Source organism: Sorex araneus, chromosome 3 (genome assembly GCF_027595985.1).
Source record: "Sorex araneus isolate mSorAra2 chromosome 3, mSorAra2.pri, whole genome shotgun sequence".
Lineage (NCBI taxonomy): Eukaryota > Metazoa > Chordata > Mammalia > Eulipotyphla > Soricidae > Sorex > Sorex araneus.
Window position 1 is genome coordinate 215,821,306 of NC_073304.1, and position 246,142 is coordinate 216,067,447.

The 246,142-nt window shown below is 48.3% G+C and overlaps 4 protein-coding genes, 1 non-coding gene and 1 pseudogene across 7 annotated transcripts; 1 reads left to right on the forward strand and 5 right to left on the reverse strand.

Annotated features, from left to right (window-relative positions):
• Nucleotides 1–719: 719 nt before the first annotated feature.
• TBX21 (T-box transcription factor 21) lies at nt 720–15,844 on the reverse strand. The gene is made up of 6 exons (XM_004608918.2): nt 15,134–15,844; nt 3,385–3,539; nt 2,891–3,012; nt 2,331–2,480; nt 2,179–2,240; nt 720–2,016 (listed from the first exon to the last, which is right to left on the reverse strand). Exons 1-6 carry the CDS (start codon nt 15,640–15,642, stop codon nt 1,404–1,406), a joined length of 1,611 nt encoding a protein of 536 aa, XP_004608975.2. The 5' UTR covers nt 15,643–15,844; the 3' UTR covers nt 720–1,403.
• Nucleotides 15,845–41,709: 25,865 nt separating this feature from the next.
• Nucleotides 41,710–58,924, reverse strand: TBKBP1 (TBK1 binding protein 1). Of its 3 annotated transcripts, XM_055132007.1 has the most exons (11): nt 58,787–58,924; nt 57,364–57,514; nt 56,768–57,027; nt 56,325–56,447; nt 55,930–56,034; nt 54,931–55,111; nt 54,267–54,442; nt 54,104–54,165; nt 44,436–44,554; nt 43,700–44,346; nt 41,710–42,992 (listed from the first exon to the last, which is right to left on the reverse strand). In XM_055132007.1, the coding sequence occupies exons 3-11, from the start codon at nt 56,990–56,992 to the stop codon at nt 42,864–42,866; spliced, it is 1,767 nt and encodes a 588-aa protein (XP_054987982.1). In that variant the 5' UTR covers nt 56,993–57,027; nt 57,364–57,514; nt 58,787–58,924; the 3' UTR covers nt 41,710–42,863. The 3 variants fall into 3 exon arrangements, with proteins under 3 accessions (XP_054987982.1, XP_054987984.1, XP_054987983.1); XM_055132009.1 differs by having other exon boundaries at nt 55,930–56,028; nt 56,768–57,514; XM_055132008.1 differs by lacking the exon at nt 57,364–57,514 and having other exon boundaries at nt 58,787–58,920.
• Nucleotides 58,925–67,580: 8,656 nt separating this feature from the next.
• Nucleotides 67,581–102,972, reverse strand: KPNB1 (karyopherin subunit beta 1). Its single transcript, XM_004608712.3, has 22 exons — nt 102,554–102,972; nt 102,385–102,443; nt 100,137–100,319; nt 95,381–95,581; nt 93,529–93,681; nt 89,825–89,884; nt 89,098–89,187; nt 88,476–88,586; nt 87,648–87,749; nt 83,596–83,820; nt 81,892–82,083; nt 80,906–81,036; nt 77,833–77,980; nt 77,152–77,223; nt 76,215–76,359; nt 74,818–74,900; nt 74,210–74,317; nt 73,494–73,637; nt 73,158–73,263; nt 71,952–72,066; nt 71,385–71,546; nt 67,581–70,654 (listed from the first exon to the last, which is right to left on the reverse strand). Coding segments are annotated over exons 1-22 (2,631 nt in total). The 5' UTR covers nt 102,594–102,972; the 3' UTR covers nt 67,581–70,653.
• On the reverse strand, nt 91,777–91,912 carry LOC129404015 (small nucleolar RNA SNORA21). The gene has a single exon (XR_008629626.1). It is a non-coding gene; the product is annotated as a small nucleolar RNA SNORA21 (small nucleolar RNA).
• Nucleotides 102,973–118,086: 15,114 nt separating the features above from the next.
• Nucleotides 118,087–211,650, reverse strand: NPEPPS (aminopeptidase puromycin sensitive). The gene is made up of 23 exons (XM_055130339.1): nt 211,250–211,650; nt 197,814–197,898; nt 175,942–176,019; nt 166,302–166,423; nt 162,040–162,147; nt 160,594–160,794; nt 160,039–160,135; nt 159,892–159,925; nt 158,924–159,038; nt 152,539–152,703; nt 151,146–151,250; nt 150,331–150,391; nt 147,553–147,662; nt 143,448–143,511; nt 140,530–140,669; nt 137,341–137,475; nt 135,982–136,201; nt 131,807–131,949; nt 131,341–131,397; nt 123,319–123,426; nt 122,491–122,646; nt 122,179–122,226; nt 118,087–119,568 (listed from the first exon to the last, which is right to left on the reverse strand). The coding sequence occupies exons 1-23, from the start codon at nt 211,508–211,510 to the stop codon at nt 119,416–119,418; spliced, it is 2,766 nt and encodes a 921-aa protein (XP_054986314.1). The 5' UTR covers nt 211,511–211,650; the 3' UTR covers nt 118,087–119,415.
• Nucleotides 207,171–207,285, forward strand: LOC129403992 (small nucleolar RNA SNORA36 family; annotated as a pseudogene).
• Nucleotides 211,651–246,142: the final 34,492 nt, after the last annotated feature.

Sequence of the window (246,142 nt, forward strand, 5' to 3'; positions counted from 1 at the left end):
TCGGGTCACACCCAGCGATGCTCAGGGGTCATTCCTGGCTCTGAGCTCAGGAATTACCCCTGACCGTGCTCAGGGGACTATATGGGATGCTGGGAATCAAACCCGGGTCGGCCGCGTGCAGGGCAAACGCCCTACCCACTGTACAACCGCTCCAGCCCCCAAGAATCATCATTATAAGCACCATTTTCGTGTGTGTGTCTGGGGGAGGGGGAGAGAGAGAGAGAGAATAATAACAATAGGCTACATATGAGTGTTATCAAGCATGGTTCTAAATCCATTCCATAGACTGGGCTGAACCAGAATTTTCGACATTACAGAATGTTCTTGACTTAGAAGAACAGCAATTCCATGTGATCTAGAAACGCAGAGAAATCAAACTGTCCCTCCCCAAAGACCTGTCCGTCTGTCCCCCCCCCCCCCCCCGCACCCAGGACTCACCCAACAGCTCCTCAGATCCTGCCCTCAGACTCCGTCACAGCCGGGTGGGGGGCACACTGGCAGACGGAACGCTCCCGCCTGAGTGCCCAGGGAGGCTCAGTGTACCCCCAATGGAAGCCACCGGGTCCTCCGGAAGTCCTGCTCCAGTAACCCTAGGCCAGTGCTCGGGAGCACCAATCTTGGGAGCACTAGCTGCTCCTCCCTCCCCCCTCCCCTGCCTCCTGCTCCATCCCCCAGCCTGGTTCCCACCCAGCCCCAAAGCAGGACACACTGGACATTTTCACATTTATTTTCAGAAAGTGATGAAGACAAGAGTAGTACAGCCCGACACCACTCTCCGCACAATAAATAGTGCCCGGACAAGAGCGTGCACACGCCACCTCCCGAAGACCCCGCTCCTTCCCGCGCGGCCTGCCCCCTCCCGCCTGAACCCCAACTGCCCCGGAGGGATCGGGCAGGTAGGGCCGGGGCCAGCTGCCCACAGTCCCCCAGTCCTCTCCCTGCCCCCCACTGGCTGACTTTGAAAATCTGTGTCTCTCTATTTTTAGATCAGGGAGAAACACTGACAAACGAAACTGCTGAAAGTTTACCCTACAGAGGAAGAGACAAAGTCCCCGGGGACCCGCCTTCCCCACCTGACCTCTACTCTGCTCCCCCAGGAGGGGGGCGGCACCTGTGTCGTGACCACCCCACCCCCATTTTCTCTCCTCCAGCCAGGACCCCCACCGCAGAAGCAGCACCAGGTAAGTGACCAGTTAGGGCAGAGGAAGGGGTGGGGGACAGGCCAGGGCAGACTTCAATGGGGGCCAGGAAGCAGCAAGTGAACCCCCAAATCGTGCCGGCTGTGCCTCTTCCCTGACGACAAACGGAGGGAGCAGGGGCGGGGAGAGCCGGGGGCCTGAGGCCTGAGCCCGGCCTCTCCAAGCTAAGAACGTGGGTTCCGTTTCTTCCCCCAGAGCCTCTGCTCAGTTGGGAAAATAGTTATAAAACTGGCCTTCAGGTTCCTTGTCAAAGGGAGAGGGGGCCGTCACTGGGGAGGCGCTGTCCCCGCTGGAGGGGTAGGGGGACACGCGTCTCCTCTTACAGTCTCCTTCGCCCAGTCCTGAGTCGCTGGACTCGGGCCGAAGTGGGGTGATGTCAGTCCACAGCGCCGGGGAGCCCTGGTCCTCGGGGCCCCGCCCGTCACAAGCTCCGGGTTCCATGGGCAGTGTCCGCATGGGGCGGAACCAGCTGGCCGGGCCCATCTTCGGGGGATACTGGGGGGCTACGGGCCAGCCGGCTGCAGGGGCCAGCACTTCCTGGCCTCGGTAATAGGACGTGGTGGGCCCGGGGGCCGAGGGCAGAAGCGCCGGCCTCATGCTGACCGCTCGGAAGTCGGCCTCGTAGCTGTGGTCCCGGGGGCTGCCCAGCCAGTATGGCTGGGGTACCACGTCCTTGGCCTGGCCGGGAAGGTCGGGGTAGAAACGGCTCGGGACAGGATACTGGTTGGGAAGCAGAGGGGAGTAGTGGTCGCCCCCGAGGAACTGGCAGTTGGGCCCAGGAGGGGAGGGGACGCTGGTGTCCACAGACGCATACATGCTGGAAGAGAGCAGCGGTAGGGATGGCGTTAGCAGAGGTCCTGCCAGGAGACCCCCACTCTAGGGGCAGAGTGAGGGGTGCCGAGCGCCCCCCTCTGCCATTCCATCACAGCGGGGAGCACGGGGAGGCCCCAGCGAGGGGTGTGGAACTCAGGGCACTTACGACTCAAAGTTCTCCCGGAAGCCTTTGGCAAAAGGGTTGTTATCGATTTTCAGCTGCGTGATCTGGAGGGGGAGAACAGTCCGTGGGGTCCAGAGCACGGGGCCCGGGTCTCCACGGCCCCCCGCCCCCACCCCGAGGCTCAGCCCCCGCACCTCAGCGTTCTGGTAGGCGGTCACGGCGATGAACTGGGTCTCCTGGAAGGTGAAGATGTGGGTGCTGGCCGCGGCCTCGGGCTCGTCCTCGCTCACCTCCACGATGTGCAGCCGTGGCTGGTACTTGTGCAGGGACTGTAGCACGATCATCTGCGGGCGGCGGGCCAAGCTCGGACACGGGCGGGTCTGTTGCCCCCCACCCTTACCCCCGGTCCAGGCCCTCTCACTCGGGCCTCCCACGCCCCTGCCCCAGTTTCCGTGCAAACAGGCCTTCTCAGAGAGGACACCCCCAGGCGGTGGCGGAGCCCCTGCTGACCTGGATGTGACCCTCTGTCTATTTGTCTGTCTGCCGCTGACACTCAGCTTCCTTCCCCTCACCTTCCTTCTCCCCCCTCCTCTTCCTCCCGCCTCCTCTTCTGGTGGAAAAGCACCACCAGAGTCAGAGAGGAACAAAAGTGACTCTGACAAAGCAGAAAAAGCCTGTCCACCCCCCCTCCCGCCCTGCATCCCTCACCCCCCTCCCTGTGACCTGTGACCCTGGCCAGGGGGCGACGTCCCACCTGAGTCACGTTATTGGAGGCGCCCTTATTGTTGGTGAGCTTCAGCTTCCCGAAGGACACTTCCTGCTGCATCCAGTGGGCGCCCGTGTTGGGGGAGTCGGGGTGCACATACAGGCGGTTTCCTGCAGGCGAGGAGCCTCTTTGGCACACAGCCCCGGGGGCCAGCGCCCTGCCGACGAGGGGCTCCTTCGCCTGTGGTGGACGGGCGGCCAGAAGGATGTGGCGGAGCGGCAGGGGAGGGGAAGGCGTGGGTAGAGGACTGAGCGGAAGGCAGGAAAGCAAGGTGGAAAAGAGATGACACACCAAATGGAAGTGAGGTGGGGGCGGGGTGGGGAGGGGCTGCATGGTGTGAGGGAGGGGTGGGGCGGGACGGGGTGGAGGGGAGGGATGAGTGGGGTTAAACCCTTGGGGTGGGGGGTTCCTCCTCGACCCACCAGGGGGCGCCCCGCCTTGGAGAAAGAGAATGCCCACAGCTCCCCAGCGGCCGTGTGTACCTGGCATGCTGCCCTCTGCCTTTCCACACTGCACCCACTTGCCACTCTGATACCGCCAGTGATGCTGGTCCACCAAGACCACGTCCACGAACATCCGGTAGTGGCTAGTGGGCTCCAGGCCAGCCACAGTAAATGACAGGAATGGGAACATCCGCCTGCGGAGAGACCCGGCAGCATCCGTCGGTGGCCAGCCCCGTGGACAGCGCCCTGCGCACAAGCCCCGGTGATGTGAGAACCGAGGGGCAGGGACGCTTGCCAGCCTCCGTTAAACACAGCTGCCCCTGAATCCGAAATTGGATAAACTGGTAATTAAATGCATCATATTACAAACGCTTTCAAAAGCCTCGTGGAGGAGAGCACAGCAGTTAAGGCGCAGACCTCGTGCACGGCCGGCTCTGCGTCCCCACAGTCTCACATGGTCCCCCGAGCCTCACCGGGGGCTTGTCCTGGAGGCACCCAAGCACTGCTGGGGTGACTGGGGTAATCCTGGAACCAGAGCAGCACTACCTCCTTGGGCCCTCACGCTGAACCACCAGCCCAGATGGCTGGGGATCACTGGAGCGCCCCCTTCCCCCGGCCTCTTGAGCACTGTTTGGAAGTCCCCAATAAAATCATCACGGTGTTTTTGTTTGCTACTGACGACTTATCTTTTTAGATGTTATTTGCTTTGGGGCCACACCTGGTGATGCTCAGAGGTTACTCCTGGCTCTGCACTCAGGAATCACTCCTGGCGGTGCTCAGGGGACCATATGGGATGCTGGGATTGAACCCAGGGTGGCCATGTGCAAGGCAAATGCCCTATCCACTGCGCTATCGATCCGGCCCCTACTTGTGACTTATCTTGAGGTTATTTGTGACTGTTGTTCCGGCCCACAGGGCGGAAATACTAGATGATGGTGAGATAAGGGGGTGGGGAGCGGGTACCGACTCTTCCCAATGCCACACTTGCAGGTCACTTGCTTTCACACTGCAGAGATGGGCACTACAAACAGGGTAGTGCCTGTTTGTATTTACTGCAAAAGAATGAAGTCCAGGGGCTGGAGTGATAGCCCAGCGGGTAGGGCGTTTCCCTGGCATGTGGCTGACTTGGGTTCGATTCCCAACATCCCATATGATCCCCGAACACGCCAGAAGTAATTCTTGAGTGCAGAGCCAGGAGTGACCCTTGTGTATCACGAGTGTGATCCAAAGAGCAAAATAATAATAATAATAATAATAATAATAATAATAATAAACGAACACCAGGGGCACAAGCGATAGTCCAGTTGGTCAGGTTGTATGTCACTTCCTGTCCATACCACCATCACCTCCCCCACGGCCAATCACATCACCATCGCCTCCCCCATCACCGTCACCTCCCCCATCGCCTCCCCCATCAGCATCCACATCCCGGGGGAATCCCAGCACTGTGTGGTCCCGGGAACGGTCCCTTCCCACACACCTCTGGGTGTGGCTCAAAATCAAACCCAAAATACTGTGGTTTGGTATTCTGTTTTTGTCTTTTGTTTTGGAGACACACCTGGCAGTGCTCGGGGTTTACTCCTGGCTCTATGCTCAGGGACCATCTCTGTGGTGGTTCAGGGGACCATATGGGGTACTGGAGATGGAAGCCTGGTTGGCCGCATGCAAGGCAAGCTCCTTAACCTCTGTGCTCTCTCTCAGATCCCAGCTTTATCGATACTCTCCCTCTCTCTTTTTTTTTTTTTTGAATGGTCTCCCTTTATTTTTTATTTATTTATTTTTTTTGCTTTTTGGGTCACACCCAGCGATGCTCAGGGGTTACTCCTGGCTTTGCACTCAGGAATTACTCCTGGCGATGCTTGGGGGACCATATGGGATGCCAGGGATCGAACCCGGGTCGGCCGCGTGCAAGGCAAACGCCCTACCCGCTGTGCTATCGCTCCGGCCCCTCTCTCTTTTTTTTTTGAGCCACACCCAGCAGTGCTAGGAGGAGCGGTCACTCCCAGGAGACCACACAGTGCTGGGGACCCCCACCCCAGGTTCTCTCATACAGAGCGTGCGCTGCAACTCCCCAGCTCACAGGGCCTGGGTTTTTTCCCAGTGTTTTTCTTTCATAGTCGGTTGCTAGACATTTGGCTGCACACCTCTGTCTCTCACCTCCGTCTACTTCTGAGAAGGAAGCAAAGCTGCAGCCGGGCCCCCTCCCTACAGGGTGCTGGGTGCTCCAGCCTCAGTCCTGCCCCCTTCTCCACTGAGGCCCCTGCAGCTCTGGCACATCCCAGCGCCTGCCCAGTGCTCCCCTTCCCATGCTCCATCCTGACCCATGGCTGCGGCAGCCTGCCCCACGGGCTGGCGGGTAGGGACGATCCAGCCAGCCATTCGAGAGCGGACTCCCGGGCTCCAAGTCCTGGCTCTAGGAAAAAGTGAAGGCTGTTGGGGTTCGGCTGCCACACTGTCCCCCACTGCACTGGAGAAACGGATTCAGAGAAAGAAGCGCCCACACACACCACAACCATCTCCACTATCCTCACCATCACTGCGGTCATCACCTCCCCGTCACTTCCCGGCCCCATCACCTCCCCCATCACCATCACCATCACCTCCCCCACTGCCTCCCCCATTGCCTCCCTCATCACCGTTCATATCACTTCCCCATCACCATCCATATTACCATCGTCTCCCCCATCACCATCCACATTACTATCCCCATCACTGTCACTTCCTGTCCATATCACCATCACCTCCCCCACGACCATCTACAACACCATCGCCTCCCCCATCACCATCACCTCCCCCACTGCCATCCACATCACCATCACCTCCCCCATCACCTCCCCCATCACCATCTACATCACTTCCCCATCACCGTCACCTCCTACCCATCACCGTCCACATCACCATCACCTCTCCCATCAACTGCCCCATCACCGGCCACCTCACTTTCCCATCCCCATCCCCATCACCCCCTCTTGATCATTATCCACACCCCTTCCCCTATCATCTCCTCATCCCCTCCCCATCACCTCTTCCCTCCCCTCCCCCATCACCATCGCTCCAACCATCCCTATACCATTGGCACAAGCATCCTCTCACCATCACCGTCATTGCAACCACACCCTCCTACCCGCTGCCACCATCACTAACCGCCACTGATTCCGCCTTCCGTGGTGCCCACATCCACCGACCCCATCTGCACCAGCACCAGCTGCAGAGCGTTGCATGCCCCTGCTCCCCATGTCACCCTCCCTGAGTCCCAGGGTCCTCCCTCCGCAAGATGCCTGGGTCTGAGTCGGAGCCCACGGAGGGCAAATTTCAGGGCCAGAACATGTGCTCTGAGGGCCCCCCTGCAGCCCCCTCTGTGGGCAAGTGGGGCGATCTTGTCACATTCCTGTCTCCCCGACTTGGTGGGGCTGAGGAAGCAAGTGGTGGGTCCCCTGACCTGGGGAAACTCATCCCCCAACCAGCGGCAGCTTCTCTCCACCAGCAGAAAGAGGATCCTGTGCATCTTTCCTTGGAGGGCTGCTCCCATGGTCCCCCGAGGGCGGGCAGGTGCTCGTGGGGCTGGCCGCAGGCCAAGTATGTGGGGACTCTGAGTTCCATCCGGGGTACTGCGCCGTCACCCCCAGCACGGAACCATTACGTCCACACTGTGGATCTGGGAGCGGCCCCACCCCCAAAAGCATCCTGAGGAGGGTCCGGGGAGATAGTACAGTGGGTAGAGTGCTGCCCTGCCCACGACTGACCCCAGTCCGATTCCCCCCCATCCCATAAGGTCCAGAGCCCTCCAGGAGTGAACCCTAAATGCAGAGCCAGGGGCATTGCTGGATGTGACCCCCAAAACAAATCAACAAACAAACAAACTAAAAAACCCCCCAAAGACAGGAAGAGAGCTCAGGGGTGAGGGCAGAATCCGAGCCGGAGCCCAGCACTTCATGCCCCCATACTGCTGGGTGTGACTCTGGTGCCCCCACAACAGACACCCCACAGAACACGGTGCTGACTCATCCAGCCCAGCTCAGTGAGTACCACAGGGAGTGGGTCTCCAGAGCGCTGCTTAGATGCCCCCGCGCCGCCCCCCCCAAAAAAAAACACCACCAAGTTCCAGACATGGAAGTCAGCTCACCCCCTCTCTCGGCCCCCCTCTTCCCAGACTCCGTGCTGGCGGGGCTGAAGGACCGTGACCAGCACCCAGAGCACTGGGGCAAGCGGGCTCAACAAAGCCAGTGAGCCGGCGAAACCAGGCAGGCCACGAGAGCCCGAGAATATTTTCAGCATTTCTCCCACCGCGTGCTTCTGCGTGGGCCCCAGACTCCCGCGTGCTCTTGCCACAATGCCCCAAGGGAACAGAGGAGCGGGAGACGGGAACAGCCTTCCGAGCTCTGCTGTGCGGCCCCCAGTCCACCAGACGCGTCCTCTGACATTTACAGCATTTCCATTTTTATACTTGAAGATACAGACTCAGCGCGGCTTGTGGCAGCTCCAAGGTGGGACAGCAGAGCCAGCTCTGTCAGCTGGGGCAGCCGGACCCCCTGGGCACGATACCTCCAGCCTGCTTTGGCCACCACGATGGAAATGGAAGAAGCACAGGGGCTGGAGCAATAGCAGAGTGGGGAGGGTGTTTGCCTTGCATGTGACCGATCGGGGTTCGATTCCCAGCTTCCCATATGGTCACCCGAGCACTGCCAGCACTGCCAGAGTAATTCCTGATTACATGAACCAGGAGTAACCCCTGTGCATTGCCGGGTATGACCCAAAAAGCCAAAAAACAAAAACAAAACAGAAAAAAAACCGGAAGAGGCACAGGAGGCAAATGGAAGAGGCAAAGTCCCAATTGTCTTTGTTTTTGATTTTGGACTACACCCGGCAGTGCTGAGGGTTTACTCCTGGCTCTGTGCTCAAAAGTCTCTCCCGGCAGGCTCAGGGGACAGTACAGGGGGCCAGGGATTGAAGCTGGGTCAGCTTTGTGCCAGGCAAGTGTCCTACCTGTTGTACTATCTCTCCAGCCTTTGGAGGCCCCAATTTTTTTTATTCTTTTTGGATCACACCCAGCGATGCATAGGGACTACTCCTGGCTTTGCACTCAGGAATTACCCCTGGCGGTGCTCAGGGGACCATATGGGATGCTGGAAATCGAACCCAGGTCGGCCACGTGCAAGGCAAATGCCCTACCCACTGTGTATTGCTCCAGCCCCTGGAGGCCCCAATTTTTATGGGAGGGCCACCCCCAGGTGGTCGCTCAGGGGCTACGATGGTTGAGAGACCACACAGTACCGGGGTTGAGCCACGAGCTCCTATGTGCAAGTTTGTGCTCCGGCACTTTGAGTCATCTCTTGACATTTCTCTTTTATTTCTTTCCTCTTAAAAATATTTTTGGGGAGCCGGAGCGATAGTACAGTGGGTAGGGTGTTTGCTTTGCACACAGCTGACCGGGGTTCAATCCCTGACATCCCATATGGACCGCCAAGAGTAATTCCTGAGTGCAGAGCCAGGAAGTAACCCCTGAGCATCACTGGGTGTGACCCAAAAAGCAAAAAAATAGATATATTTTTTCGGAGGCAAAAAATTTGTTTTATTTTTGGTTTGGGGGGCCATACCCAGCAGAGCTCACGGTTTACTTTTGGCTCTCGATCAGGGATCACTCCTAGTGGATTTGGGGGGACCGTACATGGTGACGGGGATCAAACCAGGGTCAGCTGCATGCGAAGCAAGCACCCTCCATATTGTACTGTCTCCAGCGCTGACACTGCCATTTGGGGTCCCCACTGTCACAACGAAGTGTGCCACCCTCCCCGACCCCTTCCCTCATGCAACGCGCGCCTCCTCAGGCACATGATAGCTGAGTATATGCAAGGTCTGCAACTAAAGAGTGTGTGCCCCGGAAGGCCCCACAACCCAATGTAGGAGCACTGCAAGAGTGTGCCCTTGGTGAGCACTGCGTCCACACTGGGTGAGATCACAATAAAAGAGCACAACTCCAGGTCACACCACATCCAAGTGTGTGTGCGACCCTGGTCATCACAACAGTAACAACACATTTGGGGCTGGAGGATAGTACACTTGCCTGGCATGCCAACCTGGGTTCAATCCCCAGTATTGCACCTGGTCCCCCGAGCCCACCAGGAGTGATCCCTGAGCACAGAGCCAGGAGGAAGCCCTGAGCACCACTGGGTATGACCCCTCAAAATAAAACAAACAGAAAACACCCAAAAAGAACATCACCTGGGGCTGGAGTGATAGCACAGTGGGTAAGGCGTTTGCCTTGCACACGGCCGATCAGGGTTCGAATCCCAGCATCCTATATGGTCCCCTGAGCACCGCCAGGAGTAATTCCTGAGTGTAGAGCCAGGAGTAACCCCTGTGCAATGCTGGGTGTGACCCAAAATGCAAAAAAAAAAAAAAAAAAAAGAACATCATCTTCAAGTGAAGGGAAGAGAGGGGGCAGCTGGTACTGTGTCAGAAGTCTGCAGAAAGATGAAGCCTCTCTTTCACTGTCGGTGGAGTGCACGTCGTGGAGAGCTTGGGGGAGAGCATTCTAGTATAAAAATGCAAAGCGGTACTGAAGTCACTGGTGGTGGAATATGCAAGCTGGTGAAAGGATTGGTGTTGGAACATTACATGCCTAAAACCCAATCATAAGCAACTTTGCAACTATGCATCTCATGGTGATTCAATGAAAAATAATCAAAATAAAATAAAATAAAAGTTGCAAAGAGAAAAATAAAAAATGCCAAGTGTTGGAGCTGGAGCTATAGCACAGTGGGTAGGGCGCTTGCCTTACATGCGCCCTACCCACTGGGTAGGGTCTGATCCCCAGCATCTCATATGGTCCCGAGCACAGCCAGGAGAAACTTTTGAGAATCACTGAGTATGGTCAAAAAAACTATAAAATTAATAAATAAAATAAAATGCAAAGTGTGTGGCTATTCTTCACTTCCCACCAACCTCAGGTCCACTTTACAGAAACCAACCGTCCTAAACAGCCGAACAGAAAGCAAAGCCTTCACCACCCACCCCAAGACAAATGAAACCTGGCAGCCCCGATACAGCTCCAGTGTTTCTGCTGATATCGAAAAAGCTCTGGGCGGCGGAGAGAGACAGTGGCTAAGGCATTTGCCTGCACTGGCCTTGCATGTGGCTGACCCAGGTTCGAAACCGGGCACCTCATAAGGTTCCCCAAACCCTGCCAGCAATGACTCCTGAGCAAAGAGCCAGGAGGAAGCCCTGAGCACTACTGGTGTAGCCCAACACCCAAACCAAAACCCACACACCAAAAAAAAAAAAAAAAAAGCTTGGCTCAGGGCTGCAAGGGGGCGCTGGAGAATGGGGGGTGTGGGAATGAAGTCCTTCGTTTCCCCCCCCCCCAATGCCACAACGCAAATTGAGTCATTTAACAACAAAGCTCCCGAAAGTTATCTTAATTATAATAATCAACTAATCGCACCCAGAAAAGTGGGGACTGCCAGCAATGAGTGCACACCCACACAGCTGCCACGGCCCCTCTTCCCCCACTGAAAACGCAGGGAACGCCCGCCCTCCAGGACACGCTTGCCAGCACAGTCGAGGGCACTCTCGCTGCCTTCCAGCCCCCCGAGGTCGAGGCAGGCACCCTCAGCAGCCCCTCGCATGTACACCTGGACGTCAGAAGTCTCCAAGTGGCCCAAGCACCTCTTTACCCTCAAGGCCCCCCAGGCCAGAGCGATAGACAGCAGGTAGGGCTCTTGCCCTGCACACAGCAGACCTGGGTTCTGGTCACTGCACCCCATATGTTTCCTTGAGCCCCTCCAGGAACGATCCCTGAATGCAGAGCCAGGAGTAACTCCTGAGTTCCACTGGGTGTGACCAAAACAATAAATAATAACAACAACAACAACAATAATAATAGAAGGGTTCCATCTAGCTTCATTTGAATGTCCTGGATCAGCCGAGGGACCCCGGAATCACACTCCTCCCACCCCCTGCACTTCCTGCCTGTAGGGGAGAAAGTGACTGTCCATGTTGAGGTCCAGAGGCAGGAGAAGGATCTGGGGGCGGTGAGTCAGCCCAAGGAGACCCGCAGTGGTGGGCCTGTGGGTGGGCCTCCATGGAAGGATCTTTCCGAAAGGAAAAAGGCAGTGGGTGATATGATGGTGACAGGTGGGTCACTGGAGCCCACAGAGGAACAGGCCCGCCCGCCGAAGCAGGAGGATAGGAATGGGGGTGTTCTTTGAACCCCAAGTCTGACTTTTCAGAAAGTAGCCGTGGAGGGAAAAATGATGGGCGCCAACCTAGCACATCACTGACAGTCAAGCTGAGCTCCAGGGGGTTCAGGGCTACCAGGACTGAACAGGGGATGGGGTAAGCGGCTCTGTCCCCTCCATCCCAGCACCAGACTCTGAGGCCTGATGCATCAGATGAAAAGATGAGGGGCCGCAGCCCCTTTCTCAGGGTACCAGGCTGCTCAAAGGGGTCCCTGGGGATGAATATGAGGGTTGAGAATGAGTCTGAGCCACCATGAAAGTGGGCTGCTTAGTAACATGTTAAGAATTTCTTTTTGGGGGCTGGAGCAATAGCACAGCGGGTAGGGCATTTGTCTTGCACGCGGCCGACCCGGGTTCGATTCCCAGCATCCCATATGGTCCCCTGAGCACCGCCAGGAGTAATTCCTGAGTGCATGAGCCAGGAGTAACCCCTGTGCATTGCCGGGTGTGACCCCCCCCCAAAAAAAAGCAAAAAAAAAAAAAAGAATTTCTTTTTTGTTTAGGGGCCACACCCATCGGTGTTAGATCTGCGCTCAGGAGTCACTCCTGGCGGTGCTTAAGGAGCCATATGGATCGAACCAGAGTTAGCTGCATAGAAGGCAAATGCCCTACCTGCTGTACTGTCACTCCAGCCCTATGATCTAAAGAATTTCTTTCTGGGGGCTGGAGCAATAGCACAGCGGGTAGGGCATTTGCCTTGCTGGTGGCCAACCCGGGTTCAAATTCCCAGCATCCCATTTGGCCCCAGCGCACCACCAGGAGTAATTCCTGAGTGCAAAGCCAGAAGTAACCCCTGCGCACTGCCGGGTGTGACCGAAAAAAAAAAAAAACATTTTATTTCTTTCTATCTTTCTTTCCTTCTGTTTCTCTTTCTTTCTCTCTTTCCATTTGTCTGTTTTGAGGTCATACCCAGCGCTTCTCAGGCCTAACTCCTGGTCTGTGCTCAGTGGCCACTCCTAGTTGTGCTCGGGGACCATATGCGGTGCCGGAGATCAAAGAACCCAGGTCGGCCACATGTAAGGCAAACGCCCTACCCGCTGTCCTATCTCTCCAGCGCAAGAACTTTTTCACTGTGCTAAAGGTATTGTGTTTCCATTCTTGAAGGCCACTTTTGTAGGTGTGCTGAGAAGCACTTAAGAGGGAAATCACGGAGGGTCTAGGGGTTTGGACTAATTATTCCTTCCCCTTTATCCTTGCAGACCAGAGGGATGGGAGCAAGTGAGGAGGAAGAAGAAACGAGACTGGCCAGTGTGGGCAAGTTGGGAGATGAGGCCACGGACGCTCACTCTATCTGGTTTTGCTTTTGTATTTACTGGAATTTTTAATTAATTTTTAATTTTCTTTTTTACTTTTTGAGTTACACCTGGCGATGCTCAGGGGTTACTCCTGGCTCATGCACTCAGGAATTACTCCTGGTGGTGCTCGGGGGACCATAAGGGATGCTGGGACTCGAACCCGGGTCGGTCGTGTGCAAGGCAAACACCCTACCCGCTGTGCTATCACTCCAGCCCCTTTACTGGAATTTTTTTCAGAGTCAAAAAAAGTAAGTTCGAGGGTCTGAAAAAGTAGACCAGAAAAGCTGATCAGAGAGAGTCAGCCAGCAGAAACTTAACGGAAAGATGGCCAAACGGGGAGACCCAGGCCCCGAGAAGCCGCTGCACGGCCTCCAGCTGCGCCCTGCATTCTGGGTGATGTTCATCCAGCCCCTCTGGGTTTGGTTTGCTGGTTTGTTTTCGGGGCCACACCTAGATAGGCTCAGGGGTTACTCCTGGATCTGCACTCAGGAACCGCTCCCGCTGGTGTTCAGGGGGCCATATGGGGAGTCGGGGATTAAGCGTGGCCTGGCTGAGTGGAAGTCCCCACCAGCTCCTCTGCTGAGATGGAGGCGGGGGCCGGCAGCAGGCCCCCGTGTGGGAAGGCTTCCTGAGCACACGACAGCGCTGGGGACTGCATTCAGTCCTTCTGGGGGCTGGGGCAATCCACTAAGCACTTGGGTCTCAGTGACCCCATTGCATAATGGGGGGCCCACTTGGCCGGTTAGAGTGCTGTGAAACAGTCGAAGTGGAAGTACAGAGAGCGCCCTGCGGCTGCTGTGACTCCTGGCCGTGGGGGGTTGGAGAGAGAAACCCTGGCAGGTACCATTTGGGCGCTGGGGCCCACCATCACTGAGCACGCTGTGTGACCTCGGAAGAGTCTCTTACCGTCTCTCTGGGCCTGTTTCTCTGTCTGCCCAGAGCACAGGTGTCCCCTTCAGTTCACACACGACAGGACTCGAAACCTGCCTATGTCTGACTCTAGCCAGAAGGGGCTGGGGTTAGGGGTACAGACTGCTTCGAGGCTGGGGAGACCAACGCCAGCCTCCTGGGAAAGTAGAACAGCTCAGGTTCCAACCTAGGCCCCTCAGCCCCGGCCACAGCACAGAGATGATCAGGAGGGAAGAACGTTCCAGCACCGTCCAGATGAGGTACCAAACCCAGGACCCGGCCTCGCCTCTCCTCCCCTCTCTCAACACCTCCTGGATCCCTGCCCACAGAGATCCTTCCTCACGGCCCCCACCACACAGGGCCCTGCCTGGGGTGTCCCCACCGTCCCCCCAGGCCCTGTTGGTCGCCCCAGTACTTGCTAACCCCACACCTCTGTCATCCTTGTCAGTTTCTCTTTCTTTCCCCACAAAGAAGGCTCACTTGCTCCGGAAGCAGTAGCCTCAGACCCAAACCCATGCTCAGGGACCCCTGAGTCACGAAGACTGGGGGCTGTCCCACCTCCCCTTGCCCCCAGAATGGATCAGGAATATGTGGACATAGGACCACATAGGACCACTATGGACCAGGGGTGCTGGCAAGTTCTTGGGGGGGGGATGACCTCCAAGGGGGTGCAATCTGGGACCCCTGGGTGATTTGTTCAGGTCCTAAAGCAGGGGCCTGTGCCTGGGCTAGCTCTGTACCCCCCAATTCTACTGCCCCCCCAACACACACACACGCACAGACATCTGATCTCAGAGCATTACCGGAAAGGAAACTTGGCGACAGCTACTCCGTGTCACCAAATCCCAGTCTTACCCCCCAGCTGGCCTGAGCACAAAGCCTCAGAGGGGCTGGGAGGGGTGGGACAAGGAAGGTGGGGTGCTGTATTCTTGTCCCCACATTCTGATTCCGTCCTCTCCCCTCACTCTCGGGGTCTGCAGTGTTCCGTCTGTCTCAACCATGACTCACTACCAGCCTCTGGCCCCTGCAAACCGGGCCCGGGCTGCCCAGAGTCACATGCCATTTCTGAGGGCCACCCCAAACAGACTCCATCCCCTCCGGAGGAAGCCACTCTCCTCCAGGGCCCTTTGGGGCTGTCTGCCTGCTAGTGCCAAGTCCCGAGAGCTGTGTGTCCGCGCTCCCCTGCGCGCCCCTCCCCGCGCGCGCACGCACACACACACACACACACGCGCGCGCGCGCGCGCGCACACACACGCACACACGCACACAGAGCAAAGGGTTCCCCACTCCCAGACCCCCCCCACCACACCCCTAGCCAAGCGAGTCCGGTCCTTCTGGCGCACTCACCGGCCCTGTTTGGTGATGATCATCTCCGTCTGGTGCTGGTTGAACTTGGACCACAACAGGTGGTTGTTGAGCGCGACCCTCAGCTTCCCGGACACCTCCAGGCCGGCGGGCACCGAGTAGTCGTCGCGCGGGCCGGGGTAGAGGCCGGCGCGCGGGTCGGGGGCCGCATAGGCGTCTGCCGCGGCGCCGTAGCCGTCGGCGCCCGCCGTCTGCGGGAAGGGTTCGCCGGCGGCGCCGGGGAAGCCGGGCGCCTGGGGCCGCGGCTGGTAGGCGTAGGCGCCCAGGAAGCGGCCGGGGGGCGCGGGCACCAGGGCGCCCCCGGCGTAGGGCGCGCGGCGGTCGTCCTGCGCGCCGGGCGGCGGCGGCGGCGGCGGCGGCGGGGGCAGCGGCTCGGGGTAGAAGTAGCGGCCGTGCGGGTCGGCGGCCCCGGGCGCGCGGCCCTCGGCGCTCGCCGGCCCCGGCTCGGTGCCCGTCAGCATGGCTCGGCAGCCCGGCTCCACGAAGCCCATCCGGGGCGCGCTGGCCCCTTCCAGCCGCCGTCGGGGCCCGGCCTCTCTGCGCGCGGGGGCGGCCCACGGGCTGCGGGGGTGGGGTGGGCCGTGCGCCCGATGCCGGGGTCCCGCGCGCGTTTCGAGTGGGCGCGCGCGGCAGCTCCCTCCCGGGCTCCCGCTCCGGCGGGGCCGCTGTCACTAAGCGTCGCGGCGCCTTTGCTGTGACTTTATGAAGCGCTGGCGCGGGGGGGGGGGGAGTAGGTGGGGGGAGCGCCCCGCCACCCCCGCCGCCCCCGCCGCTGCCACCTCGGCCCCGCCTAGCCTCACCCCGCCCCCTCGCGGCTGATACTCTGTTGCACGGCTGGAGGGCCCCCCACGGGAGAGACGGGTCCCCGCGCCGGCTTCCTCTCGGCGGACGCTGCCTCCGGGAGAGCCATCCCCGCCCCACCTGCCTCTCCGCTCCGGACCCTCCAGACAACTCTCGACCCTCGTGGGAATCATCAGCCGTCCTTTACCCGGCAGCTCAAACGCCCCCTCTTCCAGGAAGCCTCCGGTGATGGAAGCAAGCGCGGAGGAGACTCGCGGGGCACCGGAGAGCGACTCACTCCCACCGCGGGCAGTTCAACAGTTACTTCTTGATGCCACTGTTGCGCCCAGGCTCCGTGTTAAGTGACTTCGGGGAGCGTTGCTCTCTTTCCTGTCCAGGCCCAAGCAGGTCCGGGGCGGATCTGGCACTTAGAGAGGAGGAGAAGAGTTCCTCCACGTGGGCTGCAGCCCCCTCCCCTGTTGACAGGATCTACCTACAACACTCCCCGCCCCCCTCAACCTGAGGTGGCTCCCCGCAAGGAGCTCCCCCTAACCCCGCGCCCACCGCCAGAGCCAGATCAGTTTCAAGGCCACTTGTCGCTCAGGTGTGGATGAGCCACCATCCCCTGCGCCTCCTGAGAGACGGGGAAATAATCTGATCTTGTCTGGGGCTTTCTGGGGCTCTCCCTCCCTGCTGCCTGCATGGAAGAGCAGCTTTGAACACTGGTGCACACAGGAAGGAGCCCAGCACAGGCCCTGAAGGCCGCCGGCGCCCTTGGACCCCTCTGCTTTCTCTCTCTTTTTTTTTTTCTCTCTTGACTAATGTAGTCACATCCCTTTTATGGTGAAAACCATCCTTTTTCCCGTCAATTGAGAGTAGCATCATTGGGAGTTTTACTGTGTATTAAGATAAAACATATAACTCTATTTAAAAAAAAATGTAAGTAGTGCAGAACAGTAAAGGAAAGTGTTCAACTATTGAGAAAAAAAAAAGTGGGCCCCAAGTATAGTTCACTGGATACTGCATCTGCCTTGTACGTGCTAAGCCGGGCTTGTTCCCTGGCACCCAATATGGTCTCCTGCCCAAGTTCTGCCAGGAGTCACCCCTGAGCCCAGAGCCAGGAGTAAGCCCTGAGCACAGCTGGGTGTGGCCCCCAAGCAAAAACAACAACAAAAAAGTAGTAAGCCTCCTTTCAGGTCCCCCTCACCCTAAGGCAGGCAACCAGGAGTAACATTTCGGGAGTCCCCCGCTTCAGACATCACTCCCTGCACCCTACCTCTGTTTTTTTCATACACACGTGCACATACACGCACACACACACGCGCACATCATTTTAAAGCAAACTCCACATGCGTTATTTTGCAGTATTTTTTTTTCCACTCAACAAGATGTCATGGAATATTTTGCATATCAGTGTTTAGATGAAGTTGGACCTGTTCAAGAATGACTTGAAAAAAAAATACCATTTACCTGGCGTTACAGGCTTCTCCCCCCCTCCCCTCCTCACATCTCCCTGGGGGCGGGCCCAGCTCTGCAGGTCTGTCCCAGCCCATCAGGGCTTCCCCCTTACGGGCCCCTGGGGACTCCCTGCTCCCAACTAGAGCTGAACCGAGAGGCAGGCTGGTGGCGGGGGGCGAAGCTGGGGAGCCCAGGAGGCAGGCATGACCCAGCGAGGGTGCAGGGAGAGGAATGAGTGCAGCCCCCCCAGGATGGACACAACAGCCCCCTGGAGAGGCAGCATCCTCCCTCTGCAGCCCCCACCCCCAGGTCACCTCTACTTAAAGGAGGGGCAGTTTTCGAGTGCAGTGCCAGTAGGCAGCTCCATTTGACAAAGAGGGCGAGCCTGGCTCTTGGGGCTCCTTGGGGGGAAGCAGGAGAATTTAGGCAACTTTTCCTGAAAGGCCCCATCCATTTCCCCGGGGAAACAAGAAGAGCCTGTTAGAAAGTGACCCCGCTTTGGGAGAACATTCTGCTCAGGGCGTGGAAGTGGAAGGTCAAATGGAGTCTTCCCCCCTCCCTTTTGCCCCTTTTTTGGGGCCATACCTGGAGGTGCCGGAGAGCCACTGCCAGGGGGCTCAGGGGACCCTGTAGCGTCAGGGCTGGAACCCAGGCCTGTCTCCTGCAAGGGGATGCACTCAGTCCCTCTCCTCACCCCCTTTTCCACACTCATCCTCAGGCCACCGCTGCCTCTGAATCGATGCCCTGAGCCCCTCGGCAGCTTTCTAAGCAGGGCACTCTGGCTGTCAGAATCCGCTGGACTTGGGGACACATCCCTGGAGGAAAAGAAGGGGCTGTAGCAGTCACTGGAGAACTGGCCGGCTGCCCTAGGGTCTCCCTGCCCGGCTCATCACCCCCAGACTCCTCCCTTTCCTCCCTTCAATTTCTTCCACCCAAAAAAGAAAGTGCTTGTGAAAAGCGGGGGCTGGTGGCCCTGGTGCCATTACTGCCAGTCCCGCCCCTATGCCAGCTTGGGTGAGAAGAGCCCTGGCAGTAACACCTCCTCCTCCTCCTCCTCCTCCTCCTCCTGCCACCTCACCCTCTCCCCAGGCCCCAGGGCTGGAGAGGTGGAAGGAGGCGCAGGAGACAAGGTCCCCTGGGATCCCCGCACTTCCTATCGCTCCCACACCCCAACCACACAGCTGCTGGGACCAACCTCACCTGGTTACCCTGGCGCTGTCGCTCACAGGCAGCAGTCAGAGGGGTGATATGGGCCGTGCAAGGCCATTCGGTGGTCACACAGCCTGAGCGGGATTCCTGACTCCTGGTCCAGTGCTCCTCCACAGGGGAATTTGTTTGTTTGTTTGTTTGTTTGTTTTGCTTCTTGGGTCATACCTGGTGATGCTCAGGGGTTACTCCTGGCTCATGCACTCAGGAATCACCCCTGGCGGTGCTCAGGAGACCACATGGGATGCTGAGAATCGAACCCGGGTTGGCCGCGTGCAAGGCAAACGCCCTACCCGCTGTGCTATTGCTCCAGCCCCGAATTTTTTTTTTTTTTTGGTGGGGGACTGTGACTGCTTCTGGTTCACTCCTAGCTCTCTGCTCAGGGCTCACTCCTGACAGTGCTCAGAGGACCATATGGGGTGTCGGGGCTCTAACAGGGTCGGCCAGGAGCAAGGCAGGTACCTTAACCCCTGTACTATCTCACTGGTTCCCAATCTTCTGTTTTGAAGGAGACTAACAACAAAGTCTGAGAACTGAGGATGAGGTTTGGAGGGGCCAGAGAGATAGGACGGAGTGGAGGGCACTGACCTTGCATGCAGCTAACCTGGGTTTGATCCCCAACATCCCAGATGGTACTCTGAGACATCACCAAGAGTGATTCTTGAACTCAGAGCTAGGAGTAACCCCTGAGCGTTGCTGGGTGTGGCCTCCAAATAAAATATCCCCCCCAAAAAAATGAAAGAAAAAGATTTGGGAAACATGGGTTCTGGGATGGGGTGGGGTGGCTCAAAGGGTTGAGAACAAGCTTGGCAGGAGGTTCCATTCCCAGCAGCACCTGATCCCCCAGCACTGAGCCGGAAGTGGCCCCTAAACACCATTGGGTGTGGCCCCCAAAACAAAACAACAAAAAGCTGCTCTCTTCCTGCATCCGAGGCTGCTTTTCCAGCCCTTTCCTTCAAGACCGAGAATGAGTGATGCCCAACACCACCTCACCGCCATCTCTGCCCTCTGCTTCCACTGATAGTGCCAGGAAGCGCTGAAGTGAGGATTCCTGGGCTGCCTCTAGGGACCCCAGTTCCCAGGCCTGGGGCAAGTCCCTATCACCTCTGACTTAAGGACTTAGGTGACATAGACCTCCGAGAGCCCAGGGTCACCCCCAGGAATCCACCCACGTTACTCCTCCACCTCCAAGTCATGGTGGTTCCAGAGAAAGCCGGTGAGTGCCAGTGAGAGATGACCACACTTGGTGGTCCTCGGAAGGACAGTTCCTGCACAGAGAGGGTCTTATCAGAGCTTGGGGGCTCTTCACCCCACTACCTAACAGTCACCTGATCCCCCTATGAAAATGTACCATACTTATCTCCTCCAGGGGCCTGGAAGATTCCGCAAAAGTACCTTTTGTATATGAACTGCAGGTAGAGGGATTTTAGCAACTGGGGGGTCTGGGAAGGGGTCTATGCCGGAGATTCAGAGCACAGGGCACCCCAATTTCTGCCCTCCACTCTGCCTGGCACGGTCTGTGAGCTTCAAGGAACCAGAGGGGTGAAGCCGGGCTGGCAGCACATGAGGGACAGAGCCAAGGGGCACCTGCATTTCCCATCTGTTGGCTTGTTTAGGGGGTGCTTCTCCCAACGGTGTTCAGGGATACCCCTGCAGTACAAGGGATAGAACAGGGGCCCTGTGCATGCCAGACATATGCCCCAGCTCTTTGAGCTCTCTCGCCTCAGCCCTGGGTCCTGGGTCAGATTTTTGGAAGGAAGATTACGCAGCCAGAGAGATAGTACAGCAGGTAAGGGCACTCATCTTGCATGTAACTGTCCCAAGCTCAGTCCCCTGAGCCCCACCAGGAGTGATGCCTGAGGAGAGCCTGGTGTGACCCAAAAAGAAAAAGGAAAAAACTAAGAGAGATGGGGCTGGAGTGATAGGACAGTGGGTGGGGCACTTGCCTTACACGAGGCTGACCCAGGTTCGATCCCCAGTGCCCCATATGGTCTCCTGAGCCCGAAAGTAGTGATCCCTGACTGCAGAGCCGGGGATGAGGGGAAAGCTCTAACACTGCTGGGTATGACTCCCCCACCCAAAACAAACAAACAACAAACACAGAGAGAGACTTAGGTAGGGTTAGGGACACCAAGGCACACCCAGATTTTGATTTAGGAAGGAAGTCTCTGGCAGAGGGGGTCAAGGACAAGGGGCGATGCTGAAAGGGCTGGTTGTACAGGGTTGGTGCGGCCGAGTCTCGGGGTTCATCTCCGCAATGCTAGGGATGAGCTCCTGCCACCAAAGAGAAGAGGGAGATGGGTCCATGAAAGACAGGGGGACAGGGGCACACCTATGGGTACTGGAGGCTGGGACAGAGGGACAGGCTGGAGCCCCAACCCCACCCTCACTGTGTGGCCTACCTGTGTCTGAGTTCTCCATGCCCTTGGTGGTGCCTTTGAAGTTCACGGACCCACCATGCCTCCCTGGGCCTCAGGGAGAGGTAAGGAGTGGAGAGGCCCCGGGGTTCCACCCCAAAGTAAAAACAGAGCTAGCCCTCCCCTCCTCTCTCTCTCCTGAGTCGCCTTCATCTTCCTTTCCTTCTCTGACATCCCACAAAGGAGCCTTCAAACCCAGCACACACACACACACACACACACACACACACACACACACACACACACACACACACACACACACACACCCCACTGCTACCACTTAGGGCCCTGGGTCAAAAAGAACTCCCCCTGCCTGCCTGTTTGGGGGAGACCCGGTTTCCCAAAGGCCAGCCCCTGCAGACTCAGGCCTGAGGGCTGGGGGCAGATCCCGGGGACCCTGGGCACACAGATATCAAGTGGGTTCAATCCCTGTCTCCACAGGGCACTTCAGCCCCTGCCTGTCCTGATGGCTCCCAGGCACAGCGGGCAGTGCACGCCCAGCCCTCAGGGCACCCACAGCCCTGGCTTGCAGCTGGTCCCCTCTGGTTTCACATCCAGCCTCCTAGCTCCTTGGACACCTGCCGGCCCCTCCTGCCTCTCTGCCCAGAGGCCCAGTTCGTCAGAGAGCAGGGCCAGGCCGGAACCTTCGGCTTAGCAGGTGGGAGGGGGGCCGAGGGAGGGGCAGCGCCCCGGCCTCTCCCCGCAGACAGCTGTCCAGCACCCAGCCCCAGAGTTCAGGGTGAGCTCTTCCCAAGACCAACACAAAATCGTCGCCCCCAGACTGGACTACCCCTCCCCAGCTATAATCCCCCCCCCCAAGACTGGGCAGCCCTGAGCCCTCTGGCTGTGGGCCACATCTAGTGCTCTCTGCCCGCACAAAGTGTCTCAAATCACCTCTTCTCTGGGCCTCTCGCTCCACTCACCTGCGCCCCAGCTCTTCACCGAGGCCTGGCAGCAGCCCTCCTCCACAAAGCACCCCTCCTCTGGCCCCTGCTCCCCTGAAGGTCCATTGAGATGGGAAGGAAGGACCAGTGCCAGGGCCACCACCCCGAGGGCAGACCAGGTGACAGATGGGCAAGCCCGAGCTGCAGGGAGGCCCCCCTTGCCAGGGAATCTCAGCAGACAGGCCCTTAATCTCAGGCAGGAAGCGGGTCCGGTTACTAGGAGTGGGGGGTGCGGGCAGCAGGGGGAATACCCAGGGCTTTGGGTAAAGGAGCTAGTGGAGGAGGAAGGACAGCTGGGGGAGGGCGGTGCACAGGCCGAGGGCTTGATGGCCACACCAGGAGCCTCCCTGTCCCAGGCCCAGCCACTCCCTGGCTCCCATGTGACCTCTGTCACCTCCCCTAGTCCCTGCCTAGCCACTCTCTCTCCCAGCCCTCCTCTGGCTTCCCAGGAGCCCTGTGTACCCCTATTTCCCCTGCCACGCCTTTATCATCAAGCTTGCTCTCTGCATGGGTCCCCCTGCCCCATCTCTTCCTACCCCTCCAGGCCCCTGGGATCTGAAAGCTGCTGGTCCTGCCCTGTGTCTCTGGGTCACAGTCTGTCTCCCTGTCGGTCCCACTCCGTCTCAGGGCTTGGTGCGCCTGTGGTGCGCCTATCTATCTGCTGTCTCCCCACTGTGAGGCTGTCTCCCACCCTTTGCTCACTAACTCTAAGGGGTGTAGGCGAGAGGAGGCAGAGGTGGGGGACAGCAGGCTGGAGGGGGCAAGGGTGCTGGGGGCAGAGGCTAGGAGCAACCCCACACCCACGTGATGCCAAAGCAAGTGCGCAGGCGGCCTGAGATGCCAAGGTAAAGCAGAGCTGGGACCAGAGCAGGCCGGGTGGGCATGAACTGAACTGGAAACAGCACAGGGAACAGCGTCTGGGAACTGGCAGTGCAGCGGGAGTGATAGTACAGCGGGCAGGGAGCTTGCCTTGCACGTGGCCAACCTAAATTCGATTCTCGGCATCTCATATGGTCCCCCGAGCTTCCTCAAGAGTAATTCCTGAAGGGGGCTGGAGCTATAGCACAGAGGGTAGGGCGTTTGCCTTGCATGTGGCCAACCCAGGTTTGATTCCCAGCATCCCATATGGTCCCCTGAGCACCGCCAGGAGTAATTCCTGAGTGCAGAGCCAGGAGTAACCCCTGTGCATCGCTGGGTGTGACCCAAAAAGAAAAAAAAAGAGTAATTCCTGAATGCAGAGTTAGGAGTAACCCCTGAGCATCACCAGGTGTTGCCCCTCAGCCCCTAAAAGCCCTGATCCTGGTTGACTTCACTCCATGACCTTCGGTACCTCACTTCTGGCTTGTGCCTCAGTTTTCTGCTCTGTAAAATGAGACAATTGGCCAGACCTCCCCCAAGAATGTTATTAGAGAGCTGGAGTGCCGTGCAGCCGTCCTGATCCAGGCCAGGAGACCAGTGCCCCTTTTCCTGTTCCTCACCCCAGATCCCAGGGCCCCTTCCTCTGCTACACAGGAGGGAGGCAAGGATGGATGTTAAATAACAGGAGGACTTCCTGCCTGTGGTTCAGGGGGACCAGGCTTTCCCCTCACAGTCCTGAGTCCTATGTTAGGGGGGGCAGGTGGAGCGCTCGGCAGCTGGGGAATTAGCTGTTGCTCTCGGGCCCCGGGGGAGAGGCTGGCTGGGCTGAGAAACCAACGCAAAGTGACAGGGGCAGTTTTGACACATGAAGCAGGGCTGACGGGCCTCCTGGGCTTTGGGGCTGGGGAGATTTGGGGGTGGGGGATCCCACCAGATGATTAAAAATTAGGTCAGTGGGAAGAAGCAGCACCCAGCAATAGGTCCATGGCAGGGGGGGATGTGCCACAGCATGTCCCCTGGGCCAGAGGTGAGGCAGGGGGCAGGGACAGAGGGTTGCAGACCCAGCAGCTGGTCTTGCTTCCCCCCCACCTCCGCTTGTCCCCCCTGTCCTGCCCTCCCACCCTCCTCTTCAAAAATAAAAGATCTGGGGCTGGAGTGATAGCACAGCGGGTAGGGCATTTGCCTTGCATGCGGCCAATCTGGGTTCGATTCCCAGCATCCCATATGGTCCCCTGAGCACCGCCAGGAGTGATTCCTGAGTGCAGAGCCAAGAGTAACTCCTGAGCATTGCCAGGTGTGACTCAAAAAGAAAAAAAAATGCAAGATGCCTCCTGCCCTCCCGCCCTCCTTCTGAACCTCCCAGACCCCCCAGATTCCAACCCTTCCCCAGAGCTCCAAACTCTGGTCCTTCCTGCCGTCCAGTCCAGCCTCCCGAGTGACCAGGCATCTCCCGGCACACCTGTCCTGTTTTTGCCTGGCAGCAAAACTCACTCCCACTGCCTCTAGCTCCACTTCCTGTGTGGGGGCCACTCGCTCTCCCCCAGGTTGTTCTCGGAGCATCATTCTCCCTCCTTCCCTCCAGGTCCTTCTCATGCCATGAAGCGTATTGGTGGGCACAAGGCAAAGGACGAGGGCAGAAGGAGACAGCTCCTTGTGCTCTCCACGGCCCTGGCAGGTGCGGGCAGAGCAGCAGGGTGGCTGTCCAGACTCTGAGAGCCTGGTGGCATCCCTCCATGTCCCCTGTGGACAGTCTCCTCCCACCACATCCACGTAATCCCGAGATAGCCACATGCATGGGGAGGGTCTTTCTGTCATCCTCTACAGCTCCCCCACTTCCTTTTTAAAAACTATACCTACTTGAGACAAGTAGCAAGTGACACCTCTTCCTGCTGGGACTCTTGCACCCGATGTGTCCACGGTGCTGCTCCAAACAGCATAGGGCGCCACATGATGCACTTGCCGGGTTCTCTCTCCACACTCTTGCCCTAACATGTACAGAGTGTGGGTTCCAGGAATTTTTAAAAATTAATTAAATTTGGGGGGCCAGGGGCTGGAGCGATAGCACAGTAAGTAGGGAGTTTGCCTTGCCCATGGCCGACCGGGTTCAATTCCCAGCATCCTATATGATCCCCTGAGCACCGCCAGGAGTGATTCCTGGGTGCAGAGCCAGGAGTAACCCCTGTGCAACTCCAGGTGTGACCCAAAAAAGCAAAAAAAAAATTTGGGGGGGTCGGAGTGACAGTACAGGGGGTAGGGCGTTTGCCTTGCATACAGCCGACCTGGGTTAGATCCCTGGTATCCCATATGGTCCCCCAAGCACTGTCAGGAGTAATTTCTGGGTGAAGAGCCAGGAGTAACCCCTGAGCATCGCTGGGTGTGACCCAAAAAGCAAAAAAATATAATTAGTTATTTTTTAATAGAATCATCATGAGATACACAGTTACAAAGTTGTTCATGGTTGAACTTCAGTCATACAATTTTCCAACACCCATCCCTTCACCAGTGAACATTTCCCCCCACTAATGTTCCCAGTTTTCCCAGTCCCGGGAATTTTTTTTTTAGAAGGTCACATCCAGTAGCTCCTGGCTTACTCCTGGCTCTGTGTTCAAGGGTCAGTCCTGGCAGAGTGGGGAGTCCACCTGGGGTGCCGGATTGAACCCAGGTTGGCCACGTGCAAAACCAGCACCTTCCTTGCTGTTCGATGGCCGTGGCCCCAAGCTTCCAGGAATATCTTCTGGAAAGTTACCCCATTTCTTTAGTGAGACCCCTGCAACCCACGGGGATATTAGCACTCCCGAAGGTACGTGCTGAGCCTCTGCTGCCCCGACATGCCAGTCAGGCCAGGAACCCCCAGCTCAGCAAGCCCCTGGGTCCCAGGGAGGCCACAGTGAAGCAGAAATGAATTGGCGCAGCCTGACCTTGAGTTTAACCCCACTTAGCAGCCCAGACCCAGATTCGCTCTGACACTGGGCAGAGATGTACAGGGGCTTGCTGTAGGCTTGCCCACCCCGCTCAGTGCCAACCTCCTCCTCCCAAGGTGCCCAGACAGCTCCTGGATCTGCATCTCCAGCTGCGGGGGGCGGGGAGCTGGTACTGATGCCCACCCTGCCCCCCTCCCCATGTTTTTCTAACCTAGAACTGACACAGGAGCCAGGAGGAAGGAGGACTGTGGGTTGTCACGTCCTTAGCAAGTGGACCAGGGAACCCAGACACAGGGGCCAGAGGCCTCAAACTTCACACACTCGCATGCACACTCACCCAGGGTCACGACCCGAGGTACAGCACCCTGGAACAGGCTGAGCCCCGGGGCTCTCTGGCCCCCTGTACCCTGGGTGACTTGCTGAGGCCACTGTCCCCTCCCTTGAGTCCCAGTGAGCAACCTAAATTCCTCCTCTTCATCCACCTCCTTCCCTGTTGCTTGGGGAGTGTAGAGATAAGCAAAGAGGACACCCCTCACCCCATGGGCAACTCAGACCCCTGATTTCCTGCCCTTCGGCAGTGCTCCCCGTCAGAGCTCCTTGTCTCTGTTCTACAGGAAAGGAAGGTGAAGTCTGGACAAGTTACGTGCCTTCTCGGCATCACACAGCGGGGTCCCGCCGTGGAGCCTGCCAGCTCCTACAAAGAGGGTGGGACGCAGTCAATCTCCCCATCTACTAGAGGAGGAAGCCGGTGACTCAGTTTCCCTCTTGGGTATTTTATCCTCACTGCCTACCCAACCTAATTCTGGTTCGCAAGCCTGCCCCCTTTCTTCGGAGCAGACCCCAGGTCCCCTGGGAGCACCCCCGGGCCCCCAGAAAAGTCATTGCCAACGTCTTCTGAAGTCTGATGCCCCTGCAGAACTGATCCCCTGTTCCTTAGCCAATCCTGCTGCAGACCCGGGGCAGGAGGGGTGAGGCAGGATGGAGGAAGGGGAAGGGCGCAGACAGGCTGGAGCAGGAAGCCTGGCATTAGTGTCCTGGCTCGGGCAGGGCAGCCACATTGTTCCGTGATCCTGAGGCGCAGGGAAGGAGCCTGGACAGCGCTTAGAAATGGGCAGGGGGCACGACAGGGCAGGTCCCCGCCAGGCTGTGCTGTGGCCACCAGCCCACTCGGGGCTCTGCACACCTGCCCATCTGCCTCCCTATCCGCCCCCCAGCCCCTACACCCATCCTGCTTCTCAGCTGGGGGCTGGGGCTACAGCTGCTGCCCTGCCTGGGCTTCTGGACCCCCTCATGCCCCCTCCCCAGAAGTCCCTGCTGCAGCCTCAGTCTGATCTCAGGGGACCGAAGAGCTCGAGCTCTGGGCCGGGTGTGAGGAGAGGGCTTTCTCTGCGACATGTGGGGAGAGCCGGGATCCCCACTCTTCCGACGACGGTCTGAAACCCCTGGGATTTGCCCACCTTCCGAACCAAGCAGGGCGGGCCGGAAGAGTCCTCCCCTTGCCTGGCTGTAAATTCTTCCTCGAGTCTCATCTCCATCCCTCACGGAGGAGTAGAAGGGGGCAGAGATGAATCGCAGTTTCTTATAAACCTGGTGGCTTCTTGTTCCCCGATGACAATAGACTGGAGAAGCTCTGTGGTCTGGCTCTGAGTCAGGCCCTGTTGCCGGGCGTCCCCAGTGGCATCGCCCGCACCCCGCCCCAGACTGGAAAATCAGGCTCACGCCCCGCCGCGCTGTGCTTCCCCTGCAGCTGCCCCTCCGCGATCTCGCTTTCCCCTAAAGAGAGGCATTTCCTTGAAGCTAGGAAAAGTCAAGGGGGCAGAGACCTGCGACAGACAGCAGGGAGGCGGGGAGGCGCTGGTGGGCACGGGCACGGGGTGGGGGAAGGGCTCCCCTGCCTTCCTGTCACACCCCTTCAGCCCAGCTCCCAGTCTTCTCTTCTACCTCGCTGGATGGGTGCTGGCGAGCACCTGTCTGTGTGAGAATAGCTGAGAGAGAGAATCTGTGTGAACCAACAAAGTAAATGCGTGCGTGTGAGTCTGTGTGAGTGAATGAGTGTGAGTGGATGAGTAAATATATATGTGTGAGTGTATGTGTGAGGAATGTGTATATGAGTATATGGGTGAGTGCATGAGTGTATGTGTGTATGAGTCTACATGTGAGCGAATGTGTGTGTGAATAAATGTACATGTGTTAGTGAATGTGTGAGTGAATGTGTATGAGTATATGTGTGAGTGCATGAGTAAATGCGTGTATGAGTCTATATGTGAGTGAATGTGTGTGAGCGTGTGAGTAAATGTACATGCGTGAGTGAATGTGTGAATTTATGTGTGAGTATATGTGTGAGTGAATGTGTATGAGTATATGTGTGAGTGTATGAGTAAATGTGTGTATGAGTACGTATGAGTGAATGTGTGTGAGCGTGTGAGTAAATGTGTATGAGCGGATGAGTAAATGCATATGTGTGAGTGAATGTGTGAGTATATGTGTGAGTGAATGTGTCTGAGTTATGTGTGAGTGCATGAGTAAATGTGTGTATGAGTCTATGCATGAGTGAATGTGTGTGAGTGAATGAGTACATGTGTGTGCATGAGTCTTTGTGTGAGTGTGATGAGTCTGAGCATACTGTGTGTGCCGGTGTGAGTTGTGTGTTTGTGTGCCTATGGTTGTGAGTAAACATATAAGTGTGCTTGAGTATAGGTGAATGTATGAGTGTGTGTGAGTGTGCATGTGTATGCACACAGTTTGTGTGAGAGCATGTATGTTTGTGAGTGTATGTGACTATGTGTAATTGTGTGTATATCAGTATGTGTCTATGTGAGTGTAGATGTGTGTTATGAGTATGTATGAGTTGTGTGAGTGTGTATATGAGTGTGTGTGAGTCTTTCTGGGGCAGCGATTTTTGAGGCCACATTCAGAAGTGCTCAAGGGTCTGCACTCAGGGATCACTCCTGATAGGGTTTGGGGGACAGTCTGGGGTGCCAGGGAATAAACCCAGGTCAGCTGCATGCAAGGCAAGTGCCCTGCCTACTGTTAGCATCACACTGCCCCAAGTGTGAAGCCTTTCAACATGTCTCCAGTTGGAATTAAGGGGTGCCCTTAACCCCCAAACTGAGGGTGGGGTGGAGATGGGGGTGTTGTGCCTCTGGTGTTTCTGACACACTTGTGGGTGCCACACACTTTCCTCAGGTTCCGTGTCCACAGTCCTCTGTACCCCTCCCATAAATACAGCTCAGGTGGGTACCCCTCCTGACCCCGTGTCCTAGGGCATTAAATCCTTCTCCTCTTCTGTTTTTTTTTCTTTTTGGGTGACACCCGGCGATGCTCGGGGTTACTCCTGGCTCTGCACTCAGGAATTACCCCTGGCAGTGCTCAGGGGACCATATGGGATGCTGGGAATCGAACCCGGGTCGGCCACGTGCAAGGCAAACGCCCTACCCGCCGTGCTATCGCTCCAGCCCCAATCCTTCTCCTCTTAAATGAGAACATTCCTATGAGTCTCCCAAAGTCAAGAAGATTCAGGAATCCCTGAGGAAAGAGGCATTTCCCAACTCATGAAATGCCTCCTCGTCTCCCCACCAGGGCCCCCCGAAGCCCCCTGGTAGGGGGACGTCACAGATGGATCATCCCTCACCTTCCCACGTGCTCCAAGGCACAGACAAAATCCCCTTATCAGAACCTCACTCCCAGGCCTGGTGAGCGCAGGAGGGTCTGGGGATCTCAATCCCTAGGGAGGTCCCCCCCTCCCGCCACCCGCCAGGCGTGAGAAGGGCCAAGTCAGCAATCTGGGGGACTCACCTCTGAGACTGAGGGTGGGTGGAGGCTCACGGGGAGGTGAAGGAGAGGGGAAATAGAAAGAGAACTGGAGAGCTGGAATGAAAGCGGGAGGAAGAGAGAGAAACTGAGACGGCCAGTCAGAAAGAGAGCGAGGAAGAGCGGGCAGGGAGGTCAGCCACAGGGTCGGCCCTTTCATCTCAAGAAGGGAAACTGAGGTTAGTGAGAGCAAGAACAGGCTTCGAGTCACCGAAAGGGGGCGGGGGGCAGGGCCAGGCTCCAAGAGCGGAGGGAAGGCAGGCAGGCAGGTGCGGGTGGGGTGCTCAGGCCCAGCCCGGGGCGCAGCCTGCCCCACGTGGAGGCCGTGGATGGAGGGATGGCACGGGGCAAGCTCACCTCTTTCTTTCTTTGAGATGTCAGATGAATTAAAGAGCAAGACTGTGCACATGCAATTCCCTGACGCACGGATGGGACTAGGGGGGTGTTATGTTCAATGAAATAAGTCAGAAGAAGGATAAACACAGGATGATATCATTTATATGTGGTATTTAGAATAACTGGGTGAGGAACTGTAATGGTTTGAAGCGGGGGATGCCTAGATCACTCTTGGCCCCAAAGTACAGCGAGGAGAAGGAAAGACATTGAGTGCATGGGGGCGGAGAGGAGGGAAGGAAAGGTAGATGAGAAGCAACAGGGGCGAGGGTCAAGGTGCATCGATGGTGTTAAAGGAAAGACAGAGCTAAGTACCCAAACCACAGAGCCAACAACAGCGAGACCAGGGCCAGAGCCATGGTACAGCAGGGAGGGCGTTTGCCTTGCACGCTGCAGACTCGGGTTCAATCCCCGGCATCCCATTTGGTCCCCTGAGCACTGACGGGAGCAATCCCTGAGTTCAAAGCCAGGAGTAACCCCTGAGCATCGCCGGGTGTGATTCCAAAATGTAAAAAAAAAAAAAAGAAAAGAAAAAGAAAAAGCTAAAACAACACTGAGACCCAACCACGAAACCAAATTTTAACAGCCAACTGAAAAAAAAAAAAAAAAAAAAAGGTGCCTGTCCAGAGGGCGGGCTGCAGGTGGAGGGTAGGAGATGGAACCTGGGAACACTGGTCAGGGGAAGCTGACGGTGCTGGAGCACTGTATCTAAGACCTAACTACAAATAACCTTTTAAATCACAGGGCTTCAATAAAATAAAATTTTAAACGAGATTAGGTGAGTTCAGGGTGGTAGAGCCACAGACAGACAGTAAAATAAAATTTAGGCAGGGTTGGCGGGCCGGGGGGCTTGGGGTGGCGGGAGAGCAAGACTGAAGCTCCAGCTCACTTTAAGGAAGACTGAGTTATGGGACCCCTCTGTCCTTGAGGCGGGGTGGGGTGGGGGTGGGCCAAGAGGCTTTTTTATTCTTTGTTTTACGGCTGCACCTGGCAGTGCTCAGGGCTGACTCCCGACTCTGATCACTCCTGGTGGGACTCAGGGAGCCACATGGGGTGCTGAGGATCAAAGCCGGGTTGGCCGCATGCAATGCAAGTGCCCTTCCCACGGTATGATGGTTCTGGCCCCCACCCCAAATCCCTTTTCTGGGGGTCACCTGGCTTCTCTTCTTTCTGACTCTGCAGAGGCTGGACAAGGGAGGCCGTGACAGGAACCCGTCACAGCAACTGCCCATTCCAAGATGATGCTGATTTGGGGGGGGCATGGGGACAGCCTTGCCCCGTGCACACACACCCATGTGAGAGAGCAGTGGCAGGGCTGGACAGAGCTGGACAGTCACCAAGAGGGGACTCCACTGTCCCCAGGTCAATAGCCCCCAGGCGGGTGCTGGGCTAATTCAAGCCTACTGGGACTCTGGCCCAAGAGCAGGTGTAGGGGAACTGCCGGGCGATACCCCGCTCCCGGTACCCACAGCCTCCTGACTCCCCAGGTTCAGGTCCCAGGAGAAGAGGTGCTGGAAGAGGCAGCTTGAAGTGGACCCCCTGTCTACTTGGTGGGGGGGGGCGGGAATGCCAGGGATGATGCGACCCTCAGCTGGGCCCCCAGACATGCTGAGAACTGCTCCCACCTAAAGGACACCTCTTTCCTACCCTGACCTCAACCCTGGGGGCTAGTAGGAGGGGCTTCCAAGCCCCTTAGTCATCCTAGGAAGCTGAGCTGAATGGCAATGACTGATATTTACCCAACCACAAACCAATTCTATGGTTTCAGTTATTTTCAGGAGTGGATTCAGGAGGCCCTGGGCAGAGGACGGCATGGCTCTGGGACCCCAGCTGTGGCCCCCGCCAAGACAGGGCAGGAGGGGGGTGTGAGCTGCGTTCTATGGGACTCGACCCAAACTCAGCAGCCAGAGCGGCCCCACCAGCGATATGAAGGTTTTGCAACAGGGAGCCCCTCTCGTTGTGACCCTCTGGCCGTCGAAATGGCGAGGGAACTGCTCCCCAGATCCAGAGCACCCCCCTTGAAAATCGAGCGTCATCTGGGAGGCCTCCCCAGCCGTGCGCAGAGGCTCCAGATCACTCCGGTGACACTCAGGGTGGAGGTGGCGGACCACTGTGCTGGACACTGAACTCCAGGCCTTGCTCTGGCCCAGGACCATCTCTCCAGCCCCTCTTTCTTTCTTTCTTTCTTTCTTTCTTTCTTTCTTTCTTTCTTTCTTTCTTTCTTTCTTTCTTTCTTTCTTTCTTTCTTTCTTTCTTTCTTTCTTTCTTTCTTTTTTTTGCGTCACACCGGGCGATGCACAGGGGTTACTCCTGGCTCATGCACTCAGGAATTACTCCTGGCGGTGCTCAGGGGACCACATGGGATGCTGGGAATCGAACCCGGGTTGGCCTCATGCAAGGCAAACGCCCTACCCGCTGTGCTATTGCTCCAGCCCCCATTTTTGTTTCTTGTTCTGTTGTTTTCTTCCCTCCCCCACCCCTCCTTCACCTTCCCGTTGCTCTTCTATGTATGTGTGGGGGGCAGGTCAGAAGCACAGGAAAAGAGTAGCCGCTGGAAGGTGGCCCAAATGCACATGGTCCGTCATGTCTCACCCCCCCGCCCCCATTTCCATAGTTCGTGCCAGTCTCTTCAGCTTGGGAACCCCCTGCACCCCAGTCTCCAGACTACAGCTGCCCACCGTCCTGGCAGCTGGGCAAAGATGAAGATTAAGCAGGAAGGAATCCTTCCTCCTCTGAAGATTTCAGAACTTCTAAGTAGGACAGCTAGGATGCCCCCTCAGCACCCGGAGGGGAGTTAAGAGAACCTAGTCCGGTCCTTTCTTTTATTATTATTATTATTTTCTAATTGAGCTGTGGAAATGGGGGGAGGGGTGCGGTTGTCTGGTGAGGGTAGGAAGACTTGCTCTCAGCAGCTTGCCCTGCTTTCCTGGCTGCTCCCCAGCACACAGCTACTCAGTGCTCCCCAACCAACTGCTCCCTGGCCAACCTTCTTATCCTGATATCAGGGGAGAAGCAGGGGGCGCCCAGGGACCCTATGAGATGCCTCAGGAGGCATTTTGTTTGGTTTGGGGGCCACACCCAGTGATGCTCAAGGGTTACCCCTGGATCTGCATTCAAAATTAACTCCTGGTGAAGTTGGGGGGAATCATACGGGATGTTGGGGATTCAACCCTTGTGGGTCAAGTGCCAGGCAAGTGCCTATGCAGGAGGCACCGACCGTGTGGTTCTGAGCACTGAGCCAAGAGAAGCCCCTGAGCTCTGCTGGGTGTGGCCAGAAATGAATGAAAAAATCAACCAGAGGTAGGCCAGGCCCAAAAAGGCTGAGCCAGATTGTCACGGTGGGGTACAGAGAACCTTTGCTGGGAACATGTGGCATTGGAACTGGCCTCTTCCTCCAGGAAGTGCACCTGAATGTGGCATTGGAACTGGCCTCTTCCTCCAGGAAGTGCACCTGAATGCCTGAATGAACACTGAGCCTGTTACGCTCCATAGTGTGGTCTTGGCTATGGGCAGGAGTGAAAGGAGGGAGTCGGGGACCAGCTATGCTTCCAGGCCTGAGTGGGGTTGGGTAGGGGTGGGGGCTGGAGGAGGAGAAGGCGGAGGAGGAGGAGGAGGAGGAGGAGGAGGAGGAGGAGGAGGAGGAGGAGGAGGAGGAGGAGGAGGAGGAGGAGGAGGAGGAGGAGGAGGAGGAGGAGGAGGAGGAGGAGGAGGAGGAGGAGGAGGAGGAGGAGGAGGAGGAGGAGAAAGAGAAGCAGGAGGGGCAGGAAGTGAGGCTGCATGGGAGTGCGAGAAGTCAGGAGAGAGGAGATGGTCCCCTAAGAAGTTGCCCTGATGAGTCACAGCTGCTGGGTAGAGACCTCCTGGGGTTCCCATCAATGTTTAAAGTTTGCAATTTCTGGGGTCCAAGCAAGAGGACAGCTGATATGGGGCTTGTTTTCTTTACACACACATGACTAACCCGGGTTTGATCCCGGACACCATCTCAGGGTCCCCTGATCCCCTCTAGGAGTGATCCCTGGGCAGAGAACCAGGAGTAAGCCCGAGCACTGCCAGGTGTGACCCCTAAACAAAAATAAAACACGATAAAATTTGCAGTTCTTTTTTTCCCCACTTTCATTTTTGGGTCACACTTGGCGCTGCTCAGAGATCACTCCTGGCAAGATTTGGGTGACCATATAGGGTGCCAGAGATCAAACTCTGGTTGGCAAGTGCAAGGCAAGTGCCCTGCCGCTATGCATCACTCCAGCCCCCAAAGTGTGTGATTTTTACAGAGGATAGTACCCTGGGGCACTGGTGGGAGAGCCAGAACTGGGAGCTGGGGGCAAGGCGCATGTCCCCCCAGCACAGTGGGGCCCACTCAGGGGCTGTTGGAGCTGGGTTTTGGGGGTTGACTGGGCACTGCAAAGGGGGGGCAGAGTCAAAGCCTCCAGCAGAGGCCTGGGGGCGATAGTCACGGGATTGAGCCTCTCCAGGATCTGCAAGAAGCCATGCGTGACAGACAACATGCGGAGGGCCCTGTGGCACCTGGGACACGCCTGTGTGACCCCAAGATCCTGCTGAGGAGAGCAGTTGTGAGTGTGAGTGTATATATATATATATGAGTGCGTATGTGTGTGAGTATGTATGTGTGAGTGTATGAGTGTGTAAGGTGTGAGTGTAGAAGAGTGTGTTTATGTGTGTCTGAGAGTGCGGCATATATGAATGTGTATATATGTGTGCATAAATATGGTGTGTGTCTGGTGTGCATGTTTTATGAATGTGTGCATATGTATGTATATGAATGCTGTGTGTATGTGTGTCTGAGTGTGTCTGAATGTGTAAATATATGATTGTATTATTTATGTATGTATGTGTATGTCTGAATGTGTGAGCGTATGAGTGTGTATGTGTTATGACTGTGGGTCTATGTATGTATGTGTATCTAAACAGTGTCTATGTGTGTTGTGAATGTGTACCTGAGTGTGTGAGTGTATCTGAAAGCATGTGTATATATGTGAGTATATATGGATGCGTGTGTGTGTTATGAGTGTGTGATTATGTGAGTGTACTTGTGTGAGTGTATATGAATAGATTCTGTTATGACTTGGTGATTGTATGTTTGTATGTGTATATGAATGTGTGTGAGTGTCTATGAACGGTGTGTGTGTTACGGGTGTATATGTGTGCGAGTCTATACGTGCATGCGTCTGTGTATGAATGGATGAGTGTATGTGTGTGTGCCCACACCTGGGCGCTCTGTGCATCAGGCACTGAGCATGAGTCTGGGGCCTGGAACGTGTCTCAGCAGCACAGCGCACACCTCACATGCATGACACCAGGGTCCCATCCTCAGCATCGCCAGAAACAAGAACAAAAACGGATGAGTCTGCAGGGCAGTGGGGCGCAGAGGGGCCCTCTGTGGGGGCAGAGATGCGATTCCTGGGTTCTGAGGACTTGCAGGGGTGGCTGCACCCACAGTGCCGAGTCCTGCCCTGCTTCCGGCCAGCCAGGCAGCCAGTGGGCTGCGTGTACAGGCCCACAGGGAAGACAGCACCAGGGGGCACTGTGCTCGCTCCTGCCCCTCACCCATGCTCGGGGTGAGCTATCTCCTTCACACCATCTCTGTAGCCTCCTCCTCACCGCCCATCCACAGCTCGCTTTTGCTTTCTGGGGCTGAGGGGGAGTTAGCACCAGCACCACCCACAGGGCCAAGCAAGGGCCACAGGAAGGGGAGGGACCTGACTGTTGTTCAGGCCCATCCTCCTCACCCAGGCCTGAAGCCCAGGCTCCTGCCCTGCCAGCCCCTGGCCTGCAGCCCTCTGGGTCCTGGCTCAGGAAGGAGCTGGTCTCCCCTCCCCCGGGAACAGGCCTGCAGGGGCCACAACCAAAGCCGGAGAAGGGGCCTGCCTTGCATGCAGTTGACCTAGGTTCAATCCCCAGCATCCCATAGGGTCCCCTGAGCACCCTAGGAGTGATCCGTGAGCACCGAGCCACAACTGAGCCCTGAACACTGCCAGGTGTGGCCCCAAAGCAAACAAACAAGAAGATGGGCGCCCAGCGGGCTCTTCACTCAGCACCCCCCACCCCGCACTGCACTGTACGGCCTCCCCTGCTGCCAGCCCCAGCGCCCAGTCTCAGAGGAAGGCAGAGGGAGGCAGGGGTCATCCAGGGACCGAAGTCTGCTGCCATCCTAGAAAAGCACCCCCGATCCGAATCTCCCGGGGAAAGATGGACATCAAGTTCTTCCTGCCGCAGCTAGGCCCGAGGCTGGCCTTGTCCCACCCCAGCCACACTGCTCTCAAGAAATTGAACTCTGAAGCCCCTCCGCCCCCTGGACCAAGCTCCAAAAACGAAAACAAAAGTCTTCACTCCTCCTGGCTGCATCTCTCTCCCTACCCTGCCTCTGCACCCCAGCCCCCACCGAAACCCACAGGGCACTGGAGCCTTCATCCCAAAATGAGTCAGGACCCTCTGGGGGGAGCTGGGGTATAGGAATTCCCCCTCGTGCCAGAAAGGGCTCCCGTTCATACTGAACCACGGATGCGCTTCCCATCGGCCACCCCGTCCAGAGGCGTCAGACCTGCTGTGGGGGAGCCCCAGTGCCTGCTGCCGGCACCGGTTCTAACAGCAAATTTGCTCCCTAAGTTTATTTTTATTTTATTTTATTTATTTTTTCTTTTTTTGGGTCCCACCCAGCAATGCACAGGGGTTACTCCTGGCTCTGCACTCAGGAATTACTCCTGGCGGTGCTCAGGGGACCATATGGGATGCTGGGATTCGAACCCGGGTTGGTGGCATGCAAGGCAAATGCCCTACCCGCTGTGCTATCGCTCCAGCCCCTATTTTTTTAATTTTCATTTAATTAATTAATTTTTTTTTTTTTTTGCTTTTTGGGTGAACCCGGCGATGCACAGGGGTTACTCCTGGCTCTGCACTCAGGAATTACTCCTTGCGGTGCTCAGGGGACCCTATGGGATGCTGGGGATCGAACCCAGGTCGACTGCGTGCAAGGCAAACGCCCTACACGTTGTGCTATCGCTCCAGCCCCATGCTCCCTAAGTTTAATGCTAAAGGCTGATCTATGTGGAGCCCCTCGGTCTGAAGATGGGGATAAGAAGCATCTGCACAAGCAAAGCCCTGAATTCAACACGTGGTTTGGGGGACTGGGCTGGGGAGGTGGGAGCAGGTACAAGTGTTGCCCCAGCACTGCTCTGAGACCCAAGAGGTGGCTCAAGTGGCAGAGCCTCTGCCCAGCAGGTGGGAAGCCCTGAGTTTGGTCACCAGCCCCACATGGCCCTCCTCACACCGCCATCTGTGGTACCGGCCGGGGCGCTGAGCTCTGACCCACCTCTGAGGGCACCCCTGGGACTCCAACACCTTGGAGGGGGCATGAAAGTTCATTCATTCATCTCAGAAGTGCTTGGGCCTGCTGTGTCCTGCCCTGGTTTTCCTTCCAAGGAGATAACTAAAACGGGAGCAGCTCCTGAGGGCCGGAGCCTGCAGCCCCTTCAACAGGCACCTCTCACCCCCCAGCCTCCTTGGGGGCTGCCCGCTGGGTTTTCTCAGTGCTCCAGAGAGGTTTCCCTGGGCGGGCAGGGTGGGTCCTGTGAGAGAGGAAGCAGCAGGTGGTCCCGCCGGGCCCGGTGGGGGCTGGCATCCCCCCTCACTGCGCTGCATATTTTCTCTCCTTCCAAAATAGCATCTCTGGAGGGGGGCCGTGAGGGAGTTCTGGGTTCATCGTTCGCCCCCTCCACGGTGTGTTCACAGCTCTCCCGGCTGTCTCTCGCGACCTGGTTTCCCCGCCGGGCCCCTCTGCTCGGCCTTGCCTCGGCCCTGCCCTCACACTGTGGAGTCCGGAGCCCCTGGCCAGGACGCAGCCTTGCTCCCCTCAGCAGCACAGACCGTCCCCCGACCCCCACCTGCCCCTAAGAGGGGCTTCCCGGCACTCCTGTCCTCTTGAGGCAGAGTGCACTCGAGTGGACGTAAATGGAACCAAAGACATCTGGGGGGGCTCTGTGGGAGCCTGGGACAGAGGATAGAAATTCTCAGGTGGGGGCCGGGGAAACGACTCAGCTCGAGCACGGCGGGCAAGGCCAGGGGTCGACCCCCCCAGCCCTGCATGGCACCCGGCACTGTTGCATGTAAAACCTTAACCACAACGGGTGGTGACCCCCCTTTTCACACTCGGGGACAGTTTCTGGTTTGGGGTTGGAAAGGGGGTGACTCCTGGCAGTACTTGGCAGGACCGTAGGGTCCTCGCGATGGGGGCTGGACGGCGGCTGCCCAGCCCTTGGAGCCATCTCCCTGGCCCCTGAGGAAGTGTGGGAATGTCCTGCTCTCTTCTCCAGAGATCCCCTGACACCTGGACCCCACCTGCAAGAAAACGAGGACAGAAGGCTCCATGCAGAGCGACTGTCTCCCCTCCCTCCCCTGCCCCCGAGCCCTGAGGCTTCCCCACAGGGTCTGAGGCACCTCGTGCCCTTTGAGACCGACCACACAAGCTTTCCGGCCACTGCTGGGCCCTCCCAGGTGCTGGTGGCAGCAGCTGCTGGGGCCCTGCGCCGGGGCAAGCGATACGACCCAGGCTAGTGAGGGAGTCAGTCCGCCACGGCTCAGAGAGAGGGGTCCGAGGGGCTCTCCAGAAAGGAGGGACAGGAGAGGCCGGGGAAGTGGGCACCCCATCCATTCCACAGAGGGAGGTGGCCCGGATGTGCTTCCCCTGCAGGGAGCTGGCCAAGGCCTGACCTCCTGACCCCAGGGTGGAAGAAAGAGCCTCAAAGTCCCCCTGCCCCAGGGAGCCTTGCCCGCCCCCCCATCCCTGTTATTTCTGGCTCCATTTTCTTGGTCAAGAAGGGTGTCAGTGGTAATGCAAATTAGGAGGTGTTGGAGGTGCTGGCCGACACCCATCCTGTCCTCCCTCCCCCCAAGCCCACACCGGAGCAATGCCCCCAGCTGAACTGGCATAGAGGGCGCGTGAGGCTGCAGCTTCTTAGGGGGACTGCTACTCCAGCCCTTCCCGGCCCCGCCCTGCTGGCCTCCCCGGGACAGTCCAGCTGCCCAGGGCACTGCTCGGGCAGCGGAGGCAGCGGAGGGCAGCGGAGGGAGAGGCAATGCACTCTCGCCAGGGTGAGCAGGGGGCATCCCCCATGGGTGCCAAGAAAAACTTCTCTGACATCAAGCCTGAGAATTAGGAGGCAGGGAGCTAGGGGCCACCCACACTCTCCCTGTGACCCGTCCCCGGAGGCCTATGCTCCCTCGCTCCCGTTAGGAGCCCCTGCCCTCATGGGCTCACCCCAGTTCCGATCTTAGTTCATGCTGGTGGAGAAATGGGCCTGGGGGAGCCATCCTGTCCTGTTGCCGGCTCCCCAACCAGACAGTCAGGGAGTGAAGCCCTCACCGCCCCCCCACACCACCCCCTGGTTTTTATTAGTCCTAATCAGCGGGGTGAAGTGTTTCTCATTAACACGGCTGACTCACCCACACCCCCACCCCGCCCTTTGTTAGCAATCAGCTTCTCTCCTCTCCCTCTCCCTCTTTCCCTCCCCCCTCTCTCACATACACATGCACACACGCATATGCACACACACATGCACATGCACGCACACACACATGCACATACACACGCGTGTGCTTCTCAAAGGAATTGCTGCTCTCCTCAGTCGACCACCAATACGGCCTCTCAGGGCTCCGGGACATGGATGGGGGTCTCCACTACTGGGGGTCATTGACTGGGGGCAACTGCAGGGGAGAGGGTCGGGCCTCAGGGTCTCCCCCAAATGATGCTGGGAGGCCTACTGGGCAGCTGTGGGTGAAAAACCAAGTGGAGGACCCAGAACTGGAGAGAGCTGGGGTGTGGGTGTCTCAGGGGGTTCCCCCTGCCCCACGTCCAGCCCCAGGTCTGAGCTGAGGGGAGTGGACGGGACCCTCCAGCAGGTCTGCACCCTCAGAAAGGGCTTCCTTCCACTTGATTGCTTCAAAGCTGCCGTCCCACCTTGCAAAAGCCTCAAAATTTGCTCCCTGTTGTCCCCCACACCCTACACAGTGCTCCCAGATAACTGGGAAACCTTGTGTCTGATCTCAGCCCTGCTCGGGGGGTGGGGGGATGGCAGGGCTCCTCAGTCCCCCCCTCCATGTCCTCTCTTTGGGAGGCAGCAGCTCTCGTTTCTGGTCTTGGGGGCACACCAGGCAGGGCCTGGGAGCTCCTCCAGTCTTGGTGCTCAGAGATTGCTCCTGGGGTGCTGGGGAGCCCATGTGGTACTGGGGCTCACCCCAGCCCACTGGCCTCTCTCTGACCCAAGGCTGCAGGTTTTTTTTGGGGGGGAGGGGTCACACCCAGAGATGCTGAGGACTCTGCACTGAGAAATCACTCCTGGCAGTGCTTGGGGGACCATATGGGATGCCAGGGATTGAACTGGCGTGCAAGGCAAACACCCTCCCCGCTGTGCTATCACTCCATCCCCAAGGCTGCGGTTCTTAATTTTTGCTTTGGAGTTTGGGGTTTACACTCAGCAGAGCGTGGGGGCTCCTTCTGGCTCTGGGTTCAGGGGTCTATGCAATTCTTGGAATCAGACTGGATGGTCCCACTAACCTTTACAAATGCTGTGGGGCCACACACGTAGCTCCCGGGCCCTGGCCCCTCCTTCGCTCACGCCAAGCCACCCGCTGTCCACTCTTCCGAGGCCTGTGTCTGTGGGAAAGGCCCAACTCACTGACGAAACCTAGGTGTGGATTCAGGTGGCACAACTCGGGGGGCTCTGGGCACCTATGTGGCAGGGGGTCCAAAGGCCCTTTTCCTTGGCCAGTGGAGCCCTCTCCCACAGAGCAGCCGTCTCCCCTCTGCTGGCACTCAGCCGGGCACGAGGTTGGTTGGGGTGACTCTCAGAGGCGGGGAGGGGGAAGCGAGGTGTTTCCAGGATCCCTCCCACCACCCTCACCACCCCACCCTGCCTCTGCGGCAGGGCATTCCCTTTTGTTCTCTCTCCTGTTGGATGTTGTAGTTTGCAATAGAGGTATTGAGTGGCCATCATGTTCGGTCTATAGTCTACTTTTGGCACGCAGCTTTCAACCCGAGTGGGTCCTCCCGACATCCTCTACCAGGTGTCCCCTTCTCTATCTCAGCTGCCCTTTCCCCCACCATGTGAGGCCAGTTTCCAAGCTGTGGGGCAGACCTCCTGGTTCTTATCTCTACTACTTCTTTGGATTTTAAGTGAAGCCCTGACCCGAAGGGGTGTCCTGGAACAACAGGGACCCAGGGGGACAGGGCTGGCAGCTCAGGCCTTTCTGCAGAGGGCACTGCCCCAGTGAGAGCAGAGGTCAGGGTTCACCCCCTGACCTCCCAGCCTGTGGCACTTTTAAAGGAGTTGCTGATCCTGGGACAGGCCCGCCCCCTGCGTGAAGCCCAGGAGGACCCGGATCCTGGCCTGTCCTCTTTGGGGGGCCTAGACTGGCTCCCGGAGGGTACACCGCCTTTGCCGTAGCTGTGAGTGCAGGAAATGCCCCCCGACCCTCGAATCCCACATGTCAGGACTTGAAGGGACCTCCACGAAGGAACCTGCAGAGACCGACATGGGCTCGGGGTGGAGGTTGGGGGGGTGAGGGCCACTTTGCCATGGAGTCACCCACAGTGGCCCCCTTGTCACAAATAAACTCCTTCCCAGCACCAGCACCTGCAACCACTTGCCTGGGCGGTGTGCAGCCTCACCGCAGGACAGACAAGGGCCCCACGTGCCCAGCCCTCCCATGTCTGTGTCCCCACCCCCCGGGCCCCCAGCCATGGAGCGCACAGACAGGGCGCAGATGGAACAGGTCAGTTTTATTTGGACTTTCAGCTTGTTCAGAGCGCTGGGTGGGGGGGCCTCCCCCCACATCCCCTCTCCCGTGCCCGGCCCCATCTCCCGGGCTGGGAGCCAGGCCACGTGTCCTCGCCCTGCCTGATGCCCGCTTCTCGCTGCTGCCCAGGAGGAGGGAAGGGCTGGGCAAGTGGCCCTGACGTGTTGGATCCGGATGGTACCCGCGTGAGGCCCCGAGAGAGGATCGCAGTGGAGGGGGGTGGATTCATCGTGGGGCGGCAGACTCTTGCCGTAGGAAGCTCCCCACCTCAGCCCTGGGGACCCCCTGGCCTCCTGCTTGCCCGTCCTTCTGAGGGTACGACTCTGAGGTAGATTTCACAGGGGGGTGGGGGGCGCTGGGGCGCGGGAAGGGATTAGCTCTTTAGAAGTAGGTCCACAGCACCCTGGGCCCTTTCTCGGTGCCCGCCTGGTGTCAGGGTTGATGTGCCCTGCTAGCAGGTTCCACAGGGATCCAGGGCCCACGCGGCAGCTGGACGAGGGGGTTCCACCCTCCACCGAGGCTGCGGCAGCAACCCCTGGCCTGAAGGCTGTAGACCCCCGGCCCTCCGGGCAGCCTCTTTGGGCCCCATCCTCCCAGGACGCTGGGGTGGCCCCTCCTGCCACCCACCTATTCCCCAGGAGAGCTGGCTCCCAGGGAATGGCGGGACACGCCTCCTTCCCCGGGTGGGGGCCCCTGGCCAGGAGTCCTGAGCTGCCAGGGATCGGGGGAGAGGAGCTGGCATCCCAGGGAGGGGTGCCCTGGACAGAACCCCGCCTGAGAAAGGGGTGTCGGGAAGGGAAGGGGGCGCTCCCGGAGCCTGTTGAGATGCTCCCGGCCCCCCAGGCCCAAGCACTAGACACCTCCTGGGATCCAACCCCACTTGAAAACAGCCCGGCAGAGGGGCACCCTTCCTCTGCCCGCCGCAGCCCCCTCACCCCCACCTCAGCCTCGGACCCGGGGAACCAGGAGGCCGGCACACACACGGGCTTGGTAGCTAGTGGGGGTACCTGGGGTGGCGAGGGGCTGGGCCCCTCCACGAGATTCATGCAGCATTCAAAGTGAGTGAGTGTCTGGGGGCGATGGCACGGGCAGAGACAGCCGCGGGCAGGGGCGCGCCCTAGATCTTGCTGTTCTCCAGGTGGGAGTCAATGTGTTTGATGAGGGCATCATCGGGGTATCCAACGGGGAAACCCAGCTGGCAGAGGGGGCAGCTGCGGATGTCGGACCCCACGGTCTCCATCAGGAGCTGTGGAGAGAGGGGTGGGGGTTACACACGCCCCTGACCTGCTCCCACAGCCCCAGCCACCCTTGCTGGGACCCGAGTAAGGGGGTCCGGCAGGCTGAAGCCACCTGGGCAGCCTGACCCCAACCCTCTCCACAGTCCCCGGGGAGTCGGGGTGCTACAAGGTGAGGGAGGGCCAGAGCCAGCGTCCCCTGGCCCCCACCCCACTCCAAAGTAATCTCAACTCCCAGATCATCTCAACAAACTCCTCCCCCCACCATGTCTGCTTGTTTCTGTCCTGGGGATTATTGAGGGGGAGGAGGGTGGCTCTGACCCAGGGATCTCCGAAATTCCGGGGAATAATGGAGTGAGACAGAAACAAGCAGAGGGGCTGAGGCGGGAGGGCAGGTGCGGCTGGGCGGCCCTGTCGGACCCACCCAGACAGCCTGACCCCATCATCATCTCACAGGTGAAAACCCGGAGGCTCCCTGAGGGTCACTGACTGGGCCACGGCGCCCGGCCACTCAGTGGTGGACTCAGGAATCCTAGTGGGTACTGTCACTCAGACGTGGGGGAGGGGGCGGTGAAGGGGGCAGGCGATTCCCAGGGCAGCAGGGACTGGGCGGGGGGGATGAGGGGGGCGGCCTTGAGCGCTCTCCTCCCAACCGCGCGCGCGCTCGTGTGTGTGTGTGTGTGTGTGTGTGTGTGTGTGTGTGTGTGTGTCCACTCACGTTGATGGACGGCCAGGACTGCGCGTGCTCGGCGTGGGCGTAGGCGGTGGCGGCGGGCGACTCAGGGATGGGGAAGCCGGCGCAGAAGGAGGCGCAGCGGATGGTGCCCACGTCGGGGCTGGGCGGGCCGGTGGGCACGGCCCACTCCTCCTCCTCGGACGGCTGCTTCTCGAAGCGCAGGCGGAGGCCGTCGAAGGCGCGCCGCGGGCTGAGCGGCCGGCCGGCGCCGTAGAGCTCCCCGCCGTAGGCCCGCGGCTTGGGCAGCGTGGCCGCCTCGGCCTGCAGCCAGGCGGGCGCGGCGCCCGCGTAGCCCGCGCCCTCGGCCAGCTCCGAGTAGCTGCGGCGGCCCTGGAAGCCGGCCTTGGCGTGGTGGCTGGGCGGCTTGGCGTAGGGCCGCTCGGCGGGCGGCGGGGCCGGGCCGGGCGGCGGGGGCGCGGGCGAGCGGCGCTGCGGGCTGGGCGACTGGCAGGGCGGCGGCACCGGCGAGCGGCGCTGCTGGGGCGAGGGGCACGGGGGCGCGGGCGAGCGGCGCTGGGGCCCGGGGGACTGGCACGGGGGGCCCGGGGGCGCCGCTCGGGCCGGCGGGGACGGCGAGGGGCACTGGGGACCGGGCGAGTGGCGCTGCGACAGCGGCGAGTGCCTCTGGCCTGGAAGATAAAGAGGAGGGGGTGTGGTGTGCCGGGCCGGGCCGGGCCGAGGGCCCCCCCACCTGCTCCCGGGAACGGCGCCCCCTCACCGCCACTCCGCGCCGGCTCCTGCAGCAGCGTCCTCAGGATCCTCCCCTGCAGCGCGCTCAGCTCCCGCAGCCGGCCCAGCTCCTCCGTGAGCTCCGTGTACGCCAGCGCCAGGTTCACCCTGCACAGCGGCCCACACCCTCAGGGTCAAGGCTGCACTCCTTGCCGGCCGTGACCCTGACGTGGGGTTCTGCACCCCAGCAGCTCTCCCCTCTCAACAGCAGAGCGCTCTGGGCCTCGGTTCCCTGACTGAGGGGAATGAGGCTGGGGACTCCCTGGGTGGGGTCTGAGCACCTCTTCTGCACGAAGAGTGTTTCCCTACCGCTCACAAGCTGCGGGGACCAGTGGATACAGAGGCTGCAGGCGTGGCATGGAGAGGCTAAGGCACGGAGGCCAACACTGTTTCTTTTTTTTTTTTTTTTTTGCTTTTTGGGTCACACCCAGCGATGCTCAGGGGTTACTCCTGGCTTTGCACTCAGGAATTGCTCCTGGCAGTGCTTGGGGGACCATATGGGATGCCAGGGATCGAACCCAGGTTGGCTGCGTGCAAGGCAAACGCCCTACCCGCTGTGCTATCGCTCCGGCCCCCCGACACTGTTTCTATCTCCAAGCACACCTATGGTCCCCTGAGTACAGCCAGGAGTGATCCCAGAGCACCACTGGATATGCACGCAACCCCCCCACCCCCGAAAAACTGGTGCCACGGCATTCATAGTAGCTTTAGCTGCTGAGAATTTTCTCCCAGAGAGCATAAAAAGTTGAGTGTGATCCATGTGTCGGGGGCAGGCCCTGAAAGAAGTGCTCATTCTGGAAAGATCAGGGACCCTCCCTCATAGGCTATGAAGAGCCCCATTCCATAACTGAAGACATGGCCTCCTTGCTTGACAGAGGTGCCAACTGATAAACTGGCACGCAACTCTGCCATGTCCATGTCAACTGGCCCAGCCTTTTGGAAAGACAATGAGATTCCTCAAAGCTTAAGGATCTGAGCTGCTTCTTCCATCTGACCAAGCTAATCCACTCCCAGGAATACACCCCAAGGGCCCAAAAATACAATACAGAAAGGCCCTCTGCACTCCTCTGGTCATTGAAGCACTATTCACAATAGACTGTCACTGTCATCCCGTTGCTCATCGTTTTGCTTGAGCAGGCACCAGTAAGTCTCCATTGTGAGACTTGCTGTTACTGTTTTTGGCATATCGAATACACCACGGGTAGCTTGCCGGGCTCTGCCGTGCAGGCTAGATACTCTTGGTAGCTTGCCAGGCTCTCCAAGAGGGGCAGAGGAATAGAACCTGGGTCAGTTGCGTGCAAGGCAAATGTCCTACCCACTGCACTATTGCTCCAGCCCATTCACAACAGACAAAATCTGGAAACAACCTAACAAGAACAGATGACTGGATAAAGAAGCTCTGGTACATCTACACCACGGAAGACTACTCAGCTGTAAGAAAAGATGAAGTTGGGAAGGATCAATAGTACAGCCGGGAGGGCGTTTGACTTGCATGTGGCCGACCCAGGTTCCATCCCCGGCATCCCATATGGTCCCCCAAGCACCGACAATTACTCCTGAATTGTAATCCCTGAGTGCCGAGCCAGGACTAAGCCCTGAGCATCACCGGGTGTGACCAAAAAAGCAAAAACATAAAAGAAATTATGAAGTCATGAAATTTGCTGATACACAGATGGGTCTAGAGAGTATCATGCTGAGTGAAATGAACCAGAGGGAGGGGGTCAGACACAGAGTGATCTCACTCATATACAGGATATACAGGAACAGAAGGGGGAACAACTCATGCTAAATGGCAACAGAAATGAAGAGCAGAAGTGGTCCTTCGTGAAAAGCCCGATACTGGGTAGTGTGGGGGACAGTCAGGGAAGGGTCCACCAGGACAATGACAGAAGGGAGTGGTCCCTCTGGACTGGGACTGAAGGGAGGTAGAGTGACATGCATGGTGGTACCCTGTCAGTAACAGTATCGTAAACCACAGCGCCTAAAAGAGACATTGGTGGAGGGATGGGTGTTGGAACACCATACGGCTGAAACACGATCATGAATAACTTTGTTATTCACAGTGATTCGATAATAATAATAATTTTTAAAAGTCTGCCTACTTCTAGCCCACTGCTCTTGCCGCCGCCTCCAAGCAGCCTCTGAGCTTTGCTGTGGCCTGAGTCCCCTGCAGAGATCTCAGTGGATGCCACCATGCACTGCCAGGGCCTCCCTCACAGGCTCGCCAGATTCTGGAGCTTGGTGGGGTGGTCCTGGATGGGGAAGGTCACAATCCCCTACATCTGGTCGGGACCCTGGTACCGGGAGGATGAATGGAACCGAATCGTCCACTTTCCTTTCTCCCTAGTGCCCACCTCAGGGCGCTGTCGATGCTGAGCTGGGCAGAGAAATTGCCCTCTTTTCCCTTCTCTTGGGGTCTCTGCCCAGAGCACTGGAGGTTCCTCCTTGCAGGAACTCTTCCTGAGCTCACAGAGGCTCCACCATGGACGGGGTCTCTGCCTTCATCTCTCTTCTGCTGGGAGAGCCCGGGAGGCAGGATTATGGTTTCCAGAAGAGGCTCTGACTAGACAGCGGCTAGGAGGAGTGAAGGTGTGAGGACCGATGTGAGCACGAGTGAGTGCGTCTGAGTGAGCATGTGTGTGCGCGCGTGTGTTCTGTGAGCATGCGGGAGGGTGTGCATGAGCATGTGAAGACTGATGTGAGCATGAGTACGCATGAGCATGTGTATGTGTGTTGTGTAAGCATGTGTAAAGGTATGTATGAGCATGCGTGAGAACATGTGAGTGTGCGTGTGAGAACATGTGAGTGTATGTGTGAACATGTGTGAGTATATGTTGATCATGTCTTTGTGAACATGTGCATGTGTGTAACTGCATGTGTGTGAGCATGTGTATAAGTGAACGTGAGTGCGCGTATGTGTAAGCATGTGTACGTGTGAGCGTGTCTGTAAGTAGTGGGTTAAGTACATGAGTGTGTGTTAAGTGTGTGTAAGTGTGAGGATGTGTAAGTGCATGTGAGTGGGCATTGTGTGTGTCTGTGTAAGTATATATGAGTGAGCATGCGCATAAGTATTGTGTGAGTAAGCGTGGGTACGTAATATGCGTGAATGTGTGTGAAAGTGCACAAGTGCGTTAGTGACCGTGCAGGAGCAACTGGGGCTCTGGGGGGCAGGAAGAGGCCGGGAGTGTGGCCTGAGCTCCCTCTCTCGCTGGCAATTCTTACTGGCGCAGGGAGCTAGGCGTCTCCCACACTGCACGGAGGCAGACACAGGGGCTGGAGGCCGGCTCTCTAGGATGACAGGAGCAGGGGGTCCCTGTGAGCCCGCTGAGTTTGCTGGAGGGGTCCAGTGCTCCCACTCTTCGATCCCTCACCTGGACAGCAACTGTGTCCCCGCCCCTGGGCTGGGCTTGCAGAGGCTCTTTCCTGCCCCTCAGTGATAGGGGACGGGGGCCCTGGGGTGTGTCCTGGGCCCCTGAGAGTGGAATCTCAGGTGCCAGAGCAGGGGGACACTACACCAGCCGGGAGCTCTCACCTGCCACTGTAGTTCCCCCGCCCCTCCCTCTCCCTTGCCAGGAGTTACCCCAGTTGCTACCACCATGTTCCTCCCACCCTCCTCAAAGCCGAAGCAGGGCAGCAGGAAAGGAAGGGAGACGCCGCTGGGCCAGGCCAGCTAGAGCCCCCTGAGCCCCCTGGCAGGGAAGCGGCGGGGAGGCCTCCACCCCACCTCCCAGGGGGAAGGTCCCAGGCTGCTACATGCGCTCACGACCTGAATGACTCAGAGTAGAAAACACACTGCCAATTCAGTGGAAAAAATCTCAACTTGGCAGCCCAGCCAGGAGCGCTCACGTGCACCCAGAGCCGCTGCACTTCCTCCGGCCCACACCTGAGCGCTATTTTCCACCGTCTCAAGAGCCTGGGAAGGAGGGGCAGGTGCAGGGCGGCAGACACCCTGGGGTGCCTCCTGATGGCTTACGTGATGGGGGCATTTCTGAGTCTCTCAGAACCTGAGCGGGACGCTGAGAAAACCCTGGACCATCTAAAGTACAGGCAGTGTGAGCATGTGTGCACCTGTGTGAATGTGAGCAGATGTGAGTATGTGTGAGTGAACACGTGTTCGTGTAAACATGTTAAACATGAATTCGAGCACTGTGAGCGTGTATGAATGTGTATAAGCATGTGTGAAAGTGAGCATGTGTGTCAATGTGAGTATATGGCTACATGTAAGTGCATGTAAGTGAGCTTATGTGAGCATGTTTGAGCATATGTGCATGTGTGAGCATGCATGCATGCGTGTGAATGTGAGTGAACCTGTGTGAGTATGTTTGACTGTGAGTTTGCCTGTGTGAGTGTGTATATATGTGTGTGTCTGAGTGTGTGTGATTTTGAGTGTGCCTGTGTGAGCATGTGTGTCTGAGTGTGTGGGACTGAATATGCCTATGTGAATGTATATGACCATGAGTGTGCCCATGCGAACATGTGTGTATGAGCATGTGTGACTGTGTGAGTGTGCCTGTGTGAGCATGTGTGAGAGCCTGTGTGTGTGAATGTATGTGTACCTATAAGCATGTGTGCCTATGTGGGTGTGCCTGTATGAGCATGTGTGTGTGAGCAAGTGAGCACTTATGAGCATGTGTGACTGTGTGTGTGTGTCTGTGTGGGCATATGTGAGACACGTGTGTGTGTGCCTGTGAGCATGTGTGAATGTGAGCATATGTGTGCCTGTGTGAGCGTGTGATTTGGAGAAGGCTCCCTACTCCAATGTCACCCCATCGATGCTGCTGCTTTTCCCTGCACTTTTCAGAGAGGGGACCCCAGAGATGCACGAAAGTGAAGTCCCCTCCCCTGTCAGGAATCCCCACTGCATTGGTGGTCACTCTCGCCCTCTGCATGCCCGAGATCAGGCTGCGGACTGCTGCTCTGGATAGTGCTTTCCAGAAGGATCAGGGAAAGGGGCGGGGGAGAGGGTGAGGAGGAAGAGGCCGGGCACTTGGGACCTGGGCAGCAGCGGCCCTGCCAGAGGAGAGAGAGGCACTGCCAAACCCGTGTGCAGCTTCAGGGCTGCTCGCTCAGAGGCTGGCTCAAGGTCGCAGCATGGCGGGGGCAGAGAGCAGGGAGAAAGATGCTCTTGGCACCTCTGCCTGCTGAGCTGGCACCTTCGGGGGAGCCAGAGTGCAAATGGCAGAGCTGGCAGGAAGGAGGGCCCCTCCACAGCCAGCCTTTCCCTCTTGCATCCACTCGGCTTTCACTCATTCTTTCCACGAACAACTCGGGAATCTCAAACATCAGACTGGAGACAATCGTCTTCACTGTCACAGTCAAAGGTGCGGAGCTGAGAAAGGTTAGGACCCCAATATCCTCCCCAGAACGAGGCCCCCTTTCCGTCACGGATACGCTGGGAAGCACCTGGGCTTCAGAGAGCAGCGTCCCCCTGGGGAAAAAACTGCAGGGAGGGGGCGTAGGTCAGCCCCTGGGCACGGGGTCAGGACTGAGCACTGGCCTGAGGTCGGCTGCTGGAGTGAGTCAGGCCAGGGCTGGGGCTGAGAGCTGGTTTCTTGGTCAGGATTGTGGATGAAGCCGGATCAGGGCAGGGGATGAGGTTCGAGTTAGGGATGGGTGATATTTGGGTTAAGATACAGGACAGCATTAGATCAGACTCAGCGGGGACAGATGATATCCAGCGTTCCAAACCTCCTCGCCTGGTCCCTAGTAGCCTCTGCCTGGCCTCTGCCCCCTACCCCCCCACGCTGCCACCCAACAAAGGGCAACTTAGGGACCCAAGTTTCTACCCTGCAGACACACCCAGTCTCAGTCTTCCCGCCAGACCCTTGGGGAGGGACCAGAGGCACCAGGGCCGTGGAGCTGAGCGGACTTGAGGTTGTGGGCCGGGGGGGGAGGAGGAGGAGGAAGTCGCTCCGCAGCCGCGACATGCTCCACCACTTCCTCTCAGGCACCCCATGAGCCCCTTCGGGCTCCTCCCCGCTGCAACTCTCGGGGGCCCCAGCATCGGCTCCCCACGGCCACCCAGCAATGCTGTGGCCTGTACGGCATGGAAGCAGGGTGCATGCCAGGCGGGGAAGTCTCAGGAGGGCTGTCCCTTTCTTTGCACCCCGGTGGCCCTGTCATTATGATTAGTGCCCCCTTCGAAAGCGATCTTGTTTGGCCAAGAGACCCTCTGATGCTCCTCAATGGGAGGGGGCGGGGAGGGGAAAGGGGGTCTTCCCAGATGCCGCTGCGAGGCCTCGGTACCCCATCTGCTCAGTAAAGGTGGGCTATTCCTTTGCCGCATGTTTTGGGAGAGTCCCATGAGATCCCGGAGAGCAACTGCCTCCCTTTGTGTCTGCGTAGACCGAGGGTGAGGGAGGGGGGCCCAGGAGCAGGGGGAACCAGGGGACGCTGGTCGGTGAATCTGGCTGCGGCCAGAGCGGGGCTGGGCCAGAGACCCGGTCCAAGCCCATCAGCCCCGCACACAGCGGGTGGGAGCCACGGCCTCCCGCTCACAGCGCCCGCTCCCCTCCCTGGGGACCCCAGCCCTCAGGGCTTCATCCCTGCGCGCACCAGCTGCCCTGACTGGAGATGTGAAAGAAAGGAAGTTGGGAGGGTGAGAAGCGTGAAGCGGGGGGAGACTCAGAGGCTAGGCTCTGGGTACACGGGGGTCTCCGACTTCCGCCCTGACCCACCCGACACTGCCCTTGACCTCTGCGCAGTTTCCATCCCCTCTCAGTTCACACTTCTCCCCCACCACTAACCGCAGCCCACGCAGAGGCTTGTGGGCGGAGAGAGGGGGGCGGGGGTGGGCGGAAGAGCTGGGGCTGCGAGACTGAGCCCCCCACCTTGGGAAGGGAAGAGAAGCCTAGAGTCCTCCCCTCCCTGTTCTGCATGCCAAGCCCCCCAAGGCCCCCCTCGGAGCTCCGACAGGAGCCCCCTCCCCAGTGGGTCCTGCAGGGGTTCCTGCTCAGGCAGCCTCCCGAGCGGGGGGGGGGGGCCCACTCCCACCTCCCGCCTCTGGCTCCTGAGTCAGCCCGTGTGGCTCTTCCTCTGGCCAGCTCACCCCGCCCTGGACACTGGCCACCAGGTGCTGGGGTAACTAAACAGTCTGGAGGTCAGAGGTGGGGAGGTGACAGTCTGGTCCGGGTGGACACCCCTTTTCAGAGGAACGCTGATGGCTGGAGTTTGGGGGTCAGGGGCTGGGATGGGGCCACGGCTGCTCATCTCCTCTGGGGCAGGCCCCACAGTGGAGTGGGGGGGGGTTAGTAAAGGCGGGAGTCCCTGAAAGGGGGGTATGTAAACTCAGTCCACACTGGGTGGGGGACAGGCACAGGCTGGACTCAGGAACCTCTGAACTTGGACATCCCTTAGATGCTGTGCGCGTTGCATCGTGACTCCATCCCTTTGGTGCCCCCAGGCCCCGAGTTCCGCTCTGGGGAGAGCCCACACGGCAAACTCTCGCTGGCCTGGGGGGTCAGGCTGAAGGAAAGGAGGGGCTCGGGGAGCTGAGAGCAGATGATGGGAGGACGGGGAGGGAGCACCCAGGAGCGACCTGTTACCAAAAGGAGCCAGGTTTATGAGAAAATAAAACTCTGGGGGAGGGAGCACTTCCTCTGCGAGTGAGCCTTGCCAGCCTGGGGCTGTCCGGAGACTCGCCTGGGGCTGGCTGGGCGCGGCTGGCTCGGAGACAGGCCTGGCGGCCTGAGGCGGAGAGCAGGGCAGCCCAGGCACAGGCCAACTCCCACTGGGCAGAAGGCACCAGGCACCCCGGAGGGGCTGCTCTGGCCAGTCAAGCCCCCCCACCCTCAAAAGCATCTAAAGGGGAAGCGGTTCATGCTCTCAGTTACTAGCTGGGCCTCTGGGATCCGCCGCGCCTGAGTGGCCCCCACTTTCTCTCACACCTTCCCCTCACATCTCAGCACCACTGACCTCGGGGTGTGAGGGAGACCCTGGAACAGGACAGGCGAAGCCAGCCCGGCCGGGCCACCGGCCTCCCAGGATGGGATTCGAGCCCCAGTTGACTGGGTTTTAGCGTTTCCCTAAAGTCCTTTAGGGGTACACAACTCCTTGGGGGAGCCCTTCACTGCTGGGCTTCTAAGAGTCCTCACTGTCCGGCTTCTAAGAATGAGTCTTCTCAGAGCCAGAGGGACGCTATGATGTGGCTTCTAAGGGCAAGCAGGGGGGGCTCTGCTGGGCACAGGGCCTAGGATGGGTTCAGAACCCCCGCCACAAGCTGAGGGTGACCCCTCCCTGCAGAGCTCCCCCAAAGTCCCTCCGCAGCCTCACTGAGGGGTCTCAGCCTCCAGCTCCCCCTGCTGTCACGGCTCCCAGCCAGTCCCTCACCCTCATTCCTGATCATCCAGCAGCTGGGAGGAGGGTCGGGGAGCGCCTGCCTGGCATGCACAGGGCCCGGGGTTGGATCCCTGGTACATGAGCACCACTGAATGTAGCTCTGGCAGCCCCCAGCATTGGCAGGGAGAAACACCCCCCTAACCTCCCCCAAATATATATTTTTTTGCTTTTGGGGTCATACCCGGCGATGCACAGGGGTTACTCCTGGCTCTGCACTCAGGAATTACTCTTGGCAGTGCTCAGGGGACCATATGGGATGCTAGGAATCGAACCCGGTCGGCCGTGTGCAAGGCACATGTGCTATCGCTCCAGCCCCCACCCCTATTTTTTTTTCTTTTTGGGTCATACCTGGCGATGCACAGAGGTTATTCCTGGCTCTGCACTCAGGAATTACCCCTGGCAGTGCTAAGGGGACCATATGGGATGCTGGGAATCGAACCCGGGCAGCATGCAAGGCAAACGCCGTACCTGCTGTGCTATCACTCCAGCCCCCAAAAAATATTTTTCAAAAAATAAAAGAATATGGGTTTTCTTCCATTTCAAAACTAAAAAAAAAAGAATCAGACAGGAGGAAGAACCTTGTCCCACGGGTGACCCCATGAGGACGGGTCTCTGCCCTCAACCCCACCCCACCAAGGAAAGCAGGACGACTGGTCTTTTTTTGGCTTGGGGGTGCCTACTTGTTTGGGGGCCATACCTGGGGTGTTTGGGGGCCTGCGAGGCTAGTTCTCAAGTGCTCAGGTCCCCTCCCAGTCCCCCTGGGTGAAAGGAGGATGCTGATGCCATGTGCCACCTCACAGGGTTTTCAGCGGAAGGAGGTGTGCACCCTATTTCTCAGAAAGCGGGAGAGGGAGAGTTTGGTGCGGATGTGGAGGGCACTGGGCTCCCTCTGTGCGTCAGGCCCCTCATGGACACTGCGACCCCTCACTTCCTGGGGCCTTTGCTTCCTGCAGAATTCCACAGGGACCCCCCCACCTGCTGCTGCCTGAATTCAAGACCCATCTCCCTCTCCTGAGATAGGGAGGGGTACAACGCGGCCCCAAAGAGTTGGTCTCCAGGGCATGGTTAACCCCAACAACGGCCAGGCCTTACTGCTGGGATAGAAAACGGGAAACCTCAGCAACCAGTGGACACAGCACAGCAGCCAGGCGGCAGCTGAAGCGTTTCTCTGGCCCTGACACCTCAAGAAGACAGACTTGGGGGCCGAGGAAAGGAGGGGAAATATTCCGAAAAGAAGTCCCCCCCCTACAGTGCTTCACAAGACCGACACCAATGGCCCTGGCAGAGGGGGCGGGACCCCGAGGTCAGCGGATGACTTACTGATCGTCCCCGACTCTTTTCACCCAGGCCATGTCCCGCTCCGACTGGTTGGAAGCCAGATCCTGAGGGAGAAGTTGGGGAGGTGAGGCCCCCTGCCTCCCGGGGCCCCCTGTCTGACCTCTGAGAGGGAGGCCAACCCCCAGACCCACCGGCCGGTGCTCACCTGGGCCCGGGTCTCCTGCAGCTGCTTCAGCTCCCCCTGCAGCCGCTCGCACTCGGCCTGGAGCTGCTCCTCGCGCAGCTGCGCTCCCCGGGCCTCTCCCTGGGCAGCCTCCAGAGCCTCCTCCAGCCGCCTCCGCTCCAGCTCGCTCACACTCGGTGCAGGGCCCGGCCAGCCGGCTGGTGGGGGAGAGCATGCGGTCAGGCTGGGTTCTGCCCAGGGCCCCCTCCACCCACCTGAAGCAGGGGAGCACACGAGAGCCACACAGCCTGATCTCAGCCCTCAGAGGGAGCGTCCTGCCCCCAAAGGCAGTGGGGAAGGAGAGGCCAGGGACTCCGCCTGACCTCCCCAGGGCCTCCGCTGGCCTGGCCCAAGTGTCCAAACATCTCCGGGGGCTTCCCCTGATCACACACAGCCTTAGACACGCCGCACTCTGGGTGGGGGCGCCCTCTGCTGGTAAGAGCAGGAATTGCATGGGGGTCGCCTAGGATTGAGCCCCACAGGAGAGGATGGAGTGGGAGCTAGCTATCCGGTGAATGAGAGGAGGGAAGAGTTGATTTTAAAAAAGAAAACAGCATGAGGTGACTGTGAAGAAACAGTACTCCAGTGCTCCGGAAGGGGAAGCTGGCGCGTGTGCATGTCGGAGTGGGGGGTGTGGGGAACTCACCGTGACTCAGGCCGGACCCCCCTCTCAAGGCCAGGTAATGCACGTCCAGCTCTGCGCAGGGTGGGGTGGCGGCGGGCGGTGGGCTCCGGCTGGAGAAGGGCGCGTCCCGCAGGCCTTGTTGCTGCCGCAGCTGCTGCTCCAGCCCACAGATCTGCCGTAGGTGGGTCTCCACCAGGGCCCGCTGCAGGACAGCCAGGGGTGAGGGGCCCGGTGCCCGGACAGGCCTCACCCCCCTCAGCCCCTCACCCCACCACTACCAAACCGGCCTCTGAGTGTCCACTGAGGTCTGCTCCCTGCCACTGCAGTGCAGGCCAGTGCAGGCCAGACCCTGTCCCTGGCTCACAGGAACGCCCTGTCTCTCATTCGGACAACCCCCCCTTTATCGCCCCCCCCTACCCCGTGACCCATCCGTAAAGAGCTCGAGGGCTTCCTGTGCATCAGGGCAAACCATGCTCGCCATTATCGACCTCATCTCTCAGATGGGGGAAAACCGCGCCTCCCCATCTGACGGGCTTATCACTGGGAGAATGAGCGACTCCAGAGATAAGAGGGGCCTCCACCACATGCAGGCGCACTGAGCATGAGAGCAAGGCACTTGTGCCCCAGCGGTGGCGGGGTTGGCTCCCTTTCTCAGAGGCTGGAGTCACAGCGAGGAGTTGCCAGAGACCCAAGTCTCGGGCTTCTGGCCCTGTGCACCAGCTCAGACCTGGCGTCCATGGGCTCCAAATCATACCTGGTCGCTCCCGAGCCCCTCTGCCCTCACCCACTGTGCCGCCAGTGACCATGCTATAGGGCCACCCCAGCTGACACCTACACCCATCCAGGACACAACTATAGGGTGACTGTGTGGCCGGGGTTCACAGAATCCCTTACAACCAGACCAACACACACAGACACACACAGACACACACAGACACAGACACACAGACACAGACACACAGACACACACAGACACACACACACACACACACACACACGCTCCAGCCCGCTGAGCCTCACCATCTCGCTCAGCTCCGTTTCCAGGTCACTCTTCTCCACACACAGTTTCTCGTAGGCCTGGATCACCTCCCGGAGCTGCTCCTCCTGCTCCTTATTCTTCTGCAGCTGGAGGGGGACCCCAGGGAGGCGGGGGGGCGCAGACCCCAGTCAGACCCATCCTGAAGTGGGAGGCCGAGACGCTTCCTGGACCACTCCCGGGACCCAGGGAGGGGCCGGAGGAGAGGCAGCTGGGCCGAGGGACCCCCTGCCCTGGCTCTCTCTGATCGAGGAGGCGGCACTGAAGGCCAGGTCCCTGTCCCTGGCAGGGCAGGGTGGGGAAGGGTGGGGGTGTCAGGCACTTAAATAAGGGGCTTGAGGAGCATGGTGGGGGGCTGGAAGGCCTGCCAGGGGCTCACCTCCTGCTGGAACTGGTTGAGCCGCTGCTGCAGGCTGACCTTTTCCACCTCCAGCAGGGAGCCATCCTTGATTTCATACAGGGAGAAGCTATGCTCCTCTCCAAAGTCATTGATCAGTGGGTACTGTGGGCAACACAGGCCTTCAGGAAGGCGGTGCCCGGCGCTTCACCCAGGCTTCCGCCTCGCTGTGCCCCACCTACAACCTGCCCCTGAGTCCTCGCCACCCCCACCCGCAGGACAGGACGCAATCACATGGGGCTCCTGCCCACTGGCCGTTAGGCCCGAGGTGGCACTGCTCCAGCCAGTCCTCCAGGACCCTTCTGGGTGGCAGCTGGGACCTCCAGGCAGGCTTCACCCCCTCCTCACCCCACGGGGCTCCCTCAAGCTCCCTAGGATCCCCAGTTCCTGCCCCGCCCCACCCCCTCGCGTGGCCGCACTCTGACCTTGATCTCGTAGACTTTCAGGCGTCGGCGCAGCGTGGCGTTCTCCCTCTCCAGGCCGCCCAGCCGCTCCTTGATGTCCCCGTAAGCCGTGATGAGGGCAAAGTGGGAGGCCGAGCACATGTCCCCACCCAGCGAGGGGTCTTCAGGGGCATCCAGCCACACTTCGCCGGGCCCCAGGGCCTCCTGGGTCAGGATGCTGATGTCATCCTCAAACATGGACTCCATGGCAAGGGCCAGGCCCGTGGGCCCCCCTGGGGCTCCTGGGAGAGCAGCAACGGAGGAGAGGGCAGCCTGGAACTTGTCCCTGACGCCCTGTGGCCTGGAACTCTGTGACCAGCCTAGATGCTCCCGTCTCCCACAGCCCCTCCTGGACTAAGGCCCCTGCCCCCCACCCCGCTTCTGTTCTCTGCAAATTTGGGGATAGGGGCTGAGAACAAGTGAAGACAGGCGGGGTGGGGGGGACAAACAGGGCCCGGCCAGCAGCAGAAACGGTGCCTTCCTGCCCAGGGACAGCCGCTTCCCCAGCGCTGGCCAACCAGGGCCCGTCCCGGCGCACCCCTCAACTCTTGCCCCACGGGCCCTGTTCCCCCAGTTACCTCTGGGCCCAGCTCCTCATCCCCGGCCTCTGGCCTCCCAGCTCAGACCTTCTGGGAGGCTCTGCCCCACCATGGGCGACGCGGTGGCACGGCGGCGGGGTGGCAGGGCACAGCACGTCCTGAGGCCCCCGCCCAACTTCCCAACTTCCTCCTGCAGGATCCCAGAGCTCAGGAAGAGGAAGCGCCGCCCCCACCCTCGCCGGCCCCCCCAGCCCTGACCCGGGACCCGCAGGAAGCCCTCATCTGCAGAGGGAACACAGAGGGGCGGGGCGGGGCCCTGAGCCGGCCCTGCTCACGTGCAGGGGTCCGAGGAGTTCGGTGGCCCGGCCTGAGAGAGCCTGCCCGCAGGAAAAAGGGGGAGCCCCGGGAGGGGGCAGGAATGACTCAGGGCTCCCGAAAGAGTAGGCGAGGGGTGCGTGCGTGCGTGTGTACTTCTCCAGGGCCTGTTTATGAATGTGTCTGGGGCGGCGTGTGTGGGGGGAGTGTGTGTGTCTGTGAATGAGTGTAGGTGTGTCAGAGTCAATGAGTGCCTTTGCGGGGCCGGAGTTGGGAAGTGGCGGGCGTGTGCGTGTGTGTGTGTGTGAGTGCGTGTGCGCGCGCGTGTGCACGCCAGCGTGAGCGTGAGTGGAGGGTGGGCACGCGGGGCCGGTGTCACGTGAGGCACTATGGGAATGTGCGGGGTGCGCGCGCGCGCGGGGCGGCCAGGGGGCTCGGCGGGAGGCGTGAGCGCCGGGGGCGCCGGGCCGGGCCGAGGAAGGAGCGCGCGCGGGTGTGTCGGGCTGGCCCCACCTTTAACCCCCTCCTCCCCGGGCCAGCCCCCACCCCGCCACTCCGCTCACTGCACCCCCCACACACACTCTGCCAGCCACGTCGACCCCACCAGCCCACTTGTGGGGGGGGGGCGGGGGGGCGAGTTCCGTTCCCTAGGCCGCTCCGACAAATGTTCCCTTCTTCTGCATCCTTTCCCGGGCCCAGAGCCGCGAGTGAGAGCCGGGAAAGAGGATGAGGAGGGGGTGCCCAGGCGGCCCGGGGTGGGGGAGAAGGGGGGGGCCTTCGGCGGCCCCTTTAAGAGGAGCCCTTTAAACCCCTTCTGCTCGGCCGACAGAAACTGTCGCCCCTCCCCTCTCCGGGGGCCCAGAGCACGCAGCCCCCTCCCCCACGGCTGGCCGAGCCCCCTCCCCCGGAGCCCCCCAGCCCCGCGGGCCCCAGGCCCAAGAAGGGGCTCCCGTGGCGGTGCGGCCTGAGGAGCGGCGGAGGACGGGGAACGCGGGGACAGCGGTCGGCCGGCGCCGGACCCTTCCCCTCCCGGCCATCCCGGGCCAACTGCGGGCCGACCCCCCCCCCCTCGCCCCGTGCCCGGGGCCACCCCGCGACCCCCGGGGCCGCGGCCCGCCCCCCGCCCCAGCCCCCGCCGGGGACTCACAGCCGCCGCCGGTTCCTGCTTGTAATCGCAGCTTTTCCCCCCTCCGCCTGCTCCCTCCCAGCCGGGCACCGGTGCCCCCACCCCCCTGGCACCGCGCTCGGCTCGCGCCCTGTCGCCGCCGCCGGGTCTCTCCCCACCCCCCACCCCTCCCCCCAGCCCCCCTCCCTGCCGCCCGCCCCGCTCCTCCTCCTCCGCCGCCGCCGCCTCCTCCTCCCCGGCTGCTCCTGCTCGCTCCGGCTGGGAAGGCGCCCGGGACCCCGCGGCCGCCCCCGGCACGTGGCGAGGGGCGGCGGGGCCCCGGCGGTGCCACCCGGCCTGGCCGAGCGCCTGGCGCCCCCCGGCGCCCTGCAGCGCGCCGCGCCCCCTCCCCGCCGCCTCCCTAACGCAGTGTGGCGTGGCGGGGTGCGGGGGGGGGGGGCGGTGGACCGCGCCGCTGCTCAGGTGGTGCTTTGGGGTTGGGGGGTGTCTATTTGGGGAGGCTTTTTATGTCGATGCTTTTGGTCTGGACTCTTTGGAGAAGGGAAATTATTCGACCGACTCTTCCTGCGCTGGGGGCAGGGAGCGCTGGTGTGATGATCGAGACGTTGTTGGCCTTGGGGCGCAGTCGGAGATTCACGGGAAATCAGTAACTTTTCCAGAAATGAGCGTTGAAGCAAGGAGGTCAGAGGTTCATTGAGAAGGTGGACAGCTGTCTTCTGCACCTCGCACCTCCCCCTGCCCTCAGAAGCACCTGCCAGGCGGAATGAAGAGACGACAGATTTCACCCTTCCCACAAACCGTATTTGAGCACCTGCCGAACGCTATGCAGGGGACTCAAGTTGGGGGGGGCAGGGGTTGGTTTTCCTTTGGCTTATTTTGTTTTTGCCACTTTCCCACCACGTGACCTTGGATGAGTTGAGGTGGAGAGAATTCCCAAACCCAGGAGGCTCAGGATCGCAAATGCAGGTGGTCCCTGTCCCCAGGAAGTGTTTGTGAGTCATATTGATTATTCCCTGATAGATTAAAAACCGTGGGCAGAGGCAGCGGCAGCCTGACAGCTGGTAGGGGCTGGGCAGAGCTAGCTGTGGAGGCCTCCGGCTCTTCTTCCAGGGACTGTCCTGTACCAGGAAGGGGCAGAGACTCAGGAGGGGACTTTTGATAGGTTCAGCACTTAGTGATGCAGTGTCCCATCTGGGGGGAGGGGTGCAAGTCACGCCACTAGAACCTGAGCTCACCTGATTCCTGTGGGTTAGGGGAGGGAGTGATTCTGGAAGTGGGACGGAGAGAAAATGTTCTGGCTAGCTGGGATCTTTGGGAAGCAATGGCAGCTGTCATTTGCCCATGGCAGGGAAAAGATTGGGTTGAGGAGTTAGCTGCACCCAGGGAAACCTACCGGGGCTGGTAAGTTTCTCTTCCAAGATGGGGTTCTACCAGCTTCCTTCTTCATCCTCTTGCCAGCTTCCCTTCCATTCTTGCCTTCCAGCACCTGCTCCGTTTCATAGTGCAGGAGGCAAGTATGGGACAACGCACCTGCCCTCGAGCTACCCAGCTGGGATATCTAGCCCTCGGAGGACCTAGCAGGCATCACCTTCCCCCACCCAGCTCAAGTTCTCTTCCACAGCAGAAATGGACAAAGGATGGGAGGCTAAGCTGGGTGGTGTAGAGTTGTCTCCGGGATCTTGATGACCGTGGACTTAGCCATCAGCTGACCAGTAGGCCTTTTCCCACACTCTCTCAGCCTTAGAGTACTAAGGGACTCCGAGACGGAGGCATGGGCTGTCAGCCCCTGCAGAGAACAGGCCTGACTCAGGGTGTCGCCCAGACATATCCTGGTTTCTCCGTGATTGGTGGTTTAGGTATCCACTCCCCCAGCCCCCCACTTATGCTACCCTTGTCAGATCTGAACCTGATCACATCCCCTGGACTCTGGTTCTGTTGTTCTGAGAACAACTATCCCCAGGCGACTTGCCGGGAACTGCTCTTTACATTTATTCAGCAAAGATTTCTTTTTCTTCTTCTCTTTTCTTTTTCTTTCCTTTTTTGAAACAGTGAAGATTTCTCAAACCCCCATTTTGTGCTAAATACTGAGAATACACAATGAGCGTGTGTCTGCAAGGCAGCTCTGTCTCATGCCCTCATGGAGTTTACATTCTATTAGATGAGTCAGACAAAATAAAGGAGCAAAGGGGCCTGGGGAAAAGCAGTGGCTCAGAGAGCTGCCTTGAAACACGTGGCCAGGCATTGAGCGTTCAAATCCCCAGTGTCCCAAATGCACCAAGCACAATGCTGGCAGCTGCTGTCTTCGATCCCAGACACCACGATTTCCAGCCGCACTGCAGCCAGGTGTAAGCAAAAACAGGTGCAACCCTGCCAGCCGTCATGAGGAACTAAAAGGATGTGCAAGCATCAGAGCCAGGAAGTGCAACCTCTGGGGAGCAAGTGTATGAGCAATGACACACCCCCCCTCCTTCCCCCCTACAATATCGTCATTGTAACTGTGTGTCTCAACTAAAACTAAGCTTATTGGCCCTGTGCACAGCTAATGGAGTACAGACCACCTCAGGAGCACCAAGGTCAAGTTTACAAGCCTTCCAAAGTGACATTTCACCTTCAGCGAACTCCATCCACAGCTAAAAAAATTTTCAAAAGTGCAACCCTGTCACTGAGCACAAAGCCAGGAGTAGGAGTAGTAGCCTTAAACATCAAGTGTGACCCCCCAAAAAAAAAACAAAGCAAAAATAAATTTAAAATAATCAGTGTGCAGAGACAGAGTACAAGGGCATGCCCAGCATATAAGCAGATCCTAGCTTGATCCTGGATACCACATATATGGAGCCCCCCAGCCCCTCCTGAGCACTGCTGGGTGTGGCCCAATTCCCTTACCCACCCCCACACACACCTAAAAACCCTCAAAATAATCAAATAAAAGTCACATTTAAAAGTAGCAGCAGCTAGGGGCTGGAGAGATAGCACAGCAGGTAGGGCGTTTGCCTTGCACACTGCCGACCCGGGTTCAAATCCCAGCATCCCATATGGTCCCCTGAGCATGGCCAGGGGTAATTCCTGAGTGCAAAGCCAGGAGTAACCCCTGTGCATCGCCAGGTGTGACCCAAAAAGCAATAAATAAATAAATAAATAAAAGTAGCAGCTATAGGGCTGGAGCAATAGCACAGCAGGTAGGGCATTTGCGTTGCACGCGGCCGACCCGGGTTCGATTCCCAGCATCCCATATGGCCCCCTGAGCACCACCAGGGGGGTAATTCCTGAGTGCAGAGCCAGGAGTAACCCCTGTGCATTGCGGGTCTGACCAAAAAAGAAGAAAAAAAGTAGCAGCAATAGAGAGGAATTGGGTTTTGAGGGAGATTGGGAGCTTGGGAGCTATTGTTGGGGCTTGATCCCTGTGCGGCGTGGGGGACCGAGCAGTGCTGGGGATTTAACCTGGATCGGCCACATGCAAGGCCAGTACCTTAACTCCAGTGCTGTCTCTCCGGCCAGGGCTTTGATCGAAAGAGGAGGGCTGTGTGATGAGGTGATGTGCAAGGTAAACCTTCCCCCCTTTCCCTTCCCTTCGTTTGTCTCTGCAGCGACTGGGTGTCGCACACATGCTTGGCGTGGTGCTGCCCGGGATCACACCTTTAAAGCTGCGTGCTTGAACCTATGCTTGCTGGCGGTTGCCCCCATTGAGCTGTGGTTGTAGTACCGGCTGGGATTGCTGTGGTTCTCACCCCCGATTGCTGGCACCACACTCTCGGCCGCTGTCCTTGCCCACTCTGGTTGCATTGCTCACACGCATGACTGGCTGCGAGCTCTGGAGATCGCGCTTGGTTGCGGGCACTGGTAGTTGCAAACAGCAGAGCATCTGGGGCCGTGCTCAGCACTGCGGTGGCACTGGGTTTGAACTAGTGACCTCATGCTTATAAGGCAGGCACTTTCTTTTTTTTTTTTTTTTGCCACTGAGCCATCTCTAAAGAGAGTTAGCCTAAGAGATTTGGGCAGGGAGAATTGGGGGGGCCACTGCCAGCAGTGCTCAGAGCTTACTCCTGGCTTTGTGCTTCGGGATCAATCCTGGCATAGCTTGAAGGGCCATATGTGGAGCCGAGGGTTGAACCCAGGTTGGCCATGTGCAAGACAAGCACCTTACAGCTGTACTATTGCTCCCATCCAAGCTAATTCGTTTTTGTTTTGTTTTGGCTTTTTGGGTCACACCCAGTGATACTCAGGGGTTACTCCTGGCTCTGCACTCAGGAATCACTCCTGGTGGTGCTCGGGGAACTATATGGGATGCCGAGGATTGAACTGCATTCAATTAGCCATTCATTTAATTCAATCAACCGCACTTAATTGCATTCAGTTAGTTGCATTCAAGGCAAACGCCCTTCGTTGCACTGTACTATCATTCCAGCCCCAAGCTATTTTTTTTTTTTTTGCTTTTTTTGGGTCACACTCAGCGATGCAGGGATTACTCCTGGCGTTGCTTGGAGGACCATATGGGATACTGGGAATTGAACCCGGGTCAACCGCATGCAAGGCAAACGCCCTACCTGCTTTGCTATTGCTCCAGCCCCCCAAGCTAATTCTCTAAGGTTAAGAGTGGTTTCGTGTTGTGGTGCTGGAGATCAAACTGGGGGCTTCAGACCTCTGGAGTACATGCTCTATGAGCCTCACTAGTCTATGGACTTGTTTTGGGGCCACACCCAGCGGTGCTCAGGAGCTACTCCTGGCTTGGTGCTTGGGGAACAAACTCCCGGGCTTCCTGCATGCAGAACATGTGCTCCAGCCTACTGAGCTCTCTCGGGCCCTGAGTGTTCTTACTGAATGACTTGTGAAGCCGTGTGACTCTGCATTCATTACTTCACTTCTCTGCACCTGTTTCCTTATCTGAGCCAGCAGGAGATTGATGGACATTTCTTCTAAGAAATCATTTTCTCAGGGCTCATTGTGACAGAGAAAAAGGTAAAACCAAGGGACTGGTGAAAAGGGAAATGAGGCAGGAGCCAAGCCGGGAGGAGAGAGGGAAGGTGGCAGCCAGCCTGTCAGGCAGGCAGGCGCTGTGAAACATTTCTACAAGGTGTCAAGGCTGCCGTGGGAACAGGTAAGGGAAAAGCAGCACCCCTGGGCGCCCCGCGTCTTCTCCTTGGAAACCATCGGGGGAGACTGTTCCCAGGACTCCTGCTCTGGAGACCGTTGTCTTTCCTGGCCCAGTCTTGCATGAAAAGAGTAGGAGGTGGCATTAGCAGTCAGCAAAGAGAGTGAATCAAAATAAACCCCAGATGACTCAAATAGAAGCGAGCAGGAAAATTGATCTGACACGACACTGGGGGATCTGGGTGTCACCCCAGCTCTCCATTCCCAGACCTGACATCAGGGTTCGCTGAGGAACCAATCCTGGAGCTCCACCAGCAGCTCCTGGTTTCTGTGGATTAGATGTGGGCAGTGATGGGTTCTTCAGCTAATGCACATACGTGCTCTAATCAAATTAGGTGTAGGTGGAAAGTTTCTTTCATCTTAATTATTTGTGCCTTTATGTTCTACATAATCATGTTCATTTTTGTTATTTCCCAGACAGAAGCTAAAAAATAATATTGAAATCCTGAATACTTACCATGTATATTACTCATTAGAAAGTGAGTGCCACAGGGCAATTTGCTTCACCCACCGACACACTCCTAGTACTCTAAACAGTGCCTGGCACTTAACAACTTCCCCATCAATTAAGCAATGCATGTGTAAAAACCCGTGCTAACTTGGTGTGCAGCAAGCTTCATTGCCATCCCTGAAGATGAGGAACCTAAGGATCAAAAAAATGGAGGAATTGGGGCTGGAGCAATAGTACAGAGTAGGGCATTTGCCTTGCACACGGCCGACCCAGGTTCGATTCCCAGCATCCCACATGGTCCCAAGCACCACCAGGGGTAATTCCTGAATGCAGAGCCAGGAGTAATCCCTGTGTATTGCTGGGTATGACCCAAAAGGCAAAAAAAAAAAAAAAAAAGGAGGAATTTGCTCAGGGTCATAACTGAAATATTCCGAAGGGCAGTGTTCAGAAAATAGCAGCATTGCTCATTGCCATGAAGAGCTTATTCATAAAGCCATTTCTTCATTCCCTTTTCCCCCAGGATAGTGACAGGCTGACCCTCTGCATGCATCAGGATTCAGGCAGAGTACCTAGAGCACTGGGTTCTTCTCAAGACAAAGATGTCGCACGGAGAGATTAGAGGAGCCACCTCAGGCTTCAAGGGCCTCCTGTCCACACACGGCCCCAGTTCAGATGAAGGTGCTGGGGTAACTCAAATGCAGCGTCTACTCAGCAACTCTGGCCTTTCCAACTATGGGGGTCCTCCCCACCCTCTGCTTGGTTCCCCAGATTTCAGTTTGGTGCTGGAGATGGCTTTTTTTTTTTTTTTTTGCAGTAGGCAGTATTCATCTGACACGTGTTCCCTTAGAGCTGGGAGTAGTACCTGAGTATCCAGTTGACCCCAAGGTTCTAATTTAGAGTGAAAGTTGACTTCGTGAAAATATTACGTATGCTTAAATTGACAGTTGCCAAAAGGAGAACAGATTTCGTTGTAGAGACAAAATGGGTTGCTCACGGCAAACTCTTCATCCAGAGTTCTCATTGTTTTGAGTTCTGTGGGGCCAAGGTTTCTTGCCTACACGGAGCAAGCAACTGCCTGGGAAGGCGGTTTGTGGAATCTGCGGAGCTTACTGACAGGCCTGACTTGGGCAGGGTTCCAAACCTAAAAACAGGGCTGATGGGGACTTTTATTACTCTACAAGATGCTTATTACAAGACTGACATATGCTAAGCGCATAAAACGGGGATCATATATAGAACCTATTGCCTAATTCTATTTATGGGCCCTACCTCGCAGTGCTCAAGGCTTACTCCTAGCAGTGCTCAAGGGAGCCCACGTGGTGCTGGAGAGTGAACCTGGGTCACCATTGTGTAAGGCAAACACCTCACCTGCTGTACACTCTCCGGCCCCTGTTGACTAATTCTGTTTCCATCCCTCTAAATTACCCACAATGAAGAGGCTGGCCCAGGGATCCAGCAGAAAAGCTTAGCGTCCCAGTCTGGCTGCCCATCTGGTCTGGCTTTCTGAACACCCTGGCGTTCAAGGGCTGAGGAAGGGGTATCATAGCCAAACTCCTCCTGGGGCCGGTGGAGAGCATCTGCCTTGCATGTGGCTGACCTGGGTCCCATCTTTGGCATCCCATATGGTCCTCTTGAGCACCACTAGGAGTGATTCCTGAGTGCAGAGCCAGGACTAACCCGAGAATTGCTGGCTGTAACTCAAAAAGCCAAAATACCCATTTCTCTGTGTCCATCCCAACCCCCTCCCTGAAAAAAACAGCTCCCCTGCTATGGGTACAGCTTGTAAAGTACATGCTGGACTCTCTCAATCCACAGCACCATAAAAAAATAAAGAACTCCCTAAACTGCACTGACATATCATTAGTTCAACTGTTTACCTAAGGTCTATGTCAGGTGCTACTAAGGCTGGAACAGAGCAGTAAATCAGCCAGCCAATGTCACTGCAACATCATAATGAAATTTCAAGTACATTTCTAGAAAGTACTATGAAGGAAATGGGAGGCGTACAGTTTACATGGACCCTCACTTTACACTGCCAAGATGCTCACAGCCCCTATCTAGGACAAACAGGCGGGAAAAAAGGTGAGATTTTTGACCTTGGTCTGTTAAATCAACTTTTTGTTCCCCTTCCTTTCAACAAAGCAGGAAGAGTGACTATCGATTGTAAAAATCATACATAACCTGTGTAAGTTTGTCTCAGAGTTGGAAGTAGAGACATGGAAGCAGAGACACTTCCCTCCAAGTGGGTTCAATCCCTGGCACAAGACAAACTCGACTTTTCATTATAGAAGGATAGGCCAGTAACCCTTGAAGAAACTATGAGCAGCTATAACCTTTCGTTAGGTGGGACACATCCGGGAAAAAGAGGAAAGCTACCTGAGAACGCTGAAATCATCTTTCCCCTCCCACTAAATGTACTGCTTTTTCTTTCCTCTGAAAGCACCTTCAATGGAGAATGTTCTTGGTTGAACGTCACTGCTCAGGATTTACTGCGTCTTAAAAAGAACAAGTTACCCTACATAACCCAGTAATCTCTGAAATTGGGCACAGAAATAAAATATTAGAACTTCTATTTATATGTTTTTCATATAATTGCTTTTTAATATCTATTTGTGTCTTATAATTACATAATATATGGGCACAGTAGAACAAGTATATAATTTATCAATACAAGGGGTTTGCATGATCAAAAATTTGACAGGTGTGCAATCAGAAAAGGTGAAAGGCCACATAGAGGTTAAGGTATGAAAATTAAGTCAGCCCTCATTTTACTTGCCCAACATATACTAAGTTCCTGCTTTAATAAAGTAGCCTGCAGGCACCACTACACTGATTAAGCAGCAGGATGAAGGAAAGGATCCAGTTTCTTAAATCCCATAGTGTTCTTTCCTCTACAAGTTCCGGGGAGAGGGAAAAAAAAAAAATCAAAGTAGAAATTAAACACACACTGCAAACAAGTTAAAAAAAAACAACCTTCGAACAAGTCATTAAATGATCAGACCTGCTTCCCACCAGGAATCCTAACCCTGCCTTCTCTCTGCCTTGTTCCAGGAGATGTTTTCCCCATCACACTGTATCAAGTCCCCCCTTTTAAGAGGTGTCCTTTTCCTCCCCGACTCACACACACATCTGTCACCACCACACACTGCAGTGTCTTTCAACCATTCATCTCACCTCCGAGGAGGCAACATCTGGAACCAAGAATGAAGCGGCAAAATGTTGAAAATAAAAATAAAGCGGACTTTATTTAGAAGATAAAGGTGGCGGTATCAGTTTTGGTTAATAAAGTTGGGCTCAAGTGTTTTTTAACAGGTCTTTAATGCCATCACAGACTGGCATGCCAAGGGCATTCTGAATGCCAATTACAGACTGAAATTGTTTCAAAAACCAAGATGCTATCAAAAGCTGATGGAATTTGGATTTTTCTTAAAGTTGAACTAACATACTTTTTAAATAGTGACTAGATTACTTGGTTCTAAGAGTGAAAACTCGACACTGAGCAATTCCCCTTTCTCTGCAAGTCCCTAAGGCAATATTACAGTTGCCTCTGACAGCCAATATTCAACATTTCAACATAGGGGAGATGAGAAAAATGAAAAGCAAATTAATAGATGTAGTTGAAATCAATACAGGCAGCTGCCACTTGTGGCAAACCAAAGTCTAGTCTGATGCCCACTTTCTTCACATTTGCACTGACATCTTCCCAAGCAGACGGTAACTACATTCTTGTAGGAATGTGCCAAGACTAGGGTGGGGAAGGCCCAGACGATGAAAGGACAGAATGCATTCTGCATCCAGTTGCCTTAGGTGGTACAATCAATTAAGGACGAATACCTAGACTATGGAAGACCCAGTAGCCCAAGGTAACTAGAAAAGAGGATTAAATGCATAACCAGTGCAGAGTTAACTGCGAGGCACCAAGACACAATCCAACCAGCCCACTTTCCTCCCCTCCATCGCTAGATGGATCCGGGAGAAAGCATTAATAACAGCACTTGTCAACTGCTTCCCTGGAACAAAACATGACAAAACACACGGAAGGTTTTGTTTTCGTTATGGTTCTTGGTGTACTTTATTCTCCTGCTGTCTAGCTAAGCAGCCCACACAGGACAGAAATGGGTAGCACTGAAGAATGATCTAGATTTTTTTTTTCCCTCCCCAATATTCCTGCCCCTTCCTTAAGCCCTGACCAATCCCTACCTACCAGGAATGGTTAGTATATGTTATCCTCAAGAAATAACTAAAATCAAACAAGGCATTAGAAGGCCAGGCCTCTTAATAGGGCTTAGGAGCTGGTTCAAGCTATTTATTCACAATGGAGCGTCTCTCCTTCAAACACCTGGATTTTTTTTTTTTTTTTGTACACTGGTTCATAGATCGGCACTTGACTTTGAACCTGGCACCAAAAGGCACAATATCTGATACCCTGTACAAGAGCTATTTAGGGATGCTGCCATAATGGATGGCCCAAACCAAGCCAATCCTACGTATGAATGGAAGGCATAGACAGGGAGGGGAAAGGGGAAAGAAAAAAAAAAAGTAAGCTTGTGTTTTGGTAAGATGGAAAAGTGGGAATTTAAATTGCAGGTCTCATTCTATATTCCTCCCCATTCCAGGAAGCAATTCATTTTTGGAAGCAGTATGTTCAAAACGCCAGTGAAAATCCCTAGTAACTGCAAAACCAAAAGGGGAAATCAAAGTTCACCAAAATCCCTTATTGCTGAGAGATCCTAAAACCAAAATTCAGGGTGCCCTGTTCCCTTGTAAAAAGGAAAATGATTAAGTCTGATTTGTGGTAATCATGGCACATCACACTTAAAAATATTAAAGTGTGTGACCAGGGGAATGTTTGACACCATTTTATTAATCAACTTCAGTGGAAAAATATAACCATTTTTATCAAGTGCCATTTTAATCACAAGAGTTCTAGTGTGTGTGCATATATATTCACATACATATACACACACACATATGCACTTTAATTATATATTTGTTTTCTTTTATTTTGTTGTTAGTCGGTTTTGAAGTGCAGCAAGAGACCAATGCATTGCAGTCAATCAAATAAAAGAGAACAGAAGGCCAAGCAGTTTCCAAATGGTTATTTTATCAGATTTTTTGAACATTAAATTTATCCTCGTTTGCAATCCAAAAGTTACCTGAAGTTTGCTGTTTGTGTATGTGTGTGTGTGTGTGTGTGTGTTTTACTTTTATTGTATATTGTTTCCTAAACTCTTTGGCACAATTTTCTGGGGGCATTCGGACTGCCACAATACAGGTTAAGAGAGAACTTTGCTTGCTTTTGTGCTGCCAATTCTGAGCATTTAAATTTTTGGTATGTTTGGGTTGTGGCTTTTTTGTTTTGAAGTCTGCATTCTTTATTTGCAACAATTTGATTTTTCTTCTACATCCTCTAACTCCAGAGTTTTCTTTTTCTCCCCCCTCCCCCCACTTCTACATTCACAGTTGAACCATGTTTTTAGGAAAGGCGCCTTGATGAAAAGATCAGAATGGAAGCTCTGGCCATTCGTCAGTGTTTTCCCTAGAAGATTAAAAAACAAAAAACAAAAAAACAAACCCTAAAGAGCGTCTTTCCTTTTTTTTTTTTTTTATACATCTCTTGTGCTGCATCAGTAGACAGAACTTCAGTTAGTTTTATGAAATGCAACGTCTAACCCCTTTTTTTTCTGGGAAAAAGAAACTGCAAATGACTTGAAGTTGAGAATGTGGATACCGCCTCACTCGTACACACACTCATTCTCAGACTGTAGAGAAGCCCTCCCCCTCCTTTTGACGGCACGCAGACAGTACCGTGCGGCAAAGGTACACCAAAGGTGGGCTGGAGACCCAGGCTCCCATCTTTCTATCAGTAGCAAAGGCCAGGCTGCCTTTTTCAACAAAGCACCACAGCTGAACCCCGTCCCTTCCTCCTTCCCAAACCAGTCATTCCACTCAGCACCAGCCAAAGGACAGAAAAAGCTAGTTCTAGCCTCTCCTGGGAAGAGAGCGCTCTTTGTTTTTTAGCATGTCAATCCACTGCGTTTCTCTTTTCCGAGATGGCTGATGTTATGGATTCTACGAAGTCAGTGCTTACTTAGCTCACTAACAGCGCTGCTGTTGGCGGCTGCGGCTGCTGCTGTGGCAGGATTTTCAATGTGGTGTATTTTCAAGCCTCACTCACTCATCCTCTCATTCCCAAACATTCAGCATCCGTGCACACTCCTCACTTCCGGGTTTTTCAAAAGATTGGAGATTTCCAGTGGGGGTCTCAGGTTATCATCCCAATGGTAACGGATCTAAAAACAGATGGAAAAAAGGTCAATTTTTGGTGCCATCTACCTGATCAGCAGTATCTATACCAGAGGGTAGAAAAGAAACTAAAAAGATAAAAACTCAAAAATAGCCAATTTTATTGAGATCTGTGGAGTAAAAACCGAACATGTGGGAGGAAAATGAAACTATACATTTCAAAGGAGTTCGGGGCCAGGGATGTGGTTCAGCAGAAGAGCACTTCACTCACTATGGGACCTAAATTTTCTATCTGGTACCACATGCTATGAAGCACCGGGAGTAGTAGCCCCTGACTACCACTGGGGCAAGGCCCCGAATCCTCTGCTCACCCTGCTCGGCACCCCCCCAGCCCCCGACCAAAAAAAAAAAAAAAAGCACAGCAATAAAAGGGGGGAAAACAGCAAAAAAGAAAATAGCATAGGAAAGAGAATTATGGGGAAATTATGGGGAAATTGATGACTTTATTAGGGTCCAAAATGACTTGCGGATTCAGTGAATTCTAGTTATATAAGTTCTGTTCATCACCGAAAGTAATCAAGTCTTTGGTTTAAGGAAGATTAAGGTTGTACAACCCTTCCACATGCACAAGACTGAGGGACAAAGGCCTAAATCAGCTTTTCTATGAGAACACAAAATAAAACAACAAAGAGAAAGGCAACTGTTGTGTGAAAAGGCTAAAGAAAAAGCACCTCTTTTCCCAAGAAAACAGAAAGAGGGAGTGGAACAAGCTCTTACCAAGCTTGATTCTTCAGTTTCCTCAGTTCTTTTGTTGCCCATGTAGCAAGGGTTTTTGCTTTGTTAGTCTTCGATCTCCGTCCTTCAGTTAACAGTTCATGGATCATTGGCCTAGCTTCTACTAATTTCAGTACATCCTTCCCGAATGCTGTACATAAGTCCCTGTGCAAAATAAGCATACCAAAATGTAAGTTCCTGGGCTTTCAAACCAGCATTCTCTGGGGTTCCTAATATTCACCAACTTCTTACACCTAGTAGAAATTTTCATTTCTGAAACTTTAGATACAGGATTCTATTCAAGAATGAAATCGTCTCTGTGCCAAAGCATGAAATACTGCCATCCAGGCTAGTCTCAAATTCCCTTTTTTAAGCGGGGAGGTGGGGTTTGCCCATACCTGGTGGTGTTCAGGAAACCATATAGGGCATCAGGCATTGAACCTGGGTCTGCCACATGCAAAGCCATCTTTTAAACTCTCTCTCCAGCCCCTACTCACAAATTCTTGACTACATATTTTCTCATTTTCCATCAGTGCCAGTCACCTATTAGAAGCAGCGTATATAACTTACCCTATTAATCCTGCAGCACAGGCTACTACTCCATCTGTATGATCCTCATCTCCAGCAATGTGGTCAATGAAAGAAAGAATAAATTCTACTCTGGGTTGTACCAGCATCACATCCGCTGTAAAGAGAGGAAAGCGGAGTGAACAATAGCACATTTGGTATGATTACACTATTTCAAAAATTCTAAATAGTACCTGTACTGCAAACCATAATGCCCAAAAGATGGGGGAGAGATGGAGGAGGAGGGAAAGCAGGGGTGGAGGAAAAGTATCTGCCATAGAGGCGGGTGGGGTGAGAGTGGGGGTGGGGAGGTGGAAAGGAAACTGGGGACACTGGTGGTGGGAAATGTATACTGGTGAAGTGATGGGTGTTAGAACATTGTATGACTGAAACTCAATCATGAACAGTTTTGTAATGTTGTCTCTAGTTCAGTTAAAAAATTAAAAAACAGAAATCTAAATGTTCTAGTTCTATCAGGTGGATTCAGCTTGAAAAACTGGTCCGAGTTAAATACTACACATTTAACGCTGGAGTGATAGTACAGGTAGGGCGTTTGCCTTGCATGCGGCCAACCTGGGTTCAATCCCTGGCATCCCATATGGTCCCCGAGCACTGCCAGGAGTAATTCCTGAGTGTAGAGGCACAAGTTACCCCTGAGCATCACTGGTTGTGACTCAAAAAGGAAAAAAAAAAAAGCATTAAAAAAAAAAAGGCACGTTTATTCTTCCTCAGGTCAAGATACCATTCTTCAAGTAACACAAGAGACAAATATTCTTCCCCTATCTTTCAATTCAGTTGCTCTGGGGTATTGCTGGGGGTGGGTGGTAGTATGTGGCTCTCATTCATGGTCACAAAAACAAAAACAAAAAACCCCAAACAAGCAAAAAAAAAAAAAATCCAGTATTTCTACGGTAGCTTTTCCCAACAGCCTTGCTAGATCCCACCAATCTTTGCAATGCTCAAGAGGGAAAGAGAAGAGGGCTGGCGGATAGCCCAACAAGCTGAGTGCACGTGGAAGGTCAAGTTTAAATCCCCCCAGTGCTGCCAGGTGTGTCTCTCGACCCAATGATGTGAGAAAAAAACCCAGGAGAATAGTTCATTAGAATAGTTTTTCCTCCCCTTCCAGTAACCAGCAAGCTACAGAATGAAGACACGGCACAACTGGTCAAGTGCACAATGGGTTAAGCGAATGGGGCATGAATACTCAACGGTGTACGTTCTCCTGGTCTCCCTTCAATCCCTGAACGATTCCAGTATAGGCTTCCAAGCACCCTTCCCTTAGCTCATTCAGATAATCCACCATGTCATAATCTGACTGAAAGAGACAAAGAACACAACGTCACCAACTGAACATGTTTAATTTTTTTCTCAAGTTCTGTTTCTCTAATTCAGAGGTCCCCAAATTTACTATTACCCGCTTTCCAGAAAAATATTACCCAATCCCACCCCCATTAATTGTACTAGAGGCCATCCCCCACCCTGATCACCGAACACCGATTTAACCGAAGAAAACTATACTCCCTGCTCTAAGTACTTTAAGCTTACCTTGTCCACCTGGGCTTGGGAAGCCTGCTGCAGGGTATTCAATACAACCTCTAGGTATTTTTTAAACTCTCCACCAATTGCAAGAGCAATATCACCAAATACTGACAGAATCTGGGGCTTCACAGACCTGTGGACATTCTCATTCTGACAAGGCAAGGGAAAAGCAAATTAAAACAAAAATTTGTTCTGCCCAAAGATAAAAGATTCTTTACAAGATAAGCAACTACTAGTAGGCTACACAGAGAATTTATGAGCATAAAAAATAAACAGTTGCCTGGGAGGGGTACTGGGAACATTGGTGGTGAATGGGCACTGGTGGGATGGGTCCTCGACCACTGTATGACTGAAACATAAGCACATAAGTTTGTAAGCCTGTAACTGTACCTCACAGTGATCATTAAAAAAAAAAAAACAACAACAACATTAAAAAGCAAAACAAAACAGTCATCATCTCTAACTAGAGGGATCACAGATGGGGGTGGTGAGGCGGCCAGGGAAAAGTCTTGCTGCTGTCCCCTCCTCCCACCAGTTCCATGAACTGGACATACATTCCTGTCGTTTTACAATTGCTGTGGGAAAATGAACAATTTCCTTCTTCACAAACCTGTAACCAGTATTCTGGGACTGTAACAACTTCCTGTCAGAGCTTGATGCTTGTAACTAATTTTCCAGTATCTTCAAACGCTGGTAAATAAGATGTGCATATAAACACTCACCCCTAGATTCTCCAGCAGCAGCTGCATCACCTCATCACAGAAAGGTAAGATATTGGATTGCAGGGCACGGCATAAGTCTCCCACTAAGCCGACAGCTGCCAAACACACCTGTGAAGAACCAAGGAAATGTTCTTACAAGCAGAAAAAGCTACATTCGGACCTTTATTGTATAGTTGGCAGCTATCAAACAGGAGCTGATCATGTGTATGCCTTAACCCCTATACGTCCACATTTTCACTTGGCTACCTTCCTCTATCATTTGGGCCTATAGTCAATGGCAATATATTGTCCCTTTCTTAGCAGGTTCATGTTGGTAGCCAACATGGAAGAGAAACAGGACTACCTGAGTACTAAAAGATACTTTGGGATGAATGATCCAGAGGAGGCAGCAGAGGCAGCTTTAAAAAGCTCAGCTCCTAAGATACTCTTATCTACTGCTCTAGCTTTCCTCTACCTCTAATTCAGACACTCATGGCAAGAAATAAAATAGCTCAATACTTGGGACAACACAGAGAATAAACTACCTGGGCTATCAGAACCCAACTCTGAACATAATGAGTAGAAAGTAGAAATGAGAATGTAGAAGTATTTTGAAAAGCATAGCCTACCTGATACTCAGCATAATTTTTCAATCCAATGCCTAGGAAGGGCTTAAAGGCCTCCATGTATTTTAGGAATTCACCACCCAACACTATAAAGGAAAAAATTAGAACCGTTAGGGTATCATACAATCATCCCTGTTTCCCCAAAATGTATTCACTTTAGTCAGCAGATAGAGTGAAGTGAGAATTACAGCTCAAAAGAGTCAAGTTTATAACAACTCAGAGGATATAACTCTTGAGCTCCAGAGAAAATGCTAAAATCTCCAGAGTGTACTTGTACTCTGGCTGAAAAGCAAGTGGCCCTCAAGAAATGCCAAGGTTAATTCTGAACTGGCTGAAGAGAACCTATACTGCCTCTTGGCCATCTCCTCATCTGATTTTTAACATGCCCATTCCAGAACTGAGCTTCAGAACCCTATCCCAAGGCAAACCCAGCAGGACTCAACAAAGATGTGTGGGACAAAAACCCTGAGCTTCACACCCAGCAGCTCCTCCAGGGCCCAATGAGCCCCGAGTTCTCAGGGTGGCAGGCAAGCTTCCAGAACAGCTGGGTAGCCCACTATGTGCTAATCAGATCGAATTTGTTTCGTTCCATCCCACACCGGGCACTATGATGTGCCAACCTGAATCCAAAACATTAAAAGCCAACCCAGCAGGTACCAGGCATCAGGAAAGAAAATAAAAACCTTTGCTTGCTTCCTCTAGCCGTGATGAAGTCGAATCTCAATAAAACAAGTAAATTTTCAGTGAGAAAATGAAGTTGACATACATGATACAGATGCTAAAGACAACTTCCCCTGGTTGCAAACAGGCCCCCATTTACTGTAAGGAGAATGGCAGAGCAAACATATAAAATGTACCCTTATTTTCAAGTTAGCTTTGAATTAATGGTTTCTATACATGAGAAAACAGGACTATACTTTTCTTCCGTCAAAATTTCTTCATGAGGGGCTGGAGCGATAGCACAGCGGGTAGGGCGTTTGCCTTGCACGTGGCCAACCCGGGTTCATTCCCAGCATCCCATATGGTCCCCTGAGCACGGCCAGGGGTAATTCCTGAGTGTAGAGCCAGGAGTAATCCCTGTGCATCGCCAGGTGTGACCCAAAAAGAAAAAAAAATTCTTCATGAGGGGGCTGGAGCAATAGCACAGCAGGTAGGGCGTTTGCCTTGCACGCGGCCAACCTGGGTTCATTCCCAGCATCCCATATGGTTCCCTGAGCACTGAGCCAGGAGTAACCCCTGTGCAACGCCAGGAGTGACTCAAAAAAGAAAAAAAAAAATTCTTCATGAAAAACAAGACAGTGGTGGAGGGTCATGGGTATGCTGAGGTGAGGCCGTTAACTTTGTATGTCACAACTCAGAACCTTCCAAAGACATTCCCTGCCCAATTTTGACCCACTGACCTTCCACCAGTGTGCCGACTGCCATTAGGGCATCCTCTTGCACTCCCCCAGATCCAGCTGTGCTCTGGAACATCCTTAACAGGGAGGCCATGACCACATCAGAGATCTGCAAAGCATCTTGATGTTGCACTTTCCGGAGGACATTCTGTGAAATGAATGAGAGTTCAAATTTGCCAATCAAGTTTATCATTTTAGCAGCAGTAGCGTTGGTGCTACTGCTAAGCCCCATACCACAGCATCTTCAGGCCCTAGCACTGAAACATATAAGCCCCCAGACTCTCTGAGCTCCACCAGGGGGAATCATATCCCAAACAGAAAAAACACCTTTAAGCTAGCAATTAAAATTTTTGGGGGGTGGGGCAAGAATCTTTGCAATAACCAAATAAACATTACTCTTTGAAGCTTTAATAATACTGCTGTAAGGCAAACGCAACACTACACATATTTTACCATTCCTTCTATTGCCCGGTCCAGAACACAATTTATTTACCTTGATAGTTATTTCTCTGTATTTCATTAAAGTTTGCCTGACCAATTCCAATCAGTACCCTTAATAGGTTAGTCTTACTGAAATGACAACAAATTAGTTCACCTTTAAATGCCTTGCCATAATAGATTTCTTACTCATGAAATTAAAAGCATTCCTTCCTACATACTAATCCATTGACTGGGAATGGGCAAGAGATAAGCAGACAAAATATTCCTACGCTTTCTGGTGACTCAAACCCCCTGATCCCAAAGTCAAAGTTAAGGGGACTGAAGATATATTTTAAAGTTTGACAAGAAAGGAAAATGGGATTCTGTCACTGACCAAGTTCTTTGAGAACAGACTTATCAGCATCATCTATATCATTTTCAAAGTTTGGAGCATATGTGAACTTATTATCCTGAGAAGTGGGCTGTTTTCACTGAGTTAAGTACCACGGCGCCATCATACCTGAAGAGTCGCACACAGTAAAGACTGAAGGTCATTGAACTGGATCCTATCTGACGTACTCTGGATATGTGACTGCAAGGAGAATAAAGTCATACTCTGAGCACATTCTGAAATAGTCCAAGCTCTTCAATGCTTCTAATTTTGGTTTGGTTTATGAAAACCTTAAATAATCTTTACCAATGCTAACACAGAAAAGCAAGTACAGTGTATTGTGTAATGCACATATAAAATGTGGACAGCAACGCAATTTTTAAGCTGCAACCATTTTCAAAAAGATACCCCCACCCCCAACCCCTGAAGTGCTAGGGGTGTGTGTGTGTGTGTGTGTGTGTGTGTGTGTGTGTACCATGATACTGGGGACCAAACCCACTGCCTCACACATGCCAGAAATGTGCTGCAGCACTCGTGTGTGCGTGTGGCGTGTGTGGTGTGTGTGTTGCACCATATGATACTGGGGACCAAACCCACTGCCTCACACATGCCAGGAATGTGCTGCAGCACTCAGTTATTCTCTTGGCCATGAATATGCAATATTTTTGCATAAGCCTTTATCTTTCTGGCACAATATAAATTTAAACACCAAAAAGGAAGCAACAATCTTGGAGCCACAAAGACAGTTACAAGGATGAGTGCACATGTTTTGCATACAGGAGGCCCGGTGTTGCTGGGTCCAATTCTCACCTCCATCTGAAGCACCTGCTGCAGACGTTCCATGATGACCAGAGTAGTTTTCTGAACTGCAGGGTAACAATCCTTGGCACTGTTTTTTACAATTTCCATCAAAGATTCATATGCAGAACTTCTTAGATTGTTCTGGTGTCCATCTGGTCTATAAGAAACACATAGCAAAAACCTTACCTTAAAGCTTCACTGAGGGCCAAAGAGAATAGTATAGTGGGTAAGTCACTTGCTTGGCATGCATCCCTGGCACCACATAGGATCCCTCCCAAACCCTGCACGGTGTGATCCCTGAGCAGAGCCAGGAATAAGCTGGGCTTGGCCCAAACCTTCCTCACACCGCCCATATATAGCCTCACCAAGAAATGACAGAAAAAGTATCACAACACAAACCCTGCCTCACCCAGAAAGTAATGATTGTGGACTTGATATGAATTTGACCCAATAGAACCAGAAACCAAAATTTCAACCACTCAGTTAATAGCATTCCTCATACACACAGTGTACAGTCATTGCTTGAACAACTGAGCACAGACTGAACCTCTGAGCATTTTCAGGAGTGAGTGACCACTGAACACAGCCAGGAGTAATCCATGATCACTGCTGGGTATAGCCCAATGACAAAACAAAATTATCAGTTAGAAAATTTTATTTAAGGGGCTGGAATGATAGCACAGCAGGTAGGGCGTTTGTCTGGCATTTGGTCAGCCTGGGTTCGATTCCCAGCATCCTATACGGTCCCCTGAGTACCACCAGGAGTAATTCCTGAGTGCAGAGCCAGGAGTAACCCCTGTGATTGCCGGGTGTGATCCCCGCCCCCCCCAAAAAAATATTTAAAATGCATTAGACCTTGTTCTTTAAGCCTGTTGTTCTTCCTTGAACACGTATCTCGTTTGCTTATGCTTCTTTGCTTGCCTACTTCCACCCTGGAGAAGACTGTGTTCTCTCTTGAATACACACAGGCTCCCAATCTCTCCCTTCACATCTTTCTAAATTAGTCTCAGTAAGAACTTTGCTTCCTCATCAGGGACCATAGAAATAGTACAGCAGGTAGAATGTTAGGTCTTGTGTGTGGCCATCCAAAACCCGGCATCCTGTTTGGTCCCCAAGTACCACCATGAGTAATTCCTGAGTGCAGAAACACATACACACACCCCTAGCTTGCTTGTAACTAATCCTGTGACCACTGCCAGGTGTGCTAATCTGTCCCCCAACCTGACCTAAAAAAAAGTATCTCAACTTTCTCCATTTATCTATGAAAGATATCATTATATACCAGAAATTCCCAAATTTATTTGGTCTATCCCTTTTCATAAAAAAAGAAACAAATAAAAATGGGTCTTGGGGCTGGAGCGATAGCACAGCGGGTAGGGCGTTTGCCTTGCACGCAGCCGACCCGGGTTCGAATCCCAGCATCCCATATGGTCCCCTGAGCACCGCCAGGGGTAATTCCTGAGTGCAGAGCCAGGAGTGACCCCTGTGCATCGCCGGGTGTGACCCAAAAAGAAAAAAAAAAAATGGGTCTCAGTGTGCCCTGCAAAACTCTACCTTCTTGGAGGTTGGAGCAATAGCACAGTAGGTAGAGCGTTTGCCTTGCACACAGTTGAACTGGGTTTGAGTCCCAGCATCCCATACGGTCCCTCAAGCACCGCCAGGAGTAATTCCTGAGTGCAGAGCCAGGAACAACCCCTGTGCATCGCCAGGTATGACCCAAAAAGTAAAAAAACAAAAACAAAAAACCAAACCAAAACAAACTACGTTCTTTCACTTTAAAGTGCTTCCTAATATTCTAATGCGCCCACCCAGAGGGGCAGTACTATCCCATCTGGGATACAGTTACATACATTCTTAAATAGAGACAAAATTAATCTATGCTTCCTAAATGTTTCTGTTGAACATGGATTTTGGTACAGCTCCCACAAAACTTAATTCTGGGCCACACCTGGAGGTGTTCAGGGGTCATTCCTGGCAACCTCAGGGGACCATATGGGATACAGGGGATGGAACCCAGGTCAGCCTCATGCAAGGCAAATGCCCTGCCCACTGTACTATTACTCTGGTCCCAGCTCTTACAAAACAGTTAAAAATATTTAAAGACTGTCCCTAATTCTTTTTCTTTTTCAGTCACACCCGGCAATGCACAGGGGTTACTCCTGGCCCTGCACTCAGGAATTACTCCTGGCGGTGCTTGGGGGACCATATGGGATGCTGGCGGTACTCGGGGGGAACAATATGGGATGCTGGGAATCAAACCTGTATCGGCTGCATGCAAAGCAAATGCCCTACCTGCAGTGCACTCCAGCCTATCCCTAATTTTTTTTTCTTTCTTCTTCTTGGGTTGCACCCAGTGATGCTCAGAGGTTACTCCTGGCGGTGCTGGGGAGACCATATGGGATGCCGGGGATTGAACCCGGGTCTGCCGCGTGCAAGGCAAACACCTTACCCACTGTGCTATCACTTCGGTCCCCCGTCCCTAATTCTTAATCACTTAAATTTACACTTTGAAAGTCTACTAATAATAAATTGTACTAAATGCTATGTTCTTTATCAAATACCATAAACGGGTCATTAATTAATGTTATCTGGTGTGACAACTAAATTTGAACGAGCCACCATTTCTCTTACACTATAATGAAGTACTCCTGTCAACTGCAAAATAAAGGTAACGTTACAATTTTTTATTAGATTACTAACTTTATTAGATTATGTTTTCAGATTTCAATTATAAACTTTTAAAATCCTTTTTGTTTTGGGACCACACCTGGCAATGATCAGGGGTTGTTCCTGGCTCTCCGCTCAGGAATCACTCCTGGTGATGCTTGGGGATCATACGGGATGCCAGGGATTGAACCCGGGTTGGTCATGTGCGAAGAGAGTGCCTTACCCAATGTACTATTTATCCAGCCCCAAACTTCACAATTCTAAACTAGTTAAGACTGCATTTTCCTACTCTCATAAACCGATAACAGTATTTTAAAAAACCCCCCATAGTGCTACAATGTTAAATAGTCCTCACACAGAAAACAAAAAGCCTGGGAAACCAAGTCACTGCCCATTAGTGGGCAGTATCAGTTACCTGTCTGTGGTCTCGAGGAGCTTCTGAACGATGAGTTCAAAAGAAGATGACAGGCAATAGGTAGCTGGTTCTTCCTGATCATCAGCTACATCCGCAGCTTCGTAAGCAGCTTCAGAGAGGCTGGAGAAAGCCTTAAACCCAGACAAAAATTAGTATTAGTCCTGAAAAGAACTCCATTTCAGGATCCCCTCACTCCCCCTCAAGTCAATGTGAGAGGTGTTCCTTTCCAAATGTCATCTAAGAATAGGTCATGCTAGTGAATCCTTAGCTTCTCTGTCAAGCTTATACAGACAATTTTAAGGTTTCACCGGTATTCTTTTAAAAATTTGAGAAGTTGGGCTGGAGACCATGCAGAAATGTCTCCATGGTCCCCGAGCCCAGGCAGCGCAAAACCCAAACCACGAAACCACCAATCCTGAGTACCACTGGGTACTGACCCCAAGAACCAAATGTTAAATATTTTCTTGTTTAAAAGTAGCAGAGTACTTTCGCCAACCACAAATGGCTTGCCACTTCAAGTCCTCTTCTCATTCATAACTTCTTGCCTCCTTCCTTATTTTAACTTCTCCCCCTAAACCTCAGAGGCCCTAAAGAACTACATTTCCTATACTGACTCAGCACTGGTGACGCCTACCTTTCTTCCCTCTTGCCACTTTCTCAAGCAGTGCTACTTTCTGTTGCCTGCAACTCTCTAGCTCAATTAACATTTCTTGTCCTTAAGCAAGCGAAGGCAGAGAAAATGAGGAGTTTTCCTGCTAGGTTAGGCATGACTGCTCAAAATGGTTCGGGAGCCAGTCACCATGAGTCAACAGCTCCCACTGGCTCATGCAGTTACCATCTCTCCCACACTTTAATTGAAGAAATTAGAAAAGAGATGCTATTCAGAAAAAGCCTTCCAATGGGGTAAACCCATTTTCTCTCCTACGCCTCCTACTTGTCAACGGCTCAACCAAGCTCCTTATCTCACCAGGAAGAAAACTTCTTACCCAGCACACATTTGAAGCCACTCTGGGTTCAGCACTGAGGCCTTCAATCAGACACTGCAGCAGGGGAGTCAAGTAGACATCATTGATGGCAGCTTCAGGGAGCAGCTCACAAATTCTGCCTACAGTCCATGCAGCTGTATCCCGAACAACAACACTGGGATCTTTCATTAATTCTATTAGGGTGGGCATAGCCTGAAAACAAAAGAGTCATTAGCAAGGTCAAACAAAGATTAACATTCACGCTGACCCCTCAGAATCCGCAATACTGATGGCCGGATTTTTAACTCCAAGAATCAAGATAATGCTGTTATCTTAAAAGATCTGTCTATGGACTGGGGATATGGGTCAAATGGCAGAGCACATGCCTAGCACATGCAAGGTCCTGAGTCCAATTTCCCGCACCACCTGGTCATATCAAGCTCTCTTAGCCCCTTGAGCATCCTCTGGCCAATTTGCACAAAACTATCTGGCCCTATCAAGCAAAGAATGGATAGCCAGCAATAAAATTAAAGTGATGGCTGGGACTCAATGGCAGATCCATACATTTCTCTGTGTGCATTCACATAAAGAAGAAAAACTGCAAGGATCCAACCCAAGAGCTAAGGATGTTATCCCTTGGCTGTGGCCAGAGAGATAATACAAGTGGATAATGTATACCTGCCTTGCATGTGGCCAGCCCAGCTTCGATCCCCATCACCTTATATAGTTGAGCACTACCAAGAGTGATTTCTGAGAGCAGAGCCAGGAGTAACCTGAGTAGCGCTGTGTGTGGCCCTTGGCCACAACAAATATTATCCCTCAGGGGGGCTGGAGAGAAAGTACAGTGGGTAGGGTGTTTGCCTTGCAAGTATCCAACCTAGGTTTGATCCCCAGCATCCCATATAGCCCCCTAAGTATTGCCAAGACTGATTCCTGAGTGCAGAGCCAGGAAAAAGTTCTGAGCACCACTGGGTACGGGCCAAATACAAAAACAAAAAAAGACTATCATCCCAGGGCTGGGTAGTTCAGTAGGTTAAGCTGTGTACATGCCTGACACCCGGGTTCTGTTTCTTAGCACCACTAAGTTGTACCCTTGCCACTGACAGCATATAGCCACCTAGAAACATCATCATCATCATCATCATCATCATCATCATCATCATCATCATCATCATCATCATCATCATCATCATCCCGTTGATCGTTGAATTTCTCAAGCGGACTCAGTAACATCTCCATTCGTCCAAGCCCTAAGATTTTAGAAGCCTCCCTTTACTCGTCCTTTCAACGATGCCGTACTGGAGGCTCTTTCAGGGTCAGAGGATTGAGACCCAGCTTGTCACTGGTTTTGGCATATTAATACACCATGGGGACCTTGCGAGGCTCTCCCATGTGGGCAGGAAACTCCCAGTAGTTTGTCAGGTTCTCCTTCGAGGCCGCGCGCTTCCGGGAGCTGGCTTTTAAGTCTCTGGATGCTGGCCGTTGACAGGATTACCCGTGTAATCCTGTCAACCACCTAGAAACAACCTTAGTAATTGACTACTTGTAACTTTTCAAATAATCATTCTCTAAAGCAAAAGATATGGGACACTGGTAGTGGGACTGGTGTTGCGACACTGTACGCCTGAAACAACTATTCTCAACAACCTTGTGAATCATGGTGTTTCAATGAACATTCCTGGGGGGGGAAAAATAAGAGAAAAAAAAGCCCTCTGTCAGCTTCACCTGTATAACTAGTGGTTTGAGTTGATTGGGCTCTGGGCCTTCTAGGATACAGCCGAACGCCATCACTGCTGCGTCCCGGTATCGCCAGTCAGGGTTCTTGATGTGTTCCTTAATGAAGGGGAGGACATGTGGGACGATGTCATCTTCACAGCAGGTGGCCAGGAGCATGAGGCACACCCCTGCGGCTTTGCAGGGGTTCCAGTCGTCGTCGTCATCATTTTCGTCCTAGTGGGAAGAGGTGGCAATAGTTTAGTTTTTGATCAAAGTTATCACTTTAACTCAAAGGTCACTGAAACATAAACTCAGGGCAAGTGAATCGAAAACCTTTATGTTATCTCTTCAACAAAGATTCATCACAGTCTACCCTGTGTTAAGCAACTTAAACATGGAACTGTATGAAAAACAGATACGTGCAACAAAAAAGAACATCAGAACGAGAGTTCTATGATTCCAGTTATATAATGTTCAGAAATCTGTCTTTTGTCCACGGAATTAATGGCGAGGGAGTTAATAACTAGGAAGCAAACTTGAGAAGGGTTTCCACTGTGCTAGCAGATGTAATAATTTCAGCAAAAAAAAGTTTAACAGCAGTAGGTATATGGCTCAGTGGTAAAATGTATGTCTCACGTGTGAAGCCCCACATTTAATCCTGACATGGGGGGGGGAAGGAAAAAGTGAATAAACAAGAATCCAGATCTTCTCTCAAATTAGAATTCCAGGGGCTGGAGAGATAGCACAGCGGGTAGGGCGCTTGCCTTGCACGCGGCCGACCCGGGTTCAAATCCCAGCATCCCATATGGTCCCCTGAGCACGGCCAGGGGTAATTCCTGAGTGCAGAGCCAGGAGTAACCCCTGTGCATCGCCAGGTGTGACCCAAAAAGAAAAAAAAAATTAGAATTCCAGGTCTATCTTCTTGATTGTGGTCATTCACACCATATAATAACTTGAGGCAGGATGCTGTACAGTTTCCAAAAATTATATACCTCAAGAATAATTTGTTCCCAAATGAAAAAATGCACAACAGAAATACAAAAAGCAAAAAATAGCATCTGTAGGGACTAGAGCTGGTGCAAGTCGTGGAGCAAAAGCCTAACGAGTGCGGCTCTAAATCTACCCTCAAGCAAGCATGCCCCATGTCCAGCTGCTCTGAGCAGTCAGTCTGAACAGCTTTGGCTCCAAGTACTGCTATCTACCTGTGTGTGTAACTCGAAGAGGAGGCACAGGAAACCACCTGCTCTGCATGTAGGAAGCCTTGGGTTCAATCCCCAGAACCAGGGGCTGGAGCAATAGCACAGGGAGTAGGGCGTTTGCCTTGCATGCGGCCAACCCGGGTTCAATTCCCAGCATTCCATATGGTCCCCTGAGCACCGCCTGGGGTAATTCCTGAGTGCAGAGCCAGGAGTAACCCCTGTGCATTGCCGGGTGTGACCCAAAAACAAAACAAAACAAAACAAAACAAACAAAAAAAAAATCAATCCCCAGAATCGGGGGTAAAAAAACCAAAGTAGCCACAGATCTAACTCAGCAGTGGACTGCTTGACTTGCAAGTGTGAAGTTGAGTTCAATTTTCAGAACTGAAAAAAATTATTTGTTTTTGGGCCTGGGGATGTGGCCCTGTGGTAGAACATGATGCCTGGATTTGATTTCCAGTACCACCAAACAAACATCTTGAAAGACCTGATGAAAATGTATGTAAGGAATCCAATTCATTTCAAACACCACAGCTCTTCAGTTATTTCTGAGGCTGTCTTGTTGAAAGTCAACCTACTTTTCAAAGTCAACCTGAAGTATCAAATTATACTCTTAGTTGCAAAGCAAATTTGTAGCACTAAAAGTCAAAGCTTTTTTCCTCAGAGCACTCCCAATTATTTGGCTGTTTATTACACATGCACTAGCAGAAGAAGCAAATCACTCCACTCCATACTAATTAAAAATATAATATATAGGGGGCTGGGTAGTGGCCAAGTAAAGTACCTGGCTTGCAAGCATGAGGCTAAAAGTTCAATCCTTAGTGACACCCACACCCACCGAGCAAATCCTGACAGCTGTGTAGTCTTCGCGCAGCAAAGACCACAACCCCATAACCCAAAGAGCACCGCAGGCAGAACGTGTGCATGAATACAAAGAACAACCCCGTGGACCACAGATGGACACAATTGCCTCTCACAGCAAAGTACTACAGCCAAGTGTGTATGACCCTGGTAAGTCAACAGTAGAGGGGGTAAAGGGGGAAAATAAATTCCTAAAATGCCTTACAAAAAAATACAGTTAAACGCGAATAGTAACAGACAATACTTTAAAACCTCTGCAGAGATGCAGCCTTCAGCACTCCCCACTAAACCAACAATAATAAAAAATCTGAACTGCCCCTTTCCTTAAAAAACAAACAAAAATATGACACAAAACCTGCTCTTTGGGGACCAGAGTGATAGTACTGCCTTGTTGGCAGTCAATCCAAGTTCTATCCCCAGCACCCCATATAGTCCCCTCAGCCCCACCAGGAGTGATCCCGAGCTCAGAGCCAGGAGTAAGGCTGCGCACTGCCAGGTATGGTCCTAAAAAACCAAAAACAAAAAACAAGGGGCCAGATCGATAGTAGAATGGTTAGCGTGCTTGCTATGCACAAGGCCATGCTGGGTTCTATCTCTGGCACTGTATATGGTTCCTAGTCCCTGCCAGGGATAAACCTTGAGTGCTGAGCCAGGAGTGAGCCCTGAGCACAATCAAGTACGACCCAAAAATCTAAACAACAAAACTTGTAGGGCCAGGGTCCAGAGAAGCGATTAGGGCATTTGCCTTGCACACAGCTAACCTGGGTTAGATCCCTGGCATCCCTGAGCACTGTCAGAAGTAATTCCAGAGTGCAAAGGCAGGAATAACCTGAGCACTGCCAGGTATGGTCCCAAAATGCCCCTCCCCCAAAAGAAAACCAACCCTGTAGGGGCACAGATACTGTTCAGGAACACAGTACTTGTCTTTCAGGCACAAGTCATGGGCTTGGTCCCAACATCACCTCATATGCAGCACTGTTTGGGATCCACAGTACCACAATCAAGCGTACATTTGCCATCAAAGTGTGACCAAGCATAGCACTATCAGAACCCAGTATGTAAATAAACCCAAATCATCCTAACAACCAAAGGGGAAAGAGACTGATACTTAAGATATCTGGGCCGGAGTAATAGTACAGTGGGTAGGGCACTTGCCTTGCAAGCAACCTACTGGGTGGGTTTGATTCCCTGGCACCCCATAATAGTCCCCAAGCAGCACTAGGCCAGGAGTGATTCGTGAGTACAGAGCCAAGAGTAGCCTTTGAGCATTACGTGGTGTGACTCAAAAAATAAAACGGGCTGGAGCGATAGTACAGAGGGTAGGGCATTTGCCTTGCACGCGGCTGACCCAGGTTCGATTCCCAGCATCCCATATGGTCCCTCGAGCATTGCCAGGAATAATTCCTGAGTGCAGAGCCAGGAGTAACCCCTGTGCATCACTGTTGTGACCCAAAGAGGAGAAAACAAAAAAAACCCACCAAAAACAAAAAAACAAAGCCAGAAGAAAAAGGGACACACACACACACATCCATATTCATGAGATTGTTATTTTGGTTGTAGGAAGTCTTATTAATTGGATGTCAATAATCATGGAGATTAGTTAAACTCTTTCCCAAGTTGGAATCCTTCATCAGTAACTGAGTAACTCATACCCAACTTGACCAGTTTCCCCTTATTTTGCGGAGTGCCAAGGATGGTCTCACAGGCATTTGGTTCCAATACAAGAGCCCTGTTCAATATTCATCACCGCAATGTCTATACTACATGTCTGTTCTGTTTGGACAATGTAGCATAAGAGCCGTGTGTGAAGAATTTTTCTGATTGAGATGGAAATGTTCAGACTCATTTTTTCAGAGTCCAGAAAAATCTTAGAGCTCCAGTTCAGCTGTTACATCTATAATATCATCAAATGGCTGTCAAGTTTCTGCATGAAACCTATTCAACAGCAAATACCCCTAGCAAGGTTTTAGCTTCCGTGGCTATATTTGCAAAGCAACTCACCTGCTTAGTTAGTGTCTGTGTGAGGATTGGAACCAGGTACTGTAGTGCACCCTTGGCATAAAACTTGCTGGTGTGCTCTGGGGGCCGTCCTTGTTCTGCTGCCTAAGGAGAAACATTAGACAAATTTTGGACAGGAGCATATAAGCTCATACTAAAAGCATACAATGAGCGCTGTCCAGGGGTCTGTACAAAAATATACGGAGCAATGGCAACAGTCGCTGTGATCTCTGGAGGTGCTCATTTTTTGATCTACTTCAATTGAGCCTTTTAGGCCATACATATAATAATCTACCTTGAAACTCTAAAGTAACTTTAAATACATTCTTTTTTTCACAAGTTCAATTCACATTAACATGCTGTCATCTAAGTGATCTGGTGGATCAAAAGACGTAGTAAGTTTACATAAGGATGCCAAAAATAAGACAGTTTTTTGAAGCACACAGGCTGGTAGCAAACCTTACATTTAAAGACTGTAAGCACAGATCACCTTTTTCTACATCCAATCCCTTCACCAATGACCAAACTATAAATTGTGCATCCCAAGCCAACATCAGGACTTGGAAATTTAACTCGCTATGAGATAGCACATCTTTCTGCTGCCCCCTTGTGTACACAGTACCAGCACCGAGGTTTGTAACAGAGCATGCCTGCATGAGAAGCCTCTTTACCGATTTCGCTCCCCAAAAGGGGTTTTGGTTGGTGGGAGAATACAATCTCTTTCTTAACAATGGAAATACCTCTAAGCCCAGCAGAACAAAACCGTCCCAGAGGGGAGTATTTACAAAGTTAATGCTTTCCCCTCAAAGAGAGCCACCCTACTACACTCACCTCTGAAGCCTCTATGGCCAAATCCATTTCTTCGTCACAGACATTGGACCAAAACTCTATTCCTTGTAGGGCCACCTCATCAATGTCACTTTTCATTGCTTCAATTGTGATCTTCAGAGGGGGCAAAAGGGGGGCGGGGGGGAGAAAGACAAATCCCAAATTAAGTGCCGGTTCAGGTAACTATTTCTAACCACAGATATTTGTGTTTCAAAAATGTAAACTTGGGCCAGAGCAATAGCACAGCAGGTAGGGTGCTTGCCTTGCGCGTGACCAACCCAGGTTCAATCCCCAGCATCCCAACTGGTCCCCCCAGCCCCGCCAGGAGTAACCTGAGTAACAGGAGTTAACTCCTGAGTATCACACCAGGTATGACCCAAAAAAACCAAAAGCAGCACCCCCCGCCGAAAAGTAAAACAGTTATGAAAGATAAATAAAACATTTTAAGACAGTCTTATTTAGCAGCACAAGTTCTCTTGGCACACTACTTATAAGTTTAAATGCAACACGCAAGGAATTTCCTATATTTCATAATACTATGCTAAAACCAGAGAATAACAAAATAGAATCTAACAATTTTGTAATTAGCCACAAGACTGAATTACGTAAAGACAGAAATACTCACTGCAAAAAGAGCTGGGCCCATATATGTCTCCATATACTGATAATATAAGGACATTATCTTCACCAGATTTTGTAAGGCAGCCACTCGAACCTTTTAAAAACAGCAGGTTAAACAGTTTAATAGAACAATAAAACAGGACTTCTCACAAACAAACCACTCCCATTCTGGAACTCTACTTGTTGAAACAAATAGAAAGTTCCCTCTTGCACCCACAGCTGCCCGTGTCCCATCACTCCAGCACCCTGGCCCCAGGTGGTGGTTAGTGTCCATTTTAGAAAATGGTACCAGAGGCACGTACTGGCCATGTTGCCAGTCTACCCCCAAAAAAAGGAACCACATTCCTGTTTTTTCATTATTCAATGCTATTTTCCCTTCCTTCTCTTTACTTTTAAGGTTCCTATAGACCTGGCAAAACCAAACTCATTAATGCACCAGAACAGACAGTACCCCCGTAAGCCTCAGCATCAGAAATGTTGTTCCAATGGCCACAATAAAACACGATCACCTGCAGACCTTACAGCAACCAAGTAGCAAGGCAAACAAAAACCATCTCCCTTAAAACCTTGAGAATGGCAATATTCATTATGTTCTCAAGTATGGTTTGTCCTCCAACATGGAGAAAAACTCTTAATAACCATAACCAAAATCACTGATTCACAGTACTTTAAACTGCTACGCCAGACTTGGATTTCATCAAGTAGATTTTTTCTTACACCTTCATACTTACCCTTGTATCTGGACACTGTGTGGCTTCGCAGACCACCTGCATAATAAAGTGCCTTTCAGACTACAAAAGAATAAAGATAAAAAAGCATTAGAAGAGAACAAATCATATACATCAAGACCACTGACCCTGGACCGATCAACAACTCTTCTTCCCACAGCACAAGGAAGGCTGTAGAACATTTGTACCCAAGGACAGGGATGTGCCTCCAATGGCACAGCAAATGCAAAGCATGTGCAAGGCCTTCAGTTAAATCCTCTCCACTGCAGGACACCCACAGACTGCTCTGCCAGACAAGAGTGTCCTACACTGAGCTTAGCCTGAGGGTACAAATAAAAAGGAGTGGGGAGATTACAGGGGTTAAAGCACTTCTTTGCCTTGCATGTGTGTGATCCCAGTTCCAGTGCACATATAGCATAGTTATACATCTGAGGATGGCTAAGAGGTAACTCCTAAGCGTACCACGTGTAACCCAAAAGCCCCACCCAATCCCAATTTAAAAAAGGAAAGTTTTCCTCCAGGAACAGAGATAGTACAGCAGTTTAAGGTATTTGCTTTGTATGTGGCCAACCCTGGTTTGGTCCCCAACACCTCCATGAGCAATCCTCTGAGCAGAGCCAGGAGTAAGCACTTGGCACTGTTATGTGGGTCCCCAGTGATCAAATCTGGGTTGGCTGCATGCAAGCCAAGTGCCCTATCCACTGTACACTGGAGTCCCTAAATTTTTTTTTTTTTTTTTTTTTTTTTGCTTTTTGGGTCACACCTGGCAATGCACAGGGGTTACTCCTGGCTCATGTACTCAGGAATTACTCCTGGCGGTGCTGGGGGACCATATGGGATGCTGGGACTCGAACCTGGGTCAGCTTCGTGCAAGGCAAACGCCCTACCTGCTATGCTACCATCGCTCCAGTCCCAGGAGTCCCTAATCTTTTAATCCCCCAGATAACCCTCCTTAACAAGACTTGACTAGAGAAGTAGACTAGAAAACTTAGGCCACAGGACTTAAAACAAACCCTACTTTTAAGTAGGAAAACCAATTTTCCTATATTTAAAAAAAAAAAAAGATTTTGTAATAACTGCTGGATTTTGGAGACAAAATTTGTTTTCTCTCAGAACAACAAAAATCCATTCAAAAGGACATATGCACATCATTTTCACTGCAGCACTGAGCAGAATACCAAGGATATAAAATCAATGTAGGTGCCCAACAACAGATGAATGGATAATGAAAATGTGATATAAACAAAATGGAATACTATGCAGCTGGCAAGGAACAATGAAACCATGCAACTTGTTGTAACTTGGATGGAAATGGAAGATCTCAATCATGTTTAGTGAGTCAGAGGAAGGACAAATAGCTGATGATTTCTGTGGCATACAGAAAAAAGAAAGAGGGAATGCAACAACCAAAAGGGGGGATACTTCGATACTATTTGACTCCTGAACATAGAAATAAGGAGGACAGGGGCTGGAGAGATAGCACAGCAGGTAAGGCATTTGCCTTACACTTGGCCTACCTGAGTTTGATCCCCAGCATCCCATATGGTCCCCCAAGCCTGCCAGGAGTAATTCCTAGTGCAAAGCCAGGAGTAACCCCTGAGCATCATAGGGTGTGGCCCCCTCAAAACAAGCAAGCAAACAAACAAGAAGGACATACCAGGAGAGAGAGTACAAAGGGCAAGGCACTGCCCTGCAAGAGGCTGACCTGGTTCAATCCCCAATACCCCATATTGTCCCCTTAAGCATCACCTGGGGTGAGCCCTGGGCACAGAGCCGGGAGTAAGCCCTCAGTACAGCCAGGTGTGGTCCAAAAAATGTGTGTGTGTAGAAATAAGGGAACCTGGGGAAATGGGTGAAGGGAAATTAACTCTAGTGGTGGGCTTGGTCTTGAAACACGGTATGCCTGAAACTCAACTACAAGTAACCATATAAATCAAGGTGCCTCGGCATTTTTTTCTTGTTACACCGCCAATTGAAGTCGAACAACATGACACGTTGCCGCTTCACCCAAAAGCGATGTCTTTCCTCTGCCCTTTCTTGACGGCTCAATGGGTCATTAGTGAAAGGCCCACTGAGTGCTTTTAAAAGGGTAAGTGCATTAATAAAAACTTTTCACTGTGAAAAATTTTCTGAGACATATATACATGTTGAACTTAACAGGAGAAAATAAATGAAGCTTGCGGCTGGAATAACAGTACGGTGGCTAAGAAACTTGCTTTGCGCTCAGCCAACCCAATTTCAACCCCCAGCATCCCAAATGGTTCCCCCAAGCACTGCCAGGAATGATCCCTGCGTGGAGAGCCAGAAGTGACCGCTGAGCATCGAAAGATGTCACCCAAAAACCAAACCAAAAGGTTCCTTTGCATCTCCCCATGCCCTATTTGCTATATATATATATATATATATATATGTATATGTATATATATGTATATATATATGTATATATATATATGTGTATATATATATATTAAAATTAGAGCCAAGAGGCCAGAGCAAGAGTATACTTGCCTTGCACATGAATGCCTGGGTTTGATCCCTGGCACCCCATCACCCGCCGCCAGTCCCACCAGGAATTAATTAAGTCCTGAGCATTGCTGGATGAGACCCCAAAACCAAAATAAATACAACTAAGGCCAAGAAATGGCAAAGGGTCAAATAAGTCTATTTCTGGAACTATATCCCACGAAAAAGGAAAACCAGTTCGCTAAATAATTGTACACACATATGGCCGTAGCATCATTAGTTGTAATAAAAAGCAGAATGACCCAAATGTCCACTGACAAATGAACAGGTAAAAATATGGTGCATATAGTGAACTTTACTCAGGCCTTTATAAAAAAGAAAGGAAATTTTTTTTTTTCTTTTTGGGTCACACCAAGCGATGCTCAGGGGTTAGTCCTGGCTTTGCACTCAGGAATTGCTCCTGGCAGTGCTCAGGGGACCATATGGGATGCTGGGGATCAAACTCGGGTCGGCCGCTTGCAAGGCAAACGCCCTACCCACTGTGCTATCGCTCCGGCCCCAAAAGAAAGGAAATTTTTATACAAGTCACAACAGCATATGTTTTTTCCGTGCCACAAGCAGCAGTGCTCAGGACTTACTCCAGGTGGTGCACAGGGGACCAACCATATTGGGTGCCAGGGATCAAACCTGGGTCAGCCATATATGTGCAAAGTATGCACCTGACCTGCTGTACAATCCCTCCAAGTCCCAACAAGCACACACTTTAAAGACATTATGCTAAATGAAAAAAAAAAAAATCACAAAGTAGAAATACTTTATGGTATGACCTGACCCACATTTTGGGATCACAAAGGAGTGTCAAAGCTTAAAAACATTCCCAAATGCCTAACTATAAATAGTAAATAATTACTTGGACTACTTCACACAACATAAATTCATTTTTTTTTGGCCAGAAATCAAAGCCAGGTCTCAAGCATGAAAAGCATACACTTGACCACAGAGCCTCATTCACTTCTCTCCCAACACAAATCTTAACTACAATGGCAACAAATATCTTTTATTTTTTTGGGGGGTGGTATTGGTGTGTTTTGGTTCACACCCAGTAGTGTTCAGTTGGCAGTATGCAGTGCAAGCACCCTACCCACTGTACTATCTTTTGAGTTCCAACAATTTTTTCTTTTAACTTTCACTTCTCACCCTCTGGATCTACATTTTTTGTTATCTTCTTGTCAAAAGAAACTTACCTCTTTGTCAAAGTTTGCTTTGGTGAACTCCAGGGAGTTCAGGAGTGCATTTGTAGCAGCTAGCTTCACATTATTACTAGGCTCTTCTTTCCTCATCCCCTGGATTATAGCAGTCAGGATCTCATTGGATTTATCCTGAAGCTGCTCTGGGTCCTGCAACAAGCAGAGAAGGGCAATAACGAATGTTATAAGGAGCTCATGATAAATCAGTCTTATTTTTTTGAGGGGGGGAAGCACAGGGGATTGAACCCATGGTCTCATACATGAGAAGCACGTGCTTGGCCACATTATATATCTCTGGTCTCCAAAAGCCCTTTCACCTATAAAATCTACCAAGTATCATAACATGACTTTGTTGAAGCTTTTCTCAGATTTCAATTTAGGGACAAACCACCTGCAAAAAAACATCCCTGGTTAATACCACAAGTCCAAACCTCAACTGAAAAAAGTTCAATTCATCTTCATCCCAAACTAAGACTTTGACTGACTCTTGGTCATGAGGCAATGTTAGCTTTCCCGTGTCTTGCACATATGTAGATGGCATGCTGGTGTTTATTTATTTATCTTTTTTTCTTGCAAGACATCTGTACGAAATGAATCTTCAAAACATGTAAAGGCCAAAAATCACCTGGGTACAACAGACACTGTAAATCCTGGTCAAGTGCTCGATCTTTGCTACATACAAAAATAGAAGAGTGTAACCTCAGCTGCAGCAAGTCTTAAGAGGAACTGCACCTAATGTACCGTGCGTGGAGCTGTTAACTAGACACTAAAGACACCAAGAACGGGCTAAGTGTTTCTATAAAATAGCACAGAGGGGTGGCATGCTTCCCTTGCACATGGATGACCAGGATTTGATCCCTGGCACCCGCTATGGTCCAGAGGCCCCAGAGTGATCTGAGCTCAGAGTCAAGAGTAAGCCCTGGGCACCTTCAGGTGGGTGAAGCCTCAAAACAAAAGTAACAAGAAAAATGAATACACAAAAAAGCATCTAGGAAACCCTGAATATAAGGTGAGTAATCCCAGAAAGGGAACAAACCAGGATTGAGTATTTCCCTTATTTAAAACTTGTTTTAAAAATAAAATTAGAGGGGCCGGAGTGATAGCACAGCGGGTAGGGCATTTGCCTTGCACGCAGCTGACCCGGGTTTGACCCCCGGCATCCTATATGGTCCCCCAAGCACTGCCAGGAGTAATTTCTGAGTGCAAAGCCAGGAGTAGCCCCTGAGCATCTCTGGGTGTGACCCAAACAGAAAAAAAAAAAAGTTATTCTGGGGGCTGGGATGATAGCACAGTGAGTAGGGCATTTGCCTTCCATGCGGCAAACCCGTGTTCGATTCTCAGCATCCCATATGGTCCCCCGAGCACAGCCAGGAGTAATTTCTGAGTGTATGGGCCAGGAGTAACCCCTGAGCATCGCCGGGTGTAACCCAAAAAGCAAGCAAAAAAAAAAAAAAAGTTATTTTGATTTTTGCCAGGAGGGTTAAGGTGGGAGGCTAGGAAGGGATTTTGACATTGGTGGTGGATGAGGTGTTGGAGTACTGTATGCCTAGAACTTTAATAAACAGTATTACACATCAGTCAGGGCGCCTACATAAAATTTAAGGAAAAAAGTGTTATTCTATAATCTAAGTTCCTTCTAACTTAGCACACATTTACATCTTTAGTTTGTGATTCTCAAGTCTTTTAACAGATGATTAGCAATGTGGTAAATTACACTGATAGACATAAATTAACAAACAGTCCTATTCCCAAAACATTGCAATAGCTTGGTTTTCTACAGACAATAAATAACATGTGCCACAAATAGAGTATTTCAGAAACTGTATTTGATACGCCAGGCAGCACTTACTATATCTTGGCAAATGTAACCAATAGCTTCCAATGTCGACTCTTTCATGTGCTCTGTGCTGTTGGGGTTTGTGACATTGGCCACCAACTGAGGAATAAGTTCCGGCCACTGGTTCACCGGGATCTCTGCACAAGCAATACCAGCCACACACTGGGAGGCAGAACTAGGCCGGTAAGTTTCTGTGCCCAAAGTCTGTAAAACCTGCATACACAAAACATGACAAAATTGATCAGTTTCTAATATAATGCACACAGAGAAGCAGTGCCCCTTGCATATCAATCCACAATTTTTCTATAACATACAGTAAAGGCATATATGGAACAGTCAACTGTTAGAAAAAAGTCCGCTTTAGTATTCAAAGCACAATTAACAACGCCCCAGAGCCAAGAAACAAAATTACCACTCCCTGTTTCCACCTGGAATTCTCCAAAGGTAAATGCCTCAATGCAATAATGTTCCACTCAAGGTAGCAAAGTCTCAGCTGGAAGAGAGCAATGGAAGGGAGTGGGAGAAGAACACTAACAAAACCCACTTTCTGGGGTGGTTTATTTAGATTTTTAGGCTACCCCCAGTGCTGAGCATGGGTCTCCCACAAAAGGCAAGCATGTGGTCCTTTCCTCTGAACTTCCTAAATTTTTTGATGGAGGTACGAAGAAAGATGCTTAAAGCTTTGGTATGCTGGGGCTTTAGAATAAAGCTAAGTTTATGGTATTCAAGTGGGTCTGATTCCCAAAGAACTATTATCTAACCTAACTTAATGAAGAAGTCTTCTTCCCACCCATAAAGTGAAAAACAATCTTCCTCTGGTCACGGACAACTCATCCATCAAAGTGATTTTTCATATTAAAGCCTTGGTCAAATAACATAACCAGGCGCTGAACAAAATTCCTCATCGTGTCAATATCTAAGGGCTAATCCTTCCATAATTTCCCATCTTAAAGGATACCTTCGTTTTTTTTCTCCCAAGAATCAAAGAGCTCTTCTCTCCAGACATCAATACATGCCAGGAACTAGTCAAATAAACTAATTAAACACATTATTATTTGAAATCATCATACAAGCATTTATGTAAAGGGTAAAGGCACAGGTACTGGTAAACGATGACGCCACAATTGATTCAAGGTTAATTATTACCATGTTCAACTAATTCAGTCAATGAACTCACTGAGAATTACCAGTTCACTCAAAAGGCAAACAGTTAACTGTTCCTGACAAGAATACAGGCCAAACAGCCCTCCCGTTGTTCATCGATTTGCTCGAGTGGGCACCAGTAACGTCTCCATCGTGAGACTCATTGTTAACTATTTTTGGCATATTGAATATGTCACAGGTAGCTTGCCAGGCTCTACCGTGCCGTCGAGATACTCTTGGTAGCTTGCTGGGCTCTCCGAGAGGGACAGAGGAATCGAACCTGGGTCGGCCTCGTGCAAAGCAAACACCCTACCCACTGTGCTATTGCTGCAGTCCAGGCCAAAGAGTAGCTACAAATATTCAGGTCAGTTCTGATGAGGGGATCAGGTCATTTAGTACCTTGCTTTGTAACTAACAGTGAAGCCCCATCACTTCCTTTATTCAGCAGAATATGATCCTCATTCACCCCCCATCTAAACAGCTCTATCTAATTAATAATTTTGATTGATTCAAAATTAAGGTTTTGCTTTCTAAGACTATCAAAACCGGAGTGTCAAGACATGGGAAAAGGAAAAGCATGAAATGTCAAAAAAAGAGCTAAACATGGGGCTGGAGTGATAGCACAGCGGATAGGGTATTTGCCTTACATGCGGTCGACCCGGGTTCGATTCCCAGCATCCCATATGGTCCCCCGAGCACTGCCAAGAGTAATTCCTGAGTGCAGAGCCAGGGGTAACCCCTGAGCATTGCTGGGTGTGACCCAGAAAGCAAAAGCAAAAGCAAAAAAAAAAAAAAAGAGCTAAACAATATTAACCCAGTCTGATAAATATCCAGTTCAGAGATCCTTTACACTACATCTCCTAATTATGTTTATGAAATATGAATTGTCTACCTTTACTTTTTCTTTTTTAACTTGCCTTTAGATTATGTCCCTCTTCTGACCACTGAAGTTAAGTTTTAAAACCTAGGGTGGAAAAAAAAACCCAACCCAAAACAAAACTAGCAGGACTTCCATGACAATACTCTTAATTATGTCCAAGACCAGATTAAAAAAAAAAAAGAAATAATAAAGATCACCAGCATTAAGAAAGTTTAATTACCAGATATGTTAGAAAAGAAAAAGGCAGAGGCAACTGCTAATTTTTTTTCCATGCACAAGGACTCAACAACGCCTATAAAACTTTCCTTTCTGCTATTAAGAATTAAATCTGGGGCCGGAGCGATAGCATAGCGGGTAGGGCGTTTGCCTTGCACGCGGCCGACCTGGGTTCCATCCCTGGCATCCCATATGGTCCCCCAAGCACTGCCAGGAGTAATTCCTGAGTGCAAAGCCAGGAGTAACCCCTGAGCATCACTGGGTGTGACCCAAAAGAAAAAAAAAAATTAAATCCAGGACTTAACATGTGTAAGGCAAGTACTCTACCAAGGAGCTACATCCTTTGGGCCACCTATGATTGTGTCTTTGGCTTGGGAACCACACCCAGCATGCTCAAGGGCTCACTCAGACCCTCTGCTCAGAAGTGACCCTCTGGCAGTGCTCGGCGGACCACATGTGGTGCCGGAGATCAAACCAGGGTTGGCTAAATGTAAAGCAAGCTCTTAACCCCTGTACTATCTCTCCAGCCCCATAAATTTTTATCTAATTCTTAAATGTTAACAGTGAAGTGCCACACAGCATAATTACGCCCAAGAACTGTTAGACCTGCAGTACCTGGAAAGACTGATCAAAAGCACTGGGGGGCGGGGGGGGGGGCATCTTTTTTTTTTTTTAAGCAAAGGTACAAAACTAAATCAATTATATTTCTACAACAACTTCTTTTTGTTTTTCAATTTTTATTTTTTGCTTTTTGGATCACACCCAGCAATGCACAGGGGTTACTCCTGGCTCTGCACTCAGAATTACTCCTGTGCTATCACTCCAGCCCCTCAATTACAGTTCTAACCATGTCTTATCTTCCTAAGGAATGTGAGGAAGATGAGAAATTGAATGGGTACTACAAGCATGAAAAGTTCCAGTCAAGTACATAATTCTCTGAGGGAGGAATAACCTTTGAGCACCACCATGTGGGGTCCTTTGAGCGTCCCAGTGATTGATGAATAAATTTAAGTAACTGGGGGTGGAGGTTTTAAATGTCTTCTCACAAGCAGACACATTGTGGATGGAGTCCCACAGATTCCTAAGATGATTTGCAGGACCAAAGAAAGACGAGTGGCTATGTTAAGAGGCACTGATTTAAGGACTGGAGCAACAGTACAGTGGGCAAAGCATCTGCCCTGCACGTGTCTACCTGGGTTTGATCCCTGGCACCCCACATGTTCCTCAAACCCACCAGAAGTGATCCCTAGACTCAGAACCAGGAATAAGCCCTGAGCACCACTGAGTATGGCCACAAAAATAAAACAAAAAAGACACTGGGGCTTGAGAGATAGTACAGCTTGCTCTGCACGTGGCTGAACCCCTGGTCATTGCTAGGTGTGGGCCCCCCTCAAAAAAAAAAATGAACAAAAAAAAAAGACACATTGGTTCTCCTAATGCTGACATCTAGAACTAGTTAGTAACAGATGTGATGTGAACATCCATTTGTGTAACTAAGTATACACACAAAGGAATCCCCATAGATTCACCCCTAATCCTCAAACCTAATGTTCAACTGATTGCTGCAGAGGTGGCTGACTAACGGATATGTGCCATATCCGTCTGTGATAGGTTACTAAAGAATTTTTATTTATGAAAGCACATATGAAGATCTATTTGAAATCTTTGCTACAGTTAGAATTATGGGCTTCTAATTTGATACAGTCACAAAAATTCTATGATGCAAAGCAAGTTTCCTCAAAAATTCATCGGCCCACTCAAAAAGCCAGATGCTTCTTAACAAAATTCTTCTTATCTGCTAAGTAGATAAAAGTATCATTAATTCATTATCTTATTTCATACTCTGTAGCCCAAGAAATCTTTACTTCTCCTTCTCACTCCACATAGTGCCATGCCCATACCAAACAATGAGTAATCTTTAACAAATACTCAACAATGCTAGATGCTACTTGACTATAAAAGAATCATGTAAAAGTAATTTAAAAGTTTAGAAGTTTAATTTTTTTTTTTAATTTCAAAAAGTTTAAAAATCATTTAAAAGTTTCCTGAGTGCAGAGTCAGGAACAACCCTTGAGCACGGCCAGGTGTGGCCCCAACACCAAATAAACAGAACAAACAATAAGATTCTGAAACTTCACATTCACATTTCCTATCAAAAATCTCTGAAGGGAGTTTGGAAATATATGTATTATTAACAAATTCCCCAAGCAATTCTGAGTCCAATTTAGGAAACCAGCAATTTGTACACTACTTCAATGCACCAAATTATGAATCACAAACTACCAATTCTGACATTTATAGCTTCCTAAACTGCTATAATCAATCTTAGTTTATCTGAAAAGAATTTTAATCTATTAGGAACAGACAAGCGAGACTGAGAAAAATTTCAAGCAAATACATTTTTCATTCCAAGCAAACTTTAGGTACCAGGAACTAACTACATAGCCCACTCAAGGCCATGCAAATATCCAAAGCAGTAGTATGTCTTAGTCCCTAGTTTATACGATCAAAAGCAGACTAGTTACTTACATAATTCTTGACTTCCCTTCGAGCATTAGCATCAATCGCAAGCCACCTCTGCTGATACTGTGCCTTGATGTCTGGATCTTTAGATGTCAAAGAATTCTTGATTTGTAGACCAGCTGCAACTCTGGCAACCTGACTGTTTCCTGGATTTGCCAGCACTCTGGACAGTTCCACAAGGAAAGTGGGCTGTCAAAAGATAAAGCAATTATGAATGAAATAATCCCCCCAAATTTCATCATTGGGGGAAATGTGCGATTTCTGAGTACACTCATGACATCTTAGAAAAATCTCTAAGACTCCCAGTCTTTTTGTGTTTCTAGAGTAGTACCATCTAGTACCACCCTCAGTAACTTGCTGTATAAATGTTTTGACAAGGTAGAAAGTAAGAGTTTTCTAAATTTAAAAAGCCTTAGTCCAAAAAGAATGGCACTTAAGATGCTTTTCATGGGACAGGTGACCTTATATTCTATAGGCTTATAGAACTTAGGAACATAAAATACTGGGTCAAAGTAAAAAAAAAAAAAAACAAAACCCAAAAAACACGAGTGGTAAAGTGCTTGCCCTGGCACCACCTTAGGTCCCAGAAGCCGAACACCAGGAGTGATCCCTGAGTCCAAAGCCTGGACTAAGTCCTGAGCAATTGGTGTGCACTCCCCACTCCAAAAAGTTCACTGAGTATTCAGCAAGAGACTAACAAGTATTAGTAACAGATATTTAGAAATAGGGGAAACTAAAAAAATAAAATGTCAAGAAAAATGTATCAAAGAAAATTCTATTTAAAACTGATGACCATTAATACACTATAAAGCTTTGCATACATTTTGGACTTGAGTTATCCACTCAACAGTGCATAACTTAAGGGTTAAAAAAAATCGAGAAATTATATTAGGAGCAGTGGATAGTTGAAAAGCATACTCAACCTTCTGTAATGCAAAGATCCCCAAAATTCCTTCGTTTGCTTAAAAACTTTAACACACACTCCTGTAAAAAGCTCTGTCCCAGTGGAAGTTATTAGAAAATATCAAAAGCAAAGTTTTTATCACTAAGGTCTGCAATCACAGTAGAAGATAATTCTCAAAAGTGTTATTACATAAGAGAACAAAATTAAAGATTTTTTGCAACTCTGTAAAAGCAAAAACAGAAGCAGGATAATGACAAATGGAATTACTGGTCCACACTAGTGGAAAAATTTTCCTGTGTAAAGGTAAGGATAAAAACGCTTAGCAGTAAAAACAATACCTATGGGGAAAAATAAACACCAGACAGTTGGTATAAAATAAGCCCTGTCATTTTGGAGGCTTACATTATTTTGCTTAGTTAACAGAAGGGAACACATCTGGTTCCATTGTTATTTAGACTCATTACTTATCACCTTAAAAAAGATCTCAAGTTTACCATCAACCCTTCCATCTCCCCATCCCAAAAGGAGAGGAATACCAAAGAGACCATTAGTAGCACACAGGCCATTTCAATCACTCCATCCCAGTTTTTATACGGGATCCAGTCTCTAGCAGACCCGTTGAATTTTTTTCTGTACCCTTACATATGAAAATAAGAAAAAAGAGGAACTTTCCTCTGTGATTTTCATTCGAAACAGGCCCGATCTCAAGGATATGTCTCAGGCCTGTTGCCTGAAACATCGTAAGTCTCCATTCACCCAAGTGAAAAGGGAAAAATAATATAGCTCCAAAGCGGAGAGGAATAAGCCGGCAGGAAAGGGATAAAATAGAGCCGGAATGGGTTAAGAGGCATTCGGATACCAGGCCTGGACATGAGGACAGACTAAGAGATAGGCAAGAGCTCTGAGAAGTAAGTGGAGAAAATCGCAGGGGCCACGGGACAGGAAGAAGACGTCCCCGGTCAGAACAGGGCGGAGTGCTGGGCTCGGAGCTTCCACATGGCCCCTAGGCCCGGCTCCCCAACCCCCACCCTTGCTGAACACGCAGCACCGCGCAACCTAACTTCCCTTCCCTCCCTCTTTCTCCCTCCCGCTGCACCGCCGCCCTCAGGCCGCGCGGCGATTGGGCGGCAGTCACCCCGGCGCGCCGCGCCATTGGCCAGCTGCCGGGGCCTGGGGCGGGACACACCCACCGGCTTCCCGATGGCTGGGTTAGGTTGGACAGGGTGGGGGGGAGGGGGACGGGATGGGGCGGGGTGGGTTCCCGAGGCCTGGGCCTCCGGGAGGGCGGGAAGGCCCGCACGCCGGGGATGGGGAGACAGCGGGCTGGGGGGACGGCGGGATGGCACGCACCAGGTTCTCCACGGCCGCATGCTCCAGGAACTTCTGCGCTGCTTCCAGTTCCAGTCGATCTGGGGGGCAAGGGAAAAGTGGCCAGGGAACGGGGTCAGAGGGGGGCGCCCAGGGTTCCCCTCCCCCCACCCAATCACCTCAACCCGACCCCCCGACCCCCGCATCCTACCCGGAGACACGGTCTTCTCGAGTATGGTGATCAGTTCCATGGCGGAGGTGGTGGCGGCGACTCCTTCTAAGACGACGGGGCCGGACTCTCGGGCGGCGGCTCTAAACTGGGGATGGGGGTTGGGGGTCGGGTGGGAAGGGAGGGTGGGGTGGGGGGCGGGGGTCACCACAAGCCCATTCACCAGCTCCCTCTGGATAGTCGCTCCGGCTCCCCTCCCTTCCTCCACTCCTTCCTCCCTCCTAATTTGCTGCTGGCGGCGGCGGCAGCTGCTCCTCTGGCGGCGGGGGAGGGACCCCGGGGGCAGCTCAGAGCGCGGCTGGTGCTCGGGTGGCGGAGGGAGAAAGAAGGAAGGGAGGCGGTAAGTGAACGGCGGCTCGCAGGGAAGGAGAGAGAGGGAGGGAGGGAGGAAGGCGGAGGGATATTCGGGCCGGACTTCTCCGCGGCGGCACCGCGCTCCGCGCCCATTGGCTGCCGCCGGGGCCACGCGGAATCCCCAATTGGCCGGGCGGCCGGCGTTGAAGGGCCGCCCTGCGGTCCATTCGCTCGCCGCTTTCCGGCCCCGGGTTGGCTGGGCGGGCGGCGGGATGAGGCGCACGGATTGGCCGGGGGGCGGGAGATTTGAGGTGGGGCCGGCGAGGGCGAGCCGCTGATTGAGTGCGCCGGCTAAAGGCCTTGAGCGGAGACCGGCTAAGAGCTCCGAGGAGGGTGGACCGAGGCGCGACTTGGGGCCCGCGCGATTGGCTGGGAGGCCGGACGTTGATAGGACAGGACGCCCGAGAGAGAACTGGGGAGAGGAGTTCGGGGTCGGGGCTGCCGAAAGTTGGGAGGCGCCGCGCCGCGCCGCCTGAGGAGCCCGGCGCGGAGCACGACGGGACGCCCCCGGGAAGAGGCGGAGCCGCGCCGGGACTGCGGTTGAGGCGAGCGCCGTCAGCCCGAGGGGCGTGTTGGAGAGGGTTTCGCGGGCCCCGACTGGGCGGGCGGTCGCTGACCGTTAAAGTCTTGCGGCGCTCCCACAGGAAGCTCCTTGCAGGGCTAGGCCCCCGGGCCCCCGGCCCCCGGCGCCCGGCCGGGAAGGACCTTGACGACCACGCGCTTCGACTTGCGCTTCGCAGGTGTGGAAACTCAAGCCCGGAGAGGGGACGCGGCGGCTTCTCGGTTTACACAGCCGAGGAGTGGCGCGGTGGGGGCCGGGCTCCGGCGCGCCTGAACACCCTCGGCGCCGAGCGCAGCTTCCCCGCCACGGACTGATGAGGCGGCCCGAGACCTGGGCTGTTAACGAGGTCTAACTCACAGAGCGTGGGCGTTCCGCTGCTGCTCAGAGTCCCCACCCCTGCCCGTTGCCGCCTAGTACTTTGAAGTGTTAGAAATGTTTCGTCTTCGTAAGGTGCCCCGGTAAAGGCACAAGGGGACACATTTTCGTTGGGGGCGGGCGGGATGTGTTGTAGGACTGGAGTGATAGGACAGTGGGTAGGCGTTTACCTTGCATGTGGCCAACTCGGGTCCGATCTCCCGCATCCCATATAAGTCCCCCAAGCATCGCCAGGGTTAATTCCTGAGCATCACCGAGTGTGGCCCAAAACAGAACAAGAAGGAAAAATATGGGAAACGTGAAGAATCATATCTATTTTGGTTTGTTTTCGGCTTTTGGGTCACACGCAGTGGTGCTTAGCGCTTATTTCTGGCTCTGTGCTCTGGGATCACTCGTAGCAAGGATCACCATATGTAGTGCTGGGGATAGAACCCGGCTCTGCTGCGTGCTAGGCAGATGCCCTGCCCGCTGTATGATTTCTTCAGCTACCAAGAATATTATCCTTTTAAAGTTCTAACCCCCAGAAGAAACCATTGAGGGTCTTTCCTTAGTAAAATGTGCATAAAAAAACTGCTGATAGGGGCTGGAGTGATAGCACAGCGGGTAGGGCGTTTTCCTTGCACGCAGCCGACCCGAATTCGAATCCCAGCATCCCATATGGTCCCCTGAGCACCGCCAGGGATAATTCCTGAGTGCATGAGCCAGGAATGACCCCTGTGCATTGCCGGGTGTGACCCAAAAAGCAAAAAAAAAAAACCAAAAAACAAAAAAAACTGCTGATAATGAGCTGGAGAGGTAGGGTCGGGGGTTTGTCTTGCTCGATACCAGCCTGAGTTTGATCCTGAGCCTCCTATATATGGTCCCCTGAGCATCATGAAATGTGGCCCCAAAACAAACTATGTAATTTCGTGGCTTCCTTAAACACCAGTACATGGGCTCCAGGTGAAAATTTTCATGAATTTTAGACATTTCACCATATGGAGCTTATAAATTCCTTTACCATATGTTTGGGCTTGTGGGAAAATGACCTTACTCTAACCATCAGTGGGCAAGCCAAGGAGAAAGTGATGGCCTGTGTCATACTGGTTTCAAGGCCCAGTGTGACTAGGCAGGCAGCAAGATGGGGAGAATGCCATCCCTAAAAGTAGGAGCACTTGGCTACCGCCTGTTAATCCTCGAACAGAGGAGCTGGCCTTTCTCTGTTCAGGTGGTTCTGCTGTCTGGATGCTGGCATCATTCTTAATTTCTTCCTGCGACTAGTTGGTTTCCTGTGACTTAGGGAAGTGACCCCGGGCTTTTACTTCATCTGCCCTTTTAGTGTAGCTTTACCAGGAGTCCATGAAGGTCATTGTGTGTGGATTGCCACACCACATACAACAGAGCCTTAATTTTATCTCAGTCCAAATCTACTTTCTCTTGCCTTCTAGCCACCGAACAGGTCTTCCTGCCTTAACTCTTCCTCTTTCCTGCCTGATCTCCCCATTAGCCAGCGCCAAAAACATCTCAGCTCTTAGCTGTTAGGAGATAGATAACATCTTGTGTGGCATGCAAGAGAGATCTTACGGTATTTACCCTGCTAAACACCCCATCTCAATAGCTTTGTCTCAATGCCTTTGGGGCTACTGGCGTTCCTGTAAGTCCTCCTGCCATTCCCCATGGTTCCTGTGCTCCCTTGGATGTGCTCATCCTCCCTTCTCCACCTGAGTAACTTCTCTGAGATTACTTCACCTGAGTAACTGCCCCACCCTAAAGAACAGGAAAAATCTATTTGTCCTGATTGGTATTGTATTATGAGTAGTGATGGTGAGTAGAGAAACTGGCTGTAATAATCCAGATAAGAATTACTGCTTGTAGAAAGAATGATGCCCTACCTGTGGTACTATCACTCTGGCCCCAGAAATGCATATTTAATTAAAAAAAAAGTACAGAGGGTCGAAGAGATAGTACAGAGGTTAAGGTGCTTACCTTGCATGCACCTGACATTAGTTCACTCCCTGGCTCCATGTATGGTCCCCTGAGTATCTCCATGAGTAACCCCTGAGCACAGTAGGGGTATAGCCCCAAAACATTTTTAAAGGGCCGACCAATGAACAGAGTTGGGCACAGGCCCTCATGGCCCCTGGGTTACCACTGTGCCTGAGCCTTGAATCAGTAGTCTGAGTATCACCAATAGTGGCTCTGGGGCCACTCTGAGCACTGTTCAAGATGTGATGTTCAAAATGTTTTTAAATGGACAAATTCTGAAATTTAAGAGAAAAGCTGGGATAGTTTTAGCCTGTAGCTTAACTGCTGTATGATCCGGAGCAAGTATTTAACCTGTGGCATCTGTGAAAGGGGACTCTCCCTGGAGAGTTGCTTGGTATTTCTGCCAGGAGATGCCCACTGATAACGTGTGAAGCAGGGGAGTTTGAATGGAGTTGCTCAGCCGCCCCACAGCATGTGTGAAGGCTGCTGCAGGGAAGACTGCGGCTGCTCACTTGGTACTTTGCTCCTGGGCAAAGCTGCTACCCGGGAGAGTAGCTAAGCTGGGTGACATCCGAAGGACTGAATTTCCCTGCTTACTCATGGGGCAAATTTGATTGCCATTTTCCTGACGTTGCCATCTTTAGCATCTTTAAGTCCCAGGAACAGAAAAACTATTATAAAAATAATTCTTTTTGGGGGTGGGCTGGAGTGATAGCACAGTGGGTAAGGCATTTGCCTTGCACTCGGCCGACCCGGGTTTGATTCCCAGCATCCCATAATGTCCCCTGAGCACCACCAGGGGTAATTCCTGAGCGAAAAGCCGGGAGTAACCCCTGTGCATCGCCAGGTGTGACCTCGCCCTCCCAAAAAAAGCAAAAAAAAAAATAATTCTTTTGGGGCTAAAGCGATAGCACAGGGGCTAGGGTGTTTGCCTTGCACGTGGCCGACCCGGGTTCTATTCCCAGCATACCGTGTGGTCACCCAGGCACCGCCAGGAGTAATTCCTGAGTGCAGAGCCAGGAGAGTAACCCCTGAGCATCGCTAGATGTGACCCAAAAAGAAAAAAATAATCTTGTCTCTGGCTCACTAGGCTTTAGCCTTCCTGTCTTCCTTGTGTATGATTTGTGAGTCTCAGAGCCTTGACATTAGGAAGCATCCCACCTGGAATGCTTCCTCAGTCCTTCCTTTCTGTGCTGCTGTCACTTCTGAGAGGCCTTCACTGACCACTGTAAGGGAGTTCCCACATACACTTTTTTTCCCTTTTTTTTTTTAATTGGATTATCATGAGATACAGTTACAAAGGTTCCTTGATGTTCCAACACCCATCCCTCCATGACTGTACAGTTCGCACCACCACCAGGGTCCCCCATATCCTTCCTGTCACCTCCCCACCCTCTGCCTGCCTCTATGGTAGGCACTCTCTCTCCCCCTCTCCCCCCCTCTCCCCCCTCCCTCTCCCTTCCTCTCCCTTCCTCTCCCTCCCTCTCCCTCCCTCTCCTTCCCTCTCCTTCCCTCTCCTTCCCTCTCCTTCCCTCTCGCCTTCTCTCCCCCTCTCTCCCTCCCCTCTCCCCTCTTCCCTCTCCCCTCTCTCTCATTTTGGGTTTTGGGCATTATGGTTTGCAATACAAATACTGAGAGGCCATCCCACAGATACTCTTGAAACAGACCCTAGTCGATTGTCTTCAGAAACCTTTAGGTTCCTGAAGGTCCCCTCAACTCCCACCCCACTGGGAATATAAATTCCATGACAGTAATGATCTTGTTTGCTGCTGAAGGAGCAATAGTACAGCGGGTAGGGCATTTGGCTTGCACGTGGCCAACCTGGGTCCAATTCCCAGCATCCCATATGGTCCCCTAAGCACCACCAGGAGTAATTCCTCAGTGCAGAGCCAGGAATAACCCCTGTGCATCACTGGGTATGACCCAAAAAGGAAAAAAAAAAGTTGGTTTCATCTATACTAGGTGTTCAAATATTTGTTGCATGGACAAAGCACATATAACCCAACATGCAGCATAAGGCCCACTGAAAGATGGCTCTAGTGTTCTATAGAGACAAAAACATTTTAAGGGGCTGGAGTGATAGGGCACAGCAGGTAGGGCATTTGCCTTGCATGTGGCCAACCTGGGTTTCATTTCCAGCATCCCATATGGTCCCCCCAAACATCGCGAGGAGTAATTCCTGAGTGAATGTTCCAGAAGTAACTCCTGTGCAACGTTGGGTGTGAGCCTCTCCCCCACCCCAAAAAAAAGACAAAAACATTTTAAGACTGAAAATGGAGTAAACACCCAAGTAAGATAAGCGGGAGAAGAAAAGAAACAGCAGAGGTAGGAAGGGAAACGTGGACGGTGTGTAGTTGTGTCCTGAATAATGGCCCCTCAAAAATGACTGCGTGTGGGTTTCCAGAATCTTAAGAAAAAGAACTGCAGATGTGATTATGTGTGTGCGCGCTAGCATGTGCGCATGTGCATGTAAGTGGGGAGCAGGTAGTAAGGAGCTTACCTTTCACGTGTCCTCCCTGGGTTTAATACCCAGCAACCCATATGGTCAGCATAGCCCACTAGGAGTGATCCCTGAGCACATCCGGATGTGGCACAAAGATATTTTGATGGGGGGAGATTTTTCTGAATTGTTGGGATAGGCCCAATGTAATTATAAAAGTCTTTATATGAGGGAGCAGGAGGGTGAACAGTGGAGGGATGAAACAAGCAGAGGTGCTGTGAGGTCCTGGTCAAACGAAGAATTGTAGCAGCCTCTGGTGGCTGGAAAAGCCAAGGAACAGATTCTTCCCTAGAACCTCCAGGAGGAGCACAATTCTACTGCCCATTTTAGAGTCTGGAATAGTTGGGAGAGAAATGTGCTGCTTTAAGCCACTATGCTTTGAGTAGTTTATTGTAGCAGCAATAAGAAATTAATGAATGCAGTAGTTAGAAATTAGAAACATCTGAAATAGCAAGGATGGATTGGTTAATAGATTGCCAAGGACAGGAAGCAAGTTATAATATTGTAGGTGTTTAAATACCAGGCTTGGAGACCAGAAAGAAATACAAGGTTTAAGGCAGTTTGCCTTGCATGCAGCTAACCCCAGTTTGAACCCCAGCATTATAAGTTTTCCGCCCCCAGCACCAGTGGAAGCAACCCTTGAACATAGAATTGGGAGTAATCTCTGGATACCAACTTGTTTAGCCCCCAGATCCCCTCTATACCTCCAAAAAGTTTGGCCAGGAAGATAGTTCAAAGGATTTGAGTACCTGTGTGGCAGCACTAGCACCGCTCATGTAGCCCTAGGGACCACCTCTAACCCCGCTTGCAAAAATGATTCACCAGAGGCTGGAGAGATAGTACATTGGGTAGGGTGCTTGCCTTGCATGTGACTGACGCGGGTACAATCCCAGCAACCTATATAGTTCCCTGAGCACTACAGGGTGTGGGCCAAAAACCAAAAAATGAATTTCATAAGGCTGTACACTTATACACTTAAAACATGCTTTTTTTTTTTTTTTTTTTGTCTTTTGAGCCACCCCAGCAGTGCTCAGTGCCTGTTCCTGGCTCTGCAATCAGGGATCACTCCTGGCAGTGCTCAGAGGGCCATATGGGGTTGGGGTGATTGGCAGTCAATCTAGGTCAGCCACAGCAAGGAAAACGTCCTACCAGCTGTACTATTGCTCTTGCCCCCAAGACTAAAGCTTTTTGCCTAGGCAAGATTTGCATTTCTCAAATGTCTGCAGTTGGAATATATAATAGAAAAAAATGCACATGAAACATCACTGTTGACTCATAGATTTTGTAGACTGGGATTCAATTTTAAATCCTTCTTTGTTCTTGTAATAGCAATTAGGGAAGGAAATATGGTCAGCGTTATTAAAGAGGGCAGTTTTCTGTGTTCCAACAAGAGCAATATGCAATTAAAATTTTCACAGTGCTCTTGCTTATTAGGCTCATTCACTAAAAATTTATCAGCATGAAAATCCAATCAATATTCAAACAGCCTCATACAAGTTTTCTGAAATCACATCCATATAGTTTCTAAGCGTGTACTTGGGGCTGTGGGTTTTAGTGCAACTGCATTCTTACTATAGCCTCCTTTCAGTAAAGAGCATAAATAACGAGTCATGAACATGCAACCTCATTGAGTTGGGAAGCCTGGCTGATTGGTTGATTTTTTTTTTTTTTTGCTATCATTAAGCTCTAATGATCCAGAAACAATAAACTTTTCACTGGCAAGCATTTGACTATAGTTATATGTCAATCAAAAGGCCTGGCAGATTGCAGGTAGATGTCCTGGGGATAAGGTGGGGTGTGCTTATTGTTTTAGGAGCTATACTCACCCAGCAGTGTTGACACTTAATCCTGATTCCATGCTCAGGAATCAGTCCTGGTGGTGCTCAGGGGACCATATGCGTTGCTGGGTATTGAACCAGGCTCAAGGCAAGTGCCTGTTCAGCCTCTCTGGCCCTAGATAGCCCATTTTATTCAAAGAGAAGCATGTGTCCATAAATTGGAAAAACACTAGGAATTTACAAACTTAGTGTTAATGACTATCTCAGATTGGTCAGATTACACAAGATTTTATTTTTTATTTTTTATTTTTTGCTTTTTGGGTCACACCTGGCGATGCACTCAGGAATCACTCCTGGCGGTGTTCAGGGGACCATATGGATGCTGGGAATCAAACCCGGATCGACATCGTGCAAGGCAAACGCCCTACCTGCTGTGCTATCGTTCCAGCCCCCTACACAAGATTTTAGTTTGGAGGCCACCCACATCTGGCCGTGGCACAGGGGCTACTCCTCAGCATGGCAAGTTGCTCAGGAGTTGTTCCTGGGAGTGCTTAGGCAGCAAGCCTCAACACTTTCTTTTCAAGCCCTGATTTGACAATTTTTAAAAATATCTTTTTCCAGGAACAAGAGAGATAGTGCAGTGGATAGGGTATCACACTGTTTGAAACTGACCTGGGTTCAATTCCTGGCACCCCCTAGCGTCCCCGAGCTCTTCCTGAGTGATTCCTGAGCGTAGAGCCAGGAGAAAACCCTGAGCATTGCTGGGTGTGGGCCTCAAATGAAAAAAATCTCTCCTATCACCCTAGACAAAGCAGAAGTAGATTCAAGACTGAGAGACAGGAGAAAAGAGGGGCAAATTATTGAATTACTTTGATCCTGCCCCACCAGAGAGGCTGATATGGACCACATACCCTCAGTAATTGTCTCCTTCATTTGTAACCTTTGTTCTTTTTCTTGTTTTGTTTTGGTTCAGGTTTGGATTTTTTTTTCTTTATTGGTTTTTGGGCCACACCTGGTGCTACTCACAGCTTACTCCTGGCAGTGCTCAGAGGACCATGCAGTGCCAGGGCCCCAACCCATGCCTCCTGCATGCAAAGCATATGCTCAGTTCTTGAGCTCTCTTGACACAAACCTGTTAATTCTCATTTAAGCTTTTATTATGTTCTTTATTAGTCAAAAGACTAAAGGCCCGAAGAGATTAAACTAGTTGCTCAAACCTGGAAAATCACACCTGGGATTTTAGTCCTAATCCCTGCAATCCAGCTGCTGATTTAGGGCTTGGAACAAATTTTCTATTTCCTGTTTTTCCAAAAGAAGAAAAAAAAACTTTTTAAAAAAAACAGTGGGGTCCTTCTCTCCCAGAATGGAGCATAACATGACACTCGCTATAACCATGCCACCAGACCCTGCACCAAGCTGCTTCACTTGGGGCGCCCTGGACGGGGGCAGGTGAGACCCCTCCCTGCCCTAAGGGACCCAGCCCCTGCAGCCAAAAACTTCCAGAACTCAACTGCCACCATGCTCATGGCCGCTCCCCAAAAGCTCACATTGAGCCTCACACATGAGGGAATCCCTGGAAAACCCAGGTATGCAGGACTTTGTAACTGAGAAGTCTGGGTGAATGGGACCGGGAACTGAGATCCACCTGTATCCCCTGTTTCCGGCAATTCAGCAGTCATGCCCATAAGCCACTTCTGGCTGGCGCCAGATAATCTCATCATTGGCCATCATCCAGAGTGCATGTCCTTCTCTCCTGGAAAGGAGGAAAACAGGACACATGCCATAACCATGCCACTGGACCCTGCTCCAGGCTGTTCCACTCGGGGTGCCCCAGAGAGGGGTGGGTGAGACCCCTTCCTACCCCAAGGGACCCAGCCGCAGCAGCCGTGCTCATAGCCGCTTTCCACATGCTCCGGCCAAGCCTCACCCACGAGTGAACCTATTCCTGGACACTTAATACCACACACCCTACCCAGACTCCAAGAGTACTGCACCACATTTGATGGGGTTCAAAGTATGAGGCAACCAATCTTAGAGGGAATATTTTTTTTACAGATATATGTGTATATATGTGTGTGTGTATATATATATATTATATGTATACATATATATATATATATACGCACACAAGACTCAACCTTTAATAACATGTTAGTGATCTCTTATAGCAGGGTTTAATGGTCCTGGATGAAATACAACAACCTTCACACTCTTTCCTCTAAGGATACTTGTTTGTAGCATTTTCAGCGGTTTTTTTTTTTTTTTTTTTGCTTTTTTTGGTCACACCTGGCGATGCACAGGGGTTACTCCTGGCTCTGCACTCAGGAATTACTCCTGGTGGTGCTCAGGGGATCATATGGGATGCTGGGAATCGAACCTGGGTCGGCTGTGTGCAAGGCAAATGCCCTACCCGCTGTGCTATTGCTCCAGCCCCATTTTCAGCGGTTTTTAATAACAATACAAAATATACCAATTTGGTACTGCTTTGGGGCAGGGATTGAGGTTCGGGATGGAAACATCTGAAATATGGTGGTGGGAAGGTGTAATGGTGGTGGGATTGTGTTTGAATATTAAATGTAATCAAATATTGTGAACTGCTTTATAAAATAAAGATTAAAAATTAAAAAGCCAGTGGGCGTGGGAAAGGAGCAATAGTACAAGGGGTTTGGAGTACCGTGATTGTTGTGCACATGGCTGTTCTTAGGGTGGTGGTCCTAGGGGTAACTGGGAAGAGTCACAAGAGAAATAAAAATGGAGGAAAGGCAACCATCAAAGGAGTAATTCAAGAAATCATCTCAACTAAATGGTAACAGGTTCAACAGAAGCCTGCCGATACCCAGTATAGTAGATGAGAAATGAGTGAAGTATCAGATGACAGTAAATGGAGGAAGATTCAGATACCTTCCAGAGGGAAAAGAGTAGTTTGTAGACAAAGGAGCAGTCATGGGAGAGCACCACACTCCAGCCTGCAGGGATGTGGGGGGTGAGGGGGAGGGTTTTCGTATCCTCTTACCTGGGGCTGGAACCACAGTACAGCAGGAAGGGTGCGAAGCAGCTGACCTGGTTCAGTTCCAGGCATTCCATGTGGTTCTCCAAACACCATAGCCCCTGAGCATTGCTAGGTATGTGGCTCAACAACACCAAAAAATTATCTTGACTGGTACTTTTCTAAATCAGCCAAATTTCGTGAATTCAATAGAGTAAGTAAGTGCAGTTAAGAGAGATGAAATGTTTTTGTTCTGTTTTTGGATCACATCTAAGGGGCTTCTGGAGCTACTCCAGGGTCACTGTAAGCTGTGCTTGGGGTCAAACCCAGAACTGCTGTGTGTAAAAGCCTGTGCTCCAGCCCTGCGAGCCAGCTCTCCAGGCCTGCAATCTTAGAATATGCTGCTCCCTATTAGGCACCCTTTCTCAGGAAACTACTAGAGGATGTGGTACGCCAAAGTGAGAGAATCATCCAGAAAAACGGAAGTCATGTGATCCTGGCAGCAGGATATTCAGCATAGGTGAGAGGGGAGGAGAGTCCCCAACAGTGTGATGGAAGGGAAGCCCAGGGGCTTGGTAGCTTTAGTGACCGAGCAGGCGGGACATCCCAGTGAAATAAAACGCAACTGAGAGGAAAACAAACTTCTGGTGATGGTAGAGAACAAGTTCATTATAGAGATAGTCCAGATTAAGCAAATCAAAACCAATTGGTGAGAAGTGGAACATACCCAGTGGTGCTCAGGGCGAAGGTTCAGCAGTAGAATTCTTGCCTTGCATCTGTGAGGCCCCAGGTTCCATTACCTGCCCGCACACAGACAAATACCACAACCTTTGTAGACTGATTAAATGCTTGGCTGTGCTCAATGACTTCTCTCATGAGAAATATAAAGAATCATAGTCGGGGAATAACAAATGCTCAAAAGCAACAGAAACTGAGAACTGGCTTACAGTCGGAAGCTTAAGTGGGCAGGGATGGGCAGGGATGGGCAGTGAGGGAGAGCACAGGAAGACACTGGGACAAAGGTGGGAGAGGAGGGGACACTCGTGTAGAGGGTATATGTGGTGTTGGAATGTTTCACATTCCAAATCGTTACAACAGTTTTGCAGATATGTTGCCTTAAATAAAATAAATGCTTGGCCATGACTAGTATTTGTGGAGCCACTGTGTCAGCAGAGCATGCTGGGCACCCCCCATTCCCCACCTTGAGCTTGGTCCTTGCTCTTGGAGGGGCCAGGGCTGCGGTGCCAGTGGTGCTGGGCAATCACAGACTGTGGTTGCCAGCACTGTGCCCACACATATGGGTACTGGGGATGTGACCTTGTGACCATATATTTGCAGGGCAGGTCCTGTCACCCCCTGTAATATACCTCCAGGCCCACAATGGAAATTTTCCACAAATGGTTGTTAGTACAACTGAGTTTCCTTCCTCTGGGCAGGAGATAGTTCAGTTGGCTGAGGCATCACCTGGAGTACTCGAGCACAGAGCCAGGAGTATACACTGAGCACTATTGGGTGTGATCCTTCCTCCTCCTGCCAAATGTTCTTCCTCTGACACTGCCATTGGTCATATTTGCCATCAAACACACTGAAGCAGGGGGCTGGAGTGATAGCCCAGCGGGCAGGGCGTTTGCCTTACACACGGCCGTCCCGGGTTCGATTCCCTCATCTTATATGGTCCCCTGAGCACCGCCAGGAGTAATTCCTGAGTGCATGAGCCAGGAGTAACTCCTGTGCATTGCCAGGTGTGACCCAAAAAGGAAAAAAAAAACCCACGAAACAATCTTTTTTTTTTTTTTTTCCTTTTCTAGGGAAAAATCTCTTTGGTCCTTTTTTTTTTTTTTTTTTTTCCCAGCCACACTGGCAGTGCTCAGGTATTCGGGTGGGTTTAACTTGTTCTGAGCTTAGGGATCACTCCTGGCAGGGTTCAGGGGCTGATAAGGGGGGTTGGGGATTGAACCCAGATTGGCCACATGCAATAAAAGTGCCCTTTTTGCTATACTATCTCTTTGGCTGTTTCAAATATCTCTTGCATTTGAAAACCAAGACCGTGACTACTTTGCATGTACTGGAATTGGTACCAAAAGATTTGTTTGTCCATTTTGGGGTAGACTGCATCACACACACACACACACACACACACACACACACACACACACACACCCCACCCCCACCCCCACCCCCCTAAAGTTACTTATGTAGTGAGGAGTTTTGAAAGCAATGCTGTTGGGCCAGAGAGCCTTCTATAGGAGATATTTGTGGTCTGACTGAACGCTAAGACAGAAACAAAACTCAATGTAGATAGCATTTATTAAATCTGATGTTACAGAATTACAGTGTTTAGCTAAGTGTCATGTGGAGGTGGTGGGGGAAGGCTGACACAGTGGGCGTAGTGCCTACTTCCCATGCAGGAGGCCCAGAATTGATTCTTAGCACCACATGGTCCCCTGAGGAGGAGTTTGAGCACTGCCAGGTGTGGTTGAAAACCCAACAGAAAATGTGTCATGTTGTGTGCATCCATATAGCATTATAACTTATTTTCTGACTTTGGTGGGGGAGCCCATTCTGCAGTGCTCAGGGATCACTCCTGGCAGGGCTCTGGGGACCATATAGGTGCAGAATAGATCCTCGGTTGGCAGCATGCAAGTACCCTACCCATTGTCCCATCTCTCCAGCCCCCTCTGTAATCTCTCTCTGGACCTAGAGATAGTCTTTACAAATAATTACTTTGCAGGCTGGAGTGGTAGGGAAGGGAGCTTGCCTTATGTGCAACTGACTTGACTTTGATCCCTGGCACCCCATATGGTCTCCACAGAACCATCAAGTGCAGAGCCAGGAGTAACCCTGAGCACCGCTGGGCATGGGTCGAGAACAAAACAAAATGTTTTGGGTCACACCTGATGGCGCTTGGGCACTCCCAGTGCTGATGCTGATGGGGTCATGCAGTGCTGGGAATAGAACTTGAAGCTCCTGCATATGAAGCACATACATGTGTTCCAGCTCTTTGAGCCTTCTCCCAGCCCATATTAGACTTCCCCCGCCCCCGCCGTACTAGGAATTAGACTTCGGGCCTTGTGCATGCTAGGCATGTGCTCTACCATTTGAGTCATCACCCAGTCCCTTTTGTAGGTTATTTTTGGGCTACACCTAGTCATTCTCAGGGGCCCACAGTGCCAGGGACTGAACTCCAGCATACACAGTGCTCAGCCCAGTAAGCTACTTCTCTAGCTCCTTTTACAAAGAATTGCACGAGGCTCCTTGTGTTCTGAAACCCATCCTTAGAAAATGCATGTGGAGAATCCAACCTCCATCCCACAGTTCCACGATGTTTCTCCTCCCCATGAATAAGGGTATCGCGCACGCACGGCAGAGCATGGCAAGCTACCCATGGCGTATTTGATATGCCAAAAACAGTAACAATAAATCTCACAATGAGACGTTACTGGTGCCCGCTCGAACAAATTGATGAGCAACGGGATGACAGTGATAGATATATATATATACACACAAAATTTTCTGTACAAGTAGTTTTGTCCTTGTTTCCAACCTTCTGACTTCTACAGTTTTTAGCAGGAAGTATTAAAGAGTAGGAAAATGATTAACATTTTTTAAAATGGTCCATTCTGACAGTCTGATCTAATTATGCCACATACCAATTAGTGAGAACACGGGCTTGTAGGTGAACATACAAGATGATGAGTTCTGAGAGTTACTTACTGTGTATTACCTTTTTGTTTGCTTCCCCCCCCCCCTTTGTAAAAGGAGTGTATTACTGTGATAAGGAGCTAGCTCTTTGCAAGACAAAACATCTGACATGGAAATGACTGGATTTATATCTGCAGGAACCTAAAATATCAGGACTACGGTATTCAAATCACTCATGATAGTAGCCCAAAATAGAGAACACATTTCAAATGAAAACCTTGCAGAAGGCTTAATAATATGGGAAGAGTTCAAAAAACAAAAAACAAAACCAACACTGGTGAATGAAGGGGTTGGAGAGAGGGTCAGGGGTTAAGGCCTTTGCCTTGCATTTGACTAAGGGAGCCAGCACCTCCTGGGGGTGCCAGCACAGGGCAGCCTGGGGGAAATGAAGCGACCCAGCACAATCTCTCCTCCAGTAACATTCAAATGACCAGATCCTTCTACTTAAAACTTGTATCATGATGAACTAAAACATTTTTCTAGAATTTGCCTAGAATTGTAAAGTACCTTTTTGGAGGGGTGGGGGAGAGGGTGCTGGTGTTGGGGTGAGCCAGCATCTCTGGTTGTGCACAGGCCTTACTCCTGGCAGAGCTCAAAGGGCCACAGGTGTGCCGGGGATTGAACTGGAATTGGCCTCATACAGGGCAAGCATGTAAACCTCTGGATTAGCTCTCAGGTCCCTTAACTTTTTTTTTTTCTTTTTGGGTCACACCTGGCGATGCACAGGGGTTATTCCTGGCTCTGCACTCTGGAATTACTCCTGGCGGTGCTCAGGGGACCATATGGGGTGCTGGGAATCGAACCTGGTCGGCCGAATGCAAGGCAAACGCCCTACCTGCTGTGCTATCACTCCAGCCTCAACTTTTTAAATTTAATTTTTATTAGTGAATCACCATGAGGTACAGTTACAAACTTATTAACTTTCATGTTTGCATTTCGTTTACATCCTCCACCAGTGCCCATTCTTCTCCACCAATGTTCCCAGTATCCCTTCCACCACCCCCATCAATTGTTTTTTTGCTTTTTTTGGGTCACACCTGGCAATACACAGGGGTTACTCTTGACTCATGCACTCAGGAATTACTCCTGGCAGTGCTCGGGGGACAATATGGGATGCTGGGAATCGAACCTGGGTCAGCAGCGTGCAAGGCAAACGCCCTGCCCGCTGTGCTATTGCTCCAACCCCCCCCCCGCCATAACTTCTGAAAATTCTATTAAATGAGTCAGTGCCTTGGTTTTGTATCAAAAAACAAAACAAAAAACCAACAACTCTAACAAAACAAAACACATCAATTTCACATTGACATTTTTATTAACGCCAACTGTTTTTGAATTATTATTTTTTTAAAACAATAGCACAAAAATGTTTTCAAGGAAGCAGTCTCACAATCAGATGACCTTCTGAAATAGTTAAGCCACACCAAATATGAATTCCTGTTAATACACACAAGTGTTTTTTAAAAGAAAAAGAAAGGGAAGGCGGGGTTGGGGGGAGGCGCGAGGAGACTGAGTGAGGCCTGCGGGGTTAGACTGGTGTGGCCTCGGGTGAGGCAGCCTGGATGCTGCAACCACGATGCCCCGATGCCCCGTGTGCCCTCAACGAGCCAGCAGAAGCTGATACTGTCCTATAGAGGTTCAAGAGCCGGCCTGCCAGATGGCCAAGCCAGGGTGCAGCGGAGTAGCTCCGCACAAAGGCCCAGCTAAAACCTGCTCATCTCTATGAGAGGCCCATGCGCTTCAGGGCTCTTAAAGTCAGCTTAAAAAAGAAAGGGAAAAAAATGTATATTAGTCTCTCTTATTTAATGTGGCTATAAAAGATGTTTCCTTATCATTTATCTCTAAGAAGGACACCGGGGTGGGTAGGGGCCCTGGGGAGAAGAAGGGTGGAACTAAGGGGAGGAAAAACCCAGACCAGGTTAGGTTAGGTTTGTTTTTTTTTTTTAACTTTTATTTTTTTAACTTTTTAAACTTTTTTTTTTTTTTTTTTGGCCAAGGGGTCACACAGCAGGGAAGAGGGAAGGCAAGGAGAAGTCCAATCCTCGGTTCAGACTGAGTCACACAGGAAAAGACATCTTCCTGGTCAGTCCTCACGCCCCCCACCACTCGGAACTATGCAGAGACTCTGACTATGAGATACCAACTATCGGCCGTTTGTGTCTGACCACCCCCAGCAACTGAACACGACCCTTGGCTTAAAGGCTGCTTGCAGAACCCACTTCACAGACCCCTCTTCACCCAGAAGCCTCTCATTTCCTTTTGGTAGGTTATAAAAACAGAACATCTGTCATTAACAGGAGAGTGTTAAATACTTTTAACCACTGACAAGGCTTCAGGAAGTTTCACAGTTTCGTTATGCTCTATTTTATTACTATCATATTTACATTTGTATTTATTTTTATTTTTTATTTATTTTTTGCTGAATTGCTGATTTTTTTCCTTTTTCAATAGAATTTAATTCTGGAGTGTGAGCAGGAACCAGTTAACTACATTCATTGTCCAACCCCCACTGGTTTGAAAGAAGACTCCAAATTCTTGGCATGTGATCAGTTGTTCGGTGGCCCCACCGATTCCCGCAGCGCGGCAGCGGCACAGCAACGCCCGGCTGGCGGCCTGCGGTCCAGCTCACGCCGTGGGCGGCGAGGACCGTCGCTGAAGGAGGTACTGCTGGATGCTCTCGGCGTCTCGCTTGAGCCAAGCAGCGTTTAGCAGGATATTTTCACAACACTGCTGGATGGTCCGCTCGGCGGAGGGTGCGGGGTGACTCTCGAAGAAAGCCTGGTTGAGAGAAGAGAACCCAGAGCTGCGTTAAGTACAGCAAGAGGCATACGGCCAATCACAGAGCATGAAAAAAAAAAAAATTCCCTGCTCTGTGAAGGATTCCTAAGCTTCACCCATAAAAATTTATCACTGCCACTGCCAGGCTGAAAGTAAGCAAGAAACTCCCTGGACATGCATAGAAGGTTTTCTCCCCTCGCTACTGTATCTGTGTTAAGGCCCAGCCCAATGTCAATGGCAAAGAGAATCTGAAGCCTTCGCTCTGGAGGCTTAGTGTCCAATCCTAGCGGGCCTCAGCGTTGCAGTCAGGCCGGAATCTAGATTTGGTCATGTTCTCGCCCATGACTCAGTAAGGTAATTGTTCTAAGTCTGTTTTTTCATCTCCAGAAGATTAAAGAGGTGGCCATACGAACAGCATATTACTAGGCACAAAGCATTTAAGGACTCAACACTTTTGGGCTGCATTAAATAAAGACTGATTTGGAGATCATGGTAAGCTCGAGAGGCTTCAGCTGCTGCTCCCCCACGGACTCATACTGTTCATACAACAAAACTATCTGAGTTTATTGTAATTTACTTATGCTAGCTGAAACATGGTAAAGACTTGTAAAGTGTGAGGCCCTGAGTTTGCTCCCTGATGGAGGAATAGAAAAAGCCAACTGGTTAAATGAAACTTTTTTTTTCTTTGTTTTTTTGCTTTTTGGGTCACACCCAGTGATGCTCAGGGGTCCATATGGGATGCTGGGAATCGAACCTGGGTCGGCTGCGTGCAAGGCAAACGCCCTACCCGCTGTGCTATCACTCAAGCCCCAAATGAAACATTTTCTGACGAAGTATATTTGACAACGGATACCTTAAGTCCCGACCAAGAAATTAGCCATCCCAGGTGTAAGAGACAGCAGATTAAAGTCTAGAGCTTTTGGAAATCAGTAACCTAATTCACAGGACGAGGGCTCCCCACTACCCTGGGTTCTTAGAGCCCAGGAAGTGCCGAGACCTCCTCTAGCTCCGCTCACCTACAAAGATCTTGGACTCCTCCCTTTTCCTCCCCAGAGGCGCTCAGGCCACAGAGAAAACACTCAGAAATTATTTGTTGAACTGTGTGAGCAAAATCAGGTCTCTCTATCTCTTTATACACCATCTCCCCAATATCTTCTCTTCCCCATTCAAAACGATTCTCCAGATGGAAGTTATCTTTAAAAATTACTTGTGTGTCGGGGCTGGAGAGATAGCACAGCGGGTAGGGCGTTTGCCTTGCACGCGGCCGACCCAGGTTCGAATCCCAGCATCCCATATGGTCCCCTGAGCACAGCCAGGGGTAATTCCTGAGTGCAGAGCCAGGAGTAACCCCTGTGCATCGCCAGGTGTGACCCAAAAAGCCAAAAAAAAAAAAAAATTACTTGTGTGTGTTTGTGTGTGCGTGTGCGTGTGCGTGTGTGTGTGTGTGTGTGTGTGTATGTGGGTCTCTCAGCCACACAGAGCGGTGCTCGGGGATCCCTCCCGGAAGGGGTTGGGGGACCGTATGTGGTGCTGGAGACCAAACCTGGGCCAGCCATGTACAAGGCAGATGTCCTACCCACTGTACTATCTCTCCAGCAACCCCAGCCACACACTTTTAAAATTTGTTTTGTTGTACAAGGCAAGTGCCTACCTACCCCTCTGTACTCTCTCTCCAGCAACCCCCAGCCCCCACCCACGCACATACTTTTAAAATTTCTGTTTTGTTTTTGGGCCATATCCTGCTGTGTTCAGGGCTTACTCCTAATTCTGCATTCAGGGATCACTTCTAGGAAGCCTGGGGACCATATAGGGTGCTAGGGATTGAATCTGACTCAGAGGGGCACAATGCAAGTGCCTTACCCACTGTATGATCTCTCTGGACCCAAGATGGAAATTCTTGTAAGACAAACCAGACTGTATCATCTCATAGTTTATAAATCCCTGGGTTTTGTGCATGAGATATGTTTCAGCCTTGGGGTTCACTAGGATGCAAGGCAAGGCTCTGACCTCCCGTACAGTTTTTCTGTCATTGTTCCCCCACCCCAACTCGTGCCTCTGCAGAGCAATTTTACTAAGGTTAATACAAGGTCAGTAAAACTTTCCACCTTTTGCTTTCATCCATCTTCGGCTCTACTGAGCACACCAAACTCAGCCCGCCAGCCTGTCATCCAGGCCTAGCCTATACTGTGCTCCTCCTTCGAGCACTCAGTACCGTTACAGCAAAGGGATTATTTACATGGCACAACACACACTGTCAACTATAGGAAGATCAGGTCTCATTGTTTTTCCAGACCTGAAATATTTTCTTAGTTTTTAGGTCACACCTGGTGGTGCTCACGGCTTACTCCTGATCTGTGCTCAAGGATCACTCCTGATGGGCTTAGGGGACAATATGGGGTGATCAAACCCCAATCTCCTAAGTGCAAAGCAACTGCCCTACCCACTAAACTATCGTGCTGGCCCCCAAGTCTAAATTCTTCAGACATTACAGATATGATTTAAGCTGTCTTCCTTTAATGACACTAAAGCACCTTACCCTAATACTCTAGGATTATGATTCAGTTAGTGTTTTTACTTACCAGGTTGAAAAATAATTTGTACTTTCCTTACCTTAACCTCTCCAGCCATTTTATCAAGTGCAAATCCCTCAACTGATAGCTGAAAAAATAATGGTTTAAATAGTAAGTGAAGCTAAAGGTGACTAAGAACAAAATTCCATTTACTCTAACAACAAATCATTCCATGTCGCCCAACTTCAGTTTATTTCAGAGGGTGGAGGCTGGGGGCTCTTTAATAAGATAAGAACTATGTCAAGAAACCCTTCACGGGAAAAGACCAGAATTCACAGGTCTAGTGAATCCTGGATGTCTCTCAAATAACATCACAGCTAATGAAGCTACTCAAAATAAAATCTCCACATACCTTAATTAGTCTGGATATTAAGAATCCTCCCTGGTATCGATTATAAAGTTCTTCCCAATTGTCCTTTATGAATTTCCAAGCAGCCTTCCTTCCGTGCTTGCTGCCTCCAGCCACTCCGCCAATTACTGATACAGTGTCCTGTGGACGTACCTCTTCCTAAAGGGGAAAAGAGAACCAAAAGTCCACTCTGTCCCAAACATCTTCCAGTGCCAGAAAGGGCAACTGCTGCTGTGGCAGCCACGTAATCACACCAAAGACACTCTTTCTTTGTTAGATGAATAACTGTACCAGAAACTTACAGCAAAGATAAGAATATTTTGGGGTTTGTTTTTGTCTTTGCCACACTCAACCATGCCTAGGGGTTACTTCTGCCTCTGTGCTCAGGAATCACTCCTGGAGATGCTCATGGGACCACATGGGATGGCGGGGTCTAGGCTGGGCTGGCTGTGTGCCAGGCAAATGCCCTAGGCGCTGTACTATACCTCTGGCCCAAAGAAAAGAACATCTAACCTAAAAAGCAGCCAAACAGCATGAGGCGGTGTGGCAAGTACAGAAGAGAAACCAAGCAGACACCTGCTTGGAAACGTCGAGGGCAAGGAGAGGAGGAGGCAGAGAGCAGCCACAGAGATTAATTCAGATTCCCAGGCTGCTTCCTCTCCTACTTACTCTATTCCAACCACTAGGTGGAAAGGTCACCAAAAAGGCCTCTTTCCAGTGGTCAAGGGAAAAGCAAGTCTTGAAATCGGATTATGGTGTAAGAAACATCAGGCCTGGGCCACCGATCAATGGATAACAATCCCCCTGGAAGGAGTTTCTGTGGTGACTTACTGAAAGTGCAAATGTGAGGACTTTTTGAATCAATTCAGGCAATAGCGTCGCCCCAAGGACTCTTTCAATTCGGTTTTTCTCTTCTTGCATATCTGCTTGTTTGTGAAGCTACAGTGAAAAAGGTAAAGAGATAGTTAACTCTCCCTGTAAGTTATCCACAGGCTTATAATGACCTTTTCCCCTAGTAAGGTAAAACTTCCACTCTACATTCGCAATGGCTGAGGCTGGAGGGGCAGAATGGAACTGAATACTTCCCAGGGGTTTGGGCAGTGGATTTGTTGCTTGCCATTTTAGTATGTCTTCGATGTAAACCTGCTATCTGAATAACTGTCATTGGTTCTGAGGGCTAAGATCAAAGGTCTGGATTCTGAATGGAGCCTGGGCTCCTGCATGCAAAGTATGTGCTTGACCTGCTGAGCTGTCTCTCCAGCCCCCACGATCATGCTGTTTATGTTTTCATTTTTTTTTTTTTGCTTTTTGGGTCACACCCAGCAATGCACAGGGGTCACTCCTGGCTCTGCACTCAGGAATCACCCCTGGTGGTGCTCAGGGGACCATATGGGATGCTGGGATTTGAACCCGGGTCGGCCGCGTGCAAGGCAAACGCCTTACCCGCTGTGTTATCACTCCAGCCCCTATGTTTTAATTTTTAAATTATTTATTTTGGGGGCTTTGGGCCATACCTGCCTATGCTCAGGAATTTAACTCCTGGCTCTGTGCTCAGGGGTCACTCCTGTCAGGCCCGGGAGACCATATGGGATGCTGGGGATCAAACCCAGGTTGGCTGTGTGCAAGGCAAGCACCTTACCTGCTATGCTATTACTCCCAGCCCCATCATGCTTTCTAATACAAAAGTAGCAACGCTGAATTTATGTGGAAAACAGAGATACATAAAGACTTGATTCATAATTTTTAGTTACCAAATCAGCAATAAGGTCCTGTTAAATAAGCTATTTTGAAACATTAAAAAAAATCAAGAGATGAGCTTTATTTTCTGCTTTTATACTTTTCCAGTCAGGTTTTGTTTGGGGGCCACACCTGGCGGTGCTCAGGAGCTACTCTAGGCTCTATACTCATGGATCACTCCTGGCAGGCTTGGAGGACCTTATGCGGTACCGGGGACTGAACCCACATGGGACATGTGCAAGGCAAGCGTCCTACTTGCTGTTCTATTGCTGCCAGCCCCATCATGCATTTTTTTTTTTTAGCTTTTTGGGTCACACCCAGCAATGCACAGGGGTTACTTCCTGGCTTTGCACTCAGGAGTTACTACTGGTGGTGCTCAGGGGACCATATGGGATGGTGGGAATCGAACCCAGGTCGGCCGCGTGCAAGGCAAACGCCCTACCCGCTGTGCTATTGCTCCAGCCCCCCATCATGCTTTTTAATACAAAAGTAGCAATGCTGAATGTCGAAAATAGAGATGCGTAATTAATTCATGATTATAAGTTACCAAATCAGGAATAAGGTCCTGTAACATAGCTATTTTTGCAACCATTAAAAAAAGAGAGAGATGTTTATTTTCTGCTCTTATACTTTTCTAGTTGGTTGTTTTGGGACCACACCCAGTGGTGCTCAGGACTCAGGAATCACTCCTGGGGTTTGGGGGGACTATATATGACACTGGGGATTAAACCCAGGTCGGCCAAGTGCAAGGCAAGCACCCTAACCATTGTAGTATCACTCCGGTCATTTCTAGTTATTTTGAAGATACAAAATATTTTTTTATAACTGAAAAAATTTCTAAGAACCAGAAGTGCAAATGTGCAGGAGACACCCCTCCAAGAGAACTTAATTTAACAAAATTTTCTTGACCTTTTTTTCTCCCCAAAGATTTAAGACTGATCAGTTTCTGTAGACCCCATCATTGCTATTTCCTGTCTCCTTTGGACTATTTTTTATCATTGGGAGATAGGGGCTCCCAAACCAGGGTTCAGGATAGATTGGGGGGCTCTCCTGATGATACTCGGCCTGACAGTGTGGGCTGGACACAGCTGCATGGGTCCAGTGTGTGGACCAGGGCAGCACTAATGGTGTTCTGAAGGGCAGCAGGTACCAGGGACCAGATTCAGATTCCCCAGCGCCAGGCACGCACCTTCCCACCCCCTCCTATGGACTCCTATTTGAATTTCCATGTGGTAAAACAGAAAGTTCGGAGAAGACCTTCTGGATTCTAGAGCCAGCCCTGTGTCTAACTGTGATGAAGTCATTAAAACTCTCTGGGTGTCAGTCTCCACATCTGCAAAGTGAGTGCTGGGCAGATCATGTCTAAGATCATTTGACCTTTTGGGAGGCTTTTTTTTCCCTCCCCAATCTGTTCCACTTGAGTCCACTAGATGGCACCTAACACCACACTTCAAATATATGTGCACGCATGTGCAATAGTACCAGGGATATTTCTTTTTTATTTATTTTTGGTTTGGGGGCCATATCCGGCAGTGCTCAGGGACTGCCCCCCCCAGTTCAAAGCTTGGGAATCTTCTCTGGTGGTACTGGGGGACCTTAGAGTACAGGAGACTGAACCCAGAGTTCCCGCAAGCAAAAAATACACACTAATCCTTATGGGCTATCTCATGGTCCCCAAATTTTTACACTCTCATTATTCTGTTTGATTTTTGGGCCACACCTGGCGGTGCTCAAGACTCACTCCTGGCTCTGCTCAGGTATCACTTCTGGCAGTATCTGGGGGACCATAATGGTACTAAGGACTGTACCCCGACTGGCTCTCTGGCCCCAGTCTCATTATCCTTAAATTAGTGTAAACAATCCTCATCTATCACCAACAGGTTCTTGATGTATCCTGATTCTGTCTTCATTAGATTTTTCCCATAACAAAGCTGAATTACTATGAACTCCCTGTGTTAAGTAGATGTAACTTCTTAATGTTCAATATACATACAAGAATACTTAAAGGCATGCCATAACGTGAAAATGTCAAGGTATCATAGATTTTTCAGAAACCCTATTCTGTCCCATACCTGCAATGCTGTGATTTATAGGAACATATTTGGCCATTCAGACTACCAAAGTATATTTCTCAAACATATTTGGTCTTCATCCATAGTTCCTGGTTCACAGCTTCCAAAAGTCCTTGGAATTTCCTAAGTGTTATGAGAGATAGAGATGTCTTTCGCTATGTTCATGAGGGCAGCTGGGAAAACACCTAAGGAAGAGGGCTGGCTGCCAAGGGGAATCAACCCTCAGTCTGGCGGCGTGAGGGGGACCAGAGAGCAGCGAGACTGCCAGTGGGTGCAGGCCTTTGTAAGGCAGCTTCTTGAGGAAACCAAGAGAACAGGTGTGGAAAGTTCCCAGGCTGGTGACAATGTCAGATCCTGGAAGAATGGCGAGCCCCATAGGTTTGATCTCATACCCCGCACTATCCATTTCTTCCACTAGGCTGTCGTCATAAGTTTTTGTATTCTTGTACTAAATGGATGATCTAAACTAAATGAGTTTCCTGAGTACTCTGTGTCTTTCTAGCAGCATGAATGCGAGGTGGCGGGTTGTGTGGATCTGAAGCATCTGGAGAGTGGACAATGCCTGCAGGACCTGACACTGTCTCCAGGTGGACATATTCAGAACTTTCTTTTTTTCCTTTTCTTTTTTTTTGGGTGGGAGTGAAGAGGTGGGATGCGGTGAAGATTTGGCAATGCTTGGGGGATGCTCCTGGCAGTGCTCAGCGGGTCATGTGATGCTGGGGATCAAAACTGGGCTTCTTGCAAGCAAAGCATGAGCTCAGCCCATTGAGGTGTCGCTCCACTACCTAGAACTGAGTTTAATTCGCAGCCAGCCTGCTGGCGTGGGAAACATCAGCATCCATACCTTCACTGGAGACCGAGGTACTGGACACCATTTGCATAATAGCTTTATATAGAATAAACCCCTCCCCGCCAGCCCCAAACATGACTTGCAGGGCAAAGGTTCAGAGAGTAGCAAAGGTTCAGAGAGTAAGTATTAAGAATGAGAGGGGAACTTAATAACATTTAGTTGAAAGGTAAATCTGAAGTATAGTGTTTCATTTTTTCAGTGCCAGGGATCAAACCTAGGACTTCATATATTTAAGGAAAGTGTTCTGCTATGAAGCTACATCCCTGGCTCAAAGTACAATTTTTATATATAGGTTTCTGTTTGGAAGCCAGACCTGGTAGTGCTCAGGGGTTACTCCTGGTTCTGCACTCAGGAATCACTCCTAGCATGCTCAGGGGATCATGTAGGATGCCAGGAAATGAACCCAGGTCAGCTGCATGCAAAGCATGCACCCTACCTACTGTACTTTCACTCTGCCCCACCCCCTTAATTTTTTAATTTTTAAATTTTTTTTTGCTTTTTAGGTCACACCTGGCGATGCACAGGGGTCATTCCTGGCTCTGCACTCAGGAATTACCCCTGGCGGTGCTCAGGGGACCATATGGGGTGCTGGGATTCGAACTCGGGTCGGCCGAGTGCAAGGCAAACGCCCTCCCCGCTGTGCTATCACTCCAGCCCCACCCCCCTAATTTATTTAGAAAAATTTTATTACCACTACTGTGGTAGTCAGAGCGATGGGGAGGGCGTCTGCCTTGCATGTGTGGCTGACCTGGGTTTGATCCTCAGCATCTCATATGGTCCCCTGAGCACTGCCAGAGTAATTGCTGAATGAAGAGCAAGGAGTAACCTCTTAGCATCACTGGGTGTGACCCAAAAAGAAAAAAAAAAAAGAAAAAAGGTAACTTGCGTACAAGGTGCATAGTTTAAACATATTGAGGGCAAGCTTCTTTATTTTGATTTGGGGTATGTGTTTGGGCCACATCTTTGGTTATTTCTGAGACTCTGCTCAAGTGTGAATCCTTGAAGTACACAAGGAACCGTATGTGGTGCTGGGGATTCAAACCAGGGTTGAGAACCCTGTAGCCATATGCAAGATAGCTGTCTTATCTCCAGACCAAAATTTATTTATTTTTTTTTAGTTTTGTGACCCATACCTGGCACTGCTCAAGGATCATTCCCAGTTGTGTGCAGGAGATGATATTTGCAACTTGGCATCAAACTGAGATGGGTCAGCTCTGTGCATGGCAAGCATTCCTTAATCCCGGTACTATTTCTCTGCCCCCAAAATGCAGTTTCTTAAAGTTTATAAATTATTATTATTATTTCAGTCCACAGCTGGTGTTGTTCAAGGCTTACTTCTGGTTCCACTCTCTGGGTCACTTCTAGTGGTACTCTGGGACCATATGAGATGCTGAGTATTGAACCCAGGTCGTCTGCATGCAAGGTAAATGTCCTATTTTCTACTATCTCTCCAACCCCTACAAATTATTTTTTTAAATCATCTTCATCATATAATTTGCTTAAAATGCTAGAAATTAAGACTTGAAATTCTCATTCACTTGAGTGTTTTGGGGTACTATACCCTGCAGTGCTCAGGGGCAACTTGTGGCTCCGTGCTAGGGAACTGCTCCCAGCATTATCTTAAGCGCTCTCTGACCCCTTAAAGGTAGAAGTAGTAAAGCATGTCCCATTCCTATCCTGTTCTACCCCTTCACCATTATCACCATGATGTTTGGATTTTGTACAGCTACATCCGCAGAGCTCCGAGTGGCTACTCCTGACTCTGCTGGGGAATGGAGCCCAGGGGATCCCACAGGCAAAGTGGCTCCCCGAGCACTATGAGCCGTCTCCCCAGACACTAATGAACAGATGGTTTTTGTTTCTGTGCCACAATTGGCAGTGCTCAGAGGGTCGCTCCCAGTGGTGCTCAGGAGACCATGTAGTACCAGGATTCAAATCTGGGCCTCCCAGAAGAACTCTACTTCTTAAAGCTATCTCCCCAACCCCAATGAAGGAATTTTATACATCTGCCAGGATACCTAAGTACCTTTTACACATTTTATTTGATGGGAACATTTTTATAGCATAAGGACTTTTTTTAGGGGGGGGAAGGGGATCACACCTGGTGATCCTCAGGGTTACTCCTGGCTTTAGAGTCAGGAATTACTTTTGGTGGGGTCGGGGACCATATGGGATGCTGGGGATCAAACAATGCTTTGACATCTGTGAGGCAAATGCCCTACCCACTATACCATTGCTCAGGCCCCAGCACAAGGGCTTTGAAACAGATCTCTAACCTAGGATGAAAAGGACGTGGAAAGTTTTACCCACATTTTTTCTAAGCCAGAGTTTAATTAGATGCCAACCACCCTGGGAAAACCACAGAGGCTGTGTAGGCAGGTGAATTAATTTCCTGTTCCCAGAAGGGACACAAGCATATTTCAAACCCTAGAGACACCAGATCATTAATCCCTTGTCTAAGCACAGAAACAAATCTTGTTTTCTTAAAGGGGCCAAACCCAACTAAACTTCTACTGAAGAGGATTTTTATTTTTGGCAGTGTGGGGTACTAAACCCAGGTTCTCACATGCAAGGCAAGTGTTCTTCTACAATACTGGCCCTGAAGAGAGGCCTTTCTTATTTTTTTGGAGTTCTGAGGGCAACACTCGGCAGTGTGTGCGTGTGTATGCATGAGGGAGGAGGTCTCTCCCAGCAGTGTTCAGCGGACTATATGCTGCCTGACAGTCAATCTGAAATTCACTCTAAATCCTGTTCCCAATCCTCTCAGCCCCTGAGGGGGACTTGTTTTGTTCTATTTTGATCTGGGGCCAACATCTGGTATGCTGAGGCCTAACTCCTGCTTGGACTCTGGGTACCGTATGTGGTGCCAGGAAGCATCTTCCCCACTGTACTATCTCTCCAGCCCCCTATTTCCTTTTTAAAATTTCACACCTGGTAGTTGGGGACCATGTGGTGCTGGGCACTCAATCTGGGGCTCCTCCTTCATATGAAACATGTGTTCCAGGGGCTGGAGTGATAGCACAGCAGGTAGGGCGTTTGCCTTGCACGCAGCCGACCCGGGTTTGAATCCCAGCATCCCATATGGTCCCCTGAGCACCGCCAGGGGTAGTTTCTGAGTGCACAGCCAGGAGTAATCCCTGTGCATCGCCAGGTGTGACCCAAAAAGCAAAAAAAAAAAAAAAAAAAGTGTTCCAGCCAGTCCAGCCATTTTTCCCGAGGAGGCCATTTATAGAACTAATCAAAATGTACATTTCAATACTAAGCTTCAGGCTGTTTTGTTTTGGAGGGCCTTCCAAGCACTGTTTAGGAGGGCTACTCCCATCAATTCTCAGACAACAGGTCTAGACTGTCAAATACAAGGGCCCAAGGGGGCTGGAGTGATAGCACAGCGGGTAGGGCGTTTGCCTTGCACGCGGCCGACCCGGGTTCGGATCCCAGTATCCCATATGGTCCCCTGAGCACTGCCAGGAGTAATTCCTGAGTGCAGAACCAGGAGTAACCCTTGTGCATCGCCGGGTGTGACCCAAGAAAAAAAAAGCAAAAAAAAAAAAAAATACAAGGGCCCAAGATCCAGTGCTGGGCGGGAGTGACAGTACAGCAGGTAAGGTGTTTGTTTGCCTTATACGCAGCCGAGCTGGGTTCGATCCCTGGCACCCCATATGGTCCCCGGAGCCCACCAGGAGTGATCCTTGAGCAAAACCAGGAGTGAGCCCTGAGAACTACGAGGTGTGGTCCCAAAATTCCATCTCCCCCCACAAAAAAAAACCCCCCAAAAAACCCCAAATAATGTTAAGATGTATAAACTTATCAGTAATTGAGATGAATGAAAAATAACTTCCAACATACAATAGTACTGGTAGTATGCATAAACAGGTACTATATACATGTATTTCTTTCACAGTTCCCTTCTATAATGTCTGCATAATTCTTGTCGGATGTTTTCCTTTAACTATTTATTAATTTAATGGGTCATACATACCCAGCAGTGCTCAGGGGTTACTCCTGGCTCTGTGGTCAGGGATCACCCCTGGAGGGCTCAAGGGATCACATGGGATGCCAGACACTGGGCCCGGGTCAGTCCCTACAAGTCAAGTGCCCAACCCGCTGTGCCCTCCTCTAACCATGTAAAGCTCCTACTCCACGTGCTAGTCCACGTTCAGAAGTAGGAAATGAGCGCGCCCCGAACAGACTCACCTTTAGCATAATATCTAAAGTAGTGCCATCGCCATGCTTCAGAACAGTCAGATAGACCTACAAGAGAACAGAGGACGCAGAACTGAAAAGGGCTGGATTATGAGGATCTTGTCCTAAATCGCCGTAAGGGCTAGAAGAAATTGCAAATAGCAGCGTGCAAAAGTTATAGAGAAACCTGGCAAGAAGTGAAGCGCCCACCCCAACCACCAGGAGGGTGAGCGACGTGGCTCACGCTCCTGAGGCTGTGCACGGACCATCACCTCGCAGTTCATGGCGAGAACCGAGCAACGCTGACAAATGCAGAGTCGGCAGCTAACCTCCTCCACAGCACGTGGTGAAACAGGACTGGTAGCCACGGTCTGTCAGACAACACTGAGGGCATTTCTGGTGGCTGTTAAACATGCTCTCTGCCACACAGAATGACGCATTTACCTAGAAATCAAGGTACTTTATTATGGAAACTTACAGGACTCCTCAGATCGGCAGAGAGAATCTGTTTCCCTTCCACGTGGTCCTTAAACCGACGACGGGCTTCCTCTAGTGTTGCTTTATGTCCTGCTTTTCCTAGTTTCCCCAGAACCAAGCCCCGCAGCAGTGCATCTAGATGACCTGATTGAGAAGAGACACGCGATACGTCAAAGCCTGTTTTTATAAATGCACGACATGGTGACCTGCAATTGCATTATACCATGTACAATCTTCAACAGATACAGTCATTTACCTTAGCACCTGACAGAATGTGGTAACTTTATCAGATTATTAGAGTAGAAAGTGCTAAACAGAGTAGACAAGCAAATAAATCTACTGAACTGGGCCAGAGAGAAAGCACAGGTTTGTAGGTATTTGCCTTGTATGCAACAGAGCCAGGTTTGATCCTCAAGCACTGTCAAGAGTGATCCCAGAGAGGGGCCGGAGTGATAGCACAGCGGGTAGGGCATTTGCCTTGCACGCGGCCGACCTGGGTTCGATCCCCAGCATCCCATATGGTCCCCCAAGCACTGCCAGGAGTAATTCCTGAGTGCAGAGCCAGGAGTAACCCCTGAGCATCGCCAGGTGTGACCCCCCCACCCTAAAAAAAGAGTGATCACAGAGGACTGGAGCAATAGTACAGAGGGTAAAACACTTGTTTGCACATGCCAGCCCTGGTTCAATTCCTGGCACCCCGTATGGTCCCCAGAGCTTGCCAGGATTGAGCCCAACACTCCTGTTAGCAATGCTTAGGAGGACCTCCCCCCCAAAAAAAGAGCAAAACCAGGAGTAAGTCCTGAGTAGTGCTGAGTGTGGCCCCAAAGCTGGGGAGAGAGAGAGAGGGGGGGGGGGGGAAGAGAGAGAGAGGGGGGGGGGAGAGAGAGAGAGAACGAGTAAGCCCTGGCCCTCACCTTGAAAAGAAAAATGCTGAATTTATCTCTGCTTTAAGCCACTGAATACTCATTCTGTCTCTGATGGGTGCTAGCGTCAGGGAGCTGGCTCAATGGGCTGGAGCATCCTTCGTATGTGGGAGGCCTGCTTTCCTCTCCAGCACTGCATGGTTCCTGAGCACTGCCAAGTGTGGCCAAATTTTTTTTTCAAAAGGCAGATAAAAACAAGTGCTGGCAAAGAGGTAGAGAAAGTAGACCCCTCACACAGTGCTGGTGGGAATAAAAATAATGTGGATATGTAAAAACCTCAGAAATATTTGGAAAAATCTATGGCAAGAACTAGGGATGTAGCTCAGGGGCAGAGTACAAGACTTGCATGTGTGAGAAAGCTAAATTTGCTCCCCAGTACCACAAAAAACAGAAACAAAACAGCTGGAAATTATTTTTAAACAAACAAACAAACAAAAACCCCCACAGAGTTATATAACCCACAAATGCACCCAAATACCTAAGGATAATGCAAATATATGTACACACAAAAACTTATACACAAATAGAGTATTCATACCAGTCAAAAAAGTGGAAATACTCCAAATATCTATCAACTGATGGACATATACACTAAAATGTGGTATCCATATAAATACCACTATTTGGATATTAAAAGGAAAATAATACACATGCTACAACATGGATGAATCTTGAGAACATGATGCTAATGAAAGAAGCCAGATACAGGTTTGGTCCCCAGCTTGTGTCCCGGAGTGTCACATGGGTGGCCAGGAATGGCTCCCGTCAGCAATGCTTAGGAGACCCCCCGACACACACACACATAAAAGAAAAAAACAAAACCACAGGAGATCAAAAACTAACCCCACTACCATTGACTCTCCTCTCTTTCCATTTATTTAGGAACTTTCCTTCTGATTTTAAAAGTTTTATTTCATTTTAGGTGCTGTGGCTTACAGCATAGGAAGGTTTCCTGTATATATCAATCTCACACCTCTTCCCTCCACCACTGTCCCAACGCCCCTCTACTCTTGCCCCACCCCCCATGGAAAGCTTCCTACTGAAGATCAGTTTTCAGTTTTTGTTACCTTTAGGTTTGCTCTATTCCTCTACTACGTTTCTTTATATTTCACATACGACAGCTGTGTTTGTCCTTCTCCTGTCTGTGTATGTGTTGTGTGTGTGTGTGTGTGTGTGTGTGTGTGAGAAGCAGCATAGTTTTTACTGAAATTTATTTAGAAAGACGTGACGGCAGAGAAAAGGAGAACTGCATGCTTAAGGGCAAATGCAGGCTTCTCCAAAGTGGAAAGAAGCGTGCCGAGAAACACAGAGACAAGCAAGCTAGGTAAGTGCCCAAGGTGGAACACGGGCTGAAGAGCAAGACAGACTTCATCTTCTCTGACAGCCGAATAGCATTCCATTGTGAATATGTACCACAGTTTCTTGATCCAGTCATCTGTTCTTGGGCACCTGGGTTGTTAGTAAGATTTTGGCCAATGTGAATAGTGCTTCAGTGAATATGAGTGTAATTTTTTTTTTAAATTACTTTGAATTCTTGGAGTTTGAGCCAAGAAGTGGAATTGCTGGGTCATATGGAAGCTCAATTCCTAGTTTTTTCAGAAGTGTTCATATTTTTTTCCCAAAAAACAGAAGGCCAGCCAACATTCACAGCAGCAGTGAATATGGAACCCTTTTTCCCCAGCTCACATCTAATCCACACCAACACTGGGAGCTTTTATTCTTTGTAATGTGTCCCAGTCCCACTGGTATCTCATTGTTTTGATTCACATTTCCCTATCAGAAACTCTTGAAGAAGTTTTTTTTTTTCTTTTTCTTTTTTTTTTTCTGTTTGGGTCACACCTTGCGTTGCACAGGGGTTACTTCTGGCTCATGCACTCAGGAATTACTCCTGGCAGTGCTCAGGGGACCATATGGGACGCTGGGAATCAAACACGGGTCGGCCGCGTGCAAGGCAAACGCCCTATCCGCTGTGCTATTGCTCCAGCCCCAGAAGTTTTTTTTTTTAATTTTTATTTATTTATTTTTATTGAATCACCATGATTGTGCAAGTTCTTAGAAGATAAATTAATTTACCATGGGATACAATGCAGTGTTTTATTTTGTGTTTGATTCTCCACCTGCAAAGCTTGGAAATTAAGGGCATTCGCCCTGTTTGGTAAAGGGGATTATAAAAGGTGTTTGAGCACAGGAAGGTTTGGAGTGGGCAGTGCTCAGGGTTTACTCCAGGCTCTGTACCCAGGGATCATTCCTGGCAGGCTTTGGGGACTATGTGATGCTGGGACTTAAACCCAGGTCTGCCACTATCACTCTGGCCCCTGGCACTGTATCTTTTAGTACCTTTGCAAGTTGTACAAAAGATGCCTGGTATTAACACCTTTAAATATATATCTACATCTATATATCTACGTCTATATCTATATCTATAATTTCCCAGGACTGAAGAGATAGCTAAAAGGGCTGAGACCACAGGTTTGATCTCCAGCACGTTTCCCTGGCACCATCAGGAACAAACCTGAGCACAGAGCTGACAGTGGGCTATACCCCTCATCCCGGCACCCTCAGGTGTACTCAAAACACAATTTAAAAAATCCCCTTTAGCTTTTCTTGATCAGAAATAGGCATTTAGCTCTCTATGAAAGACTTTATATATTTTTTGCTTTTTGAGTCACACCCGGTGATGCTCAGGGGTTACTCCTGGCTCTGCACTCAGAAATTATTCCTGGTGGTGCTCGGGGGACCCCATATGGGGTGCTGGGAATTGAACCCGGGTTGTCTGAGTGCAAGGCAAATGCCCTACTCACTGTGCTATTGCTTCAGTCCCAAGACTTTATATTTCTAACATTTGCTATGTACACAGATATTACTTAGGAACAAATACACACATAATCACCACTGATCTATGTTGGTGACCCATGTAATTTCATTAGTTTAAAAAGACCAGACAAAGGACTGGAGCACATGTGGAGGAGCCCTGGGTTTGATCTCTGGCACAAGCACTGCCAGGAGTAAACCCCTCTCTTCCCCCCAAGCACTGAGCTGGGAGTGCTCCCAGCACACCACCAGGTATGCTAAAAATAGATGCTAAAAAGATTAGAGTTAAACTTTAATAGCTGAAAAAGATGCAGGTGTGAATTTCTGGCCAGCTGAAGACACAATAACATCTAGCAGATTAAAAGCTGACAGCATAGAAACTGTTGAATAAGAAAAAGGTGAATTTTGGATCAAGTCTTTTCCCATGCAGCTCATACATTACCTTCTCCAGGTTTGGGGTCCCATCCCAGTCTCTCCCCAATGGGTGAAAAGACATCTTTCACAAACTCCTGGATCTCCTCATAGAAGTCTGTGTGGGACAAGAGAGTTGAGAGGATCCCCAGGTTACAGCTCAGGTCGCTCCACACAGTGTAATTGGGCTCATTCACAAAAGCCTCCATGACTTTTAGAACCTCTACAGTGCTAATGATTCCAGCTCGAGCCTGGGATAGGAAAAAACATGATTCAATCCAGTCTTCAAGCAAAAGTAAGATAAACACAAGCATGCATTTCTGCCTGATCACCATAGTCGGCTCTCACCAAAGACAAGACGACAGAAACTCAAGATAGGATAAAAATCCTCGGACAACAACATTCTTTGGTTACTATTCTGCTGTTTATGAAAGAGCCCTCTTAAAAAAAATGCTAAAGTTCATTTTGGAAAAAAGGATTAAAGAGAAAAAACCAATTAACTTCCTATTTCTATCTGGCTTCTTGGACTTTGTTTTTCTTTTGAGATTTTTTTCATACTTTAAGAAAAGCTGCAAAAACAGTTAGGGCTTCAGTTTTTGACAGAGTCTCTTTCAAAACTGGACCTGTAAACTGTGTCAGCTTCAGCCTGTTCTTTCCTCATTTCTAAAAGAATGCAAACTGGTAGGCACTACAAATTCAGAGCCTTTTCAAAATGGGCTAACAGAGTTGGGAAAAAGAACTTCTGTTCCGGCAGCCAAGTGCACAGACCCCATCGCCCGGGACGGTCGCTCTCAGCACGGAGACCAGCAGATGGGAAGGCTGGGGCATCAATGCTGATCTGTGCTGATGCAAAAGAGGAATCCAAAACCAGTTACTGCATCGGGGAAGGAAAATTTCAAGTCGAATTTAAAGGCACAGTAGGAGAAATCTGACAGTTCTGTCACAAAGACATTTACAAATTCTCTAACCTATGCTGGAGTCATAGAGGTATCTCAAATTAATCCTGAAATAAAGTCAAATATAAATTAACTCTAAAACTAATGGGCTACTAAATTCTGAGTAGCAACACAAACTAAGAAAAAAAAATTTAGACTTTTCCAATAAAGTGCAATTACTATCTTAGAAAAATAGGACACTCTGAGGCAGGGAAATTTCTTCAAGCCTCCTATTTCAACTGATAAACAAAGGAAAATTTAAGTATAGTTGCAAAAAGCTGGCTTAAGAGTACTGAAATGGGGTTTGTTTCTAGTAATTAGCCCTGCCATACTAGTAATTCATTTGTTCTAGTCCAAAGACAACTTAACCTTCAAGAAGGATGTCCTTTCAATTATGTTTCAAACAATCCACAAAAAGCTAGACTCGCCCTACTATTTGAATGAGAGACACTCACCAAAGAGAAGAGGTCATTCTGTAATCCCAGACGATCCACAGGGGGCAGAGAAAGATCTCGGATGCCCGGTAATAAACTTTCCAGCATCTCAGAGCTGTACTGGGTCCGATAGAACCCAACCGTTCCCAGATTTAACTGAAAAGATATCCAACAGGCATTATTAAACTGCTTGCTTGGTGCATAGCTCAAAGCCAAGGCTTCAGGTGCTCTTGGCTTATTTAGAAGTTCAACCTTTCTATAGGTGTGAAAGGAATTCTAGTTTCATTATACCTGAATGAAAATTCTATGATAATCTAACGGGGACGGAAATGAAACAAGACATAAAGACATAATTTGTTAGCAATACAGAGGCAAAAAGAAATCAGAACCTTGGGGACTGGCGCAATAGTCTAGTGGATAGGGTTTATGTCTTGCATGCAGCTGACCTGGGTTTGATCCCCAGCACTCCATATGGTTACCCAAATGTGACTGCCAGAGTGACCCCTGAGCACCACTGGGTGTAACTCAAAAATTAAAAACAACAACAACAACAATCAGAAACTTGGCATAGAGTTTGTAAGAGAAAAAAGTGAGGGGTAACAGGAGAAAATTATGTAAGTTATTTATTTTGGACTTTAAATCACAACACTAGGTGGTACTCAGGGACTACGCCCAGCTTGGTGCTCCGGGGTCTTTTCTGGCAGCATTCAGGGGACCATCAGATGTTGGGGAATCTAACCTAGGCCCCCTGAATATAAAGCATATGCCTCGTCTGCAGAGCTATTTCAGCAGCCCTAAATTTTATTTCAAATCTTAGTGGACTGGAGAGTAGAGTCATCCATGAGGAAAACTTTATAATCATTATCTATTACACTGAACAAAAATAACATCTTTAAGGCCCTAGATTTTGGTGAATTACACGGTCTTAACATTTGGTTTTGTTTTTTTTTTTTGAAGGGGTCATACCTAGTGGTGCTCTGCGGACCATATGTGGTGCTGGGAATGAACTGGGGTCGCAGCTGCTGCAGCTGCATTCAAGATAAGTAAGCATCTGACTTCCTGTACTATCTCTCAGGCGCCCTGAATTTTTTTCATATATATATATATATATATATTTTGTGTGTGTGTGTGTGTTGGTTTTTTGGGTCACACCTGGTGATGCACAGGGGTCACTCCTGGCTCTGCACTCAGGAACTACTCCTGGCGGTGCTCGGGGGACCATATGGGATGCTGGGAATCGAACCCGGGTCGGCCGCGTGCAAGGCAAACAAACGCCCTACCCGCTGTGCTATCGCTCCAACCTCTCATATGGTTTTTAAAGTGAAGTAATCATCATCATTATCCTTTATGGGTATATTTACCAATAGTAAAAAAAAAATAGTTATATAAATATTCTGATAAATGCATATACACAGTTAGTATGTACTTACAAATCACATCATTTAAATAAAATTTTTAATTTTTCTAATCTTTTTTTTTTTTTTTTTGCTTTTTTTTTGGGTCACACCTGGCGATGCACAGGGGTTACTCCTGGCTCTGCACTCAGGAATCACCCCTGGCCGTGCTCAGGGGACCATATGGGATGCTGGGATTCGAACCCGGGTCGGCCGCGTGCAAGGCAAACGCCCTACCCGCTGTGCTATCGCTCCAGCCCCAATTTTTCTAATCTTTTAACTTTAGGTATAATACCTTGACTTTATAACAACTATAGTATACACAAAACTTTTTTCCCATTGATAAGGATGTTTCCATATAACTGAATAAGCTTTCAGACTGTCATTTCTGATGGTAATATAAGATTAAACTAAACAGGGGCCAGGGAGATGGCTCAGAGAACCAGACTGCTTATTTGGTATGTGGGAAGTCTTGGATTTGATTCCTGGCAACATGCGGGGTGAAACCCAAGAACTCAGTACGACTGGAAAAACATTCTCCACCACACTCTCCATCCCTCACCTGCCCTCACTCCCTCTGAGTGTGGCCCGAAGCCCAAAACAAGTGTGTTTGTGGTGTGTGTGTGTGTGTGTGTGCGCGCGCGCGCGCGCGCATGTGCGCGTGTGTATGTGTATTTAAAATTAATTTATTTACTTCGTTTTTGGGGGCCACAACTCTTCTTGGGGGACCATATGTAGTGCTGGGGATCAAACTGGCACTGGCTGCATGTAAGCAAACACCTTACCCCTTGTACTACTTCTCTGGCCTCCTAAGTATATTGAAAATATATATTTAAAAATTAAAATGGGGAAGGAATGGCTTTTTTTTTTCTCCCCAGAAAAGCCCAAAAGTCTGAAGCAATGTAAAATTTCTATTAAGAATGTATAATTGGGAAAAAAAAAGCTAGTGAATACTTTTTTTTTTAAGTAAACAGATTTTATTAGGAGGCTTTTTGAGGGAAGGAGGAAGGGATAAGTGGGAGAGAGAATAGTAAGAGTAACGCGCTCAAGAGAGAACTCGGGCTTCTCCAAGGGTGGAGAGAGCTCTACACACATCCTAGCACTAGACACGAAAGAATGAAAGTACACATCTCAAGAGGGGAGATGCGGGCGACACATGTGCTCGGGTACCGCATGTGCTTGGCCACGTGGGCACAAGCAGCACATGGGCTCAGGCAGCATATGTGCCTAAATACTTGTATTTTTAACACTGGTTACAAAGTACAGAATAATGATTAAGATTTACCAGCTGTGGGGTCTGAGGGATAGGACAGCAAGTAGGGTATTTGCCTTGTATGTGGTTAACCCAGGTTTGATCCCTGGTATCCCTTACAGTCCCCTGAGCACCACCAGGAGTAACCCCTGAGCATCACTGAGTATGACCCAAAACAAACAAAAACAACAACAACAAATCCAAAACCAGATTTACCAGTTGCTATTTTTTTTGTGAAATGGTTTTAAGTACCAGCTAAAGGAATGTGCCATCTCAGTGATACAAACCAATTATTATATGTCTGATCCCCCTTGATTATAGATGTACACATCAGCATTAGCATGTCATTAGGGTGACAGAGCAGTTTGAAGCTCAAGACTACAAATGCTTTAGTTACTGAGAATGTATCCCTTATCTGCTTATTTATGACTCCTATCCTAACACAAGGGAAAGATGTATACAACATTAAATTTCAAACTCAAACGATAAATTCTAAAGCCAGCCATAAAATACATAGAGAAAGTGAGAGAAATGATTCAGCTTAGGTAAGCTTTCTGGACTCACCTTCACCCACTGGTCTGGTTTGACATTTTTTAAAATCACAGTCATCTCCGGCTTGTCCATTAGAACTTTCAGTTTGGCCTGGCTGGGATCTTCACTTGTAGAGATTGTGATGGGAACCATCCACTGGGGACAGTCTTCTCCTTAAGCAAGAGAAGAGCAAGAAAGAAAAACTTGGAAATAATATCTCAGTTGAAGAAACGGAAGCTTAGGTGGAAAGAAGGACCCGTAACCGTCTATACACAACTCTGGGTCTAAGTGTGAAGCCAAGAGCTTATTTTCAATGGCTGCTCTTTCTTTCAGATAAGCTGAATAATCAGGGTAGATAGAAGGTATTTATCAACAAAACCACATAGTAAGAGTTTACTCACATGTAGAAACTAATACAACGATTAATGATTTTTTTCCCTTTTCAGAGCAACAGACTCAGCAATGGTTTTACTTAAAATTCACCTCAAGTAGATGAAAGTTCTCACAAGGTATTTAAAAACAGATTCTAAGGTGCAGTTATTAACTGGTATATACACTGCCAAAGCACTATTTTTATTACTGTGATAGATAGGATCTAACAGTTCTGGGAACTGAGAAATCATTTCTTAGATGTCAAAGCTTTTGTAGGGTAATACATATATTCTCTTAGCTATCAGAAAGCAAAACTCACTTCGCATTAAGATGCTAAGCAAAAGAGAGTCACCAACCAGGTAATTCTCGGTGCTATTTTTAACAGTTAAACCTGTCAATCCTATAGAGCAGATTATAGGTATGAAGCAGAAAAGGTTAACTGTGACTTTTGGGGACCTGCCTGTACAATTAACCTCTCATCTGACCTGTCAGACATACTGAATAACCTACGTGCTAAGAAGTTTAAGGTTGGAAGACTCTGGTGCTCAAGGGACTACGTGATACCAAGGACGAGAACAGGCCCTTAAGCTGTCTCAATAATCAAAACCTTTTTTTTTTTTTGTGGGGAGACAGGAGTGGAAAGGGGTGCAGGTAGTGCTGGCGGTGCTGGTGGAGGCGACACCACCTAGGGGTGCTGAGGGAACCGTATGGGATGTTGGAGATCGAATCAGGGTCAGCAACATACAAGGCCTTATGTCCCTGGCCCCCAAAGTAGTATCTCTCTCCTCTCCTCCGTCCCTCCCTCCCTCTCTCCCCCACACCACTCTCTCATTTTCTGTGGTTTTTTTTTTTTTTTGCACCACATCAGCAAGTGCTCAGGGCTTACTCCTAGCTGTGCGCCTACTCCTCGGCTTCTGTATGTATCTTCCTCTTTGAGGACTAGTGTTTTATTATTTTATTTCATTATTTCATTATTTATTTATTTATTTATTTATTTTCTTTTTGGATTACATCCAGCAATGCTCAAAGGTTACTCCTGGCTCTGCACTCAGGAATTACTTCTAGTGGTGCTTGGGAGGCAATATGGGATACCAGGAATTGGACCAGGCCGGCCATGTGCAAAGTAAATGCCCTACCCACTGTACTATAGCTCCAGCCCTTGGGCTACTGTTTTAAAAAAAAGCGCAGAAAGAGACTTTATGTTTTTTCCAACTAATATTTAATTTTCTGGTAATACTTAGAAAATTAAGTATTTAATTTTCTATATTAAGTATTTAATTTTCTAAGTATTAGTTGAAATACTCTTTCAACTAATACTTAAAAGAGTCTGATGATGGGCCAGAGAGACAGTACTGTGGGTCTGGCACTTGCTGTGCATGTGGCTAACCTGTGTTCAATCCTTGGCATCCCACATGTTCCCCTGAGCACTGTCAGGAGTAAGCCCTGAGCACCACTAGGTCTGGCTCAAACAACAACAACAACAACAACAACAACAACAACAACAACGAGTCTGATGACATGTAAAAATATCTAATAAATAAAGCAAAGCTGAGGATTTCAAAATACAACTCTTTTACTTGAATTCCTAAGTCTTTCACTTATTAGAAAGGTGGTCTTAGGCAATTTAACTAATCTCAGCTCCTCATTTGTAAAATGTAAATAAAACTAGCTACACAAAGGTGGGCAGGTGAGACACATTATAAGACTTCCTACCCATTTTCCATAATTACCACACAATATCTGATGGAGTTCAGACAGTAGGCAACAAATCACAGAGTAATATATATACATATATATTACTCTCTCTATAAATAGTAATACATATATATATATTACTCTAGGTATATATATACCTACACACACAAACCTCTCGGAGAGCCTGGCAAGCTACCGAGAGTATCCTGTCCGCAAGGGCAGAGCCTGACAAGCAACCCGTGGCGTATTCAATATGACAAAAACAGTAACGATAGGTCTCATTCCCCTGACCCTGAAAGAGCGTCCAATCGTTGGGAAAGACGAGTAAGGAGAGGCTGCTAAAATCTCAGGGCTGGAGGAATAGAGATGTTACCGATGCCCACTCGAGTAAATCGATGAACAAAGGGATGGCAATGATAAAGTGATATAGTGATATACAAATAGGGTTGCTGAGAATATGAAAAAGGGGTGGGTCACTTATGGAAGACAGCAAATGACTGGCACTTAAAATCACTGAACTTTCTATACTTACAATGTGTAAGGTTTTTTTAAAAAGTCACTTACATAAAACATAACAACTTTTCTTCCCTCAGGATTAAGTAGGCAGATCACTTCTTGGGAGTTCTGATCTTTCTTTGTTCATTAGTTTACAACAATATGCAGAAATACAAAAAGTTTTAAAACTCTAAGATTCTGACACTAAAAATACTATAAATCTCCTCATAATTTTCTACACTTGGTTTTAATTCTATTATCATTTACTTACTTTTATTTAATTCTATTATAAACATTTTTAAGTGGGTCATTGTTTCCTATGAGTTGGAACACCTCAGGTATGGTAGCCTAAATCACCGACACGCTCCCACTTTGAGCTCTTTGCTTACCTGTATATGGTCCACTGGCACAGAACTTCTTCTGGGACAACCTCAATAACCGATCGTCTTCCACCTAAGAAGCAAAACAAAAGCTAGAGTAGCAGTAACATTTTTTAAGGGGGGAGGGTCGAGGCTGAGGGGTGGGAAAGAAGGCACAACATTTCTGTGACGAAGCAAATGGTGAATCTACAAATTTTTTTGAATATAAATACCATTATGCAAAAATGCGTAAGAATGCAAGAAAGGTCACTATCATTTAGGCCTCAAAATAACAATAATTTAAATGAAAGTTCAAGTTCCTGAGGCTGGAACTGTAATACCGGGGCTAGAGCTACAAAATATAGCCCCTAAAAGACATGAATCTCAATGAAAATTTTAAAATATCATTAATTTCAAAGGATACGTAACAAAAAAATACTACTACCACAAATTATTTTAATCTTTCTAGAAGGAAACTGTTTTTGGTGCTCAGGAGTTGCTCCTGGGGATGTCCAGGGGTTAGCCACAAGCAAGGTAAGTGCCTTTCTCATGTACTGTCTTTCGGTTGGGGGAAAGGGGTGAGGGATGGAGGTCAAGTCTTGAATTCTTTTCTATTTCCAGAAAGTAGCACCATTACCTTGGCATTCAACATTCAGCAATCGGTAAATATGAAAGAGAAACACACCTGGCTTTTAAGGATGAGATTTGCAATGAAACACCAAAAGAGTGGGGCACAAATCATAGGAAAAGAGGAGGGCAGGGCCTGGGGAGACTGCTCAGTAGTTGGGTGAGAAATGGTACATGCAGGAGGCCCAGGTTCAATCTCGAACATAGTTCCCCCAAACAGTGTTAATATATATATTAATATATAAAAACTAATATTAATATTGGGGGTCACAACAGCAGTGCTCAGGACCTACTCCTGGCTCTGTGCTCTGGGATCACTCCCGGTGGGGCGTAGGGGACTATCTGGGAGGCCAGGGATCAAACCAGGGTCTGCTGTGTACAAGGCAGATGCCCTACCTGCTATGCTATCACATTAGCCCTCAGACTCCGAGCAAAATTACTACACGTTATCAACAAAATTATAGAGTAGGCCTCAGGTATGGGGCAAAACCCCATAAAGCCAAAACCCCAAAAGCAAAACCCCAAACCAAAAACAATTTTTTTTTTAAAAAGAGATATGCCCTGGGGCTGGAGAGATAGCACAGCGGGTAGGGCGTTTGCCTTGCACGCGGCCGACCCGGGTTCAAATCCCAGCATCCCATATGGTCCCCTGAGCACGGCCAGGGGTAATTCCTGAGTGCAGAGCCAGGAGTAACCCCTGTGCATCGCCAGGTGTGACCCAAAAAGCAAAAAAAAAAAAAAAAAAAAGAGATATGCCCAGAATATTTAAAATAGCACTGTTACTGTTGTAGCACTGTTTTCCTGTTGTTCATCGATTTGCTTGAGTGGGCACCAATAACGTCTGCATTGTGAGACTTCTTGTTACTGTTTTTGGCATATCGAATACCCCACGGGAAGCTTGCCAGGCTCTGCCGTGCGGGCGGGATACTCTCGGTAGCTTGCCGGGCTCATAGACGGACAGAGGAATCGAATCCCTGGTCGGCCGCGTGGTAGGCAAACAAACATCTTACTCACTGTGCTAACAAAAACTATTGGCATATGCCCTGCAGGGTGCACCCACTCACCCACATCATGCCAAGCCACCTGCCCTAACTGCGACTTATGATCTCTTTCGAGACTTATGGTCTCTGAAATAAGGCTAATAAATGGACTTGTATAGCTGAGCCAGAGGTGGTTTGTGGCTGTGACTCCCACATACTTGAATTTTGGTCGTTTAATTTCTTGGTAAACTTGGCCCCAAGTGGTTGGGGTCTGGCCAAAGTCACAGCGGCAATTTTGGGGTATCAGGAAGTCTGAAGGCACCATTAGGCTGCTGAAACTCTTGCCCTGCAGGTACAGGTTGATCTGCTGGCGGCACCTTACCCCCACAACATAACATAATTGTATTCTGTTACTAAAATAACATAATCCAATTTGCCAACTGAGTCCAGTATAAACTGACTGTAAGGAACAGAATAAAAAACTGAAAAACATTTTTTAGTGTTTGGAAGGAAGGAAGCAATGGTTACCTTCATGTGAGAAACCTGCTAACGCCAGGTTAAGGACACAGTTCAATGGGGTGGAGCATATGCTTTGCAGGAGGAAGCCGCAGGGTCAATAACCAGCACTGCACGGCTCAATAAGCACGGTTAGGTACGGTGTCAACCAAAGGACTACTAATGAACTAATGAGGGCAAAACTTCTCACACGTGGGGGCTGGAGAGATAGCACAGCAGGTAGGGCGTTTGCCTTGCATGCGGCCGACCTGGGATCGATTCCCAGCATCCCATATGGTCCCCTGAGCACCGCCAGGGGTAATTCCTGAGTGCAGAGCCAGGAGTGGCCCCTGTGCATTGCCAGGTGTGACCCAAAAAAAAGCCAAAAAAACAAACAAACAAAAAAAAAAACTTCTCACACGAAAAGTACAAAAGTTGTAATCCAAATCGGTGTCACCCATCCAACATTAAACATTAGCTCTGAAGAATAATACTGAGGCCAGAGAGTTCAGTAGGCTGGAGATACTGTTTTGCATGTGGGAGGCCCAGGATCAAAGCCTGGCCTCCTGAGTACCTCTAGGAGTAACTTCTGAGCACTACTAGAGATGGTCTGAACCAAACCATAACAACAACAAGATGTTCTTTTTTTTCCTTTCTCTTTGGGTCACACCCAGCATTGCACAGGGGTTACTCCTGGCTCATGCACTCAGGAATTACCCCTGGCGGTGCTCGGGGACCATATGGGATGCTGGGAATTGAACCCGGGTCGGCCATATGCAAGGCAAACACCTTACCCACTGTGCTATTGCTCCAGCCCCAACAAAATGTTTTTTAAAAATAGATGTTGAATTTTTCCAAATGCTTTTTCCACTTCTGAGGCAATTCTGTGGTTCCTCCAATTTGACTCTGGGGACCAGAGACAGTACAGCAGGCAGGGCGCTTTTGCCTTGCACACAGCCAACCCAAGTTTGATCCCTGCATTACAAGCATATGGTCCCACCACAAGCAGCCCTAAACTCAGAGCCAGAATAATGCGCGCATGCACACACAGACATACACACACCCACACCCCCACAGACAACCCCCCCCACCCCCACACCATTACCATCACCAAACAACACCACCTGATTGTGATGTATTGATTATGAATCACCATACTGATTGCTTTTCTTTGGTTTGGCTTTTTCGGCCATAGTCAGTAGTGCTTAGGGCTCTGGCTCTTATTGGTCCTGACTCAGTGCTTGTGGCAGGGGCAGGGGCAGGGGTCACTCCCAGCAGTGTTCAGGATGTCAACTGTGAAGTGCTGGGGATCAAATCTGGGGCTTCTATACATGCAAAGCATGTGCTCCAGTCCTTTGGGTCATCTCCCTGGTCCCTGATTACTTTTAAAATGTTTAATCAAGTTTACATTCCTGGAATAAATCTCAATTCAGTGGGTTCTTTTGTCTGTCTGTTTTGGTCAAACTCAGTCATGGTCTGGGCTGACTCCCAGAGGGGCTCAGGGGACCACATGGGAAGCTGGGGAGCAAAACAAGTGGGCTGCCTGCAGGGCAAGCCCATTATCTGCTGTGCTACCACTCTGGGCCTTACTTAGTGGTTTTAGAATTATACCAACAAATTTAGTGTTTTCCTTGGAGAAAGTAAAAAATAGGCAACATTTTGGGGCTGGAGTGATAGCACAGCGGGTAAGGCGTTTGCCTTGCATGCAGCCCACCTGGGTTCGATTCCCAGCATCCCATATGGTCCCCTGAGCACCGCCAGGAGTAATTCCTGAGTGCAGAGTCAGGAGTAAGCCCTGTGCATCACCAGGTATGAACTCCAAAAGAAAAAAAAAAAAAGGCAACATTTTGTTTTCTACAGTAAGAATGTGTAGCTTTAACAATGGTGGGGCACACCGTGCACACCGTTTATCACAGAGATATTAATACAGATACTGAAGCACTGAGAACAGAAAAAGGTTTAAGATACTTAGATATAGAAAAGCAAATTTAAAAAGCAGAGCAAATGGATGGCCTTCTGAAGAATCAGCTTACCTGTTCCGCTTCCACATAAATGAGGGGGAAGCCCATTTGCTTCGTCCAGGTATTCATCACGGCTGCTATTGGTTTACCACTAGCATTTTCTAAGCTTTCCCAGAGATCCTCTAGAAGATAAATACAACAAAAAGCTAAAATGTCTACATCTTTATTTCTCTAAACAAACTAGAAGTTTTATATAACTCTAGGGGCTGGAGCGATAGCACAGCGGGTAGGGCGTTTGCCTTGCACGCGGCCGACTCAAGTTCAAATCCCAGCATCCCAGATGGTCCCCCAAGCACTGCCAGGGGTAATTCCTGAGCGCAGAGCCAGGAGTAACCCCTGAGCATCACCAGGTGTGACCCAAAAAGAAAATAAAAAGTTTATATTACTCTTGACACTGTGCTGCTAACTGATGTTTTGGTCCTTTGGGCTCAGTGGGTTAAATTAATATTGTCAGGCCCATACCTCTATTAAGTATACTCACAAAAACTTATTTTGTTCTCTAAGCTGTTCTTGATTGTTGCAATTAATTTAAAAAACAAAACAAAACCCTAAAAATTGAAACAAACAAAAGACAAAAGTCCAAACAAGAACCAACAGAGGGGCCAGAGACAGTGCAGCGGGAAGGGCACTTGCCCCGTACACACTGACTGGGATTTGGTCCCCAGCCCGCCACAGGGGATCCCTGAGCACAGCCAGCATGGCCCAACAACAAAAAGAAAAAGGAAAAAAAAATTCAAAATTGCTACAGAGCAATCATTCACAAACCTAACGCTATAACACTCAGTCAACAAAGGCTAATAAATACTTAATGCTGAACAGGCTGAAGGAAAATTCATAGGGTCAAACAGCATTAGTGGCAGGGTAATACATATAGCAATATAATGTGATAGATACTAAACTGGGCCACGGACCAAGGGAAAGCACTTAGAGAAAAATACAGAGAGAATAAAGGCTCCACAAGAAATGACTTGTTTCTTGCAGCTTTAAGGGGAGTTGTTGATTAGACAAATGGGAAAGAAAGCCATTTCTAGGAAGACACGATCATCTATGTACTGAAAGAAAAGCATAAAGACAGAAAATACCAACAATAGCAATATATTCAATAAACTGAGCATACAGGGCACACGTAATGGACCAACAGGAGCTAAGATTAAAGGAAGCAGAGGCTGAACAGTTTAAGATTACAATTTACATTTCTAGACCTTATTTCGAAGGGAATGTGACATGTCAAGGTTTTTTGTTTTTGTTTTGTTCCTGGACTGCACCCAGTGGTCAAAAGGATGATCCAAATAGAAAATCACTTTAGAATGATAACCCTAGGTAGACTGTGGAAGGAGCTGGAGAAAGGCAAGCAGCAGCTAATTAGCAGACAACTGCACAAGTCTTGCAGAGATCAGGAAGGCACAAGGAAAAGAGCAGCAGGACAGACAGAGGGTGCCAACCTGTGGTGAGGGTAAAGGGATGGATGGTAACTGAAATGTATTTAAATTGCCTTTCAGAAGGAATAAAAAACAAACCAAAACAATTACATGGGGTTGGGCCTCGTTATTCAAAGTATGGTCCAGGAACTGATAGCAGTTGCTACTGGACCATTGGCTACTTGATTGGCTACAAATGCAGACTCTCTAGGGCCAGCAGGCCGGATGCTTGCCTCTCTGCTTGCCTGGAGAGACAGATCCAGGTTCAACCCCCAACACCACATATGGTCCCCCAGGGACAGCCAGAAGTGAGCCACAAACACTGCAGGGTGTGGCCCAAAAACAAATAAAACAATAGAAATGCAGACTCTCAGGCTTCCCCCCCAGCTCTACTTAATTAGAATTTTAAAAATAGATTCCCTGGGCAACTACATTTATATTACAATTTACATTACAATTTAGGAAGTATAAAGTTCTTTGTTTACATATTTTATGTGCATGACAAAGACTCAAAACTTGCATATTCTGGGGCAGACAGTAGGTAAAGTATAATTCCCAGCAAAACAAACGGTTCTCTTTGGTTCTCTTAGCCAGTCAGGATCAATCCCTGAGCATGGATGGGTGTGGCTCAGAAACAAAAACAAAACAAACAAAAAAAAAACCTTGCCTATATTCCAATAGCTTTAGGAACACAATGCCTCCCCATTTTATAGACCACAGTGGAAATGTACATGGTGGGCAAGGGAAGATAAGATTACATGTGTCTCCTATCACTCTCACTATCATCCCATTGATCCTCGATTGGGCCCATGCTCGAGCGGGCCCAATAACATCTCCATTCATCCTAGCCCTAAGATTTTAGCAGCCTCTCTTTACTTGTCCTTCCCAACAGTGCCGCATTAGAGGTTCTCTCAGGGTCAGGAGAATGAGACCCATCATTGTTACTGTACTTGGCATATGAATACACCACAGGGAGCCTGCCAGGCGCTCCCTGGCAGGCAGGAAAACTCTTGGTAGCTTGCCATGTTCTCCGTGGCATGTCTTAAACACAAAATTGCTGGATGGGGGACTGAACCCAGGGTTTCAGACATGCAAAGCAATCCCTCCCCACCCCAGAACAGGAAGATCCCAGGATCAAATAGCTCTTTGTCATTCTAATAGAAACTAATGAACTTAAATGACTCCTCTTCCCAGTCAATCAGACTTGCCCACCCTATTGGAGAGGCCACTCTGCAGGTGCACAGTCTCCATGTCTAGCTAAGCTGGAAAAGATGAGCCGAGGCAGTGCCCGGGAAGCCCAGTGGAGTGCTTGCCTTGCACCTGTGAGGTCTCTGGTTCTATCCCATAATCACAAAACAAAACTAGTGATTACCTGTGGCAGCATTCTTCTGCTGGAACTTAGTTAAATACATATTCATTCCTTTCTTAAAGTCCTAGTGAGAGGAAACAGAACTTTTAAAATCTGTGAGTCAGAACTCAGCTTTTATAGTATGGTACTAAATAGCCAACATAACTTGAGGCCAGGGAGACAACTCAGGGGCAGGAGCAGACTGTGTGTGCAAGAGCAGAGGCACACACGCAGATACACAGTCCCCCAAGAACTCCCAGGGGAGCCCCAGCTCTCTGCCAGGAGTGACCCTTCCTCCAAAATACCAAAAACCCAAAAAGACAAATAATGTCAGGGTTAATAATAATAATCTCTTTCTACACACACACCATTTACCTCCTCTTTTTTTTGTTTTAAAATGCTTATTTTGGGGGGCCAGGGGCCAGAGATATAGTAGCTGAGCATGTGTCCAGAGATATAAGGCACTTGCTTAGCATGTGGCTGACCTGGGTTCGATCCCTAGCATCCCATACAGTCCTCTGAGCACAGAGTCAGGAGTAAGCCCTAAGCACAGCCAGGTATGGCACCATACCCCCGCCATCCAAAAAGTAACAATTTTTTGCCTTCTATTTTCACTTTTAAGTTTATATCAGTCTCTCATCTACCTCCTGACATCATTCATCAGAGACCAAAATAATCAATAAAAAAGAAAAGTGAAATCAAGGTTGTCTAGATTCTAGAAAAATTTCATAGATTTCATAGGAACTTACTCTAAATAAAATAAAATCAGACCCTCTTCTCATATTAAACTCTATACTATAAAGAAATAGATTTATAAAATCATTTTTTCATGCTTTTACCTTATCCCCAATGTAGTCGTGTAGCATTCGGATGACAGAGGCACCTTTGCTGTATGATATGGCGTCAAATATCTCATCCACTTCAGAAGGATGCCCCACACTCACCTGGCAGATAGTGCAATTCATGATTATGTAGGGAAGCAGAGACTGGAACACTGAATTACATAAAAAGCTCTCTAGAATACCCATCTCACTCGTAAAACAGTTATCTGCCTTTAGCTCATTCACTCAAAATATAAAATTATATGTCTCAGAAGAAGGATAGAAACTAATTCTAAAAATCTAGAATATATAACATGCCCTTCAGATCTTAGGCTATGGGTTCCACATTTGACTGCGATGGAGGTGTCTGGAAGGTGGTGGTGATTCCTGAGTGCATGAGCCAGGTGTGACCCAAAAAAGCAAGAAATTAAAAAAAGACACTGAATTTCTTGCACTAATTGTAACTATTTCCAATTTTGTAAAGTAGAGGTTAAATAGACCACAGTAGACTAGAAGTCTAGCTCTTTGTTTTGTTTTGTTTTTTCTTTTTGGGTCACACCCGGCAATACTCAGGGGTTACTCCTGACTCTGCACTCAGGAATCACTCCTGGCGGTGCGCAGGAGACCACATGGGATGCTGGGAATTGAACCCGGATTGACCGAGTGCAAGGCAAACACTCTATCTGCTGTGCTATCACTTCAGCCCCCAGTCTAGCTCTTTGATGACAAAACATATACATAAAAATGAAATGAGAGCAACAGTACAGCAGTGGGGAGATCTTTGCACAGAGCTGAGCATTATCTGGTCCCCAGCACCCTATGTGATTCCCCAGGTCTGCCAGGAGTGATCCCTGGGTGTATGTAGAATGAGGAGTAAACTCTGAGAGCACCACTGGGTATGACCCCCCAAAACAAAATTAAAAAATTAAATGAGGGGCCAGAGAGATAACAGAACAGGTATGGCTCCTGTCTTGCACATGGGTGACCGAGGTGTGATCCCCGGAGCACTGACAGGAATGATCCTGGAGTGAAGAGCCAGGAATAACCTCTGAGCACTGTTGGGTGTGGCCCCCCGCAAACTAACAAAAACCCAAATGATATAAGGACAAGGAAAGTTAAGAGAAAATAAAAACAAAACCAGACAATAACCACAAACGAGTATGTTCAGAATTTTTTTGGGGAAAAAATAGAACTGTAATCTTCCCTCACTAAGTATACTGACCAATAGGTATTGTTCCACCAAACTATTAAACATAATGAGAACTGATTTTGTTAAATTTTCAAACTGGAAATAAAAACTATCCAGTAAAGTTATCCATACATTCTTCTTCTCGGAGTCCTATGTACTTCTACAACACATGACATATATCATTGAAAACAAGATCAAAGGTCAATGGTGAGCACTGTTCACCTCAATAGGATGGCTGTTATCTAAGGCGTCAAGCTCCTGGGCGCGGGTGTAGTCGGCAGAAACAAACTGAGTCCAGATATCATACTCTGGGAAGCAATGGTCTACACACAGATATTCAATCCATGATGCAAAGCCTTCATTTAACCAAAGATGAGTCCACCATTCCTGAAGACAAGATAACAACATGTCAGGAAACAAAAAGAAGAAAAGGCAATAGTTATTCCACAATTTGAAAACTCAGGGATGCCTTCCACCACACTTGGCCTCACTTCCAACCCGAGAATTTAAAATTTAATCCAAAACATTTCATAAACAACTCACATCTCTTGAACAAAAGAAATGCCTAAAGTACATGTTTCTAAAGGCAACTGAGGACCAGGCGTGGTGACTGAAGGAGGTGGGTGGAGCACATGCTCAGCCACAGGGGCCCTGTTGTATCCCCAGCACCACCACGTCACCCAGGCACCACTGAGAGGGAGCCCCAAGCATCCAGCCAGCCTCCCAGCACCAGGAGGCATCAGGATGCAGCCCAGTGGGAAAGCATTTGTCTTGCCTGTGTGAGGCCCGGGGCTGATTCCCTCTACCACAAAAAAAGAACAGTGCCTCCCACTCCCACCCACACCTCTATTAGAGAAAGCAACTGGCGCTACTAGCGTTATGTCTGAGGAACACTGAGGGGTGTGGGGCGGTCAGGATCACACCTGGCAGTGCTCAGGGATTACTCCTGGCTCTGCACTCAGGGATCACTCCTGACAGGCTCAAGACCCCATATGGGGTGCTGGAGATGGAACCCGTGGTCAGTTGTGCATAAGGCACGCACCCTACCCACTGAACATCTTTTCTGACCCCTGAGGGACAGTTTGAAACTTATGCCAAGTTATCTTTTTTTAACACGGTAGAAAAGCAGGAGGAAGGGGAGAAGGGGGAAGCAATAAAGACACAGGGAAGAGAGGGGATAAGTGCTTTTTTGTTTGTTTGGGTCATACCTTGTGGCGCTCAGGGCTTATTCCTGGCGCTAGCTCTGTGCTCAGGGCTCACTCTGCGAGGAGCTAGGGGACCCTATATTGTGCCAGGGATCAAGTCAGGTCAAGCGTGCAAGGGGAGCACCTTACTCCCTTCCCTACCTTTCCCTGGCTCAAGAGAGTAGATAAAGGTACTGTTACAGATAATTTGGTGTTTAGAAACAAACAGAACACAAGTATATTCATTCTCTATCTTGAGGGTTGCCCACACCTCAATACGAGTCATGTGGACTCAGCTTTTACTGCTCTGGATATGCCTCTGTTCCCTCTGTCCCCTTAAATATTTCTCTAAATAAACACATCTCCCCACCCTCCACCTCCCTGCCACTCCACTTCATAGTTCTCTAAATGAAACCATTTTAGGGGCTGGTGCAATAGCATAGCACGTAGAGCATTTTCCTTACACACGGCTGACCTGGGTTTGATTCCCTGCACACTGTCCCCCTGAGCCCACCAGGCGTGACCCTCACTCAATGCAGAGCCAGAAGTGAGCCCTAAGCACTGCTGGGAGTGGCCCCAAAGCAAACACAAAGAAAACCAAAAAAAGGAAGGAAGGAAGGAAGGAAGGAAGGAAGGAAGGAAGGAAGGAAGGAAGGAAGGAAGGAAGGAAGGAAGGAAGGAAGGAAGGAAGGAAGGAAGGAAGAGAAGATTACATACAACTTTGGTTTTGCTTAAAAAATAAAACAAGAGGCTGGAGAGCTAGTATAGGAGGTAAGGTTTGCTTTGTATGCACCTGACCTAGGTTCAATCCCAGGTACTACATATGGTACTCCAAGCCCCAACCGGAATGATCCATGAGCACAGAGCCAGGAGTAGGTCCTGAGCGCTGATGGACAATGCCCCCAAACCAAACAAGATACAGCTGGAGAAGTAGTTCAGGGACAGAATATTTGCTTTGCATATGGGAGGCTCTGGGTTCAGTTCCTGGCAGAGGACCCTTAAAATAAAGGGAAAAAACCAGAAAGCTATCAGGACCAAATAAGGATGACTACAAACTGTTTCCATGATGATTGGGGGGGGGGGGGAGTCACTGATGCTGACTATTAACATAGTATCATGTGAAATTCATATAGAAAGTCAATAATGGTTTATCACCTATTAATAAAAATAGTGGAGTGAACAAAGAATATAAGGGGTTAAAAACAAAGTCAACATTAAAACAAACTAACTCTGACTTGCCCTCCCAAGCCTGTGTATAGTATCTTTGCTTGTTCCTTTTTTCCACTCTGGAGTTCTCTCTTTCACTTCCCTCACATCTAAGTAAATTTCATTCAATAAAACTCTTTCTTCACTGGGTTGGCGGGGGGGGGGGGGGGGGGGGGGGAGGGGGAATCCCCAAACAACCAAAACCTCCAAAACAACCACCACCAATTTTCAAATGTTTTTTGGCAGGGAGGGGGCCCAGGGCAACAACTCAAAGATCCACAGCACACACCCTGCATGCCCAAGGCCCAGCTTCATCATTCTCCCTGCATGGGCCCCGTGTGGGGCCCGAGCATTAGACTGGGGTATGGTCGGCCTGGTTCTTAGTGTATTACTGGGAATGGGGCCACACCCACAAGCACTGCCTAGGAGGCCCCTAACAAAACAAACAAAATCTCAGGGGGGGCTGGAGAAATAGTACAGTAAGTAGGACTCTTGCATGTGACTGACTTGGGTTCAATCCCTGGCACCCCATATGGTTTCCTGAGCACTGGAAACACTGTACTGAGTACTGATCCCTGAGCACTGCCGTGTGTGCCTGCCCCGCCACCCCCCAATAAAAACAAAAACATACAAAATACTCCAACTTGGCTTCCCCAAACAATACTTTGGGGAGCCCGGGGTTATACCCAGTGACACCAGTCCTCCCAGGCCAGTGCCTCAATGCTGGGGCCTAAGGGTGCAATGTGGCTCTGTCCCTGTGGTGCTGGGGACAACCAGGGCTATCTCTGGTGATGGCCTGAAACCTCCAGGGCTACAGCAGAGGTCCTCAGGAGGCAATATGGTGGAACTCAGGTTGGAGGCATTCAAGGCGTAAGTTTTAACCCCTAATGTCCCCAAATGTCAACCTTTTAAAATATATCAAACAATTTTTTAATTATTAGAACTTTTTTTTTGCTTTTTTTTGCTTTTTGGGTCACACCCAGCAATGCTCAGGGGTTACTTCTGGCTCTGCACTCAGGAATTATTCCTGGCAGTGCCTGGGAAACCATACAGAATGCCTGGGATCGGCCATGTGCAAGGTAAGTGCCCTCCCCAATGCACTATCACTCCAGCCCCAGAACTGATTTGATCTTATCTATAAAGAAATCTAGATAGATTTGATCTTATCTAAAAGAAAGCAAGGAATGTATGGATCCAAGAGAGGTGCTGAAGGACCCATGTAACCAAAAAAGAACAAAAGAGCATTTTTCAATTCTAGAAAGATAAAATACTTAAAATTAAGCAATGAACAACTTCAGGCCTGGGGCTGGAAGAGAGTACAGGTGAAGGCCCTTGCTTCCCGTGCATATGGCTGACCTGGGCTCAGTCCCCAGCACCACATACACTCCCCTGAGTTCCACTCAGAGTGATCCACACACCCGGAGCTCTGCTGGGTGCAATCCAAAAACAACACAACAAAACAACTACTGGTCCAGTGTTGTAAGTGAGAAGATAAGTTAGTAGAAAGATAAAAGTTATTCTCCAAGTTATCTCTATGTCTTTGAATTTCAGCTACTGGAGCAAGTAACATCTACATCTAAGAACTAGAATTGTTATTCAAACCCAATAAATGCTTAAAAGCAAAATTTAAATGCATGTATGCATGTATTTCCCCTATTAAAAAATACTGCTTTATTTTATTTAGAAAAATTTCAAAATAAAATCAGAAAAAAAAATAAGTTAATAAAGACCACTATATGATAGTCAATTATCTTGAGCAAAGTGAAGCAACCCCTAAAAAATTATTTAGTAACAGCAAACCTACTACATATTAAAAAAAAAATTGGGGGGGCCCCACTGAGCGGTGCTCAGAGTTTATTCCTGACTCTGTGCTCCAGGAAGACTTGAGGTGCCATATGGGGTACCGGGGATCAAATTCTGCCCACTGTACTGGATCAAACTCCAGCCCCACAAACTTGCTATATTTCTGAAAATAACAGACCTGAACACTGCCAGGGATGATTCCTGAGTGCAGAGCCAGGAGTAACCCCTGAGCATCGCCGGGTGTGACCCAGAAAGAAAAAAAGAAAAAGAAAGAAAAAGAACCCTACTTGCTTTACTATCTCTCTAGTGCCTGTTATATGTTTTGGGGCCACAACCAGTGTTGTGTAGGGGCCAACTCCTGGTGAGGCCAGGGGGCTTTGCAGTGCAGGGGTCAAACACAGGTCTCCTATTTGCAAAGCATGTGTTCCAGCACTCTGAGCCATCTCCCCGGTCCTCAGTGTCCATGTGAATTAGCATACTTAATTCCACATCATAAAAAATTTTTTTCCTTACCCCAAAATAAAATTGTAAACACTCAAAGCTTTAAAAAATAAAGGGGGGGAGTTACTTTCAAGGCTGTCTTTATGAAATCTCTCAAATACTCGTGCAATAGTTCTTAAATGTCTTTTTCTCTTGCTTATTTCTCAGATACGAACTCAACTAACATCTAGGTCAGGTTCTCTTCTTTGGTAACCTAAAATGCCATCAGGAAATTAGGCTGACTCCAGAATCTCTAGTTCTTCACAGAAGCATTTTCTAGCTCACTTAGTAAACCAAATTTCAAACACAGCTGGCTACCATAGAAAGTATTTAAAGTACAAGGAAAAGATCAAGGCCAAAGGACAAAGATGATTCACCACAAATGTCATAATAATAATTTCAATGGTACAGCTAGAAATTTACATAGCCCTTTGGTAATCTTGTAGTTTCTTTGTTTCACTTCTATCAAATTTCAACAATGTAGCACTGCAGCACTATCAGATTTGCTCAAGTGGGCACCAGTAACTTCTCCATTGTGAGACTTATTGTTACTGTTTTTGACATATTGAATTCGCCACAGGCTTAATGCTAGGCTCTGCCATGCGGGTGGGATACTCTTGTAGCTTGTCAGGCTCTCTAAGAGGGATGGAGGAATCGAACCCAGGTCAGCCGTGTACAAGGCAAATGCCCTACCTGCTGTGCTATCGCTTCAGCTTTCAACTTAATAACTGAGAAAAATGAAAATAAGTGGGGCCAGAAAGACAGTCCAGCAGATGCGTGGGGCATCTGCCTTGTATGTGGCAACCTGGGTTCATTCCCAGGCACCACACATGGTCCCCTGAGCCATGCCAGAAGTGACCCCTGAACACAGAGCCAAGAGTACGCCCTGAGTGCCACTGAGGGGGGCCAGGGAAGGCATAGGGAAGGAGGAGAGGGAAAGGGGGAGAGAAAACTGACTCCTGAAAATATTTCAACCTATTCAAAGATCAGTTTCCTATTTGTCAACATTTTTACTTTCTCTTTTCCTTTTGGGGAGTGCTTATGGTGCAGATGGGAGTCTTTCCCATGGAATCACTTGGATGCACTCCCAGTGAACTTGGTCAAACAGTCAGGTGCCCTAGTTTGGCAGTGCCAGGGCCCACCAGGACCACACCAGTGGTGATAGGGTGGAGGGATGCAGTGCTGGGGGTCAAAATTGGGGCCTGGCCCATGCAGAACAAGTGCTTCAACCCTCTGAACTCTCTGCCCTGCCCCTTGTAAGGTACTCTTCCATTACTGAACTACAAAATATGACTCAAGAAACTCTAAGTATTCTGGAAACACACTGCATAATATCTCTAAATATTTTGTCATCCAAATGAGTACTGTGATTTCCCTTGTTTGCAGGCAAATTCCAGATCAATGGTAACTGATTCCCTCCCTCCCTCCCTCCCCCAACCCCCCCAGTCCCCCTTTCCCTTCCTTCACCCCAACAGTACTTGGGGCTGACTCCTGGCTCTATACTCACGGATCACTCCTGGTGGGCTGAAAGGACCATATGGATGCCACTCATTTTACACAAGTGCACTGCACGCAAGGCAAGTGCCCAACCCCGCTGTGTTATTTCTTTGGCCTCAGATAAACACTTTTAAACACATCCTTTCTTTTTGCACACTTAGGAGCTACTTCTAGCTCTGTGCTCAGGGGTCCGTGCCAGCAGGACTCCAGGGACCATAGGTGCATAGAGATCAAATTGTGGGTCAGTCACATTAGAAAGCAACTGCCCTAACCCCTCTACTATCTCTCCAGCCCCAAGGTAAAACTTTTAAAATATAGTCTATCGTTCAATTCATTTTTGGCACAATGCTTCAGCCAAACCTGAAATACTATGTAGCCAAACCAATGTGCAACAGGATGGAGATAAATATATTTGAGCACTTAAAAATATTAAATACCATAGTAACAAGATTTCCAAACCATTGATGGGCGAGTTCATGTCCCACAACCAGAGCAACCCACTGGCGGGATGAAGAACAGGAGTTTTTTGGATCAATAAGCAATGCAGTCTCCCTGTATTTAAAAAAAGAAGGTTTTTTTAAATAATGAAAGTATAATAATAAAAGCAGGTACGCAAAAGTGGGGGAGGGAGATTCAACGTATATAAGACGGCCAAGTTAGGATTCAGAGATGCCAAAAAGCATTTTCTCCGAGTGCACAGGATAGAAAAAGTTCCAGGAAGAATAAAGACTGCTTACACAATTTTTAATGCAACAGAAAATCAAAGATGTGGTACAATTAATTAACAGCTCGTTGAGAACACAGCGTGTGAAATCTTAGAAAAACTTGGTTTGAGGGATTAGGGATTATTATACTAGCTACATAAAGAAGACAGTCTTTCCATTAAAAGAAGTGGAGCTGCACAAAACAGAAAGATGCATTCCAGACTCCCTAAGAGAACACTGAGCAGGTTGTCCAAAATTTAGCTCATCCAAGAAGGCGATCGAAAGGAGGCGAGAAAAACTTGTTTACAAACCATGCTTTAAAAATTACACAACCCACATGTTTGCATTGTGGTGACAGACATGTAAAAACTTGGCTAGAAGGTGTTAAATCACGAAAGGTTCTCCAATCCGGGTTCAGTAAGAAACGATTAGAGAAAGAGAAGGCACCAAAACGAGAAACTCAGCCAAAAATATATCTCCAAATACTACTAATGCCAGATGCTCACTGAGAATCTTTCCCTTTGAGATAGGAGCACCAGAGGGTGTTCATCTGCATTCGTGAGACACGCACAGAGGAGGGGGGAGGTAAGAAAATTGACTGCAGGTTACAGAGCAGATGTTACTCAACTGTGATTAGGAGTGAAGCTGTTATGAAATCGGTGATTGGAAAAATAAGGCAGGGTAATACATCATTAACATACCTATAAGTAACAAGGCCCCAGTTCTCCATGGCACCTTCATAAAATAAATATAGACATTTATTGATATAATATACATATTTCTTCCTCAAAATCACAAAATTCAAAAAGTTATTTAAAAACTCAGCAATAAAATGAAATTTACTTTACCAGCTGCAAAGTCTGCAATAGCAATGAGATCAATTTTAGGTAGAGGATAAGGAACATTGAAGTAGTCCTTATAAAAAGGCAGGGTTTTAGCAGCAACCTATAAAAGTATAAACAAAAGAACCATCTGATAAATATTTTATCGTGATTCATACGGAAATCCACAAAGGAATCCTGTTGCAAGTCAAAGTATCTCAAGTTACTAGAAACCAACCCTGGGGAGCCCATCTTCAAAGACAGTCTTAGCCCCAGGTTTTGTATATGTCGGTCAAAATTAAATCAATTTATAGCTCGGTATGAAAAATAGAATTACATATTTTCCCACCCAGTCCCTGGACAAATAAATCCCACTCTAATATTTTCTTAATCATTTATCTTGTAATATGTTAATGCAATACCATAGCTGGCAGCTTCGAAATTCTTTTAAAAATAAAAGCAAAGTAGCACAACACATTTCAGCTTAAGTTATAAATAAATGTATGAATAATTGATCAGAAATGTAAATTCCCCAACCTGGAGTTATGGACTGTTGGAACAATCCTCTTCAAGTACATTTACCTCTAACGCAAATTTCCCTTGCTCTGCTTTGCCAACAGGGGTGTAAACACGAACACACACACCATCTTTTGACCTTGTTTCTACAAAGTCATATTCACCCACAACAAATGCCACGAGATACGTAGACATGACAGGTGTGCGGGCAAACTTCACTTCCACTACATTTTCATCATCAGGGTATGGTTTCCGATCAATTACATTCTTTAAAAAAAGGAAAAAGAAAAATTTAAACAGATTTACAAGAAATACTTTAGAGAAAACATTAGCAAAAAATCTGTAGGCTTTATTGCCTCTTCGTCCCCCCTTGGCAGTGCTGATCCATCCCAATTTTCCAGTGCTTTTATGCTGCCAAGATATTTTCGAGTAGGAAGAATAGCACAGATAAAAGCATTTATCCTACAACACTGGTGACTAAGGTGGTAAGTTAACAATAACTTTTTGAGAAAAGAAGAAATATCTTATATACCTATTATATACCAGGCACTAGGATATTTTAAGTAAATATTCTGGTTAACTGAAACACTTTTCAGGTGAAATAAGGATGACATAATTATTCCGTTATTGATAAAGGCCAAATATAGTTACAATTTAAAGCATTCTGTACCAAGAGGGGCTCTTGGCAAATTTTTCAAAGAAAGCTCCTCTATAACTTTGGACTTCGTCCTTCTCTTCCTACTCAAGCTCAGATCCTTCATGTTCTCTCTACTATTTATTTCCAAGAAGATTTAATCAAGAACAAACCTGATAGATTCAGTCACACTAAACTGTAAAAAATCAGTTGAGTTCAACGTATAGCCTCCTCTGCGGTGTTATTTAGTAAGAAAATGGCATTCTATCCATGGAATTGTTCTCCACTAATAAAGGAGACGAAAAGCTCAGTATTTTCCAGGAACAAGAGTCTTCTCCACATACCACAGGTTGGTCTCATAAGCTGTACCTTGGAGGTATCTTAAACTAAGTAGCCCCAAAAAGCGCCTTTGAGTGGGCAGACTTGTTCCTCTCTCATGAGTGAAATCAGTGTAACCAGGGAAGAGAATTTGTTTCAAGAATATAATCGACCCAAACCCTTGGTATGCACATTTCCTTAAGTGACTATATATTTTTTCATTTAATAAGGAAGTACCTTTTTCTCTTGAGTAATATTTTTCTAATTCATTTTGGTTTCCAAATTAACAGTAGCAAACATTCTGGTTGATGTAGTTTACAAGGAACATTTTTTTCCCCGTGAGGGGTAAAACTCTCCAAATAAGGCAATTAAGAAAAAGAGAGGAAAAGGGAAAAAATGATAAAGAGGCTAATGGAAATAACAAAAACTATTATTTGTGTTCCTATGATGACGTTTCAAGCACTGTGCTAGGTGCTTTCATGCCACTTCATCTAATAAACAACAGTAACTCTGCTGAAGGCTTATTCAAGATTTAAATATACTTACAAACACATACATACCATGTTTGATAAAGCTACTCTGTCTTTAGGAACAACCAACGAGATATCAAAAGTTGCTTTGATAGCAGGTTCATCCCAGCAAGGAAAAGCCCGCCGGGCATCAGTAGCCTTGAGAAAATATGAAATACAAATATCAGCCTAGCAGACTATTTCATGAAGTAACTACCACCTGCTTCTTTTCTATCATTCATAATTCACATGTGCAAATATTTGCTTTTACTCAATGCCAGGCAACAGTTTAGGCACTAAGGCTTATTACCACTAGTATAATTATTATCACTAATTATGCAGGACCTAGGTCTGCTACAGATAGTAACAATTCATGTTTATTTTATTACACTGATTTGCAACCACATTTTTGTTTGGCTTTGGGGGGGCTCACATTCAGAAGTGCTTAAGGCTTTATTCCTGGCTCTGTGCTCAAGAGTCACTCCTAGCAGAGAACTGGAGAACATATATGGTGCCAGGGACTGAGCTGGGGTTGGCCTCCTTCAAGTCTTTAAGCTCCTGTACTATTTCACCAGCCCCATATTTTGTTTTTAATAAAAAAATTTCAAATTTAATCCAAGTGGTTTCACTGATGATGTCAACAGTACACTGATTATATATATATATATATATATATATATATATATATATATATATATATCTCAGTAAAGAGCAGCAGTATACCCAAAAGGACTCAGAAAATAAAAAATAAAATAGGTTGACTCTTTGGTTTTTATCTTTTAGTACAAATTAAAAAATATCTTCAGGGGGCTGGAGCAATAGCACAGCGGGTAGGGCGTTTGCCTTGCACGCAGCTGACCCGGGTTCAATTCCCAGCTTCACCATTCCCATATGGTCCCCTGAGCACCACTAGGGGTAATTCCTGAGTGCAGGGCCAGGATTAACCCCTGTGCATTGCCAGGTGTGACCCAAAAAGCAAAAGACAAAACAAAACAAAAAAATGTCTTCAGAATTTTTGATGTACTCTATTCTGGAATGGGAGCAACAGGAATAAAGGCAGGTGCTTTATCGAGTCAAAATAAGTCTTTTGTTTAGAGTTCGTGAGATAATAATACAGGGAATAAGGAACTCACTAGCACGCTGCCAATCCCAGCTGATCCCCCACAGGAGGGATTACTGAGCACATGGCCAGAAGTAAGCTCTGAGCACTGTCAGGTATGGCTCAAAAAAATGAGGGCGGCAGTGAAATTAGAGATATGGCTCAGTGGTAAAAACAATGTCTTGAGTAAGAGGGCTGAGTTTGATTCCTGGCTCTGCCAAAACCCCCCAAAAAATCAATCAAACCCAAACCAGATCTTTAATGATCTTCTCATAACTTACACATGTTAATACTTGACCAACTCAGAGACCTCATTCTTTCTTTTTTCCAGTTTTGTTTTTGGGCCACACCCAGCATGCTCAGAGGTTACTCCTGGCTGTGCACAAGGAATCACTCCTGGATCACTCTTGGCCGTACTCTGGTGATTATATGGGATGCCGGGGACTGAATCCAGGTTGCCCGCGTGCAAGACAAATACCCAACATGCTATTACTATCACTCTGGACCCACTTCATTCTTTCTTACAGAAAAATACCTGAGTACAGAGCCAGGAGTAACTCTAAGCACCACTGGGCATGGCCAAATCTTCCCACCAAGTAAAAACAAAAAAAATTTTGGACTCTAGTACAGGTGTTAAGGTGCTTGCCTTGCACTCAGTCAACTCTGTTTCAATCTCCTGGCAATGTATATAAGTCATCTGAGCATCACCAGGCGTGACCCATGGGCAATGAGCCAGGATAAGCCCCGGGCACTGCCGGATATGTTTCCCCCCCGCCACGTCCCCCAAATGACAAATCCAAAGGGATCTGAAGGATATACCACAAAAACTAATGTTCCCAAAGAAGAGATCAGAAGAGAAATCATAACAAAAACTTAACATAAGATTGGCCTAAAGAAAGATCTGAATCTAAACACCAACAGGGTTCACCAAATCTGATGGAGAAAGTTCATGAAAAGTGAACATTGGCTGAAATTTTTTAATTTTCAGGAATAAAGAAATAATTTACCCAACAACCAGGAAGAAAACAAAGCAAAATGTTACTGTACAAAGGGAAAAGAAACATTCTAGTCTATGATTCCTTTCTGGACAAAATGAGACGTTCAAGGCTGGAGCTTAGGCACTTCTAAAAGGGAAGAATTATAAACCCATTACACCCTATTTTTTTTTTTTTTTTTTTTTGCTTTTTGGGTCACACCTGACGATGCACAGGGGTTACTCCTGGCTCTGCACTCAGGAATTACCCCTGGCCGTGCTCAGGGAACCATATGGGATGCTGGGATTTGAACCCAGGTCGGCCGCGTGCAAGGCAAACGCCCTCCCCGCTGTGCTATCGCTCCAGCCGATTACACCCTATCTTATAGTTTAAAAAAGCCAAATCATTACTATACATTGTGGCAGGGGAAAACTCACACCAAAAAGAACCACAAGCCTTCTCAGGAAGAGTGTTAAGAACCTATTAAATGATTTGAGATTTGACTGGGTCATTTATAGGAGGGCCTAAGAAAGAAGATTGGGGTGCATTCTATGAATGGGTATCTCAATAAATCTTATCTATGGAGAGGGCCAAGTAGAGCATTCTCATAACTGTAACTGACGGAAAAAACAAACAAACAAACGAACAAACAAGTAGTGACTTATTTTAGCCAAGAAGGAAAGAGTTGCTAATTTGTGGGGGTTGAGAGGTAGGTTAAACCCAATGGCGCTCAGGGATCATTCCTGGCAGGCCTGGGAAACCATACTGGGTGCCGGGATTTGAACACGGGGTCAGCCGCAAGCAAGGCAAGTGCCCTACCAGCTATACTATCTTTTTGGCCCCTAATAGTTGCTAATTTGTGATAGTACAATGCCCTTTTTACCTGTGCTTAGAAGAAATTATGAGGTACCCTTGATTAGTACCAGTTTATTGTGGTACTGAGGAAACTCTAAGGAAACTGCCTTACATGAAGGAGAATGAACCCGGCTCTCCTGCATGCAATGCATATTTTGCCACTGAGCAACACCTCGGACTTACCTTTCTTCCTTCCCACTCCCCCACCAACAGCTCTACACACTCTCAATAAAACTGCTCATGGCGCATAAAAGGTTCTCAGAAATGAAAGGTTGGGAAGTATATCACTCACATTCCCTACCTTAGAGAAATTTCTTGGAGACATACTCCAGAGCCATTATTTCTAGGATGAAGTGCTCAAAAGAACTAAAGACAAGCATTGGAACTGAAACAAAGAAGCAAGCCTAAATAGCTGTGACAAATGTTATGACAAATGTCTAAAAAGGCAGTAACTCTTGAAAGAAAAGATACAAAAGGTAATCAGTAGAAAACTGAACCTCGAACTTTAAGTAGGCAAAACAAAACCTATAGATGTATGGGTACAACATTAAAAATAGATATAACCAGTTCTTCCATTGTTTATACTGAAATTTACAGCAAAAATTTAGACTTAACATTTAAAAACACCACTATCTGATTCAAAACTAGTTATGTCACTTACAAACATGATAAAAATAAAATAAAACATGTAAGATACCTAAGGAATATGCCAAAGAATCCAAAAAAATGCTGCACAATAATATTACTTTACAACTTAGTATGAAAAGCAAAGATGGTCCTAAAAGAATCATTTAAATAACAGTACAATAGCGATTCAGTTATTGAAATTTTGTTACTTGTATGTCTTGTAGGCAACAAAATACAATGTACATATATACATAATCATTTCCCAGTCTGCAATCCTAATTGCCTCCTTTCTATGGTAGAGGTAACTACCCAACTATAAAATACAGAGTTCCAAGATAATTAACATAATTATGGCTAAAGGCATCTACTCACAAATAATCATGCCACTGAAATAACCATGCCACTAGTTCAGACCTTTGTCAGAATGTCTAGTCCATGATCACAGCAGTTATAAAAAAATTTTTTGGCCCTTGACAGTGATGCTTGGGAGGACTGGGACCCCCACGAGCAATTGAGCCAAATGGACCTGTAGCTGACTACAAGGGCCCAAGATTGTGTGTGGGGCCACTCAGGCACTGTGGTGCCAGGACTAGCCACACCACCCCGGCCGTGAGGGGAACGCGTCTTCAGGGTTGCATCGAGACACATTTGGGAGACCATGTGGGATCAAACCTGGTCTGGAACATACAAAGCACACACCAGCACTGCTGTCCTACAGCCTGCCCCGACCAGAGTATTGGAGACAAAAGGACCCATACCTCAAACTGTGTGACAGCAGCATAGCGCACCTCTCCAGAAGGGGTGGTGTATTTACTTCTATAGAAACCTTTCATTTTGTCATTCAGCTCTCCAACAAAATCTATCTTTAAGGTTCCAGTACCTGTGGCAGAAGATCAATGAAAACCACTTTTATGAAGATCCTGTTTATCAAAAATATATCTTTAAGACAATAATTTCAGTTGGCTGTTTACAACATTCAAAGCATTCCTTCCTCTCTCAAACACTCCTCCTGGCAATGGAGAGAATACAGCATTTACTAAAGTATGGCAAACTAGTCCTAAAGTAAAATTCAAAGTTGTATTTGTTTGTTTGCTTTGGGGGCCTCCTCAGAACCCCTGGAGTCCGCCAGGCCTGCCCCTGGCAGGGCTCAGGAGGACAGAGAGCCCGAGGGTTGACTTGAGGGCTCTGTGGACGGAGGCGAGCCCTCCAGCCCTTTCTGCATCTTCCCACCCGAAACCTTAGTCATCTGGCGGGAGACTACTTTTTAAAAGTTCTTTAAAATTTCATTACCTTACTCTCAAATTACCAATATGGAATGATTAAAAATAAGAAAAACAATTACTTATTTATTGCTACTTTCTATTGTACACAATACTTTGCTCCCATTTTTTTTCAGACGAGTAAACTAAGCCTATAAAGTTAAATTAACTTCTCCAAGTTCACACAGCTAATAAGTAGCAAGAATGGGATAAACATTTCAAGCTGTTTAATTTAAAATCCAATCTTCCTCCCAATTAAGACATGTACACTGGTCCTCTTAGACCATTTCATGCCCAGAAAGAGAAATAAAGAAAATCATTGTCACTTAGGTATTTAATCCAAAAGAACACAGATTCCATACTTTAGTAAGGAATAAGATAAGACTAATGATCTGGTGAGCAAAAGGGCATAAAACAAACTCTTACAGCCACTAATCATTTGAAATTTGATAAGATGAAGAGAATACATTCAGTAATTGTTAAATTCAAATAAAAATGCAACCTGAATATGTATTTTATTGTTGCAAAAGAACAAAACCAACCTAGATAAACTGAAGATCTTTTGGTTGGTTGGTTGGTTGGTTTGGGAAGCCACACACAGCAATGTTCAGAGGGTTACTCTCTGCTCTGTGCTCAGTGGTAGTTCCTGGAGATGCCTAGGGAAGCTTGACATACCAAAGGTCAAACCCAGGCCTCCCACATGCAAAGCAAGAGCTCCTGGCCTTTGAGTTATCTATCTACCCTTTCAAAAATGGAAGCTCCTGTGAGTATACATATATTAAACATTTGTAATACAGAAGAGGCTATAACTATTATCTCCTAAAACTACTACACTCAGCTGTGAGAAAACAATAACCTATTCTGTATTTTATAAATCAAGTCATTAAAAATTCTCAGAAAAATGTTGACTTTGAAAATGCCTGTTTATAACAGGATGCAGAACATGGAGTCTAACAAATCAAAGATATGGCAATGCTATAAATTAGCCAATCATACCAAAACTTTTATATTCTTAATATTTTAAAGTGTCATTTTGGTATGCTGCAAAGATAATGACGACATGTAAAATATTCAACTCGCTGACATCTCCTTTAAAATGTTCTCATATTCAGATCTTCAACTTTCAAAGCTGAAGTTGCTCTTTGCAAAGGTCTAAAAGTCAGAGTTCAGGGGCCGGAGCGATAGCACAGTGGGTAGGGTGTTTGCCTTGCATGCAGCTGATCCATGTTCGATTCCCAGCATCCCATATGGCCCCCCAAGCACTGCCAGGAGTAATTCCTGAGTGCATAGCTAGGAGTAACCCCTGTGCATCGCCAGCTATGACGCCAAAAAAAACCAAATAGGGGGCTGGAGTGATAGCACAGCGGGTAGGGCGTTTGCCTTGCACGTGGCCGACACGGGTTCGATTCCCAGCATCCCATATGGTCCCCCGAGCACCACCAGGAGTAATTCCTGAGTGCATGAACCAGGAGTAACCCCTGTGCATCGCCGGGTGTGACCAAAACAAAACAAAACAAAAAAAAAACAAAAAACCCAAATAAATAAAGTCAGAGTTCAAGTCTACGGAATAACAAATGGAAATTGTTCCTAGATAAAGCACTATAGTAAGTTTGTATATGAAATAATTAAAACTAATTTTCTGATGACCTTCAAATTGGTTCTGAAAATAATTGAAAATTTTGGACTATTAGAGCAAAGTCATCATTGAAGTATTTTTTTTTTAATTTGGGGCCACTGTAGTGCACAGGACTTCATACAAGGCACGAAGGACGAAACCCCAGTATCGGCAGCAAGGCAAGCACTGAACCTACTATACTACATCTCGGGTCCTTAAGAATTAAATCCTTGGGGCTAGAGCGATAGCACAGCAGGTAGGGCGTTTGCCTTGCATGCGGCCAACCCAGGTTCGATTCCCAGCATCTCATATGGTTCCCCGAGCAACGCCAGGAGTAGTTCCTGAGTGCATGAGCCAGGAGTAACCTCTGTGCAATGCTGGGTGTGACCCAAAAAGCAAGCAAACAAACAAACAAACAAAAAGAATCACATCCTTAAATCATCATGGTTAGGGCAAAACTGAAGTTCAACTAAATAGATGTTTGAGATTGTTACCTTCACAAAGTTAGAAATTCTCAGCCAAAGTAACAGTACAGCAGGTAGGGCACTGGTCATGTACCTGGGTTTAATCCTGGCATTCTATATGATCCACCAAACACAGCCAGGAGTAATGCCTGACCATTGCTAGGTGTGGCCCAAAAACCGAAACAAAATAAAACTTACAAAGTCAGAAATTCTGGGGGCTGGAGCAGGTAGTACAGCAGGTAGGCCATTTGCCTTGCATGCAGCCAACACAAGGTTTGATCCACATGGTTGGTTCTCTGAGCACAGAGCCAGGAGTAAGCCCTGGGCACCACCGGCTGTGGTCCCAAAACAAAACAAAATCCCCCATTTAAAAAAAATTTTATAGAGAAAGATTTCTGGAAGAGTAAATGTAAATACAATAAAAAGTCTAAAATAACTCAATAATTGACACTAAGGAATTTAACTACAAATAATGTTAGTTTTGCTTTCTTTTGGAATTTCCTGGCATTTAAAAAGCATCAGATGCGTGTGGGGGGTAGATGACTCAAGGGTACATGCTTTACATGTAGGAGGCCCAGGTTCCATCCCTGGCACCACACTGGCTTCCCAAGACCCCTGAATGCCCCCCCCAAAAAAGATGTAGTTACATTAATAAAATAACAATGACTAGCTCAGAGCTGATAAAAATCCACTACCTTTAAAGACAACTCTTAGGTGAGATTTTGCTACAATTCTTGAATGGAACTGGCCAGTCTATTGCACTAAGTCAATTGTTAAGATGTTTGTATGTAGTTCATACTCCACGGAAAATCTACTTTTGACTTTTCCTATTTGGAATAAAGTGGATTTAAAACTCATAACTAAATAAGAAAGGCTGCTTACACTTTTACTTGGTTTTAAATCTCCAAGGCCATCAAACCATAACAAGATATTGACAGTGGCCACTTCCAAAAGTGGCATACTAAACAAAATACAAAGTATTGGGAAGGGTTATTACCTGAAATTCAAACAAAACACAAGTTAAAGTATTTTTTAAAAAATCATTAATAAATTTGTCACATATTAATTACAAAATATTAACTATTAATATAATAAAATTTAGGGAAAGAACAAGACAAAATGGATTTAATAAACTTCACTTATCAAATTTATACCACATTAAAAAACAGATTATAAGACTGCCTATTTTTTCCCTTTTTTCACACAATTTAAATTGCTTCCTCAAATCAGGTATCATACTTTAATATTCAATATTTATTTGCTAGGGATATTAAATTTTGAAAAATGTACACAAAGCTCATTTACAAATTTAATGGATGAAAAATTGGAATTGCCACCACGTCTTATTTTCTAAAGGAGAGGACAGTTTTCAAATCTGAAAATATTCAGATTTTCAGGTCTTAAAATATTCTAAAAAAAATTTTTAATGAGTCCATAAAATGCTACACATTAAAGACAGATTAACTTATATAGAAAGGGACTAAGTGTCCTTGTTTTGTAGCACCATTTCTTATGTTCCTATATTTCATGCTTCAAAATGCTAATGTTTTCTCATATTTCTCCAAATAAAAGTTAAGCTGCAGGATCCTAAACCAATGATTGAAGTTGTTAGGCTTTACACTGATTCCAGTAAGTTAATCAGTATTCTAGAATGGTGTCAATTTCAGAAAAGATGTTTACTTAGCTATATGATAGCTCAGTTTGAATGACTATTCAGTTTGATAAGGTCAAACACAAAGGTTGCGATGGTGTGCTCAAAATATTTATCCCGTTATGATGATAAACTGACAGACCACTTGCAGAATGTATTCAAGTTTAGAAAAATAAGGACTTAATGCTTAGAGAAAAGAAAAACTGAGTTAACTCTGAACCTGAGATGGGGCAGGAGAGAGAGCCCAAAGGCCTACGGCACATGTTTGGAACACAGGAGGCAGCTAAGTTCAGTCCCTGGTACCACGACGTGGTTCTTCAAACACTGCCAGGAGCAACTCACTGGGAGCAGCTCCCAAAGCGCCACTGGCACGGCCCGAAAACAAATAAAAAGAAAATCTGCAAGCCATTAGAATCTCTGGAAGATGACTTTTTAATCAGTATTTATGGATGAAAAATGAATTTATATGGAATAATTTAATAGTCATTAAAAATACAGCTTTGGAGCTGGAGAGAGTATACAGCAGGGCACTCGCTTTGCATGCAGCAGACTAGAGTTTGATCCCAGCACTCCATATGGTTCCTTGAGCCCTGCCAGGAGTGATCTCTGAGCAGAGAGCCAGGAGTAAGCCCTGAGTATCACCAGAGGGGCTGGGGGGAAACGAAAATAAAAAAAAAAAAAGAAAAATTAAGATGTCTGCCTTACATGCAGATGACTCAGGTTCAATCCCTGGCACTGCTGGTGGCGTGAGCACAGTCAGGGTGATCCAAATAATTCCTCACACTGCAAGCCCAAGCACCACTGCATCCTTGCAGTGAATCACTGAGAGGAGAGCAACCTCTGGGACCCCCTGAGAACTGCTTGGTAGACTCCTTCCAAAATCCAAAATCAACCCTAGAGCTTTGTCATACTCAAGTGTTTTCCCACTAACAAGGTAAAGACACCTGTTCTCATCCATGTCCTTGCAGTGCGAGGGTCTCAGTTTCCTACTGAAAGTCCTACCCGGTGAGATAGGGCCTTCCTTATACACATCAAAGAACAATGATTGGGCTGGAGCGATAGCACAGCGGGTAGGGCATTTGCCTTGCATGTGGCCGACCCGGGTTCGATTCCCAGCATCCCATGTGGTCCCCCGAGCACCGCCAGGAGTAATTCCTGAGTGCATGAGCCAAGAGTAAGCCCTATGCATCGCCGAGTATGACCCCCAAAAAAAAAAAAGAAAAAAGAAAGAACAATGGAAATAAAATGTTAAAAAATGAAATCGACTTTTCTGTTACTTCTTTTTGTGTTTGGGGATACCACACTTGTCAGTGTTCAGGGCACTTTACACAGTGCTGGGGGTCAAACTAGTTGGTCACACATAAGTCCTGTAGTAACCGTTATGCTATCTCTCCACCCCCTCTCTGTCCTCTCTTACTAGATGGGATTCTATGTCAGCTAGACTGGTCTTCAAATCTTCCTACTGTTTTGAAGATTCCTATATCTCATCTTCCGGGCTGGAGCGATAGCACAGCGGTTGGGCATTTGCCTTTCACGCGGCCGACCCGAGTTCAATTCCTCCACCCTCTCGGAGAGCCCGGCAAGCTCCCGAGAGTACCGAGCCCGCGTGGCAGAGCCTGGCAAGCTACCCGTGCATATTGGATATGTCAAAGACAATAACAATAAGTCTCTCAATGAAAGACGTTACTGGTGCCCGCTCAAACAAATCGATGAGCAATGGGATGACAGTGATATCTCATCTTCTAAAACTTCCAGTGGTTTCTACTGTATTATAATTTCCAAACACTTTTTTTCTATATGGTGTTTTTTCCCTTTGTTTAATGAATATATCATTAACAGTCTATGCTGATATAGACTTTAGATTCATCTTCACTTTTTCCAAGTTTCCATATTCCTATTAAACTACCTGCTTTGCTCTTTGCTTGTTTACATTTGTTGAAGTTCTGTCAACAATCTAGTAACTGTTTTCCCAGTGACTTTGAACTTTGTCATTCCATTTGCTGTAGTCAACGAAATGAAAATCTGTTCATCTATAGAGTGTGTCTCTGTGGCTTGCTTGTTCCACCTCAGCCCCTGGGTTTCTGCCCTGCACCCTGAGAGAGAACAGCATGCTACCAACAGAGGTGCTGTCTGACAGATGGGAGACCAGTGAGCTGAATGGAGTCGAGGGATTGGTAACATGACTGCAAATGACCAGTAGTCCTTGCTGTCACAAGAAGTCCTTGCTGTCACATGCAAGCAGGAATTATTGTTCTGAATCACTCAGATTTGTGTTCCTATTTGTAGGTTAAAATGCATACAGGGACTGGAGCAATAGTGCAGCAAGCAGGGTGCCTGCCTTGAATGTGGCCAGCTTGGTTCAATCCTTGGCATTCCAAATGTTCCCCTGAGCACTTCTCCAAGAATGAATCCTGAGTGCAGAGCCAGAAGTGGCCCAAAAACCAAACAGTAAGAAAAAAAGGGGGAAAAAATCCACAATACATATATATGTATTTCTATTCACGGTAAAATATACCTTTTATAATAATTTCTTTTGATAATAATTCATGCCAAAAAAAAAAACCCTCTAGTCAGAAAAAGGAAATTTAAAGATTTCTCCCTCAGGGCACCAAAATAAGGTCTAGACAGACAGTACAGTGGGTAAGGCACTTGCCTGGCACATGGCTGACCTGGGTTCAATCCCCAGTATCCCACATAGTCCTCTGAGCATTGTCAGGAGTCATTCTTAAATACAGAGCAAGGAGTTACCCCTGAGCATCGTCAGGGGTAGCCACCCTCCCCAAAAGAACACCAAATAAAAGACAATAGTTCCCCTATTCCGTTTTTATTTTCTCAAAATACATACTTTTTCATATTATGACATAAATATTCCTTTAAAAAATTCTGGAAACCAGAGAAAAGACAAATAAGAATAAAAATCATGGGGCAGAATGATGTATAGTGGATAGGGCTCTTGCCTTGCACATGGCCAACCCAGGTTTGATCATGGTACCCCATACATCCCCCAAAGCTGCCAGGAATAATCCTGGAGTTCAGAGATAGGAATAAACCCAGAGGTGTGGTCCCAAGACAAACAAACAAAAAGAATAAAAATCATTGTCAGGGACTGTAGCTGTAGTGGTAGCACAGCGTGTAGGACGTATGCCTTGCACACGACCGACTTGGGTTTGATTCCCAGCATCCCACCTGGTCCCCCGAGCACTGTCAGGAGTAATTCCTGAGTGCAGAGCCAGGAGTAACCCCTGAGCATTGCTAGGTGTGACCCAAAAGGCAAAAAAAAAAAATCATTATGTCAATATTTACAGCATTTGGGGAAACCATTTTCTAGTCATGACTCATTACCCTATATGTGTAATTTTTTTTTAAGTCACTGTGATTTACAAAGCTGTTAATAAGAGTTTGGGGACGCTATGTCTGTAATTTTGTAGTCTATATTCTGCCTTTCAATTTTCATAATAGGCTCTATACAGAATTAAGGATTCACAAGTCTAGTTTTTATTTATTTATTTTTTGGTCTTTTTGGGTCACACCTGGTGATGACCAGGGGTTACTCCTGGCTCTGCACTCAGGAATTACTCCTGGTGGTGTTTGGGGACCATATGGGATTCTGGGATCGAACCCGGATTGGCTGCATGCAAGGCAAACACCCTATCTACTGTACAATCGCTCTGGCCTTGCTTTTTAATTTTAATTTAGTTTTTTGTGCCATACCTGGCAGTGCTCAAGGGCTATTCCTGGCTCTGTGCTCCGAAGTGATGCCTGGAGCTGCTGGGGAACCCTTGCCACGCTGGGGATTGAGTCAGGGTGGGCAGTATTATAAGGCAAGTGCCTTAAAATGTGTACTGGCCCTGAGATGGAAACTTCACTTTTAATTACTATATATTTTTCACCATAAAGTTTAGTGTTGGACAAATCTAGTCATTTAAAATTTTTAACTATTTTAATGTTTTCTTGTTTGTGTTTCTGCTTTTTGTTTTTTCCTTTTTTTCTTTGTGTGCCAGGTCTCATTTTAACACTCCCAACCCCAGGACTTTAATGCCTTAACAGACATTTCTAGGTATAAAGCATTTTCTTTACTTATCACTTTCTTCTAGAATATTACCCTATTATCAGAATTATTGGGTCAAAAGACATAAACATGTTTTCGCTCTAGGATGCCATACTGCTCTCAAATTAATGAATTAGATTTACATTCTCAACAATAAAATCAAGGCAGTCATATCCAGAATCTTTAAAAAAACATATAAAAAACTACATGGCAAATATAAACTGGTATATCAGGTACTGCTATTTCAGTATTTCCCATTACCAGGAGGCAGCATATTTTTGTTTTATTTATTTATCAAGCATTCACTTTTTTTTTTTTTTGGTGGGGGTAAAGGGCTTGGAACACATCCAGCAGTGCTTATTAACAATTCTTGGCTGTGCTCAGGGATCACTCCTGGCAGCTTGTGGGACCACATGCAGTACCAGGATCAGCTATATGCAAAGCAAGCACATTATCCCTCAGCCCCCACATTTTCTTTAATATACATTACTTATACTTTTTATTTGCTCATTAAAATCTTAGTGCTTTAACAATTTATAGTTTCTTTCATATATTTTAGTGTGAAAGGTATCTACTCTTTGTGCTCTTATACCTAATAAAAGTATCACTGTATCACTGTATCACTGTCATTGTTCTTTGATTTACTCCAGCAGGCACCAGTAACATCTCTATTCCTCTCAGCCCTGAGATTTTACCTAATAGTAGTAGCAACATAAAAAACTAAACCTTCCTTCCATGCCCTCACTATTAGGCATGGATAAATAAATATCTAGCTTTTGGTTGTACAACAAAATCATCTATGGGACATTAATCTCAGCTATCTGGATGCACTTAGTACAAAATGGCACTTGGTATGTGTAGTTTGGCTTTTGAGCCATCCCCAGTGGGGTTCAGGAGTTATTCCTGGCTCTGTGCTCAGGGGATTACACGTGGTGCTGGGGATTCTACATGGAGTCAGCGGGATGCAAGGACCTTAACTGCTCTACTATCTTCCGGTCCTGTATATGTACTGTCAAAAAGGGAGATGGCTCAAAGGCCTGGGAAGCACGCTCTGCATGCAGGACACCAGCCAGGGAACGAGCCCCAAGCACCTAGCCACAAGTAGCCCCTGAGTACTGCCAAGTGTGGTCCCGCAGAACACAACAAAAAACCTTGAAAGTGACAAGATAAAAACAATGTTCTAGGATAGAATGATTAATCATTTTTGGTCATTTTTCTCCCCTTGGTGGCCAAAAGTTGAATTCTTTCAAAAGCTGTCTTAATTTCTATAAAACTAGGGAGCGGCATGTAATAAATTTCTTTGGAGTAAGATATCAGTAACCAACATAGAATTTTACAAATTCAAAAGCCAGATCTCTTACCTGTTTGGAGAGTACTAGGAAAAGACAAGGTGACTTTTTCATCTTCGTTCTGATAGTTAAATCCTGTAGCATGTATTTCTGGAATGGAAAAGAAAACATTACTTCATAAATCTAACTGGACTGATAAGACTATATCCAGGCTGTAGCGACTAAATATTTTCAAGAGTAAAGGTTTACTAAGACAAATCTTCTTCTGACAGTGAAGCAAAATAAAATTCATGTAGGAATTTTGAGAGAGGAGTGAAGAGAACAGAGAACCCCACAGAGGGGAAAAAAACATGCATCCTGTGTTGAGATGTGGTGTGCCAAACAAATGTTCTTCTTCTTAAAATAAATAAATAAATAAATAAATAAATAAAGCCACTTTTATGTTTGCTTATTTTTGTTTTTTGGTCCATGCCTGACAGAGTTTGGGGACCACTTCAGTTCTATTATTTTGGCTGGCTCTCTGGGATGCTCAGGAGACCCTGAGTTGCTGGTAATCGAACCCCAGACCTCCTCATTCAAAGCCGAACACTCAGCCCTTGGAGCTGTCTCTCCAGCCCCAACTTTCTTAATTTAATAAATTAATAAAACCAGCTCACCTTTTATGCTACATACATGACCTAGGTTTAGTATGTTTCTAAAAACAATTACACTTATGCTAATTCACAAAACTTTTACTATATAAGTATAAAGGTTTTCTATCAAATTCCAAGCCTTGCTCATTCTTGTCTCTGTGTGACAATGATACTGCTTTCTATGTTGCAGTCTTATTCAAAACCTTTTGAAAGACTGAGTAAATATTTTGTCAAAACTTTTTAGTGTAGGCACAGATCAATTAAAAGTTCCACAAACTCACCTAAAGATAACAATACCAACCAAGATTAAAAAAAAAATTATACTTACTTCCAGTAAAACTCTTTGTTGTTGCATTTTACAGAAATAAAGAATGTAAAACAGTCGAATCAATTAAGGCTTCAATTAACTCTCCACCAGGAGTGAGACTAGACTGCTTATTTGACAGATACTTTAGAATACTTAATTGACACTTTAAGAAAAGAACTAAGTAGATCAAATTGCAACCACATCACATCCCCGTCCCAAATGAGAAGCTGGGTCAGTCGAAAAGAGATAGTCATAATAAGCACATGGAAAGATGCTCTGCATCATCAATCACCAGGGAATGCAAATCAAAACCACAATGAGGCACCACCTCACACCCACTAGGATGACTATAATCAAAAAGACTGATGATAATAAGTATAAAGAAGAATGTAGAGAAATTAGAACCCTCTTACTTTACTGGTAGGAATGCAAAATGTTGCAGCTGCTTTGGAAAGCAGTCTGGCAGTTCAAAAGATTACACAGTTACCATATGACCCAGTAATCCTACTTCTAGGTATATATCCAAGAGAAATAAAACATGTCTATACAAAAACTTACACTCGAGTGATTATAGCAGCATTGTTATTAATAGTCCCAAAGTGGAAACAACCCAGATGCATGTCCATAAACTGAAGAACTTGTAAAATGTGGTGGATATAATAAAATATGACTACAGAAACAAATGAAGTGCTGATATACGATACAGAATGGATAAACCTTCAAAGCATTATTACTTGGTGGAAAAAAACAGACAAGAAAGGTCACATATTTATACGAAATGACCAGCACAGGCCAATCCACAGAGACAGAAAGTCGAACAATGGTTGCCTGGGGCTGGAAAGTGACGGGGATATGGAAAGTCGCTGCTCCTGGGAACTTTCTCTTGGGGATGATGAAAATGTTCTAGGATTGATTCTGGTGATGTCTGTACAACTCTGCAAAATGCTGAAAACCAGAACTGTACACTTTACAGATGAAGTAAACTTGTCAGCCACAGGCTTAAGTTTGATATGGGTAAGAGTTACTCAGATTTAATAGCAAGATGCCCGCAGTGCATTCATTCCTAATGAATCACCACCGAGCAAGTCTCTAACGCTTCCAATCTCATTATGGCTTAAACATGTCTTCACAAAACCACTAAGAAACTACAATTTTGCATTAATTTTTAAAAAACTGCTTCAGTTCTCCATCATCCTATACATGAGGAAAATGGGGCATACAGAATTAATGCTTTGCCTAACTAAGGTCACACAGCTACACTAGAACTCCTACCCCCAACTGATAAGCTTCTTTTTTCTCTCTTGAGTTAGCTCCTATATCTGAACAGAAATGTAAGACTTGGCCTCTACACAGCACTGATGAAATCTTCACTAAAACGATGTTTTTCCTGGCAAGAACTTGAGATTTACTCTCACATATTCCCAAGAATAGAATCATACCCAATAGTGATGGCAAGAGTCACCTCAATGCTTGCCTAAGACATAAAACAGTGCTGTGGAAAAACCATCTCCACTAAAGCTGGCTCTGTGTGTTTCTCCCTATTGTTTTGGAGGACACTCCTGGCAGTGCTGGGGTGGAGGGTGGCCCAGGGCCATGCCCAGAATCGAGGGAGGGGGATGCCCAGAGTCACACCCAGCAGGGTTCTGGGGCCTAAGATTCAAACCAGAGCAAGGCATGTGAGTGCTCTTCCACCTGAGCCACATAAAAAAGCCAAGTTATTTTATATACAAATATATTTTTAAAACATATATATATATTTTTTCTATCATATATAATTCTAACGTAAGAAATTATGATGGCGATGAGGAGATTGAGGGCCCCCATAGCCATGCCACTGGACTCCGCGCCAGAGGCTGTTTCTACTCGGGGCACTTGGGGTGAGGGGGCAAGTAAGAACCCTCTCCTCCCCAAGGGACCCAGCCCTGGCAGCCGACCTCCACTACCCAGCTGCCGCCACACTCCAGGCCGCTTCCCACATGCTTGAGCAGAGCCTCAAGCATGAGTGAACATATTCCTGGACTGTGCGGCCACTTGGGACACTCCCTACCCATTTTCCATAAAATCATTGAGGGATACACACACACACCACACACACACACACACACACCACACACACACACGCCTCTCAGAGAGCCCGGCAAGCTACCGAGAGTATCCCGCCCACATGGCAGAGCCTGGCAAGCTCCCCATGGCATATTCAATATACCAAAAACAGTAACAATAACAGGTCTCAATTCCCTGACCCAGAAAGAGCCTCCAATCATTGGGAAAGACGAGTAAGGAGAGGCTGCTAAAATCTCAGGGCTGGGACAAATGAAGACGTAATTGGTGCCCACTCAAGTAAATCGATGAACGAAGGGATATCAGTGAAACAGTGGTTAGACATGTACAAAAAAGAGCAAAAGTGTCTAAAATTATCTCTTAGATAAGAGATAAAGGGAAATAGGGGCCAGAGAGATAGTTCAACAGACTGGACATATACTTTGCATGTAAGAAGAAGTCTGTGCTGGGTTCCAGCAACACATGGTCCCCAGAGCACACCAGGAATGGCCTCTCTCCCCTTTCAGCACAGAGTAGCCCCAAGCACTGTCAAGTATGAGCCAAACAAAAGGGAAAGAAGAAACAGCCATATTCAAGTTCACCTGGGGAGAGGGGCTTGGATCACACCTCGCGATGCTCAGGGAGTACTCCTGGCTCTGTGCTCAGGAATTACTCTGCTTGGGGAACCATATGGAATGCCGGAGACTGAACTCAGGTTGGCTGCGTACAAGGCAAACGTCCTACAGGCTATACTATCATTCCGGCCCAGGCATATTTGAATTCTTTAAAGTTTCTTACATTATGGGAATTCTTCTAAAAACTTTCTATTAAACAAAATGCCACATGGCAAACATGTTAAAGCCTAAAACAACCATGATCAGTTGTCTCTTTAGATAATCTGTAAACAGTATCAACATTTATCCAAGGCTCAAGACAAAAATATGGCATCGTAAGAGTCTTCACCACATTCGTTTGTCTGTCCCTCCTCACTCCGTTGCTCATTTTGAGGCCACACCAGCACGGTGCTCAAGTACTTGGTGCTGGGAATCAAAGCCTGAACTCCAGTCCTCTGAGCCATCTTCAGCCCTCTGTCCTTTTTTTGGGGGTGGGAGGGTAGGTGGGAGGTGGGAGGGTGTGTGTCAGGGAAACATACCCTGCCAGGGATCAAACTTACGTGTGGGGCTTGGCCACATGCGAGATCCTGTACTATCTCTCTAGCCCATCTGTCTTGTCTCTTAAATCATACAACAATAAGCAAATCCAATCACGTACACAACTTTAATCCCAGACTTCTCAAAGCTTCCACCACTACAATCCATCTGATAAACCATTATTCCTCTGGTGGATGAGCAAAGCAGCCTCCTGACTGAGAAGTGTCCGCCTACTGCCCTACAGACTGTTCTTCACAGAGAGCCACACTGACGAGTGAAATCAAAGCCTGAACTGGAGTCCCAAAATGTTCGGAATGAAAGTTAAGACTGTTTGAAGTAGGGAAATACTTCTTAAAGAGGAGAAAATTAACACTAACCATGAAAGGGAAAAAATAGGTGAAATTTCATCAATATTTAAAATTGATTATCAAAAGACACAGAAAATGAGTAGCCAACTCACAGACCAGGAAAAACTGTGTATGTGCCTGGGCATATGTAAATGTGTATATACATGACAGAGAACCTAAACAACAAAATACACATTCTGGAGCTCAGTGACAAAAAGACAATTCAATTTTTTTTTTCTTTTTGGGTCACACCCGGCGATGCACAGGGGTTACTCCTGGCTCTGCACTCAGGAATTACTCTTGGCGTTGCTCAGGGGACCATATGGGATGCTGGGAATCAAACCCAGGTCGGCCGCGTGCAAGGCAAATGCCCTACCTGCTGTGCTATCGCTCCAGCCCCAACAATTCAATTTTTTTTAAATTTTTTTGCTTTTCGGGTCACACCCAGTGATGCACAGGGGTTACTCCTGGCTCTACACTCAGGAATTACTCCTGGTGGTGCTGGGGGACCATACAGGATGCTGGGAATCAAACCCGGGTCGGCTGCATACAAGGCAAATGCCCTACCCACTGTGCTATCACTCCAGCCTGTGACGATTTAATTTTTAAAATGAGCAGAAGTTGGGGTGCTGAGGGAATCCTGCTTTGCAAGCACACGGCCACGTGTTTGAGCATCAGTTCCAACCGTATCTGACAAGATGGGTCCAGCAGCTCTACTCATTGGGAGCAGAGCTAGAACCCCCAGAGTTGGAACAGAAAGGGCAATATTCACCACTTCATTCAGGCCAAAGTGATAGTAAAAGGGTAGGACACTTAGCTTTCACATGGCAGATCCGGTTTTGCTCCCCAGAACCCCATATGGTCCCCCAAGGCCACCCAGGAGTGATCTCTGAGCATAGAGCCAAGAGTAAGCTATGAGCACTGCTGGGTGTGGCCCAAATCTCCCCCAAAAAACTCACTTCATTAGAGAAATGCAAATTAAAACCCGCAATGACATGTTACTACATATCCAGGAGAAAAGTGAAATGCACAATACTGGTCACAAAAATGTTGAGTATGAAGGGCAATAATTTAAATGCTGCTATTGTTGCCTTTTATTATTCCTCAAGACTACAAGCATTTTTCAATTTCAGAGTTTCTGCAGCTGGAAGTAGTTTCTATAACTATCTACAAATTTTCTATCATTTGGGTCACTCATCAAGTCAGTCAGTGATTCATTTCAAAGAGGAAGTCCAGAGAGGAAAAAGGTTAAGACACTTGCCTTGCTTGTATCTGGTACCCATCTGAATCCCCTGCACCACATATGGTCAAGTCAGGAGTGATCCCTGATTTTAGCATATGCGCTGCCGAAGCAAGCACCAGGAATGATCCCTGAGATGCCAGGGGTGGCCCCAAAACAAAACAAAATCAAAAAAATAGTTTCTACATGACCTTACTCTGTTGTTGAGAGTTTATCTCTACTTTGGATATTTTTGTTTTTTCATTTGTTATATTTCTAAATCAAATCCATCTATCTGGAATGTTGATTCTTGGTTTTAAACACTGCTCCAGGGCTTTAAGAGCTCCTGGCATACCTTGGGTTCAATAAATATTAACAGAATGAATTAATCACTTCAAAAATCAATAGATCAAGGGCTAGAGAGATAGTACAGTGGGAAAGGAACTTGCCTTGCACACGGCCAACCCAAGGTCAATCCCAGGTACTGTACATGGTCCCCTGAGCACGGCACCAGGAGTGATTCCTGAGCACATGCCAGGAGTAAGCCCTGAGCACTGCTGGGTATGAGCCCCCTCTAAAAAAGAATCAACAGATCAAGAGATTATGTCATGGATATCTTCAATACAGGATCTATTAATGACATCATCTTTTGGCCTATGTTACATAAATGGAGATGACTAGGAATTAAAATGTTCAGTTACAACAAAATACATGGACTCAAAAATGGAATCTATTTCAAATATTTAAGGAGAAAAAATATCTGCTCTGAACTCTTGTCAAGATTATTCTGAGAGGGGCTGGAGCGATAGCATAGCGGGTAGGGCGTTTGCCTTGCATGCAGCCGATCCGAGTTCGATTCCCAGCATCCCATATGGTCCTCTGAGCACCGCCAGGAGTAATTCCTGAGTGTAGAGCCAGGAGTAACCCCTGTGCATTGATTGCTGGGTGTGACACGAAAAGAAAAAAAAAAAAAAGACTATTCTGAGAGCAGAAAACCATTACCAGAAGAAAAGATGGATGGATGCTTCCAAGCAAGCACCTGAGCACATATGTGTCCGTGAATTGGAAAGCAGCAGTGAGAAGAGGCCAAGTACAACACGGAAACTTTGTCTCCATGGAGTCTGAGAAGACCAGTAGGGAGAGAAGGTTTATGTTGCATTTTATACCATTTATGCCTTCTGGGATCAAGAGTACATAGTAACTGGGGCTGGAGTGATAGCACAGTGGGTAGGGCGTTTGCCTTGCACTCGGCCGACCCAGGTTCGATTCCCAGCATCCCATATGGTCCCCTTAGTACCACCAGGAGTAATTCCTGAGTGCAGAGCCAGGAGTAGCCCCTGTGCATCGCCAGGTATGACCCAAAAAGCAAAAAAAAAAAAAAAAGAGTACATAGTAACTATGAGGAAAAAAAAATTTTTTTTTTGCTTTTTTGGGTCACATTTGGCGATGCACAGAGGTTACTCCTGGCTTTGTACTCAGGAATTACTCCTGGCAGTGCTCAGGGGTCCATATGGGATGCTGGGAATTGAACCCGGGTCAGCAGTGTGCAAGGCAAACGCCCTACCCGCTGTGCTATCACTCCAGCCCTCACTATGAGAAAAATTTGACGTTTATAAATTCATTTTATTTCTTTAGTGGTACCAGGAACCAAACGCATTGGGCATACAGACCACATCCCTGGCACCCTGATCAAGTGTTTGTAGCAGGACCATTTAGCAAGCAAATCACTGAATCTGTGTTCCCATTCTGGGTTTTCCAATTATGGTCTATTGACAAGGAAGCACTCCTTGCCTATGTCTTTAAGATTCGGTTCAACCATAAATTAGAAAGCATCCCATCCTTAGAGAACAGAGGGCCAGTGGCCCAGCTGGGGTGACGTCTTCCCAGAAGGCCAGCAGCCCTCCACATGCAGAGGAGCTAATAACTAAAAGAAGACAGGCTTCCATTCACTCTTCTGTTTATTCTCTGCCAAAAATCTCAGGACCTCACTTGCATTAACTCTTTCGATATATAATGTCTGTTTACTTTTCCTCTTTTTATTTTTATTTATTTATTTATTTATTTATTGCTTTTTGGGTCACACCCGGCAATGCACAGGGGTTACTCCTGGCTTATATACCCAGGAATCACCCCTGGCGGTGCTCAGGGGACCATATGGGATGCTGGGAATCGAACCCGGGTCAGCCGCATGCAAGGCAAACGCCCTACCCGCTGTGCTATATCGCTCCAGCCCCCTTTTCCTCTTTTTAGACTACACCTGGCGGTGCTCAGGACCTACTCCTGATTTTGTGCTCAGAAATCATTCCTGATGCAGCTTAGAGGAAACATCGGTAGTGCCAGGATCAAATCAGGGTTAGCCACGTGCAAGGCAAGTGCGTTAGCCCCTGTATTTTCTCTCTGACCTTTTCCTTAAAAATATTTTTGGGGGCCCTGAGAGACAGTACAGAGGGTAGGCTGCTTGCCTTGCATGCAGCTGACCCAGGTTCAATCCCCAGCATTGCATATGATCCCCTGAGCCCACCCAGGAGTACTGAGTAAAAGCAAGAATCTCCCTAAGCACCACTCAGTGTGACCCCAAAATAAAACTTTTTCCATTAACTTATTGTTGGTTCATAATATTATGAAATTTTATGAGTTTAGCTTAGCACTGTAGCACTGTCGCACTGTCGTCCCGTTGTTCATCAATTTGCTCGAGCAGACACCAGTAACATCTCCATTGTGAGGCTTGCTGTTACTGTTTTTGGCGTACTGAATACGCCACGGGTAGCTTGCCGGGCTCACCAAGAGGGATGGAGGAATGGAACCTGGGTCGGCCACATGCAAGGCAAACGCCCTACCCGCTGTGCTATCCTTCTAGCCGTTTAGCTTAATGCTTCTATATGTGTATGTTACCACTCTTACCACCAACATCCCAGTGCCATCCCAGCACCAAAAAGGCCTCTCTACTAAATTCTTTTGAGGGATGGAGGGTGAGAGGGGCACACCACAGTGCTCAGGGGCTACTCCCAGTTCTGTGGCTGGGGGACCATGTGGTGTCAGGGATTGAACCTGGGCCTCCCATATGCAAAGTATGAGCTCAGTTCACAGATGTCTCTCTGACCCACCTTTGCTCATTCTTTCCATCACCTCCCCCTTCCCCTCCACCAGTTTTCACTGAGTCTCAGAGTTAATTTTGCTATTTCTTGCCAATACATGTGCCTTAGTATTTCATATTCCACATGGATAAAACCATCCAATAATTATTTCTCACTTTGCTTTGGCTACTGTGAATATTACTACTATGAAAACAAAGGTGTAAATAGTCTTTTGATTAATTTTTATTGATTCTACTAGATCATATAAAATTTCCTTTTGTCTTTTGGGCCACAACCAATGGTGCTCAGGACTTATTCCTTGCTCTGTGCCTAGGAATCATTCCTGGCAGGCTTGAGGGACCACATGCTATACTGGGGATAGAACCCAGTCAACTGCATGCAAGGCAAGTGCCCTACCCACTATCATCTCTTCAGCCCTCAAAATGCCTTTTTAAAAAACTTTTCTCGGGGCTGGAGCAATAGCACAACTGATTTGTTAGCCCCCGCTTCCCTCTCCCCACTTTTTTGGTTTTTGGTTCACCCTGGGGGTGCTGAGGGCGCTATATGGAATTCTGGGGATCGAACTTGGCCAAGTGCATAACGAGCAGCCAGCCTGCTGTACTGTTGTACTATCTCGTTTCAAATATATCTATTTGAAATATATATATAGAGAGATAGATATAGATATAGCTGGAGCGATAGCACAGCGGGTAGGGCGTTTGCCTTGCACGCAGCCAACCTAGGTTCGATTCCTTCGTCCCTCTCAGAGATCCCGGTAGGCTACCGAGAGGATCCCACCCGCACAGTAGATAGAGCCTGGCAAGCTACCTGTGGCGAATTCGATATGCCAAAAAGAGTAACAAGTCTCATAATGGAGACGTTACTGGTGCCTGCTCGAACAAATCGATGAATAATGGGATGACAGGGCTACAGTGCTACATATAGTGGCAAGCGGGGAGGGGAGCATGTTGGGCTACAACCAGCTGAGCTCAGGATCATTACTGGTGATGCTCAGGGTACCATGTTGCATGCTGGGGGGTGAACCCAGGTCAGCAGCATGCAGGGCAAGTGCCTTACCTGATGTAATTACTCTGGCCCCTATGTGGATATTTTTAAGAAATTTCCATAACATTTTCCATGGAGGCTGCAATGATTTACATTCGCATGGTTAGTGCTGTGTCCAACACTCATGCAGTAGGCTATTTGGTCCAGCAGGTTTCCTTTAAATTACCCTCCTCACTTCCACAAAGACTACCAGGTCCTCAGGAAACAGATTCTATAGCCCATTCATGGATATAATTCACTTACCTCACATTAATCATCACCCTTGCTGCTGCCCTTTACTACTTTGTCATTTAATCAGTTAATTCTGGCTCTCTTGCCATAACAAGCCTTGAATGGACTCCAGGCCTTTTCTTTAGTAAGTACATACTACCATGTGGGAGCCAACTGCTAAACTGATTTGTATTATCAATGAGGAACACAGTCAGTAATTACAGTTACCCCTGCTTCCATTACTAAAATCTAGATCAATTTCTCCTCAATGAAAATGGGCCATATATATCCACCAGTGCTCTCAATTTTATCAGTTTAATCTTATTGAATCAGTACTCTGCCACACAAATCAATAAATATAAACAAAAACAGCTTCCTGCAAACAAATGTCTATCTTATAGGTCTGATTCTCTGATCTCTAACATTAACAATATGAGCAGAGAACATATTATGATAAACATCAAGGAATATCACTTTTCTCAAGTTTAAGCATTAACATTCATAAAAATTAATTTTTTGGTTTGGGGCCACATCTGGCTCTGCTCTGGGATCATATGGATGCTAGGAATCAAACCCAAGAAAGCTGTGGGCAAGGCAAGCATCCTACACACTGTTCTATTGCTCCAGCCCCTAAAATCTGTTTTATTAAAATTTTTAAAACATTTTCTTCAGTAGTCACTCTACTTCTATGCATGCATCACATGGAAAAATGATTTATGTGCACCAGGATGAACATTTAAGTATGCAGCAGTGCTATTCACAAGAGCTCCAGACTGATAAGACTCCAGAGGTCCATCCATTTTGATATGCATCCACAGAACAATACAAAATAGTGCAAAAACATGTGAGGGATGAGAATTCGGCTCAGAGGCAAAGGGAATGCTTCACAATCAGCAGGCCTTGGGTTCCATCCCTAGCATCAAACACACTAAAAGAATGAGCTCCAGGGGCTGGAGCAATAGCATAGCAGGCAGGGCGTTTGCCTTGCATACAGCCAACCCGGGTTCGAATCCCAGCATCCCATATGGTCCTCTGAGCACCACCAGGGGTAATTCCTGAGTGCAGAGCCAGGAGTAACTCCTGTGCGTTGCCAGGTGTGACCCAAAAACCAAAAAAAAAAAAAAAAAAGAATAAGCTCCAACTATGCACAGCATCTCTCAGGCAGGGAAGGAATGTGAGCAGAAAGGGCGTGTGGGAGCTGGGCTACAGCACCAAGTCACACTTGCTAGCTGTGCTTTTCTGTGTACAGAGTTTGCACAATAAAAAGTGCAAAGATTTAAGGAGCAAGTGGTCATAGTAAAATGGATGGGTATCATTTATCCCAGTCCCCAAATATTTCTTACAGTGCACTGGAAAACAGGCCACATCAGTGAAACTAACTGAGACAAAAACAATCATGTCCAGAGCTGCTGAAGAGACCATGCAAGCTCATCACTCTGGACAGAAACTCTCAATTGTAACTGATAAAAAGTCTGTGTTTGCAAGTGATGAAACTGTGTATCAGGAAAATCTAAGAGAACCAACAAAGAATTATTAGAAACCAGAAGTAACTCAATAAAATAGGCTATAAAATCTTAGGGAAACCAGAAACAATTGCTTCACAAGTATCAATACTCACAAGTATTGAGACCCAGCACCACAAAAGAGTAAAAATAAATAAATGTCCTTGGGTAAAGCGTCCTTCAGTAAAGTGCTGACTTCAATGTTTTATGATAAATGTATTCCAGGAAATGCTATTTAACCATAAAAAATGAAGAGGCTCTTTATGTACTGATTTATAACAGGCTCCAAGATAAGCAAAGCACAGAACAGCATTTCAGAAGATCCTACATTTAGAGTCAAAGGAAGTCTACAATTAACTAAATCTGATATATAAGAGGATGATTTAGCAGAAGGTTTTTTTGTTTTTATTTTGGGGCCACATCTGGCATTCACTCCTGGCTCCGCACTTAGGAATTCCTCCTTGAAGTGCCTGGGGGAGGGGGGCCTTGGGTTGGGGGGGGGGGATATAACCACATAGGATGCTGGGGACCAAACCCAGATCAACCACATGTGGACCAAGCACCTCACCCACTCTACTATTTCTCCAGGTCCCAAAAATAAAAGTTTTAAGTTTAGAACAATAGCATCTTCTTCACTCCACTAACTCTTGGTTTTGCCCTACTGTACAGTGCTCTGGGGCTATTCCAGGCTCTGCACTCAGGGATCAATCCTGGCAGTGCCTGGAAGACCAAGGATAAAACCTGGGCCTCCTGCATGCAAAGCCTGCACAACAGCCCACCAAGCTATCTCTCTGGCCCTCTGTTTATACTGCAAATATCTGAAAAAGTTTTCCAACAATAATACTTGATCATAGTTATCTTGCACTGAAAAGCAAATAATCAATTTAAACCTTGAAATCTTTGAAACCCTCTTTATTTTTATTACTATTACTACTGTTTTGGTTTGGGGGCCATCCCGACAGTGCTCATGGCTTATTCCTGGCTCTGTGCTCAAGGATCTCACCAGGTTGCGGCTTGAAGGACTGTAGTGGGCAGCGAGATCGAACCAAGGACAGCAATGCAAGTGCCTTAACCCCTGTGTTATCTCTCCAGACTCTTACAAGTTTAGAAACAAAACAGGAGGTGGGCGTGGAGGGGTCCAACCCTGCTGGTGTACAGGGGACCACCAGGCCCACACCTGGCAGTGCTGGAAGAGGCACGGAGCCCTGCGGATTGGACTAAATCAAGAACCTCAGCACATGCTCTAGCACCTGAAAAACTCTGAAGCTTCTTGATTTTTATTGGAGCTCCTGGAGTACATATATTTGGGAGAAGGGGGGGGGAGTTTAGGGCCACACACATGTGCCAAGTGTGATCCTGGCAACTTTGTTGTCTGAGCCTCATGCCTCTGCTGTCTGTGATTCCAGCTGCAATTTCTAGCTGTACCAGAGACCAGTGTGTAAGAGGGTGTGACCATGCAATGAGCACGCCAACCATGATATGCAAACACGATGGCCAGAGAGCATGACTCTTGGTGGGCAATGCCCAGCAAGCACTACAACAAGAATGTGTGTGAGACCCACTGCTAAGGACAGGGACACCCGCCAGCACATGTGGAAGCCTAGAGAAAAGAGCGCACTGCGCCTGCCCTGCGGCCCCCAGGGAGCACCACACGGGAGCACGCACAGTCAGTCACCAGCCAGGCACAAGTGTGAATCCCGGTCATCACCTCAACAGAAACAACCAAGGGAAGTATTTGGGGTGTGGGGGTGGGGGGGGGGTTGAAGAGAAATGAAAGCACACAGCCAGAGAGGGTCAGAATGAGACATGTTCAAAGAAGACATGATCAGTTGCTTATGGACAAAATTCAAAAGAAACACCTAAAATCTTCTAGAACTCATAAGGGATTTTAACAAGGTTGCAGGACAAATGGCTAATGTATGAAAGTCAATTAACTTCTTTACACTAGCAAAATATAATATTTGACATTTTTAGAAAAAGGGCTAGAGCCAGAGTAGACTGACTTGCCTGACCCAGGTTCAATCCCTGGCACCCCATGTAGTCCCCTCGCACCCCCCCCGCCCGCCCCCACAAGCCCACTAGGAGTAAGCTCTAAGCACCATTGGGTATAGCCTCCACCTCAAAACACAAAATAGTCAAATACTTGTGTGTAAATCTAACAAACCCTATAAGAGACCCATATGATGAAAATTACAAAATTTGTGAATACTACCAAAGAAGAATGAAATCGTATTCTTTGTTCACAGACAGGGCGATTCAGGGATGCCAGTTCTACCCAGCTTTATCTGTAGATTTACTCTCAATTCCAATTCAAAACCCCAAAAGTAATTCTGCAAATGTTGAAAATATTTCTACTTTACGTAGAATGGTTATTCCTGTTTTGATCACAGGCACTGCACATAGCCTCCCAGCACTGAGAGAAACACGAGCCAGGTAGTAGCTCTTAGTAACACCTGCCCCCCGAAGATGTTATGTGGAGGGGCCAGATAAGATCTGAGACAGTATGCATGATTTTGCATGTATGAGGCCTTGGGATCTATTCCTAGCACCAAAAAAGATACATACACACATACTTACACACCCCACTGGAACACATGGAGCAAATTTTAAGCTATTTACTATAGTAATATAATACATAATACACTGTTATCAGTTTCAATTAAGAAATGGTAAGAGAGGGGCTGGAGCAATAGCACAGTGGGTAGGGCATTTGCCTTGCATGTGGCCGACCCAGGTTTGATTCTCAGCATCCCTCATGGTACTCTGAGCACCGCCAGGAGTAATTCCTGAGTGCAGAGCAAGGAGTAACCCCTGAGCATTGCTGGGTATGAAAAAAGCAAAAAGCAAAAAAAAAAAGAAAGAAAGAAAGAAAGAAAGAAAGAAAGAAAGAAAGAAAGAAAGAAAGAAAGAAAGAAAGAAAGAAAGAAAGAAAGAAAGAAAGAAATGTTAAGAAGGGACTAGAAAGACAATAACAGTGGGTAGGGCACAGGACTGCCCTGGCACATGGCCAACCCAGGTTCAATCCCTGGCACCCCATGGACCCATGAGCCCCACCAGAAGTGATCCCTGAGCACAGTCTGGAGCAAGCTCTGAGCATCACTGGGTGTGGCCTCCAAACAACAACAAACTTTTAAAGAAAAGAAAAACGGTAAGAATCTCATGTGGACTTTCCCTCTTTCTCAGCGTCAGAGATCAAATTTAGAGCCTCATGCAAGACATGTCCTGGACTTGCTTAGCCATATCCTTGGCCCTGGCTTTTCTGTTCTTTTCTTCACCCCTTCTTTTGACCCTTGGACATGCTCTCAGCCCACGGAGGTTTTTCTCTAGCTTAATTCTGTGTAGTTTTTTTTGTTTTTTAATTTTATTGAATCACCGTGAGATAGTTACAAGCTTTCATGTTTGGGTTACAATCACACAACGATCAAACTCCCATCCCTCCACCAGTGCACATTCCCCATCACCGGTATGCTATACCCACAATGCTCAAGTCTGCCCTCTTCCCACCCCCTTCAGTTTAGTGCCGTGACCCATGCAGTGCCAGGGATCAAAATGGACCTCCTACACGAAAGCATGTGTTCTGGCCCACTGAGATATCTCTGCAGCCCCCCCTTTCCTCTTCTCAATGCGATAACTATGTTTGTCTTATCTTCATGTCCATATGAAAGAGAGTATTCCTAACAAACCACAGTACCCTGGAGTATCTCTTCAGAGGTTGCAAATTCAACAGAACTCAGTATGGTGCACATGAAACTACTGTTTGGCCAGAAAACTTTCTTTAAAATCTGAATATTTGGAGTCTGGAAAGATAGTACAGCAGGTTGGATGCTTTCCTTGCTCGTGACTGATCTGGGTTCAATCCCCAGCATCCCAAATAGTTCCCCCAAGCCCCACCAGAAGTGATTTCCTAGTGCAAAGCCAGGAGTAAGCCCTGAGCACTGTGAGGCAAAAAAACAAAACAAAAACACCGAAAATACTTATGTGACACACATTTTTCTACTTAATCTGCCCTACCATATTACACTTATTCTCCTACACCTAGATCATTTCATTATTGCTTATTTGCTTAACCCCAGCAGTAACTTGTTGAGGCCCTTCTCATAAAGTGTTATCTGTGTAACTAAAACTATACTTGGAGTCCTGTCAATTGAATTTTTTTATAAAATTATACATTCTATAAAACCTTTTTATTAGAAGACTAGCACTTAATCCTGTATATATATTTTCAGAAAAATAGACAACTCTATTACAGAGAGAACTTAGTAATGTTAATATATTGCTCCTGTATATAACTGTGATAGAGTATGAGTTAAAGGTTTGTAATGAAGTATAAGAAAATATTCTTTTTCAAGTAAAGAGCTTTGCTCCAAACTTATTACTTGGTGGTGTTTCTTGGGACCATTTCATCTTCATTAAACACATACAAGGCTGGAGATATACGAGAATGGGTACGGAGCTTGTAGCAATTTGCATGAGGCTGACCCAGGTTCAATCCCCAGAACCCATATGGTTCCCTGAGCACCACCAGGAGTGATCCAAGTGCAGAGCCAGGAGTAAGATGAGTATGGCCCCAAAACCAAAAATCCTACTTCAAGAATTAACATGTTAAAAACTTGTAAGCCTTACACTGATAAACCAAAGAGGTGCTAGCAGATCTGAAACTGTATTTCCGAACTTTGTATAAAATATTATGATGCTACCAATGGAAAAAACTGCTTCTCACACTGCTAAGTCTGCAAACATTCTTGGCAGGATATACTCAAGGAAGAGGGGTATGAAACCGGAGAAAGAGGGGTATGAAACCAGAGAGACAACATAGGAGTTTAGGAGCTTGGCTTACACATGGCTGACTCTGGTTCAATCACTGGCTCTGCATGTGGTCCCTTGAGCACCTCTAGGAGTGATCCCTAAGCACAGAGACAGAAATAAGTCCTGAGTACTGCCAGGTGTAACCCCAAAACAAAACAAGCAAACAAACAAATTTCACTCAAGGGCAGGAGAGATAGTACAGTGCTTAATGCATTTGATCCCAGAAGCCCTGGTTTGAATCCCAAATCCAGGGTTCTAAACCACTGTATCACTGTCATCCTGTTGCTCATCGATTTGCTCGAATGGGTACCAGTAACGTCTCCGTTATGAGACTTGTTGTTACTGTTTTTGGCATATCGGATATGCCACGGGTAGCTTGCCAGGCTCTGCCATGCGGGCAAGATACTCTTGGTAGCTTGCCAGGCTCTCCGATAGGGGCAGAGGAATCGAACCCGGGTCAGCCACGTGCAAGGCAAATGCCCTATCCGCTGTGCTATCGCTCCAGCCCAGGGTTCTACATAGGATCCCTCAAATAGTAGCAAGGGTCACTCCCAAGCACAGAGTCAGGAATAACCCCCTCAACTCTTCTGAGTGTGGCCCCCCCAAATAAAACTCTTAATTTTCATTTTCTATGTGGTTATGGCCACACCAGCTAGTAATGACAAATAAAGACTCTACCTGTCAGGACCTGAGACTGTCCACATTTCTCCTGCAGAAGCGGGTAACAATATTAATCCCTGCACTATGTAGGGAGCTGCATTCCTTGCACTGGCTTAAATGCTAGTAATTTCACCAACCCTTAAAATGTGAAACAGTTAAGGGAAAAAATTTTTTTTCCAGCTGTTTTTCTTACTATTTTCGCATTTATTAGTATTACAAAGCTCTCAAATGGACTTTTCAATAAATTCTCTGATGAAAAGACAGAACCTTAGTTTAAAGAGACACATGCCAACAGCTCTTTCTGGGCCACTGCACATATGACAAGCCACCCTTTCCCCAAATAGACACAAAGTAACAACAATTTTACATCTTCCAGTAATTTTCTAATTTACCTGAAAACACCAAGATTCAGTGGCTACTAATATATAAATCAGTCTTGCTAAAAGCAACCACATATATTATAAGGCACTAGATGGTATTGTCTAGATTTACAAATAAACGGCATCTCCTATACCCAGCAAGTGAAGGCAGGGGATAGGGGGAGAGTAGAGGGGGAGGGGGAGGGAAGAGTGAAGAAATAAAACATAGCTATCTCCCTTTAAGGAGATGTGGCTGCTCAGCAGTATGCAATCTGCCTTCCATGTGAGGCCCGGGGTTTGATTTTCATGCAGGAGCCCCAGTTCAATCCTGGGCACTGTGTGACCTCCCAAACACAGTAGCGACACACACACAAAAAGTACTAGTATAGCTGGTATCTTTTTCCCTGGTGCAGCATATAACCCTAGAAGGAGCTGGCAGTAAAATTCACTACTGCTTCCTTAAAAAACATATACAGCGTATAGGGTACTTGCTTGCAGGTGGGTAGCCCAAGTTTGATCCCTGGCACCTCATATGGTCCTGCCAGAGTGATCCCTGAGAGTACAGGTGGATATAACCCCCCCAAAAAAAAAGCGGGGGGAAAAAAAGAGAAAGAAACAACATGTTGCGTTCTCCCATAAAACAAAATTCAGGAGCCGAAGAGATCTTACAGTGGTTAAGGCTGTTGCTCTTGCATGTGTCTGATTTGGGTTTGAGCGAAGCACCACACATGGTTCCCTGAACAGAATCAGGAGTATGCCCTGAGCACAAGGTATGGCCCCAACACAAAATAACGCAATTAAGTATGCAAGTACAAACCTATATTCATCTATAAAGCTATGTTTATGTTCAGAAGGCCAAATCCATTCCTATTGATGACCAAATCTTTAAAAGTCAATTTAATGCAACTTCTCATTCTCTTAACTCTAAAATTAAATGGGCTTACACAGAACTCCAGATTATTCCTGCTGCTGTCACAAAGAGCTGAGAAGTGTATCTTAGCTAGTTCTGAAGGAACTACTTCATGTGCCTAAAACAACTTAAGGGCAGGGAGAGAGCCCAGCTGCTGTCACAAAGAGCTGAGAAGTGTATCTTAGCTAGTTCTGAAGGAACTACTTCATGTGCCTAAAACAACTTAAGGGCAGGGAGAGAGCCCAGCAATTAGGGTGCCAATGCAAGGCATGCACTGGTCCCCAATTTGATTCCCACCTGAGCATTGCTAGAGAGAGCCCTAAAATTCCCTGAGCACCACTGGGTGTGGCCCTGGTGGCCCCCAGGACTGTAGGGCCTGAGCAGTACAACTTTGTGCCCAAGCATTCAACCATCTGGCCTGGTTGTCTGTGAGCCAGCAGGAGTGGTCTCAAGGCCCCTTGAGCACCAACTGGGCAGCTCCCCAAAAGAAACAATGTCTTATGAGAATTCTCTTAGACATTCCTTACTTCCTGTTCTTATTTCTCTCCCAATCCTCTTACTTTCCTTTGAGATACAGATCAGGAACCAAAGATACCGTAAAGCAGGCAAGGCACTTGCTTTGCTTGCAGTCGACCCAGGTTCAATCTCTGGCACCACATATGGTTCCCCAAACTTTGAGCACATCTGGGTGTGACAAAAAAAATTTTTTTAAATAAAAATACAGATTACTAAGAGGTTTTAGAGATAGCCAAGCATGCAGAGTGGGGAGTAGCCCCAAAACAACCCCCATAACACACACAAAATTTAGCACCATTTAATTAAAGCCTATTTGAAATATTAAGTTCCCTGAACTCTCCTCTGATAAATTTTTTTGTTGTTGTTTTTTGGGGTCACACCCAGCGATGCTCAGGGGTTATTCCTGGCTTTGCACTCTCCTTTGCACTCTCCTCTGACATTTTAGTAGAGGAAGATTTTAACTTAAGTAATTCTAGGCAACACACTTCACTATTTATTTTCCTCTAAGAATAATTTAAGAAAATTCATTTTATTTTTTCTAAGAAGAAATAATTTAAGAAAACTCATGAAAATAAATATTGTCAAGCCTTAAAATGTTACTTATAGATACGACAAGATGTCTCAAAGAGCTGAAGTGCATATTTTACAGGCGAGAACTCTGGGTTCAATCCAGCACCCAGCACTTAAGCACTGCCAAGTTTGACCTCAAATCAATCAAACAAGGACCAGAATGATAGTCCAGTGGGTAGGGCATTTGCCTTGCACATGACCAACCCAGGTTTGATCCACAGCATCCCATATGATTCCCTGAGCTCGCCAGCAGTAATTCCTGGGCACCAAGCCAAGACAACCGATGAGCATCACTGGATGTGAGTCAAAATTTAAAAAATAAATATAAGTTACTTGTAGATTCCTTTTCAGAACAAAGTAAGAAACTAAAGATATAGTTCAATGGGTTAAGCACATGTTTAACAATCAGAAGACAGAGAATCTATTTCAAAACAACACCAGAAGTGACCCCCAAACACACAGTATGGGGTACCTCCAGAGTACGGGCAAAATAAAGGAGTTATGAAATGCACTGATGAAAATTCAAATTTCTAACATACCTTACTCACTTCAAATGAAACTTTCTCATTTGATTTACAACCTTCTAAATCTCCAACCAATAAGTAATTTTGAGAAAGAATACAAAAGTGAAGTAAAAATAAAAAATATTTTAGGGGACTGGAGCGATAGCACAGCAGGTAGGGCGTTTGCCTTGCAAGTGGCCGACCTGGGTTTGATTCCCAGCATCCCATCCTCCGAGCACCATCAGGAGTAATTCCTGAGTGCATGAGCCAGGAGTAACCCCTGTGCAACACCAGGTATGACCGAAAAAGCAAAAAAAAAAGTATTTTAGACTCAATACTAATATACTTATGAGTGATCCCTAAGCACAGAGCCAGGAGTAAGTCCTGAGACCTGTTGGGTATGTCTAAATTTTTTACTTTTTGGAGGGGAGGGGCCATACCCAGCAGTGCTCAGGGATTTCTCCTGGTGGGCTCAAAGGACATATGGGGTGCCAGGGATCCAATCTAGGTCAGCCACGAGCAAGGCAAGCACCCTACCCACTATACTATCTCTCTCCAGTCCCAAATTTCTTAACTTTTTTAAATACTTTATATCGTGGCTGGAGTGCTTAGTGCTCAATGAATTAAGTGCATGCTTTGCATGCAGAAGGCTGGGGTAAGATCCCTGGCAATGCTTGGTCCCCCTAGCACTGAACTAGAAGCAGCCCCTGAGCTCTATCAGCTATGGTCCAAAACAAAACTGAAAAATGAAATGTCCTTTAAAAGATTGGCTCAACAGCTAGAATTACATGTGAGGCCCTAGGCTCAATCCTCAATTCCACACATGATGTGGTACTGGAGATAAAGTCAAATAAAAGTTTATGACTTAAAGAGATTTAAGATCCAAACTGATTACTCATTTTAATTGTCCTTATAATTACAGGGCCTAAAATAGCTCTCTTTTATGGCGGGGGTGGGGGGTGACGGGGGGGGGGTACTTCTGGGCCACACCCAGCTGTGCTCAGGGGCTATTTCTGGCTCTACGCTCAAGATTGATGACCGGCAGTGCTCAGGTAAGTGGTGCCAGGGTTTCAAACAGGAGTCACTGGGATGCAAGGAAAGTGCCTTAACCCCTAGACTATCTCTGGTACCTAAAAGAGTTCTCATTTTAAAGACAGTGAGTTGGGCCGGAGCGATAGCACAGCGGGTAGGGCATTTGCCTTGCACGCAGCCAACCTGGGTTCGATTCCCAGCATCCCATATGGTCCCCCAAGCACCCCCGAGTAATTCCTGAGTGCAGAGCCAGGAGCATAGCAGGCTCTCCTGAGCATAGCAGGGTGTGACCCAAAAAAAAAAAAGCAAAAAAAGTAAAAAATAAAAAATAAAAAAATGAATAAAGACAGTGAGTTTCCGTATACTGTATATTTTGTTCCTTTTTAACATACCCTTTCATTGTAACAAATTCCATAATATAGTTTAATAACCAAACCCAGTTTCATAAAGCAACTATTTCCCCATTTGCTATTTATCATTATTATCTCATTTTAACCTACAATTCAAGGGGGGGAACCGGTGGGGAGAATCACCATAGAGGGGCTGGCAAGATAGCCCAAAAGGCTGAGCCAAAGCTCTGTATGCTGGAGGCCAGATTCAATCCCTGGCACTCTGCAGTACCTCCAGCACTGTTGGGAGTGACCCCCAAAAAGAGTCAGAAACTGTCTTTGAGCTGTGCTGAGAATGGCCCAAAACACTCCTCTCACCCTAAAAATAAAACAAAAAACAAACTCATATGCACTAAACCCTCTTGACGAACTTGCCATGTTCAAAGTACATAAAACAACTCTTTAAAATAACTCTTCAGCTTTATATACGTGGCTAAATTCCATGCAATCCAAGGTCATAAAACAAGTTAATATTTGAAGGAATATTACAATGATATCTCCTTTATTTCACAGAAGGCAGATTCTACTTTGAATACTTTCCTTAGACATTTAAAGATTTTTCCTATTTCTAACATAACACTAAACTTATACTGAAATGCTATTACACACAAACACAGAGTCCACAAATTAATACAGAAAAAACAGGTCTTACCTTCATCTCCCTCTGGTGCATATGAAGCTGTTATAATGTCAATATCTGCACAATTCATCACAATTTGATTGGTTGCTTGCCTCACCTAAGGAGGGGGAAAAAAAAAACCTGCAGTGTCAGAAACAGCACAGATAAATATATGTACATCCTCATCAGGCCCTAATATTAGGCCCGGGCAATTGTCACATGCAATTTCTTAGAATCCAGAAGTCACTAAAGTCCTAGACTGAGCATAATGCACCAATGGAGTCCCCCAAAATGAGTAGTTTTGTACTCCAAGGCAATTCACGTTTTCTAAATTGAATCCTTTTGCAGAATTTAAACATTTAACAAATATTAAATAAAAGCAACTTCTCCCACTTTCCCACTTACTTGACCTAAAACAACTTAGAGTACTAGAGAGACAGAGAGACAGTACAGGGGTTAAAACGCTTTGCATGCAGTCAACCCCGGATTAGACCCCAGCACCACATATGTGATCCAGAGCACAGAGCCTGGCAAAATCTAAAGTACCACTGGGCATGGCCTAAAAACAAAAACAAAGAAGTTAGGGGGAGAGAATATGGGGGGCCAGAGAGGTAGACAGTGGACAATGAGCTTGCCTTGAACATTGCTGACCCGGGTTCAATCCCTGACACCACCCCTATGATTTCCCAGCCCCACAGGAATGATCCCTGAGCACAAAGCCAGGAATAAGCCCTGTGCACCTCTGGGTATGGCCCAAAGACCAAAAAAGAAAAAGAAAAGAAAAAAATTTAAAAATACAAAATAAACATATAGGGGTGGAGAGATAGTTTAGCAGGTAAGGAGCAAGCCCTGCACAAACTGGACGCAGATTGACTCCCTGGTCCCTACAGTACTGAGTACCATCAGAAATGACCCCTAAGCACCTAAACAAGAGCAAGTCCTGAGCACAGTCAGGCATGACCCCAAAACCAACGCAAATAAATGAAAGAAGCATACTGGGTTGGAAGATGGCACAAAGGACTGGGATACATGCTGTGTATACTCAAAGCTTGGGTTCGATCCCTGGTACCACATGGTCTTCTGCACATCACAAGAAGCAACCCCTGAGTAACAAGTAGCAAGAAGCCCCCGAGCACTGCTGGGGTTTGCCAAAAAATAAATAAATAAATAACAAACAGAAATAAGCATCTTGATCCTTCTATTCTTGCTCAAAAATCACCAAATTACTCTCCAAAAAATTTCAGTTGACAGTCCAATGAGGAAGTATCCTCCCAAACAAACTAAAACCCGGGAGCGGAGAGATGGTACAACAGGTAGGAATCTTGCCTTGCATGCAGCCAGTCCAGGTTTGAGTCCCAGACCCCCACATGGTGCCCCTCAAACCACGCCAGGAGTGTTCCCTGGGCACAGAGCCAGAAATAAGCCCTGAGCACTGCTGGGCGTGGCCCCAAAACAAAACTAAAAACTGTTGAAGATAAACTGACTATTAAAGAGCATTCTAAGGGCTGGAGAGAGAGTAGAGAAGGTAAGGTCTGGCATGGTGCTATCACTCTGGCAGCAACTGGGTGGGAGGAGGGGGGGATCACGGTGGAGCAAGTGGTCCTAGAGATCAAGCTAATAAGGGGTCCAGCATCCAGCATGCAAAGCACACACCCCACCCCTTTGACACTACCTACAGGCCCTCCATGGTGGTAGAACTTCCCAGTAATAACATACTGGTTACTTAGTATCATTTTTCCTTTTTTTTCTTTCCTTTTTGGGTCATACCTGGTGATGCACAGGGGTTAGTCCTGGCTCTGGCTCTGCACTCAGGAATTACTCCCGGCGGTGTTCGGGGGACCATATAGAATGCTGGGAATCGAACCCGGGTAGGCCGCATGCAAGGCAAACACCCTGTTATCACTCCAGCCCCATCATTTTTCCTTTTTTGTCATTAAGTTTCTTTTGCAAACTGCTTGTTCATAACACCTGCCCTTTTTCCCAATTTGATTGTAACTTTGTTTCTATATTTTGTTGCTACAAATAAAACCTCAAATTTTGTCTTCAGACCTCTGAAATGGCCTTATTTTTTTGTTTCTTTTTTTTCCCACTGTTTTTTGGGGTCACACCTGGTCATGCTCAGGGGTTCCTCCTGGCTCTGCACTCAAAGATTACTCCTGGTGGTGCTCAGGGGACCATATAGGATGCTGGGAATAGAACTCGGGTCCACCGCATTCAAGGCAAATGCCGTGCCCGCTGTGCTATCGCTCCAGCCCCTGAAAATAGGCCTTAAAAATAGGGATGCCTGATAAAATAAAATAAAATGCCATTGAAAAAAAAAAAATAGGGATGCCTGATAAGGCTGTAGCTCAGTCATGAAGAGCATACCTTGTTTGTGGTAAGGTCCTGAGTTCAATTCCCAACACAAAAGAAATTAAATAACAAATATACATTAATCTATCCTAAACTCACACACACACTGACACCTGTAATAACAAATAAATACTGGTATTAATCAAGCAGGTGAGCAGGCCTGGGTAGGCCTTCCTTCAAACCATAGGGAAGGGAGAAGCAGCCATTTCTTGAAGACACCAATTATTGGTAAATTGAAAAACAATCTCTGTGTTGATAAGTACGCCAATTAAAAAAAAAAAAACCTGATTGGGGCCAGATGAATAATACAGTGGATAGGGTGTTTGCCTTTCATGTAGCTGATGTGGGTTCAATCCACAGCACCCAATATGATCCCTTGAGCGCCACCAGGAGTAATCTCTCAATTCAGAGCCAGATGTAGCCCCTGAGCACTGCCAGATGTGGGCCCAAACTAATAATAACAACAACAACAATAATGATAAATCTATAAACCTACAATAGATCTACAAAGTTTGCAGTCTCTGGTAGGTTGCAACCAAGTTTGCATGAGCACAGTCAGTACAGTATACATGCACCACAACCAAGTGTGCGTGAGCACAGCCACCAGGCACTACAGTGTACGCACTACAACAAAGTGTGCATGAGCACAGCCACCAGCCACTACAGTGTACGCACTACAACAAAGTGTGCATGAGCACAGCCACCAGCCACTACAGTGTACGCACTACAACAAAGTGTGCATGAGCACAGCCACTACAGCATATGTGCACCACAACCATGTGTGCATGAGAATGGCCACTACAGTATATGCACCACAACCAAGTGTGTGTGAGCATGTAGCTGACCCAGGATTGATCCTCAGCATCCCATATGGTGCCCTAAACACTGACAGGGCTAATTCCTGAGTGCAGAGCCAGGATTAACCCCTGAGCATTGCCAGGTGTGGCAAAAACAAAAAAAGAGATGCCTGCCTTCCATGGGATAACCATAGTTCAATCCCTGATAACACATATGGTCCCTGATACACTGGGCATGGTCCAAATACCAAAAATAGAAGGGAGGGGAACTTTTACCCCACCAAAATCAAAGGGCAGAAAGAGACAAAGAGCACAACAGGCTGGGTGCATGCTTTGTATATGGGAGGCCTTGGTGCAATCCTGAACACTATCAGGAATGACCCCTGATCACCAAGCCAGTAGTAGTCCCAGAGCACCACACACACACACACACACACACACACACACACACACACACACACACACTCTATTTTATAAGTGGCATTTTTCCATCAAACTGTTTATTTCATCCAAACAACCAAATAGAACTAAAAACCTTTATATCCCAACCAGCCATGTAAAGCACTACAGTTTTTTAAAAAAGAAAAAGTAACACTTTGTCTATTCATAAAATGACTTTACAAAACAGAAATGGGAGCTGGAGAGAGTTTAACAGGACAGAGCACATATTTTTCATGTAGGAGGCCCAGGTTCAATCCCTGGAACCACAAGTTCCCTCAAGTAGGACGGGGAGGATGTCCAAGACCTGAGAGGGGAGTAGCCCCTTATCACCACTGGGTGTGGCCCCCAAATCTTTAAAACAGAAAAGGGAAAAAAAATACCCAGAAAACCAGGATGTGCCCCAAAAGGGAGAGTGAATGAAAATCTCCCAGAGATTGATGTTTTTGCCAAATGAATAATAATCATGGTTCAGTTACAGATCTTATCTTTATCTACGGAAACATATTTTCATCCATCAACACCTACACTAAATTTAATGGTAGCCAAGCAGTTAATTTACCGAAGAAACCTGTACAACACAATCTGTCCAAATGACACTTATTTTTCCACTGCTATTCTAACAATTCTGAGGGAAATGTTTCTATATTTTGGAAGGCAGAGTGCACAACACCAAGTTACGGTTACATGACAGTTCCTCCTGAGTTTAAGGAAAATAAACCTGGTTCTATTAATTAAATAAGCTGTTTTTTTTTCCCACAGTTATACTTTCGGGGCTTTTTGTTTGTTTTAGGATCCTGCCATTGCTGGAAGGGTGGGTAAAGTACCAAAGAGCAAAATACTTAATAACAGAGCCCCACTCAAATTTTAAAACTCAGGCAAACTATTCTGTCTCATATGAGAAATGACATCTTTATTGTTTTTGGTTTGGGGCAATACCTGAAGGTGCTCAGGGGACCCTGAGATGACAAGGACCAAACCTGGGCCTCAAAGCATGCAAAATATGTGCTCAGCTCATTGGCCTATCTCTCTAGTTCTAAAGATAGGGCTGCACTTTAAACAGTAGGATAGGGGCTGAGAGATAGTACAGTGGGAAAGTTTCTTGCCCTGCATGTGGCTAACCAGGTTCAATCCCTGGTACTCCAAGTACCCCGGTATTTGGTCCCCTAAGCACCACTAGGAGTGATTCCTAAGCACAGAGCCAGGAGTAACCCCTGAGCATTGCTAAGTTTGGCCCTCAAAACCAAAAATAAATAAATGGTAGGATAATCTACCAATTATCACTTAAAGATGCTGCTAGTATTAAGACATATACAATAGAGAACAATCTAAAATATGCTCTAATCATAAAGATACTATGCTGCTTTTACCCTAACCATTTATCAGGTATCTATCACATGGCATAAAATTGAGCAGAAGTGAGAATTTCATGGACCAAGCACATGAGTTGCATGCAGGAGATCTAGTTCTATCCCCTGAATGCTTGATTCCTCCAAGTACCACAGGAGCAACTCCCAAGCACAAACCAGGAAGAGGCTCTGAGCATTGCTGGGGATTTCTGGATATTAGCACATATATGCTACCCAGGGAAAATACGCTAAGAGGTGGTGGGGAAATGTGACGGTGGTGGGATTGGTTGGAGCAATAGCACAGTGGCTGGGCGTTCGCCTTTCACTCGGCTGACCTGAGTTCGATTCCTCCGCCCCTCTCGGAGAGCCAGGCAAGCTACCGAGAGTATCAGGCCCGCGCGCGGCAGAGCCTGGCAAGCTACCTGTGCGTACTGGATATGCCAAGAACAGTAACAATGAGACGTTACTGGTGCCTGCTCGACCAAATCGATGAGCAACAGGATGACACTGACAGTGATTGAATGTAATAAATAATTCTGAACAACTTTATAAAAATAAAATAAATAAGACACCGTAAGAGCCAAAGAGCATGAAGGGATGGAGACCCAGGTTCAATTCACAGCACCACATGAGCAGTATCAGGGGCCACCCTAGGAGCACCCAGTGCAAAATTTAACGATGAAAAAGGCTAAAACTAAAATATCCACATGATCAAGTATGTGTCCCCACAATATTGCACTAGAGGAAGGTACAGGTCCACACCGAGCAACACCTGGGGACCAAGAGGTACTGGAGATCAAACCCAGAGTTGTAGCATGCAAACCATGCATCCAACAACAGTACTGAGCTGATGATTCGGTCATGTCATTTCTCACATATTAACACCATCAGGAATCGAAAGAGCTATGCTGGGATTATCATCTCACTCAAGTGAGAGAAGGAATCCGGAGTTCTGACCTCCGTCGACGGTCAAAAATCAGGGATGCTGTCTCATTTGCCAAGGCATCAAAAATCAGATGGGCCGGTCATGTAATGCGACTCAGAGATGACCGTTGGACTACAGCTGTTACAGAATGGATTCCACGGGACGTCAGAAGACCTCGTGGCCACCCACCAACTAGATGGTCAGATTTCTTCGTCAAATCTCTCAGTGAACGATTTGAGGCTCTTTCTGTTCCTGGAGCGAGCAGGTATCATTGGGCTACACTGGCTCTTGACAGGAACAAATGGAGATGTTACTGGCGCCCGCTCGAGCAAATTGAAGATCAACGGGACTACAAGTAATACAAGTAAACACTATCATGTTATTAAATACTACCTCTGTGTTTTACTATCAAAATACAGGTAACTATGGGGCCAAAGAGTACAGCGGGTAAGGGACTTGCCTTGCACACAACAACCCCAGGTTCAATCCCTGGAACCCCTTATGGTCTCTCCAAGTCCACAGGAATGACCACCCAGTGCAGAGCTAGGAGTAAGCCCTGAGCACTGCCAAGTACGGCCCCAAAACAAAAGAAAATATAGGTAACCAGGGGCCAAGAGGTTTAAGTAAGTAAAGCACTTGCACTCAGGCAGTCCAGGTTCAATCCCAATACTACATATAGCCCCCATGCCACCTGGAGTGATCCCTGAGCACAGAGCCAGGCATAAGCCCTGAACACAGCCAGCTATGACCCCAAAACCAAAATAAAATAAATAACAGACCAGAGGTGAGAACTCAGCCAGCCGGAGTACATGCTTTGCATCAAGGAGGCCTGGAGTCAATCCCCAGCACTACATGCTCCCCTAAGCACTGCCAGGAAGGGCCCTCCAGCACCAGGAAGTAGCCCGACTATGCTGGACATGGCCTCCAAAACACAGACAAGACATAGCTATGCTAGAGATGTATTTATACAGGCAACAACTGAAAGAAATGTCAGCATCAGGATCATCTTATGACCTAGGAAATAATTCAATGGGCTAGTGCACATGCTTTGCATGCCAGAGGCCAGGATTTGATCCCTAGCACCACATAGTCCTGAGCACCATGCTGGGAGTAGTTCCCTAAGCACTTCCGGGTGTGGCCAGAGAAAACAAAATAAAATTTCAGTTTCCAAGCTTAAAATAGAAGTAAAACGTTAGTTGGCATATAAATTGTGCTGACAATAAGTTCATTTTCAACTTTTCCATTTGATGCTACTAGACAATGGAATGTTAGTGGGTCCTTTATTTGTTTCAAACCCAGGGTTAATGCTTCTTTCTGGGAGTCCCAGCAGTCAAGCCAAACTCTCAGGAACAGTTCAACTGAAGCAGCAGGCAGACAGGCAGGCTGGCAGGCAGGCAGGCAATCGGTAATTTTAGAGTGGAAGTTTCCTATGAACTAGGAAGGCAGCTGTCTGAGACCTTTTTTTTTTCCTCAATGAGTCCTTAATAGAGTCATTCAGGAATACACCTTAAATGTACTACAGTAAGGCCTGAGAGGACTTTTTTTTTTTTTGATTGCCGAAGTTCTGAGATTTTTACTAAAAGGAAATCTCCAGTGTGACAATTGCAAATTCCAGTCGATCTTTGAGGCCTGAGTCACTTTGCCTGACAAGCAAGTCCATCGTTTAAATTTTGTAATAATTGTTGACTTTGTGGAAAGGGCTATAATTTCTAAAGACAATAAGGAACAATAATTAGTAAACATAAAATGGGCCAAGTTTTCTAACAAAAGAGACACTGAAAAGGGCAAATTATAGAAAGTTAAACGTAAGTATCACTAAAGGCCTGAACTGGGGGCCAGAGAGATATAGCACTGGCAAGTTGTGGCAAATGGAGCAGATATTATTATCTGCAAAATTTGAATGGTAGGTTGCTTTTCCGTATAATATTTCCTAATTTAAAATAAGATTTTTTTTTTTTTTTTGCTTTTTGGGTCACACCTGGCTCTGCACAGGGGTTACTCCTGGCTCTGCACTCAGGAATTATTCCTGGCGGTGCTCAGGGGACCATATGGGATGCTGGGAATCGAACCCGGGTTGGCCGCGTGCAAGGCAAAAACGCCCTACCCGCTGTGCTATCGCTCCAGCCCCGTTAAAATAAGATTTTAAAGTTATTAAAGTGGGGGGCTGGAGCGATAGCATAGCAGGTAAGGTGTTTGCCTTGCACATGACCGACCCGAGTTCGGCTCCCAGGATCTCATAGTCCTCTGATCACCGCCAGCGTAATTCCTGAGTGCAAAGCCAGGTGTGACACACACTCACAAAAAAAAAAAAAAAGTTATTAAAGTGGCCCAGTATATTTGCATGGCATTGAAAATGGCATCTCCCCCCTCTCAAAAAAAAAAAAGAAAGAAAAAGAAAATGGCATCCCCAAGATCTGGAGAACAAAACAACTATCAGAAGACTCAGTCCTTTGCACTGACTCACAGATCAGAGCAAGATTTACTTACAATAAGAGCAAGCTCATTTATGTAGCAAAGTTCAAAGAACTTTCATAGATAATTTACTACTTGAGACCACATTTATCTGGATTGTATTAGACAATATTAATTATGCAGAACCAGGAAGTTACCAAAAAAAAAAAACCCAATATGAAAAGCCAGAATAGATAATACAAAGTCCATACACTTAAAGCTCAAACTCTTCAGGCAGAAGAGAATCCATCAAAGGGGCCAAAGAGATAGTACAGTGGGTAGGGCATCTGCCTTTCACATGGTTGATCTAGGTTTCACTCCTGGCACCCCGTATGGTCCTTCTAGCCCTGCTAGAAATAATCTTGAATACAGAGCCAGGAGTAAGCCCTGAACATTAGGCATGGGTCAAAAAACAAACAAAACTGAGAATCCATCAAATCCCAACTTAGAAATATCAAGGGGCGGGGGCCAGGAGGGAGGACACGAAGAGATAGCTCAAAGACTGAAGCACAAAGTTTGGTTTGCATGTGGGAGTCCTGGGTTCAATCTCTGGGACGGCATGATCCACTGAGCATCACTGAGCATCACTGGCAGGGCTAAGACTAGGCCAAAGCACCACAAGGTAGTGTCCATATCCACTTAAATTCTCACTCTCCCTCTCTCTCTCTCTCTCTCTCTCTCTCTCTCTCTCTCACACACACACACACACACACACACACACACACACACACAGAGTCTTTTTACACTCAAACAAGTTCCAAAGAGATGGCTCAACAGGCTGAACACCTGCTCTGTATTATAGGAGGCTTGGGTTCAATCCCCCACACCCCATGGTCCTCTACGCACCTCTGGGAGCAACCCCTAAGCACACTCCAAGAAAAGCCTCAGGCAGCACCAGGTGTGAGCCAAAAAATAAAAATAAATAAATGCCAGGATAATGGTGAAGGACAGTAGACTCTGGTGGAGTGGCATGGTGCTGGAAGGTTTTACACAAGAGATCTTACCATTAACAGTACTGTAAATCACGATGCCTAAAATAAAATTTTAGGTATCAAAATAAGTAAAAATAAACCCAAACAACCAAGTTGAGCCTAGTTCTGGGCTGCTTCCCTGTTTTGGTAATTAAACTTTGGGACATTAAGGACATGGGCTAGGAGATATTTCTCTATTCATTTCCCTCCTGGCCTACCAGGAAAAAAAAAAAAGACCTCAAACAAATGTGTATATCTCATCACCAAGACCTCTTCAGATCAAGTTCAATAAAATTGGACAGGGAAGAAATTGCACAATAGGCTGCAACAAGACACAGTGAGAAGCCAAGAAGTAATAATCTGAAAGTAAGGAAAACAAACAAAAACTTTAAAGAACAAACATGAAAGTATTAAAGTACAACATACAGTTTTGGATAATCTAGGGTTATAAATACCAATGCTACGTATTCAGAATAATGGCCAGTGTTTGTAGAAAGGACCTGGAGACAGCTCAAGGACTGGGGAGCAGCCTGGTATGTGCGGGGCCTCAGCTCGCCCGGGGCCCAGCGCAGCATGGCTGGGCCTGGGTGTGGCTTACTGGCCCCAGCACCACTGAGGAGGGCCTCCAAAATTTGTTTAGTAATTTTTTTTTAATTGGGGGGGGGAGAAAAAAGCCATATTAGAAGGAATTAGAATTTTTTTAAATGTGTTTTTAGGAATATTTCTATCCCAATCAGTAAGCCTGTTTAAAGTGTTAAGTGTCAGGGACAGAGAGATAGTACAGTGGGCAAGGCACTTGCCTTGCACCCGGCTAACCTGGGTTTAACCCCCAGTATCCATATGATCCCCCAAGCCCTGCCAGGAAGTGGCCCTTGAGCCCAGAGCCAAAAGTCAGCACTGAGCACTGCTGAGTGTGCTCAAACAGGAAAAAGAATCAAGTGTAAATGCCTCAAAGCACAAACTTCATTTACCTGAAACTGCTTCTGCATTTTTATTAGATCAGGTTTAATATATGAAAGCTTTTATACTTAGGCATTTCCTAGGTAATGTCTTATGAAGTAACAGAAAACCTAAACCAATTCTATTCCTTATCACCCATCTTTCCCACTTAATTTCCGAAAACCATGTAATAATCTAGCACAACATTGGGCAAGTTACTAATTTCATCATCTTTAGAGTATTTAAAAAACCACCAGATGACTAGACAGAAAATATGCAAAATTTGGGCAGAAAATTCCTAACACGGGTTTTGACAGTAATATCCACCCAGGTGCCAAGTTTTGAGCCTGCCAAACTACTCTAAACTCTCCTCTTAGTGCCAATTTAGTCATCACCAATATGAGTATATTGTTGGTGAAGGCCAGGGATTGTCTAGGATAACCTGACTTCTGACCTTGAAGGATGAAGTTAATTTCTTTGGCACAGACAAGAGTATTTCCATAAGAGAAAGCCCAATCACTTGTATAAACCAGTGTACACTCAGGATAAGGAATTAGTCACTCGTATGGCCATCTATTTTTTAAATATCCATAAAGCAAGAGTGTCAGAATTTGAAGTAGCTACAAAAATCATTCGCTCTCAAATATCCTAAAGTAAGGTGAGAAAAGAAAGGGAATGTCCCCATTTCTCTTGGCACATGATAGAACACTTTTTAAACCTGCCAAATCAGAACACATTCACTTATATAAAAAACAGGCACCTTTTAAATCAGTGCAGTCCGACTAATTTCATCACCTTCTCGAGGAACCCACACCCAGAGTGGTTAAAAATCCACTAAGTTTCTAATATGTAACCTGTACAAATACTCTGGGCTTATCATAAAATTTTGCAACTAAAGCAACCAAGCAACTTGTATACTTTGTAATGTGATTCCAACTCTTAGGAATCTGACCCAAAAGCAGCTATAAGTCTAGATTTCTAGAGATAAGATTAGTCCACATCTTTAGGTTTCCACAAGAAGACTGGCCACAATGAAACCTCTTTCAAAATGCATTACAAGCCACTATCATGGAACCAGAGAGAGAGCGCAGTTTAACGAGCATGCCTTGTGTAAGGCTGACTGGGTTAGATCCCCAGCACCATATACTGTCCCCCAAGCACCATCAGAAATGATCTCTGAGCACCAAGCTAGAAGCCCTGACCACCACTGGGTGTGGCCCAAACCACCCCCCAAATTTCACCATCAGGCTATTGTCCATGAATGTTGCCAGCTAGTTTAGAAAGAAATGCTTTGAACAGTTCATGTTACTGTGCTGTAGAAGATTATTTCCTTGTATCGAATTAACAAGTCCCTGTATATATCTAGTACATTACCATGTACTCCCTGAATGGCCCAAACAGTGTTCCACAAAGTTCTCTCTCTTTTTTTCACAAAGTTCTCTTCAGAAAAGCAGAGAAGCATGTCACTGCTTGTTGTTCTAGTCTCACACTTAAATGTAACTGTCACTTCTTAATAATCATCTAAAAACCCTTATAACAATTTTCTTCTGGAAAACTTCCCCCAAGTAATCACACCTCTCAAAATGATGAACCCATTATGGCAACTAATGGGGTACAGAAACAAAGGATTTTTTTTAAAAGTTAGTCTTCTCATATAATGCGAACTCATTCATTGCTAGCTGCTTCTTCCCGGAGGTTTGCCAAGTCACAAGACACTCTACTGTTTACAATCCCTCCCATCTGCCCCTGCCAATATATATCAAACACTCAGTCACTTGGCTTACACACAGCCTCCCAAATCACCCTCTCAAATTCTAAGTTAAACCCAGGATGCACTCGCTCTGATGCACATTCTAAATGGAAATTTTTTTAAATCGCCTGACTTACACAGAGAGAAGTTCTGCTTTTGGATGCTGCCTGACCCTCAGTTCCCATGCTTCCCGGTACAAGCACCTCTCATCCAACACACACTTTTAAATTCTACACTTTTTGCACACATTTGCACTCCACGTATTCCTGGCTTTCAAAGACGCCTTCCAACTCTAATTCATTCAGAGTCCACATTTCTTTCATCACAAGCTTCATTACAACCTACACCCCGGGTTGCTTTAAATACTGAGGCCTGACTGAGTGCCCCCGGGTCGGTCCCTGCCCCCGCCGCGGTCAGAAGAGAAATGAGAAATATATCGACCAGCATTCTTTTGAAACAACTAAACACTTCTCATTTTTCACCGCGGACTTCATTGAATACATGACATTGAAGAGTATCGGTAAATGTCTATTGTTCGGCATCTTGGCCGGGGGGCTTTCTCACCGAGGGTCCCCCAGTGAAATAATACTCCGAATAACGCTGCGAGGGGGAGGGGGAGCAGCATGATTCGCCAAAAACTGCCCTGAAGAGCCATGGAATATTTTCACCAGTGGCATGCTAAAACCAACAGCTTCTTTCAGAGGAGGGCAGTGCTAAGCAACCATCGCTGTAGCAATAAATCCACCTGCTTCAAAGGCTGCAAAGCTGCAAAGGAGGAGACGCGGGGACGGGGGAGGGGGGCGGGGGGGTCCTCCTTCAGCTCCTCTAGAGGTTAGGAGAGAACAAAGTCACCGCGGCACAGTCACTCGAGGGGAAAGGGAAGGGGGAGGGGGCGGACCGTCGCGGAAACCCAGCCCCTGGGCCGGAGCAGGCGGGGAGAACTCGGCGAGGCGGCCCGGGATTAACATTCCCCGTCGGCCCCTCTCCCCCCGTCCCCCCCCCGCCCGCACACGCGCCCCTCCTCGCGGGAGCGCGGCGCCCGGAGTCCCCGATGACCCACCCCTTCCCATGTGTCCTCTGCGGCCCGAGAGCCAGGAGCCAAGCGAAGAAGCGAGTCCCGAGGTGGAGAGCGAGCGTGGACTCCCGTGACCACCCCCCCGCTGGCTCCGCCACCCCCAGCACCCTCCGGTGTCTCGCACTCCGCCCGGAAGGGGCCGGGGAGCGGGGCGCAGCCCCCCGACACAGGTGTGCGCGGCGGCCGGCCCGGGTCCGCCGGCTCCCACTTGGGGGGGTGTGGGGGGGCCCAGCCCCGCCCCGCAGCCCCGCACTCCGCGCCGGCGCCCCTCCCCCGCCCGCCCCAGGGGCGCACGCCGCGCCCCGCGAGCCGGCCTCCCCGCCCCGCACCCCGCAGCCCGGGGCCCTCCGCCCGCCCTGCCCGCGGGCGCGGCCTAACCGCGGGCCCCCGCAGCCTGCCCCTGGCGCCCCGGGTGGCCGTACCTGGGCGGCGGCCTCCAGCTTGCCCTCGAAGGTGAAGTCCAGCAGGTCGGGCTTGAGGCAGAGGCTGTAGTTGATGGGGGACACGTCGGCGGGCAGCCGCTCGAAGGGCCTCTTCTCCGGCATCTCGGCGCGGCCCAGGCTGTGCAGGCGGCGGCGGCGGCGAGCGGAGAGGCTGAGGAGGAGAAGGAGGAGGGGAGGAGGCGGAGGGCCGAGGGCGAGCAGGCGGCGAGCGAGGGAGGGGGCGGCGGCGGCCAGCCACATCCACCGAGCGCGCGGGCCTCCGAGCGCCGCGGGAGCCACCGGGGGGCGCCGGGGGAGGAGGGGGCGAGACCCCGCGCGAGCGCCAGGGGCCGGCGGGCGACTGTGCGGGCGGCGGGCGGCGGGCGAGCTGCCTACGGGGAAGGGGGCGGAGGGGAGGGGAGGGAGGAGGGCCGGCCGCGAGGGAGGGGCGGAGGGAGGCGGGCGGCGGCGGCGGCGGCTGCGTGCGCGGCCCCGCCGGGAGAGGGAGCGCGCGCGCGCGCCCGGGCGGCGGGGCGGGAGCGGCGCGGCGAGGGCGCGGCCGGCCCCGCGGGGCGCGGGGGCGCGGGCGGCGCGGGGCGGCGCTGCACCTGTCGGAAGGCGGCGCGGCTGCGGGCCGGGGCGGGCCCCCCGAGAAGCAGCTCGCTCTGGGGGCCGGGGCGTAAAAGGGCCCCCCTGCCCTGTGCGCTCCCCGATGCCTGCGCGTGGGTCGGTCGAGTCTGGGCTGCGGGGGAGGAAAGAAATACCCGTCCGGGCCAACTCCGCCACCAGCAGCAGCACCACCACCTCCCACCAGCACCACCAGTGGATTTTTTTGGGTTTTTTTTTTTTTCACCTGCACATCAACGGGAATTCCTGACCTGAGGGAGTTCTGGGCCGTAATTATTCAAGGAGCACGTTCCACGGATGATTAGAAAAGTTTTGTCAGAAATCTTTCATAATCTAGGTTATTTAAACCAATGTTATTTGAGCCTAGGAGGGAGCGATTTTTAAAGTTAAGTTTCTGTTTCCGTGACTTAATGTTTGAGAGATTATATTTCACCACACTCCCCCCCACTTCTCCTCCGCCTCCCCACCCCCCACATTTTCGTGTTTCTGCTTTTCTTGACTAAAAGTCCCTTTGCCAATTGTGGTCTCATTAATGGTAAACTTAGCTGTGATTCCCCGTAGTTCTGTCTATATATATATATATATACACATATGTATATGTATATATACATAAGAACAGCAGATTTGTCCCTAATCTCCATATCTCCATATTCCCTTATTGAACTCTCATGTAGAGCTCCTTAATTTCTAAAAGTCTATGTTGAATGTTGTAGAAATATAAATGCAAGCCAAATGAGTCGCTTTAAATCTTCTAGTACCTGTCAATAAATAAATAAATAAAGATTAAAAAGGCACCTGTGGTGGTGGCGCTGGAGAGATAGTACAGCAGGCAAGGTGCTTTTTTGGTAGGCGGTTAATCTCCAGCACCCCATTTGATGCCCCAAGCACTGCCAAGAGTGCAGAGCCAGAAGTACACCCTGAGCATTGTCAGGTGCTGCCCCCCCCAAAAAAAAAGAAACAGGTGAAATATGGCATTTTCTTTACATAGCATATGCAACATGTTATCATTTCAACAGGCAATATAAAAATATTGAGATTTGACAGGCTTCAAAGACTTAGTATTTTATAGGTACAGCAGATGTCTGTTCTCACCAGGCCTATTTCAGAGGCCCCGTAGCCCCTTGTGGCACGAGGCCTTCTATTGAACCACATGGTCTTAGACACTGGGCTTGGTCTCGTTGCCTGTGATTCCTATAGACTGGGAAGGACAGACTGGAAGGCTACAATCTTTGGGACTGGAGAGATAGTACAGTGGAGAAGGTACTTGCTTGCACACAGTCCCTAGCTCTCATGGTCCCCCAAGCCCCAAGCCCTATCAGTAGTAGTAATTCCTAAGCACAGAGCCAGGAGTAAGTCCTAAGCACTGTGTAAGTAAGTTGTAAGTCCAACTGTGGCCCCAGAGCAAAAGTTGTATTCTTTTTTTTTTTTTTTTTTTGGTCTTGGGGCCATACTCAGTATGCACAGAGGCTAGTGCTTGGGGAACTATGGGATACCAGGAATTGATTCTGGCCTCTGCAATCATACACTCAGCCTGTTGAGCTCTCTCTCCAGCCCAATCTTTTCTAAGATACATGATGAGGTCCTTTGTTACATCAATGCAACATCAATACAATTTATGACATCTTTTGCTTTTTTTTTTTTTTTTGCTTTTGGGTCATACCCGGCAATGCTCAGAGGTTACTCCTGGCTCTGTGCTCAGGAATTACTCCTGGCAGTGTTCGGAGGACCATATGGGATACTGAAAATCAAACCTGGGTCGGCCGCGTGCAAGGCAAACGCCCTACCCACTGTGCTATCAGTCTAGCCCCTAATTTATGACATCTTTTGGTCATAGAAGTGAGAACACATTAATCAAATAATCATGCAATGAGTTCTTACTAAACTTTTTCTTGTATTATTACTTCACTCAATTCTGTCACGTCTGTGAGAGGACTAGTCATTCTTATTTTACAGGTGAGGAAACGGACACAGAGATTCAGTCACTTGCCCAAGGTCACACAGTGAATCAACAGCAGAGCTGGCATTAGGACGCAGACATTTTTTCTCCTGGAAAATTTTGCAGTGGCATTCCTATTTTTCCGTGTGTATGTGTGGATGGGGTGTATCAGGGCCTAACCTGGTGATGCTCAGGGACTACATTTTGCTCTGTGCTCATGGGTCACTTCTGACAGTTTCTCAGGGGACCATCTGTGGTGCTAGGGATTGAATCAGGGTCAACTTCATGCAAGGCAAGTGCTTTAACTCCTGTACCACTTTCCAGCTCATATTTTTCTCATTCTTTTCTGGAGCGTTGATAAATTCTTCAGACCATGTACAACAGTGCTCAGAGTCTGCTCCTGGTTCTGTGCTCAGAATCATTCCTGGTGGTCCTGGAGGACCATATGCAATGCAGAGGATTAAACCAGGGTCAGCTCCATGGAAGTCAAACACCTTAACCCCTGTGCGCTCTCTCTCTCGCTCTCTCTCTCTCTCTCTCTCTCTCTCTCTCTCTCTCTCTCTCTCTCTCTCTCTCTCTCTCTGGCCTCTCTTTTGTTTATTCTAATCATCTCTGCCTCGGGGCAGTGGGGGGGGGTCACACTGGCGATGCACAGGGGCTACTCCTGGCTCTGCACTCAGGAATTACCCCTGGCGGTGCTCAGTGGACCCTATGGGATGCTGGGAATCAAACCTGGTTGGCCGCGTGCAAGGAAAATGCCCTACCCACTGTGCTACTGCTCCAGCCCCTGCCTCAGCTTTTTTAGTTTATTTTTTGTTTTTGCTTGGGGGGCCACACCAGCAGTGTTTGGGCTTACTCCTGACTCTGCATTCAGGGATTACTCCTGGAAGGCAAGCAAGCATGCTGTACAATCACTCCAGCCCAATCTGCATCATCACTTAAAAAGTTACTTGTGTGGGGGCTGGAGCGATGGCACAGCGGGTAGGGTGTTTGCCTTGCACTCGGCCAACCCTGGTTCGAATCCCAGCTTCCCATATGGTGCCCTGAGCACGCCAGGGGAGATTCCTGAGTGCATGAGCCAGGAGTGACCCCTGTGCATCACCGGGTGTGACCCAAAAAGTAAAAAAAAAAAAAAAAAAGTTACTTGTGTGGGACTGGAGCGATAGTACAGCAGGTATGGCACTTGCTTTGCACACACCTGACCCAGGTTCAATCTCTGGCATACTGTATGGTACCCTGAGCACCACCAGGAGCAATTCCTGAGTGCAGAGCCAGGAGTAATCCCTGAGCATCGTTTAGTGTGACTCAACACCCCCCCCCCAAAAAAAAAGTTACTTGTGTTATACAAGAACCCATAAAGCTCCCTCTGGCCTATTAAAGCACAGTGGATTTAAAACCATTTAAAACCATTTAAGACCCTCCTTGTATGCCCATACCATTTTCACAGACTTGTTCCATCTTACTCTTTAATAAAGATTCTCCATTTGTAGCAAACTAACCCGTTTACCATTTGACCTTTAGCAACTTGCTCTTTTTTTTTTTTTTTTTTTTGCCATTGCTCGTACGTGATTGCTGGAAGGAGCTCATCTTTATTGGCAAACCCAGGCCCCACCCTCCCTTTCCTGAAAATTCACCTCTTCTAGAAAGTCATCGCTGACTGGCTTCACCTAGCCCCAGCCCCCTTTCCATTAGCGCCCAAGGACTTTTTTCTGTTGTTCTATAATTCTGTTTTTCAATTTGTTTAGATGGATGTTTTTGCAAAATGCAATACTAGCAAGAGCTTGACTTCTAAATTTTTCATAACTGCAATCACTGAGGCCCTCACAAGGTACACCTCAATTGTTACTAACTGTGCTATAGCCCTTGCCCCAAGGGAAAAAAACATTTTTTTAGTTGTTGGGTCACACCAGGCAATGCAAAGTGGTCACTTCTGTCTCTGCACGCAGGAATTACTCCTAGTGGTGCTCAGGGGACCATATGAAATGCCGAGAATCAAACTTGGGTCAGGCATGTGCAAGGCAAGCTCCCAACCCTCTGTACTATAATTCATAATTCATGTATCTACAACTGAGGAAATTACATCAAGGAAATTCTAAGTCTTGTTCTAAATCACAGATAGTTAGTTATAAAAAGTGGAACTGTTTCTACATCCTGACTAGACTGACTAGAGTTGAAAACTAAAAGCAAAGGTGTCATGATTAAAATTAGCTTAATTAGTTTATTGTTTATTTTTAGTTTTAGTGTCATATTTAGGGAGGCTTGGAGCACTTCCAGCAGTGCTTGGAGCACCATACAATGTTGCCAAGTGTGACCCCAAAAACTAGGGGAAAAAATGCAGATCAGGGGCTGGAGCAATAGCATAGCGGGCAGGGCGTTTGCCTTACACTCGGCCGACCCGGGTTCTAATCCCAGCATCCCATATGGTCCCCTGAGCACCACCAGGGGTAATTCCTGAGTGAAGAGCCAGGAATAACCCCTGTGCATCGCCAGGTGTGACCCAAAAACCAAAAAAAAAAAAAAAATGCAGATCAACTCAGGCCTCCTGCATGCAAAGCATGTATTCAGCTTACTAAACTATATCTCTATGGCCTTAAATATCTTTATTAATTTTAAATTTTTTTGTTTTGGTGGGGTGGGGGGAGTTTGGCCACACCCAGCAGTGCTCAGGGCTTGCTCATGGCTCTGTTTACAGAAGCTGCCCTGCCTGCTGTACTATGTCTCCAGCCCCAGAAAATTCTTATTTTAATTTTGACTTGGAAATTTCTTTTAAAAAATTAAAATGTCAAACCATACCTATAGTACAATGGGTAGGGCACTTGCCTTGAACATGGCCAACCAACCCAAGTTCAATCCCCAGCAACCCATATGGTCCCCCCAACCCTGCCTGAGTATAGAGCCAGGAGTAAGCACTGAATACAAAACAAACAAACAAAACGTCTGTCGCGTTCTTAATATCAGAATGGTCTTTGTAGCCAAAGTGGGAGATGAAGAGCAAATATGTTATTGCAAGAAATGCACCAAAGCAAAGAGAATATCAAGGGGACGCAGAAGTGAGAGCAGCACTGGCTATGGAGCACTGAAAGGGAAAGAGAAGGATATGGGTGAAACACCCGTCCCAAAGGTGCCAAACAAGGCCTATCGCTGACCGTTTGGCCTCCATGACCCAGAGATGATAGCCTTCAATGTCGAGCACTGACATTATAAATCTGTTCCACAAAGATGAATCTTACCTGCGAAAGATGATGAAGGGATTCCAAAAAGATGGGGTACAAAAAGCTGGAGAGCAATCCATAAGGAGTACTGCCATGAGATCCCAGCCTTGACTCTTCGGGCACTTCAAATGACTGTTGGAGTGACGGTTGGGAATGTGGGGAGCAGATGGAATGTTACATTCCTGTTCGGTACTCTGTGGAAAGGCACCAGGGCCATTTCATAGGCTCTGGGTTTGTTTTTTTTTTTTTGGTTCAGATTGGTTCTGGAGATGAAACTTAGAACCTCATATGTGCAAAGCATTAACTCTACCACTGAGCTACATCCCAGCAATTTCATAGGTTTTGAAATGTATACTCAGGCCAAGGAGATGGTGTCAGAGCACATGCTTGATATGTTTGAATTCCTGAGTTCAATTCCCGGCACCCAAGCTCTCCCATTCACCCACCCCTCCAAAACTGTTGGGAATGGTCTCAATATGAAAACACACACAAATACTGTATCAATGGCTAACAACTATACTTGATATAACAGTTAATAGTAATATGTGTGTGTATGTGCATGTATATATGTGTGCTTATATTTTGGGCATGCCTGTACGTGTGTATATATGCATATATATATATATATATATATATATATATAAATGTGTGTGAGAGGGGCACTGTGACAGTATATACATATATATAAACATATCCAAAAAGTACCTTAGAACTTGAAGTTTTCTTTCTTTTCTCTTGGTATCTTTCCACCAGGAAGTTGAAAAAGTCAAGTTTCCACCTGTCTTACTTCCTTTCCAGCCCTTCCTCCTCTTTTAATTTTTTTTTTCGTCACTACTTCTGCTTCCTTTTTCACAACCATTACTCCAAGATTATTTGCCAATCCGGAGTGACGGGCAGCTGCGTGACTAACCCCAGGCCTTTTGTTAGTGATCTCCAGGTTGGCAGAAGTGTATCTGCCCGTGTCCTGGAGGATGGGCCAGCCCCCGGGGTGAGTGTCAGCGCCCAGCTGCAGACAAGAGCTCATGGTCTGTGTCTGGTGCTAAGGTGTGGGTCTCTGGAATGTGTCAGCAGTACTTCTTGTGAACCCCAAGTCCTTAAAGCTGGCAGCGTTCTGGAGCTGGTACGCCAAAATGAACTTCGCCGTAACACTTTGCCTTGACTGCAGCTCCAGAAAAACTAAGTGCGGGCTGGGGTTCCACCAGCCAGGTAAAGTAGCTCAGAGGATTAGAGGCCTCAGCTATTTGACAACAGCCAGAACCTCTGTTTCCCCAAACTTGGCTCTATTTCTTGTTTGCTTTTTAAATCCCGAACAAGAACAATTTTCATGCGAATTAGTCCTTATTCAATAGCTGATTCCATGGCTTGCAAAGAGCATAATCCTGACCTCTTTTCAATCCGAGTGTTCAAGATGGGGTCAAGAGGACCATGGAGAGGGGGAAAAAAAAAGAGGACCACGGAGGGAGCTCAAAGGGCTGGAGCATCTGCTTTGCATGCAGTCCTGCGTTTGAATCCTAATACCAGATGGTCTTCAAAACACAGAGTTGTCCCCAAGCACTGAGCCAGGAGTTGCCCCAGAGCACTGCTGGGTGTGACCAAAAAGAGAACAAATAAAACAAAAAAGATGGAATCAAGGAAAGAGACCAGGGGCCGGAGCAATAGTACAGCAAGTTGGGTGTTGGCCATGCACAGACCCGACCCAGGTTCGATCCCTGATATCCCGTATGGTCCCCCAGCACCACCAGGAATATTTCTGAGTGCGGAGCCAGGAGTAAACCCTGAGCACCACCAAAAAAAAAAAAAAAAAACAACCAACCAGACAAAAGACATGAAGTTTGTCTGCCAACCTAATAGAATCATATCTGATAAAAGCAATTTGCCTGGGTGCTTTCACCATATATCTGAAATAACAGGATGAAAATTCTGCTACTGCAATCTCCCTGTAGAATTTGCATAGAAGCCAAGATCAATAAACACTAAAAAAGTGTAAGAAATTGACTTATGGCTTGCTTATTCATAGGACTGAAGTGAAAGTCACCTTGCCCCCAATAAACAAATAATGCAAGAGCAATAGAGTGGCCATAAATGGAATATCTTAGACCCTTCCACTTCCAAATTTTCTGGGAAAATTGTCTCTTAATGGAGGCAAACCTTTGAGATCTGGTGCTTTTTTTTTGGGGGGGGGGAGCTTTTTGGATTACACCTAGTGATGCTCAGTGGTTACTCCTGGCTCTGCACTCAGGAATCACTCCTGGCAATGCTCAGGGGACCATATGGGATGCTGGGGATTGGACTGGGGTCCACCATGTGAAAGGCAAACACCCTACTTGCTATACTATTGCTCCGGCCCCAATCTGGTGCCTTTTTATTTTCTCTGTCTCTTTTTTCAAATTTAACAGAGATTGTAGGGGTTAGAGTGATAATATAGCTGGGAGGGAACTTGCCTTGCAAACGGCCAACCTGGGTTCAATCCTCAGCACCTTATAAGGCAGCACCTTATACTGCCAGGAGTAATTACAGAACCAGCAGTAAGTCCTGAGCACAACCGAGTGTGGCACAAAAGCAAAACAAAACAAAACAAAAAAACAGAGATGGTAACATCTCTGTATGGTGAATTGACTTAAGAAGAAACCCAAAAGGGCTGGAGGGATAGTACAGCAGGTAAGGCACTTGCCTTGTATGTGGCAAAGCCAGATTCAATCCCTAGTACCACATATGGTCTCCAGAACCAACAGAGTGATCCCCGAGTCAGAGACAGGGAGAAAGCCCTGAGCATAAATGGGTGTGGTCCAAAAATTCAAAAGGAAGGAGAAACCCAAAAGACAAAAGCGATTTAAACCACTTTAAACTTTTCATCCCAGGAAGCTGCCCCAACAAATTTCTAGATATGGTCTATTTTAGTTCAAAGTGCAATCACACTGTGGAAAATATACATTCACTGAGAATGAGGCAGAGCAGGTTTCCATCAGGAAATAGGGCAGGTCAAAAAAGCAAAGTTCTTCAGCCCAAAGGGTACAATTCGAACATTCAAAAGAGCAAAAGAAATTTATCTGTATATACATAGAGAGATATAGATATGTATATTTGTCATCGCTGGAATTGGGGCTGTACTTGAGGATCACTCCCAGTGGGGCTCAAGGGCCTATATGGAGTGCTGGGGACCAAAACTGGGTCGGCTGCAGGCAAGGCCCATGCCTTACCCATGGGACTATCTCTCCCGTACCCAGTATATTCTCTTGTGGCCCAAACAGATATCAACTATGAACTGAAGCCACACTTGTCTCAGGAAACCCTGATGTGTTGCTGAGGCATAACCTATGTAGTGAGAACACCCAAAGACGCCAAAATATAACATTTTCCTTGTGCCTTATGTACTTTTGCTCACAGAATAAGTTACTGTCCTATCTCAAGGAGTGAGGATATCAGAATGTGGTGGGCAGGGGGCAGGGCCATAGGACTTTGAGGAGGGAGAAGGATAAAGCATAGTCGAAAGTGCTATGCTTGGTGTTTTTGTTTTGTTTGTTTTGTTTTGAATTGTTGCCCTCACCCAGTGGTACTCAGGGGCCTTAGTAGTCACTCCTGGGGGTCTGAACCTGGGCCTCCTGTGTACAAACCCCGTGCTCCAGGCCTTTAATCTATCTTTCCCTGCCCCTAGAAAGCACTATTCTTCCTGTCTAGGGGTTAGACTTTGGTTCACAAGCCTTTTTTATTGTTTCCAGAGATTAGGATGCTATTGTTTTATGTTTGGGTTCAGACTAGAATATTACAAATCGAAGTCCTAAAAGCTGACATGTTTTGTCCTCATAAAGGAGAAATTAAAATGGCTACGGGGTGAGGGTGGGGCAGAAAGATAGCACAGGGTTGAAGACACTTGCCTTGAGTGTGGTCGACCCCCATTGCATCCCCAGCACCAAATGGTTCCTGCTCACACTGGCAGGTTTGACCCCTGAACCCAGAGCTGGAAACACTTTCCAAGTACTTCTCAGACTGGACAAAAACACTAAAATAAAACAGCAACATCTTTTGCCATTGTCGGCGTTATGCCTGGCATGGGTTTTTGCACTCAGGGACTGCTTTTCACAGCTTTGCATACACAGCCTGTGCTCAGCCCATTGAACCATCTTTCTGGCCCCTAAAATGGCAAAATATCAAGATCCAATGTGTTTTTATTGTCTTTTTATTATCACTATTGGAATAGAGGAATTCAGCTAAGAGGGAGTCAGAAAGTGACAGGAATCAGTAGAATAATGTGCTCAGAGCTAACTGCAAAGCAGCGACCACAGCCCTGGTGAGAATTTCTGACTCCTAGCCCTGCCTCTTTCCAAATAGTCTTACTGTTGTAGTTAACTGCCAGTGAACAAGTGTCGAAATATTAGGGGGACCATGTGCACTAGATTTTACAAGACAATCCTGATTTCACTGTTGTCATAGGCTAATGGCCTCAAAACTTCAATATTCTGACATTTGAGTCTAAAGAAAATGAAAGAAGATTGACTGCCTGGGAGACCAGGCAAAGAGGGTACATGATAGCTGGTGCCAAGGCCAGGCAACAGGAAGGAGACAGAAGAATCTGATTGTGAGAGTAACCAGGCAGCTCAAGTGAGGGTAATCGAATCCCGGCTGCAGCGATCAGCTGATGCCGAAAAATGTCTCTCCACGAGTGCCTGAAAACAACTCAGAGCAACCTCCTGCTTTCACCGCACCTCTGCAGCGCTGATCTGGTCTCCAGCCTCCCATAGCGTCAGGGGAACTGACTCAGCACAAGTCCTGTAAGAAGAACAAGGAGGTTGTCAGAGAGCTAATACAGGGATTAAGGCACTTGTCTTGCATTGCGGGGTTGGTCCTGGTTCAAAGCCCTTACACCGGATATGGTCCCCTGAGCACTGCCAGGAGTGATCCCTGAGCAGAGTCAGGAGCAAGCACTGAGCACCTCCAGGCATGGAGCAATAAATGAGAGGAAGGAAGGAAGGGAGGGAAGGAGGGAGGGAGGGAGGGAGGGAGGGAAGAATGGAGGGAGGGAGGGAGGAAGGAAGGAAGGAAGGAAGGAAGGAAGGAAGGAAGGAAGGAAGGAAGGAAGGAAGGAAGGAAGGAAGGAAGGAAGGAAGGAAGGAAGGAAGGAAGGTGAGCAAGCAGTGGGGGGCGGTGGGTGCATCGGATCAATAGTACAGCAGGTAGGGCGTTTGCCTTGCCAGTGACTGACCAGATTCCTGGCATCCTGTATGGTCCCCTGAGCACTGCCAGGAATAATATCTGAGTACAGAGCCAGGAGTAACCCCTAAGCACCGCTGGGTGTGACCCAAAAAGCGAAAGAAAGAAAGAAAGAAAGAAAGAAAGAAAGAAAGAAAGAAAGAAAGAAAGAAAGAAAGAAAGAAAGAAAGAAAGAAAGAAAGAAAGAAAGAAAGAAAGAAAGAAAGAAAGAAGGAAAGAAAGAAAGAAAGAAAGAAAGAAAGAAAGAAAGAGAGGGAGAAAGAGGAGAAAAAAAGAAAGGAGGGAGGGAGGGAAGGAGAAAAAAAGAAAAAAGAAAGAAAGAACAATGGGAGTGCTGCTTTAGTGAAAGGAGACAGGATAACTTTCAATGAGAAAAAACACATTTTCATGCAACATTTTTGGATTTTGAGTTTTTGTTTTAATTTTGAGGGCACACCCAGTGGTGCTCTGGGATCACTCCTTGTAGTGCTTGGGGACCGTGCAGTGCCAAGATCTAACCCAGGGCTTCCTGCACGCAAAGTGCACACTCAGCCCCGGGAGCCTCTCCCCAGCCCATCATGCGACATTTTTGAAGTCTGCAACTGCTGCCCAAAACCAGGTCTGTACATTCCTCGCTGAGAATAGCAAACCTTGCAAAAGGAAAACAAGTTCTCTAGGTTCTTAAATCCGTATGGTTAATCCTAGTTTCTTAGCCCCAATACAAACAAACCCCGGAGAGCCAAGTGATGTAGAGTCTTTGCTTAGTACAACTAATCCAAGGCCACTCTAAATAATTGCAAGTGCACTTCAGTGCTTTTCACAGTCTTTTCCAGGGTGAAAGCAAGAGCAAGAAAGCCACAGCGCAGAAGAAAGGTTTGATTCTTCTCCTGTTCCCACGGCCATTGTTAACCTGGCAACTCTGTGAAATAACCCTACGGGCACATTCTCATCACCAGGTGGGGCCCCTCGTTCTGCAAGCCAAGGAACTCTTCCCAGTCCCAGGCCAGACAAAGTACAGGACGTGCAGTTAAATTTGATATTCAAATAAACAATCGTTTTTAGTATAAGTATGCCTCGAATATTTCATGGGGCATGCTCATGCTAAAAATATGCAATATTTGGGGAAACTATTTATACTAGAAACTACCCATTGTTTATCTGAGATGCAGACTTACTGAATGTCCTGTGTTTTTATTTTCTAAATCTGGCAAGCCTGCCAGTGCGAAGATGACAGAAAATGGTCTTTGAATTGATACTGCTATAAAAGGGAATCTTAAAATAGTTTTTGTAGGTTTGCAAAAAAATCTTTGCCTTGAGTGGTGGTTAGGATTATGTCATGTTTAGTGTTTTAGTAATGAAACCTCTAGAAGGATTCTCTGACTCTACTAATTTCTTTGAGGGGGAGGGGCATGGGTAGGGCTGATCCCTGTCCTGGTGCTCGGGCTCTACTCCTAGCTCTGGTTCAGGGATCACTCCTGGGGGTAACTTGAGGCACCACCTGCATGCCAGGATACCATATGCGTGCAAGTACCGTGATGTGTTTTGGGTTTTGGTGGTTTTTTGTCTTTTTGGGTCACACCCAGTGATGCTCAGGGATTACTACTGGCTCTGCACTCAGGAATCACTCCTGGCAGTGCTCGGGGGACCATATGGGATGCCAGGGACCAAACCTGGGTTGGCTGCATGCAAGGCAAACACCCTCCCTACTGCACTATCGCTCCGTCCCCAAGACAAGTACCTTAACTCCTGTGCTTGCCTTGTATTCTCTATCTCTCTGGCCCCGCTCCCAATTTTGGTATATCTCAGGGTCTTAACCTAAGTAGAAAATAGCTGATAGGCTCATATTAATCAGTTCCATAAAATCAACTTCCTTTGTCTTGTTCTTTTCAGACCACACCTGGTGGTGCTCAGGGCTTACTTCTGGCTCTGTACTTAGCACTATCTGTACTATGTCTCCAGCCCTTCAACTTGCTCTTCAACTACTTCAAATACCTTAAATACTTTTTTTTCTGAGATTAAATTCTCATGCTCAAAAGAGGCTGGTGATGGGGGATGGAGCGATGGTACAATGGGTAAGGCCTTTGCTTTGCCTGGGCATGGTCTGGGTTTGAGCCCCAGGACCCCATATGGTCCCCTGATTCCGCTAGTAGTAGTCCTTGAGCACAGAACTAGGCGTAACCCTGAGCACTGCATGGTGGCGCCCAAAAAAAGAAAGGAAAGAAAGAGGGAAAGGAGGGAGAGAGGGGGAGGGGGAGCGAGGGGGAGGGAGTGGGAAGGGAGGTCTTCAGTCACCACATGCTCCACTTCACCCAAGCAACTACCTTCTGATTCTATAGATTTGTTTGGCCTCTTATGCCATAACAATGAAGTCATTCAGCGTGTGTGTGTGTGTGTGTGTGTGTGTGTGTGTGTGTGTGTGTGTGTGTGTGTGTGAGGGGAGATTATTTGAGAGTACATGATGTTTTGGATTCTGGCTTTGGGGGGGGGACACCTGGTGACAGTGGTCAGGGGCTACTCTAAGCTTTGTGCTCAGAGGTTGCTCCTCGTGCAGTGCCAGTGTGTGCCCCTACCCCAACCCCCAGTGGGGAGGAAAATATTAACAAAAGAAGAGAATGGAAGAGGAAGAGAAAATGAAGAAATCTTTACTCTCCAGGAACAGAGCACGGGCTCAGTCAGTAGCAGACACTTGCCTCACTTGTGTGTGTCCTGGAGCTCTCTGGGCTGCGACCCTTGGTAGTGCTCAGGGGACCATATACATGTTGGCTCTTGAACTGGGGTACGCCGGAGCAAGCTCCCTCTACTATCTCTCTGGGCCTAAGGAAAAGTTTATTGTGGGGGCTGGAATGATAGCACCAGCTATCACTGGTGGCACTTGTGATACCAAGAGGAAGAAGGAAGGTGTCTGGTAAACACAAGGGCATTTGCCTTGCACGCGGCCGACTCAGGTTCAATTCCCAGCATCTTGTATTGTCCCCTGAGCACCGCCAGAAGTAATTCCTGGGTGCAAAGCCAGGAGTAACACCTATGCATTGCCAAGTGTGACCCAAAAAGAAAAGAAAAAAAAAAGAAAAGTTCATTGTGAAGTTTCTGTTTCTATTCAATGAAGGGAATCTAAAACATTTAGATGAGCATTAAAGCAAACAAAATTAGCGGGGGCCAGAGTAATAGTACAACGGGTATGGCACTTGCCTTGCATGCGGCCAACATGGGTTCAAACCTCAGCATCACATATTGTTCCCTGAGTACTGCCAGGCGTGATTCCTGAGCGCAGAGCCAGGATAAGCCTTGAGCATTGCTGGATGTGGGTCAAAAACCAAAACCAAATAAACAAATAAAAATTTACCAGAGCAATGACACAGCAGGTAGGGCATTTGCACTGCACATGGCTGACCCAGGTTGGATCCTCAGCATCCCATATAGTTCCTCAAGCTCCATTAGTAGTGGTCCCTGAGTGCAGAGCCAGGAGTACCCCTCAGTGTGGCCCAAAAACCAAAAAAAAAAAAAAAAATTTAAAGGGCCTGGGACATGACTCAATGGTATTTACCTTGCGTGTTTGAGATCTGAGTTCGATTCCCAGCATAGAGAAAGGGAGGCGGAAGGAAAGAAGGAAGGAAGAAAGAGGAAAAAATATAGGAAGGAAGGAAGGAAGGAAGGAAGGAAGGAAGGAAGGAAGGAAGGAAGGAAGGAAGGAAGGAAGGAAGGAAGGAAGGAAGGAAGGAAGGAAGGAAGGAGAGGAGGAGAGAAGGAAGGAAGGAAGGAAGGAAGGAAGGAAGGAGAGGAGGAGAGAAGGAAGGAAGGAAGGAAGGAAGGAAGGAAGGAAGGAAGGAAGGAAGGAAGGAAGAAAGGAAGGAGGGAGAGGAGAGGAGGAGAGAAGGAAGGAAGGAAGGAAGGAAGGAGGGAGAGGAGAGGAGGAGAGAAGGAAGGAAGGAAGGAAGGAAGGAAGGAGAGAAGGAGAGAAGGAGAGAAGGGGAAGGGGGAGGGGGGAAGGGAAAGAGGAAGGGAAGAAGAGGAAGAAAGAAGGTGTCTGGTAAACACAAGTGTGAGCACCTCAGTGATCTCCAGGGAGCACCTCAACTAGCACCTGAGTTCCTCCAGGAGAGAACACCCCCCTGATCATATGTACCATAACTGCCACCTGATGCAGAGTGACCCCAGCAAGTGCCACACTTCAATGTGAGCCCCATAGCCAGACAGGTGCAATTCCTGGCCATCGCAGCACCGCCAGCAATGAAGGGAAGAGGAGAGGGAACACAAGAAGAAACCCAGAATAATCACTTATTCCAGAAATATCACTGTTTCCATTTGGTATTCTGCCTTCCTGTCTTTTTCTCTAAACAGACAGACAGACAGACAGACAGACAGACAGACAGACACACACACACACACACACACACACACACACACACACACCCTTTTGTAAGTGTATTCTCTTGCATAATATATTATTCAAGTGTTCTTGTCATTACATATTCTGCAGTACGACTTAATACTTTAGATGAATATTCCTTAGTTAACTTACAAACTAACTTAACCAATTGCTTATTTAACTAGAGAGCTTCTAGTTATTTTTGCTATTTTAGATATAACGCACATAAAACAAACTGATGGATAGGCCAAGGTAAGAGCTTAAAGAAACAATAGTCCAGGGGCCCGAGCAATAGTACAGCTGGGAAGGCATTTGCCTTCCACACAGCCGAACAGGGTTTAATCCCCAGCATCCCATATAGTTACCCAAGCAATGCCAGGATTCCTGAGCATAGAGTCACGAGTAATCCCTGAGTGTTGCTAGTGTGACCCAAAAACCAAAAGAAAAAAAAAAAAGAAACGGGGCTGGAGTGATAGCACAGTGGGTAGGGCGTTTGCCTTGCACACGGCCAACCCAGGTTCGAATCCCGACATCCCATATGGTCCCTTGAGCGCCGCCAGGGATAATTCCTGAGTGCATGAGCCAGGAATGACTCCTGTGCATTGCCAGGTGTGACCCAAAAAGCAAAAAAAAAAAAAAAGAAGAAAGAAACAATATCTGGAAAAAAAATAGCGGGGTGGAAAAAGATAGTACAGGAAGCCCAGCAGATAAGGTGCTTGCCTTGCACAGAACTGACCCCGGTTTGATCCCTGGCCACATATGTGGTCACTGGAATCCAGCCAGGAGTTATCCCTGAGCCCCCAGCTGGGAGTAAGCCCTGAACATTGCTGGGTGTGGGCCCCACCCCCTAGCGGGAGGGGAGGAGGCAAATATTAACAAAAGAAAGAAAGGAATGGAAGAGGAAGAGAAAATGAAGAAATCTTTACTCTTCAGGAACAGAACACGGCTCAGTAAGTAGCAGAGCACTTGCCTCACCTGTGTGTGTCTGGTTGTTTCCTAGGCCAGGACCCTCACGTCAGGAGTCATAGCAGCCCCTGGGCACAGCCTGTATCCCCAAAATTAAATCTTGGATCTGGACCTGGGGAGCTAGAACAGGTACGGTGCTTTCCTGGGCTCAATCCTCAGCCCCGCGGAGGATCCCCCAAGCCCTGTGAAGAGTGATTTTTGAACACAGGGCTAGGAGTGAGCCCTGAGAACTTCTGGGTATGACCCTAAAAACCAAAGATAAAATCTTGGGCCCAGAGGAATAGTACAGTGGGGAGGGCGTTTGCCTCACACACAGCCGACCTGGGTTTAATCGCCAGCATCCCATATGGTCCCCTGAGCACCGCCAGGAGTGATTCCTGAGTGCAGAGCCAGGAGTAGTCCCTAAGCATTGCAGGGTGCAACCCCAAAAGCGAAAAAACAAAAACAAAGTCCTGAATTAACTCTCCCAAGATAAAAACCAAAGGTGCTAACATTAACAAGACATAGAGCAAATCTTGTCGACCTCGTCCCTTCTCTTTTCTCTCTAGTACTTCATATTTGGGGACATGGAGTGGAGTTGGGGGCCACGCCAGCAGTGCTCAGGGACTACTCAGAGATCAGTGCTCAGGGGTTTCTTCCCAGTGGTGCTGGGCATCAGACTCAGGGTTCCTGCATGCACAGCATGAGTGCCAGCCCTTCTAGCTATCCACCTACCCTAGGGAGCACTGTAGCACTGTCACACTGTCATCCTGTTATTCAATTTGCTCAAGCGAGCACTAGTAATGTCTCCATTGTGAGACTTGTTACTGTTTTTGGCATATCAAATATGCCACGGGTAGCTTGCCATGATCTGCCGTGAGGGCAGGATACTCTCAGTAGCTTGCCGAGCCCGGAGGGACTCATCCCTCTGAGAGAGACGGAGGAATCGAACCTGGGTTGGCCTCGTGCAAGGCAAATGCCCTCCCCACTGCGCTATGGCTCCAGACGAGGTAGGATAATGTTTTAAAACGTTTCTCCCAGCTAACTTCTTGTCTGGTCCCCCCCTCTCTTTTCCTTTTCCTATTATTTCTCCCCCAGCTCCACCCCATAGAATGTATTTCTCTTTGGAATGGAGAGACAGCACAGTAGAAAAGGCTTTGCCTTGCCAGCCTTTGCCGGACCAGCCGACCTGGGTCCGACCCCGAGCCTTCCATACAGGAGCAAGCCCTGAGCACTGCCAGGTGTGGCCCAAAAATGAAAAGAAAAAAAAAGAAAAATAAATAAATAGAAAAGAAAGAAAGAATGCATCTCATGGAGGCAGAGATGGCATCTGTACAGCAGATAAGGTATTTGCCTTGCAGGAAGCTGAGCCAGGTTTGATCCCCGGCATCACATATGTCTGATTCTTGAGCGCAGAGCTGGGAGTAAGCCCTGAGCATTGACAGGTGTGGACCCCAAAACAAAACACAACAAAAAGAACATATCTCCTTTCTCTTTCCTTTAAATACCTTGCTTCTTTCAGTGTAAATAAAATTAAAGCACTATTTCTTTTTTTTTTCCAGAACCCAATTCTCTCATTTTACTACCAAGCAGCAAAGCCTTGTTCTTGTCACCTGGAGGAAAGTAAGGGACTTGGGGATCCACATGGGGTGCTGGAGATCGAATCCAGTTTGGCTGTGTATAAGGCAAGAACCTCCTACACCCTGTACTATTGCTCCAGCCCCAGGTTGGAATACTGCTTGATTAAAGTTCTCTGAACATTTATTCTTTTTATTTGTTTTTTTGTTTTGTTTTTGTTTTTGGGGAAAGGCCACACCCGGAAGTGCTGGGTGCTACTCTTGGCTCTGGGACCTGGGATTGCTCTCCAGTGTTGGGAACCTGGGGATCACTCTTGGTGATATTGGACCTCACTTCCTGACAGTATTGGTGCTCAGGCCACCTGGGTCACACCTGGCAATATCTGGGAGGCCACCTGGTTCTGGGATCAAACTTGGGGTCTCATTCATGCCAGGCAGGCACTTCGCACTTTGCACCATCTCCTAGCCCCTCTTTTTTTGAGGGGAGGTCACACCCGCAGATGCTCAGGGGTTACTCCTGGCTCTGCACTCAGGAATCACTCCTGGTGGTGCTCAGGGGACCATATGGGATGCTGGGAATCGAACGCAGGTTGGCCGCGTGCAAGGCAAATGCCCTACCCACTGTGCAATCGTTCCAGCCCCCCTCTTGAGGTCTTAAAATGTTTGAGTGACCAGAGCGATAGTATAGCAGGTAGGGTACTTGAATGCAACCAACCAGGTTCTATTCCCTGACACCCCACATGGTCCTCTGAGTTCTGCGAGGAGCAACCCCTGAGCACAGAGCCAAGAGTAAGCCCTAAACAAACCATGGGGTAAGCCCAATAACAAAAATGTTTGAAAGACTGAGTACCTGAGTGTGGCCCCAAAACAAAACAAGACAAAACAAAAAAAGAGAAATATTTCTATATGTCCTCTCTTTTTTCGCAGCAACACTGAAACACAAGATTTTTTTTCTTCCCACAGCACAATAAGAAAGTGGGTATAGAGGGAGGTTGTGAATTTTCAAAACTCACAAGAAGTTGTGTCAGATCAGAAACCAGAAACTGGGTTTCTCTGCGAGTGTCTCAGCCAGAGTTTTGTTTGGGGGTTGATTTTGTTTTATTTGGGGGCCACACCTGGCTGTGCTCAAGACAAAAATGCAGAGGATAGGGGCTGGAGCGATAGCACAGCGGGTAGGGCATTTGCCTTGCACACGGCTGACCCGGGTTCGATTCCCAGCATCCCATATGGTCCCCTAAGCACCGCTAGGAGTGATTCCTGAGTGCATGAGCCAGGAGTAACCCCTGTGCATCACCAGGTGTGACCCAAAAAGAAAAAAAAAATGCAGAGGATATAGCTTACTTAAATTCATTGCCCTTGGAAAATGAACCTCTCTATTCCTTGTCTCCACCTTCCACCTCAAAAAAAATAAATAAAGTAAAATGAAAACCAAAATTAATAACATCATCCCTTTGCTACATGAGCAGGAGGAAAAGCAGCAGGGGCTGAAGAGATAGAATAGTCGGTAAGGTGCTTGCTTTTCATGCAACCGACCTGGGTTCAATTCCCCCCCCCCCCCCCGACATCCCATATGGTCCCCTGAATACTGCCAGGAGTGTTTCCTGAGTGCAGAGCCAGGCGTAAGCAATGAGTACCACGGAATGTGATCCAAAAACAAAATTTTTTTTTTTTTTAAAAAAAGAAGAAAAGCAACAGCAGAAGATACCCGAGTGGCCGCCACTGGGACTGGTGCGGTGGGGCAGGGCAATGGGGCGGCCACTGGGGCTTCCGTCTCTTCTCCCCATCAGAGACGGAGAATGACAAATTGAAATTGTCATCACAATTTCCAGAAAAGATGCCAAAGCCAAGCAGGAATTTCACAGACAACCCCCATCACACATTTATGGATCTTGGAACTTTTCCTGACTGCTCTTTGTCCTCGGGCCTCCCTAACCCCACCCCCCACCCCACCCACCCCCATTCTAGATAAACAAGCAAGGTATTTGACCTCGTGGCAATTGAAGACCTCTGGGCCTTGAGGGACCACACTGCAGCCAAAAGTGCTAACTGAGGTTATCCTTTCTTTCCCGAACTTGAATCTGGTCCTTCAAATCCATGCCTCCCCCATAAGCACCTTATCACCCTGCCTTTCTCTTTTCCCTTCCCTCCTCTGGTCCTCTCTTACTCCAAACACTCAGATCTCTAGCTAAGGAGGTCCTTATCACTGTGTCCGTAGCAGGCAATGGGAGGGCTTATCTTCATTTCTAAACTATGTGACTAACTCAGTGCCGTGCCAAGCCCATTGTTGAGACTTAATGTTTCTGGATTAGAATGAGCCTCAACTGGCCTCAGCACCTCCTCAGTTCCACAGAATTCTGGGTTCCAGGGGAGAATGAGGCTGACTAAGCCCACTACAGCCTTCCTGTGTGCGGAAACCCACCCAGAGGCCAGGAGGGGGAAGCCACTCCTCTGCAGGGGGAAGGCTTGGCTCACAACCCCCGAGATCCTGCCCCGTTCTTTTTCTTCTGCTTCTTGTTAAGGCAATCATAAAATTGCTCCCAAAAGATACTTTCATGGGCAGAGTGCCTAAAAGAATGGGCTTTGGACTGGTTACGGATAAGGATAGAGAACAGTGTCTGAATTGTGTTCTTCCGAATCACTAAAAAACTTAGGTTAGCATTTGATTGACACCTAAGTAGAGTAACATCCACCAAAGAGGTGTCTGGCTAGGAGAGGTTAAGAGGTTCAAATAGTATTTGTATGATTCTTATTTTATTTATTTATTTTTTAGATTTTGTTTATGGGGGCCAGAAAGATGCTTGCGTGCATAGGAGTAGCCTCTGAGCACTGCTGGCTGTGAGCCAACCCCCCCTCCCAAATTGTATGTGTGTGTTTTGGGACCACACTTGGTAATGCTCAGGGGTTACTCCTGGCCCTGAACTCAGGAATTACTCCTAATGGTGTTCGGGAACCATATTGGATGCTGTAAACCAAAACCGGATGGGCCACATACAAGGCAAGTGCCCTTCCCTCTGAACTATCTCTCTAGCTCCTTGTACAATTTTTTTTTTTTTTTGCTTTTATTTGGGTCACACCGGCGATGCACAGGGGTCACTCCTGGCTCTACACTCAGGAATCACCCCTGGCGCTGCTCAGGGGACCATGTGGGATGCTGGGAATCAAACCCGGGTCAGCCGGGTGCAAGGCAAACGCCCTACCCGCTGTGCTATCACTCCAGCCCCTCCTTGTACAATTTTTATACTGTGTGACCTTGGACAAGCTATTAAAATCCCTCTTCCCTCAACTTTCTTGACCCAGGGAGTAGGGATAATGTTGCCTATGTCATAAGGTTGTTGAAAGAATTTAGTGGTCTGATTTAGAGTCCCAAATCTCTCAGCGCAGTTATGTATATTTAAACTAGCTTTTCTACTGAACTCAAATGATATTGATAAAGGATTGGTATCAGGGACTGGAGAGATAGTATAGTGGGTAGGTCACTTGCTTTGCATGCAGCTGACCGGGATTCAATCCCTGGAACCACATAAGGCTCCCAGAGGGCCTCCAGGAATGATTCCTAAGTAAGTACAAATTCAAGAGTAAGCCCTGAGCACAGCCAGGAGTGGCTCAAATGAAAAAAACTAACCCTTGCCTCAGATTTTATCTTAGACACCTGATGCCCTGAGCGCCGCCAGGAGCAATCCCTGGACACAGAGGCAGGAAACCAAAAACCAAAAAAAAAAAAAAAAATTATTCCAATAAAGTAGTGTCATTTTTTCTGCTAAACTACTGTCACTGTCATCCCATTGCTCATCAATTGCTCGAGCGGGCACCAGTAACACTTTTTTAAAAAATCAATACTGTAGGGGCAGAGAGACAACTCAAAGAATTGAAGCACATGAATGCTGTGGGGTCCCTGGGTTCAACCCCCCAGAACCGCTGGTCCCCGAAACACAGGTGGGAGCCGTCCCTAGGTACTGCTATTTGCCAAAACAAACAAACAAACAAATTTGGAAGCTTAGATGATGGTCTATCTGGGAAAGCTAATTAATTGAATGGATGATAGAAGTATGATTTTTAAAAATTCTTTTAATTTTCCTTCCCAGGACTGGAGTGATGGTACAGCATGTAGGGCACTTGCCTTGCACGTGACCAACCTGGGTTCAATCCCCAACACCCCATATGGTCCCCAAACCCCACCAGGAGTGATTCCTTAGTGCAGAGCCAGGATAAGCTGTGAGCATCATTAAGTAGAGCCCAAAACTTTAAAAAAAAAACAAAAAAAAAAAAACTCTCTCTTTTTTAGACAGAGAAGGGGACACCTAGTAGAGAATGTTGGGAGGACCCACTTGGGTTGAAAGCTGCGTACCAAAAGTAAACTATAGACCGAACATAATGCCCACTCAGTACTTCTATTGCAAACTACAACACCCAACAGGAGAGAGAACAAAAGGGAATGCCCTGCTGCAGAGGCAGGATGGGGTGGTGGGGGTTGGGATGGTGGTGGTGGGAGAGATACTGGGATCATTGGTGGAGGAGAATGGGCACTGGTGGAGAGATGTAAACTAAATACAAACATGAAAGTTCATAGGTTTGTAAGTGTACCCCACAGTGATTCACTAATAATTTTTTTTTAATCTCTCTCTTTTTATGCTGCTTTGGTGATGAAGTGGATCTACACATATTTGATTAAGGTGCTCACACACCTCAGTTATGATATACTGTAGAGGTCCCACACCACAGTTGTGGTTTTCACACTTTGTTTTGGTGCCAGGTGAGTATCCCAAATCACAGTGTGGCCAAGATTGTGCTTAGGGCACGTGTGATGATTCTAGGGACTAAACTCAAAGCTTCAGGGTTGGAGCAATAGTGCAGTGGGGAGGGCTCTTACCTTGCACTCAGCTTACCTAGATTCTAGCCCCATCACCTCATAGGGTCTTTTGAGCTTGCCAGGAGTAATTTCTGAGCACAGATTCAGGAGTAACCCCTGAACACAGTCAAGTGTGGCCTAAAAAAAAAAAGACAAAACAAAACTGAGCTGTCCCTGAATCCCATTAAAAATAATTTTTCTGTTTGTTTTATTTTGGGGCCACACCCGGCGATGCTCAGGGGTTACTCCTGTTTCTGAATTCAAGAATTTCTCCTGGTGATATTCAGGGGGCCATACAGAATCCAGGGGTGTGAACCTGGTTTGGCTGCATGCAAGGCAAATGCCCTACTATTGCTCTGTGCCAACCCTTCACAGTGTCCAAATTTAACAGGGATGTGGTGAATACCTATATTTAAGTAAAAATAAATAAAAAATTAATTGTACAGGGAAGAGTAGGACTGGTTTGACAGCATTTTATGTGAAAAGGGCTTAGGGCTCATCAAACCCAAGGCAGCCGCAGTTTCATAAAGTGACACGATGTTAGATCAAGAGAGATTATAGCCTCACTGTTCTGAGCGGACCAGTTCTATGTATCCTACGTGTAAAAGAGCCCAGGCAGCATTGGGTAACAGCGATGGGAATACTCAAAACTTTGTGCCTTCAGTGACAGACTCCCTGAGATCTTCCTATGTCTCCAACTTTGCCAACCAAGCTATGCCTTCAAGGGACAGCCTGATGCACCATCATGAATGTCCAGCCAGCTAGTGTTTCCTCTCTGTTTTCTTTCTTTTTTTGTTTGGTGGCCTCCCCAGATGGGATTTAGGGGATATTTCTGGCTCTGTGCCTAGGAGTGACACCTGGCAGTGCTCAGGGGGCCCTATGCAGTCCCACGATTACACCTGGGTGCACTGAATGTAGGTGAGGGCTGTCTCCCTTGTGCTATTTTTCCGGCCCCGTGTACAGATGTCTATGCAAGTTAACCCTCTTGTCTAGAGCTTCTACAACTCCTGACTCTGTACCCTGCAAATTCCCGCTCATCTCCCCAGACTCAGCCCAAGAGTGGCTCCCACACTGACCTCTGCACCTTCCCCCATAGTTTTACTTCTACAGAGTCATTTATTATTCTTTTGCAATTTTTGGGGGTGTACTTACGAGCTGCTTGCGAACCAGAAACAAACACATCTCTTTCATCCTTAGATCCCAGTGTTTAAAGCAATGCCTGTAAACGCTCAATAAATATTTATTGAATCAATGAGGTTGGATGCTTTGAACAGAGACATGTAAAAATTTTAAGTTATTATAGGGCTGGAGACATAGGGCAATGGGCTGACTGTTTGCTTTGCATGTTGGAGAGCCAGATTCAATCTCCAACATGGATGGGCCCCTGAATTGCTGGGGTTTTGTGTGTGTGTGTGTGTGTGTGTGTGTGTGAGTGTGTGTGTGTGTGTGTGTGTGTCTGGGCCACTCCCAGCTGTGCTCAGGGCCCATTCCTGGCTCTGCACTCAGGACTCACTCCTGGCAATGCTTGGAGGACCATATGGGGTGCCGGAGATTAAACCTGGGTCACCTGCGTACAAGGCAAGCACCTTACTCACTGTACTATATCACTCCAGCCCTGCCCCTGAATTGCTGAAAGATTTTCCTAAGCACTGAGCCAGATAGCCCCTGGGCACCACTGGGTATGATCCAAAAACAAGAAAAGAAAAGGAAATGAAAGAAAAAAAGAAAAGCATAGAAAAGCAAAGAAAAGCAAAGCAAAACAAAGAAAAGAAAAGAAGAAAGAAGAAAAGAAAAGAAGAGAGAAGAAGAGAAAAGAAAAGAAAAGAAAAGAAAGAAAAGGAAAGAAAGGGGCCTGGAGTAATAGACAGTACAACAGGTTGGGTTCTTGCATGCATCTGACCCAGATTCGATCTCCAGCATCCCACATGGTCCCCCGAGCCCCATCAGGAGTGATCCCTAAATGCAGAGCCAGGAGTAACCCCTGAGAAAAACTGAGCATGCTCCCCCACAAAAAAGGAAAGAAAATAAGTGAAAAGACAAGAAAGATAGAAGCTAGGAATCTGCTACAAAGGTTACATCCTGAATTGACATTGAATTCTAGAGGCTCTCTGAACTCACTAAAGTCTTTCTGTGCAGCATAGGTTATAGAAAGTCCTTTCTAGGGGACCAAAATGATAGTATAGCAAGTAGGGCATTTGCATTGCATGCAGCCGGCCTGGATTCAACCCCTGGAACACCATAGGGTTCCCCAGCACTGCCAGGAGTGATCTCTGAGTACAGAGCCAAGAGTAGGCCCTGAGCACTGCAGGGTGTATGTGTGTGGGGTGGGGTGAGGGGTTGCAGTGGAAGGGAGTGTTTTTTCTAACTTCTTGCTCACTGAAGGCCAGGGGCATAGCTTATGGGCTATAGCACCCACTTGCCTTGGGCAGTTCAGTTCCCCCAGCACTGCATGGTACTCCGAGCACTGTCAGGTCAGGTGTAGCGCCAAAACAGAACAAAACAAATAGTAATAAAGACACTTCTTTTGCGTACAGGAGATCTGAGTTCAGTCTCTAACACTGCAAAAAAAAAAAAAGAGAGAGAGAGAAAAGAAAAGAAAAGAAGTCATCTAGGAGCATCTAAGTGTCATCTGGAAGAGGAGCTCACAATTGGAGGGAGGGCACATACAGAGCAGAGAGTGAGAATTCTGGTTGTGACAGGCAAGAGAGATGCACACACAAACACACACACACACACACACACACACACAAATGGAAAGAGTTGGGGCCCAAAATCAATCCTGGCGGCGCATTCGGAGGCTGGGCCAGGCTTCTCCATCCTATCCTCTCAAGTTCAGAACTTGGGGTTCCAGCCATGTAACTGTCTCCTCTCTGTCCCCCACCCCTGCCAGGCCCACTCTTTTTCCCTCCCCTTAAACAGCCCTTATGGAAACTCTGAAACTTGTTTCTTTTCTTCCAGATGGGGAGTGCTGGCAGAAAGAATGTTCTGGTTTGTGCACAGTGACTCCATTCTCCCTTCCAAGGGATAAACTCCAATCTCCTCTGTTGGAAACCAGTTAATGTCTTCAGGAAGCATGACCCGAATTAGAGAGAGATTTGGACCTATGAATGAAGGGGGTTGGGGGTAAGAAAATAGTCTTCAGCATTCACCAGTACAGTGACCCACAACGGTATGTGGATCTAAATATCAGCAGATGACTTAAAAATGAAATCTAGAGGTGGGGGACCTGGCTCAAGGGCCAAGGGCTTCTGTTTTTTGTGCACTTGTCCTGAGTTTGACTCCTGGCACTGTGTGGTCCAATGAGCACCGAGTCAAGAGTAGCCACCAAGCACAGACACACATGGCCCTGAAACCAAAAGAGTAAAAATAAAATAGGGGGCAGGCTTTTTCCACTCTGGAAAAGCCTGTGTTCTCTCTTGAACATGTATTTCTTGCTTTCTCTTCCCGGCTTTTTCCACTCTGAAGAAACCCTTGTTCTCTCTCGAACACATACCTCTCTCTTTTTCTCATCCCTCAGATCTTTTAAAATTTCTTTCAGTCATGGGGCTGGAGCAATAGCACAGCGGGTAGGGCGTTTGCCTTGCACACGGCTGACCCGGGTTCGATTCCCAGCATCCCATATGGTCCCCTGAGCACCGCCAGGAGCCAGGAGTAATTTCTGAGTGCATGAGCCAGGAGTAACCCCTGTGCATTGCCGGGTGTGACCCCCCCAAAATAAAACAACTTTCTTTTAGTCAAGACTATTGGGGGGGCGCGGGTGGCTGGAGAGAGAGTATTGTGGGTAAGGCACTTGCTTTGCACTCAGCCAACCCAGGTTCGATTTCTGACATCCCATATTTTATCCCAAGCAAGAACAGCAGCAATTTCTAAGTGCAGAGCCAGGAGTAACCCCTGAGCATCACCACGTATGACCCAACAACCAAAAAAAAAGAGAAAAAAAAACTACTTTGCTTCATTTTAAAAATAAATAAGGATAAAAAAAACTTATCAGACAACTTTAATAAATAAATAAATAAGGGCCAAAGCAATTGTACAGCTTCCCATATAGTCCCTCTGAGCACTGAGTGAAAAGCCAGGATTAAGTCCTGAGCACCACTGGCACAAAAACAAAAATAAATAAATAAATAAATAAAGGGGCCTTAGAGATAGTAAAAGGGCTAAGATATTTGCCTGACATAAGGTTCCATTTGATCTCCGGTGTCTCATATGGTCCCTTAAGCACTGCCAGGAGAGATCCCAGAGCACAGTAAGGAGCAAGCCCTGAGCACTGCTGGGTATGGCTTGAAAAAAAAAAAATGAATAAAAATGAAAATGGAATCTGTGTTTAATTTAGACCCAACCTCAGGATCATGGACTCCTTGATTGGCCTTCTTTGAATCTTATGTAACTCTAGTGTTTTTAACAATTTCCTGTGGAAACATATAGCTCTCATTTCCACAGGGTAAAAAATGAGAGGCTGGAGAGAATTCAGCGGGGAAGATGCTCTCCTTGCTTGCAATCGACCTGGGTTCCATCCTCAGCATTCATATGATCCCCCCCTGCACCACCAGGAGTAATTCCAAAGTGCAGATACGTAAATAACATGAGCATCGCTGGGGATTGCCCCCTCCAGAAAAAAAATAAAATATATATACATATATATATTGTGAGAAGGACATGTATGAGCTCAAAAGCATAATACTGTCCATTTCCTGCAGTACCCTCAGGAATATGGGGACTAGAAGAAATTGGTTCGAGTCCAGAAAACCCAGACTGCAAGTATTGTCCATAAATAACTGGGCTGAGGGGAATGGAATCTGGGGTGGGGCAAGGAAACCTGACTTCTGCCACCGATAGGGCCCTGACTCATGCTGGGATAATGGCTGGGCACTTCCTGGCTCCCGGTCCCAAGCCTCCAGCCCTTCTCTCCCCAGCCCCTTCCTCTGCCTAAGTCTAATCACATCAAGGTCTGAGTCTTTCCTGAGAATCAGTCACCACGGTGTCTAAAAGGCCAGCTGGAAAAGAGGCCATCTCTTAGCGTCACAGTATGAGATGATTTGGTTCAGGTCATAACTAGCGTGACCCCTCTGGCCAGGACTGTCAACTTTGGTTTGAGGGGGACAGTGCGGGGCGGGGGGCATAGATAGGTAGTCTGTGTTCTGATTCTCTTCTGTTTTCTGGGGTGACAGTGTGTGCTGCTAACAAAAGCCTCTGGAGGGATATTTGGGTGATAACTGGGTAACACCCAACTAGGTCAGGGGAATGAGTCAGGCTCAAGGACTCGATACCAACCTCTCCCACTCCTGCCGGGAAACCTCTGGGGTGACACAGAGATGAGAGAGGAGCAGAGGGGTGGAGAGGCCTCACGCCGCCTTCCCTGGGGCCTCTGGCTGCGGTTTCACCCTGGTTTGCCCTGCAGCTGTAACGTGTCTGCTGACACGCAGGCCCCAACACGCTTTCCCTCCCCCCTCCCCAACCTTGGCCCTTCTCAGCAGCAGAGAGCACATTCCACCCCAGAAGCCTGTGGAGAACTGAGAGGGGAAGGGAAGGGAACACCCAGGTGGCGGCGCGGTGGCGACACTAGAGAAAACAGGAGCAAAGGACAAGGGACCTTTTGTCTAGGGAGGTGAGTAGGAAGCAAAAATGAAACTCAGCTCCAAGGAAACCAAGATAAGAAAAGAGCAGAGGTGGATGCAGACAGCTCCGTCAGAGGGTGTGTGCACTTCAGGTGTGAGGCCCTGGGTTCGATCCTGGCACGAAAGGAAAAAGAAAAGGAAGAGAAGGACATGGCTGGGCTGAGGGGGCGAGGGCAAGACTGAGGGCTAAGCTGAGGAGCACCTCAGAGAACTAGGAAACCTGCAATGCTCCAGAAGAAAATGCAAATAGTCACAAATATGGCGATAGTTCAATGGTCAGGGAATATATTGCCCTGCGTGCACTGAGAACCAGATTTGAACCCTGACAAAACAGGGTCCCCTGAGCACTTCCAAGGTGGCCCGGCTGGGCCCCGGCACCCACGGCAGAGCTCGAGTCTGTTCAGTCTGGTTGACCAAACATCACTGGGCGGGGCTGGAGCAATAGCACAGCGGGTAGGGCGTTTGCCTTGCACAAAGCCAACGAGGGTTGGATTCCCAGCATCCCATATGGTTGGATTCCCAGCAACCCATAATGGTCCCAGGAGTAACTCCTGAGTGCAGAGCCAGGAGTAACCCCTGTGCATCGCCAGGTGTAATCCAGCAAGCAAAAAAAAAAAAAAAAAAAAAAAATTTCACTGGGAGTAGTGCTGACTCTTCTGAGCATTGCTTGGAAATCCACACCTCCCAACTTCAAAAAAGTCACATCTTCAGCTGGAGTAATAGCACAGCGGGTAGGGCTTTTGCCTTGCATGCGGCTGACCCGGATTCGATTCCCAGCATCCAATATGGGCTCCTGAGCACCGCCAGGAGTAATTTCGGAGTGCAGAGCCAGGAGTCAGCCCTGAGCATCGCTGGGTGTGACCCAAAAAGAAAAAAAAAAGTCACATCTCATTATTATTTTGTGTTGGGGGTCCCACCTGGCGTGCTCAGGACTTACTCCTGGCTTTGTTCTTAGGGATCTCTCCTAGCAAACTCAGAGGTATATGGGGCTCCGGGGATCAAAGCTGGTCAGCCACTTGCAAGGAAAGTTCTGACCTGCTCTACTATCTAGCCAACTGACTTATTCAGCTTTAGCCAATCCAGCTTCTTCTTCAACACCAGGCTCTGTGTTCTAAGAATAGAACTTCTCTCCACTGCTAAGCCCTGTTAAGGCACCTTCTGTCACCGGTTTCTACATATGACTTCATAGTAAAGACTACAACAACAGGTAAACTTTTCCCCCATTTCACAGATGGGTACATTGAAATTCAGAGGATTGAAGCAATTTGTCCACTGGAACTAGTGGAGCTAGGTCCAAATATGGGCTGGAGCCATAGCACAGCGGAAGGGCATTCGCCTTTCACGAGACCTTTCACGAGACCGACCGGTGTTCGATTCCTCCGCCCCTCTCGGAGAGCTCGGCAAGCTACCGAGAATATCTCGCCCGCACGGCAGAGCCTGGCAAGCTACCCGTGGCGTATTGGATATGCCAAAAACAGTAAGTCTCACAATGAGAGACGTTACTGGTGCCTGCTCGAACAAATCGATGAGCAACAGGATGACAGTGACAGTGACAGATCCAAATATCAGAGCTCATAGGTTCTACCCTATCAAACTGCCTTTGTTTTTGTTTGTTTGGTTGTTGTTTTTTTTTTTTTTCTGGGGTGGGGAGGGGCTGCTAGAAGTCTGGTCTCCTAAGTGCAAAGCCTGTGTGCTATCTCTGAGCCACATGCCCTTTCCTAAACTGCCCTTTATTTGAAGTCAAGTAAAAATCAAATGATGTCAAGTACTTAACCTTCTCAAAGTACAGGAAGGAGCAGACCAGGGAAGGAACAATGAATGGAGAGCTCTAAATCTCTGAATGGAGAAACTTTAAAATCCTGGAATTGTTGGGTTTCCAGAAGCCTCCAGTCTCCGATGCTAGTGCAGCCTTGGTACCCTCTAGTGGAAGTTTTCTGCATGCACACAGTTTCAACCCCAAAGGGCTGGGAGGGAAGATGCACTGAGCCACTAGAGAGCATCTCAAAAGACGATCGATCGGCTAGGGGCCAGGGATGTGGCTCAGTGCTAAGGCGCATGCCTTGTACGTGGGAAGCCCTGGGTTAAGGAAGGAAGGAAGGAAGGAAGGAAGGAAGGAAGGAAGGAAGGAAGGAAGGAAGGAAGGAAGGAAGGAAGGAAGGAAGGAAGGAAGGAAGGAAGGAAGGAAGGAAGGAAAGAAGGAAGGAAGGAAGGAAGGAAGGGAGGGAGGGAGGGAGGGAGGGAGGGAGGGAGGAAGGAAGGAAGGAAGGAAGGAAGGAAGGAAGGAAGGAAGGAAGGAAGGAAGGAAGGAAGGAAGGAAGGAAGGAAGGAAGGAAGGAGGTTCAGCTGGATGATAACTGTTTTTATGCTAGAGTTCAGAGGGGACAAAGGACTACAGACAAGAGAGCAGGTGTAATGAGCACTGGCTCATAACAGGCCCTCCAGGGGCCCAGGACTTTGTGTCTTAATAAAAATCTTAGGGGCTGTAGCAATGGCACAGCGGGTAGGGAGTTTGCCTTGCATGCAGCCGACCCAGGTTTGATTCCCAGCATCCCATATGGGTCTCCAAGCATCGCTGGGAGTAATTCCTGAGTGCATGAGCCAAGAGTCACACTGGCAATGCACCACTGTGCATTGCCAGTGTGACCCAAAAAGAAAAAAAAAACTCAGCATATATCGCACAGAACAGTAGACTTTCAGTGTTCTCTTTAGAGGGTAACTTTTTTGTTTGTTTGTTTGTTTGGGGGCCATACCTGGTGATGCTCGGGGATTATTTCTGTACTCAGGAATCATTCCTGGAGAGTTCAGGGGACCATATGGGATGCCAGAGATTGAACCCATTTTTCTATTCTCCGGCTCCCTGGAGGGTGACTTTTTCTTTTTTATAGAAAAAAAAATTACTGATCGGAAATGAGAAGTGTCTTGCCTAAAGTCCCAGGGTAAGTCAGTGTCAACAGTAGTGGGACTGGACCCCTGTCTCCTGCCTCCCAATCTGCAGCTCCTGCCACTTCCCTGTGTGTCACACTGCCCTATCTGTGGGCTGATTCATTTCCACTGTAAGTTTATTTGCATGTAAAGACATAAGATTGCAGGTATAATCAGACAATTTGCCTTCATCTGTCTGCATCCATAAACTCTTTATTGCTGGCATTTATTGACTTCCTACTTCTCCCTGCTCTACAAGTTTACAGACCCTTATATATCCCAGAATATGAGAACTGACTTTATTTTTGGTTTTGTTTTCCAGTTTTGAACCACACCCAGCAGTACTCAAGGGTGACTCCTGGCTCTGCTCAGTGATTACTCCTGGAGGTGCTCAGGGGACCATGTATGGTGCCGGGAAGGGTGCTGGGGCCCACGGTGCCAGTCGCATGTCCTTGCCCCAGTCCCGCTCTCGGCCACTCCTGGAGCTCCTTCCCCATTGGCAGCACCAGGGTCTCCCTCTGTCTCCCTCCTCCCGCAGAGTTAATCCCTGGGAACGAAAGTGGGTTAGACACAGATTACTCTGATCCAGGGGCTTTGCTCTCTCTTTCCTAAAAGCAGCTGGAATGGGGGACAGGACAGGGGTAGTCACCAATAGCCTGAAATTTCCTTTTCAGATTACTGGCGGAGGTAGACATCTGGGTGTGAAAGTGGAAGGAGAAGAGCGGAGGGATTAATTCTCAACCTAGTTTCAACCGTGGGCTGCTTGGGCTTCTTTTCTGAATGAGCTGGAACAAGGCACCCTAAGAAATAAAGAGATTGATGTGTTAGAGAGGTAGTAAAGTGGATGCAGCATTTGCCTTGCACACAGTCAGCCCAGGTTGGATACCCAGCACACATATAGATCTCTGAGCAAAGAACTAGAAGTAAGCCCTAAGAACTGCTAAGTGTGGCCAAAGAACCAAAATATATTTAAAGGGGGCCAGAGCAATAGGAAAGTGGGGGGGCTGGAGCGATAGCACAGCGGGTAGGGCGTTTGCCTTGCACGCGGCCGACCCGAGTTCAAATCCCAGCATCCCATATGGTCCCCTGAGCACCGCCAGGAGTAATTCCTGAGTGCAGAGCCAGGAGTAAACCCATGAGCATCGCCGGGCATATAGATAGATAGATAGATAGATAGATAGATAGATAGATAGATAGATAGATAGATAGATAGAGACAGAGAGAGAGAGAAGAGAGAAAGAAGAAGAAGGAAGAAACAGAAAAAGTTTGAGGCAGAAGGAGAGAGGTAGAGGCAAACGCCTTTGTTGTCAGCAGCAGAGCTGACCAAAGGAACGAATGATAAAGTAAAGCGGTTTGGAGAGAAGAGGGGCTGGAAAGAGAGTACAGTAGGTATAAGCATTTGCCTTGCATGTGGCCAACCTAGATCCAACCGCCAGCATTCCAAATGGTCCCAAAGCCTGCCAGGAGTAATTTCTCAGCTCAGAGACAAAGGTAACCCCCAAGTACCGTGTGCCCCCACCTCCCAACAAAAAAGAAAAGAAAAGCAGCTAAGAGAAGAAAGCTGTGCCATAGGAATAAGGGCGAAAGCTTCTGCAGCAGAGAGAACTGCTCTCTAGGGAAGAAAGCTGCAAAGGACTTCCTGAGGATTTATAGTTCATGTTCAGGAGAGAGGTTTCTTTTCTGTGCTCAGGGAAAAGACTTTTTTTTTTTTTTTTTGAGGGGGCATACCTTTCTGTGCTCAGGGCTTATTCCTGGTTCTGTTCTCAGGGATTACTCTTGGCAGGGTTTTGGGGACCATGTGGGGTGCCAGGAGTCGAACCTGGGTCAGCTGCATTCGAGGGAAGTGCCCTACCCACTGTTCTATCACTCCGGCCCCCTGCTCTCTTGTCCTACGAACATTCTGCTAGGGGGTACCCTGACGTCAGGATACAATCTGTGCCCAGCACAAAGGGTTTTTTTTTTCTTTTTGGGTCACACCTGGCAATGCACAGGGGTTACTCCTGGCTCTTCACTCAGGAATCACCCCTGGCAGTGCTCAGGGGACCATATGGGATGCTGGGAATCGAACCTGGGTCGCCTGCGTGCAAGGCAAGCGCCCTACCCGCTGTGCTTTTCATTTTTTTCTTTTTTCTTTTTTTTTTTTTTTTTTTTGCTTTTTGGGTCACACCCAGCAATGCACAGGGGTCACTCCTGGCTCATGCACTCAGGAATCACCCCTGGCAGTGCTCAGGGGACCATATGGGATGCTGGGATTTGAACCCGGGTCAGCCGCGTGCAAGGCAAACGCCCTACCCACTGTGCTATCACTCCAGCCCCCCCCAGCTGTGCTATTGCTCCAGCCCCTGCCCAGCACAAAGGGCTGCACTGACCACAAATCTGGTAGTGTCTGGTTATGCCTCACAGGGTTATTCTGAGACACAGCAGGAATCTCTGTAGTAACTAATTTAGCTGGGCCGGGGAGATGGTACAGAGGGTTAAAGCGCTTGCCTGCATGTAGCTGGACACAGTTCCATCTCAGGCACCACATATGGGCTCCCAACACTGCCAGGAGTTAGCCCTGAGCACTTCCAGTTATGGCCCAAGCTGCCCACTCCCAAAAGATAAACTTAGGAATTAAAAACAATTCTGTCAGTTAGGTACTTCATTACCACCCTTTCAGATGGCACCGGGGCACTAAGTGGGAGAGAGTAAACTCTTGGAGTGGCAAAGAGTCTATGTTAGCATTGCTACCTCAAGACAAGTTGAGAACATTTCTTAGAAAGGCAGAATTATTGGTTTCCTCTATATAATCTATTTTTGTTCGTTTTTGTTTGGGGCTGGAGCGATAGCACAGTGGGTAGGGCATTTGCCTTGCACGCAGCCGACCTGGGTTTGATTTATCCACTCCTCTCAGAGAGCCCATCAAGCTACCGAGAGTGTCCCGCCCACACAGCAGAGCCTGGCAAGCTCCCTGTGGCGTATTCGATATGCCAAAAACAGTAACAATAAGTCTCAGAATGGAGACGTTCCTGGTGCTTGCTCAAGCAAATTGATGAACAACGGGATAACAGTGCTACAGTGCTTTTGTTTGGGGGCAGTGCTCAGGGGTTACTCCTGACTCTGCACTCAGGAATTATTCCTGATGGAGCATGGAGGCTATCTGAGTTGCTGGGGAATGAATCTAGGTCAGCCACGTGCAAGAAAAGTGTCCTAACTACCTGCTGTACTATCGTTGTGGCCCCATCTTCTAGGTCATCTTATCTTGGACAATCCACTTCTTTTGCTCTTTATGGCCTCACCCCAGGGGAGGGAGAGGCAATATAACCATGTGACAAGCCTACTATTACTTCAATCCAAGTATCATATTGTTTATTGTAATCTATAGATTGTAAACCCATTCTTTCCGTTCTCCAAAAGGACTCCTTGTTCCAATCAGTAGCACTTCACCTAGATTACTAGGCAGAATTTCAGAAGTTCCAATCTTTGATATCCTCTGCCTCTGGGAGTGGAGGGAAATGCAAGAACCATGGTCCACTGCTCACAGGATATGCCATTCTCTTTGACTCTGTTTAGCAAGTTCAAAAGAACAACAAGGGTTTCTGGGACCTTGAGTATTTGGAAAGACCAGTAATCAACTTTGCCCCTCCTTTTCATATATTTCTATGGGGTCCTGCTAATCTACTT

What these genes read in the sequence shown, in the direction of transcription:
- TBX21 (XM_004608918.2), bottom strand. Translation starts at nt 15,642, where the DNA reads ATGGGCTTCGTGGAGCCGGGCTGCCGAGCCATGCTGACGGGCACCGAG. An exon ending in CCTCCAATAACGTGACTCAG is followed by an intron (nt 2,481 to 2,890) that starts GTGGGACGTCGC and finishes CGCCGCCCGCAG; the next exon opens with ATGATCGTGCTACAGTCCCT. An exon ending in CCGCCTACCAGAACGCTGAG is followed by an intron (nt 2,241 to 2,330) that starts GTGCGGGGGCTG and finishes CTCCCCCTCCAG; the next exon opens with ATCACGCAGCTGAAAATCGA.
- TBKBP1 (XM_055132007.1), bottom strand. Translation starts at nt 56,992, where the DNA reads ATGGAGTCCATGTTTGAGGATGACATCAGCATCCTGACCCAGGAGGCC. An exon ending in AAACGGAGCTGAGCGAGATG is followed by an intron (nt 55,112 to 55,929) that starts GTGAGGCTCAGC and finishes GCTGTCCTGCAG; the next exon opens with CGGGCCCTGGTGGAGACCCA. An exon ending in GGGGTCCGGCCTGAGTCACG is followed by an intron (nt 54,443 to 54,930) that starts GTGAGTTCCCCA and finishes CTCCCCCACCAG; the next exon opens with CCGGCTGGCCGGGCCCTGCA.
- KPNB1 (XM_004608712.3), bottom strand. Translation starts at nt 102,593, where the DNA reads ATGGAACTGATCACCATACTCGAGAAGACCGTGTCTCCGG. An exon ending in GTTACATTTGCCAAGATATA is followed by an intron (nt 93,682 to 95,380) that starts GTAAGTGCTGCC and finishes TGCTTGTTGCAG; the next exon opens with GACCCAGAGCAGCTTCAGGA. An exon ending in CTCCTCGAGACCACAGACAG is followed by an intron (nt 77,981 to 80,905) that starts GTAACTGATACT and finishes TGTTTCTTATAG; the next exon opens with ACCAGATGGACACCAGAACA.
- NPEPPS (XM_055130339.1), bottom strand. Translation starts at nt 211,510, where the DNA reads ATGTGGCTGGCCGCCGCCGCCCCCTCCCTCGCTCGCCGCCTGCTCGCC. An exon ending in ATAACAGCCATCCTATTGAG is followed by an intron (nt 151,251 to 152,538) that starts GTGAACAGTGCT and finishes ACTATCTGCCAG; the next exon opens with GTGAGTGTGGGGCATCCTTC. An exon ending in TTTATGTGGAAGCGGAACAG is followed by an intron (nt 143,512 to 147,552) that starts GTAAGCTGATTC and finishes TTTGCTTCTTAG; the next exon opens with GTGGAAGACGATCGGTTATT.